Raw genomic sequence first — 288,358 nt, forward strand, 5'->3', positions numbered from 1 at the left:
AGCCATGTTTGGAGTGTATTTGAGATGGAACAATAAAGCAATTTTGATAAGTTCTTTGTTTAAAGTATCTCCTATCCATTTATGTAAGCTTACGAAATTGAAGCTTCTTGGATTGAATTTTGAAATTGTGCTATTTGTTGTCTCTACTCTAGGTTGTCTTGTCGATAGTTGTTCAACTGACTAACAACCATACCAACACACTGCCCTATTTAATAAAATGATATGATTGATTAATTGAGATGATATTGGCCATCTTAATCATCAGTAAAGAAATTATGTTGCCACATGGAGGATCTATAATTTGTCCTTGTTCCTCTAAAGATGTTCCTTTTCAGGAAAACAACAATGTATTTCTGTTAGATTATTGAACTTCATTCAGCTGCTCTGCATGAAACGTCCAAGGTAATTCCATTGACAATGCTCGATTCAGTATTATGGGATCTTTAACATTGAAACATCCTACCAATATTGACCTAGCGCTTTTATTACATGATATCATGGAGTACTTAGATTTCTCTTCTTTGACACAATATAAATTCCTTAAGCTGTTGATCAGATCCACTTACCATTTTCAGGAAAGTATGTGTAAGTAGAAACAGTGGGACTCCTCCACACAACTTTGATTAGTTATGTCAGGCCTGCAAGCATCATCCATTTAGTCATCCATGCATGAATTTGGCCATAACATGAGTGACTAAATCCCTTCACTATTCCTACGAAGGTTGGAACTTCAGTGGGAAGCTCAATTTTGGAGGGAAATTTATACATTTTCTCACTTACTCTTCAATGGAGTATTGATAAAAGACTAGTGTCATTTTCTTGTTCATTCTTTTTACTCAAGCGTGCTGAGAAGTTGTAAGAATGACTTCTAGATTCTAGACTGCCCTGCGCTCTACCAATCAGAATAGATGTGCCATTTGCAAACTGACTGGATTTGTCCATCTTTCTCCTTCAGGTACTGGCAGTAGACCATACATTTGATTATCCACTTTAGGTTTACAATAATTATAGTAGATTTATACACCTAAACTCCAAAGAGACGTAGAAAGTCTTGGGATTGGCAGTTTGTCTGAACTCAAGATAGTCCATGTCTTCTTCGAGCTTACATAGGTAAATTTGAAGATAATTATATTAGAGATGGTTATTGATTTCCAAACTGTTAAGTTATTGATGTTGTGAGGTTCGAAGGAGAACATGTATCAAATGAACATGAAAATGCATGGTGAATAATAAATATGATAGATACGTTAATGAAGGATATTTGTTTTGCGACGGCATTGTGCCTCCTGTGCAGGACCCTGTAATCTCTGTCCTTCAAGGCAATTTCTAAGGCATAATAATCATTTTCTCATACATATGTGGTGATTGGTGAAGCCACAAGAAGATCTCCCTATTTGCAAGGGGGTATTGTATAGCATTGTAGCACTGACCATGGAGGAGATTCTTTAGGAGGGGTCTGGCAGCCAATGTATGTTAAACCATAGATAATTCTAATCATTGTTTTCCCTTGATTGAGTAGGTGTCATAGCATATAAATCCCAAAATGCAAGTTTCTTGTCTTCGTGTGCTTGTAACTAGTGCACTAGATTTTGCAAATGCAAAATTAACTAAAGATGAACTGTGATTTTATATTTGCAAATACCTAGGTGAAAGCATCTCATGATACACCTCAAACCACATAAATATTTAAATGAAGAACCAATAAAAAGTGAATTCACCTGCTGAGAAACAGAAGGCTCCATGATCCTTTCTATGGCTTAAACTTACAATATTTATACGTCTAGTCTTGATGCTACAAAATAATAAATTAACATTATGAACACAAACATAACCAGTCCTTGACATTCGGAATAAAAATGTCAGTAAAGGTCACATTTCAAAATCTGAAAAAAAGATCATGTATAATTTTGAATTATAACTTTTCTGCACAGTGAATTTAATGTTGTCAGAAATTAGGGTTCAGAGTTATTTCACCAAAAGGAGAACTAAAATTCTATAAGGATAATGAAATAACTCATATCAATCTCCAAAACAAATTATTTTACCATACAGGCATTCGGGAAGAGTCTTGATCATTCGAAAGTATAAAAAATATCACATCAAAGGAAATGATGACTAGGAATGAACTGCACATATACAGGGAAGCCTTTACATTTGCTACTCTTCCAAATTAACTAAAGGAAATGTAAGAATCCAAGAAATAGAATGGGACAAACCCTGCCTTATTTATTTATATCTGTATCTCCATTTGTTTTACAACTTGAAAATAGACTACACACATTCTGTTTGTCAGGATTTTTGTTGCCAAGTAATATATTTTCCAGTATTTCCATTGCACCCTTTGAATTGTTCAGGAGACCTGTAGGAGGAGTTTTCTTGTTTCCATCCCTCAAATACTCACTGCAGCACATTTCTTGTGCCACTTTATGTTCTCTGGGAGTACAATTAGCATCTAAAACCCTATCTGCTGCAGCAAATGCAGTTGAAATAAATGTGGGTACCCTGACTAATCCACGTGTAAGCAAACTAGCTTCATGGTCAGCTACTGGGGCCAATGCATTGAAGGCAGCCCTGTGGGCAGAAAGGAAACCATCATTTCCATCATCATCTTTCAGGAGATCATCAAATCTGTTGTACTCTAGGAATGAAGAATTGCCAGAAACCCATGAACTAGTTTCATTTTTCCTTGGCATATGCTGCTCCTTTCTAATTAAAGTCCCAAAACATTCATTAGAAGTTGCTTTGCCTGAATTTAAAATTGCTGAGTTGGCTACTTTTTTTTCATACACCTGCTGATCGTTTTCCATGGACGAATTGGAAGGCTTTAGAGGATTTAAATTTACAGACTGATTTCCAACAGATATTGTGCTGTGAACTTCAGACTTCTGCAGGCTATTTGAAGAAATCTGTTGGATAGTATTTTGAAGACTATCCAACTCACATAAATCTTGTTTTCCTAGTTCATTTTGCTTCAGAACCTTCTCCAACTCATTTACTGTAATTTGCTGAAATAATACACACCCAGTAACAATTAACCATGTGTGAAAAGTGAAGTCTAAATATAAATAGATCCTACTTATCAAAAAGAATATGCTGGATAGCTAGTCTCAATAAGAATCATTAATATAAATTTGAAATGCTCCCCGGAACAAAGTAATGAGGTCCTAACTATATGTTAAATATGATTATCATTTCTTCTATTTGACCATTTGAGCAAGGTTACTCTCCGTAACAATGAAATGTCTACAACTTAACAGAAAAATACCTTGTGAGAGAACCGGCATGCATCCTGATCCAAACAACCAGCCTCTGTATGGTAAAATTTGCATGGGAATGTTGAAAGATCATGTGAAAATGGGCATTCATCCCCTTTCAAACAACAATTATTGACATGATACTTGCATATCTGTGTACAGGAAAAAGATAAAAAGCAAATAAGAATGAAGCAGTTTGTGTTGACTAATCATTGGATGGATTCAAAAACTTGCTAAGTTTGTAGAAAACATTAACTACTCCCATTTTGAAAGGTAAACATGAAGAGCCAGAGAAATGTCTATGAAATAGATTTGCACCAAAGACAAGAATAAATAACTCTTTGCGAGTTCTTGAAACACCCATCAGAGCAAACATAAAAATTCATATCCCAGTATAGGAAGCGTTTATGCATTCTTGAAACCAACAAAAGTAGCCAAAGTGGGGGCTACAGTTCAATTTAAATATAAAACACTATCTTATCTACTGGAATTTCTTTTCTTTTAATTTCTGAATTTTCTTCTTTTAAAAGACATTAAACATAACCAAATTAAAAGTAAAATAAAGGTCAAAATTGAGTCTAAACTAAACTGAGCTATTGTTAAGAAATCAATCACATTTATTAGCTAGGCTTGTTTCACATTAGTTCATTTTTCTTAACTTCATACATGGCCAAGAATCAATATAGGAACTTAACTGCCATTTGAATCTGTTATTTCAATTAATAGAAAGAACCGAAAAATGGAATTTATTCAGTGTCTGCAAACAAATATGGCAGTGACTTCTGAGGAAGAGTATAAGCTCTCATTCAACTGAATCATCAACCTAGTTTAAGGCAGATGCTACAGGAATGAAGCATTGTGGCTAATAAAGAAAGCAAGATTCACATTTTTAAAGGTCCTTTCCATTGATGTATTACTATTAACCATTGCAAATATTCCTAGTTAGTTTGTAGTTATCATTGAATCTTGAGATGAGTTAAAGGAAACCCATTTATCATTCACACATTATCCAAAAGATGAATAAAAATATACCTTGACTAAATCCAGTTAGGTTCGACATCCTAAACATTGCCAAGGAAATCCTTGGCTGCAGTTCCAACTGATGCCGAATCTGATCATTAAAGAAAGACAAATGAACTGCTATGTACCTTTTATTCTGCTTTTAAGACTTTTGGATAAGAGAAATAGTTCCCAGACACCATAAATAGTCAAGATAAAAATAGTGATTGTTGGAAACCCCATACGTTATTTTATGTTTAGCTAATGCAGAGATATTATCCTTATCTGCAAAAGTTGCAAAAAGGAGGATTCCACACTATTTAAAGGTACAGACAGACAGGCAGATAGAGACAAATATATAAATAATCCATACTGATGGTGATTATTAAATGCAAACATAACTCAATGGATAGGTATTCCAAAACATAAAAAAATCAAAGCTCTTAGATCAGTGCAACAAAGATAAGATAATTAATACATAAATGGGCTGAAAGACTCTTTGATCAATGCAAAAAAGATGTGATAATTAATATATAAATGGGGTTATAGAATCAGCTGCTGAGAGTAATGCAGAAGTCATTGTAAGTGAAAGGTTTAGGTAAAAGAGAAAGTAGGCAAATGAAAGGAGCTTGTAGACTACTGAAATCCTTCACTACCAATGCAACAGTATAAAATAGGAATAATAGTATGTAACAGAAACGATTGTATGAGAATATCAAAATTGACACTTTATTCAAGGTAGTGTTTAGTTACACAGAAAGCAGTACAGGAAGGCTTGTACATAAATCAGCACACTTCCCCGACTGCAGAATTTCCTTTTCAAAGAGCCAACTGTTGTTGCTAAGACAACAACTCTTGGGTTAACTAATTACAACCATTTACTAACTTACTTCCTTTAGCTAATAACTAAATTGAAATAACAAAACAAGTGAGCTTTCCATGTATTAACATAACATAAAGTTATACTGTTTACATTATCCCCCAAAAAAGAAAGGTCACAGTCCCAACCAACAAGCCCAAACACAATTTGGAACAATCATACAAAAATCCAGGGTAAATATCCCCAAGACTATTTCACTCCAGCCAAGTATTTGTAGATATCCTCCATCCTCCAATTCAGGTGATGGGTTGTGCTAACCACTCATTCTCTGGAGCTCTTAATTATATGGAGTTGGACAACCTCCTAAAGATTTCCCCTTAACATGTTCCTTCTCAGCTGCGGTCTCAGACACCCTGACCTTTAACTGAGCCACTTCTTGTTCAGTGCAGCAAGTTTAGCAGCTTGGGCCTGTTTGTTGAGTCAACTTTTCTTCAAACCAAAGCCTTCGTTGATTTGTCTCTTTCTACAAGGTTCCATTAGCCATAGCAACTTGCTTCTTCATATGCCTTTCATTGTTCACACTTGCTGGTGTGCAACATGAGGTATTGGTACATGATGTAAGGAACCTTACTAATTCTAAGACAATTTTTTTGCACTTATTCCTGAGTTAACAGTTAGGTATTTTATCAAACACTTGGTCTGCAATTTCTTGTTAAGGTTTTCCAACTGAAATTGGTTTAACTCTCATTTCAGCAGATAACAACATTTACATCTGACATATGCCATCGCCCACTCCACAAGGTATAGTCCATGGCTCACAATGATAAATATTGGCATTGGAAATGCTCCCATGTCCCTTCTGGGACTGATCGATCAGCTATATGGAGCCCAGAACCCAGAAACCACCTCAGAAACCCATATGCTGGTCCCAAAGTGACAATCACCAACCACATCAGCTGCAACACCACGAACCTGAAAGGATAGGAGTGCAATGTCCACAAAGCATAAACATTAAGTTCAAGTCTGCAAGACCATATCATCAAATGCGGAGGAATGGGGAGCATTCTTCCAAACAGTCATCATTGTATATTTCTGTGCCAACATACTTCAACAAATTTCCAGGGACCAAAATATCCTAGAAACATCAACTTCTCACTCAAACAATCTAATCCTCATTATGATATCTTTGCCATCAGACACATTGTCAGCATCATCAACTGTATCAACACATCATATTAAGTATAGATATCAAACACCAAGAAGGTGGACATCCACAAACCACCTACAACCAATATTCATTTGTTCTTTATATCAATCTCTTCATACCAGTCATACAAATCATAATGACAACAATTGACAATCAGCTGCCAACAATCTCCTCATACATTGATAATCATGAACATACAACATCATTACTACTTCAGCAATTGCAACAATTCTCTATCCAACCAATCACCATATCATCAATAACAACAATCAAACACAACATATATAGTCAAACATTAGGTTGATATCAATGACAACACAGATTGCCAACAATCTCCCCCTTTGTCATTGATGGCAACACTTACTGATGCATACATAATGCAATGTTCTCTCCTTTCATATTTGCATTCTCTCCCCCTTTCATCAGTATCCAATATGTGTCCCCCTTGGACAAATATTGGTATGCATTCTCTCTCCCTTTGACATCTAGGACAAAGGGCGTGTGTCTTTACCTCATTTTGCATTCATATTCTTCTACATTGTCTCTGATCTGAATTCTTCCCTTTCAACAGCAACTAACCAACTATTTGCTCCCCTGAGAGCAGCAATCAACATCAATCCAGGAGAGAAAGGATGAACCTTGAAATTCTCCCCCTGGATAGATGCACCAACATATGCATCTAGTTAGGAGGGGCAACAACCCCGAGCTTCTATCCAATATACTCAAAAGTATCTTTTGAAAGTGCGTTAGTGAATATATCTACAATCTGATCCTTAGTGGCCACGTACTCCAATCTGACTTTCTTCTCTGCAACTTTCTCCTTACGGAAATGGCACCGGAAAGAAACGTGTTTTGGTTCTTGAATACATCACCGGATTTGTCATGTTCTCATGTTCCCGCCTCAAAAGAGCCTTTTATCATGATTAGAAAGGACAGTATAAGCAAGCAAACAAATAATTGTAAGAAGCAGCAATAAAGACTAACAGCAAAAATTGTTAATTAAGTTGGAATAATAAGCAATTAAGATAACTAAAGATATTAATGATTTATAAGGAGGTGCGATCAAGGAAAGGAAACAAGTGATTAGTCAGCAATTAGATAAGAAGCATGCCTCCTCACATAAAACACCTCCCTTCAAATGGTTAAGGGGATACAAATAGAGAAGGTTGCGGTGAAAGGAAGGCATGTAATGTTCCATTACGTGAATTCTTAGGAATGAGGGAGTATTAACTAACACTTTAATCACAGGTGACTTCTTTCTAAGTAATTAACACAAAACCTTGAAATAGATAGTAGTAGATACCACTTATAATAAGAATGATAAGTTATGATCTGCTATATGAATATATCTATTTCTCTAAGTTGATGCAACTGGTATCTGAAACAATATATAATCTGCAACTATTATTTGGTTACAATGAATATGATATTCAGAATTTGTAGTATATGATCCTTATCAATTCGATAAGATCTAATATCTTTGCTATGTTTGATATGACGGTGGGAACTATGCAATGACTGTGTTCTGATCTATACTATGGAGATACCTTTCTGCTGTTTCTGATACAACTATAAACTTATGCTGTCAGTCTTCTCTCTGTCACTCATAGTGATGATGATTAATTGCTGTGTCTGATTATTCCTTTGAAGTTTGCAAATAAAGGTGCTGTTCCTGATTGTTGACTTCTAATCCGTGCAACCTGAATATGCCAAAGAGAGATGCTCGGTTTGAGAAGATCCAAATATGGATAGAAGTAAATAACAAACAATATTCGATGCCTTGAATGAATGATAGGAATGTCTTCTTATATCTGCATTCTTGAATGATAAGTCACTTAGTAGAGATATGTCCCATGTCCCTTCAAACTCGCCACTCTTCATAACAGCTATTAATCGTTTCTTTCATTATTATTTTGGTCATCGGTTACACTTTGCATTCTTTCACTATGATTCACACTTGTAATCACTGATGCCTCCTCATAACTTAATCAGAATATAATATCGTGCCTCTTCATTAATATTAATTCCATCGGTAATGATATCTATTATCGATTATACTTATGTTGCTACTAATAATTAGTTAGTTAAATCGATATGCTTGGTTAAGGGATACCAACCACTTAGTCTCTGTTAACTATATTGCTGTTTAATGATTCTTATGACTTGCTAACATCATCTTCTTTGCTATCGCTTTACCTCGTACAAGTTGCTGTTTACTAATTCTTATTGTTGTCAATAACATCGATTACCTTAGCCAAGTAGGCTTTATCGACCATCCTCTATCTCAATAGATATTGCCTATGTCGTTGTCTTATCATTAATATTAATCAAAGCTTGACTTAGTCGATTCTCTTGTAAACAAGTTCAACCTGCATATTATATATTGTTTGATATTTTGAACGGTATATATATTAATCTCTAATCATAGACAATCGGGCCATTATGATCATGATGCTGGATGATTAATCTGTTTATCGTGCATCATCTTTTACTGTTGCTTGTAATCATCTTCAATCATGTATGAATCATATCAATCTTTATGTTATGATTATCTATCGATCTTCTCGAGTCTTTGAGATGAAAGTTCCATCTATAATTGATCTGCTTATAATGGTGTAATCATTGTTCTATCTGGTATTGTTGTGACGTATTCACACATCACCCCATTGCAAATGGGGACCCCTGCTTTTTGCCTTCTGGGGTGTGTTTTTAGGTCTTTTAGGGTTTTGTCTTTTAGCCTTTGCTTTTCGAGTGTCACCAGGGGGATCACTAGGATGGCAAGCTTTGCTTGAGCTGAGGTGAGTCTTTGGGGCCCGAGAATTAGGGTTTCTTTGAAATTCTTCCTTAGGGCCTGGTTTTGATCTTGTTGCTAATTGTGTCCTACTTGGTGAATGAGTATCATTCTTGAAGGTCCGAGCTAGGTCAAGTTGGTGAGTGATGAAGTCTGGAATGTCATCCTGATCTTCAAATGCCCTGAAATTTGGCGAAGTCTGGAATGTCCTGATTCTGAAATTTGACTAAGTCTGGAAAACTGAAGAATCCTCCAAAAACTAGATTTTGCAATATAACTCCTGGAGGTCCGAAACCACTCTCAAACATCTTGGAAGTATATATGGAATATAACTTAAAGTATAAGAAATGTCACTTATACTTAAATGTTATATTCCATAAAATGATCCTGACGGAGAGTCCAAAATGTCAAATTTCGCTCCTGACCCTTCCAAAGGGTCCAAAGCGAATTTTGCTCCTGACCCTTCCAAAGGGTCCAGAGCGAAATTCTCCATAAGACATTCTACTTTGACCAAAACCTAGAACTAACGCATTCCCAGGCTTGAATGAAGGTAAAAGCGCTTGTTTGAATGAAGAAATGTGAAAATGAAGTCAGGATCTTGCCCAAGAATAGGGATTTCGCTCCTGACCCTTCCAAAGGGTCCAAAGCGAAAATCCTTGAAGACCTCAAATTCTCACTTATCAAGGCCAAATTTCTAGTTCCTAAGGCATGTTTGGAGGTATTTTTGAATGTTCTAGCCTTGTCAAGATTGAAAGATGAAGGATTTTAGTCAAGAAGATGAATTTCGCTCCTGACCCTTCCAGAGGATCCAGAGCGAAATTCTTGAAAACTCTCATTTTTCCCTTGGCTAAAGTCAGGATCTTGATGGAGATGCTTGAAGAAGGATCTATATTTTCCTCTCAAAGAGAATTGGAGTTGAAAAGGTCAAGAATCAAGCCCAAAACATGATTTTCGCTCCTAACCCTTCCAAAAGGTCCAGAGCGAAAATCTTGGTAGCTCTCATTTCCTTCCCAATTTTGGCTAAGTGTTGCTTTCTAGGGCATGTTGGGGGATGAATTGGTATGTTCTTGCCTTGAGATGGAGTTGATTGATTTTGAAGAACAAGATTTTGGCCTAAAGGAGAATTTCGCTCCTGACCCTTCCAAAGGGTCTAGAGCGAAATTCATCATAAACTTCATTTGCTACCTTGTTTGACCTCGAAACCTTCTTCCTCAGGTGGAAAATGATCTAAGTTTGCTTCTTGAAGTGATTTGAAGTTTGAAAAGTGAGTAATCTAGCCTAGAATGAGATTTTCGCTCCTGACCCTTCCAAAGGTTTCAGAGCGAAAATCCTCCTAGACCTCATTTCCTTCCCTATTTGACCAAATTTTGATTTGCAAAGCATGTTGAAAGGGAAAATGGACATGATCTTGCCTTTGAGAGTGTTTGATAGCATTGAGGAATGAGGGTTTTAGCCAAGAAAGGAATTTTCGCTCCTGGCCCTTCCAAAGGGTCCAGGGTGAAATTCCTTACAAGCCTACTTTTTGACCTTTCTTAGGCTTAAAACCTTGTTCCTAGGGCGAAGAGAGATGAGATTTTACCTTGCAATGAAGTTTCAAGTTGAAAGAATGATGATTTTTGGTCAAGAATGAGATTTTACCTTGCAATGAAGTTTCAAGTTGAAAGAATGATGATTTTTGGTCAAGAATGAGATTTTTCGCTCCTGACCCTTCCAAAGGGTCCAGAGCGAATTTTCTCAAAACCTATCTTTTCCCTCAAATTTATGCCAAATCTAGTGTGGGTCAAGATTAGAGGTGTCTTTAGGCATGTCCTTGAATGGTCAATAATTATCAAGTTTGAAGGAATTAAGCCAAATGATGAAAATCGCTCCTGACCCTTCCAAAGGGTCCAGGGCGAAAATTCTTCAAACACCTATTTTCCCTTGCAAAATCAAGTCAAACTTGGATGGGTGCGAGGAGACATGTTCTTGCCTTTTGAAGTTAATTGGTGTTGAAAAATGATGGAAATTAGCCCAAACCAAGGATTTCGCTCCTGACCCTTCGAAAGGGTCCAGAGCGAAAACCCTAGGATCACCTACTTTCTTTGCAAGACAAGTTAAAATTTTGATTTTTATGGCCTAGATAGGAGTGAGGCAATGTGTCCTTAGTCTTGGAGGTGAATTGAAGTTGAAAGGATGGAGGAACATGCTCAAAACTTGAAAATCACTCCTGACCCTTCCAAAGGGTCCAAAGCGAAAAACACTAAAACCATCCTTTTCTCCAAATTTTGTGCTAAGTCAGGCCTAGACTAGGATGAGAGAAGCTATTTGGAATGCCTTGAAAAGATGTTTATCCACCAAAGATGCAAATTTTGAGCTAAAATTGGAATTTCGCTCCTGACCCTTCCAAAGGGTCCAGAGCGAAATTCATCAAAGTCACTATTTCCTCTGTGTCAAGACAAGATTTTGATTCCTATGGCATGAAAAGACTGGAGAGAGGTTGTTTAAGCCTTGCAAGATGAGTTGAAGTGAAGGAAAACAAGCAAAGAGAGAAATTCGCTCCTGACCCTTCCAAAGGGTCCAGGGCGAAATTCTTCAAATCAACCATTTTTCCCTTGAGTGAAGCTAAAATGTTGATACCTATGGCATGGTTGAGGCTGGAGTGAGATATTCTTGCCTTGTAGGGTGAATTGAAGTAAAGGAAGTGTAAAATAAAGCCTAAAGAAGGAATTTCGCTCTTGACCCTTCCAAAGGGTCCAGAGCGAAATTCCCAGTATCACCTAAATTGCTCACAATGACGATCAAGAAATGGATTCCTAGGCCTTGGTGGAGAAAAGACTAGTGTATGCTTGCCTTGGAAGGTATTTTGGAATAGAGACATGATGGAATTTGTCCAAAAGTTCAAAATTTGCTCCTGACCCTTCCAGAGGGTCTAGGGCGAAATTCTTATAAGGCCTATCCCTGGAAAGACTCTTGAACAAACTTAATTTTGATTTCTTGTTGATGATTTAAGGTATAAAATGCTATGTTGAAATGAATTTATTATATGTCCTTAATCATCTTTTTGTTTGTCTTGCAGTTAAAAGGGGACCAGGGCAAGACAAGGATGACCTTCTCCAGTCCGGCATCAACAAGGACGACCTTCTCCAGCCCAGCATCATCAAGGACGGCCTTCTCCAGCCCAGCATCATCAGGGACGACCTCTTCTAGTCCAGCATTCGAAGGAAAGGTACACCATCCATCCTGCACATCGAAGACAAAGGAAGTTAAAGCAAGGGTTCGTTAAAGAAGCAGACAGTTTCAGAAGAGTTAATTAAAGCTAGCTTCTCAGCAACATCAAATTGAATATCTACCAAGTTACAAGTGTCAAACAAGGTGGCATCCCAGTCATCACTCCTCCAGTCCGATTGGTCCACCTCAGCGTGTCCAGATTCAATGTACCTGACTCATGGGAGATGGCACAAACTTCAATGTACCTACCCCGGTTCTCCATTGGTCGAATATTCCAGAGACGACATGTGTCCAAATAATGCAATTATTTCATTGGCCAGAATTGAGTTTGTTGTAACAAACCCTAATTAGGGTTTTCATTGTAAAATCTCGGCCATTGATCTCAAATTGATCTGAGCCATTGAATTGTATTGAGGGCGCTATATAAGCCCTGGCTCCTCATTTGTAAAGAATATAGTTAGTCAGGAGTTAGAAGGTGAATAGTTGGAAATAGTGAATAAGTTAGTTAATAGTATAGCAATTAGAGTAGAATAGAAAGAGAAGGCAAAGATTGTTGCCAAGATGTTGTTGTAAAAGGCTTGTAAAACTTCATTGAAGAAATGGTGAAATCTATGGGTCGATTCAACAATTTGCATGGTCTTTATACTTCTCAGATTTGATTTCATGTTATTAGATGAGTGGAAGAAATGTGTTTGATTGATGGTGAAATTTGTATATCCATACTACTAGCAGTTTGTTGATTGCAGACTTGCCTTGTGTAGTCAACTGGAATCATCCAGCTTGAGCTTAACTTCAATTGTCGCTTCTTCATTGACATGCATCAGCCTGATGGTGTCTATGCCTGTAGTGATGATCTGAACATCATAAAGCTTTCCTCCGAAGATCGCACTAACCTTGTGGAGATGGTCCTGGGATGTCAAAACAAGACTTAGTTAGAATTTCATCAAAGGTCATTCATTGCTCTTACATTTTTACTGTCAGAATTAGATCCTTTCCTCGCCCTCTTCCTTTTTTCTTTTTTTTTTTAAATCTAGGCTAGTGAAATACTGTGATTCCAGCCAATCAGACGTTTAGTCATCAAGTGTAAGTCCCCTTGTGATTCCAGCAAAATCACATCATACCACAAAGAGCTTATCCACGAGTAGAGAACCTGCATACAAGAACCTTGGAGTTGCCTCAACTGATCCTTCGGCGAGATCTTCAGCAGTCGGGAAACTTTGCTCAAGAGAGGATAAGGTACCTTTAGGTATTTTATTCTGTGTTCGCATGTGCATGAAAAACACATCAACAGGTATGCATAATGATCCTTGACTTAGATGCTTTAGATGGTATTTATGTTATCTCCATGTTGATGCTCTTCTTGTTTGGTATGATGGAAGATGATCATTGCCCTGGGGATGTTGAGGGTGACATCATTCATCTTAGACCTATCCCTATACCTCATAATGTTATTAGGAAAATCATCTTATTCATAAGACTTCACTTTTTTCTGAATATCTTATGTCTAATTGCTAGTGTACATTCACTCTAACTATAGATCTACTAGCTTCTAACTGGCTCAAGATTTGCCACTCGCATCAAGTCTAGAGTGGAAAACATTTGGTGCAAAAAGACATTCTACAGACCAGAAACAGTTAGTAGGCAATACACACAATAAGGAGGGTCAAGTAGGAAGATTGAAGCACTCCTGTAAGAACAAATAAACGTGGGAATTTCACACAAACATCATCAGATCGGAAAGGAAGGAAAGACATTACATCCATAAGATAGAAGCAGCAAACAAGGAGAGTATCTAGGAAAGCATTCAAGTTTAAGAAAACAAACAGATTGGAGATCAAACATCATCAGCAATCAGAAAACACAGCTTCAAATTCTAGAATCATTAGCAATTAGAGAGATACGCCTTCAGAAAATATCAATATCAAACAACATCATTCATCATCAATCATTCCCAAATACTTCTGCAGAAATATAAGAATCAGATTAACAAGATCAGCAAGCACTACGCATTCCAATTCCCAAATGGTAGATTGCACTTCCAGCATAGCATTGAACACAAGCAGTTAATATCAGATCAGTCCATCAATCGATAGCTGATGAGGGATTGCAATCTAACTATATATTGAACATCTTCATATAATTAATACTCAAATCATATTTGACAATTTTTTAGGTGTATATGTATGCATCTTTATATGTGAGATTAATGCTTAAGTGTATGCCTCTATGTTAAGGAACAGATATGCATACTGTTTGAAATCCCACCTTGTGAGAGGTAGGACCTGAGGTGTAAGACAAGGGTAGCAAGTGGGCTAGTAAGTAGGCCGTCGTAGAAGGACCATTGCGGCCTAGGACAAAGAGGGCACTTATAGAGTCAAGTAACCCCCTTACAACCTCCACCCAACTCCACAAGATGGCAACTAACTGTAGGGAGAGGAGACATGGTTGGGGAAAGCAAGTACAAGCCACCAAGCAAGAGGGTTGTGGTAGACATCCACTCTTAGGCTTGGTGTAGAAATGGCTTCGGGCAGACCCATCATGTCCTTTTCCCCAATGTGTTTATACTCTATGAATATAATGCGACTTGACTAACCCTAATGATTAAATATATGTATATTTGTATATGTTGCTTATGTTATGATTGCCGAATTCAAATCCAAGATCGCATTATTAAAAAGATATTTACTTGACAAGATGTAACCCTGACCCTAATTTGTTGAAATTGTGATTTTAGGGCAAATTCTAGGGCAAATTTGGAAGGGGACATTACAGGATTCTTTGAAATGTTTATGGCACTTGTATTATCACACGTAATGGGAATGGGCTTATCATATTTCAACTTAACATCTTTCAATGTCTACTTCATCTACATCACCTGAGTGCAACAAGATGTTGCAGCAATGTATTATGCCTCTATACTGGATAAGGAAACTGAATCTCGCATCTTAATGAACCAAGAGACCAATTTGTCTCCCAAGAAAAATGCACTTCCATTGGCACTTATTTTGTCATCAGCACAACTAGCCCAATCAGCATTAGTATAAGCCTTCAAAGAGAAATCACTATCCTTTTTATATCAAACCATAATCCAGAGTCCCTTTCAAATATCTGAATATTCTTTTAACAGCCTTATCGTGAGATTGCTTGGGATTAGCCTGATATTTGGCAACTAAACATACTGCATGCACAATATCAAGACTAGAAGCAGTCAAATATAACAATCCACCGATCATAGACCTATAGAGAGTCTAATCGACTCCCGAATATTAAATCATCCTTGCTCAAGTGACAACTAGTAGGCATGGGGGTACTCACAATCATTGACATCTCAAATTCCTTCTACATATCCTCTACAAATCTCTTGCATACCTCATCATCTGCTCCAAAGATAACGTCATCAACATATACAACTTTCTTGAAGCCTTGCTGTAGTAGATACTTGTCCAACCTAGCATACCAAGCCCTAGGAGCTTGCTTGAGAGTTGAGACCATAGAATGCCTTTTTCAATTGCACACCATGTTCGAATCTTCTCCCAACTGAAATCCATTAGGTTGTTTGATATAGACTTCTTCTAGACCTCCATTCAAGAAGGTTGACTTGACATCCATCTTGTACACCTTAAAGTCCTTGTGAGCAGCAAATGCAAGAAACATTCTGATTGCCTCCATTCTAGCCACTAGAGCAAAAGTCTCCTCAAAATCAATGCCTTCTACTTCAGAATATCCCTTACACACCAATCTGGCTTTGTTGCATGTCACTTCTCCTTCTTCATTCAATTTGTTTTGGAATACCCACTTGGTTCCAATAACATTCATGTTAGTAGGTCTGGGAACAAGTTCCCATGTCTGATTCTTCTCAATCTGAACAAGTTCTTTCATAGCTTTCATCCTCCTCCATCCTTGCTAGCATCAAAAAAGGTCTCAAGCTCAAACTTTGATAAAAGACAAATCGTTTCTTGTTCATTTGCCTTGACAAGTCTTCTTCTAGTCTACACACCTCCGTTCTTGACCAATAATTTGATCTTCTAAGTGATTCTTTTGGGCATACTTCATCGGAGTCTTAGGGGTCTTTTCAGATTCCTTTTCCTCTATCTCCTTTTCTTCCTCTTCTTCATCTGCAGTGCAAGGAACACCTTCTATTCCACAGTCCTCAAGTTCTTTTGTGGTCTGGTTCCAATTTTCATCCACTAACATTTGTGCTCTCAACTATTTTCTTGAGTGTCTTGTTGTAGCATCTATAGGCCTTGCTTCTTATTGAGTAACAAAGGAAGACTACTTCATCAATTCTTGAATCAAACTTCCCAAGATCTTCTTCATCTCTTCTAATGTAGCATTTACTTCCAAAGATTTTGAAGTACCTAATAGTGGTTGTCCTTCCATACCATAGCTCGTAAGGGGTCTTTGAATTGTTGATTCTCACTTGCACTCTGTTAAGAACATAAATAGTTGTATGCACAACCACTTTCCAGTAAACATGAGGCAAGTTAGCATCTTTTAGCATTGTCCTAGCCATCTCTTGAACAGTTCTATTTTTCCTTTATGCTACCTTATTCTGTTGAGGGGTCCTAGGAGCGTACAAATGTCTCCTAATACCATGATCTTCACAAAACTTATTAAACTCATTTGATGTAAACTCACCTCCTCTATCAAACGTTAAGCACTTGATCTTAGTATCCATTTCATTCTCAACCATAGACTTGAAAGCTTTAAACCTATCTAGTGCTTCAAATTTTTATTTTAGAATAGTAACCCATGTCATCCTAGAGTAATCATTAACAAGTATCATAAAGTACCTTTCACCACTTAGTCCTCTTATCCTAGTAGGCCCACATAGATCAGTATGTATCAACTCCAAGGGTTTTGAAGTAGAACATTCCTTGCACCTGAATCTTGTCTTTGTCTACTTCCCCATCTGACATTCCATGCATAGTGTATTGGTAGTGTTGATGTGTTTTTTAGCACAATCGAACATAGAATAAAATACCAAAAGTATTATATCCTCTCTTGATCAGAATCTTCTTGGATGCTGAATTATATGATCAACCAAGATGACTCCAAGGTTTCTATACTCAGGTCATGACGTGTGGATAGCTCAATTGGTTGATGTGATTGTTGGTAATCCAAGGGGCCTTACGTTTGAATACTTGAATGTTGAAGGTTTGGATGTTGCTGGAACTTGGATTCTAACTACTTGCTTGGAAAAATAAAATGGCAAAAGACATGGGGTTCAAGGAGTCTAATCTAAACCTAAGAATGTAGGAACAATGGACAATCTTTAGTGAAACTCCAACTAAGCTAAGTTTTGACATGCAAACAACATCTCCACAAAGCTAGTGCGATCTCCTAAGGTAAGCATATGATGTTCAAATCACCACCACGAACATAGACACCATCAAGACCATGCATACCAATGAAGAAGTAGCAATTGAAGCGAAGCTTGGCTAAATAGATCCAGTTGACTATGCAAGGCAAGTCTAGAATCAGCAAACTGCTAGTAGTATGGACTTCAGTAAAAAGGATGTTTATTTACAAAATTGGCAACAATTTCTGCCTTCTCTTCCTATTCTACTCTAGTTGCTATCTGCTACTAAACTATTCTTGAACTACTCTTCTATTGTTAACTTCTATTAACATTCACAAATGAGAGAGAGAAGACTTTTGTAGTGCTCCCTTTACAAATGAATGGCTTGGATCAATTTCTGATCAATGGCCAAGATTACAAGGTGAAACCCTAATTAGGGTTTGTTAGAACAAACTCTTCTTAGCCAATGAAATAATTACAATTAATTTGGCACATGTTCCATATTGAATGTGAACCAATGAAATGTGAGGTTAGGTAGCTCAAAGTTTGTGCCTCCATATGATGACTCGGGTGCATTGCATTTGGACATGCTGATGCGGAACTTCTTGATTGGTGGATTAGTGACTAGGATGCCACCTCAATTTGCACTTGTAGACTTGATAAATTATCATGAATGAATGTTGAGCAATATCTCTTGATACTCAACATTATTCAATTTGCTCAGTGTGATGATGATGATTGATCTTTACTTATTCATGATTTACTTGATGAATGATACACCTAGTTTGAGTTAACTCCTCAATGTACTAACTTTGATTCTTGGATTCCCGAAGGGAATTCAAGATTGTAAAAACATTCCTTATCAACAAAACTTCTTCATTTTACCATGATGCAATGAAAACTTTGAATGTATCATGCTCCTCTTGTTGTGATGCTTGCCTTGAATGTCCTCTTTGTTGCCATTGACATGGCAGGGGCATTGATGAAATAAAGATCTTCGATGATGATTTGGCTTGAAATCTCCTTTTCATCCTCGTCATGCTACCGAGTTCCTTCACTTGATCTTGTTGTGCGTATTGCACACACACCCTGTCTATAACAGGGACCCCCAATTTTTGCTTTGCCTGTTGCACTACGTAAAAGGGAGAAGGTAAGTGCTCTATGTTAGAGTTGAACAACCTAAAGCCAATAGCATCCCAAATTTGTGTTCAAGCGATGAGGAGTCGAGACAAATCATGTTGCCTTCCGAGAACTCGGAAAACCCTCAAAATGCCTCCAAAATCACTGAAATAATCCCGAAGGAGGCCAAATCAAATTCATTAGGCCAAACAAATACAAAGTTCGGGCTTTCAATAAAATGCGAGAGCTCTGTAGAATAGTAGAGACTAGTCAAATCGCCTTCAAAGGTCAAGATAAACCCCTTCGTGGTGTAAAATAGGGAGTTCGCACTTTCTCCCTGCTATGTCCGACAAGATACCAAGGATCCAACCCTGCAAAACACCCAAAAAAGGGGGCCACCCGATAAACAAAGCCAGATCTAAAGAAAACTCGGCATTTTTACTCTTTTTGTGAGAAAAAGAATAAATTGCACATTTCCTCCAAAAACTCCAAATTTCTCCTAAGTTGGAGGCGTTCAAAAGAAATTCGGTATTTTAACAGGTTTTGCCAAATGCGTCTAAGGTAAAATCGCACATTTGCTTTTAAAAATCAAAATTTGGCTTAGGTGTTTAAAACATTCTCACATTTCGGCCTAAAAGGACGAATTTCGTCCTTAGTTGACCAAGTAATGCAGCGATGAGTAAAGTAAAAGGGAGCTTTCAAAGAATTCAAAAATCGCACAAAATCTTCAAAAAACCCGAATTCACCTTTGGGCCGAGTTTGCAAAAAGAGAAAGAGGGAAATGTTTAAAACTAAAGCTCGCACATCTTCTCTTGAATGGCCGAGTTTTGCAAATTGCAAAGGAAAGTCAAAATACATCGTGCATTCTTGTTCGAGTCATCGAATTTCATTTAAGTATAAGGGGGGGGGGGGGGGGGGGAAACGCATTTCAAGTGTAGCGCGATTCTTTCAATTCTCTCCAAAAGGCTGAGTTTTGGCCTAGGACAATGTGAGTGCCAAATAAAGTGCTTGCAATTTGGCTTGCAAGGCCGATTTTCTCCCCGTGTCGGCTAAAATGCACTTAATTGCAAAAAAATGAAAGAGGGGATTCAAATTAATATTTTTTTATTTTCTCCTTCAAGCCTTGAAAATTTAATATTTGTTAAAATCATTTAATTTTTCAAGGTAATTGATTTAGGATGGAAATTGATTGTTTGCAGATTGACGTCAACCTAAAGCTCAGATTGAAGACATGATCGTGATCAATGCCAGGAAGCGAGAATGCAAAACATGCCGCAAAGCATAAAACGACAAGCACGAAGAAATGCGCAATCACCAGACGACAAGTTCGAGCCTTAACGAGATTGAAGACAGAAGAACACACAAAATGCTACAAATGTATGCATACTCAAAAATGCACAACTGGAATTGATTCTAGAAAATCAGTTGTAAAACCGAATTGTTTTAATGTAAATAATTGTCTGTGGGCCCCACCTAATGTATTTAAAATGAGGGGACACAGGTCAGTTATTTCCAACTACGAGATTGACCTGAATTGATGCCAAACAGTTGTCAGTCGCTGGGAAAGTGGTTGTGAGGACAACTGAAGAGTTAATAGGCATGGGCTAAAAGCTGCCAAGTTATAGAAGGCAGATCAGGGCCCTTGGATGCAGTCAATCCTGGCCTTTGGTTCAAATTGTAAAATATATAAAAGGCAAGATGCCTTCTCTTGTAAAGGGTTAGATTTTTCGACTCTTAGAGGTTAGAATTAGTTAAACTATTAGGAGTAGAATAGAACTGCTGTAGAAATTGTTGTAATAGCAGTTAAAATCAATATATGAACATTGATTTCGTGTTTGTTATTTTGGTTTTATTTTGTTTGCATGGTTTTCTTCTAGCTTGTTAGAAGTAGAGTTCAATGATTTCAATGGCAAAATGTGGGGGGTATTTGATGCATTTCATGTTCATACCATTAGGGGCTTGTTGATTGTAGGTCACTGTGCAAGGTTAGCCTGAACCTTACTTGTGCTTAGTTCAATCATATGTATTCATTCTAGGCTACGCCAGAGTTGGGTGCCTAGATGAGTATCTCCGATCTGAAAATCCTTCATCCCCTTGAAGATTGCACTATTCTTGTCGAGCTGTGAGGGTGTCTCTAGCGAAACAAGAATCAGTTTATGAAAATTTGTCCACCCGCAGCACTAGTCATTCCTATCATTGCACTTAGGATTCCTAAACCCTTCCCTTTTGATTTTATTTCCCAGCTTGAGAATCACAGCATCGTTGGATGCAGACCAGCTTGTTGCAAACGTAAGGCCCCTTGTGTTTCCAGCAAAACACATCAAACCGTTGAGTTATCGTGCAGTCATGAACTGACATTTGGAACCTTGAGGTTGTCCCCTTTGATCAGCTAAAACAGCATTAGGGATTCCTTATGCAATAGAGGATAGGATACTCAACAAATTCTATTTTGTGTTGACCGGAGAGAGTTGGTAATCTGACTTTAGCCACGTCAACAGATCCTTTGCATAGAAATTCATCTTTGAATTGTTGTTCTGATCTCCTACAATTAGGTGTGCCCTTTTGATTTCCTCCTTTGTCACCTGCAAAACAAACAAGTAGGTATTGTTGGGATGCAGAAACACCAACAGGTATCAAACACACATTACATATACTTAATTTCATCCATCTTTTATCCCTTATATGTTCTGATTCTGTCTGATTTGTGTTTGCTACAGGTCTGATCATGTAATGGAATTCCTCCAAAATCTGCCCAGGTTGCTAAAAAATGTCTTCAACTTGATCTTAAAACCTTGTATTAATCAAAATCACCCTCTTTAAGTGTATTTTGATCGAATGCAATGATCAAAATAATTGCACAAATCACTGCCTTCAAAATTTGCTGTGCAGATCAGAATTCGCTTAATGAAATAATTCACAAAATCGCTGCCTTATGGTGCAATTCACTCTTGGAAATGCAAATCAGACTTGGAAATTATTTTGAATGATGATGTTTGAAATGAAATCAAAACATCCTCCTTATAGAGGCGTTGAATCAAAGGATGTATCTTATCTCCTATATAGGACGACTTGCATCGTCATAGATAATGTTGAATATGTATAGCTTCGGTTGGAATTCTTTGATCAAGCCTATACAATTCAAATGTCTAATTGGCCTATCGGCCTTAGACATTTGAATAACTATTCTCATTATTAAGTTTAGACTTAGACTTCAGATTATACATAACCATTATAACTGTTATCTACTTGTCATCAATTACAATCATTATCGGTTTACATCTATTATCGATTTAATTGCTAATCGATTTCTTTTCTTTATTAGTTGATTGTTAGTGACCGGTGATGATAGGATAATATCGGTTATGATTAACTGATGGTAATTGCATTGATTAGTTAGCATTCCGATTCATTAATGAATCGATACGGGTTTTACAAGCCACCATTTCGTGTTAAAGGGACACAACCCTTAAGGAAGTTCGTGGACATCATATTTATGGATAATATGATTTCCTTAGAACGGTGAAGGAGATAAGATTGCAGATCGATATACTAATATCGGTGGAAAAGAAATACAACCGTTGAAGTTACAAATAATCAGTGTGTGAATCTATATATATATACTGCAATTTGAAACTATATATATTGTAATCTGAAACTATATCAGATTGAAAGTGTAAACTGAATTCTGATATATACTCAGCAGTGAACATAAATCAGACTGAAACTGAAGTCTATTGTAATTTAAAAATTACCTATTCATATAAATCTGATCCAAAACTTAACATGGTATTAGAGCAGGCTTGAGCAAAGATCAGATCAGATTTATATAAGCAAGATTATCTTCTATTATTATCTTCAAGTTCATTTACTTCTATCAACATCAAGATGGTGAATGGAATTAGAGTTGAAGACAGACCTGAAGGAGCATCAAACTTCGTATCCTAGAAGTTTAGAATTACGCTTGCCTTGGGGGAAAATGAATTCGACAAATTCGTGAAGAAAGCCATACCTGAACCAACCGAAGAGGCTGAGAAGCTTCAATGGAAGAGAAAGAACCATAAAGCAATGAAGATGTTGGTTGACTCGGTGAAAGATCACATCGTGCCAATTATCTCCAAGTTGGAGACAGCATATGGCATGTTCAAAGCATTAGAGGAGATGTATGAGATAAACAACACAAGCCGAGCTCTTGCATTAAAGCAACAACTTCATCACATCAAAATGACGAGAGAAGAATCCATCACCTCATACTTCATGAGGATTACTGAATTGAGAGATCAACTCTCTACCATTGGACACACTATAGAGTGCAAAGAGTTAACCATGTTGGCACTCAATGGTCTCCCTTCATCTTGGGAATCATTCATTCAAGGGATAAGCACAAGATCAAAACTTCCTAAGTTTGATTGATTAAGACGGACTGCATCCAAGAAGAGTCAAGATTGGTCACAAGAGGCATTGATCAAAGCTCTACAAATGAAGATATTCATGTTCTTGCCTCTCACTCCTCAAAGAAGAAAGGTAAGAAAGGACACTTCAAAAGAAGGAAGGATATTTCAGAAATCCAATGTTTTAGATGTGACAAATATGGTCACTATGCAATGAAATGTCCAACCAGGACTATGCCTCAAGCTTCCATTGCGGATGCTGGTGAGACTCTTCCACAAAAGGATTCAGATGGATTCATATTCTGATTTGAAAGAGATAAGTTTTATGGTTGAATAATGTTCATGAATTTCATATGTAGTTATTAATTCATGCAATTACATTATGCGTGTTATTTGTTGTCCACTTACGACAAGCTGCATTTGGATATCTTGTTTTTTTTAAATTTCTTCAATTTACTATGAGAAACTTGTCCCTTACATATAGGACATCTTTAGAATCACAGCCTGTTGCTTTTTAGGTTATCGAGTTTTGAAGTTCTATTTGAGATGAAGAGATTGAAATTCAGGAAGAATATGTAGAGGACTTTAGTGGAGATTCTGAGATTTTGCATTTCCAATTTTGTTATAAAACAAATATTTACCTACAGAAGTGCAAGAGTTCACTTCTGAAAGCCATAGAGGCATTTGTGCAGGTGATGATAGCATCTAGGGTTACGAAGCAAGTTGAGACAAGAAGGCTCTTCCAGTGAAAGGGAGCGTACTACAAGGAGATTTTGTTCTAAATCTCAAGATGGTCATATTCCTACCTAGGGCTCGATCTTATGACAGTAGATCTATGGTGGCTTTGGATCTAGCACTTCCATTCGTATGAGGATCATACCAGATGATGTGAGTCTCCTGAAGCAAGATATTTTCCATGATTGGGATCATGTGAGCAGGGGATGCTTCTGTGACAGACGGAGTGGCTAAGAGGATGTGCTTCGATTGATATCTGAGGATCTTGGTCATATTGGTTCAGAGGAAGTGGACCATGTTAGAGACATGGTGGAAAGGAATGCTATTCAATTGAGATACATTAGTACTGATGAGCAAACGGCAGACATTCTCACCAAGCCCCTCTCCTGAAAAAAGTTTGTGTACTTTCAAGGTAAGCTTGGTATGGTGGAGAATGAAACCCTAGCTAAGATTGAGTCTTAGCTTCATTAATTTGTTTATATTTGTTTATGTATATACTAATGTATTCTTATCTTTAAAAGATGTTTAAAGTGTAAACTCTTGTTAATGCATTTCTCTTTGAGAGAGACTTAAGGTGAAAGCCCTTATCTACACCCTCTGATATGGTTCATGGTGGATGTTGTGTGTGATGCCATGACAACATCACGTGAGAAAATTTGTGATGATCTTCTTGTGCTTGTGTGTTTACCCTCTAGATGAGCCATGGTGAATATCATTGTGAGGTGACGATTCACAATGATGAACACTTGTACATCTTACCATTGTTGTAAGGTGACGATCTTACAATATTGGTTGATTAAACCATTATGGTGGATATTGTGTGACGTGATATCTGTGGATATGCCATAATGGTTGATATCTTGAGAGGTAATATCTATGGATATGCCATAATGGTGGATATCTTGTGAAGTGATATCCATGGACAAGCCATAATGGTGGATATTACATAAGGAGATATCTATGGTGGATATCATGAGAAGTGATATCCGTGGATATGCCATAATGCATGATATCACTGTGAGGTGATGTCTTTCTCTTCCACAAATAGATGTAGCTATTGTGGTAAATCATCACAAGAGGTGATGTAACTTATTCAAGACTAAGTAGGGTTCCTACCTAGCTAAGAGGGAGTGTTGAATATGTATAGCTCCGGTCGGAATTCTCTGATCAAGCCTATACAATTCAAATTTCTAATTGACCTATTGGCCTTAGACATTTGAATAACTATTCTCATTATTAAGTTTAGACTTAGTCTTCAGATTATACATAACCATTATAACTGTTATCTACTTGTCATCAATTACACTCATTATCGGTCTACATCTATTATTGAATTAATTGCTAATCGATTTCTTTTCTTTATTAGTTGATTGTTTGTGACTGATGATGATAGGATAATATCGGTTATGATTAACTGATGGTAATTGCATTGATTAGTTAGTATTCCGATTCATTAATGAATCGATACCGGTTTTACAAGCCACCATTTTGTGTTAAAGGGACACGGCCCTTAAGGAAGTTCGTGGACATCATATTTATGGATAATATGAATTCCTTAGAATGGTGAAGGAGATAAGATTGCAGATCAATATACTAATATCGGTGGAAAAGAAATACAGCCGTTGAAGTTACAAATAATCAGTGTGTGAATCTATATATATACACTGCAATTTGAAACTATATATATTGTAATCTGAAACTGTATCAGATTGAAAGTGTAAACTGAATTCTGATATATACTTAGCAGTGAACATAAATCAGACTGAAACTGAAGTCTATTGTGTTCAATACTTAAAAATTTAAAAATTACCTATTCATATAAATCTGATCCAAAACTTAACAGATAAAATGTTTTATATTTTTATTTTCTTTTTAAGTTTTCAACGGTTTTGGTTAGATTACGTGGGGCGCTAACAATTTTCTTTATTTGCTTTTATCGTGGTCTTCAAGAGTCAAAGTATGATCACTCCTTATCTTTTAAATGAGATGCTTCTTATGAGTGAGGCCCTTCATCCTAGCTGGTGCTAACTTCTCCTTTATGCTTATCGGGTGCTTTGGGTTTGAAGGAACACATGCCACGGTGGCAAGGGTCTGTGGAAGGTCGGTGAGGAGTAAGGGATGTGGGGTTTAGACATGCTGCAGGGAAGAGGAAGTAAGGGATGTGGGGTAGGAAGGATGTGTCGCGATGAAGGCTTGGAGAAGGATGTGGGTGGAAAGTATGCCGCATGGAGAGGGAAGAAAGAGAGGTGGAGCTTGAAAACATGCCACGGTGAAGGGTGTGTGAGGGATGTTAAGGAAGGAAGGTGTCGGGGTAAGTAAGAAGTAAGGAAGGTCAGTGGGGATATAAGGGCATAAAGGGAGGTATAAGGGATAATGATGGAATAAGTTTAGGTTAAGTTGAGGGAGGTTTAGGATAGGATGTAGGTTGGGAAAAAGGGAGTTGGGGAATAGAGGTGGGAGATGAGGATAGTTAGGTGAGATATAAAAAGGGGGTAGTAAATTAATTTTAGGATATGTTGGGAAAGATAGAAGGATAGGAAGGTAAGTGATGAAGGATGTAATGGTGAAAGAGTAGGTTAGGATGGGATGTAGGTAAGTGAAGGGAGGTTAGGATGGGATGGAAGGGTAGTGGTATAAGATAGTCAAGGATGGAATGGGGGTTATGTGGGTGAAGGATAGAGGTGTATGAGGTGAAGATTTAGGATAGGATGTAGGAAAGTGAAGGAGGTTAAGGGAGGGGATATGAAGGGTAGATGGAAGGTAAGAATGATAGGAAGTGAGGTGTAGGTTATAGGATGGAGGTGGAAAGGTAGATGGAGGATAGGAAGGTAGGTTGGTAGAGATGAAAGGAAGGAAGGGTGTAGGGATGGAATGATAGGAAGGTGAGGTAGAGAGGGAGGTATAAGGAATATGAAGGATGGAGGTGATGAAGAATGTGGAAGGTAAGAAGGAGGTGAAGGTGTTGGAGAAGGTAGGTGAAGGTAAGAAGGAAGATGAAAGGAAGATGGAGGATGGAAGGTAGGTAGATAGAGAGAAGGTGAGGTGAAGGATATTGGGTTTTGGAGGGTGATGAAGGACATGAGGATGAAGAAGGAGAAAAGGAGGATGGAAGGTAGGTTGGGTGGAAGGGATAAAAGGTGAAGGGAAGAAGGATAAAGCGCTAAGTGGAAGGCTAAGGTGGTATGTAGTGGGGAAGGATGGGTGAAGGAGGTGTCGGGTTTTGGAGGGTAATAAGGAAAGCTGTGAAGGATGGAAGGAAGTGGAAAGTGAAGGATATGGAGTGAAATGGAAAGAAGTGAGGGGAAGTGGAAATGGAAGGAAGGTGAAGGGGAGTGGAAGGTAGAAAAGGATGATGAAGGTAGGAGGAAGGATGGAGAAGGATGGAAGGAAGAGGGTAGAGAAAGGAAAGAAGGATGTCGCGGCTAGGTAAGGTGGAAAGACATGGATATGAAATCGAGGATATGGGATGGATGGAAGAATGGAAGTGGATGGACAAAAGGATGGAGAGGCCGACTCCCTCATATGGAAATTTTATCCTTGAATTTCCTTTCGAAAATCCAAGGAAAGCCATTGATATTCCAAGTTTCACTCTTTCACACATCCTTTACCTATCAGTTATCATTATCCATTGAAATACAGATTTGCTTGAGGATTATACAATCACCCCGAACCTTCATCATGGAATTCATACTTGGACACGACCTGGAAATTGCATTGCATCCTCTCTCAAGTAAGAGGCTAAAAGCTCCAAAATTACTACTAATCTAGGCGACTGAACTACGACAACTACTCTAGAAAGCAAAAAGTAGGGGTCCCCATTTGCAATGGGGAGATGTGTGAAAACTTCAGAATAGGTAGGTTTGATGATTTTGGTCATATCTCTTACCACTTGTGTAGAGCTAATCTTCACCATATTGTCAAAATTGATGTGTTCCATTTGTTTGTGCCAAAGCCAGCATTCATTACTATGGGCTATTAGAGAGTTTCCTCCTTTGGCTTCTTTTAAATGATAGATATTTCCATTAGTTATTGTACCTTTTGCAATTAGTTTTCTTGTGCTTCCTTTCCTGATTTCACATCCTTTCTCATGAAAATGTAAGCTTGTATCCTTTGTTGCATATCTAACTGACACTGAGAAGATTATGTCTCAGTCCTTTAACATAAAGTGTTCCTTTGTCTTGTTATTTCCATCAATGGTTATGGTTCCTTTGCCAAGAATCTGAGAAGCCTCTTCATCACCAAACTTTACTGATCCACCATTCCATATTTCAAGATTAACTTTCTTCTATCTCCAGTTATGTGATTAGAGCAACCACTATCAATCACCCATGCATTTGGTTGTTCTTTTGCATGAAGGGCAGCCCATAAAATCAATTATCTCTCACTGTTTTCACTATTAAATAGAGTACCAAACTCTTCACATTTACCAACGCTATCAACTTTTACAGCCATGAACAATGTCTCATCATTTGAATCATTATTTTCTTCTTCAGATGAATAGCTACATTCGTTGGAATGAAAAATTCTTTAGGTTTGTCCCATTTGTTTTTACTATCTCTTCTATTGTTATCTTCTCTGAAAGTACATTTAGATACATAGTGACCAATTCTTCCACAATTAAAGCATTTGAAGGGTAACTTACCTTTATATTTGTTGGTACCTTTCTTCAATCTTCTTACAAAGTTTGCTTCTGCATTGTCAAATTCTTCATCAAGATCAACATTGCCTTTCACTATCTTACTGGCTTTGAATGCAACTTCCTTTTTGGGATTATCCAATTCAAATTCTCTCCTTTCAAAAGCCATAAGTGCACCATGAAGTTGATCCATTGTGTAAGTGTCCAGATCCTTACTTTCCTCAATAGCAAACACCTTGGGAACATAGGATTTAGGGAGAGTTATTAGAACCTTCTTCAACACTTCATCTTCCTCCAAGTTACCATCAATGCCTTTGATTCCACTTACCACTTTAGTTACCCGTTGCATGTAGCTATCAATACTTTCCTCTTTTGACATTCTTAGATTTCCAAATTTTCTTTTGAGGTTTTGCAACTTGACTTGCTTTATCTTCTTATCTCCTTCATATATGTTACTGAGTTTCTTCTAAACATCCTTAGCAGACTTGCAGCTCATCACCTTCAAGAGTTTTGTATCAGACAAACCACTTATGATTGCAATCCTTGCCTTTCCATTCTTCTTATGACTTATGATCTCCTCTTGACTAGTCAGAGGAGTAGTATAACCATATACAACAGAGTTTTAGATACAAAACTAAATAGAAATCAAATATGATTCCATCCTCATCTTCCAAAAAAGAGTAGTTTATGCCATCAAATTTGGGAATCTTGTAAGATCCATCTTGTGCCATCCCGAACCTTCCTCAAGCAATTAAATTTCTTCTAGAGGAATTTGGCTCTGATACGAATTGTTGAACACACCCCAAGGCTAAGAGGGGGGAGAGGGGTGAATCAATCTTGATCAAACATTTGAACTTTATACCACAATTCAATATCAACCTAACCTTAAACCTATCAACACTAATGAAAGATAAAACAATGAACACCATGCACAATAGAACACTAGGTTTACGTGAAAAATCCAAACAAGGAAAAACCATAGTGAGAGTCAACTCACTATATATGAATAAGATTACAATGTTGTTTTAGCCTCACCGCAAAGGAAGCACACTGCTCCCTAAAGGACTTGAAAGGATATGTTTTAACTCACTATATATTTTTCGGACTGATTCTAACACAACCACATTGTCAGCAAACAACAATCACCAACCATATCAGCTGCAACACTAGGGACTTGAAAGGATATGAGTGCAATGTCCACAAAGCACAACATTATGTTCAAGTCTAGAAGTCCACATCATCAAATGTGGAGGAATGCTTCCAGACAGTCATCAGCATATATTTTTGTGCCAACATACTTCAACAAATTTCGAGGGACTAGAATGTCCTAGAAACATCAACTTCTCACTCAAACATCTAATCCTCATCATGCTATCTTTGCCATCAAACACATTGTCAACATCATCAATTGTATCAACACATCATATTAAGTGTAGACATCAGACACCAAGAAAGTGGACATCCATAGACCATCTGCAACCAATATTCATCTGTTCTCTATATCAATCTCTTCATAAGAGTCATACAAATCATAATGACAATTGACAGTCAGCTGCCAACAATCGGCTCATACACTGACAATCATGAACATACAACTTCATCATTACTACTTCAGCATTGTAGCAATTCTCTATCCAACTAATCACCATATCACCAATGAGAAGAACAATCACAGACAACATATATTTTGAGACATCAAGTTGTCATCAATGACAACACATATTGCCAACATATACTTTGCAGGTCATCATATTAAGTATAGACATCAAACACCAAGAAGGTGGACATCCATAGACCATCTGCAACCAATATTCATCTGTTCTCTATATCAATCTCTTCATATGAGTCATACAAATCATAATGACAACTGACAGTCAGCTGCCAACAATCTCCTCATACACTGACAATCATGAACATACAACTTCATCATTGCTACTTCAACAATTGCAGCAATTCTCTATCCAACTAATCACCATATCACCAATGAGAAGAACAATCACAGACAACATATATTTTGAGACATCAAGTTGACATCAATGACAACACATATTGCCAACATATACTTTGTAGGTCATCCCACTAGTCAATTAGAATAAAGTAATTATCCCACATGCATGGAATGGAAGTAGTAGTCTTTAGCAAGACTCTAAATCGTAAGCTTTTTAAGTGGAAGCTACCATGGATATTTATGATTTAAGTGTAAGGTATATTGGATATTTATACTTTGTAGGTCATCCCACAAGTCAGTTAGAATAAAGTAATTATCCCACATGCATGGGATTGTTGTAGTTGTCTTTGGCAAGACTATATCGTAATGACTTTTTAAGTGGAAGGTACCATGGATATTTATAATTGGAGTGTAAGCTCTATTGGGAGGTTGCTCTCTCAAAGTGGCATTGTGAAGAGAATAAGGATATTATGTTTCTCTCTAATCAGCATATTTTTGAATTTATTGCTGTATTCCTTTTGCAAGTCTATTACATAAAAATTGCCACAAGTATAATAAAAGATTATAAGTTCAATTTTTCTTGTCACTCAATATTTACAAACAAAATCTAATCACATCATTTCTGCATAGGTGCAGCAAGGAAAACCCATGGTGGTATATTTTAATGGCACAAATTTCTAATATAATACATATCATAGAAAGATGCTATACAGACTAATTTTATTCTGACATACCTCTGATTTAGTAATGGGGACTGCATCATGAGAGAACGGGCATTCTTTACCCTGCAATCAAAACAACTCTTATTAAATAATATAAAATGCTAAAATCAAATTCATAGTTATAAAGAGAGATTGAGAACCATTTGACACAAAAACAAAATGTTGAGGACTTCAATGTCATAAGTAGATAATTAAAAAAAAAACAGTAAAACAAAATAAACGTTACTTAACAGTTGTTGAAAGACAAACATAGCCTACAATGTATGGTCATTGTGTCAAATGTAAACTTGCTACAAATAAATCACATACAAATGCCTCACAAATGAATAAAGCTATAATTATGAACATATATTTTGAATAGTTTACGCCAAATTGATTGATTGTGTTGCAATTTCACCTAGTTTTATTAGAATATATTGCGAATTGCAAAGATAAATAACTTCCATAGAGATTCTTGATAGGCAAGCAGATGAATGAGGAGATGGGTTTCGGGGATGGGGGGACCAAGGGCCTAAGATTGGGGATGGTGGGTGGGTGGTGCAAATACATATAGTACTTGGAAAATCAGTTATAAAAAGATGTGTAAGGAATAAGTATAGGATTTACAAATGAAACTTTGGCATACTAAGTAAAGCTTAAACTAATAAACATTAAAAAGATCGCAATGATTGCTTTGAACATTAACAATGGTGGGTAAAGGTTTGGGGGCAAATCAAGAAGTATAAGAATTGAAAAAGGAACTTTGCCATACTAAGTAAAGTTTAAACTAATAAACATTAAAAGAATGGCAATGATTGCATTGAGCGTTACCAATGGTGGGTGGAGGTTTGGCATCAAGAGGTAGTGCCCCTTGCGATGGTTTGGGGGCAGAGACCCCAATGGGATCAAGGGGATCTAGGAGCAAAGCTCCCAGCGGAATCAAGGGGTAGTGCCTCTTGCAAGGGTTTGGAGGTAGAGTCCCTAACAGGATCAAGGGGCAGCACCCCTTGGAGGGTCCAAGGGCAACGTCCCTAACACGTTCCCTATCGTGATACATAGCATGGCTAAAACAAATGTAGTACATAACCTATTTTGGTACCCCAAAGAAATGTTCTAATGCATCAGTTCAATCTATGAGAAGGCATAATTTTTAGCATGGTAGTCAATAGAGCAGCAATTTTTTCAGTCCTCAAAAAAATTATGATAGTAGCTAGTGAGTCCCAAAAGTCCATGGAGGCTCCAAAATGTCTTGGGTTTTGGCCAATTGTATATGACATGAATTATCTTTTGGTCGACTCTAACTCATTTTAAGGACACAATATGGCCAAGGTACCTAATTTTTTTTAAAACAAATCAGCATTTGGCATGTTGACCATTAGCCTATTCAATGGGTTACCCCAAGGTAATTAGTTAAGGGTTATCGAACTCATTGGGGTTTGGTTGATTGTTCAGTCCAACTAAACTAGCAATGTCAGGTGATGCATTAATCTTAGTCTATTGAGATTTGCATTATGACCTTTTCTGGAGGGGTTTTGGATTCCTTTTTACTATTTTTATAAAGTCATTGTCTAGACACCAACTTGGTCAGTTGGCAGTATTTCTATTTGGGAATGTTGGTAAATGCATTTGATGATGAATTTTGGCAATTAATGCGGTCCCGAGCAATTATTTTAAATAATGTTAAAAAGTATTACTGTTAAATTAAATATTATAACTTTAATGTTATTTGATTAGTGAAATGCTTAAGTGGGCACCTAGGGGGATTAAAGTTGTTTTTATTTAATAAAATGTTTCCTAGGTTTGGGCACCCACAAGGGAGTCATTACATGATGTTTTATTTAATTAAAATTTTACAACCCTAAATGAGGGTGTGTGGTCTTGAAGGCCTTTAAAAAGGCATTTTGGAGGTCATTTTGCATTATGTATGGATTCGATATTGAAAACAAAACTTTGTTGGATTGAAATTGTTCCTCCTTTGGCTTTGTGAGCACAAAAAACCTTTGCAAAAAATATCTCTTTTGGTGAAAGATCTAACCTAGGAGATTGACTGGTGGTTTTATCTAGAAATCACATTTGTGCTACATTGTTCTAATTTCAGTTGCTTCAGCTAGTTTAAATGGAGAATATTGGAAGATTATTTGTGAGGAGGCAAGAAGAGGGGATTTGGGAAGGACTGCATGCATTTTCTATTACCTTGCTAGTCGTACCATTTTCTCATAGCTGGCCGTACCATTTGCTCACAGCTGGTCATACACTCCAAGGGGGACGTGGGGTTTGTGGAGTCAAAATGCCTCGTTTTTTAGGATTCTCTTTGCTGCTTGGGAGGCATCCAAGGCAAGGCATCACAAAAAAATATTGATTGAGGTGTGCCGTCCCATTTATTGTCTCCAGTTGACTGCTGCAACTTGCATTTTACACACCTATGTATTTCAAATTTAATGTGTATGTTGAAAATGACATTTTAATGTATTTTGATGATCTACGTAGTGCTTATTTTGATGATAGATTGCAAACCAAATTCTGAAATCAAATCTGAAACTATTTCCAGTTGTGGCTGTAGCGTGGTAAATTCTAACCCCATACAATTTCACACTCTTTTTGGGCCCTTGCCTTAGTGTGTCTCCTCTTATAGCTCTTTTCCAAGCATATTTCTAGGCCTTGTATTGCAAAACTGATGTCATATGATGATATGACGATCTTGAACGTACATACACTAGTGCCACCTTTGTTTCACCCCTCTAGGTGGACTAGGGCGCTAGGTGCCCTTGTCCTAGTAGACTACAGCACTAGGGAATATGTCGATGTAACAGTTCTTGCAAGTTGATTCTCGATCCGGATATTTTAATATGATCGTTAGAGGTCAGCCTAATTTATGAAATACATTGGGAACCCTAGATAAAGATATCTTTCCTAATCCTCATGCATCCCAAGTATTCAAGCACATCCTAGAGTAAGTATTATGAGCGAACTTCTACAAATCTGAGCATTATGGAGCAACAAGTTGCAGTAATCTTTATGCAAGCGTGTTTTTATGATTAAGCCTTTTATGCCTTGTCATGTCATATTGCATCAACACTTGAAGGCTTATTCAAAGAGCATTGCATCATCAGCAACAACATCAAGCTTGAGGTATAATGCTGTGGATCTAGTATTTTATTTCCAAGTTTTCCTTTTCTATCTCTTCTTCATTATAGGGTTAATTCCAAACTCGGGGTTTGAGGTTTGACTAAGGCAAACCCCTATCAATCGAACACCAATTTGCCTCTTTTGTGTGTTCAGGTTACAAGTTTGTTAGTGAAGGAATATGGATTCAGCCTTCAGGAAGTGCGGACTGAGACAAAGAGAACTAGATTTTGGAAAAGCTGAAAACCCTGGACATTGTAGTGCTATAGTGTCTGACAATTTGTCAACAAAATTTCAGGGAGATACTCTAAGTGGTATCGTGATCCCAAATTTGTTTCCAATATTTGCATCAGACGCCTTGAGTACAGTGACGCCTATTGACATAGTCCAACACTTTCAAGTTCAAATTGCAGACATAGGTTCCTTTATGATCCCTGTTTCTAGATTTGTACTCAAAGTCTGCATATCTGATCTATAGCTTAATATTTATGTTGATTACTCTCAATTTTGCATCATTAACACTAGTTCTCACATTCTCTTACCAAATCAAAATCATAAGCAAAAGAATAAATCAATCATTAGTGCCCAGCTCACCCCCAATAGGTGTAAAGTTGGGCCTATAAATTATTCTTGAATGTATTGATGTGGTAAATGAGTTTGATTCCTAGTTTACATAAATAGGCTAGTGAATCACCTTTCCTCCCAATAGACGTATAGCTAAACCAAAAGAATGCCCAAAGTATTCTTTTTCATCGTGTGTATGGTCATATTATTGCTGACTATTATGCATTTAAATAATATGTTAGAATACTTGATGCTTCAGTTCCTATAACAAAAGATATGCAAATCTTTCTTAGTGAAGATATAGTGCCTTAGCACTCATTGATCTATTATGTTGCTCCTCACTATGTGACATTAGTAGCTTACCTTCTTGTGGGCTCTTTGTATTCATGGTGGTACAATTTCATGTGCAATCATACTTGGGTAGGAACATAATAGCCTAGTTATTCTTGTCTCCAAACTTGGGGGGTGAGGATAGTTTTTCAGTCTTTTCCTCCTTTCTAAGGATTCACTTTTCCTTTGTTGAGTTGCGCCTTTTATAAGGATATCCTTTCTTGCATAGAATTGTTTGTCTTTCATGAGGATTTTTGGCCTTTCTTGGAGGTGTGTATCCTTGATTAGGACCTATTCCTTGCTTGAAAGTGTATTCTTGCTATAAATGATCTCTCCTTGATGTTGAAAGTATGCAATCTTTCATCAAGAATCCCCCAACCTAGCAATAGGGAAGGTGTGTAGCCTCAGTCTCCTTCCCCTTTCTTAGAGTTGAAGATGTTATCTTTGTTAAATATCTCCTCTTGGAGGTAGATATCTTTAGGCAAAGATCTCTACCTCCCTCTTCGATAGTCATGCATCCTTGAAAAGGATCCCTTTACACTTGTTGCAAGATATCTTTTTAACAACCATCTCCTCCTTGCTTAAAGAGTTGTGTCCTCTTTCTAGCTTGGGACTGAATGCATTTTTGTTAAGGATATCTCCTTGGTTGTGAAGGTGTGTATCCTTAGTGTGGTTCTCTTTCTACCTTAAGATATCAACATGTAGCTATGTTAACATCTTAAGAGGGGGGCATAGATGTGGCCTCCTTGTTGTTGGTACTTGGTGTCACTGCAGCACCCATTTTGCAGTTGAGTTTTCGGATTGCCTTGCAAACCGAGGATTTTGTTTGGTAATCCTTGTGCTGGTGCACACTGCAACACCCATTTTGCACTTGAGTTTTCGGATTGCCTTGCAAACAAAGGGTTTTGTTCGGTAATCCTTGTGTTGGTGCATGCTGCAACACCCATTTTGCAGTTGAGTTTTCAGATTGCCTTGCAAACAAAGGGTTTTGTTTGGTAATCCTTGTGTGCACACATTGCAGCACCCATTTTGCAATAAATTTTTCAAATTATTTAATAAATAGGAGATTTTGCTTTGTAATCTTTCTCAAGATGAGTCGACTAGCATAACACACCCTGCTAGCCCGATTTGACTCTCCTTGTTCTCACGTGGATCACACAACATAACGCACTTTGTTGTCTAGTGGAATTTGTGCTTCTATCTCCTCTTCATGGATCACCTAGCATAACACAACTTGCTAGCCAATGGAATCCATGCATTTAACATGGATCACACAACATAACACACCTCGTTGTCCGGTGGAATCCATCTCTCTCTCTCTCTCACTTTCTCTCTCTCTCTCCCCATGAACTCATAGCATAACATACCTTGCTAGTTGTTGGGTTATGATTTCTTGTCTCATCAATTTGGTGTATGCTCTTGCTCTTTCTATAGGACCGCTTGTGCTCTTGCAATAACATACCGAGAATGATATTAGCGGTTGAGACATTTGGATTCTTGAGGTCTCTTCAACTAGTTGACTTGGAGCCTTTGTTTTTAGTACTAACCCCTTTTGTGTGTCTTTTTGTTTTGCTTTGTTTCTGTATCTTTCCTTTGTTTCCACTTTCCAGCATATAAATGAGCTTGAAGAAGGAGCAAAACCAATCATGATCACTCCATACCACCATCCTAAGGTGTATAAGAAAGAGATCAAAAAGGCAATAAAGGAACTCTTGGATATGGGACACATAAGATCTAGCTCTAGCCCTTTTGCATCATCCATAGTGCTGGTTAAGAAAAAAGATGGAACTATGAGGATGTGTATCAATTATAGAGCACTTAATAAAAGGACAATCAAGAATCGCTAACCCATACTGAGGATTGATGAGCTAATTAATGAGCTTGATGGAGCTAAGTATTTTTATAAGATTAATTTGCATTTGAGGTATCACCAAATCAAGGCAAGAGATGGAGATTGAACAAAACAGCGTTTAGATGTTATTATGGGCATTATGTGTTGAAATGATTAGCTAGTTCGGACCATATTTTAATGATGCCGTGTGGCAATTAAAATATTATCTTATTGTAATAAGGTTAAAGCAATTTATGTCTAATAGGCCTGGGCCTAAAAGTAACGTGTTGTTTATATCTAATAGGGCTGGGCCCAAATGTAACGTGTGGTTCATGTCTAATAGGGTTGGGCCCTAAAAGGAAACGTGCCTCAACTTACAAATTATGTAGACCCCAAATTTGGGTGCCAAAAGTGCAAATTAAATATGTAAAATAAAGGGAATTTGGCAAAAGCCGACTTGGGAAAACTTGAGCATGACTCTTATATAAACAAGATTCATTCTACACAACTTATATCCTTATCAAGTGCGATCAGCCTTATGCAAGAACAGTCAGCGAATCTGGCATGTTAGAGAGCGAATCCATTGGACTTGCTGGGCAAGGTGGTGCACTATACTTCAGTGATCTCCCTCTTCAAGTGGTGTCGATATTCTGCTCTCTCTGAAGACATACTACAACTGCATATTCTAGGTTCAGTCTGCCCTAGATTGGCACTCAATCAGATAAGTAATCTGATTCATGTAATCTGCTTATAAATAAGGAACTGATCTGAATCTTTGATGCTGGGTTTTTCCTCCAAGAGGGAGGTTTTCCCAAGGTACTTGTGTCTTGTGTTGTGTGCTTTTATTATTATTTCTGCTTATTCTCAGTCTGATTATAATTCAAGTAACTAGATTAACATCTGATTGCCTAAAATCAACATTATGAGTTTTTGGTCATGCCATTTGGCCAAACCAATGCACCAGACAACCTTTCAATCATGCATGAACCAGGTATTCATCCTTCAATTGAGGAAATTTGTTTTGGTCTTTTTTATGACATCTTGATCTATATTAAGACATGGGAAGATCATTGAAACATTTGGATGAGGTGCTGCACATTCGTGAGCAGCAATCTTTTTATGCCAAAGTCTCAAAGTGTGAGTTTGGGTTGACTGAAATTCTATATCTGGGGTTCAAAATCAATGAACAAGGTGCTAGTGTGGATGAAAAAAGACGAAAAAATAAAGACAATCCAAGATTGGCCCAAACCAATGAATGACTCAGCTAAGTGGATTTGTAGGCTTATGCAACTACTATAGAAGGTTTGTGAAGGGTTTTTCACAACTTGCTGCCACTTTAAAAAACTTAACCAACAAGGGGGCTTTCACATGGTGTCTGATGAATACTAAGAGGGGGGGGTGAATTAGTATACCAAAAAATACTATAATCAATCTTTTAAACAGTTTAGCAGATAACCGGTGCAACAGATTCACTAATAAACCGGTTAAGATAAGTGCAAACCAAATAGCAAACAAAGCATTCACCCACAAGAGCACAATCACCATAACACAAGATATTTGAAGTGGAAACCTGTTGATGTGTATTTTGTACACGAAAAAACACAAAATAAAATACCTAAAGGTACCTTATCCTATCTTGAGCAAAGTTTCCCGACTGCTGAAGATCTCGCCGAAGGATCAGTCAAGGCAACTCCAAGGTTCTCGTATGTAGGTTCTCTACTCGTGGATAAGCTCTATGTGGTATAATGTGATTTTGCTGGAATCACAAGGGGACTTACACTTGATGACCTGAACGTCTAATTTGCTGGAATCACAAGTCCTATTCACTAACTGGAAGACAAACAAATGGCAAAAGATGCAGGGTTCAGGAAATCTACTCTACTATCTAGGTGCGAGAAGATGGATGAATGACTAGGTCGAGTCCTACTGGGCTGAGTCTCACCATCAAGTTGAACAATTCAACACCAACTTAGTGCGATCTTCTAAGGGATAGTTCCAATACGTTCAAATTGTACACCATCTGACAATGATCACCATTCAAGATAATGCATGAACAACAGACGTGTAACGATTTAAGATTAAGCTCATTTTATGCCAGTTCACCATGCAGGGCGCACTTACCATCAGTAAGAAGCTAGAGGTATGGACTAGACAGATTCCACACAGGTGCATTCAACAATTTTCTTCACTCAATTTAATCATCTATCATCAAAAATGAAGACTCAACAAGAGATCATGCACATTGCAAAGAAACAACATATTCCACCATATCTTCAATGAAAAGAAGTCTTTACAATTAAGGCAACAATGTCTTGCCTTCTCTTCTTAATCTACTCTAATTGCTATTCTACTATTCTGGCCTCTATTACTAACTATTAACTATTAGCTATCATTGACTAACTATTAGCCTTTACAAATGAGGAGCTAGGCCTTATATAGTGCCCACAATACAATTCAATGGCTTAGATCAATTTGAGATCAATGGCCAAGATTTTACAATGAAACCCTCATTAGGGTTTGTTACAACAAACTTAATTATGACCAATGAAATAATTGCATTATTTGGACACATGTCTTCTCCGGAATATTCGACCAATGGATAGCCGGGGTAGGTACATCGAAGTTAGTGCCATCTTTGATGAGTCGGGTACATTTGAATCTGGACATGCTGAAGTGGACCAACCCGACTGGAGGAGTGATGACTGGGATGCCACCTTGTCTTTCCTTCAAATGTTGGACTGGAAGAGATCGTCCTTGATGAGGCTGGGCTAGAGAAAGTCGTCCTTGTTGATGCTGGGCTGGAGAAGGTCGTCCTTGTCCTAGCCTGGTCTTCTTACATCTGCCAAAACAAACCAAAAGATGATTAAGAGCACATGATAAATCCATTTCAACATAGCATTTTCAACTTAAATCATCAACAAAAAGATATTAACATGAAGTTAGTTCAGGACTCTTTCCAGGGATAGGCCCTATAAGAATTTCGCCCTGGACCCTCTGGAAGGGTCAAGAGCGAATTTTGCAATTTTAGCTCAAAATTCACACTTTTGATGGTCAAACATCTTTCCAAGGCATTCCAAATAGCTTCTCTCAACCTAGTCTAGGCCTGACGTAGCACAAAATTGGAGAAAAGGATGGTTTTAGTGTTTTTCGCTCTGGACCCTTTGGAAGGGTCAGGAGCGATTTTCAAGTTTTGAGCATGTTCCTCCATCCTTTCAACGTCAATTCACCTCCAAGGCTAAGGACACATTGCCTCACTCCTATCTAGGCCATAAAATTTTAACTTATCTTGCAAAGAAAGTAGGTGATCCTAGGATTTTCGCTCTGGACCCTTTGGAAGGGTCAGGAGCAAAATCCTTGGTTTGGGCTAATTTCCATCATTTTTCAACACCAATTAACTTCAAAAGGCAAGAACATGTCTCCTCGCACCAATCCAAGCCATGAAAACCTAACGTTTGACTAGACTTGCAAGGAAAATAGGTGGTTTTAAGATTTTCACTCTTGGACCCTTTGGAAGGGTCAGGAGCGAAAATCACTTTTTGGCTCAATTCTTTCAAGTTTGATAATCATTGCTAAGTCAAAGTCATTCCTGAGGACCTCTCCCATCAAAACTCGCCTTAGTCAGCACTTGGCTTGGCACAAAATAGGGAAAAAATGTGATTTACAGAAAATTCGCTATGGACCCTTTGGAAGGGTCACGAGCGATTTTCATCATTTGAGCTTATTCCTCCATCATTTCAAGTTGCATTCACCTCAAAAGCCTAGAAAACACTTCTCCTCTCACGTCCAACCCAAGTTTCACTTGATTTTGCAAGGGAAAATAGGTGTTTGAAGAATTTTCGCCCTGGGCCCTTTGGAAGGGTCAGGAGCGATTTTCATCATTTGGCTTAATTGCTTCAAACTTGATAATTATCGACCATCCAAGGACATGCCTAAAGACACCTCTAATCTTGACCCACACTAGACTTGGCATAAATTTGAGGGAAAAGATAGGTTTTCAGAAAATTCAACCTGGACCCTTTGGAAGGGTCAGGAGCGAAAATCTCATTCTTGACCAAAAATCATCATTCTTTCAACTTGAAACTTCATTGCAAGGTAAAATCTCATCTCTATTCGCCCTAGGAACAATGTTTTAAGCCTAAGAAAGGTCAAAAGGTAGGCTTGTAAGGAATTTCGCCCTAGACCCTTTGGAAGGGTCAGGAACGAAATTTCCTTTCTAGGCTTGAAATTTCATCTTTTGTTGCTTTCCATCATTCCTCAAGGCAAGAATATGTTTATCCTTCCTCCAACATGCCTTGGACACTAAGGACTTGGCCTAACAAGGGAGACAATGAGGTCCATGAAGATTTTTGCTATGGACCCTTTGGAAGGGTCAGGAGCGATTTTCATGATTTGAGCTTGATTCTCCAACTCCAAACCACCTCAAGAGGCAAAAACATGCTATCCCACTTCCATCTACGCCATAAAAAACTAAGTACTTGACCTCCTCCAATGGAAAAATAGGTGTTTCTAGGAATTTCGCTCTGGACCCTTTGGAAGGGTCAGGAGCGAAATTCACTATTTGGCTCAAAATCCTTCACTTCTCAATGCTTTCAAACATTTCCAATTGCAAAAGATGTCCATCCTTCCTTTCAAGGTGCCTTGCAAATGAAAATTTGGTCAAATAAGGCCAGAAATGAGTCTTAGGTTGATTTTCGCTCTAGACCATTTGGAAGGGTCAAGAGCAAAAATCTTTATTTAGGCTTTAATTGCTCATTTTTCAAACCTCAATCTTCTCCTGGAGGCAAATATAGATTGTTTTCCACTTGAGGAACCAGGTTTTAAGCCCATTCAAGGTAGCAAATGAGGATTATAGTGAATTTCGCTCTGGACCCTTTGGAAGGGTCAGGAGCGAAATTCCTAATCTTGGCCAAAATCCTTCACATTTCTACGTTCCATCACCTCAAAAGGCAGAGACATGTTATTTCCTTCCCAAACTCGCCCATGAAACAAGGTTGGTATCCAAAACAAGGGAGCAAATGAGGCTTATGAAGAATTTCGCTCTGGACCCTTTGGAAGGGTCAGGAGCGAAATTCCTATTTTTGGACAAGATCCTGACTTTTCAAAACACTTCTCAGGGCAAGAACACATCAAGACTCACACACAAAGCCTAATAAACCAACGCCCATCCAAAACAAGGAAGGAAAATGAGAGTTACAAGGATTTTCGCTCTGGACCCTTTGGAAGGGTCAGGAGCGAAATTCCTCTCCCAGGCTAGAATCCATCATCCCAAGGTCAAAAATCTCCTCTCCAAGGCAAAGTTGCATCAAACCTTCTCAATTATGCCTCAAAAGTCTACAAACTTGGTCAAGCTAAGGAGAAAAATAGAGGAAATAAGAATTTCGCTCTGGACCCTTTGGAAGGGTCAGGAGCGAAATTCACTTTGGACCCTTTTGAAGGGTCAGGAGCGAAATTTGACATTTTGGACTCTCCGTCAGGATCATTTTATGGAATATAACATTTCCTTATATCTTTCTTCTTTCTTATACTTTAAGTTATATTCCATATATACCTCCAGGAGTTATATTGCAAAATCTAGTTTTTGGAGGATTCTTCAGTTTTCCAGACTTAGTCAAATTTCAGGATCAGGACATTCCAGACTTTGCCAAATTTCAGGATCAGAGCATTCCAAACTTAGCCAAATTTCAAGGCATTTGAAGATCAGGATGACATTCCAGACTTCATCACTCACCAACTCGACCTAACTCAGACCTTCAAGGATGATACTCACTCACCAAGCAAGACACAATTAGCAACAAGAGCAAAACCAGGCCCTAAGGAAGACTCTCAAGGAAACCCTAATTCTGGGGCCCCAAAGACTCACCTCACTCAAGCAAAGCCTACCATCCTATTGATCCCCTGGCGACACTCAAAATGCAAAGGCTAACAGACAAACCCTAAACACCTAGAAAGTGAACCCCAAAAAGCAAAAAAAGTAGGGGTCCCCATTTGCAATGGGGCGATGTGTGAATACGTCACAACATCTAGCGCCACCTTGAATAAATGTTCCGGACATTTCAGAGATAAAGACTCAATTGACACTTAGAACCTCCAGAAAATTCAACCCAACTTATCAAGAGACTAGAAAATGCACTCAAAGCAGAAGGAAAATCTTTAACCAGATCTAGACACTTAGTCTTTGATTACCCAGGTGTGTGCAAGTGTATTCATTCCTCTCGACAAGACAATTATGAACTTCAGGTTCCCCTGTGATCAGCTATGTAGTATATCTAATCTTCATAAGCATCCTGGATAGAGCCTCGCCGCTAGTCAGACGTCCATAGTCCCGACGAGGTTATCACCACAATCTCACGAACATTGCTCCATTGCCAGCCAGGCGTCCATAGCCCCGATGGAGGTACTCGTATGTTCCCATTAGCCAATTTTGATATCTCATTTCATTTCATTTTTTTTTTCTTGATTTTTCTCTTTCATTTTCTCATTTTTTCCTTTTGATACTGCTTTTTCATTCCGTCAATTCCTTTGGCTCGTAAGCAGTAAAGCTTACTAGGGTTTGAGGAATGCGGTGGCGCTGAAGTCGGATTTTAGATTTTTCACCAATCACAGCTTTGCCTGAAAACCATAATGACTCGGAGTCTATTGATTTGTGAAGATATAGTAATCAACCAATGTCGGCATCAAGATACAAAAAATGATTCCCTTCTAAGTCAAATACAGGTCCTGATCAGATGATAAAGCTTGAGAGGAACAACCTCGGATTCCGAGCACTTCATGAATAGATATCTAAGAAATGAGTGTAACAAAAGATCCAAGATATTGTCAGTGTGCGAGAAACAACACAGACGCCTTTCTCACAAGACGGAGGCTCCCACTCAAGACACCTAACTAAAGCAAACGACCGACGGACTGACCCAAGGCAAACTAAGCTAAAGCGCACACCAAAAGCAAACAACTAAACTACCTGAGCCACACTAGATCATGAGTCAAATGACTCAAGGCAAATTAAGAACAAGGCTCAAAAACTTCTAACTAAAGACACGAAAAGAAAACCTACTCCAAACCTATATACGAGACCCCCAAACTCAACACGACTCAAAGAAGCAAAATATGTACATGATTTTACATGACTTCTCAAGTTGTGCAACAGGAGCATGGCAAACATGATGGTTTTCAACCGAGCAAATTCATCCTTAAACACAGAAAAGCAAGCTCTCACCATGCATTTTTCATACTCAAGCAAGTTTTCACTCAAAATGATCAACTGGGGTAACTCATTAGGGCCATGATCAATCCAGATGCAAGTTGTTTTCCCAAAATCCCCGTAATCAAAATCATAATAACTTTCAAGGCTAGGATTAAGGAAAGAGACAACCTGACACATTTTTGGCTTAGACGGAACTGTATTGTCGGAAGCGAGGTCACCAGCTACTTCAGGAGGTCGCCATTGGTGATGAATCATTCCACGAGCATTTGTAGTATGTTGATCTTGATTTGGAAGTTCCTCTTGCAACAAGCTCAGCACCCCTTTGAATAGCTCAACATTCTCTGTTTTCACTGAGATATCTTGCATAAACCAGGCGTTTTCATGAAATTTTGTTAGCATATCCTCAAAAATGAGAGTCTCCTTGAGGGATTGATTTTCAAACATTTCCTCTAGTTGATCAAAGATAATCTCAGGTGGCCTTTCTTCTTCAAGCATAGTCTCGAGAGGTTGGAGTTGATGATGGATCATATCACTCACAGTAACTTGCTTATCTTGAAAAAATTTGGGCAGTGATTCCACTTGTGCTTCCTCTACAAGATCTTTCAATGCTTCCTCAAATAGCATAATGGTGATGAAATCTTCAAGCGCCCCTTTGAATTGTTCTTCATACCTGGTCTCACTTATGATGTTTTGTATTTCTTTGTTCAATATGTCAACTTGATTGTCTTCTTTAAGAATGCCATTTGAAACCTCCTGCAATTCAATCTCAAGGATCTCCTTTTGTAGCATAAACGAGAATTCTTCAAGGAATGAGTCATCTTCTCCTTTAATTGCTTGTTCAACTCCTGGATCTTCCTTTATTACTGCTGGAGTATCTTCAACTGATTCTTCAACTTTTGTTTCTTGATATTCCTTTTCAGGTGCAAGGCATGGTGGGCTATCCACTGTAATACATTGATCATCAAGTGTATTTGTATCGTCAACGTACAACTGATCCTTCTCACAATCAAATGCTGGAGTAATGTCCTGTTCATAGGTTCTCCTGAATTCAACTGCAAGATGTGCACCTGTTGTGACCATTTCACACATCGCCCCATTGCAAATGGGGACCCCTGCTTTTTTTCTTTCTAGGGTTTGTTTTTAGGTTTTTTAGGGTTTTTGTCAGTTAGCCTTTGCATTTTGAGTGTCGCCAAGGAGATCAATAGGATAGCAGGTCCTGCTGGAGTGAAGTCCTGATCCTGAAATTTGGCTAAGTTTGAAAGTCCTGATCCTGAAATTTGGCTAAGTCTGAAAGTCCTGATCCTGAAATTTGGCTAAGTCTGGAAACTGAAAAACCTCCAAAAACTAGATTTTGCAATATAACTCCTGGAGGTCTGAAACCACTCTCAAACATCCTGAAAGTATATATGGAATATAACTTAAAGTATAAGTGAGAATGTCACTTATACTTAAATGTTATATTCCATAAAATTATCCTGACAGAGAGTTCAAAAAGTCAAATTTCGCTCCTGACCCTCAGAGAGGGCCCACAGCGAAAAATCTCTCCTGACCCTCAGAGAGGGTCCACAGTGAGATTTTGATTTCCTTCGTTTTGCAATGAAAAGAGACTAAGTTTTGAGCATGAAAAGGAAATGAATGACTTTCTCCACCCACCTCAAGAAGTTTTGGCTAGAAATGATGAAGGACCTTGTTGAAAACAGAAAAATCGCTCCTAACCCTCAGAGACGGCCCACTGCGAGAAATCTTATAAGGGTCATTGCTAGCCTTATTTGGTCGACTTAAGATGTCAAAGGCATGGTGAGGGATAGAATAAGCATAATAAAAGTATCCAGACTTGATCAAAGATGATGAATTGAAGGAGTTTTGCCCAGGAAAGTTAAAATCGCTCCTGACCCTCAGAGAGGGTCCAGAGCGATTTTCTTTGTGTGCACATTTTTAGACCTTTCTCGGACATGAATTTTTATTCATAGCAAAAAACAAGACGATATCTCCCTTGGCAAAGTGATTTTTAGATGAAAAGTGAAACATTTTGGTCCAGGTAGCAAAAATCGCTCTTGACCCTCAGAGAGGGTCCACAGCGAGATTTTCAAATATGCATTATTCTTGCAAGATCAAAGTGAAATATGATTGGAAGGGATGAAGGAAAGCATGTTCTATCCGTTGAATATAATTTGGAGGATCAACACAAGAGGAAATCAACCCAAAATGAAAAAATCGCTCCTGACCCTCACTGAAGGCCCACAGCGAAAAATCGCTCCGGACCCTCAGAGAGGGCCCACAGCGAGAAACCTAAAATGGGAATTTTTCATCCAAGTTTGAGGAAGGCTAAGGTTAGACATGGGTTTGAAACGATGTTTGAAAAGCCTTGAAGTGAAAAGAAATCGTTGAGAATCAAAATTATGAAGGCAATTACAAAAATCGCTCCGGACCCTCAGAGAGGGCCCATAGCGATTTTCCAGTTTTCTCTCCTTTGTTTGAAGAATTGAGACAAAATCTTGCTTGGACAGGAGGAAAACGTGATTTGTTATGCCTTGGAGGTGATTTGAAGATTAAAAGATAAAGGAATTTGCCTAAAACCAAAAAGTCGCTCCTGACCCTCACTGAAGGTCCATAGCGAGATTTTCAAAAAATGCATGTTTTCTTCAAAATGGTGCTAAGGCAAGGTTAGGATAAGGAGAAGAAACCTCCAAAAACATGATGAATATTGTTTTGCCTTTGAAACTTGATGATTTTTGTCAGAAAATAAAAAATCGCTCCTGACCCTCAGAGAGGGCCCATAGCAAAAAATCGCTCCTGACCCTCAGAGAGGGCCCAGAGCGAAATTATTGAAAATCCTCATTTTACCTTGCAACAACAAAGCGAATTTGGATGGAGTGGATAAAGGAAGGATGTTGCTTAATGACGAATGAAGTTTCTATGAAAAATGATGAAGAATCAAGCCTAAAATCAAAAAGTCGCTCTTGACCCTCAGAGAGGGCCCATATCAATTTTTCAGGATCCTCTCCTTTGTTTGAGGAATTGAGACCAAATCTTGTGTGGATAGGAAGAAGAGATGATATTTTATGTCTTGGAAGCAATTTGGAATCCAAAAGATGAAGGATTAAGAGCAAGATTGAAAAATCACTCCTGACCTTCACTGAAGGTCTAGGGCGAAATTGGTGATATCCTTCATTTTTTATTGAGCGTTGATATTCCTTAAAATTCACCAAGTTGCTAACTTTGAGGCCTTTGGAAAGGCTTAATCAAATTCACATTAAATTAAAGGCATTTAAATGTAATCAATTAATTTTTAGACCTTGAAATAATCAAAAATCCACTTTGGAGGCATTAAAATTAATTTTCAAATTTTAAATGAAGGTGAGCGCTCAAATACATTTATTTGCTTTTACAAGCAAGTCGGCCTTCTTTTGAGGGGGATTTTATTTCATTTTTATTTCCCTTTTGGCAAGTCAGCCTTGGAGGGAATCAAGGTGAGCGCTCTATATATGGGTGATGCTTTGTTCAAGTTTAATCATTCATTCATCCTTTCCTAAGTGCGAAATTGGAGAACTATTTGAGGGGCGAAATCCAAAGGTTGAAGTGCAATTTGGAGGAGCGAAATCTAGCTAGAGTGGAGTGAATTTCTACTAAGTGTTGAAGATCAAAGAGGGTGGAGTCTATTCTTTTTTTGAAGCTAGAGGAGGCGCAATTCATCCAAGGGAGAATTTTGATTTAAATTTTGCCTAGCAAAATCCATTTTTTTGCATCAGTTCTTAGAGTTTAATACTCAAGAGGAGGTATGACAAAATCATCTTGACACCCTTGTTTAAGGTTTGATTTTTGGACATTTGTTTTGGAAAAATCTAAGTGTTGCATGGTTAATTAAAAAATGATAACTCAAGATTTATCATGAAGTTTCCTAATTAAAATCTTAAAACTTCCTTTTAAGTTTAATTTCTAGACTTCAAGATATATTACTAATTTTGAAATGTTGTGTAGGTATCAAGATGGCGACTCCAAAGCCCGGAGGATCTAGAAGTCGGCAGGTTCTCATCAAAGACGATCAAGCAAGGACAAGGGCGACCTCCAATCTAGCAAGGACAAGGACGGCCTTCTTCGGTCAAGTATCATCAGGAATGACTTCTTCCAATCCAGCATTTCAAGGCAAGATACATCATCATCCTACACATCAAAGACGAAAGAAGTTAGAGCAAGGGTTCGTTGAAGAAGCAGATAGTTTCAGAAGAGTAATTAAAGCTAGCTTCTCAGCAACATCAAGTTGGCATCAACCAAGTGTCAGATGAGGTGGCATCCCAGTCATCACTTCTCCAGTCGGATTGGTCCACCTCAGCATGTCCAGATTCAATGTACCTAACTCATGGAAGGTGGCACAAACTTCGATGTACCTACCCCAGCTATCCATTGGTCGAATTTTCCAGAGAGGACATGTGTCCAATTAATACAATTTTATCATTGGTCAAGCATTAAATGTTATGTAATGGTTGTAACAAACCCTAATTAGGGTTTTCATTGTTGAATCCTGGCCATTGATCTCAAATTGATCTTAGCCATCGAATTGTATTGTGGGCACTATATAAGCTCCGACTCTTCATTTTGTAAGGGAGTTAGAAAGCAGTTAGAAGGTAGGGAGTGAATAGTTAGAATAGTGAATTAGTCAGTTGATAGAATAGCAATTAGAGTAGAGTAGAGAGAGAAGGCAAAGATTGTTGCCAAGATGTTGTTGTAAAAGACTTGTAAAACTTCATTGAAGAAATGGTGAAATTTATGGGTCGATTCGACAATTTGCATGGTCTCTATATTTCTCATATTTGATTTCATGTTATTAGATGAGTGGAAGAAATGTGCTTGATTGATGGTGAAATTCGTATATCCATACTACTAGCAGTTTGTTGATTGCAAACTTGCCTTGTGTAGTCAGCTAGAATCATTCAGCTTAAGCTTAACTTCAATTGTCGCTTCTTCATTGATATGCATCAGCCTGATGGTGTCTATGCCTGTAGTGATGATTTGAACATCATAAAGCTTTCCTTCGAAGATCGCACTAACCTTGTGGAGATGGTCCTGTGATGTCAAAACAAGACTTAGTTAGAAATTTCATCAAAGAAATTCATTGCTCCTACATTCTTAGTATCAGAATTAGATCCTTTCCTCACCCTCATCTTTTTTCCTTTTTTCAAATCAAAGCTAGTAAAAACCTGTGTTCCAGCAATATTCAAAGCAAATCGGACGTTCAGTCATCAAGTGTAAGTCCCCTTGTGATTCCAGCAAAATCACATCATACCACAAAGAGCTTATCCACACGTAGAGATCCTACAACGAAGAACCTTGAAGTCATCCTGATTGATCCTTTTCGCAATATCTTCAGCATTCAGATACTTTATTCAAGAGAGGATAAGGTACCTTTAGGTATTTTATTCTGTGTTCGCATGTGCATAAAAAACACATCAACAGCACCCCAAGATCTGTTAATAATACATTCTTCCTCAGACAAAGTTGGCATTCCAAATTGGTTTCTGACATGATTGATAGCCATTTCACATATTGAGCAAGTAAATTCAGAGTGAGGTGAGTTGTGAATTCTACACCACAATGGCAATAATGTGTTCTCTAAACGCATTTCACCATTCAAAATGAGCTGACTCTCGATCATCCACAAGAAGCTTAGAAGAGGATCCTTGCTCTCTGGGACACTGAAGCTGCCTTCTTCTGTTTCTGGCCTGAGGACATCCCAAAAGAAAATTTTTCCCTACACTACCGATTCCATCCTTGATAAGTACTTCAAGCAATGCATTTCATCATGTTCCTCTGTCTCATGGACTCGACACTGCCCTGGTCTTGAAAACTCAGACAATCTGCGTGGATAAAGTTGTGTATCTAATCTCCACCAAAGTTCAGGAAAATCAACTTGTTGCTCATCGTGAAACTGTTGTTGCTCCATTGAGAAATCTTTTTTGATTTTTTATTTTTCTGGATTTTTTTTTGGGGATTTTCTATTTTTCACTCTTTTTTTTGGATTTTCCATTTTTCACTTTTTTTTGGAATTTCTGGAATAAGAGAGATCTTGAATATCTCAGATTCAACTCAAAAGCTCAATTGGTTCTAGCTTGCTTCCTTCTTTCGTAAGTCCAACTGACGACCCAACGATCACCTCCTTTCTACGGACTACCTCCGTCGAGTGTTGAAGATGACTTTCCACTGATCTTCCTTAGATTCAAGAGTTCGCATTCACTGTCAAGCACTGCTAATTTTGTTGAGCGTGGGAGAAGGGTAAAAAGCCTTAAGATGATTTCTTCAAATGCAATGTGACTTGACAAGATCCAACTTTCAAATGCTCGCCCCTCCCTCTAGCGCCAATTCTATTGATGTGTATTTTGTACACGACCAAACACAAAATAAAATACCTAAAGCTACCTTATCCTCTCTTGAGAAAAGTTTCCCGACTGCTAAAGATCTTGCCGAAGGATCAGTCGAGGCAACTCCAAGGTTCTTGTATGTAGGTTCTCTACTCGTGGATAAGCTCTCTGTGGTATGATGTGATTTTCCAAGAATCACAAGGGGACTTACACTTGATGACTTGAACGTCTAATTTGCTAGAATCACAAGTCCTATTCACTAACTGGAAGACAAACAAATGGCAAAAGACGCAGGGTTCAGGAAATCTACTCTACTATCTAGGTGCGAGAAGATGGATGAATGACTAGGTGGAGTCCTACTAGGCTGGGTCCTAGCATCAGATTGAACAATTCAACACCAACTCAGTGCGATCTTCTAAGGGATGGTTACAATACGTTCAAATCGTACACCATCTGACAATGATCACCATTCAAGATAATGCATGAACAATTGACGTGTAACGACTTAAGAGGCTAGTGGTATGGACTAGATAGATTCCACACAGGTGCATTCAACAATTTTCTACACTCAATTTAATCATCTATCATCAAAAAAGAAGATTCAACAAGAGATCATGCACATTGCAAAGAAACAACATATTCCACCATATCTTCAATGAAAAGAAGTCTTTACAATTAAGGCAACAATGTCTTGCCTTCTCTTCTTAATCTACTCTAATTGCTATTATCCTATTCTGGCCTCTATTACTAACTATTAACTATTAGCTATTATTGAATAACTATTAGCCTTTACAAATGAGGAGCCAGGCCTTATATAGTACCCACAATACAATTCAATGGCTTAGATCAATTTGAGATCAATGGCCAAGATTTTACAATGAAACCCTAATTAGGGTTTGTTACAACAAACTTAATTCTGACCAATGAAATAATTGCATTATTTGGACACATGTCTTCTCTCGAATATTCAACCAATGGATAGCCGGGGTAGGTACATCGAAGTTAGTGCCATCTTTGATGAGTCAGGTACATTTGAATCTGGACATGCTGAAGTGGACCAACTCGACTGGAGGAGTGATGACCGGGATGCCACCTTGTCTTTCCTTCAAATGTTGGACTGGAAGAGATCGTCCTTGATGAGGCTGGGCTGGAGAAAGTCGTCCTTGTTGATGCTGGGTTGGAGAAGGTCGTCCTTGTCCTACCCTGGTCTTCTTCCATCTGCCAAAACAAACCAAAAGATGATTAAGAGCACATGATAAATCCATTTCAACATAGCATTTTCAACTTAAATCATCAACAAAAAGATATTAACATGAAGTTAGTTTAGGACTCTTTCCAGGGATAGGCCCTATAAGAATTTCTCCCTGGACCCTCTGGAAGGGTCAGGAGCGAATTTTGCAATTTTAGCTCAAAATTCACACTTTTGATGGTCAAACATCTTTCCAAGGCATTCCAAATAGCTTCTCTCACCCTAGTCTAGGCCTGACGTAGCACAAAATTTGGAGAAAAGGATGGTTTTAGTGTTTTTCGCTCTAGACCCTTTGGAAGGGTCAAGAGCGATTTTCAAGTTTTGAGCATGTTCCTCCATCCTTCCAACTTCAATTCACCTCCAAGGCTAAGGACACATTGCCTCACTCCTATCTAGACCATAAAATTTTAACTTGTCTTGCAGAGAAAGTAGGTGATCCTAGGATTTTTGCTCTGGACCCTTTGGAAGGGTCAGGAGCGAAATCCTTGGTTTGGGCTAATTTCCATCATTTTTCAACACCAATTAACTTCAAAAGGCAAGAACATGTCTCCTCGCACCAATCCAAGCCATGAAAACCTAACATTTGACTAGACTTGCAAGGAAAATAGGTGGTTTTAAGATTTTCGCTCTTGGACCCTTTGGAAGGGTCAGGAGCGAAAATCACTTTTTGGCTCAATTCCTTCAAGTTTGATAATCATTGCTAAGTCAAAGTCATTCCTGAGGACCTCTCCCATCAAAACTCGCCTTAGTCAGCACTTGGCTTGGCACAAAATAGGGAAAAAATGTGATTTAGAGAAAATTCGCTCTGGACCCTTTGGAAGGGTCACGAGCGATTTTCATCATTTAGGCTTATTCCTCCATCATTTCAAGTTGCATTCACCTCAAAAGGCTAGAAAACACTTCTCCTCTCACATCCAACCCAAGTTTCACTTGATTTTGCAAGGGAAAATAGGTGTTTGAAGAATTTTCGCCCTAGACCCTTTGGAAGGGTCAGGAGCGATTTTCATCATTTGGCTTAATTCCTTCAAACTTGATAATTATTGACCATTCAAGGACATGCCTAAAGACACCTCTAATCTTGACCCACTATAGACTTGGCATAAATTTGAGGGAAAAGATAGGTTTTCAGAAAATTCGCTCTGGACCCTTTGGAAGGGTCAGGAGCGAAAATCTCATTCTTGAACAAAAATCGTCATTCTTTCAACTTGAAACTTCATTGCAAGGTAAAATCTCATCTCTATTCACCCTAGGAACAAGGTTTTAAGCCTAAGAAATGTCAAAAGGTAGGTTTGTAAGGAATTTCGCCCTAGACCCTTTGGAAGGGTCAGGAATGAAATTTCCTTTCTAGGCTTGAAATTTCATCTTTTGTTGCTTTCCATCATTCCTCAAGGCAAGAATATGTTTATCCTTCCTCCAACATGCCTTGGACACTAAGGACTTGGCCTAACAAGGGAGACAATGAGGTCCATGAAGATTTTCGCTCTGGACCCTTTGGAAGGGTCAGGAGCGATTTTCATGATTTGAGCTTGATTCTCCAACTCCAAACCACCTCAAGAGGCAAAAACATGCTATCCCACTTCCATCTACGCCATAAATAACTAAGTACTTGACCTCCTCCAATGGAAAATAGGTGTTTCTAGGAATTTCGCTCTGGACCCTTTGGAAGGGTCAGGAGCGAAATTCACTATTTGGCTCAAAATCCTTCACTTCTCAATGCTTTCAAACATTTCCAATGGCAAAAGATGTCCATCCTTCCTTTCAAGGTGCCTTGCAAATCAAAATTTGGTCAAATAAGGCGAGAAATGAGTCTTAGGTTGATTTTCACTCTGGACCCTTTGGAAGGGTTATGAGCGAAAATCTTGATTTAGGCTTTAATTGCTCATTTTTCAAACTTCAATCTTCTCCTGGAGGCAAATATAGATTTTTTTCCACTTGAGGAACCAGGTTTTAAGCCCATTCAAGGTAGCAAATGAGGATTATGGTGAATTTCGCTCTGGACCCTTTGGAAGGGTCAGAAGCGAAATTCCTAATCTTGGCCAAAATCCTTCACATTACTACGTTCCATCACCTCAAAAGGCAGAGACATGTTATTTCCTTCCCAAATTCGCCCATGGAACAAGGTTGGTATCCAAAACAAGGGAGCAAATGAGGCTTATGAAGAATTTCGCTCTGGACCCTTTGGAAGGGTCAGGAGCGAAATTCCTATTTTTGGACAAGATCCTCACTTTTCAAAACACTTCTCAAGGCAAGAACACATCAAGACTCACACGCAAAGCCTAATAAACCAACGCCCATCCAAAACAAGGAAGGAAAATGAGAGTTATAAGGATTTTCGCTCTAGACCCTTTGGAAGGGTCAGGAGCGAAATTCCTCTCCCAGGCTAGAATCCATCATCCCAAGGTCAAAAATCTCCTTTCCAAGGCAAAGTTGCATCAAACCTTCTCAATTATGCCTCAAAAGTCTACAAACTTGGTCAAGCTAAGGAGAAAAATAGAGGAAATAAGAATTTCGCTCTAGACCCTTTGGAAGGGTCAGGAGCGAAATTTGACATTTTGGACTCTCTGTCAGGATCATTTTATGGAATATAACATTTAAGTGACATTTCCTTATATCTTTCTCCTTATATCTTTGTCACTTATATCTTTCTCCTTATATCTTTCTTCTTTCTTATACTTTAAGTTATATTCCATATATACTTTCAGGATGTTTGAGAGTGGTTTCGGACCTCCAGGAGTTATATTGCAAAATCTAGTTTTTGGAGGATTCTTCAGTTTTCCAGACTTAGTCAAATTTCAGGATCAAGACATTCCAGACTTTGCCAAATTTCAGGATCAAGGCATTCCAGACTTAGCCAAATTTCAGGGCATTTGAAGATCAGGATGGCATTCCAGACTTCATCACTCACCAACTCGACCTAACTCAGATCTTCAAGGATGATACTCACTCACCAAGCAAGACACAATTAGCAACAAGAGCAAAACCAGGCCCTAAGGAAGACTCTCAAGGAAACCCTAATTCTGGGGCCCCGAAGACTCACCTCGCTCAAGCAAAGCCTACCATCCTATTGATCCCCTGGCGACACTCAAAATGTAAAGGTTAACAAACAAACCCTAAACACCTAGAAAGCGAACCCCAGATAGCAAAAAAAGTAGGGGTCCCCATTTGCAATGGGGCTATGTGTGAATATGTCACAACAAAACCCAAATGGGAAAAACCACGGTGAGCAGAAACTCACAAGTAACTATCTGCAGAATAGAAACCAGACCGGTTAAGGTCATACAATGTTCTTCACCAGAACAAATCCTGTTAGGAATCTAGATCTTTGTTAGGAGATAAGTCCTGGTAAAGACTACCTTGTTAAAGGATTTCAAATCCATTGTTGTGAACCACCTTGTTGGAGGATTTACAAAGGCTTTGCTGGGCCTACCCGGTTAAGGGTTTCAGACTTGTCGAAGAAATTAGTAATCAACAAGTGAATGATCTAGATAATAGCACAGCATGCTTAGTTAGATCCTTGACAGCTCATTGTTAATGCATTTCAGCATTACTTCAGTCTTCAATATCTCCACATTTTGTCTTTTCACACAGACCTAATCTTCTCTATGATGATCGCACATAACATTTTCTCTTCTATGTCTCACACATGCAAACCCTAGACATGATGTCCTTATAAAGGAAACTGATTCCATGTCGGCCCAATAGGATTAGACTACAAGTTCCTAGGTTCAGTGTATCTAGACACATTTGGTAACACGGCACAAAAACACCACCAAAGTGTCGGTGGATGATAACTCATCACACATTACAGTAATACCGGTTGGTAACTCATCACAGAGTAATACCGGTTAATACAATATACCGATTACCGGTTGTCAAAAATGAAGACTGGTAGATCGTAGTGTTCCGATCAAAAGTTAACTACCGCTTGGTTCCTTCGTACCGCTTGAGCTCCTCGAACCGCTTGGGATCTTCAGTTAATCTGTGACCGGTAAACCATCTTCTGGAAAATATCGATAGTCTAAAGACTATAAATTCAATAATACACAATACCGGTTGGAGCAATTACCGGTTGAGCATAACTCATACATCAAGAAAGTGTGTGTCCAATGACAATCAAAATATCATCAAAATGCCAACAGTGTCCAACAACCCAACAAGCTTTTGACAAACTTAAGGAGGTAATGAGCTCATGCCCAGTCTTAGCAATTCCATATTTTTCACTTCCTTTGTCCTAGAATGTGATGCTTCAGGTGAGAGCATAGAGGTTGTCTTGACACAAGATAAACATTTTGTCACATATGAGAGCAAAAAACTCAGGGATGCTGAGCAGAATTTCTCAATTTATGATAAAGAAATGCTGGTCATAATGCATGCTCTAGCTCATTCTAGGAAGCCTCATCTTCATTCTATAACAGATATATCTGCTGATTGGAGGGCTTTGATAATAGTTTAGTATGTTAAGGATTCATTTGCTAATGACCTTTCGGAAGAGAAAGTGCAAGATGACAGGTTCAAAGTAATGAATGAGCTCATATTTTACAAAGACCGAGTGTATATCATTCCTAAATCTAAGATGAAGAAGAAGATATTGAGGGCATGTCATGATACACCCCTCATGGTGTTGTTGGGTGTAAGAATATTGATGGATGCAATTTTCCTTCTTTTTCTTATCAGAGAACAGAATGAATATAATATTTGCACATCCTCTATTCAATACATCCTGCACATATATAGGCAAAAAATGTAGTGAATTGTGTGCCTTAAAAATAGTACTCAAGTTCAATAAATAATAAATAATATCCTAAGTTGTTCTAACAAACAACATACGTTTACAAAAAGACAAAAACAAATAAAACTATCTATCTATGTTGAGTAAATGATGGAATACCCAACATTCCCCCCTTATTACATCATTTCTTTAAAGTACTAACAAGAGAATCCTAAAAAAATTCAAATTTCATGCATGCAAGAGGCTTGGTGAAGACGTTAGCACATTGTTCCTGTGTAGAGCAGAATCGAAGCTGAATGTTGTTTTGTTGAACATGTTCTCGCATGAAGTGACAATCAACTTCAATATGCTTTCTTCGTTCATAAAACACTGGATTATGAACAAGCTTGAGAACACTCTGATTACGTAGGTTCATTTTGAGGTATGCCCAATCCTTCTAATATGCGACGTAGCCAAATTGCTTCACAAACTGCTGCACTTGCTGCACGATATTCTGCTGCACTTGCTGTGTTCTCTGGTGTGCCCTTGATTGTTCTGTGAATTAGAACTCTGACCCATTTTCCCCATCATGAGAGATATCATATCCAATAAGGCATCCATCTTCCTCTCGAACCTCTTTCCAGGACTTGGTGTTCTTTCCCTTCCTTTTCCACTTTCATCCTGACTGCTTGTAAACCTCTCAGTACCACCTACTAGCCTTTCACTGTCCCCCATTTCTGTTTCCGGAGAAGACTCCCAATGAGCCCTCAAAACCTCTGATGTTGTCTGACCTTCAGGAACCTGATACCACTGAAACTGAAACTGACTTGCAGCCTTTTTATCTTCCCTTGCTAAGTATCTTCTTTCTCTGTCACTCATAGAAGGTGTGTTTCACAGGATGGCAGGATGTGAGGCTTTGATACCACTGAAATATCCCAGACCAATTTTTTTTCAATTTTTCAATTACAAAGAGTAATGCAACACACATCCGTTAGGGTTAGCACTTAAACCAAAACGATGCGGAAAACAACTCTAACCAAGAATGTACACCAGGATCCCGAGTTGGGCAAGGCGTGAGCATATGTTCAGAGGCTCTTAAAGCATTCTGAAAGTAACTCTAACCAAGAATGTGCGCAAGATGGACTAACATATGGTCAGAGGATCTTTGCAATTACAACTGCTGAAGGAAAAATCAACACCAACAATGTGCTTTCAAACCCAGGGTGGGAATGGAGCTACCATATGGCAGAGATGCTAAGAACTTAGAAATGGAATTAAATGTAAATAACAAGCGTGAAATGAAAATGAGAAGAAATGCTGCCAGTACTACTGTTCAGCTTACAATATGATAGTAAATGCTTGCCAAGATCATAGGATTAAGACTATACAATGCTGTAACAATATAGAAGGCTCTCCTGGGCTTAACAAAAATGATAAGTCCAAGAAATATTCTGATTTATGACAGACCTGCACGTGAAATGCTTAATCAGCAACACATGGAATCACTAAAATGCTCATTACTCTCTCAATACTAGTCCGAATGACCCAAAACCAAAAGCAATGGCTTCCTATGAAGGAGGTGACCCAACCAATACCAAGAAATCAGACATTAACCCAACAGATTATTTATCACGAACCCCAAGGCAATTCCCAGCAGTGACACCAGGCAAGAATGGCGATTTTTCTCTATAAAATAAAACACTTCATATGAGTGAAATATATGAGTGAAACTACATATCTGCCCTGCTAACCGTGACTCCCGAAAATGAAATGAAATGCAAATAACTAAACTTCAAGCACAACTCAAGCTACAATGCAATCCCCACTACAAACTCTCACAACTACACTAAATCACCACTAGTTGCTATCTTTCAAGCAAGAAGCAATGCCAAGGCTAGGAGGCATTCATTCCTCGAAGCAACCCCAATACCTTTCCGGCAGAGTAACATTACAATAGACATAAGATCACAAATGAAGGGAAGAGGCCTCCATTTATAAGCTTAACAAGAAATCTCTAGAGGCTTCTAGAAAGTGCGCCCTAATTTCACATTTGAATTTTCCTCCAAGAGATGGCGCCACTTTTAAAAGCTTAATTAACCTTTATTTTAATTCACTTCTCTTCATAAAGTTGGCACCCCTTTTCATAAGCAAGATTTTAGACCTTAGGAAATATTAAATCCCTTCCATGATGCATCCACCCTTGAAGACCACCTTTTAAAACAACTTGAAGTGATGACACTAGGAAAAGGGGTCAACTTTAAAATATAACATTAAAACATAACATTATTTAAAAGAAATGAACTTATCTCTCCAAAAACATCCCAAGGCCAAAAGTGACGAAGCCAACTGAACCAACTGAAGAAGAGAACCAACTGTGCCAAAATAATCAGGACCACTGCCAGAAATAGAATTTACTAAAAATAGTAAATTCCAAAAAGTGCTCGGAACGCAAAGCCGGACATACCACTGCGAAGCCCTTTGAAAACGCAAAAAGAATCCGCGATCCAAACTCTAATTCACGAGCAACAACAAACTCCAAAATTGGAAACCCTAATTTCACCCATTGAGTAGCCTACGGGTTTCCGAAATAGGCCATCAGTCAACTGAAACATTACGCCTGAGAAGGGGACATTACACTTTGTGACACAAAGATATGGTGATTTGTTTGCCATACCTCTAAGCCTAGACAATAATGCAGTAGCCCGAGATCTGTCATATCAAAAACCTTCTAGAGATCATTCTTGGTTGACTCAACCATTTCATCTGAGCTACCTATGATAACCAAGTCATCAACATATACATTAATGATCACAATATCCCCCCCTTGATCCTTGAGGTAGAGATTTGGATCATATGGATGCCTAGTGGAAACATGTTTTAACAAATGATCATCAATTTTGATATACCAGGCTCTTGGAGCCTGTTTGAGACCATATAGGGACTTCATTAGCTTGCACACATTTTCTTCTTTACCAGGTGCAACATATCCTTCTAGTTGGGTCATATAGACCTCTTCCTTAAGGTCTCCATTAAGAAAAGCAATTTTTACATCCATTTGGTATAATTCCCATCCAAATTGAGCAGCTAAAGCAAAAATCATCCTAATGGTTTTTATCTTTACAATGGGAGCAAATGTTTCCTCATAGTCTATCCCTTCTTTCTGGGCATAACCTTTGGTTACAAGTCTAGCCTTATGTTTATCTATACTACCATCTACTTTATACTTAGTTTTTAAAATCCATTTACAACCAATTGCTTTCTTAACAGGTGGTAGATCAACAAGCTCCCAAGTGTTGTTTTTCATCAAAGATTGATACTCTGCTTCCATAGCCTTTTTCCAAGGCTTTGATTCAAGTGCTTCTTGAACATTAGATGGCTCAAAATTTTCAACAACTATAGTCATTAGAGCTAAGCTTACCTCATTACGATCCATGCTGCGAGTCCTTGGACCTGATGTTGAAGTGTCTAGGACTCCATCCAACTTTGCATCTCAAATGGTACTAGTATACCACTTCGGTGAGGGTTTTGTGACACTGGTGGGTGTTGATTGACTGTTAACATTTCCATCATTTTTACCATCCATGTTGAATATAGGAGCACTATCTAAAGTAGGTGATGATTTGGAAAGAGAACTTGACTCACTCTTCTCATCAAAAATGACATCCCTACTAATATATATTTTCTTTGTGTCAGGATCCATAAGGCGATATGCCTTAGACTCGCTACTATGACCAAGAAGAATACATTTCATGGATTTTTCATCAAGCTTCTTTCTCTTATGTTTAGGAATGTGCATATATGCAGTGCATCCAAAGACATGAAGATGTGAGATAGAAGGCTTCACCCCTATCCATGCTTCTTCTGGAGTGATGCCATCAAGGGCTTTGGTTGGAGCACGATTTAGAAGATAAATTGCAGTGTGTACAACTTCAGCCCAATATGCATGCTCTAGTTGAGAATCTTTCAACATACTACGGACCATCTCCACAATGATACGATTTCTCCGTTCTGCAACACCATTTTGTTGAGGTGTGTATGCAAAAGTTAGTTGACGCCGAATGCCATTTTCCTTTAGATACGTGGAGAATTATGTGCTAGTGTACACCCCCCCTCGATCTGAGTGGAGGGCATGAACACAATGATTCGTATCTTTCTCCACCTGAGTGCAAAACTCTTTGAAATAGGAAAAAGCTTCATCTTTATGCAACAAGCAATATACCCACATTTTCCATGTATGATCATCAACAAAAAGCTGAAAATACATGTATCCATTGTGACTAGGTGGCATCGGCCCGCATAGATTGGTATGCACCAACTGCAAAGGTTGGCTTGCACGATGCTCATTGGGATAGAAGGGTGCTCTATGTTGTTTTCCAACAATACAGCTAGAACAAACAACACTTGACTTCTCAAGTGAAGGAAGCCCTTTGACCATGTTATTCTTACAAAGTTTGAGCAAATAACTAGTGCTTAAGTGACTGAATCTACGATCTGAAAGCAATGAAAGATCATTGTCCTTAGTCACCAGGGCTTGATTATTAGCAATTGTATCAAGCTTAAACATTCTACCAACCTCAATAGCACTAGCAACAATCTTTGCGTTTTTAAGCTTATCTTTGATACGACGGACCTTTCTATCCTTAGTTGAGTCAAATTCAATCCTAAGATTATGATCAAGAAACAGATTAACAAAAAGAAGATTTTTGGTAAGTCTGGCACGTACAAAACATTAGTAATCCTACAACGAGGTATGGCAAACTGCAAAGAGATGTCACCAATAACTTGGATTTGATGGGTGGTATCATCTCCAAGAGTGACTGTACCATGATGGCGTTTCAATGTGAGAAACCACTCCTCCTGTCCAATCATGTGCTTTGCAGCACCAGAGACCACATACCATATAGAGGTGGATTGTGAACCATCATCTGGAGTTTGGGTTGATAGCACGTATTCCTCGTTTGGAGAATCATCTGCTTCAGCAACATTGCTTTGTTTCTTTTGTTTGTTCTTTTGCTCCCATTGCGGTTTGCCACTTTGAAAGGGCTTCTTTGGATGTGATTTGTTGGAAGATCCTCTGTTAAAGGAGTTGTGCCAACAATGCTTCCCATCATGTCCAACTTTGTCACAAATTGGACATTGCTTCTAAGGTCTAGATGAATTACCAAATTTGGATGGTCCACCAGATTGCTTCATAGGCTTCTTACCTTTATGATGAGTGGTCATGGCATGATCCTCCTCCTCATGTGCATGCCTTAGAGATTCTTCTTTTTGAAGTAGATTCACTAACTTCTCAAAGGAGGGTGTCGTCTCTGTGACATTCAAAGTTGTCACAAAAACTTTATATCTGGAAGGTAGTGCCCGTAGAACAATAGGCACCAAAATGGCATCTTCAATCTTTTCTCCCAATGCTTGTAAGGGAGCTCTCAACTCTGCAATCCTTTTGAGAAAGGATTCTAATTGTTCTTCGTTCTTCATCTTCAGATTGTGTAGCTAACTCTGCAAATTTAGGATCTAATTTTGATTCTTCACCTCATACACCGTCTTGAGCTTGTCTCATGCATCTTTGGTTGTGGACAAGTCGCGCATAAAGGGATGAACATCATCAGATACACTGAACAGAATGATCAATTTCGCCTTTCAATCGGCTTGATCAAACTTCTTTTGCTCATTAGCATGTGTTTTGTGGCGTGTGGTGGTTCCACTGACCGCATCCCAAACTTCCTCAAACTCGAGTTGAGTTTTGAGTTTGGTCTTCCATGCAGAATAATTATTTCTGCGCAGTAGTTGAGAATCTAGGAGCAGAAACTTTGGAGAACTTGCCATTCTGAGAGCGAGAGATAGAAGCTATTTTGTTTTATTTCTTGTCAATCAAATCAATGATTCAACATTCTGGGAGTATTATTATGGATATTAAAAAAAAAACTTTGAAGTGTATTTAGACACGTCCATCTCTTTTCTTAGCTAATTGGGTCAACATGCTTTTGACATTTCATCTATCGACCTTTTGTTCTAGTACTTGTTAACAGTTCACTATGGGGGGTTATGAACCTCTCCTTATTTGCATGTCAAAATTTTAGAAATGAAACTTACAATAAATGGAGAGTCTTCACGCGGGCTTTCTCTCATGTCCAGTACAGGCTGCTACTGTGTCGTGGCTCTGCTACACCAATGGATCGTCAAACAAATCGAATCAGGTACACTGCGGCTTCATCATGGATTTGATATTTCTCAACGTGGGAGAGATATTGGTGCATAGGGTAATGGCCTTCAGAAATAGGACTTCAATGACAGATGTCAATGAGCACGTAGACAAGAGGTACTCCCGTCGGCCTGAGAACAATGACAACCAATGCTCTACCACACCCGAAGAAAAAGAAAGAACACATCTTGTTTAGAGTAAAGAAGTCGATCCAAAGTGTATTACAGGCCCAAGTAACTTGAAGCCTTCAGTAAAATGCTCCAGTCATGATCTCCAGTATGATTAGTTGATCCAAATCATGGCATGCCCAGGAAGGTCTCAACCAATCACACTGGTTCAATCGAACCACCTCCACGTATCTACCACAAACCGTATGCATGGAAACAAAGCTGCCAATGTGCAATTGGGAACTGAATATGGTGTGAACATCCAACCATCTTCAGCCAGGTTCAAATAAAAATCATGCAGAAGCCAGACAAAGACAGGAGAAAATTGTCCATTCTCTGCTGCTATGGTGCGGCCCTGTGATGTTCTCACACTTTTAAATATATGCTACCCCGCAGATGCAAACAATTATCCTCTGTGGATTGGTCTACAAATAGAGTGAAGACCTCCAATCAATTAGAGATCGCCTCCGCAAAACAAAAAGAATGATGGCAAATCAAATTGCTAAAAAACACTATCCATTTGAAACAAATCTTCAAACCTCGTGCCAAAAAGAGACCATGAACTAGTCAGAATTTTGAAAGACGAATCCTTTCCTAATTTGAAGGCAAAATATATGGCCTTTTGCCAAAAAGAAAAAACCCTAAAGCCTTTTGAGCCCTTTGGCTAGGTTGCATTAACTACCTTTCATAGGGTGGCAAGAAGGATTGCTTTGATACCAATTGTAATGTCCCCTATTAGGACTTTAATTTTGTCCTAGAATTCCCAAATAGGTATAAAGTATGCTTAAGAATGTACATTGCCAGTTTAATATCTTGATTAAGAACCAAATGCTTGAACAAAATACAAATCTGCTGTATAAATTTATTGTTAGATTGTCAATCTCTTCGTTGCTCAAATGCTTTTCTTCTTCTCTTCGATGCTACTTATTATTTGTTCTTTGGATGAATCCTTACGCTGATTTATGAACTGATCCTATTGTTATGAATATCGATCTGCTTTTGTTGATTGTTGTACTCGTATCTAACTCTCTTTCTTCCTTCTTTGATGGTCTTCTTGGATGCTGGGAATGGATACTTATACCTTCTTGACGTTGGAGAGTTATGTCTTTTCCTTTGGTATCTCTTTACAAAGAGTGTCTCTCGGCTACATGCCTCTTGGCCTTAACTAATCTAGGGGTGATTGCACCACTTGGAAATTAATTACTACTTATTGCTCATGTGATCCCTTTGCTATCTCTTTAATTCCTTCAATTTGTGTTTGGATCTTGTTGATGTGTGTTTTAGGCACATAACATTACAAAATAAATTACCAAGATAATTTACCCTCTCTTGAACAAAATCACCTCAGATGCTAAGAATGAGATCAACTAAAATGATTCCAAGGTTTCTACATGTCAGATCTTCACGAGTGGGTAACTCAATGGTCGATGTGAATTGTTGTGTTCACTTGGGGACTTACGCAAATGTTTGGATTATCATGAATGATGCGGAATAGGTGTGCTGACAACTTAAGATTTATCAATATGGCTCTGGATTTACTTCTTACTAAAAAAAATGGGCAAAAGAAATAGGGTTCAGGAAATCTATTCTAAGCCTAGGAATGTAGGAAATGATGAATGGATTAAGTGGAATCAAACTAGGCGAGGTCTCACAATCAGGTATTGACACAAGCTTAGTGCAATCGTCTAAGGTATACTTATAGATTTTCAGGCTATCACAATCAAATGTTGACACCATCCAAGTTGATGTTTGTCAAGGGACGAGTAATAGTTGAAGTTAAGCTTACTTAAATTTCCAATTGCCCACGCAAGGCGCACTTACGAGCGGCAAGAGGCTAGTGGTATGGATTAAGGATTCCACACAAATGAGTTCAACAAATCTTCCACTCAATCTAACATACATGAAAATAAATTCTAAACTAAAATTCTAATCTAACTTGGAAGAATTGAGAACCATGAATGCAAATACAACACTTGAAGAGGAAAATCACCAACAATTGAACAATGATTATGATTCAAATAGCTGCAGCATATACCAACAATTCTACAAAAACTCTCTCTTACAAATGAGAGACAAGGAGGCATATATAGAGTCTCTTACAAAATGGATGGCCAAGATTGATCCAAGATCAACGGCCAAGATCATGCCAACAAAACCCTAGAATTGCCCTAATTAGGGTTTACATCAAAAATGGTTCCACCTACATATGGCCCAATGAAAAGATACCTAGTCATCAAATAGGGAATCTTCTAGAAAATTCCTCCCTGCATCTCTCTCTCTCCTAGCATACTCCAAGAATCTAGCCAATACTGAATCTAACTTCTCCATAGAAATGCTAGGCAAGGTATCCTGTTGTAAATCAATCACGTTCAGTTAATCCGAGCAAGCATCCAAAGTGTTCTCCCATTTTGCCATGAGCTTCTGTGAACTATGAACATGAATCAACAAAGAGACCAAGTCATCTATTTGACTCTTCTTCAAAGAGTCCAAGTGGCAAAAATACATAAATTTCATCTTGTCTCTTAATTCGGCTAAGTGTAAACCACTAGCATCACTAACAACAACACCCAATAATTCCCCAATCGAGGCAAGGATCTTCATCTGAATGTGTCTTGAATCAATCCCTCCATCTCCATACAACTCGACTGGGCATTCTCATAAGTTGATTTCTTCATGGCTAATGAACAATACCAGCCATGGAAATCGTATCTATCTCCACTGTGCACAATGTTCTCGCTAACCAAGGTGGAATTAGGAATCTTCTTCAAAGCCTGGAGGCGTGGAATAGTCTTGTCTTGAATAGGCCAGAATTCTTCCCAAACTCCCTCCAAATACTGGATTCTGAATGCGAGCCCTATTGTCCTATCATATGCATGGACGAACTGAGTAAGGAAATCATCTGCCTACTTTCTTGTATTCTCAATCCACTTTTCCACCTCCGAGAGTGTACCTCTCACTGCCTCATAGTGTGAATGCATTCCATGGTCAACTGCAATAGGGGAAATAAGGGTGAGATCTTCACGCCTTATCCCTGCAATATACTCTCTAAGTCTGATATTCTCTTCTTTGTACCTTTCTTTCTCCGCAATCTCTCTGTCTAACCTTGCATCGATTGCCTTGAGGTTTTCACCAACCTCCTGAAATTCTTGCTTTCTAGATGTACGACCAAGGGCAACTGAAGTGATCTGAAAATCCATAGGAGTAGCAATGTCTGCTGTCACACCTGCAATAGGAACAGCAATCTGTGCAATCTGCATTCCTGTCTCATCTCTAGCTATGTGCAACAAAATCTCCGCTCTCTTGGGATCTTTCTCCTTAGCACTCCTAGCTAGGTAGTCATCAATGTCGTCAATAGGTTGTACCTCTATCATTTGTTTACTTTTCTCCATACTTTTCATCAGCCATTCAGGAATAGCGGCCATCTCCATAACATCATCGAGACATAATTCTCGATCAAGTCCTCTCAATGCCGAGATAACATCATCATTATCATCAGGATTATTCCTGGTCCAATGATATACCTCATTTCCCAAACTAACTTCCAAAAGGACAGTAGGGGATCCCGGCTGATCATCATTCTCATTCGGAGGTGCAGATGTCATTGTGGCATGAAATTCCTGAGTATTCCCTGGTAGTATCACTGTGTTGGAACACTGTTGGGTCTCCTTGTTCTGCTCTGTTACTTCAATCACTTCGATTGATGAGACACTGGGAGGGGGTGAAGGAATGATAAGTGGAGGAATGACAATCTTTTGTTTCTTCTTCACCTCCTCAATCGTCTTCCCTCTGGCCTTGACTTCTCCTAGCGTGTTCTTCCTTCTCTTGGGAGCCTGACTCTCTTCATCTGCATGAATCCTGACATCACTAATAGTCCTCTGATCTTCCTCGGAAGTAGACTCTTCTGGCTTCATCCTTTCATAAGTGAAGGGAACGCCCATATCAACTAACTTATTCATCTGTATATCTACCAATGCACGAGAGAAACTCAAGACCTCTCTCATCAATATATTCAGGTCAATCTCTTCTAACTTTGACGAATTAGGTAATAGGATTGCCTTCTTCATTTCACTCTCATACTGTGGATGCGTATGATCTCTGTCATCTAACACTTGATCAGGAATGAGGAAAAGTCCACACTTCCTCATAAAATCCACTGACATTCTGGACCACATTCTTCTCTTCACTGCTTGCTCATCCATCAGGTTGGCCCAATAATCTTCTATGTCAACTTTGTGAATGAACTTCTCTCCCCTGATCCTTCCTACTTTCTTGTCTGGATCGAATCTTTCTCTTTTCTTGTATGTAGCAAATCGATAGAATGCAAGCTCCTCACTGGCAATGCTGGCGGCTATGGCAGATTGGCAAACCTCTGACGTCTTCCCAACAGAAATAGGGAATGTCATGCCCGTTTTGTGCTTCTCTCTTTGGATGACATCGAACTCTAGAAGTTGTCTCACCACTTCCAACAAGACCATTTTGTCGGTCGGATACCTAGGAAGTCTGTAGAGTTCAAATTGAAACCCATGAATCCTAAAGTATGTGAAAGTGGGAAACTGAATATACCACGATCCATATTTTTCTATTAACTCTGTTGCCTCCTTGGACAATCTTCTGTGGATTCCGCCATGCAGCATCCGTGTGATATACATAGTGAATGCATCATTCACTCTCTTATACTCTTCAATTCTATACATGCTCAACTGAGGGTAGCACTCATGACTCCTGAATTGTCCTTGCCCATTCCCGACTTCACCTTTGCATATTAATCCTCTGTATGAAACAAACCGTGCAAGTAGGTATACTAGGTAAGAAGTCATGGCGAATGACTTGGACCGCTCTACATTTCTCAATTGAAAGTCCAAATTATCACTTATAATCTTAGACCAATTTACTAATGTTCCTCTAAGACAATCCTGGATAAAGTAGAACATTCATCCATCGAATATTGCTCCCTACGACATCCCCATCACTCTGTTGAGTAGGAATATTAAGTCGCTATACTCCTCTTTGAAGTCTATGCACATGAGCGTCTTGGGAGCCTTGGAATGATGAGACCTAGGCTTAATCATCCACTCTTTGTTTATCAAATTCTTGCATACACCCATCTTCTTCGTGTATCTTTCTTCATATTCATCCTTGGTCACATCCTTCATGTCCATTCCACGTGGAATTCCAAACACCTCTGCAACAGCATCCTCAGCAAGGTAGGCAATAACAATGCCCTTAGGAGTTTTAATCATTCGCGTAAGCGGATCGTAACACCGTGCACACTCCAGGATAAGCTCACTGCACTGTATGGACTGTGGAAATCCAGTGGCATGAAAAATACCACTCTTCATAATGTTCGCATATATTGGGGAAGGAACTTGATCTCCGACTCCGAACATACGTCGTTGCATCTGGTCGAAGTCTAGGAAATGCGTGTTTGTATCTGTGATCTCCTTCCATCTGGATGAAATCTTAAGTTTTGGATAAAATCCAGTCTCCAGCATCTTCAATAGTTCTTTCCTTTCCTTATATCCAGACTTCGACACCGCACCTGTACGAAGCTTGAAGTTAGACAGGAAAATAAATAATGCTCTTCATAAAATTCCTAACTTTCTAAAGATTTTAGCCAATTAGAGCATGGAGTCAGGAAAATAATCCATACACTTGGTAAATTTTGACAATTAGATTCAAAGTGTGACAACACTAGGGCATGGAAACCCTCTATAAAATTCACTAATACCTCCTTATGCTTAGAAAATATGCAAGCTAAAATGCAAAGGAGTATACCGGATCAATGATGACTAAGGAAAGGTGTGAAAGGTTGTGTTTTCACACAAAGTATGTTTGAAGACACCTTCCGCAGTCAACAATGGAGGTCAACAATTCTGAAGACAACCTGAAAATCAGACTTTTAAAACATGTAATCTTCAAAAATGTGCATTAACTCGATAAAAATCAGTTTTAATGATGACAACAATCATATTCAGGAATGTAAGTGTGGCTAGTAAAAAATAAATTTTTGAGGACAAGTCTGAAAATCAATTACTTCAAACTTACCAGCACCTTGCAAAGTAGTTAAAAATCCCTGAAAAATGATGGAAAATAGCTAAAGAATCAGCTCCAAACAAAATCGCCAAAGTGGTTAGGTGGGTTGGAAATGAAAATTTCCGAGGACAGCCGCCTAACAATGGAGTTTTCAGACCTCAGATCTGAAGCGAATCAGCAAGTTGGGAATGATGGCAGCCACCAAGCATGCATGGAAAATCACCAAAATGTGGCACCAAACCCCTCCAAAACCAAAATCGAAATTTCTCCAACTATAGCGCCATTTTTTAAATTCTAAAAATGTCATCAATGGCAGCTCGGATCTGCAACAATGGAGGTCGAATAGCAAGCAAAAAATGGAGGAGAAAATCGCAAAATTTTCCCAACACAAAATCGCTACCTTTCACCAAAAATCGCCAAGCTTGGAAAAATCGCCAAACTTGGAAAATCGCTAAATCTGGAAATGGTCTTTAATGGCAGCAATGGGAATAGAACAGCAAGCTAGAAAAAATGGAGGAGGAAAGAATCCTCAACCCAACACTTCACTTCAGCACTTTGCCAAAATTCGCCAATAAGGGAGAAAAATCGCCTTTCATGGAGACACCTGGCAGATTTAATAATAAAATAATGCTGGAAAACTCCTCTCTTATACTTGCTTTTACCTCACACTTTCACCACACAAGCAATGTGTGATAAAACACTTGCTTAAATACTTGTTTGGTAAAAAACAATAAAATGGGACTCACTTATTAAATATTTCGATTTAAGTCCAAATTGAGCCTCCAGGGGAAAATCGACTTTAGTTGGGATTAAAAAATCCCTTTAAAAATCATTGAAGTGTCAAAAATTTCCCCATAAGGGAAAATCGATCCTAGCTTGGATAAAAATCCATGCAAAATTTCATCAAAATGCACATAAAACACTCCAAGGGAAAATCGATGGCAGTTTGGACTGAAAATCCACACTCCAAATTCACTTTACTTGCAAAAATTACTCCCAGGTGGGAATTCGACCTTAGTCTGGATGAAAATCCAGACTTAAAACTCATCAAAATGCTCTCAGTGGAAAATCAACTTGGGTCTAGACTGAGAGTCTGCACAAAATCCACACTAACTCGTCACAAAATATCCTTGTGGAAAATTGACCCAGGCATGGAATCATCCTCAACGTTGTCCACACTATAGTCCGCACTCCAGTGCGCACTCCTGGTGGAAAATCGATGGCAGTCTGGAAAAATCCTAACATTTAGCCAAATTTTAGCACTTCCAAGGGAAAATCGATCCAGGTATAGATAAACAGTGGTGGAAAATCATAGCCAGTATGGATTTCAGGGGAAACCCATGTGTAGTGTGGATTTTGAGTGGGGGAAAAGGGTGAGTAGTCTGGAATATGAGGGGAAAAGCACCTCTAGCATGGAATTTGACCTTCTAACCCTTGCAATATGGATTTCCCTTAGGAATTTGGCATTTTAACCACTCAAAATCGCTTAGAAACTTCAAAATTAAACTAGACTTAGGCAAATTTTCCAAAAAAATGAGCGAACGCTAGGAAATTATTGGGATAAAGTGCGAAATCAACTTAAATAATACCTTAGGAGCGAGAAAAACAACTCCATAAGGTCTTGGAATACCTTGGCACTTTAAAATCATTGATGCGCGTGTTTAAAAACATGTTAATGCTCAAAAGGTCAATCACTCAGACAAAACTTAGGATCATTAAAATATCAACGTTTGCAACTTGATCCTAATCTTCAAAAATCCCTAGACGGCACTAGGCATGATCAAAACTCCGAGACTCGGGCACGAGAAACACAAAATTGCCCACTAAGCAACCAAAACCCTAACCTAACAACGCAGAAAGCGGGAGAAGATGGGGTCCCCATTAGCGATGGGGCGATGTGTGAAAAGGTCACAACAGATCTCTACTTGTTCACTGTAGTAGGTTCTGACCAAATTGTGGGTTTGTGACTCTCATACATGAAAATTGTATGGTCTTGTTGCTGACATCTTCTCTTATGGTCGGGTCATGACATGTTGGTTATTCGAGCTTTTACAAGACATACAAGTAATTGATGGAGCACTTTTCATGGAAAGGGCTTAAGAGTGATGCGGTGTAACATGTAAGAGAGCGTATGGAGTGTCAACAAAACAAGGTCGAGCATGTATTTCCCGTTGTGTTGCTGTGCAATGCCTCTTGTGTTTGTATTCTACCATTGCTTTATTTTGATCCAAGTTTGACTCTATATATGATGTACTTTGACTATGTGTATGTTATTCTTTTGTATTGGTATCCATGTGGGGCATCCTAATTATAGTTATATTCTTTTGTTAGTATAGATATCATCGTTGATGTTGATAGTTGGTTGTACTCGTAGATTTAGCCATGATCATATATGCATGATGTTATGAAGATATGACATGATGTTATATGATGACATATGGATTATACTATATGGTACTTTGATTATAGTATATACTAATGATGATGTGGTTGCATGATGGTGTGTTGATGCTATTATAATTGATTTGATGAGATACTATGTTATTGTCCATGTTGTAATGTGACCCCAATTAAGGAAAGATTTTATATGCATTTTAGTTATATGGTATTATAAATATCTGTATATGCACAAGTATTTGTTGTGTTTGGTTGATGCAAGTACAAGGCATCGACTCCGCCTAGCTCCATAGGTTTGAGTGTGCCCATATCACCGACAGTGATTACAGGAGATAGCACACAAGCCATTTATGTCACCCATCCCTAACCATCATTCCTAATTTGGACGATTTTCTTAATTACACTTGTTTCACACCCTCGGTTACCATTTTGGAAATGTCTGCTACCCTAATGCATAATTGTGTAAGACCAGTAACGACTGTTAGCACATAGTCAGTCATTTGTAAATTGCCATCATTTTAATGAGTATATTAATGATATTTTTAATACTATTAAGCTGATTTAATATTGTGTTGGTTGAAAATTTTGTACACCTGGGAAGGCATACAAAATTGTGGTTCCAGCCACAGTGTGTAAGAAATACTCTCCTAATTTCAAAGGGAAGGCTCCCCTTTGCTTTCTACTTCAACAATTCAAAAACAAACTCTAACTCTAAATCTATTCTAAATCTGGGTGAAACTCTATCTTGTTCTCTTTTTCCAGAAAAGACACTTATTCTTTTCTCTTTTTTCAGAAAAGAATCACAGCTGAAAGCACAAATGATTAATGAAATAAACTAAATAAAGAAGCAAAGTTTCCATTAAGGCACAAAGTCCTCTGTTGCTTCTCTGGGACGGGAAAACAAAAAGAAAGCTCAAAGTCTTCAACTATCTACTCTCCTATCAACCTTTTTAAATGATTTTTTGTTAACCAAGCACAGTATGTAGCAGCTCAAAGTCTAACTACATGATGCACCTCTTATGCACATACATAGAAAATAAAAGAAGCACAAAGATTGCAAGTTACCCCCTTTGCTTGAGCATCCTACAATAGTTTCAAACGTGACAAGCAGCTTAAAGTCTGCAGTATCAAATCTAAAAAACCAATCTAAAACTCCAAACGCAATAAACAACTCAAAGTCTGCAAGGTTGAGCTTGAATCCCTCTTGTATAACACCTCAAAACTCACAATCAATCTCTAGAAAATGTCGTCACATACACCTTGAATCAACACAAAGTTTAAAAGCAATTTGCCTCTTTTAATTGACTGCAATCTGATTTACAACTAAGCTCAAAGTCTTTACATACAAACTGGCAGAATTTTGTTGCATTGCCAAAAGATATCGATTACAATAGACCCCCTCAAGTATTTATAGGAGAGGCGCCTTGAAAAAAAGGTGGGAGGATCCCAACTAACTTGAGAAATTCTCTCGACCACCATGACTTATTCCAACTACAGTCATAATTTAACTCAACTTGTAGTTGTTTTACATGTAATTACATTTTACAAAAAAAATGCAAGTAAAAGTGACACTTGCAATTACAAAACTTGTTTTTACATGTAACTTGTCAAAATAAAATTACAAATGCACAATTGAAACCATTCCATGTGTCCGAAAAGACGACTCTAACTACATCATCCTTTGTCTATGATGATCTTCATGCTACTTCAAGATTTTAGAACTTGAAGCATTCAAGATTGGTGAAGACATCTCGAACCGGAAAGGGAATTTGCATCCTTAATGATCTTTGTGTCCTTGGCCAACGAACTTTAACCTTATATTCTTGCTTGGGGTAGTACCATTTCTTCAGGAGGGAAATCCTTCTCTTCATTGTGTTCTTTCTCCATCCTTGATTCACTTTGTCACTAGATAACTTCATGAGGATTATTGACCCTTGGGCTGCCCCAGAATTACTATTGTATCTCTTCTTTTGTTCACTGATGAAGAACCCATCACACCTTATTCAAGATGAGATTGTTATAAAACAATTACCATGCCTTGATTTGTTGGTTTGATAGATCATGTGTGCAAACAAGATTGACAAGGGAAGGCATAAATTGATGCAAAAATGGGCTCACAAGTGAATTTCGGAGTGCATTACATGTGTAGAAAAACAAGAGCATTGACTTGCAATTGTGGAGAATGGACATGCTACTTCATACATGTATGTAATGTCCCTGTTTGAGATTTTCCATATTTTAGTCATGAAACAATAATTTTAATTTTAAATTATATCTATAATATATTAATAAGTATAATCTTATCAAAACTGAATATATTTTATTATAATCTTTAACTCAAAACCTTAAGAATAATGTGAAATATAGAACTTATCTTGCTTTATTGTAATAACTATAATAGCCTCTTTCCAAAGTCTAACACTCCTTATATGTCTTCATAAAACTCTTCACTATCTCCTGCTTTAATATATATTGACTTTCCTATACTCAGAAATCTCCCCATTGAAGACCCATTTATGATCTTCTTATCATGAAGATAATCTTAACCTTTACAGTATGTATATGTATTGACTGTTGTTCCTAATATTACTTCATGTATATTCACATGATATTTGCTACTAACTGAGAGTGTATGATGTTGCCGATATTTTCCTTTAGTGTATATGTAAGTTTGATTGTTGCTGATCGCCCAAACCTGATCCTCTTATTTGATACGAGGCTTGTACTGGCAGTGATCTAGTGATTGTCGTAATAGGCTAATGCTGGACGACTCCTCCTGACTTTCTACGATTATTGTATACGCGTACCATGTTGGATAGAAGGTGGACGTGGACTGAGATTGCCTTCCCGTGGCTTCATATATTCCTCCGTGAATACTCTTCTATTCGCTGCTGTACATCAATTGTCATATAGCCCGATCCTTCCCTGGCCTAATTACCCCCATCTCAGGTGAATTCGATGGTCTTAATATATGATGGGAAACGATGTTTGAATAGACACGTATTCTTAATTTATCCTAAATCGCACCTTTTGGTTATACTTTGATCGGTTACTTAACAAATCAGAATCTTGTTTTCCTTAATGATTTTGCTGATCATTGATGATTCTTAAACAGATCGATCATTATAATTTAATCGTCTCTCATATAGTTGACCCAATCAACCATCTTGATAATAAGTAAATTTGACCTGTTTTATCTTTGTTCTCAACAGACGTAAGTTTATTAAATACATTTCTTAATCTGATTGCTGCTCATAACCGGGTTGTTTTATTAATATAGACATCAACTCTTGATATTGCATGTGAACATATCAATCAATATAATCAATTTTCTTTAATGATGTTGTTGTTAGAGATCCTTACCAAATCATGCTGCCAAGTGGAGTAGTCACTGAGCATTGCTCTCAAGACATTATTGCTGACATTTAGTGATGACAATATTATCTCCGTAAGACATAATCGCTGCATATCACTTCATACGTTAATTCCTTTCAAACATATACTTATCACTGCTTTGGTCAACTCTATGCTAGGATGAATTGAAGATGAAAATTCCAAGGCAAGGAAGGAATCAAAGATGAACAAAACGAGAAAATTCCCCTTGGGAAAAAAATTTTAAAATCCCATTTCAGGCATCAAAATTCATCCAAATTTCAAAAAAAAATCAGATTTGGATTCGTGAGAGAAATTTCTCTCTTCTGGACCTTGGAACCCTAATCTGAAAAAATTCCTAAAAAATAGGAAATATGCAAAATTGATGAAAAATCTTCTCCAAGGCAAGGAAAATACAAAATCTTAGGAAAATTCTTCGCAAATAAAGTTTTCTCTCTCTAGGGATTTTCTCTTTCCAAGGGTTTCTCACCAAGTGGCGGCCAAGTCAACGCATGATGAATTAATGGAGCATCTTTTGCATGTAGCCATCACATTTAAGGCATTATGACAGATTCTTTTTGCATGTAGCCATCGCACGTGGAGATGATGGCACATTTATGACATGATGGGTGATTTTGCATGGAGGAACATTTACTGCATGTTGGGCAAACTTGGTGGATAACGGTGCATTCAATGCACAGTGAATCCATTTTTGACAAAATGTAATTAATTGTATATGGCCATAATGGCCATTTATTGTTGATTCCCACTTTGTTGCATCATGTGTGGGGAATCTTTTTGGGAAAACCCTAATTAGGGTTTGCATGTAGCCAAAGCCAAAAGCCTATATAAAGGGGTGACCCCCTGAATTTGTAAAGGAGGAGAGATTATTGTCTGAGATTGTTGCTAAGAGTTTTTGAAGCAAACACTTAATACATTGTTCCATTGTTGGTGTGTTCTTGTGTTGTTTTTTAAGCTCGCATGGTCTCACTCTCTTCATAGATTAGATTTGCTTTCATGTTGTTAGATGAACTGGATTTGATAGGATTACTTGTTGTGAAGTTCGTGCTCACACTTTTGGTGTGCAGCTGATTGTTGCATACTGTGCAAAGTTAGCCTGAGCCTTTGTTATATGTGTATGTTTAACTTCAATTATCAGTGGAGATTGTTCGATTTGATGATTTCTATTGGTGATTTGAAAATCCTTCACACCCTCTAAAGATTGCACCGCCTTCGTATAGTTGTGTCGTGTTGCCAAAGCGAAGCGTGGTTAGACTTTGCATAAGTGATCTTGTCTCCTTATTCGTAGGATTAGATTAGTCTTAGCCTAGTTTTCTAAACCCTAACCCATTTACTTTTCTGCATATTCCAAATCCAAAAATCTAAAAAATAGAGCTTTTATTGCAAATCATTCGCGTGAAAATCCTTGAACCCGCGAGTTAGAGAAAATTGTGAGAATACGTAAGGCCCCTTGGGTTAACAAAAAACCCATCAACCAACTGAGTCACGTCCACGCATTGAAGGAACCTTGGAGTTAGCCGTTTGATCTTTTTGTGCAATCTTAGCATACGAACTAATCTTGATCAAGAGAGAGTAAGGTGACCGTTGGTAACTTTATTCTGTGTTAGACATAGTCATAAAAACACGTCAACAAATCCCATGGTGCCACTACTACGTGGGCTAAGCCTTCTAAGTGTAGGATAGTAAATTGGACTGCAACCTCTTATGTCATGGGGCTAAGGGCAAAATAAGTGTTTAGTTTCTGCAACCAATCATGGGCTATGATTTTATCAGACCCATCATAGTTTGGAAGAGTTACCTTTTCTCTCCCAGGGGTCTCATGTTTTTTTGCTTCACAGAATTCCCTCAATGATATGATTCTTCTCACCTCAGGTTTTAAGTTTGTGTATGCTTCTGCTATTTCCTCAGTGTTGTTATTGAGAGGATTAATTTCTTCTTCCTCCCTTAGTATATTATTTCTTCCTAGGGAGGAAGGTTTTGGCACCTTAGGTGTAGATGATCCACTATTGTCTTCTGAATGATTTGTACTAATGTCCCTCCCATTAGAGGAATTTGTCCTAGTACTATTAATTGAAGTATTCATGTTTTGCAAGGCTTGCATGAAGACTTGGGTTCTTTCATTTTGATCCATTAATGCTTTGGTTGTTAGCTCCATAAATGTTCTCATCTCATCTCTTGTTGGTTCACCCATATTATTGTTTTGATTTGGGTTAGAGTTTATTGCTAGGTTTTTTCTTTCCCTCTCTAAGGGTCTTTGTGCTTTTTGGCTATGTTGCATTAACTTATATTTTTACAGGATGGCAGGATAAAGCTCTGATACCAATTGTGATGTCCCCTACTTGGAAGTTGTCATATTTCCAACTATTATTATAAATTACTGAATGCATTACCATGTTACTATGCATTTTTACAATTAGTTCCACATTTCATAATTCATAGCCTTCTATTTTATGATCTAACCTTGTTACTACCTGTTACAATAAAACAAAGGTTAAAGACATAAGCAATATAAATTAAGGAGTAGCGATGAGAACGACTTCATCCATGTTCTATGTTTGACAAAGTCAACTAAAACTGACAAGCAAAGGTAGCGGTTTCATAAATGGAAGATGGTGACTTCATGATCAATATAGCCAACTTCACTTTTTGATTGATTAACATCATAGAAATTCATCTGTGAAACAATAGCGACTGAAGTTGATTAAAATTTGTAGTTATCAACAGCAATTTCATTTATTGGAAAGGTGGCATTTATAAGGCAAATCGAATAAGCAACTTTATTAAGGATGTGAATTAGGGTTTCAAACGTTGGTGCAGCATGAACTTACTATTTTTAGTAAGTTAGGGGTTGACTGTTTGGATGGTGCTATCTTACTGAGTTTTCCATGTTCTGTCACTAGGTGCGAAGATTATGTTTTTCGGAGCTATATTGCTTGACTTACAATTTTTGGTAAGTATCAGTTCAGGTGGTTCTATTTATGGCAGGGCAGTTCGGGGATTCAGTTCAGTCCACTGGATGGTTTGGCACTTCGGTCCTCAATTCATTTGGGTTTTGAGCAATATTTGGCTTGCAAGATGATTTATTAAATATTAACAATGCATTCTAAGGTTCATATTTAATTATATTATTTTGGACGACTTTGGGAAATAGAAGTTTATTTTATTCAAGTGATTTTATCAATTTTTCCTAAGTCAATGGCATAAGGGAAATCAAACTTATTTCATGAGCATCATTCTATGTTTTGTTTGCAAGTTGTTGTCCTAGGCAAAGTTCGAACTTGCCTAAGGGAAGGGGATGTCATCCTTGAGGAGACTTATTTAATATTTTTTCAAATGTGTCGGGGCACCCTTGGGGTGTAATGAAGTGGCATGTAATTTGGATGTATTTGGGCGCATTTGCATTTGAATTTACGGAGCAGAAAAGTTATAAATAAGAGCCTTGGGCTCTCATTTCAATCATCTAAAGAATTTGCATTGTTATGTTGCCGAAATGGAGAGCAAAACTGGGCTTCGGAGTTGAGGCTTCCTAGCTAGCACAGTTTTGTACTTGCAATATAGTACCTAGCTGGTGGGTGTGTTGAGAGTGGATTTTGGTGTGAAGATTTTCAGTAGAGTTTTGGTGAGTTTTCTATGTTGCTGGTTTTGAGTGGCTGAAGCGGATTTTTGTTCATAGATCTCTGCCTAAGTGTCTGTTTCTTTTGGGTAGGGGCTCGTCGGAAGCATACTGGAGAGGCAATCATTCCTCTAGAAGGGTGTTGGATTTGGTGTTGATTGGATTTTTTGAGAGCAAATCGAAATTCTCAGCTGGTCGTACCTTTCCTGGAGTGCCTCGGTTTGCGTGCCATTTGTGTGTGGTGATTTTGGTGCTGGTTTGAGCTCTTGGTTGGTTCACCTTGGTCATAGCAATTGTTCACCTAAGTTCGTGAGCATTTTGGAGCAGATTCGGAAGAGTTGTGTGCATTGTTGTGTTGCTGGCCCATTTCTGGAGAGGTTGGTATTTTATATCAGAACTTGTTATTTTATGTTTTAGCCTGAAATCAATTTTAGTCTTTGATTGAATGTTTAAAGTACTTCATTGTAATCATCTTGTATCATTGGTTATTAGTACTAACCTCTTATTGAACTTGAAGTGCTCATTGTAATCCCCACTGCATAAGTGGAAGAGGCTGGCTGGGCCGCCTTAGTGTTTGTAATTTCTTTGTACTTTTGTCCTCCCATTGAATAAGTGGAGTGGTATTGTCCTCCCGCCGAAATATGCGGTTGAGTGATAGTTTTTATGCATAAGTCCTCCCGCTGCATAAGCAGTAGAGTGATTTGGTTCTGGTTATGCTTTTGTTCCCTTGGCTGGTTTACCGCCAAGTTCTTGATCTTCATCCCGCTGAAAAGTGGAAGGGGTTGGCTTGCCGCCCAGTATTGTACTTGCATTATAATTTCCAGCAGATCAGTGAGCTAACGAACCCCTTATCACCGTATCCTCTCACCTTCCCACATTGGGCTCTTGGTGATCAGAAAGTGGAAGGGTTACTTTCAGCAGTATATTTTCTAACCTTAACGGTTTATGGTGTTTGTTGTAATCCTTATTGCATTAAAACAAAAAAAAATTATCCGGGATATTACAAATCTATCCATGTAGAAACTGCTATCCTGGCATACCGAGGTGTTCAATAGTATGCCACCTAGAGTACCACCAAAGAGGGGCATAGAGCATTTCATAGAGTTAGAGGAGGGATCTAAACCAATAATTATTACACCCTACAAACATCCAAAGAGGCATAAGGATGAAATTGAAAAGGCCATAAAAGAGTTACAAGAGATGGGTCACATTAGACCTAGCAAGAGCCCTTTTGCTTTTGCAATGGTGTTGGTTAAGAAGCAAGATGGCACAATGTGAATGTACATTGATTATAGAGCTCTAAACAAGAAGACAATCAAGAACAAGTACCTTATTCCTCGCATTGATGAGTTGATCGATGAGTTGGATGATGCTTGCTATTTTTCTAATATTGATTTGAGATCAGGATACCACCAGATCAAAATGAGGAAAGAGGATATAGAAAAGTGACGCGGCCATAATCCGTAGGGCCCTCAAAGAGAACAATCCGGATTATGCAGCATGACTAACACAATGGAAGCAACAACACAAAATGTAGAAAATGCAAAATCAGACATCCACAATATCATAGATTCATCAAAAACTAGTCGGCAACATGCGAGCAAACATGCAGGCTTAAAGGCCTCGTTACAGCTTACATTCCAAAATACAATCCACCCAGATCTCCAAAGGAGTTCAATTTACAAATTATGAATCTAAATCCTCATCTATATTCTCTTTCCTCCCAAAGGACCGATTACAACAATATATAGCATCTGGAACACATCCGGGTCGGCCACAAAAGATCGCATTCTCCACAACAGGAAAATGAAATGTGTAAGATAGATCGGACCCAAAACGTGAAGATCTCCTCCACCAAAGACAAGAATGAAATGCGGATCACCAAGGAAGGTCGGCCAAAGGCTCAGGAACATCGAATGAAGTGCCAATTAGATCCGCAGGCCAAGAAATCTCCAACTAGTCATTAAGCTCACAACTGCTCCGGGAACCAAGAAATAGACAATCTGGAAGCAACAACTTGCCGGAAAAAGATCCACATGAACTGAAAATCTGGAATAAGGAATAAGAACACGTCTGGAAGCCACAATGAAAAATAAATAGCTACCGGAGAATGTCGGAAGAAACACAGAAGTTGCAAGACAGAACTGAACAGAAACAAAACTAAAAGAAATATTTTTTTGGTTAATGCAAAATTGCTCATCGACCGGGGATGCTCCTGCATCAAGCACCCCAGGTAGCAAAAAAAGATGTTCCATGAGAAGCAACTCATGAACATCGGAAAGGATTCAGGATGTAGACCCCATGCTCATTTTTTTATCCAAATGTCCTCTTTTTCTGCAAAGTTCTTCCTCCTTGCCCCTTCCGGTAACTCAGTTGAATTCCCCAATTTATTTTCCACTTCTCGTTTTCCTTGCTTCATATTTGCACACTGTCTCTTACCACCACTCCCCCTCTTCTGCAAATCCGATTTAGTCCTTCCCCCGGGATCCATCTTGTCTGCCACCATGACTCTAACTTTGTTGTCATTCGGTACCCCATCTTGCTAACAGACTCATCCACAACACCCTTCCTCAAGTCCATACCATCATCCGGTATAACCTCTACAACCTACTTCTTAGCACTGCAACTCTTCACAAGTCTCAAATTCTTCACTTCCTTCTCCTTCTTCAAAGAAGCCAAAGTAAACTTTTGTCCATCCTTCTCAATAGTGATCATGTTTCTTCTACAATCATAGATAGCTCCTCTATCATACTGCCAAGGTCTACCCAGCAAAACATGACAAGCACTCATAGGCAAAACATCACACAGGACTTCATCTTCATAAGGACCAATATTAAAATTCACCAAGCACTGCTCTCTCACCTCTACCACATGATCATCTTGCAGCCAACTCACCTTGTAAGGACAAGGGTTCTCAAGCCTCTTCAAACCAAGCTTCTCTACCATCTCCTTTGATACCACATTTTTAGTACTACCACTATCCACAATAACTTTACAACATTTACCACCTGATTTGCATACAGTCTAGAATAGATTCTTCCTTTGAGTAGGTCCGGTTTCTTCTTCGCTCTGCTCCATCAAGACTCTTCTAAACATAACGGATTCTCCCTGCTCTGGTGCTATCACACTCTCATCTGCAACTCCAACATCTGGTTCCGCACGTGCCATGAAATTCCTTGCCATTCCTTTATTACCAATTCCCTTAGAACACTCATAAGATCTATGTCCGGTTTCACCACACTTGAAACATTTCCCCAAAAACTCCCTGTTGCTACTGCCATTTCCTTTTCTTTGAATCTTCTTCTCCAATTCTTTACTCCATTTAGATTTTGATTCTTCAGTAGTCTGCTTCTCCACACTGCCACTCATCTGCCCTCTACGTGCCACGTATCTCTCTTTTCCTCTAGGGTTATTCTGTTGTCTTCTTTTCACTTTATCTTTAGCCTTCAAAGCATATTGGTAAGCCTCCTCAACTGTAGAAATTTTCAGCATACTCATCTCATCCTGAATGTTAAATCGGAGTCCATTTATGTATCTAGCCACCTTCTCCCTATCCATCTCTCAATGTTAGGATCAGATCATCACTTTGTAGAATTCCTTAGTATACTCTTTCACACTCATGTCCTTTTGTTTCAAGTTCTGCAACTTCTTGAACAACTCTAGTTGATAGTCTCCCGGAATGAATTTAGCCTTCAATCTCGCAACCATCTGTCTCTACCGGGTGATTTTCATCTCACTATTCTCCACTCTATCCCTCTGCAACTCTTTCCACCATAAGGCAGCATGCCCTTTCAACTTAGTTTGTGCAAACCGGACCCTCTGTGAGTCTTTAATATCTTCAAACTCAAAGTAGTCCTCCAACTCTCTGATCCAAACTATCAGATCTTCCGGATTCAACATACCTAAAAAGTTAGAAACCTCAACTTTATGAATTTTACTTACTTGCACCACTGCTCTAAGAAATCTTTCTTCTCCTTCATCAGCCGGTCCTTCCACCTCTTCGGCCTCTAGCTCCTCCCCTACCTCTTCATACTCATCCTTTGATTCTAGATTCCTCCACAAACCAACCAGCGCGTTTCGGATCTCATTCCTCATCTCATTCTTGAAATCCTCCATCATCTGCTCTACCCTTCTAGGGTTCATCCTTCTCGGCGGCACCTCCTCCTTTAGTCCAGTGCAACTGCCTCAACTCGGCGATCTGACTACAAAGTTCCAATTGCCTCTCCATCGGCGATCTATTGAACACACTCGCAGCCTACCTCAAATCAGCGATCTGTTCAACCAAAGGAATGCCTCAAGGTTCGCAACCAGCTCTAATACCACTTGACGCGGCCATAATCCGGAGGGCCCTCAAAGAGAACAATCCAGATTATGCAGCACGAGTAACACAATGCAAGCAACAACACAGAATGTAGAAAATGGAAAATCAGACATCTGCAATATCATAGATTCATCAAAACTAGCCAACAACATGCGGGCAAACATGCAGGCTTACAGGCCTCGTTACAGCTTACATTCCAGAATACAATCCATCCAGATCTTCAGAGGAGTTCAAATTACAAAACATGAATCTAAATCCTCATCTATCTTCTCTTTTCTCCCAAGGATCAATTACAACAATATATATAGCATCCGGAACACATCCGGGTCGGCCACAAAAGATCGCATTCTCCAAGACAGAAAAATGAAACATGTAAGATAGTTCGGACCCAAAACGTGAAGATCTCCTTCGCCAAAGACAAGAATGAAATGCGGACCACCAAGGAAGGTCGGCCAAAGGCTCAGGAACATCGAATGAAGTGCCAATTAGATCCACAAGCCAAGAAACCGCTTCACAAGAGAAGAAAGGTCCAACTAGCCATTAAGCTCAAAACTGCTCCAAGAACCAAGAAATAGACAATCCAAAAGTGACAACTTGCCGGAAAAAGATCCACATGAACTGAAAATATGGGATAAGGAATAAGAACATGTCTGGAAGCCATGAACCTGATACGCAACGAAAAATAAACAGCTACCAGAGAATGCCGGAAGAAACACAGAAGTTGCAACACCAAATTGAACAAAAACAAAACTAAAACAAATATTCTTTTGGTTGATGCAAGATTGTTCATCAACTGGGGATGCTCCTGCATCAAAAAGACAGCTTTCTATAATGTCCCTTTTTGTAAATGCTCTCGTTTTTGCCCAAAAATCACAAATCCAAAATGAAACAAGGGCAAACATAGTTAGGGATATAATCATTATTTAAGAACAAGATGAGATAAGCCTATTTTTTGAAACCCGCAATGAGATTAAACAACAATGTAGATATAACTCATGAAATACATCCAATTCTAGGTTTGATCTACACAACCAATAACAACAATTACATGGAAACTCAACCATAACGAGGATTGAGTTGGAAAACATGACGAGGTGCCCCAAGTATCCTCTACCCTAGGCCCAACAGCAAGACCTTATCCTCTGTGGCTTCATGTGGTCCTTAACCGATGGTCCTTAACCATCATCATGAGGTGGTGTACCTAATGAGGGCTTTACACCGTTCCTCTCCATCATATCAACCTCTCACCTCTTATGATTGATTCACTTCAACAATCGATCCATGTGGAGATAGTAGGGAAGCTACAATAAGTGCCTTTGACCCTCATCTAGTCATCATCCTAATACCTTAATGGTTTCACTTCTTGTATTTGTGAGCCATGGTGGAGAAGAGGGGAAAGATTGCGGAAAGTGCTCTAGAAACCCTCTCTTCTTAGACCCAAAGACCATACCCTTTGTACTCCTCTAGCCTCTATGGGCTCATCCTGTCCCACTTTGAAGTGGCATATCTAGAAAGATGCTCATACACTATACCCCTCTCACAATGCTTTCACCCTTCCCCTTACCATGTTTAGAAATATTGTAATAAATATTTATGTTCACTATAATACTGATTGCTAATATTATTTCTTAGCAGCATTATGTTGTATTATCATTTATGCAATGAATGTTATCAATATTGGTAGTGTTTTAATGTTATCAGCTTTGCCTTGTATTAACAATATTCATAATTAACAGTATTGTACTATTTTAGCAATACCATATCGGTTTGTATTAACAGTATTAGCTTTAGATCATTACGCCATAGTGGCACCATTATGTTACATTATATTAATAGTATTATTATGTACAATTAGAATTAAGTTGGGTTAACAATATTGAATTGAATTGATATTGATTGTAATATTACTTATCTTGGTAGTATTAATATTGGATTGCATTAACAAGATTAGATTGTATTAGTAGTGTTAATCAAAACACAACTGTATTAACAATGTTAGACAGCATCATACGAATTCACTAACAACCCACTTAATCATACTGAAGAGTTTTTTCCCAGCCACTATTACGGCTGGTGTCTCCTTTTTCTTCCGTATTTTCCTCCTTTTTTCCTATCCGTGTGTTGCTGGAGAGGGAGGTTGCTAGTATTTAAAAAACCCCGATTGGCTATGACCTTCCAAGGGGACATGATCCCTTGGGCTATGCCTTTTTGATTCAACGTATGACCCTTAAATACATACTGGTGCCTTTGGTATATAAACAAAGTTTAATATATGTAAGGCACAAACAAAGATATTAATAATAAATTGTGGATGATTTTATTAATTTGTAAGTAATATAATATTAATAATAAACTTTGTAAATGAATAATATATATTTAGTTAATAATAAGTTGTGGATAATTCTTTAATATTAATTTGGGAATAATAATAATCTTTTTAATAATAATAATGTACTGAAATGATTAAAGTAATCCATAAAATGAACATATATATATATATAAGGGTCATTACACTTTCAGTTGTCATTTTGGTCAATTTGAGTTCCTAGTGATGGCTTTCGGTTTGACTAATGCATTGGCCACTTTTCAATCTTGTATGAATTAGGTTTATTGAAAGTAGTTAAGGAAGTTTGTTTTAATATTTTTTTGATGACATCTTGATTTTTAGCAGACCTTGGGAAGAACACATGAAGAATCTTGAGAAGGTTTTGAGTACATCAGAGAGTGAATCATTGCACGCCAAGGAGTCTAAGTGTGATTTTGGTATGACATAACTTCTGTACTTTGGCCATATCATCAATTCTGAAGGTGTGAGAGTTGATCCTGAAAAGATTAAGGCAATTGTACATTGGCCTACACCTATGAATCTCTCTCAGCTTAAGGGATTCTTTGGTTTGTGTGGATACTACGGAAGATTTGTTAAGAGATTCTCACAGATTGCAGCTCCACTCATAGATCTGACCAAAAAGAGATCTTTCATGTGGTCAGATGCAGCACAACAATGTTTTGATCATTTCAAACAGGTGATGAGCACAAACAATAATGCAATTAAAATAGTATTGAGACAAGAAGGAAGACAAATAGCATATTTCAATGAGAGGTTGAATAATGCAAAAGGAAAGTATTTTGTATGATCAAGAATTTTACATCATAATTCAAGCATTGAAAAGGTGGAGATATTATTTGTTGTCTAAAGGAATTATGGTGTATAGAGATCACCAAGCATTATAGTACTTGAATAGTTAAGGTAAGTTAAATCACAGACATATAAGATAATTTGAGATTTTTCCAAGTTATTCTTTTTTATTAAAGCATAAATGTGGAAGGTCAAATAGAGCAGTTGTGATATTTAATAGGAAACAAAATTTACTAATTGAAATGAGAATTTCAGTAATTTAATTTGAGAATGAATGATTTTGTTTGAGCATGGAAGGCATATAAGGAACCTTTAAGTGTGCATAGAACCAATTGGCTGAATTATCTAGTGGAAAATGATATGTTGTTCAAGGGAAATCAGTTGTATACTCCCAAAAGTTCAATGAGGAAAAATGTTAATAAAAGAGAAGTATATTGAAGGATTAGCTGATTCTTTTGGAGCTGATAAGACAATAGTGTTGGTGAGTGAAATTAATATTGAATACAGATGCAAAAAAATATGAAAAGCATCTTCAGAATTGTAGAATTTGCCAAATAGCACAAAGTGGAGTCAAAATGTTGGATTGCATAGGTCATTGCCCATTCCAAAGAAACCTTGAGATGATATAAGCATTTTATTCGATAACACAAAGACAATATAATTCAATTTTTGTTGTAGTTGATAAAATCTCAAAAATGGCAGATTTCATAGCATACAAAAATACTAATGATGTAGTACATACAGCTCACTTATTTTTCAAGGAGATTGTTAGATTGCATGGACTGTCTAAATTGCCTAGATTGTTAGTTTCTGATAAAGATACAATTTTTTTTTGTTTATTTCTTTAAGACAATGTGGAAGGAGAGAAAGATGGAGTTGAAATTGTGTTCAACATATCACCCACAGACAAATGGACAAACAAAAGATGTACACATGTGCTTATACATAGTTTAGCAAAAGAAAAGGCAAAGAATTGGAATGTGTTAACACAAGCAAAGTTTGTATACAATAATTTAGTGAATATGAGTACAAGGAAAGCACCATTTAAGATAGTGTATGGTCAAAATCCAACTGATGTATCAAAGTCAAGAGATCTAAAAAGAAGAGCAGACAGGTGTTGAAACTGAAAATTTTGGGGAACATGTGAAAGAATTGCATGAGGTCAGGAAAAAATTGAAGAAGAAAAATGGTAAATATAAGGAAAAAGATGACATGACAAGGAGACATATGGAATATCAAGGTATAGATGAAGTGATGGCATATATAAGAAAAGAAAGATTTTCATGTAGTACATACAATAAACTAAAGAAGAAAGTTGAATTGCTTGAAGTATTTGACTGTTGACATGTTGTCAATGTTTAATATTGTTGGCTTGTATGAGTATCATGAAGGAGAGTTGGAAAAATAAAATGGAGAAAAGAATTGGATGAACCAGCTTGAAAAAGTCGTAATTTTTTTTTATATTTCAGCTCAATTATCCTTCTGTGAGGGTGGATTTGCTTCTTTTTATGGTTTAGTATTAGTGGTTTGTTGGTAATCTTTTAGGCTTTTGGTTCATTTTAGCTATCTAGTAGCTATCATTTTGCTGTAATTTCACTACAAGGTGACTGATATGTTGTAACTTTTGATTGTACAAGCTTTATGGTCCTTAAAACCCAGCTTAATCTAAAAAAACAAATGTCAAAAATAGAAAGGTGAAGAAATTGAAGAGATACAAGAGAATGGAGTTCAAAAAAGTACGAAGACTACTTGGTAAAATGCAAAACAAGACCTATTGAAGATTTTACATGGATATCCCTAAACGAGATGAATCATTTTGGTTTTTCTTTAGCTAACAACCTTGAGTGCAAGTGAGAGGCTCACTTTTCAATAACTTGGGTATCTAATAGAAAAGCATCTAAAATGTACAATCTTGCATCAACCTAAAATATTGTTTTCATGTTTGTTTGTCTTTTGTAAGTTTCTTTAAGTATCATGGCTATCTTGTTCTTACCACAAAGGTTATTTATTGTTGCAATAACCATTTTCAGCGCACTAGAGAATATATACAAACACTCTTTCTACTGCGCATTGATGTATTTTCATCACAAAGCCTTGAAATTGATCTCAAAGCTTTGTGAAGGTATATTCTACAAAGTTTCATCATTTCTATGTGTTAAATCATAAATCAATATGATGTGACTTGCCAAATACACCTAAAGAAGGCCTATTTGACTTGAGCACCACACATTTGAAATATCGTGCCAACTAATAATGTCATTTATGAGATTATTGGTCATAAGGAGGTTTGCGATTAAGCTCTCACTGAGTTCTAAAGCATAAATCTTACCACACTCATCAAAAGAGGGGCCATCTACATGTTCCTTAAGCAAATCCAAGGTGAAATCATTCAATATTAGACCCATAGTCCTTATCACAAGTGCATAGGTCAATGTAACACATTTCTAGTTGGCACCAACGTAGTACATCCTTGCTTGCTATTTAAGATTATACATTCTACATTGCGAAGGAGGAGGGAGGAATTAGCAGCATCCAAGTTCGGTAGCAGATCAAGAGTTTAGAAGGTTGAAGAGCACCATATTGTAGATCACCTCAAAATGTTCTGTTTTGAGGAACCACACTCTATTTGTGCTTTTATTTCATTGTAATTCAAAAATGAGGTCTTATCCTACATGTAATCCCAAGTGGCAAAACTATTAATGTAATAAAACTGTGTTTCATTTATTCAATGACAGGGATATGATGCAGGTATTTGAATTCCATTTTATGATGCTTGTTTGTGACTTGTAGGTTCTGTGGTCGGATAGTTCTTAATAGAACCCTTTGTCCATTACTGCATTAATTCCCTTCCTAGTGGCTTTCAGTAACCACAGCCTTTTTTTATTGTCATTAAATCTCCCGAGTTAACAAGATTATTTCATGAATCATGTTCTCATTAAATCAATATAGAGTACCTTTGAGAGTTGTTTGTTTTTGATGCAGAATTTCCAAATGAAGGTCAAGGGCCACAGAGGTAGTTACTATGTTGTTTTCTACATTTTTTTTCATTTTGTAGTTGTAGCCTTTATGCATTTGTTGTGCCTGCTACGTATGCACACTAACAAAGAAAACAATAAAATTTTCCTAATATGTGCATCAACTCTCATATAAAGTCTCAATTCAACTCATGCTATGTTTTATGTTGCTCTAATGAATGCCTTATACTATAAACTGCTTAAATTTCCCTTTTTAATAACTGTCGTCTCCTGTCATCCCCCCAAAAAAGGCCTGCCATCCTCTGCTGTCCCAAAAATGTGTTCCAGCATTGCCTGCCATTCCCATGCTGGAAACACAGTGGAACATAGAAATTAACACTTTAAGATTTGCATTGTTTAAGATAATTTGAGTTCACAGAATTCCCTACAATGCTATGAGGGAGAATTTGAGCCAAGAAATCGGTGAAATTGATGGTTTGCTCATCAAGATGTTTGTTGATTCAGGAATCTGATCTGCAAATTGATATAAACAAGAATTCAAAGTCACCAGATAGATACATGAAAATAGTGGAAAGTGGAGAATGAGAGTATGTTGGCCAAATAAAATAAGATAAATCATAATCTAAGGCAGATCAGGAGACTTCATTGAAACTTTGCTAAAAGAAAAACAGGAGTAACAGTTGGAAGTCAGATAAAAACAACTGAGTAGTACAATGATGAAAAGTCATTCGAGACCATAACAAAGAGATGATTGAGCACAGAAAATGTTGAATGTCCAAGTCTGGTCGGGATAATGGAACTGTTTGGAATAAAATAAGGACCGTCTGCTTCAGACTAGCCTGATAACCATGAACACTAAAGGGAAAATTAATGAAGCATATAACAAATATCAATAAAATGCATTTTATTCAGCTTTGCCTAGAGAAACATTATGAAATAATGCAAAACACGTATACTATATAATCTATTAAAAGCAGACTCATCATCTGTATTTATAGAACCTTCTGACTAGAAAAACGTTTTTCCTTGATAAAAATGTTCATTAAAACATAAAATACTAGTTTCCTTTTATTTGAAAAAACATGAATGGGGCGGTTAATTGTTAACACAGAAAAGAAAACCTGAGCACATCGTCCTTTCATGAAGAATTTGCACAGGATCACTGGCTTTGGTTTCGTAACTGGTGCCAACTTCAACCTTTTTATTCCAAGCTGTTTATCTTTAAGTGCCTTTTTCCTCTTTTTCACAATCTGCCAAAACCCCAAGGGCCAAGAGTTAAGTTTTGCGGTTATTTATGCTGAATTTATATTTAATTTCCAAGTAATCCAACTTCAACTAGGAGAAAAGCAAAGCCATGCAGAAAGCTATAAATTTCAAACAACAATATTAGTGCATGAAAAATAAATTGAATGAATGATTCAATAATCGGATAATCTATTCAACAATATACAAGCGTATATAAAGAGATTACAAGGACGATGTTCTAAATTAAGAACAAGTCGTTTAAAGTGAACTACTAAAAAGCTAAACGCTAAATAGAGCTTAAAGCTAATTAACTAAAAAGAAAAAGCTAAATGCTAAATAAAGCTTAAAAGCTAATTAACTAAAAAGCTAAATGACCATTATACAAGGAACTAAATATAGGTGACTAAAATATAATTAAATATTATAATAGTGCAGCCCTGCAAAAATATGCAATAATCACCCTAGGTTACTAATAACTTCTAAACAAAATTTCTTTTGCCAATTATAGTTTCATTACCAAAGCATAACACATCACATAACTTGGTTAACTATCTTCTTCCTAGAAAATTAATAAAAAGACCAACTTAAGTCTTAACTATCATATTGACATTTGTCCACATTTAATGAAGCACCAAGTATTTATATATCTTAATAAAGAAACTATGTTTTTCATGTAAGGAGTCAAGGGAACCAAGTCATAGGAGCTTGGTCAAGGTAAGGTTCACTATATCAATGTTCTGTCCAATAACAGAGGAAAAGGAGGAAATTGATCTAGGAAATAAACATGAAGAAGATGCTGAACCAGGAGACCAAATTGTTGGAGGAACTACAAAAGGGGCTTTTTTTACTCTATTAGGTACACCCAGCTACAGCCTATTCATAGTTGGAGTATGGGGTTTTGCAGCCGAGAGAGGACTTGAGGTGGAGGATTTCAAAGGATTTAATGTGATGGTTGCAGATATTTTTATTATAGCATGCACCAAAAAGATATCACAATTGAGTATGCTAGACAACCATTAGCTGACAAATGATTTCTATATGGTTGAGATCAGAAAAATAGGTGTAGTTTTGGAAGTACAATGGCTGCACTCTCTTGGGAAGTATTCTCAAAAATTTGATACAATTGAATTGAAGTTCAAGGTAGATGGAAAAAAAGGTAGTCTCTAAGGTATGTCTAAAGGAGCCCCCAAGATAGTTACGTCAAAGAAAAAGGAGGCTATTTTTCAACATGACGAGTTTGTAGGAGCAGCACAATGCTTTGCCTCATTAAAAATCTCTTCAGAGGGTGAGAGAGCTTATTGTGTTGATATTCAATCATTACTAAACAAACGCGGTATAGTATTTGGTGATATTCCTCTAGGTAGACCACCACACAGGAAGTTTGAGCATGTGATTGAGTTAGAGGGGGCCAAGCTCATCATAACTACTCCTTATTGCAACTCAAAAAGGCATGAGGAAAATATAGAGAAAGCAATCAGAGAGCTACTTGATATGGGGCATATAAAACCCAGCTACAATCCCTTGACTACTTTAGTAGTTTTCGTTAAGAAGGATGGAACCATGAGGATGTGTATCAATGACAGATTTCTCAACAAGAGAACAATTAAGAACATGTACCCATTTCGAAGATTGATGAATTCATTGACAAGTTGCATGCAGAAATTTATATTTCAAAGATTGACTTAAGGTCAAGGTATCATCAAATCAGAGTTAGAGAAGAAGACATTCATAAGACTACTTCTTATACCACTATGGACACAAAGAAGAATGTCAAAGAGATAGAAAGAAGATTTTTCATTTAAGATAAGGAGATGTAAGTCATTATGTATACAGTGGCTAAATTCAGACAATATCTGGTAGGGGGAAGTTTGTGGTAAGGATAGATCACAAAAGTTTGAAATACTTCCTCAATTAGAAAGATTTGAACAAGACAACAAAAGAGGGTAAGCAAATTGCAAGCATATGATTTTGATATCGAATATGTTAAGGCAAAAAGGAATGTAATTGCAGATGCCCTATCCAAGAAGCCTAGCGTTGTGCACTGCCCACCATTCCCCGTCTCTGACAGGGATCCCCCTTCCTTGTTTTCCCCGCTAGCGTGTGAGAGAGAAGAGTGAAATGTTTGGTATGCCAAAGTAAGGATGAGCCATGAGCATGTAAGAGACTAAATGAGTGAAGATGAGGTCTGATCTTATTGCCTGGAAGTCCCTAAAGAGAACGCCAAAATATGCCTAAGTGTATGCCAGGGTTGGAGGGAAGTTTGGAGTTTTTATCTCCAAAAGTTCAGCATTAGTAGATTTTACTACGTGCCAATCCCCTTGTTTTTGCTGAACTTTTTACCTAAGTTCACTAAACCTGAAGAGCCTCTATGTTTGCAAGGTCTTGGGTTTGAGAAGTCCAAGATTAAAGTCCGAAGTTGGGGCCAGCTCAGAGCACAACTCTCCAAAGCATGCGTTTTATATCTATGTGTTTGAAAAGAGGAATCGAGGCATAAACAAAATCCAAAACAGGCCCTGACAAGTCAAGTTTATAACCTTTCAAAATGAAGTTTGGTTTTTTTATCTACAAAAAGTTTGGCATTAGCAGTCCAACCAACTTGCTAATCCCCTTGAAATGTCCGAAAAGTATACCGAAGTTCACTGTTTATCCATAAACTTCAGTGTTTGCAGGTGTTTCGGGCTTGAAATGTCCGAGGATTATGACAAGGTTTCTCAAAATTCATGGGATTGTAGTGATGAGGGATGAGTCTCCCTCAAGAGGGGCCACCAAACACCAAGCAAAGGGATCAAAAGGCCTCTCATAAGCATGGTCAAAGAGTGGCACCATTAAATCAGTTTGTTTGAGGAGAATAGGACTGAGAGAGTGAAAGGAGAGCAAGGCCAAGCAAAGTTCATGCCCTTTCTTGGGCAAAGTTCGGACTTTTGTAGGCCAAAAAACAGTCCAAAACAACCTGCTAGTGCCCCTGCCAAACCTGAGAATTATATAGAAATTCACCTAACTGGAAGAAAGTTCGGTATTTTTAAGATGATCAACTTGCTAACCCCGAAGAAAATACCGAAGATTGATCAAATTTGTGCAAAACTTGGCAGAAACAGAGCCTCCAACTTGCTGATCCCCTTAAAAATACCGAAGATAACGCCGAAGTTTTTCCCAAGACATAAAATTTTGATGTTTTAGTCTTCAATCCTGTGGTTAATGCCCAACTTTGTGGTGAGTTTTGTACATATCTTTCAGGTTTAGGTGTTCGTTTAGGTGGTGAAAGTAAACATGGTTTCTAGTGATCCTTATGATCACTCCTAAGCCAAGGTCTAGGCCAATCAGCCCTTCCAATGCCAAGATGGAGTGTGAGCTTCCTCATCCCATACTAACATTCAATGATGATGTTATCTCCCCTTCTAATGCCAAAGGCCTTACTCCCGAAGTTGCTTCCTAGGGTGTCTCAAGGAGGGTTTGCAATCACAAGGGTGAAGTTGAAGGAATCAATGGCCTTTCTAGTGCTTATTAAAGACTTGAAATTTAGAGAGGCCTTCGCCCTCCAAGGTGTTCATCCCAAACCAATGCAACTCATCACTTCCTCAAAGCTCTAAGACCTTCTCGGGTACAGTAGTGTTCACATACTTTGGAGAATAAATGAAGTGTGAGATTATGATTAATCCCTGACCTATGTGTTCATGCAGGATGGAGGACATGAAGGGGAGCATGAGGAGATACTTGGGATTAAGCACTACCATCCAAAACACCGATTGAGTCGAAGGATTACCAAGACAAAGCCAAAGAAAGAATTCCATAGCCAACATCCTGAAGGTGCCCGCGAATTGAGCCCACGGACAAAATAGAAGGGTTGGATGAGCAAGGATCCTCGCCACCACCACCGGCTACAAGTTGAAAGCCAAGGCGAAGGATTGAAGGAAGAGTCACAGAGCAAGGTGTTGATTGGTGTTGTTTCCAGAATTTTGGAAGGCATTAGCAGAACACACAAAATGCTATAGGACATGCAAAAACAAAAACTCAACAGCTGGAAACAAAAAAAAGTGAATTCACTTATAAAAGCAGTTGCTTTATTGTAGGATGACTACTTGTGGGCCCCGTTAGTGTAATTCAAAATGGGGACACAAGTCAGTTATTTCCTAGCTATCAGATCTACCCTTTTTGTGCCTCAAACCCACTGAAACTTTGTCTTCTAGTAAGATTACTGGAAAACAGTTGCAGGTAGCTAAAAAGGTAGTTGGAGATGGTTGAAATCATTAACCAGAATGTTGTCAAAGCTTCTAGAAGGCAGATCACAGCCATTGGATGGGTTAAATCCTGGCCATTAATCCAGAATGCAAAATTTATAAAAGGCCAGTGCCTCTCTCATTGTAAGGGGTTAGAATTTTAAGTTTAGAATAGTTAGATATTTAGATAGCTAGCAGGTTAGAAGTAGTTGTAATTAGGAGTAGAAGTAGAATAGAGTAGAAATTGTTGGACAGAAATTGTTGTAATGGTAGTTGAAGCAAGTAAATAAACATTGAAGCATGGTGTTTGTCATTTGTTTTCTTCTGACATGGTTTCTTTTCATCAAAATAGCTAATTAGAGTTCAGTGATCTTAATGGTGAAGTGTGAGGGTATTTGATTTGATTTTAGGTTAATACCATTGGAGGCCTGTTGACTGTATTGTTGATCTTAGTTCAACTATGAGTGTTTGTCTCAGGCTGCGCCAGAATTGGGTGTCTGTATGAATATCAATAGTCTGAAAATCCTTTGATTCCCTTGGAGCTTGCACTATTCCTGTTGAGTTGTGAGCATATCTCTGGCTAAGCAAGAACTAGTTTATGTGAAATATGTCTACCCATAGCACCAACTATTACTATCATTGTCCCTAGGATCCCTAAACCCTAATCATTTTGTTATTTATTTCCCCAAGTTTGAGGATCAAAGCATCATCAGATGCAAGCCAACTTGTAAAATGCATAAGTCCCCTCATGTTTACTCGCAAAACACATCAACTGTTGAGTTACCCTGAGCAAGTCAAGACCCGACAGTTGGAACCTTGAGGTTATCCCCTTTGATCAGTCTGAACAGCATTAGGGATTTCCTTATTAAAGAGAGAATAGGATACAGTCGGCATTCTATTATGTGTTGACCGAAAGCAGAGCAGTTTTCACCATCAACACCTAGCTTATGTTCAATGACAAAGATACGAGCAGATTCGAAGGCAAATGTCTTGATTGAATATTCCAAGAATACATTCACTTGTGATGGCATCGTATGAAGATACCAAATGATAGGTATAGGGCAATGGATGCTCTCATTTTATACAAGGACAGCATCTACCTTTTTCCAGAATCCAAGACAACAGAGAAGGTATTGAGAGTTTCAATGGCATGCCATTAGCAAGTTTAAAACATACAAGCATATCGAGGAGAGGTTCACATGGAGGGGACTCAAAAATGTTGCATCAAGAAATGTTAAGGAGCATCTATGATGCATTGAGACATGTTAAGGAATGTCCAACTTACCAACAAAATAAGCCAAAACATACTTTCTAGCATGACTGTTGGAGCCCATACTCTTTCCAAAGCAAAAATGGGACAGAATATCCATGGATTCATCACTGGCCTTCCACAACTACAAGCTAAGGAATGCGTCTTTGTTGTGATGAACAAATTGACAAAGTATGCTCATTTCTATGTCATATCTTTCGAGTTTTTTTCCAAAGACGTGTTTGGAATTCATGGCCTACCTAAGTACATTGTTAGTGATCAATATAGAAATTTTCTTAGTATGTTGTGGTAGGAACTTTTCAAGTTGATGGATACTGAGTTAAACTCCAAGCATCAGTTATAACCCACAAAATTGCACAAACAAATATTGTCAGTAAGTGGATAGAAGGGTATTTGAGGAAATATGTCGCAGGGTAGCAAAAATCTTGGATCAGGTGGTTATATTTGGGTGAGCATTGCTATAATACCACATATCACATGTCTATCGGAATGATTCCATTCAAAGCCTTGTATGGATATGATGTCACATCTTTTGTGGACTTAAGTCCGTCAAGGAAAATATCCATTAGACTCAAAGCCATTTGCAAATGTATTTAAACAAACATAGCTTAGAGAGGTCTTTTGAAGTGGGTGACTTGATTTCCTTTTTGTTTACAACCCTACAAACAATCTACGGTGCCCACCCCTAGAGTAGAGGGAGACTACTCTTACTGATGTTTTGATCATTGTGACATGACACTAGGACTCTTCCTTTTATGATGCTACTAGTTCGTGTGATTCGACTTTGATATAATATCTAGTTAGACATTGTTGCTATGCTTACTCATAATTGATATTTGATTTATGGATGACACTGTTTACTTGTTTTGATAAGAGACTTATTATAGTGCATATGACTCGGTTATTATTATATTCATTTTGCCTATATGAGTACTTATTATGATCACATGTGGATAGTTGTGAATGTAAGTCTTATGCTATCAATAATCTCTGATGAAGTTCAATTTTAGATGAAAGTGTATGCCAATATTAGATGTATATGATTATGTGATTTTCAGTTGTATTACTTGATCACTTTGATTATATGAGTATCATGTTCGGCTAACATTGTATCCAGTGTGCAGGTATTTCCATGACCAATGGAGCGAGGAATTAGTGGGATGGCCTAATGTATTTTACCAAGGAGCCGATCTAGTCAAATTGAAAAGGCTAAGATCCTTTGTTCAATGTAAATTGTTGTAATGTGGAATTGTTATGTAAAGTGACCTGTGTCATTGTGTTGTGACATGAATTTTATATGCAATCATGTTGTTATTTTAACAATGGATAAGTCAAGTTCCTAATGTGTCAATTTAAGTGTCATTTTTATTAAAATAATATTCTATTTATTCTATAATGGTCATTTTAGTTGTTTCTTTAGTTCATTTAGTGTAACTACTGCTTCTTTTATTAGAAGGCATAGTTAACTTTTTAGATTTTTAAGCGCATTTAGCTTTTTAGCTTCAATTTGAAGCTTTAGTTAACCGGTTTGTTCTTTTTAGAACATTGCCATGTAATTCTCTATATATACGTTGTATATTCATGAATAAAATTGATTCGATTATTTTTCATGGTATTAGAGCAGGTCGATGGGACTTTTTAGGATTTGGTGAATTTTTAATAAAAAATTCGTAAGCCGCTACTTGGAAATTTTTTCAAATATGGTGAAATCTTGCGAGGGTTTTTATCTTTTGAAGATTTTCCTAAGTTTTATTTTGCAGATTTGTTTTTTGCAGGCTTGTTTCTGATCATGGATTTTTTTTGGCCGACCTGCGTATCTCCCACGCGGATTTACAACCCCATGACTGGTTTCTGGGCAGAGTAACTATAGTTTTTGTGGATTCGTGACTTCTACTTTGCAACTAGCGTGCTCGCGCATTTTTTGCAGCACATTTTTGTGAGTTCTCTACATTTTTTTCCTACAACAGATGCATTTTTTCTTTTTCGGCAACGCAACGAATCAGTGTTCGTTTTTGGCGATTTTTTTGCAACATCCGATCTACAAATTTTTTTTGGATTTTTGGGTTCTTATTTTGCGTCGGACTTCTAACTTTTTTTCACGTTGCATCACAATTTTTTCCGATCACATCATGACGATATTTTGTCATGAGTTTTAGTTCGCGACTTTGCCGACTCGAGTTTCACAATTTTTTTGCATTTTTTGTGATGGGTTAAGATCATGGCCGTGTCTATTAAGGTTTTATAATTTTTTTCCCATAAAAAACTTATTTCCGGTTTTTTATATTTATTTTCTCCTAAAAAAATTATTTCGGGTTTTATAATTTTTTCTTTTTAAAAAAAAAAATTGGGTTTTTAATAATTTGTCCTTAAAAAATTATTCATAGGTTTTTTAGAATTTTTTTTCTTCAAAAAAAATTATTTTCGGGTTTTTCTAATTTTTTTCCTCCAAAAAAATTTATGGGTTTTAAAATTTTTCTCCACAAAAAATTATTTGTATGGGTTTTCTGATTTTTTTGCCACAAAAAAATCATGGGAGGGTTTTAATAATTTTTTCCTCAAAAGTTATTTGTTGGGTTTTTATAATTTTTCCTCAAAAATTATCTGTCTAGGTTTTCACGATTTTTTCCTAAAAAATTGTTTGTGGGTTTTCACGATTTTTTCCTCAAAAATTGTTTGTTGGGTTTTGATCGATTTTTCTCCTCAAAAATCATGTATCATCTGTATTTCGCGATGTTAGCATGGGATTTACATACAAACAAGAAGTTCACACAACTGGACAAGACTGAAGTACCCGTTGTTGGAGAGCTTAACAACATCCACATGCAATTGGCCACCGACCCTAGGGTGCAAAGCTGTATTGATATTTTAGTGGTGGACATCCCAGACGGATATGGCATGTTGCTAAGTAGAGATTGGTCAAGGAAGTTAAATGGATATATCTCTACCAACTTTTCCCACATGTGGCTTCCATGGAAGGGCGTTCCCAACCAAATCAGAATTGATAGCACGCCCAAATTGCGCCTGACAATCACTGAATATGGAGAGAAGGCAATGAGATCCTGTTTCTAGAAACCGACTTGGGTACCTACAGGCCCAAGGTTGAGGAAGTTTCGATGCTGCATGGCTCAACTAAGACAGAACGGAGAGAAGAAATGCTTGACTCCACGGAAATTCTTATTGAAGATGACCCTGAAGAACAACCAGGTGGAGGTAAGGATATGTTTGACAGTTTCAGAGAATTCGTCATGAGGAGTATGGAGCAAGAAGCCCAGTTGGGCAAAGGCATTGGCACTCGAGATCTGTTGCTTCCCAATTGGTGTAGAATCCATAATGCCTTCCATTCAGAGCTCACCTGCGAAATGTGTAAACTTGCTATTGAGCAAGTAGTAAAGGTGGTTCCCTCAGACCTAGCAATAGCAAATTTTGTGGAAACCACTAATCCTGAAGCCCCTTCCAAAGCAATTCCGGATCACAAGGATTCTCAAAAGGGGGAAAAGAAGAAACAAGCCATCCAGCCACCCCAAATTCAAAATGCTGATCAAATATGGACTCTTAAGGTTTGATGGGTCCAAATCCAAGAATGGGAGTGGCGCTGGAATTGAATTGATTAGTCCAATCGGAGAAGCTTACCTGGCAGCATATAGGCTACAATTCCCTTGCACTAACAATGTAGCCGAGTACGAATCATTGGTCCATGGATTGCTCCTTGCAATCCAGAAGGGCGCAAAATCCTTGCACGTACTTGGAGATTCACAGATTGTGGTGCGGCAAATAAGAAAGTTATATGCTTGTCATGACAAAAGGTTGTGCCGCTACCGTAACAGATTATGGGACCTGATTGAGAGTTTTGATGCGTTCAACATCAAGACGATACACAGAGGTGACAATGAGGCCTCTAATGCATTGGCTCAAGCAGCCAGTTCCCTGGAGCCCCTCGCCATGGAGGTTTGAAGAAGTTTACGGTAGAATTAACTTCGGTCCCCTCTGTGCCAGATAATGTTACGAACTTCCAAGTCTTCGAAGATGATAAACACATCTTGGATTTTCTTACAAACTCAGATGTGTTTATGCCACAAATCATTGATGAAGAAGAGCTTGAGGAAGCAGAATTTGATGCCGACGGGATAATGAACTTGAGGACAAATACTATCCCTCGTGGAATGATTGAGTTGGAAAGACTCTTCGATCCTGATAGGTTGAGCAGGAATCAGACTACAGAAGGAAGCGAATGTGAAGCCGTGAACCTGGGAGAAGATAGACAAACAAGGAATGTGTTTATTGGGAAAGTCTGCACCCCACAAGAAAAGGAAGGAGTTTTAAAGAACCTGAAAGAATTCTCTGATGTTATTGCATGGGGATATGAAGATTTGAAAACTTATGATACTTCCCTTTTTACCCACACAATTCCATTAAAGCCAGGAAGCAAGCCCTTTCGGCAAAGACAAAGGCTTGTGAATCCATTGTTGGAGCCACTGATTTACCAAGAAGTTAAGAAATTGCTCTCAGCAAGGATTATATTTCCTGTCAGGCACTCAACGTGGGTCGCCAATCTGGTTCCGGTAAGGAAGAAAAATGGAGAAATAAGGTTATGTATAGACTTCTGGAATCTAAATAGGGCTTTTAAGAAGGATAATTACCCCCCTACCATCTCTGGACGAGGTATTACAAATCATCAGTGGATCTCAAATGATGTCGTTCCTGGGCGGGTACTCCGGATACAACCAAGTTCTGGTGGAGGAAGAAGACAGACTGAAGACAGCTTTTACCACCAAGTGGGGCACCTTCGCCTACAGAAGAATGCCATTTGGCTTGATCAATGTAGGAGCCACCTTCCAGAGGGCAATGGACATAGCATGCCGTGACTTAGTGGGATAATGCATAATAATTTACATGGATGACCTCACGGTATTTTCCAAAAGGAGGGAGGATCATGTTGATGATCTCAGGAAAATCTTTCAATGCTACAGAAGGTACGGGATATCTTTGAATCCCCAAAAATGTATGTTTGGCGTTACTGAGGGGAAACTTCTTGGACATGTTGTCTCCGAGAAAGGGATCTCTATTGATCTAGAGCACATTGAAGCCATTTCAAGGATCGGCCTACCCGCCAGCCAAAGAGAATTGAAATCATTCTTTGGTAAGATTAACTTCGTCAGGAAGTTTATTACTGGATTCGCTGAAATCGTGAAGCCATTAAATGACATGCTGAAGAAAGGGGCAAAGATCGAGTGGACAGCTCCAACAAAGCAGGCATTCGAAGAGATAAAACGAGCAATTGTCAATGCCCCGTTCCTGGTCAGCCTCGATTATACCAGACCTTTCTATTTGTATTCCTTTGCCTCGGAACATACCTGCGCGACAGTCCTCACCCAGAGGAATGAAGAGAAAGATGAACATCCGATTGCTTTTATGAGTTCTCCACTGAAAGACGCAGAGTTGAGGTACCCAAATGTGGAGAAACAGGCCTAAGCACTGGTCAAGAGTATTAAGAAGTTCAGACATTATTTATTCAGATGCAAGGTGTTTGCCATTGTTCTTGATGCGGCTGTAAAGACTCTATTAATGCAGAATATAATGGGTAAACGAAGAGGCAAGTGGGTCGCCACGATCCAAGAATATGATATCGAGATACAACCAATGAAGATAGTCCGAGGACAAGCACTAGCATAGACAATTGCCACAACTGGGCCTAGACTTATACAACAGACTTATATTCTGGAGGAGGTGTCTCCCGGAGAGTGGTACGATGAAGTCGTTTTCTATCTACTTGACCACAAATGCCCTCCGCGGTTGAACCCTGTCCAGAAGAGGGCATTGAAAATGAAGAGCCAGAAATACATGTTGCAAGGAGCTGTCCTATACAGGAAGAACCACGAAGGAATATACTTGAGATGTGTAGGCATGGAAGAGGCCAAGCAAATTATGGAACAATTTCATGGTAGATTTAAAACCAGCCACAGAGGTAGTTTGGCTACAGCACATCAAATTGCCCGGGCAGGATATTATTGGCCCACACTGTTCAAAGATGCATACCAACATGTGAGGGCATGTCATACATGTCAAACGGCTGCTGTTCGGGAAAAGAATCCTGCTATGCTACTCCAGCCAGTTATTGAAGAAAGGCCATTTGCTCAATGGGGATTGGATTTTATTGGAGCAATCAACCCCCCTTCTTCAGCCCAGCACAAGGACATCCTTACTACCACAGACTATTGTACCAGGGGGTCCGAGGCCCAGGCCCTGAAACTATGCACCTCTAATGTGATAATCAAATTCCTTGAAGAGAACATTATCACAAGATTTGGATGTCCACGCACCTTAGTGTGCAACAATGGCCCCGCTTTCTCCTCATTAAAGTTTTCTTACTGGGCCTTCGAATACGGAATCACACTGAAATTCTCCTCGAGTTACTATCCCCACGGAAATGGGCTGGCTAAGTCAACAAATAAAAATCTGCTGAGTGTTATCAAGAAGCTGTTAGACAAAAATCCCAAGGACTGGCATACACAGCTAAGGTTTTCTCTTTGGGCGGACAGAACGCGAATGAAGAACTCCTTGGGAACATCTCCCTATCATCTAGTCTACGAGCAAGACCCAGTGTTTCCCATCCAGCTAAGAATCCCAGCTCTACAATTTTTGCAAGAATATCTAGATGGTGAAGATGGGATTCAGACACGCCTCTCACAGTTGCTGCACCTGGAGGAGAAGAGAGACCAAGCATTAGACAACTTCGCAAAGCATCAGGGGGTGGTCAAACGATGGTTTGACAAACAAGCCAAGGTCAAATGCTTCTGGATCTCCGACTTGGTTTTGTACTGGGATAAGGCTCATGAGAGAAGAGGTGATCGTGACAAATTCGACAAGCTGTGGATGGTTCCTTATCAGATTTCCGAGATCCTCGAGGATAATGCATTCAGATTAAAGGCTTTGACCGGAGAGGACATCCCATTGCCCGTCAATGGACAGTTCCTTAAGCATTATTTCCAATCATAGGCCTTTTTGTGTGGCCTTCTTTGTATCATATTAATTTAGGGTTTTGGATTCTTTCTTTTGGTGTGTTTTGCTTGCTTTGCTTTGGTTTTGGTTTTCGGCCTTCGCTATCGGTCTCCCTCGAGCTTGTCCGCTCGTGTGGTTTTGTTTAAGTTTAGGGTTTTGAGTGGCCTTAAAGTATTGGAGTCTCTGTCTGTTGGTGGGGTGGTGTGTTATTTGGCCTATCTTTTCCATGGTACCCAGACCTCTGTCCTGGGTCATTCAGATCTTTCAGGAGAAGTTATGGTTGGTGAAAATTTTACATCTTGCTTCAGCGCCACAGGAATCTCCAAACCCATAGTAGGCTTCACCGCTTACAAGCCAAAGAAATTGATAGGAGCAAAATGAAATACCAAAAGAAAAGAAAAGAAAGATGAAAAGTAAAAAAAATATCGAAATATTGGCTATGGGAATATGCGGGTAACTACACCGGGGCTATGGACGCCTGGCCGGCAGTGGAGCTATGTTCATGGAATTCTAGAGACGACCTCGTCGGGGCTATGGAGGCCTGACTGGCAGCGAGGCAATGTCCCGGATGCTTTTGAAGTACAGATACCACTAGCCTGCCATAACTAATTCTACAAGCTCTCGATGATCTCCTGGAACAAGGTTGATACCTGCGTACTTGAATTTTACTCTGGGTTCAAACCCTGAAGTGTTTCTCAACACTCGGAGTGTTTTTCAACACTTCACCTGTGGAGTCACCAGATGTTGTGACCTAATCACACATCACCCCATCCCAGATGGGGACCCCCTTAGCTTTTAGGCCCTTTTGGTCATTTGGCTTTCGTTTTTGTGTGTGTTAGTGGCAATCTCTTCAATCTCTCCGCGTTACGGGTGTTTGGGAGTCAGTTGGGGTTAATTTGCTTCTCTGTCAAGCAAATTTTGTGAAGTCTAAAGCCTGTTTTGTCCTTTTTCTAGGGTTTTGCCTTCTGTCCTAGATTTTAGGGGTTCTTGTTAGGGTTTCGGGGAAACTGAGCATACGACTGGAGTCGGGACCCTTTAGGGCACCTCCCAGCAAAATTTGAGCCCAAACGGAACAACTTTCTATTTTTAGAAAGTCCCTATTTTTTAGGGATTTTTTCGAATCCCCGAATGTTGCCATTTTGCCAAAAATCAAACTTACTATTTTTAGTCATTTCTATTTTTAGTAAGTTTCTATTTATAGTAAGTCATTATTGCACCCGGTTCGGGGATCTAACACTGACACTTGGAGAGTTTCTATTTTTGGAAAGTTATTACAGGCAGGGTTAGTCAACCAAGGCGGCAAGGATCAGGCATTTCTAATTCCAGAAAGTCAGACAACAGACAAAGGTGGCCAGAAATGGGTCAAGTGTTGGAAATCCATGCCTAAAATGGAAAGCTCAGGAAAGCACTCCAAAAGCACAGAAGGTCAAAATATTCTAAGTCTGGAAGTCATCCACAAGTGGAAAAATCCACCTCTCCATGGATGTGGAAAATGCGCCCAAATCAGGGTTGGGGCGCTAAAATCAAGGAGGCATTCACAAGTGCAAAATTCCGCCTCTCCATGGACAGAGCCAAAATGCGCCCAGGTCTGGTCTGGGGCACTGAAACCAAGGAGGCATTCACAAGTGCAAAATTCCGCCTCTCCATGGACATGTAGAAAATGCGCCCAGGTAAGGGTTGGGGCGCTGAAACCAAGAATGAATTCACAAGTGCAATAATCCACCTCTCCATGGACATGTTCAAAATGCGCCCAGGTCTGGGCTAGGGCGTTGAATCCAAGAAGTCATTCACAGAGGGAAAATTCATGAATCCTTGGCGCGGTAAAATTTCACCCAAGCAGAAAATTTGAAATTTTGCCTAAGGCATGGAATCCAAGGAGTGAAGGAGGAATAAAAAGCAGAAATTCCCCTCGAGCGAATTTTCAGTTATGCTATTTTTAGACATCAAATCCCAGCCAAATATGGAAATTTTTATAGATTCCGAATCAGGACGAAATTCCCCATCCAATGAACCTGACTCCTAAAATTTAGGAAGATCCCTAAAAAATAGGGATATGGAGAAAGGCCAGGAAAGTTCCTTCGACAGCAAGAGATGACAAGTCGGAGTGGAATTGAGCAAATCCCGAGAAAGATCCTGCAATCTCCCTCCAAAATTGGAAAGTATGAAATCAACGAGTTGGCAGGAGGAATCTTCCAAGTATGACGCATGACTAGGAGCATTTAAGGAATGTTCTAAATTTGAGCTCATACGCATGGGAAACTGCCTTGCATGTCATAGTAATTAAGGAGAGTATGACGCACCATAAATGCAATTACTAATTTGATGCCTCTTTGGAATTCTATATAAGTTGGGAAAAACATTTCATTTTTTCACGTGCAAGATTCAAGAAAGGAAGAGTGAAGAAGTGAAGAGTTTTCATACTTAGCCTCTATTTTTCATCATTTTGAAGTATTCCCAAGATGGTGTAACCTAGCAAGATAGCTACTATCTCTAGGCAGGCATTGATCAAAGCAGAGATGAAGGGTTTTCTTCCCCATTCTCGGTTGAATTCAAGATGGGAAGAGATCAGTGATACCAACTTTGGCACGTTCAACTGGGCTGCATTCAAGATTAGAATGTTCGGAACTGCAGGGCACAATCCATCTCCGACAGCTGTCAAAATTGTGAGAAGCGGAATAGTTGCAGCAGCTGGCTTTCCTCCCACCATTCAATGCCCAGATCTAGTCTTGGAATGTGCAGCACATTACAATCTGGAGCAGAAGACAATCTCAACGCCAGACGGCAAATTACTGGCAACATTGACTCCAGAGGCAATTGGTGAAGCCTTTGGAATCCCTTCACATTACTCCATGACGTACAGGACCAGCAGTGGAGCTCAAGCAGTCTATGAAGCAGGCCCCGCCAGGTGTGCTGATTTGATCAACAAGCAGTGGTTGCTGAAGCCTAGAGTACACGTTTCCAAGATGCCCAAAACTCTCACAATCTTCGAGTTCAAGCAAGAATATGTGGACATGATAAAAATGTTGAGCAGAGTAATGGGATGCTCACACTCGGTGAACTTCGAGCCTTGGATGTTCTTCTACATTGGCGAGATCATGAATTCTAATACACTGATCGACTGGGCTAGATTGATCAGCCACTACTTGCACGAACAATCGAAGAACTTGCAGGAGAAAAGGTCTTAGTCCTTTTCCATGAGTTCCTACCTATTCTATATGCTTGAATGAAGGGGAGGATTCAATGGGCTGCCAGCAAGAGGAACCATGGGCTGCGGGCCAGCTCAACTGAAGGTGCATGAATGTTATCCTCAGCTACATCTCCACAACGTGAATTCTTACAAGTTGGCGAATGACACCTTCACCATGTACCTGACACGACTTATGCAAAATAAGTTGCACATGAGGTTGTCTCCGCAAGAAAGTGCTTTGGTCCAGAAGTATGGCGCCGCGTTCCTGCAGTTCACCTACATCAGGATGCAGGGCTTCTCCTTCCAGTCTTACAAATTGCCTAGATATCCGTCAGATAAGCTTATATTGCTCGAGCTCATGAGGCAATTGACTGCCTACGATCAGCTGCAGAAGAAGAAGAAGAAGCAATCTATTGAATTTCCAATTGTCTTGGGGAATTTCATGGAGATATGCCCAGGATTGAAGGCCGCTGAAAGTGCAGCAAGCGAATTGGCATTCTACCGCCTACCATTTTACACTTCCAGGGCCCAATATGATCCTTACAGCCAGATCCGAAAGGTTGCCGGTGTCAAATTCATGCATAGATTTCACTTAGAGGATTACTGGGCAAGTGCCGAGGATGACTTTGAGGTCCGGAGAAGAATGCACTCCAGACTGCCCCTCGACACCATCAGAATAAGTGAGATTCATCAGGTGCCAGACCAGGTGAAGGAAGACTCAGATTTGATGCAACCCGAATTCGAGAGGATAAAGGATCAACCTATCCTGTTGCCAGATTGGTCGAAGCTTGAGGTAGATGATTTGAACATTTTGGCTAGGCCAGTGCTAAAATTCACTAAGCACTGGATTGACAGGCAGACAAGAAAGTTGGTGGAAAACCATGTCCATCTGACATACCGGCTGATGGGAAATCTGGATTCTCACAACGAGGCACCTGAAGGCTCTTCACAGGGTCAAGCAGGAAGAGAGGCCCGGGTGGACAAAGGAAAAAGTGCCCCAAAGAGGCCAAGGGTAACAAAGACAAAGGATGCCCAACAGGAAATCCCGCGAGGTTCAGCAGGAAGCCCAGCAGGAGGAGCCTCCACAAAAGAGAATGAGGACAGGAAGGGAACATTCACCAGTCAGCTCCGCAAGCGTACAAGAAGTAGAAATGTTCCCACATCCCACAAGCCCACTTCCAGGGAACGTTCCAGCACCTGATATACTTAGCATCAATGCTTCACAGGGCCGTCATCAGCCAAGAAGTCAAAGACAAGAAGTTTCCCCGCACCTGGAAGAAGTTCGCCAGGATAATTTCGTAGAGACTATCCTTGGCGAAATGGAAGAGGAATCTCAAGAACGGGAGCATGCAGAGGATTACAGCCATTCCATTCCCACGCCAGATTGGTTGGTAGGCAGATTGGGAAATGAAGCAGAAGGAGGGACCAATCCTGCTCAAGAATTAGAAGAATTATTGATGAGGATGGATCAGCCACCGGAAAAAAAAGCCCCCCGGAAATTTTCCAAGGTAGTCGGGGAAGAATCCGGAGCCCGGACCTTGCACATTGTTGAACTTGCGGTGGATAAGGATAGGAGTGAGATTAGGCAGGAAGATTACGTCATCAGACAGGTGGATCTTGGCCATGCTTCCACCAGTCAAGTAATGGGAGATTTCGACGATTCTTCCTTTGCCATGAAGGAGAAATTGCTGAAGTCAAAGGCAAAATGCAAGCGGCTGAAGGAGGAAAACGGACTTCTATGCGAGTACGTCAGGAGTTTCAAGAAACCCCTCAGGGAAGCGGGTCCTTCATCCACCCCCCCTCCCTTCCTTCCCAAGGAAGTAATTGATGATGCAGAACTTACAAAGGCAATGGCACAGAATTCCCGAGAATGGGTAGAAGATGTTTATGCTGAGGCAGGGAAATTTGTAGAAGATCTAGCTCAGCTCCATTCGAGGTTCGTGGCCCTCCTAAGTAGGTTGGAAATGGCGGAAGGACTATGGGAAGATGTTGATGTCTACCAAGACTTAACCATTTCCCGACTCAGGGCCCTGACAAGGACTCCAAGGCAAACACTAGTAGACGGGAAAGTAATCCAAGAGAATGAAGCCTATGACTTTCCCCGATGGTTCTACGCCATCTGTTCAAGGAAGAACACCCTTGATAAATTCAGCATTGATCCTGTCACCTTGAAGGAGTCTATCAGAGGGATACAGGAAGAAATCCTCAGTGCCATGGAAGCTTTATTTTCAAGGAAACTCAGCGACGGAGGAATAACAGTGAATTCCTTGAAATCCCAGTTGCATGATTTCTTCTTCGTCGGTACGTTTCCTAAGGAACACTTTGCAAACGTTTCTTCATTCTCCGGTATGATGAAGAAAACACAGGAAGCCATGGCAGAGTGGGAAGGTTTCTTTTCCAGAAGCGAAGAGGAGATTGCCTTGATGGAATTCAACATCGAGAATGTGCCAAGTGTCTCCATCAGAGAACTAGAGGCCGTCATCGGTAGGTTCATCGCATACGCCATTAATGAACGAGATAATTGTCGTCCATTTTTGGACAAAAGTCTTTTGACTGAATAGTGATGGCGTATTTATGGCTAAAGGAACATTGGCTAAGGTGTGGGACCGGTCAACGCATGCCACCGCAAGATAAGGAATCTTCTTGCATGTCGTCCTCTCATTATGGTTTTATGACGGATTCTTCTTGCATGTCGTCCTCTCATTATGGTTTTATGACGGATTCTTCTTGCATGTCGCCGTCGCTCGGAGAGTGGTAGGCATTTATGACGACGTCGGTTATATTCTGGGCATGATCATCACCATGGGCGCTATTTTTTGCCCTTTTAAATTTATTGTAAGTGGGCGTAATGGGTTATTTAATGCAAATTCCCACGTTGTTGCACCTTGACTGGGGAATCTTTAGGGCAAACCCTAATTAGGGTTTTGCATGTAATCTGGGCTTGAGGCCTATATAAGGGGGTGACCCCCTCATTTGTAAGGGGGAGAGACTATCGTCAGAGATTGTTGCTAAGAGGTTTTGAAGCAAACACTTAATACATTGTTCAATTGTTGGTGTGTTCTTGTGTTGTTTTGGAGCTCGCATGGTCTCGTTCTCTTCATAGATTAGATTTGTTTTCATGCTATTAGACGAACTGGATTTGATAGGATCGCTTGTTGCCAAATTCGTGCTCATACTTTTGGCGTGCAGCTGATTGTTGCATACCGTGCAAAGTTAGTCTGAGCCTCGTTATATGTGTATGTTCAACTTCGATTGTCAGAAGAGATTGTTCGAATTGATGGTTTCTTTTGATGATTTGAAAATCTTTAACACACCCTCTGAAGATTGCACCGCCTTCGTGTAGTTGTGCGTTGCTGGCAAAGCGAAGCGCGGTTGGATTTTGCACAAGTTATCACGTCTCCTTGTTCCTAGGATTAGATTACCTTTAGTTTAGTTTCCCTCTACCCTATCCCTATTTACTTTCTACATATTTCAAAGTCCAAAAATCTAAAACTTAGAGCTTCATTGCAAATCATCCGTGTCAATAAATTCTCGAGCTTGCATAAATTTCTTCAACATACGTAAGGCCCCTTCGATTACCAGCAATCACATCAGCTAACTGAGTCACATCCGTAGCATAAAGGAACCTTGGAGTCGGTTGTCTGATTCTCCTACTATATCAGCATGCAATCATACTTTGATCAAGAGAGAGTTAAGTGACCGTTAGGCAACTTTATTCTGTGTTAGACGCTGTCATAAAAAACATGTCAACAGGTCGCACCTAGAGTTGTTGGGGTGAACTTTTGCAAACATGGTATCTTGCAATTTATTTTGGGTCGCACTTGGAGTTGTCGAGGCAAACTTTTGCAAACGTGGTATCTTGCATTCTATTTTGGGTCGCACTTGGAGTTGTTGGGGCGAACTACTGCAAACGTGGTATCTTGCAAACTGTTTTGGTGTTGCTAGAGCGAACAATGCTCAGTGCTCATCTACAAAAGTTTTTGCAATTTTTGTCAAAATCGTGTAAGTTGCTCTTTGGAGGGTTTGCTGATTTTTCCTCAAAATTGTGGTTTCAAGCTCAATAATTCGCATCTGACAGTTCTATAATTTGCATGTGAGGGTTACTTCAAGTTGGACGACTTCTAGTATTCTTGATCATTAACATTCTACAAATCCTAGGAGAGTCTCCATAGCAGCAAAGTGTTCTAAAGAGAAGGGGCGGCCTTCTTTGCGTTTGTGATCAAAAGACCTGCAGTGTCTTCTATAGGGTATTGAGTATGATGACCATTAGGGAGGGTATTAAAAATAATATTATATTTATTCTTTAATGGCCATCTTAGTTGTTGTCTTAGTTGCCTTTTTTTAGTTCATTTAGTGTAACTACTGCTTCTTTTATTAGAAGGTGTAGTTAGGCTTTTAGCTTTCTAGCTTTTTAAGTGTATTTAGATTTTTAGCTTTAGTTAAACGGTTTGTTCTTTTTAGAACACCATCATGTAATTCTCTATATATACGTTGTATATTCAAGAATAAAATTCATTCGATTATTTTTCGATTTTAAAGTTTCATGTTTCCCCAATGTTGGAATGGCTTTAATGGAGTATTTTTATCGTTTAATGCATAAATTAAAGACCCAAGTCCTAAAACTATGGGTCGGGAGTCTTTTGGAAAGCTTAAACCTAGTTTTAGGAGAGTTTAAACCCCTTTTCAACCCTCTTTTTCAAAAGTGACGAATTTTGTTTATGTGGTCAAATTTTGTTGAGGAAGCATGGGAGTAGTGGGACACATGGGAGCTCTTGGGGGTATCATGTAGTTGGTGTGAGTTAGTGGAAGGTTGCTCACACGTGTAGGCAAGGAGGAAGAAAGAAGAGGGAATTTATTTAGTTTAAGAGGGGGGAGGAAAAAAAAGGGGGAGAAGATTTCTGTTCTAAATTGTGGTTCTTGGAAAAAAAAAATTCAGAGTGAGAAACTAGGAGGAGAAAGGAGGGTGTAAAGCTAGAAGGAAGCTGGTTTGTGGAGCTTCATACCTCATCTACAAGAGAACAAGAACATTCCAAGTAGGCAACCTAATTCCCTTTCCCATTACTGCATATTGTTTGTAATCATGGTTATGTGAATGTTACAACGTTGTGTTAAAACCTAAGTCACCAGGTTCGGCCGAATTTCAACCTTGAAGTTCGAAATTCGCCGAACTTGAAATATTCTACAAAAACCTTAAAAAATTCGATTAAATTCGATTAAATTCGAATAAAAATTTAGGGTAACCGAAAACCGTTTTTTTATCTTGCGTTTTAGGGTTTCATCGAACGGGTCTCCATTGCTATTGCAGTCACGGGAGTTGCCAATCGCGGGAATTGCCAATCGCAGAAATTGCCAGTCGCGGTAATTGCCAGTCGCGGGAGTTGGCAGTCGCGGCCCACGGGAGTCGCCATTGCTACCTGACGTTGCCGACTGCCATGGAAGTTGCAGTCACGGCCCACGGGAGTCGCCCGACCTGCACGGGTAGGCTTCCGCTTATCCTCTTTTTTTAAAAAAATAATTTAGGTTTAATAATTAAACACTATTAAACAGAGTTACCCGGGGACGCGTCCCCGACCTGAAAACCCCCGTCCCCGTCCCGGGGACAGCCAGGGGACGTTTCCCCCCGTCCGCAAATTGCCCTATATTTTTAGGGGACGTCCCCGAAACGGGGGGACGCCTACCCTAGCCTTGGGGGACGTTCGTACATCCCGGGGATGGCTGGGGACAGCTGGGACGTCCCCAATCCGTCCCGGGGACGGCTAGACGTCCCCCTTATCTAAGGCCATTAAAAAATATTAAAAAAATAAAAAAAGTTGTATTTTCAATTTTTTTTTTAAATTTTCTAATATAGGCCCCTTATTAATTCAAATTGTTATTAAAAATAAAAAAATTAAAAGATAACATTAATTTAATTCATAATTTTGACAATGAAACTATATGGCAGCAGTGTAGCCTTTGGGCATTTTGACATAGAGATTAGAAAATCGCCCAAAAATCGCCAAACTCAGCGAGTTAATAGAAAAATAACACCCAAACTCGGCGATGCCCCTTGACCCCACCTTGGGGGCACTGCCCCCAAACCCCCGTTGAAAAATATGGGGGGAAACTGCATCAATAGAAGTAGGGAAAATTTAACCTCTTTGTTTTGACATTTTGTATGTTATTTCTTTAATATCTATTATGATATGCATATTGACAATGTGAATGAATTGAAATTCTTATTTATGAATGCATAATTGCATATTGTCTATTGAGTATTAACAATGTTGTATGTTCAGAATTTACATTCTAAAATGTCTTCAACTTTTCATAGTATCATACACATGCTATTTCCATGTTTTATTGTTTTCATATGAATATAATGTATGTATGCATGCTTTATCCATGTTTTCATATGAACATTTAGAATTTTGAAATTTTCCTATATATTTTAAATTTTTCCTATATTTTAATAGCCGTCCCCTTTGCTGTCCCCCGCCGTCCCCAAATTTGGCAAAAAAATTTGCCGTCCCGGAAACCCGTCCCGCCGTCCCCTGCCGTCCCCGTCCCGGAAACTCGGGGTAACATTGCTATTAAACAATAGTATAATTAATATTTTTTAGGTTTATTATTATATTATATAATATTATAAAATACACATAATTGATGATACAAATTTATATATTTATAATATTTATTTATAATGTTTGTATTGTTATTGAATATTATTATTATATAATTTATAATTTTATATTAATAGTTTTTAATTTTATATTATATATTTTTTTATTTTTTTTAGGTTTAATAATATATTAATATTATTATTATTTTATACAATATGATTTTACAAAATACACATAATACACATTTATTTATTTATAATATTTATTTATATTATTTATTTATAATGTTTATTTATAAATTTATTACATATGGCGAATTTAATTCGAATTTTATACATTTCGAATTTTTTCCACATCGAACTTCATTCGAATTTCAAAGCTGTTGAACTTCGAATTCGAATTCGAACCTGGTGACTTAGGTTAAAACTGTATATTATTCGTGCTGCATTTTGTGTTGCAAATTGTATTGCATTTTATGTTGTGTCAAAATGTGTTTGGACTGGGAGTTAGGCGCAGGCGGACTTCTCAATGAGGAAACTCATCTCATGTGTGGGGTAGAGGAAGTTGGGGCAGTATGGCGGAAGTTATGTAATGGGTATTGTTGATGGGTGTTTTATGACCACACCAACACAGAATAAAAATACCAAAGACACTTTATCCTCTCTTGAGCAAAATCACCTTTTATGCAAAGATTGCAAAAGTTCATGAAAGTGATTCCAAGCTTCCTACTTGCAACTTTATGATGGATATAGCTCATTTGGCTGATGTATGTTGGTAATCCAGGGGGGACTTACACTTTTGTTGTTCTTCGATCACAATGAGGATTTGGAACGATGCACTCTCCAGGAATGTATGGTACAGAACATATAGAAATAAAGGTTCTTTTTTTGGGGGGATTTTGGATCATGGAATTCAAAAAAAATTGGAAAAAAGGATTGGGTTAGGAATTCTACCCTACTCCTAAAAATTCAAGAGATGGTGAATGATTGGGTGAAATCAAACCACACTTGGTTCACCAAAAGAAACAACTAGACAAAGTGGGTGCAATCTTCAAAGTTTGTGCTTATGATTTTCATACCTTGAATAATTACCATCAGAATGAACAATATTTATCTAAGGATAGAAGTTAAACATCCACAAAAACAAGCTCAGACTAACCTTACACAATGAAAAGAAATCATCTATTCATCAACGATATGAGCAACAAGATTTCACCACTAATCAACACTATCAGATCTTTCATTCACTAAACAACTTCGAAAGAAACGAATTCTATGCTATTTTGGAGGATAGGAAACCATGCAACTTCAAGACAACACAAATATTCACCATAGAATCAATGAATGAATTATTATTATCTTGGCAATATTTCAGCAACAATTTCATAATCTCTCCTTATTACAAATGAGGGGGGTAAATCCCTTTATATAGGCCTTCAAAAGGCATTGAGAGCAAACCCTAATTAGGGTTTCAAAGCAAATGACCACCTTTTATGCAAAAGGAACTAGAGTAAAAAGCCAATAACTGAGTGTGAACTAAGCATCAAACAACTCATCATCTAGAAGTAAGCGTCCCTTATCTCTCTCTTTGTCGGCAAATTCAATGAACCTGGACATCACAATCTCAAGTTCATCTAAAGAGACACTCAAAGTAATCTCATGCTTGTACTCCACGACTGTAGTATCCTTCTCACATTAACTGAGAGTCTTCTCCCGAGCTAACTTGAGTTCCTGAATCTTGTTCATGAAACTGATGAATGTGGAAATGTCGTCCAAGCAACTCCCCGAGAAAGAACTCATGTCCTTGAAAACGTGTTCCCTGACCTTGCTCTTCAAATTATCTATGGTCATTTCCTTATCTCCCATTTCTTGCGCAGACAATTCCTCCATTGAGGAGAGGATTTCCATCTAAATTTATTTTAAGTATCCTCCTTAGTCGGGTTGATTCTTCATTTGACTTCTCAATAGCTTCTTTTCCTAATATTACTGCACAATACCATCTGGAGAAGTCATATACTTCCTTTTCCCTGATTACCCCTCCTTTCATCAATGTGTCTCGAGCAATCTCCATCAATGCTCCTAGTCATGGGATAGTCTGGTCTTGGTAGACATGAGTGTCCTCCCAAGCATGATCAATATTTTGGGTTAAACTTAGGATGGCCAAAATACTGTTATACATCTGTACTAAGCTTTCAATGAATATATTTGCCTCTTCGTGAATTTTCTTCAACTAGTCTTTAGTTTCTTGAGCAATTACCTTCATTCCTTCAAGGCATTCAGCTAATTCCCTTGGAAGGGTAGTGGGTGGAACAAATGTCTCATCTTCCTATCTAATTGGCCTCACTATACGTTGCACATATCCATCTAAGGCTTTATGGTCAGTCTTCAACTTCTTGTATTTTCCTTCCAATTTCCTGATTTGATTTTTCAGTGCCTAAGTGGAGTCATCAAAATCCTCGATGGCTTGGGCTCTTTAAGAAGGTCCTAAATCAATCTCTGTCACATCATACTCCTCCGCAGTGATTTCATCTCTTGTCTTGTCCACTTTGGGAAATGCAACATGTAAAATTCTCAATCCTGATCCTCCTCTTGTCCATCGGGAGTCTTGGCTGCCTTCTTTTCTTCTGAATTGTTTATCCGGCTGAGGAGTTCTTCCAATCCTACCGCTGGATCACCATCTTTTGTTGGATCTTCTCTCATTCAGTCCTTTAGCCACATTGGTATTTCTGACGGTAGACTACACACTTCTATCTATCCCTGTTGTCTTGGCAAAGTTTCATCATCAAGGGAATTTCTGCTAGAAAAGGGAAAATTAGGATTCTCCAAGCGTCCCACTTTTGTTGTCGTATCATGTTGGTCAAAGAAATTCATGATGTCGAAGCCTTCATCCTGACAGGATTCCTGTTCAACGTTTCCTTGGCAAAGAGGTTCCATGGAAGCATTTCTACTCTACTTGTCTAGTACACTGGACTCAATCTCCATTTGGTTTTCATTCTTGGATCGAGATATCTTTTCTACTGTAAATAAGTCCATCTCTTCTATGCTAGGAGAACTGTTTGTTGATGACTGACGTGTCTGTGTCTTTTGCTTCTTTGAGTTTGGTCTTGTACTTGGTGTGTTTTGCTTCTTTTGCCTTCCTTGAACTCAAACTTTCGGCAATCTCCTTACCTTTCGTTTGACTACTATTTTCCTGTTGGCCTTGTTCATGCTCAACCGAATCATCCTTTGTTTCGTCAATAATCCCATCCAAAGTGGATCGCGATTCAGGATTGCCCATCAAATCATATGTCAATTGGATGCCTAGGGCCTAGAATCTGCTAACCTACCTTTCAATCCATATCTTGCTTCTTTTAGTCACTAGTCTTGTCAAGGCATCAAGATTGGATATCACTCGATCACACCAACTTGGTGGAAAAATGGGCTTGTTCTTTTCCATCTCAAAGTCTAGGTGCACTCTATTTTCATCTTCTCCTAAGTGATTAGGCACTGGAAAGAGTTCACATGCCTGGACTAGCTTCAATGGCAGTCTGGAAAACATTCTTTTTCTAATCTCAAAATCATCCCTGGCATTTGTCCAATAATCTTCCATGTGTGCTCTATGTCGGTGTCTCCAACCATCCGTAGTCCCGATCTTATTATAAATCTTGCATACCAGATCTTGACATACTAATTGACATATACTTCCCACAAGTATACCAAATCTTGCATCAATATGTCCTTAATTTTGTCTTCCTCTACTTCAATTTCTGATACTTCTTGTTCAAACAGTCAACCCATTACATCGCAAAATTACCTATCGCCATACCATCTCTCTGTGGCTTAGATCTCCAGGCTTCATGTCGGCAACGATGCCAAAAAGTTTACTCCTGTAGGGAACTTACTAATTAATATGCAAAGTAAACAAAGATATCATTTGCAGAATATAAAGTAACAAAACATGACAATTCAAGTACAAGAGTTTAGAAACATGTATCATTTATTACTGTATGCAATGTGTACAAAATTGTGTGATATTCAAATAATTAATTTGGTTTAATTACTTCAAAAGGTGATATTTTATAAAATCATTCAAAAAACTATAATTTTTTTCAATTTTTGAGAGTTTGAGGATCATATGACATATAATATTTAAATTATCACAAACTGATAGTCAAATTAAGCTTTTGTGTTGTCTAAATGCATTAATTTCTTTTTTTTTGTAATTATAAGGTTTTTTTTTTTTGCCAAGTTTTTGCCGAGTCTCAAGTCTAAGTCAAAATTTTGGGCTATTGAGTCGAGTCTGAGTCCAAGTCCTAAAACTATGATTCTTCTAATTGACCCCAACATAGCTCATCTAATATAGATGATGATTATATTTTTGATTATGCATACATTATTTGATCAAAGATGGCTGATTGTTGACACTTAACATTATAATTTTTTAACTTAAAAATTTAATATATATCATAACATTTGAGTTTGACTAATATTTGACTTTCAATATGGTGGTGTATTTTGAACTTAAATATTGTTGCAAATATGAATATATTTCTGATTTTTATGTGTTTTTGTATGGACTAACCCTATCCCCAAAAAAAAATTGATTGGACCTACAAACCCAAACCCAAGCCTAAACCCAAAGGTGTAACTTAAATGGAAACCATTGTGTTTTCAATAAAAACACATTCTAATATTTATTTTTTGAAAAAAATATATTTTTGGAAATTAGGAAAAAATAAATATATACACTAGAATTTCAAGTTATAAATACACAAAAAAAATGATGGGATAATATTCAAATTTGCTATATAAAAAGTGATGTCCTATTTAACTTCATTTTTCAGCAATTGATCAGCAACTAAATTTTAGTGTCAATTTTCAAAAAACTATATTCAAATAAATTTTTAATATTTTCAAAAAAAAATAGAAACATGAAATACACTAAAAATATGCAATTTATTAGTTTAAATCATTTCAAAATTCGAAAGATATATGTCACTTTTTAGTGATTCAAATTAAAAAGTTGGATTTGTGTTGGCTATTTCCTTTATAAAAGTGTTACACAGCATTGTATGTTTACCCAATTATCTAAGTTTGAGCAATAGCTAGTGAATTGATGGAAATATTAGTGTTTTTTATTGTCTTTGGCAATGAAGGTCTAGTGGCACACATTTCCATATTGAGCATTGACCCATTTACAAGTGTTTTCTCTTCTCTAGTTTGTATCCATTCAATCTCAGCTATGGAGCCAAAGTCCCATCTTTATGCAAAAAAGTGGAGATTTCCTTTAGGGGGCCTTGTTTTAGATCACAAGTCGGCAATTACTTTTGTGTTGCATCTAGTTCTCATGGGGAATGTTGTGAACGAGGTGAGGGGTAGAGACTACCTAGAGGTCAAGATCAAGAGTCAAGTAAATTATGGCATTGCTTCCCTATTTATTTCAAATCTATTTGATTTTGTGATGGACAAAGCTTTGTTGAAGGCATTGGTAGAGGTCTATGCCCATGACAAATTTAGAGGTGGCCTAGTGTTTTCTCTTAATATTTTTGAAGCCTATCATGCACACTCTTTGCTAGTGGCAATTCAAAATTTTGTAGGTTGGTTTCTAATACTTCCTTTAGGGAATAGGAGCCCTATTTCATGTCACTAGTTGGAATCATTGATACCTTGTAGAAATTTCTACTAGATATTAGGGAGGGTTTCATCCCTAGCTTTGATTTGAACAATGTTCCATAGGGACGCAACCTGCATGAAAATTGTCATCTCTAAAGATGTGGATGTCCTTGAGACTAGGAGACTTTGGGAATACATCCCCCTAGCACCCTACACCCTAACACCAACAAGGAGACATTCTAAAGACAAATCCCTCGAATAGGAGAAATTTTTGGGGCATTCCCATTAATGGGGATGTTGAGAAGATGTCAAGACATCCCTAAGACCCTAAGGAAACTCACCCACATTTTTAAGAAAAGGAATTCTTTTTTAGAAAAGTGAACCACTAACCCTAACACTAAAAGTTCTATTGGCCCCACCCACACCATAAACACTTAAAAAAATTATAAATATATATTCTACCTTCAATCCAAATTACTATCAAGTTTTCATACCACAATACAAGAGTTAATTGTGAGTGAGCACAAAGTTACAAGAGTGAAAGCAAGAGGAAAAAATAAGCCTTCAAGAATCAACTATGCCAACACATTCATCAAGCCTTCAAGTTCCTCTATTGTCCTAGGTTTCTAGTTCTACTACTAAGAGGAAGTAGTCTACTCAAGTTCCATAGTTGATAGACTCGGCAAGTACTCATCGAATCGGCGAATACTCACTAAGTTCTTTGCAAAACGAGTTTTTACCATGTTTACTCCCTTATTTTTTGGTAATTACTTGCCAAGTTTGTCAAAAAAGCTAGCCAAACACATTAAAAATGTGAAACACAAAAAAAAGCAAAAAAAAATGTCAAAAAAAGTCACAATTTTACCTTATAAATACATGAACACCCCTCACACTTCCTCACACAGCACTTGGAGAGCAAATATTGTCCACAAAGATGTGCCAAACATCGGACCTTGTGAGGGCCATTTCCCCTCGACCCCGCTAGGGGTATTTCCTCTAGACCCCCACTAGGGATATTACCCCCAAACCTCCATGAGATGAGGAGCCACCTATTAAGATGGGCCCTCTAATTTTCAAGCAGAGCCCTTAAGGTCAAGTTTTTGGTGTGGTCTCTCACCATTCTCATTTAGGGTTGCTTTGATACTTAAAATGTAACTTTCTTTTTGAAATTAGTAGAAAGGGAGAGGTTCCCAAGTGCCACAATTCATGAGTCAAAAAAAAAAAAAGAAATCAGCACGACCCTGCCAAAACTACTTTTTTATTAAATAAAATTAGCATGCCATTCCGTTTCATTGATGAACTATGATTACTAAAAAAAGTGACAAGAAAGTAAGTATCTAAGCCATGACAGTATTGTATTTCTTATCCATATTAACTCAGTAAAAAGTGAATATGTAATGTTTTCCAAAGACATTTCATATATTTCTGACAAAGAGCCCACCTTCTTTTTCAATTTTCTTTCTGCTGTCAAAGGACCTCGCTTAGCCTTCTTACTGCCACCTTCCTCTGCCTGGGGCATAAGAAGATGCATGACAGAATTTCAGTCCAAATATCTTGCAGTATTTAATCATGAGTAGAAAAGAGATTAACACATTAAATCAATAGTGTCTTCTCAATGATTGCATTCTCCAAAGGAAATAAAGTATGACAAAATGAGCAAACATTTCTCACAGACAAGCTAAAAAGCCACTGCTTGTTACATTCATATAAAACGTATTCATGTTAGATTAGTAAGTCCATATCCATAGGTCAAAATAATAATAATTGCATGTAAAAAACATTTCACTATCCATTCCAAAAGCCACACATTCATTCACATAACCCATCTTTCAGATGAACATGCATGTTAAAAAATAAATAAATAAATGCAATACTAGTCCTCAAGAATTTTGACTGAATTCTTAGAAGAATTGTGTAATAAAGTGAAACATATTGAAGTGCTATGAATGCAAATATTAGCAGATACTCCGAACAAAATATGGTATAGATCTTTTCAGCTTGCTATTTTAATTTCTACATGTACAGATTTTGTGCCCAACAAAAATTATTTCAATGAGTTTTTGCAATGTATTTGAATTTTATCTTTTATATTTTAAAAGCATCTGGTCTGCTCTTATTCTTTCTGTTTACTCTTTCCAATCCCATTCAAAAATATTCTTATGTTAGACTCTTCTACGAATATTTTTAAGTTGTTGAGATTCACTGCAATGGATATCAGGATCCAGTTTCATTGCAAAACATGTATAACCATTTAGACAACTAATGGACAGACTAAGAAACATCATTGGCTGCAATCATTCCCAGCCACACATAGGGGAGTGGCAATTGATAGGTTCATAGACATCCCACCAATAGACAGATGTTCATGGGATAAATTACGAAAGGCGTTTTACAAAAGAATTTATACTTCTTTGAGATGACAATGAAATTGTTGATGAAATATACAACACTGGGCAAGGAAAACATTATAGTGTGCAAGGATACAATCACATGCTCAAAGAACTAGTAAGACAACAAGAAAAAGAAATGGCAGATGAACTTAAAAAATGTTGGCTCATCAAGGGTTTGACACCCTAAACATATTTCCAATTCTGTATAGTGTATATTTTAAGATCAAGTATCTATGTATTTTCAATTATGCAGTGTGTTTTTTTTGCATATACATGTAATGTCCCTTTTTCGACCATGATCAGTTTATGGACAATTAGCCTATTTTTCAAGATTTCATATTGGCTAATTGGTAAGCAAAGGAGAACTCCAAAGTTCTTGGAAGACACAAGATTGGTCCAGTGGAAGTGTTATTCATGGAAGTAAGTTCAGTTGGTCTTGGTGAACCTCTTGATGCTTTCATAATTGATATCCGACCTTTTGGGAGCTCTCCAAACTTCTTGGAGGAGTATACTATTTTTAGACAGTCACCCAATTGCTTCACTTCATCATCCTAAATCTTCAATGACATATTAGTATGGTCAAAATTCTATTTTTGTGTCATCTTGATATTTTCTGCAACTTGGGTAATTTATTGAATTATTAAATAATTATTATTTTAGTTGTCTAAAGGTGAAAATATTAAAAAGGCAATTTAATGTAATTATTTATTACAAATGTGTTTTTAAGTTGTGTCTCAAAGGGGACGCCTAGGCAAAGGGGTCTTTTTGCACATGAGAATTATTTATATTTTCAAAATGGAGTTTGTAGAGAAAAAAGGGAATTGTTATTTTTATCATTATCATATGTTTCCCTCCATAGTGTTATAATAAGGGAGTTGATGGCTCACTTGAAACGTTAGCTAAGTTATAAAATTCTTTTCTACTACAAAGAGAACCTATGTTCTTCTCCCATTTTCTTGAAGACAAAATCCTGTTAGCCATAGTTGTCATTGATGTCAAATGAAGTTGCAGAAGCATTGTATTCCAAACAAATTAATGACAGGTTTCATTGCTTACATTTCTGAGATGTTGAACTTAGACATGATATTAAAAGATCTTTTGTTTGAAGAAGCCACGATCATAAGTGATTGTATATCGTGAAGATTTAAGAGTTGAACGATATTTCCAATACTATGAGTCGATATTAGCGGTAAGGAAGAATGTTGCTTGGTGTTTGGTTCCCATGAATGGAGAAGTCAAGCCTTCAATACGTTTGACCTTGCTGTAATCACTGCACAAAGATATCAGAATGAATGCCTATGGAAAATTCCGCACTTATATTGCTGTTATCTAATGCACAGAGAAAGTATCCAGATGATTGGGCAACATATCGCATCACAGAAAATATCATTTTCAGAATATATTCAAATGTTCAGTTATTGGGCTTAAAAATTGTATTTGTGATATAGACTTGGAACACATTGTTTTGGAGGTTTGTCGTTTTGGTTGTGTTCAGTTGTTATACCGCCATCTGTACAAGCCAATAGAAGTTTGTTTGTTTGTGTTTAAGCTTTGCAAGCTTATGTTAGTTGTTACCTATGAAGAAAGATCAAGTTCACTTCTTTCCACGTAAGGAGTCGGATTTGGCACGTATGAAGAAGCGATGTCTAAATAACTCCATTTGCTGATCTGGCAATAACTATGTGCTTAGTTGAAGAAGTTACAACTTCCTCACAAACTTCCTTGTAACTATCCGATGGTGTATATGTTTGTGATGCCTGGCTAAGTTTTTAATTGGATTGAAAAGATAATGTATTGATGATATAAAGTGCTGATTAGATTTAAAAACGCTATGCATCAATACATTTGGTGAAAGTAACTTTGGCTGTGTGGAGGCTAAATGAAGTATAGCATGAAGTGTTGCTGATAAAAAGTGCATCAAGGACTTTATGTGATCAGAGTTCATCATGAGAAGTGTCATGTCCCCTTTCTAGAGTGGACATCAGAGACGGAGGAGTTGGCCTATCATTGGAGTCTCGTAGGCTAGCAAAGGTTGATGGGGACTCATTCAGTGCATATAGTGATTGGATTTTGGCTTTACAGGCAGTTTGGAGCCAGTTTGGAACAGTTCCTACATTTTAGGAGGCAATTCCTACTTTTTAGGAGGTTGTGACAGCGTCCAAGGTTGGGGTTCCATGAGACCATTCCTTGGTTTTAGTTTCAGGAGATTTGGGTGTGTTTCCTAGTTTCTAGGAGCATCCCTAGATTTTAGGGATGAGACTGCCAGTTGATCCATGATTTTCGACATCAGTCACAGACAGGTGACAGGTTCCATTTCAGGATTTTGGAGTCATTTGAGCCTTCTACAACTATTTGGGATATATTTTTAATATATTTAAATATTTCCTAAGTTAGCGTTTAATTAATTAAATAAAGCTATGTTTATAGCCATTTTGGACTAATAAGGGGTTTTTGGCCTCATCTGGATGCGTATCCCTTGATGTAATAGCTTATTGGAAAGGTCTTGGACTTTTCTAAATATTTCTCTTTGGACTCAGATCCTTTCGGTGAACGGATTTCTTTATATTTGAAAAAAGGTCGTTTTCCTTATAACATTTTAACCCTAAATGCCCCATTGAGTCACTTTTAGGGTTCGAGCTAAGTGGGAAGGTGTTATAAGGAAGTTGAGACCTAATTCTTGCTATCTTTTACACATTTTACATCTTGGATTTGAGATTTGGCTCTAGAAGAGCTTTTCAGCATCTAGGACGCCAACCCCAATGCCTTGCCTGTTTGGGACATAGCCCCCAATACAGTGGTTTGGATTTGTTTGCAGCTATTAGCATCTTGGAGATTGTATGGCATTCTTTCTGGAGGTTCAGCGATTCTGACAGAGTTCAGTGTGGGGTTTGGGGTTTCTAACCAGTTGGGTGTACTTGGCAGCCGTACAGCTGTACCTGGCAGCCACTTTCCTTCCCACATGCAGCACTTGAAGGGCTGGAATCTTGCCGCAGCTTCATTCCTGGTTATGTTATTCTTTCAGCATCCAGGTTGGGATTATTCCTGATTGTAATCTCCCTGAAATTATTGGAAATCTTCATCTGGTCAAATATTTGATTTTATATTCAGAAATCTGCCTTGAATCGAATTTGTTTTGGCTGTATATGAACTTCATTTTCAGTACTTTGTTTATGTACTTGTACTTCATTATTTACTTGTTGAAAAATCATCAAAATACAAAAAGAATCCAACCCTTCTGCAACTTCTATCTATTTCTGAAAGAAATTATTAATAAGCAGGAAAAATCAATTTAAAATAATAAAAATTACAGCATATTAGTAAAAGAGATCCATCAGGGATCTTTCAAGAAGTTTGTTGCATTTCACATCGTTATCAGTGTTGAAAGGTTTGAGGAGTTTTTTAACAGAGACATATTTTTTGTTTGATAGAATAATGTATTGACAGAATATTTTATTCAGATTTGTGGATATCCTATTTAGAGTTGTTGATTAGTGTGTTGTTTGATTAGTGGATTAGACATTGTTTCTCTGTTCAGTTTTGACAGTTATATTCAGGGTGATTCAGATTTTCAGCTTTGGTTTTGAAAGCGTTTTGACAGTGGGTTTAGAGTGATTCAGATTCTCATATCAGAGTGATTCAGATTTGCATATCAGAAATGATTCAGATTTGCATATTGTTTTCCTTATTGTTCTAAGAAAGCATTGATAATGGTCATGTATTGTAATGGTTGATGAAAAGAATTGTAATATCGTAGATTGCATATTCAAAATCAGAGATAATAAGTTTTCTTTGTAATTATCTTTTTTGGTTGGTGCCATAAGAATTCTGAGTTAGTGCTCAGATTGTGGAGTTAGGGTGTTAAAAGAGTTGGTGCTCCTACGATAGGGGTTTGACGACTCCTTAGGGTTGGTGCCCTTAAAGATTGTAATTGACTTTAACTGTGAGGCTGGATTAGGACAGTAGATCCGTTACTCACCGTGGTTTTTCCCATCTTGGGTTTCCACGTCAAATCTTGTGCAGTGGTTCCATGTGTGATTGCTTTGCATTGTTATTTCAGTTTCAATTTAAAAGCAATTTTACAAAAGGATTTAATTGATTAAAAAGTTTTAAGATTCATTTACTACTGATTAACCCCCCCCCCTCTCGGTAGTAAACCTGTGTTCTACAAATCCCTCTCAAAAATACTGGTTTCAGGGATGAAAACCCCGTAGCTGGTTGAAGTGATTTCATCGAGCAATCACTAGTGTGCTTGCAACTGCAGTATTTCAAGTTTTTCTTTGAGATGAACATATTTGCTATGTTTCGACTTGTTGAGTTCAATAAGTTTATTGAAACCTTGGGTGAGTGATTTTCACAGGCTTTGTTTGAGGTTTGAAGGAGTTCTTGTTAGTAATACACTTTAGGAAGACGAATGGTCATACAATTTACTAGTCGTGCCACTCAAGGAGTATTTTGATGACATAGATTCTAGACTCGCTGGACTCGCCCAGACACATGAGTCTGTTGCCGGGCCGAGCCGACTCGCCACTAACTCACGAACCAAGTCCGGGAGAGTCCTAGCTGAAGACTCCTGTAGTGACCTACCTCTGTTTGCACTATAGAATTTTAGCACCTTTCTCATACTCAGTCATGAGTCATTATGTCAAATAGTTGGATGGCATTCAGATTATAGATTTTAGATGATGAATATGCTCTTGGTATGTTGTTTGTTCTGTAATGCACAAAGAAATACTTGACATTCCACTAGAGCTTTCAATGAGAAGAGCATATCCATGTGACCAAATTAAATCTGCATACTTAATTCTTACTACAATTGCATAGAACAAATTACTAAGACATGAAATAAGAGATTCCTTGAGAAGCACATGGGCAATACTGAGAGGGGGGGGTGAATCAGTATTGCAGAAATTTAACTTTTTAGACTTAAATCACACAGAATCACAACAAGAATAACCACAATGACAAATACACCAGATATCTCGTGGAAAAACCTTTCGGGTAAAAAACCGCATCAAAAGCATTTCATAAACTTCAAATGGGCACCAACCCAGATTACAAGGCAACAATCAAAAGAAGCACCAACTCTCCTCTCAACACCAACTGAGAACAGCAAAGGCTCCAACCCTCATACAAATGAGAGCACCAAATTAAATGCAAACCTCAAAAATAGAACTCACAGCTCCTTCAAAAAAAGCATTGCTCAAAAACACCTATTCTTGAGTTCAAACTATAAAACAATCACACACAGCTAGGCTTCTCTTATGTATTATTAGCAACCAGTCCAACGTAAAACAATGATATGAATTGATACAACAGCAGCAAGGATAGTAGCTTATCTTCATTCACCTACACCACCAAGAAATTCATGCCAAGAGGTCAAGATGAGATAATCAACACAAAGTCAAAGGAATGCAGTCCTTTCACGTCTCAACTCCACTAAAACCAACAGCAGGAGAACCAACTTACCAGAATGTCTAATATTCAAAAATTATCATTCAGAAATGAAATCGGCCCAATATAAAGAAGCACGATTCTCCTCAAAAAAGGTTGGCATCTATTGTTATTGCTTCTAAATTAATGCTCATGTCCTTAGAAGCTGAAAAATAGCTCAAATCCAATAGCATTCACACACACTTCAGACTTCCAAAAATAGGTCGACTTGGTACCTTTTTTTCTTCTTCCTGAACAATGATTAATTTTCACCAGCCACAATTACCACGTGACCACACCACTTCCTCAAAGAAATCCAAAAAATTAATTGCACAAAACGTATATGTTCAACAATTCGTTATAGGCCCAGTACAAAGAGTAAAAATGGCAGTCACCACATTATTCGGTTATTCTATATTTTTTAGAAAACTTCAGCAGCCGGCAATATTTGTTGTTGCATTTCCTCATGCTTGTGTTTTTATTTTAAATTGTCTGCCTCTTTTTTTTAAAAAGAACAACTCCAACCTCCTCGACTATGTTCAAAAATGTTTTCCGTAAAAAAAATGGACCAGTTGAGGAATCCGATTAAAAATTTCTTAACCAAAAAATGCACCCACAAATTTTGTCCCTGCATTCAAAGAATGCTCCACTTGCATCAAAACATGTAGGCCACAATTATTTCCAAGATCCATCCAAAAACAAAACTGATTCCCTTTTATATTCAACACCACTCCCACAAAAAAAATATCCCACGCTATCTGAATTATATTTAATAGTGACGGCTCCAAAAATAGCGCACTCCAAACACAGCAATATTTTACATCCCCTTTTTTGAATAAAAGGACAATAGTTCCGTTTTTTAAAACCTGGAGAAAGTAAGGACAGCCTTAAACATGTATTCCTCCTTATACATTACAAACGATTTGCCAGAAAAAGAATATAGAGCATTAGTGCACACAAAGCTTGTAGCCGTCAGTCTTTAAACGCCCTGACATACGATTCCACTCTTCTGGAAAATTCGATGCATATCAAATAGAAATAACTCATCCATACACACACAATATCAATGATATAAAAGTCAATGGGTGAAAAGAATTTAAGTGCCAGCTGTAGCTTACGATCGAATGTGGAAGAAAAGTCAACCTCTTCAAATAACTCTTAAAAACTTGAGACAAACTTTGATTGAAAAATATTAACAACTTGTTTGACTATTCAAAGGATGACATGCCACATAAGCTGATGTAGCAGCTGACAAAATGACAAGCAAGCAACCAACTAGCTGAAGCTGACAAGTAAGCTCACACACAAACAGCTCCAGCAAGCACACAGGTAGCTGAAGTAGGTAACCAAGCAACTCAAGCTGCTCAACCAGGCACACATGGAGCTCAACCAACCAGGCACACAGGGAGCTCAACAAAATTCACAAACAGCAACTTAGCACACTCAACAAGCCTTTGACATCAATGACAAATATTCCAACATTCCTGACCTCTTATGGCAACCAGAAAATAAGCAACATACTATTATTGTTACTCATATTGATCATTCAATTTTATAGATTGCCTTAACAAGTTCCACGACCTTTTTACACCTTCCCAAGTCACATTCATGGCCTGCAATTGTTTATTGAAAACTGGTACTCTCCAAGGAAAAGTTCAGGGTCCGCAATTATTTTCTGAGTGTTGTTGTAGCTTCTGTGTAGTCCTGAGATAACTGCTACACTTCCTTTCTTCCTCCAGATCGACCCAACAAGCAACCAAGACTGAGTTCTCCCTTGGATGTGCAAAAGCTCTCACCAAGTAACCACAAAGAAGGCCACGAAGACATGAAAGTGGCACCCAACCTTGTTTCTTTTTTATTTTTTGTCCTTTGGGTTTACTTGTCTTTTCTGAGAACTGCTTTTTGGTTATTTGTCTTATTTGCCATTTCTTGTCTTATATGCTGAAAACTCCGAACTTTACCTTATATCTGAGAGAGCTGCGATTACCCTTTGAGTCCCAATTTGTCTTTTTTCTTTTTGTCTTTTCTGCTACTTTATCTTTCTCAAATTTTGTCTTCTTCTTAATTTGTCTTTTTGCAGATTTATCTTATTTGTAATTCCTTGATATTTACCTTGCTTTGTCTCATCCTTCACCACAGCACTAAGCACTCACCCAAACACCTCCCAATAGCTTCTATTTCCTCACGAAAGGCTAAGATTGTCCATCTTCTATCTTTGTCTTTATTTGAGTTTGTCTTTTTATTTCTGCTTAATTAAACCCCCCTCTATTTTGTCTTGTGTGAGCAGATAAAGCTGTGATTTCTTTTTTTCCTTTATTCCTCTCTAAAGCGCTGAATCAGATTTGTCTTCAAGTGCCAAACTCCCCAAACAATTTCTTAAAAATGGCTAAAGGCTGCGATCTCCCTTTATTCTCCTCTCTTTCCTTATTTTGTCTTATTACCAATTCTTTTGTCTTAGTCACCAGCTGATTTGTCTTCTATGAACAGAACAGGACTAACAATTCAATCACCCTTGTCTTTGTTCGAAAAAGCATACTAGCAGCTCCTGAAAACCTACGAATTTCTTCTACCAATAAGGCTCGATCCCCAAATAATGCTGCCCTGAAATGCTTTTTCGACTCCAAAAATTAGAATATTACTTTACATATATTTGCATGATATGTCCCTTTGATTATTTAAAGATTCTTCAAGAACTATTAAAAAGACTTATTAATCCATCTTTCAACGAAGAGCTATTGAAATATCAAGCATACATACAATCATCTCAAAACTTCCAGAAATTCTTTGACTGCAAACTTGGTAAAAAGAACCAATGCACCATGAATGAGGGTTTTCGTCCCCACTCCGACTTTAAATGCTTCACTGATCCCTGAGTGGAAACACTCCAAGAAACACAAGGGTTTCCGTCCTCAACTCCAAAACTTTGGGCAAGCCTTTTCTAAAATCTTCTTTTGTATTCTTCTCTATTTCTCCAAATGAGACCCCAACTCCCTTTTATAACTTGCTTGGGAAACTTCCGGAAGGGAAGAATTAAAAAAACACATTTTAATTTAATGTATCCTTATAACTCCCAAAAGTGACTTTATTTTAAAATATTAAATATATTATCACTTAAGTCACTTAATAAATAATTAATTTAAAGTTATCTTCTTTGAAAAACTCATCACGACAACTTAAAATTAATTAACTAATTTTTTTCTCCCAAAAATTGGGGACATTACAACTCCCGAGTCTGTGACAAGGACTCAGGTGAGTCTGACGTCAAGACTCGCGAGTCTTGAGGAACGACTCTCAACGCAAGTAAAAACGCCCAGTCAAGCATTAAAACCGATTTTTTTTTAACTTTTTCAAACATTTGACATGTGTTATTGCTCAAAACAGGTTTGTAAGGTTTGAAGAAGGTGAGGAAACAAGATCAAAGCAGCAAAAGAGATCTAGGTAAGGAATTTTCTTCTCTTTTTTTTTCATTTCCATCTATTGAAAATCAAGAAAATCTTGAAAAACAAGGGGATATACTAGCAAAAAAAATTCCATTTCCCTTCCTCACTTAGTTCCTTGTATTTTTTCTTGTTTTGAATATTATTTTTTTCAAATGATTCATTATCATTTTTTTTGTTGATTTTCCACAAAACCCTAGTATTTTTTATTTTTTTTTCATGTTAAAACAACAATAGCAAGTTCAACTCCAAGGGCAACCCAACCAAGGAGACAAAAAGACAAAGCATAGAAGTATGGGATACCGAGAAATAAAAAGGGAGAGGTCACTTGTACCGAATGTGGCAAATGGATGACAGGTGGAATCAATAGATTAAAATACCACCTTGCAAAAATACCTAGACAAAATGTGGAGGTATGCCTCAAAACAACTCCAAAGATAATTAGAGAGATGAAGGCCCTTCTTGCTAAGTATGATATGCAAAAACAAGAAAGGTTAAAAACAAAAGAAGACATAGCAGCTGCAAAGAATCCCACACTATCCACTTTGGGTCCCCTTGGTCGCGAAGGTCCAAGTTTCCGTCAACCACATTCATCTTTTGGTGACAATGAGGGTGAGGCTAGTGAGACTCCTCTTAGATCAAACCCAAATTACTTTGTTCCACGCAATGTTCCAGGAGCACAACCTTCACTTGAAGGTACCAGATGGAATAGAGAGAAACGTGAGCAAGCAAGGATAGCAACAGCAAACTTTTGGTATTACAATAATTTACCTTTCAATGTGGCGAACAACGCGTATTGGGAAGGTTTGGTTAATGCATTTACAATTGCAGGCAATGGGTTTAAGGCCCCAACAACTAGAGACTTTAGTGGGCCATTGCTAAAGCAAGCTGTCATAAATACACAGGTTGAGGTTGATGATCAAAAAAGATTTTGGAGGAGAAAAGGATGCAGCATTTTATCGGATGGATGGACAAATGGACAAAATAGGACTCTGCTCAACTTCTTGGTGGCTTCTAATGGTGCAATGATATTCCTAAAGTCTATTGATGCCTCAGATGAAATCAAAAATGCAAGAACTTTGTGCAATCTATTAGATGGGGTGATCTAGAAAGTTGGAGTTGAGAATGGTGTCCAAATTATCACAAACAACGCAACTGCATATGTAGCTGCAGGTAGAATGCTTATGGAGAAGCATCCTACAATTACATGGAATCCTTGTGTTGCACATTGCTTGGACTTGTTGTTAGAAAATATTGGGAAGATTGGATGGGTGAAAAGGGTGATTGAAGATGCAAAAAATGTCACTAATTTCCCCTTCTTGCACTTGATCAGTTTAGAAGACCATTACCCTATTACAGAGTTCCGGTAGGCTGTGCAGTTGGTCGGGGTACTCAGGGCTTGTGCAGGGCCTAATGGTGGTTTTCGGTGCTTTCTAGAAGGGGTTACTATTTTTAACAATGACAATTTTTAGCACTTACTATTTATAGTAAGCTTAGTGCATCTCAATTTGGGACAGTTTAGTGTTTGGACACACTATTTTTAGCAATTGCTATTTTTAGTAAGTGTCTATTTTTAGCAGTTGGGTCAGCCTCTCCAGCAATGCAATATTTCATATTTGGACATTGGGTGAAGTTTTATTATGTTCAAAGAATATATTGTGATTTTAATCACCCAAGTCTCTTATATTGTCACTTTATAGTTTAAGCAACTTGTACCCCTTGGCCTAGTTGCACAACATTGTTTTAAAAGGGGGGCCCTTTATGTCTTAATGGGATGCCATGAATTAAGAAATTTATCATTTTCAAAGGCTAAATCTTAGCCTCCAAAAGTGGATGCCTAGGAAAGGAGGCATATATAATTTTAAAAAATTTAAAAAGAATCATGAATGGGCGTGGAGTTTCTTGGAGAGAAAAGTAATTTCAAATTTGGTTGCCCTAATTTCCTTCCCTCTCCTATATAATCACCTCTTGGGCTCTCATTTGGACATCTTTCTTTTGACAACATAACAGGATGTTGGTGGATTGTTTCCAAGTTTTTATTTTCTGCTAGTTGAGGACAAACACCCTCATCTTTGCTAGCTGGTTTCGGTGGTGAGTGTTGGTGTTGAAAATAAGCCACACCCGGACCGACGATGGACTAGTCCAAGAGGGGCCAGTAGCTCAGTGGTAGAGCACTCCAGCAGCGTATGGAAGGTCCTGGGTTCGATTCCTAGCTGGTCCATGTCTCAACATGGTATCAGAGCCAGGTTCAGGCTAGGAGCCCCAAGCACACGAGAGGTGTGTCTTAAGGGGGGGTGTTGGTGTTGGAAATAAGCCACACCCGGACCGACAATGGACTGGTCCAAGAGGGGCCAGTTGCTCAGTGGTAGAGCACTCCAACAGTGTATGGAAGGTCCTAGGTTCGAGTCCTAGCTGGTCCATGTCTCAACAGTGAGAGATCCACCCTAGCTAGAAGGAGTGATTATACTTTAGGGGTCACATTGGTATTCATAGAATTCTTGATTTCTATCATTTTGGTGAAGTTAGAATGAAGATCGCTAGTGTTTTCTGAAGTGGGTTTGCAAATTTTGGTTGTGGTGTGCGTTTGTGATGTGTGGAATGAGTTTGGAGAAGATTAGATGATTTTTTTTCAGACAACTGGTGTGAGTTTCTAAGTTTTGAAGTGCATTTTCAGAAGTATTGGTCACCATATTTTTGTTCATAACTCTTCAAGATTTAAGGCAATCAATTATGGGTATCTTTCCTTTGAGTGTCATGTCCCCAAATCCGAACAAATGAATAGGAAGGGATTTAAGTCTCAATGTTGGCCGAATACATACTGGACGCAGTGATTATAAAAATATGAAAGGTTGGATTTAAAACAAATATTATATGTCGAAATGACATTTAAAGATATCAATATGAGTAGAGCTGAAGATTAAAACACCAAGCTTAATTCATTTTCTAATGTTTCAAAGATGAAGGATCGAGAACCTTATAATAATGTGAGTCTTCATTATCTCTTCCGAAACTATTATCGAAAGTTTGACCACTTCCTTGTGCCAAATTATTTGTGGTCCCCGATTTCTGATAATTACAGGATTTATTAAGTTTGTGTTTCTTATTAAGTGTCAGAGTGTTGTGAGGAACACTTAGCGCTGCCACTATTAAGGCAGTGATTTGTCAATATAACGGAAAGTAGCAATTGCACGTAAGTTGAATTTAAATGAATAAGCATTAGAACCATCAAAGGGAATATGTCAAACGATGAATTAACTACCCATCAAGAAGTGTGATTATCATGAGGTGGTATGATTAGTTAAGGAGGTTATTATGTTGACGTATGTATCTGCGAGAGTCACCTTGGGTCGATTTCACTAAATATACAATTAGCCTTCAGCTTTGAGGTTGACCGATAATTAAAAGATGTGCGATTTTATTTGTTTGAAATATATATATATATATTAAAGGGGCCGACTTTCAGAAAAAGTCTGCCACCCTATGAAAGGTCACCTTGCATTGTATGAAGAGTTGTCTTGGTTCGGAGGGAGACGACCCTTGGTGAAGGGTCACCTACCTCCGCTAGGATATAAAAGGAGATCGGCTCTCCTCACTTTGCATCGATCATTATCACTTGCAGTCTGCATCTCTCCTACAGCAGATCGAATATTTTCTACAGCGGTTTGTGAATCATTTAAGGAAGATTGATTCACACAGCAGATCGTATTTCATCGAGTGTGGATTCTTTCATTCATCTAGCTTCAAGGAGTGAAGCAATTTTGTAAAGACATCTTGTTGTTTGACAAATATAATAAGAGACATTTGTTGTTGGGTTTTTCTCCCTCATGTTGAAGGGTTTTCCCAGGGTATAAGTTGTGCAAATTTCATTGAATTGTCTTATATCTGCATGTTATTAATCTGATCATAAAAAAATAACATGGTATGAAAGCCACGGTGAAGAAGATCTTGATCAGATTTCTCTATAAGCAACGATTTATAATTATTCTAAGGAGTAATTCTTAGCAAGCGAAAATGGTGAACAGACTTAAAGTCGAGGATAGGCTTGAAGGTGCATCAAACTTCACTTCATGGAAATGTAGAATTCTAATTGCACTAGAAGAAAATGATCTACTTGAGTTCGTAGAAAAAGATGCAATGTCTAAACCAGCCGATGAAGCTAAGAAACTTCAAATGAAGAAGAATAGCATAAAGGCCAAGAAGATGTTGATTGATTCAGTGAAGGATCATATAGTGCCGCCACTAATTTCCAAGATGTCAACCGCTAGAGATATGTTCAAGACCTTGGAAGGACTTTACGAGATCAACAACACTAGTAGAGCTCTTTCTCTAAGGCAACAACTTCATCAAATCAAGATGGCGAAAGGAGAAACCGTCATATCATTCTTCATGAAGATTTCTGAGCTAAGAGATCGACTATGCGCCATTGGAGATCAAGTTATGGATAAAGATCTAGTCATGTTGGCATCGAATGGTCTTCCTCAATCTTGGGAACCGTTCATTCAAAGTATTAGTGGGAGATCCAAACTTCCCAAGTTTGATCGTCTTCGTGCTGATTGTATCCAAGAAGAGTCTAGGTTGGCTGCAAGAGGAAATGGTCGAAGCTCTTACAATGAAGACAAACATGTTCTAGCCTCTCAAACTTCAAAGAAGAAAGGAAGAGATGGGAGAAAAGGCAACTTTAACAGAAGTAGAGATAGAAGCTCAGTTTCCACACCTAATTCTAAGAAGAAGAAAGATCTCTCCCACATCCAGTGTTTTAGATGTGACAAGTATGGTCATTGTGCAAGAGATTGTTTGATAAGGTCAAAGCAACATGCTTCTATGACAAATGTTGGTGAAGTATCTCCTCAAAAGGAATCTAGGAACAACCAAGAAGGGTTTCTATTTATTTCTACTCTATCTAGCAATGTTTCAACAAATAGCAGCACTTGGTTGATTGATAGTGGTGCTTCTCGTCACATCACAAGTTATAGGGAACATCTTTCAAACTTGCTGGAAAGAAAGATTAATCTTCAAGTGATCATTGGAGATGATGCATGCTACTCGGTGAAAGGCTCTGGATCTACCCCTCTCAACTTAAAATCTAGCATCCCTCTACATCTAAGTGATTTCTTGTTCGTGTCAGGCATCAAGAGGAAACTTGTCTCCATTTCAGCCTTGGAAGACATAGGTTATCAAGTTGTATTTTCATAAGGGAAAGTTCTTGCTTGGCCAAAGAACTCCAGCATCAAGACAACACGTGTGATTGGGAATCGGCATGAAAGTCTATACAAGCTTTCCATCTGTCCAGTTCAAGCTCTCCTACATGACTCTACCAGTTCCAGCGAGCTATGGCATAAAAGACTTGCTCATTTGCACTACAAGACTCTCCCATCATTGGAGAAAATGGTTAAAGGTGTACTTAAGCTCATCCATGAGCATGATGGCACTTGTAAAAGTTATGCCATGGCAAAAAATACTAAGAGTCCATTTCATAGTAGTGAAAGTAGGTCAAAAGAAATATTAGACCTTGTACATTTTGATTTATGTGGTCCAATGTCTATGGCATCCCTAAGTGGATTTTTGTATTATGTAATTTTCATAGATGATTTCTCTAGGAAAACTTGGGTTTATTTCTTGAGGACTAAAGAATCTGATGAAGTCCTGGGTAGATTTAAAGTGTTTAAGGCCCAAGTAGAAAACTTGTTTGGGAAAAGAATTAAAGTTTTAAGGTTTGATAATGGAGGTGAATACACCTCTAGTAGCTTTCATGATTTCTATATTGAGGCAAGAATTAAGAGGGAGTTTTGTGTCCCTTGCAACCCACAGCAAAATGGGGTTGCAGAAAGAAAGAACAGATCCATTGTTGAAGCTGCAAAAGTCATGATCCATGATCAAGACCTTCCAACATTTCTTTGGGCTGAAGCATCCAGGACAGCAGTATATGTTTAGAACAGAAGTCCTCATCGAATACTGCAAATATGACTCCAGAAGAAGCCTTTACAGGTGTGAAGCCTGAAGTCAGTCACTTGAGAATCTTTGGCTGTCCAATGTATGTTCATGTACCTGAAGATAAAAGAACTAAGTTGGATCCTTCTGGCAAGAAAGGGATATTTGTGGGCTGCAGTGAAACTTCTAAAGCCTACATAATCTACATTCCAGGTTAGAAGCATATAGAGGTTAGCAGAGATGTCACCTTTGAAGAAGATGTTGCATTCAAAAAATCTAAAGGTTCATGCATGGAGATAGATGATGAAGATCAAGAGACTCCTCAAGACATGGACATTGATCATAGTTTTGAGATTCAAAGGGAGTCTACTGAACCAATAGAGACTATTGATCCAATTGAACCCTTGGATCTTACTGATGGGCGTAGGGATATTATTGTGAATCAAAAGAGACCTCTTTGGGCAAGGAACACTATGCAGGAGGCAGAAAAGTTCACGGCTCATAGAGGCACATTCAGAGAAAGTGGAAGACCAAAGAGGTTCTCTAGCTATGTTGCATTGATGTGTAATCTTATTGAGACTGAACCTTCCAGTGTTGAGGAAGCCTCAAATCAGCAAGTATGGAAAGATGCTATGGATGAAGAATATCAATCCATTATTAAGAATGATGTTTGGGATATTGTACCTAGACCTGAAGCAAAGTCAGTTGTATCTTCCAAGTGGCTATTCAAGATTGAACATGCAGCTGATGGAAGCATTGAGAAGTACAAGGCTAGATTTGTGGCACATGGTTTCTCTCAGAAAGAAGGAATAGACTATGAAGAAACATTTGCTTCAGTTGCTCGCTATACTTCCATCAGGACCATCATTGCCATTGCAACAACTAAGGGATGGAAGCTACATCAGATGGATGTGAAGACAGCTTTTCTCAATGGTGTAATTGAAGAAGAGGTCTACATTGAGCAATTTGAAGGCTTTGTGATTCATGGGAAAGAGTCTCCTGTATGCAAATTAAAGAAAGCATTATATGGTCTTAAGCAGGCTCCTCGTGCATGTTATGAAAGGATCGACCGATACTTGGTGAGTTTGGGGTTCTGCAAGAATGATGCTAATCCGAATCTTTACTTCAAGGTAATCAATGGTGAAGCTTTAATCTTGGTTCTCTATGTTGATGACTTATTTCTTACTGGAGAAGAAAATCTCATCTTTAGATGCAAGGAGTTGACTTCAGAATTTGAGATGAAGGACCTAGGACTTATGCATTTTTTCTTAGGATTGGAAGTGTGGCAAAGGCCTAATGAGATCATCTTGAGTCAAGGAAAATACACCATTGACATCTTAAAGAGATTTGGAATGTTAGATTGCAAGTCTATGTCTACACCGATGGAAACTAACTTGAAGAAATTGAGTGAATCTGCAGCTAGTTCAAATCTTGTGGATCCTACTATGTACAAACAGTTGATTGGATCTTTGATGTATCTAGTTAACACAAGACCAAAATATTTGCTATGCAATGAGTGCACTTAGTCAGTTCATGTGTGAACCAAGGTAGGTACATCTAGTTGCAGCCAAACATATCTTGAGATACTTGTGTGGCACAGTTGGATATGGCTTGAAATATTCTTCCAGTGTGGACCTGAATCTGCAAGGCTATTCTGATTCTGATTGGGCAGGGACTGTTACTGATCGGAAGAGCACCTCTGGTTGTTGCTTTAGTTTGGGATCTGCTATGATTTCTTGGTGCAACAGGAAGCAGTCTTCAGTAGCACTAAGCATAGCAGAGGCAGAATATATTGCAGCATGTGTAGCAACTCGAGAAGCAGTGTGGCTTCGAAAGCTCCTTGCAGGATTGTTCGGACAAACAATGGAGCCAACTATTATTCATTGTGACAATCAAAGTTGTGTGAAGCTATCTGTCAATCCAGTGTTCCATGACAGAACAAAACATGTTGAGATCCAATACCATTACATCAGAGATATGGTACAAAGGAAAGTTGTTCAGTTGAGATATATTTGCACTGATGAACAGACGACTGACATTCTCACCAATCCCCTTGCCAAAGTGAAGTTTGTGCATTTTTGGGACAAGCTTGGAGTTGTGGAGAATGAAACCCTTGCTAAAAGGGAGTCTCAGCATCAGTGATTTCTTGAGATGTATCTTAATGCATTCTTCTCTGTGGGAAAGAAGTTTGAGGTGCAAGCCCTTGTTAATGCATTCTTCTCTGTGAGAGAGAAGTTTGAGATGCAAGCCCTTGTTAATGCATTCTTCTCTGTGAGAGAGAAGTTTGAGGTGAAAGCCCTTATTCCACCCTCTAGGAGTAGCCAAGGTGGATGTCATGTTGAGAGACTCCACGACAACATCACTTGTGTTTGTTCACCCTCTAGGAGCAGCCATGGTGACATGGTGACCGTCATGATGAGATGACGACAACACGTTGAGTGACTCCGTGATGGGCACTTGTGTTCATATTCATTTCCATACATGGTTGTAGCCATGATGGATGTCATCACGTTGAGTGCCTCCGTGATAAACTCTATTCCACCCTCTGGGAGTAGCCATGGTGAGTGTCATTCCATGACACAGATATGAGCAAGGAGTCCTCCCTAGCTAAGAGGGAGTGTTTACGTATGTATCTGCAGGAGTCACCTTGGGTCAATTTCACTAAATATACAATTAGCCTTTGGCTTTGAGGTTGACCGATAATTAAAAGATGTGCGATTTTATTTGTTTGGAAAATATATATATATTTATTAAAGGGGCCGACTTTTGGGAAAGTCCGCCACCCTATGAAAGACCACCTTGCATTGTATGAATCGTTGTCTTGGTTCGGAGGCAGCCAACCCTTGGTGAAGGGTCACCTCCGCTAGGATATAAAAGGAGATCAGCTCTCCTCACTTTGCATTGATTATTATCACCTGCAGTCTATGTCTCTCCTAAAGCAGATCGAATATTTTCTACAGCAGTTCGTGAATCATCTAAGGAAGATTGATTCACATAGCAGATCATATTTCATCTAGTGTGGATTGTTTCATTCATCTAGCTTCAAGGAGTGAAGCGATTTTGTAAAGACGTCTTTCTGTTTGATAAATATAATAAGAGACATTTGTTGCTGGGTTTTTCTCCCTCATGTTGGAGGGTTTTCCCAGGTTATATGTTGTGCAAATTTGATTGAATTGTCTTATATCTGCATGTTATTCATCTGATCCTAAAAAATTTAACAATTACAAACAGGTACGAGTCATATCTCTTGCAACGTGACTTGTCATTCCCATTACAATATATACAAAGACATTCCCAAATCATTCAGGGAGGAAAAAAAAGGAGGATATTAAGAGTCTGCAAGATCATTCAGATGAGAACTGTTATTAAGTTACAGGCAGTAACATCTTGGTTCTTGGCGATATGCACAGGAATGTGCTTAATATATGCAACCTGATAATATTCTTAAGCAGGATTTAGTAGTAATATTAATATAGACTATAATATGTAAGACAGTCATATTTAATCTCCTATACAGTAGCAGATGATATCTGACGCATGTCAGATCTGTCTACCTTTACAGCCACTAGATAGGCTAATAATTAGTGTTTTAGGCAATGGTAATGTTAATAATTTAAACAATAGGTAATTAGCAAATATATTAATAATTGATAATATAATTTAATTCATTTATATATATATATATATATATATTAGATTGTAAATTCAAAATAAACTCTTAAATAAACATTAAAGGTAAAATGTATATACTATTCATTCCTAGTGATATTATTAATATTTAAGAAGATGACTCCTATGTGTATTCGTGTATATGACTCATGCTGTATATATATTCATGCCTTACAGATTTCATGCTTTGCAACATATATGCTTCATATCTACGTGTATCTATGTACATGCTTCCTTCCTTAAGTTTATCTATGTGAACACTTATTGTCTTGCTCATATTTATGTGCCTTACGTATATACTTCATACTTCATGGTGTATTCATGTGAATGCTTCTTGCCTTAAGTATATTCATGTATATGCTCTCTATCATATGCATATACTTTATGTTTTACATACGTACTTCTTGTCTTAAGTGTATACTTCATGCTTTAAGTGTATACGCGTGCCTTATGTGTATTTCATGTATGTATATACCTCACAAATTGCAGATATTTGTGTTTGTTGTGTCTTCAGCATGATTGCTCCATTGTATATACATATACTTTTCTCATGTATGTTTGTATTATATGTATACTTATGTGATTGCTCCATGTTTGTCATATTTTCAGCATGATTATGTCATGCACATTCCTAATGTATGCTTTATGTCTTGAATATGCTTTGCATCATGATTGATGTGTTTTCAACATGTTTATTCCATGTGCATTTTATGTATGCCTTTCTCGAAAGCTTCTTATCTTAAGCATATTTACTTCATGACTGATGTGTTTCCAGAGTGTTTACTCCATGTGCCTTCTTTGAGTGCCTTTCTCATATATGCTTGTACCTTATGTGAATTTACATATGTGATTTATGATTTTCATGTATTCATATATATGATGTGTGCTTTACATGGTGCATTACTTCATGTCTTACATATACTCATGTGTGTGTTGCTTCTTGCCTTACATTTGTCCATTATTTTATGTTGTAGAGGTACACTTCATGTCTTGTGGTGTTTATGCATGTTACTTCATGCCTCATATGTATACTTTATGCTTTGTATATTCACGTGTATACTTCATGCCTTGAGTGAATTCATATGTATACTTCATGTGTTACATGCATTCATATCTTATGTGTACTCCATGTTTACGTAGATGTTCCTTGCCTTATGTGCTTTGTGCTATACACCTTATGTGTTTTCATGTGTGTGATTCATGTCTTATGTATTCATGTGTATGCTTCATATTTAATTTATGCATAAAGTGTTTACCCTGTATGTATGCTTTAAGCATCTATGTGACGTGTATGCTTCATATCTTACGTGAATTTATGGGTATTGCTTCATGCATTACTTATGTTTATGTTTCAATACTCATATGTATACATCAAGCCTTGCATGTATTCACGCAATTACTTTATACTTTCCATGTGTTATGACCATGTTTCATGTGTATCCATGGATGTTCTTGTATCTTATGAGGATTCTTCATGTATTTTCAACATGAATGCTTTTTGTCTTGAATGGATGCTTCATATCTTACATGTTCATGTGTGCCTTCCTCGAATATGCTTAGCATGCCTTATGGGTGCTTATAAATATTTAAGGACTATACTCTAAATGAGGTGCTTGTTTCAAATCACCCTACACCCATCTTTTGCAACACTTGAGTCTCATACTCATAATACATAGGAAGGAAAACAGAGGGACTATTGAAACTTATAGGAAGGAAGAGTGAGTGAAGAATAAAACTGCTCAATCTGTGCAGTGATAGTATAAGAACTTGATAGCCATCCAATACATTCGTGATACATTTAATCTCAATCTACCACCTTTTAATCTCCCCTCTTCATGGCATGACATCTCAGTCTCTTAATAAGATGTTCATTCAGTCACCAACATGAAATTCAACAAGCATCTTTATTGACATCAAGTCCAACAGCAAATGCCACCATCCCTATATTTTTTCAGACAATTATCTCACCAATTGCCATAGGGTCTCTTAGCCATTGACTTATACATAATCCTCCCACAACTTATGAAGCAGAAACATGAACAGTACATACTGCTATAGTAAACATTTGGGATGTTATATGTTTCCACGGCTCCAATCACAATCCATACATGATACTTCTTGTATTGGAAGCTCTTCCATTTCTAAACAGTATTATTTCCCAATCTGGTCACCACTAGCACACAAAGTGAAACGTCACTAAGATCATGTTCAAGGTTGAAACAAGTATTGAAACCTAGTAAGTACAAGATTGGGTTTTACACAGAGATCTATCACTATATCAAGTTCTTTATGAACATTAAACAGTTAAGTTTGGAATATCACACTTTCTCTCAAATAATTGTATTAGGGTACAACTATCACACCAACAATTTGGATTTGTTAAACATATTCCTAACATCATAAGATAATTTCACCCTAGATAGCTATTCTTGTATGAATAAAGAGAAACGCATTGATGGATCTATTTTGTAAGAACATAAATGTGTGTCATGCTTCTAATCCTCATACATAAGAGATGTGTATAATATTGTGCAAACATTTACATTTTCAAGTGATGAAAAAGGAAAGATGAGAGAAAACAAGTCTTAAGTTGAACTTCACCAATCATAATTCACATTCAAAATACAGGAGAAAACATATATGATAATATCAGATGTAGTGCAGCAGAAGGTGGATTACATATAGGTCACTATGATCATTCAATCATTGCTTCAGGACAAGCAATTTTGGGGAGGGAAGGACTGTCATGTCCCCAAATCCGAACAAATGAATAGGAAGAGATTTAAGTCTCAATGTTGGCCGAATACATACTGGATGCAGCGATCATAAAAATATGAAAGGTTGCATTTAAAACAAATATTATATGCTGAAATAACATTTGTAGATATCAATATGAGTAGAGCTGAAGATTAAAACGCCAAGCTTAATTCATTTTCTAATGTTTCAAAGATGAAGGATCGATAACTTTATAATACCGTGGGTCTTCATTATCTCTTCCAAAACTATTATCGAAAGTTTGACCACTTCCTTGTGCCAAATAATTTGTGGTCCCCGATTTCTGATAATTACAGGATTTACTAAGTTTGTGTTTCTTATTAAGTGTCAAAGTGTTGTGAGGAACACTTAGCGCTGCCGCTATTAAGGCAGTGATTTGTCAATAGAAGGGAAAGTAGCAATTGCATGTAAACTGAATTTAAATGAATAAACATTAGAACCATCAAAGGGATTATGTCAAACGATGAATTAACTAACCATCAATAGGTGTGATTATCATGAAGTGATGCGATTAGTTAAGGAGGTTATTATGAACAGGTACGAGTCATGTCTCTTTCAACGTGATTTGTCATTCCCATTACAATATATATAAAGACATTCCCAAATCATTTAGGGAGGAAAAAAAGGAGGATAAAAGAATCTGCAAGATCATTCAGATCGGAACTATTATTAAGTTACAGGCAGTAACATCTTGTTTCTTCGCGATATGCACGGGGATGTGCTTAACATATGCAACCTGATAATATTCTTATACAAGATTTAGTAATAATATTTAATAGTAATTTAAGGTAAATGGTTGCATTGTTTGTGGTGCAACCCAGGTTCAAGTCCCTGCCTAGACCAAAGCGGTATGTTAATATACCGGTTTGATCCCACCTTGGTCGGAGATATTGATGGCGACTGATCTTGGAGGACGTACAAGCGATCTTGGCGGACACGTGGACAGACTGACCGTGCTTGACCCCTGATGGGCTAGGTGTGCTCGCGGACCCTGTTCCTCATAGGCGTGTGCTGCCCGCAAATCCAGTTTCTCGTTGGTGTGTGCTGCTCGTGGACTTTTGTCGGACCCACACGGGTCTTTCATGCCTAGCGGTTCTGTATTAGGCCCTCGCAGGGCTTTCACCTCTATTGGTTTGTGGTCCCTGCTGAGCTACCCTGCTTGTGGTTCTGCACTGTTGGTTTTGAAGATATAAGGTTGAGGAAGGCACCAAGAAGAGGTAAGGGTGTAAGAAAAAATGTCGTAAAAACTGAGGATGAGGCCCCTCAACAATGTGGTCTCACTGGTTCAAGCTCCAGTCAAAAGCGATTACCGACCAAAAAAAAAACGTAAGACGGTCATATTTAATCTCCTATACAGTGGTAGATAGATCTAACGCATGTCAGATCTATCTGCCTTTACAGCGTCTAGATAGACTAATAATTAGTGTTTTAGGCAATGGTAGTGTTAATAATTTATACAATAGGTAATTAGCAAATACATTAATAATTGATAATATAATTTAATTCATTTATATATATATATATATAATGTCTTGATCAGAAAATAATAATATTAGATTGTAAAATCAAAAAGAACTCTTAAATAAACATTAAAGGGAATATGTATATACTATTCATTCATGTTGCTATTATCAATATTTAAGAAGATGGGGATGAGATGTTCCAAAGAGGGGCAGTCTAAATCCAACCAATAGGTTAAGTCCAAAGATAGGGTGGGGATCTGTTGTGGCCTTTTTCACACATCGCCCCATTGCAAATGGGGACCCCCTATTTTTGCTTTTGCCTTGGCGTCGCAACTGCTAATCACCAGTCTTTTTACAATGAGGAGTTAGAGTTTTTAGATGGTCATCCAAGTCAATTAAGGAAATCATGCTCATAACAGTGTTTGGACACCATCAAAGCCCTTAGAAGACCCGAAGGACGAAAAACGCAATTGCTTAGGGTCAGTTCTGACACCTTTCTATTTTTGTGGGATTCTGCTTTTTTTATTTTTGGCACTTTGGGACCAATCTGGGAAGCAACTTTTTTGCCTGGCTTTTTTGCTTTTTCAGCTTTTTTGAAAGTTGACCTAGGATTGGGTCCCTCGAGTCATGGCAACAGCGTTCTTATCTTCCAAATCAAAAATTTGTGTCTCCAAGTGTAAAAAGCAAGGGAGAATCTCCAGACAGGATGTTGTCCCAGATGTTCTAGGCAAACATGAATTATTGGGCAAGAAAATCATCTAAGTGTCCATGGGTAGAGAAAAGTTTCGAAAAGGTAGGAGTTTCCAACGTCCAAGCCATCATGAAGTCCGCTCAAGGTAGGAGTTTCCAACATCCAAGCCATCATGAAGTCCGCTCAAAGTAGGAGTTTCCAACGTCCAAGCCATCATGAAGTCCACCAAGGAAAAATTCAGAAAATTTGGCTAAGTGTTGATACCTTGGAGAATAAAATTTCAAAATTTGGCTAAGTCTCAAGGAAATTCCCTAAGCAAGAAGCAAATCTGCCCAAGGGGAGTTGGCCATGTCCAAGCCATGTCAAGGTCCGCCCCCCCAAAGGAATGGCCTATGCCATGTAAAGTCCACCCATGATGGCATGAAACATTCAAACTCCACCCAGCACTTGGTAAGAATGGCATGGAAAAGGTGAAGTCTGCCGTGCTATAAATTCAAAATGTCCAAACAATGCTCAACTCCGCCAAGGCCAAAATTAAGAAATATCCAACCTATCACCAAGTCCGCCAAGGGGAAATGAAGGGAGATGTCTTGCCAAGGCCAAAGTCCGCCCAAGAATGGCCTGCTGATCATGAACTCCGCCCAACTAGCAAGGAAAGTGGCTTGCCAATGCTGAAGTCTACCATGGGAAAAGTAAAGAGGATGGCCAAACAATAATGAGCTCTGCCTTGACACTTGGTAAAATGTCTAAAGATCATTCAAAGTCCGCCCATGATGAAAGCAAATTGTCCAACCAGTAGCCAAGTCCTTCCAAGGAAAAAAGAAGAATGGATTAAGCCAAGCAAAGTCCGCCCAAGGGAGATGGCATGTAAAAGGTCAAGTCCGCCAAGACATGGCTGGACAATCATCAACTCCACCTCCCAAGCAAGAATTGTCTTTCCAATGAGGAAGTCTGCTGAAGCATAATAGAAGGATGGCTGCCTTGATACTTGGATAAAATTGGCATGATGAAAGGGTAGAAAGTTTGCCAAGAAGAGAGAGAAATTGGCATAATGAAAGGGTAGAAAATCTGCCAAAGAGAAATGTGAAATGGCACAACACATGGCAAAGTCCACCATGAATGAAGATTTGACCAGGTTTGGAAGTCAAGGAAATTTGCCCAACACTAAGAATATTTTTCGAAATTTGCCCAACACAGAGAAAAATTTCAAAATACATGAAGAATTTAAAAAGATTCCTTGCCAAAACATGGACAAGATGAAGACAAGGTGTGAAGTGGCGCCATGGGACAAAAATAGAAACTTTCTTTTGAAGTCTTTTGAAGGGATTAAGTTGCCATTTTAAGGAAGATGAGAAGGAGACTAGGTTGGATGAATCTACCAAGAATGTAAAGATGCTAAAAAGATCGAACTTCTCAAACTTATATGAATTTCAACTTGACATCTTCATTCTCATTCTTTCTCAGGTTCGAAAGTGAAAGAACTCTCTCTCTCCCAAGTTCAAGGAAGGAAGATTTTCGAAGACAACAAGTGGAGTTGTTTTTGAAGCAAGGAAAGGAATTTCCACAGTCCAACCCAAGTGTTGGAATTTGCCAAGACGAAACAAAAAAAAATGGCTAAGTGTGGAATTTTCCACAACAAAAGAATCAAATTTTGACTAAGTGTTGTAAAGAAAATAGGAAGAATGATGAAGAATAAAGAGGAAAAGTAAAGAGGAAATGAATAAAATCCTCGTCCAAACGATGGAGTCTACCTTACTTAGCACAAGCCAAATTCAAAATTGAAGGCAAATCCATAGGCAAAGTTCATTCGAGCATAGAGATGGCCAAAATATTGGCTAAGTGTTGAAAGGTCCACATGAAGGTGTTACAAAATGAAATTGAATAGCTAGAAATTTGGTTAAGTATGGGAAATACTTCACATAGAAAGTTCCAATTTCCTCCATTGTGGCAAAGGTGCAGTTTTTCTCCAAATTCAAGGCACTTGAAAGAATTTCAAGGCATCAAGAAAGAAAAGTCCTCAGACTTGGTGAAAATATAGAAAAAAAATTCAGACTTCTTAAAGGATTTCATCTCCTGAAGAATTAAAGACAAGCTCCCAATCAGAATCAGATGGTGACAAGAGGAGTATTCCAAACAAATTTCCATACTTGGGCAATTTCTTGACACAAATTGGGGAATTCAGAGGAATAACATCAATCCAATTCAAGCAAGAGGAATTTCAAAGCAATTAGGAAAGAAAATTTTAATAACTTCAAGTACAGACATTTGCTCCAAGCGGAGACTTCCAAACCTCAAAGATTCAAATGCAAGTGAGAAGAAGAGATCAAAATCTCAAAAAGAATCTAAGATCGAAGCTAGGAAGAAGCAGGTGCAAAGGACAAAGTCGTCGGCAAGGAAAGATATTCTAACGCAAGCACATGGAAGAAAAACAAAGTGTTCAAGGAGGACATCCAACACGCTAAGGTGGCGTCGCATCATCTTCCAACCAATCATCATCAGTCAACATGTCTAGGTTTAATGAACCTGACTTATCCACAGAGGCTTCTAGAAGGCACACTCCACAATGCAACAACTTTCTATTTTATTATTGGTTTATATTTAGTAGAAGGACAAGTGTCCCCAAGTGTAATTTTCTCATTGGTCGAGAGGTAGTTAGTTGTAACAAACCCTAATTAGGGTTTTATTTTGTAATCTCGACCGTTGATTTGAAATCAATCCTAGCCATTGAATTGTAATTGAAGAGCCTATAAATTGAGCTCACCCCTCATTTGTAAAACATGGGAGCATGTTGCAAAACATCTTAAGATAAGCAAATTGTTGTTTATGACTGCCAAAGTAATTAGTAATGCATTGTTCAAATTGATGGTGATTACTTTTATTATTTTGGAGTTTGCATGGTTCTTATCCCTCATCATAGTTTAAATTTTATTTCACGTATGTTAGACGAATGCAAGATCTGATAAATATTGATTTATGGTGAATCTTCCACTCATACTTTTGATGAATAGATGATTTTTGTTCATTGTATAAAGTTAATCTGAGCCTACTTTGTGGATGCTTAACTTCTATCTGGATGAATATTGTTCGATTTGATGGTAATTATTCAAGACGTGAAAATCATAAGCACAACCTCTTGAAGATTGCACCCACTTTGTGTAGTTGTCCTAGAGTGGCGAAGCAAAGCGTGGTTATTGGTTTCACCTAGTCAATACCGTCTCTTGAATTCTTAGGAATAGATTAGAACTTCTAAACCTTTATCTCTTTTTTAGTTTTCTTAAGTCCAAGACCCAAACAATAGAGCTTCATTGTCTAAACCTTCATTGTCAATTGAACGAGCCAAGCGTAAGTCCCCCTTGTAATTTAGCATACATAACCAAGAAAGCTATCCCACATAAAGTCACTCGTTCGCACATATAAACCTTGGAGTCGCCATGTGGTCTTTCTTTGCAATCTTGGAACACGTAGTGATTTTGTTCAAGAGAGGGTAGAGTGTCCTTGACATTTTATTCTAATGTTTGGTGAATGATAAAACGTACACCAACAGGACCAACGACCCATAAGCCTTGAGGGTATAGACCAAGATGGGTAAGGGCTTGGATCTGTAAACTTTGAGGGAACCTATTGTATTTGGTCTCTAAGCGCTTCGGTAACATACATAGACCCTTCTCCCTTAAAACTGAAGTAGTAGCAAGGTCTGATATCTATATTAAGAAATAAGAACTAAAGAATAATGAAATTAATCATCTAATGAGGAAAATAATAAGCACTTGTTTTTTATATTAATAGCAGAAAATCATGGGTACTGTCCCAAAATACAACAGCCCAAAGGGCATAAATTCAACCAAATAACCAGTAGCAACACATTAACAGCACATTAATCGCATACTACGAAGATCAAACCAGAAAGCACCTATAGTAAACAAAAAGAGACTAGCCATAAGCACTTCCACTGCATAGTGGCATAGCTATTATCAGCCATAACAAACTTAACCAAACTATTTAAAGAAACCATAATAGTAATAAAGTCCTTAGAGTCTAGCCAGGTCCAGCCTAAAGCAGTAAAAGAAAAAACATGAGGGACCATGTCCCTAGCAAACTTTCCCAATCTTGCATCTTGCCTGTTGCAGCACATTTGACTAATCCTCAGTGAGGAATTTGAATAGGTCCATACAGCTCTCATCCACTTTTCTGCCCTGGCAAGTCACCTCCTGCTGAAGAAGGCACAGGGTGGTGGCTGAGCTATGCATCACCCTCAGGACAAATCTGGAGATGCATGCCAAATAATAAGCACCCGTTAATAACTAATAAATTGAAGAATATCAATGACTGGCTTCATGATTAGTCTCTCAATCAATTTTAGTATATAGAAATAGATTAATTATGTTAATTAGGTAGGGGACATTACATTGAGCCCCTTTTGGCTGGATGTTGTATTTGGAGCTATTGTTTGCAAGATTTGAAGAAGAGATGATTTTCTATGCCAAATCACCCTTAGAAGCTTGGCACCATCTCCTTGCTAGATTGTGGGCTTTGAGAAGAATGTTTAAGGGGTTTTCCTGAGCATCGGAAAGAGGTAAATTTCTGAGTTTATTACTGCTGTCAACAAATTGTGAGTGCTGGAGAAGATTTGTTGCAGCTAGAGACCTATTTATCAATTCAAAAAGTTGCCCTAGCCCATGTATGCCTTGCTTTGGTGCTGGACACATCTCTGAGCTGTCTTTCTTAGTGAAGGATGTTGGTAACAGATCTGCAATTTGAATGTTAATCTGATTTTCAGAATACTGTTAAATTGAAGTCTGATTTGTAATCTTAGGCAATGTCCTATGAAGCTTGATTTAGGGTTAGTTACAATCTACTCTTGCTATTCTATGTCTTTATACATATATATTTGTTATATGTTGATTATTATCATGAAAACAAACTGAAGAAAACAAACAAAAGTACTCTTCATTGGTTTAATATTGCATCATATATATTTCAAAAAAAAAATCAGGGGTGGTCATTACAAACAGCCTGTTGGGTATGGTAATGCAGCCTTATGCTCATCACTATAATCTAAGGAGAAACAATTCAAATCCTAACCTTGAGACTCAACCCGAGATAAAACAGGTAGAAGGAATGTTGCTGGGACAATGGGAGAAAGGAGTAAGGGCTAAAGCTTTCAGCCAACAGTAACTCTTAGATAGTTAATGAATCGGCCTAGAGGCAACTAGTTGGAAGCTTCATATATCTTACAATCACTAGACTTGATTTGAGCTATGTTGTGAGTTTCATTTCCCAATTCATATCAGCACTAAAGATGGAACATTGGATTGCAATGAAAAGGATGTTGAGATATGTGAAAGGGATGTGTAACTACCCTAGGTTATGTGGAAATCCATTTTTGAATATGTTTTCACCCTTCACATGGGTTTAGTCACATGGACTAACAAGAAGCAGCATGCAATGCAATAACTCTTTACTTGACTAAAGCAAATATCAAGGAGTAATTAAAGGAGCATGTGAGCTAATTTAGCTCAGAAGGATGCTTTCAAACATGAAGATGCTACAAATAGATCCTATAACCCTACCTTGTGACAATCAAGGGGTGATCAAACTCGCCAAGAATCTAGTCTTCCACTAGCATACTATATTGTCCCCATTTTCGGGTGAAAATAATTAATTTTAAGTTGTCGGACAAAAGTATATAAAATGACAGCTTTAATTAATCATTTATAAAGTGACAAAGTGCTAAATTATTTAATATTTTAAAAAAAAAGTCACTTTGGGAGACAAGCTAAACTATTTTATAAAGTAACTTAATATTGGTTCCTAGGGAGACATAAGGTTTATTTAAAATTAAATTAAAAGTTGCACAACCCTAATTAGGATGATGAGCTTGAAGTTATAAAAAGGTGTTATGAAGCTCATTTGAGCGGTGTTAAAGATTGCGATAGTTTACTATTTGGAAACCCTTGGGTTTTGACTCTTGAGGTTGGTTTGTTTCATCTTTTTGGAGGATGGAAACCCTTCTAAAGAAGATTGGCTTCAGTGGTGGAAGATCTACCGAGGTCAATGTTATGGGATTTGTAGAGTCAGCTTGGACATGATTACAAGTTTCGAAGTTGAAGAATGTGGTATTGGTAGATTATTTTAGGTTTGCCTATTTGGAATTCATGAAAGTTTATTTGACCTGCATCTGTGTGTGCAAGAAGCAAATATATTTAATATTTTAGAGAATCAATTTGTAAGTGTATCCTTTGAGCCACGTCTTTGTGTGCTGAGATTCATATCTTTATATTGGTCGGCTCTCCAAGAGGACTTAAATATTATTTCTTCAAATTTGTGGAGGCGTTGGTTTTTCTAGAGTGACATGGGGAATAAAGTAATCACAGATCGTGGAAAATATTGCCTTGGTTATTTTGCTGCAGTTTATTTTTTTTTTTAAACTTGGGTGATTGGACGGATGCTAGCTAGAATACAGATTTTCATATGAGACAAATCAAATAAAAAGAATTGAAGGTTTATCAATAGGGGATCGTGGGCTCCTCTCCTTGTCAGCGATTCATTTACCAAGTTACTGCATACCTCTCTCAATTCAAGAAATCGTGGAATACAGCGCTACCAAAGAATACCTTAAGAAAAAGATAATTTAGAAAAAGACAAAATACAGAAAAGACAAAAGAATTCAGATTGTTCAATTATGACAGTTAGGAAATCGCAGCTCTCTTAGGTATAAGGCAGAGTTTGGAGTTTACAGCATATAAGACAAGAAATAACAGATAAGACAAACAACAAAAAGGCATCTCTCAGAAAAGACAAGGAGAAAAAGACAAAAAAAATAGAAAGAAACAAGGCTGGGTGCTGCTTTCTTTGTCTTTTGTGACCTTCTTGGTGGTTACTTGGTGTGAGATTGCCTATTCATGGGAAAACTTGGTATTGGTTGCTTGCTGGGTCAATCTGGAGGGGCAAAGGAAGTGTAGCAGTTATTTCAGGGCTATGTAGAAGCTACAATAGCACTCAGAAAATAATTGCAGACCCTGAACTTGACCTTGGAGAGTGTAAAGACACAACAACAGTTCTCAGAAAACAATTGCAGGCCATGAATGTGACTTGGGAAGGTGTGAAGAAGATGTATAACTTGAAAAAGCAGTCTATAATGTTGAATGATCAATATGAGTGACAATGTTAGTATGTTGCCCATGTTCTGGCTACTATAAGAGGTCAGAAATAATCTCTGCTCATGTGAACCTGGTTTCAATTATTATGATTAAGGAATTATTTTATCAGTTCAGTTTATATGTGTTATAGATATATATTAAACTGTTCCTGTTCAGTCAAATGCATGTTTCTTCATTTCTGAATCTAGCAACTGCTCAAAACATATATCAAATCAATATCATTACCATTGCAATACTCCAAAACAAACAATACTGCATTTTCACATACACAGAACTCTGTGAATCAGCATAAGGGCAACTGTTTGACATGATTGCAACTTGGGGTAGCAAATTACACATACCAAGCATGTTGAAATACATTGTAACTTCATCAAACAACTTGTAAAAGATGGATTATTATGGTACAATATCTTCCAATGGAAAACCAAACTACAGAATTCTTACCAAGTTTTTGGGTTCAGGCAAACTTTTAAATTTTGGGATAAGCTTGGTGTAGTTAGTAGATTGACCATTAAGAAGAGCATTAAAGTAAATATCAAATAGTAATGGTCAATTAGTTATTAGTTGTAATCCTTAATAAAGGCATTCCAACTTTAGGATATACTTTATTTTTTATTTTCCTTTTGTATGTTCTTTTAATTTATCCCATCCTCATAATGTGAGTTGTCTCCCATATTTGTAATCCTTTATAAAAAGGTATTTCCTTCTTATTTATTTAATAAATATCGTGGCTATCTTTATGTGCTTGATTTCTATAATATTTAGGAGGCAATCTTTTTGGCATCTCTCCAAAAAATATGGAGTGCTTATCTAAAACTACTTGCACATCCAATGGTGTAAAAGCCTACCACAAATCCATCTGCCCCTTATCAAGCATCTTTTACTTTTTATCAAAGCTTCCCATTTGAAAAGACTTTGCATCAAACCTATTAGTTCAACTATACTACACTTTTAGTGAAAGCACATGAATAGCTCCTAGAAGTACATCTCAATTGTTCCCAATGTAGCAAGCCACTAAACTCTCAAAGCAATGTAACTGCATTCATGGAGATAGCAAACATAAGGCAATCTAGTTTGTAATCTCCCATGGAATTTTTTATGCCACTTCCTTGCCATCAAAACTTGTGCCTCTTCATCCTTGGCATGAAGTGCCTAGAGTTGTCAATCGAATTATTTGAGTAATGGTCTTACTCCAAATCAAGTCAAACCAAGAAGCTTTTTGTCCCCTAGAAAAAAAAATTCATCTTGATTTTTGTTGTGTGAAGCTTCATGTCCCAATAAATTCTTGAGGGAAGCTATTTCTTTAGCAATCCCCTACATTTTTTTTTTTCTAACAGTGTTAGGTAAAATTTTTAACCTGATCAATGACATTGGCATGACACACCCTTTGATAAATGTGATACGCTTTTGACCTGGAGCTATGAATCGGTGAGGTCACAAATGAGGGACCTCATCCCCATTTAACAAAGCTAAGGCTCAAACCCGCAAGCACATTGGATCATCGTAGGCACAAGTCTACAATCACAATGGCCCAATGGGGGTTTGAACCTTGGTTATCACAACAACAAGACCACCACTTAACCAACACCACAGCAATCCCTAGAATTGCTCTATCATCTATAACCTGATTTCCTCCTTAACATTGGCGGTTGCCTCATTTATTATGGTTATGGTATCAATCCACTTTACTAATGTATCATCTTTGTCAAGAGTCTTTCTAGTAGTATTTGAATTTCTTCCTTTGCCTCGTGTTGAAGCCCCCACCATGATGTGGCAAAATAATGTTGCAACAAATTACACAAAACAATTCAAATAATCTAAAAAAAATATTGTAACTTAGGCCTAGATCTCACTTTAAGAAAATCTCCAGAAATTTGCAGCCCTGAGAGCAATTCTTGTGGAAACACTGATTTTGCAATTGACTTCTTCAAATCGGCTTCAAATCACCTCAAATTTGGACTATAGTAACTTCAATATGTCCTTGATCAAGTCTCCAAAAATCAGGAAAAAATGGCCAATTTGCACCCTTGGGGTGAATTTGGTGGAAACCCTATTTTTGCATTAACTTCTTCAAATCAGCTTCACATGACCTCAAATTTGGACTATAGAAGCTTCAATACATCCTTGATAAACACTTACAAAATCAAGGGAAAAAATAAATAAATTGAGAGAGAGATCACTTCACAATCTGACCTCTTGCCTTGTTTCTTGCGTTCTAAATGCCAAGATCATGCTTAGATAATACTTGTAATAAAATGACTTCAACAATAAAACAAATCAACAGAAAATGCTTGGAAATATAATGGGAATGCTTGAAAATATAATGGGAATGCTTGGAAATACTTGATAATAATAAGCCACTTCAAAGAGGTGAACCTCAAAAAGTCTCCAACAAGAATAGAATTCTGAATATGATGATAATTATCTAGCCATTAGCTCCTATATATAGGCATACCATACTCATGCCTTGCATGCCTCCTGGGCCAACCTAACTACCTATATACAAATATCTAAACAATCATATAACTTAATCAAAGGTTATGCTAGCCACAAGTCAGCTATAAATAGCTTAATACAATCAATGGATTAAGGGTGTATCACTCACTACAACTAGTTATACATGTACAACATCAAAACCTTGGTGCCAAGGTTTCACAACCAAACACATAAGGCTTCTGTACCAAACGACATGGCCCCACACAAACAAACTTGCTCTAATACCATTTGTTGGAAAATGAATCCTCAAGGCAACCAGTAAGCTAGGATATTAGAAACCTTCACACTATGTGATCCAAATTATAATTATTTTTGTTGTAACAATTCATTTAGCAGCAAATAATAAAGAACATGAAATCAGACGAGGTTTTGAGTTGGAAATCTTAAAAAACAAACAAAAAACCACAAGGAAAAGGACAGTTACAATTGTATTAATCTAAAATAGACTCCAAGTACAATTAGTTTTTGCACCTTTCGTAGTCTGTAAACTATAGCATACATCCTCTACAATGACACTCACAACATTTCCACAACTTCAGGCAACAATGCATCATCAATCTATTCCATTTGTACCACAAAGAAGAAATAATCCTGAGATTACCATAGAAACCCAACCATCCCAATTTTTTAATCACTCACAGAATACAAACTATCATATAACCATATCATGACCATACCCTAACATCAGTATCTCAAATGTAACTACCCAAAATGAATAACCACCTCGAATGGCTAGATACTGCTGCACAAATTTGGTAAAAGGTTGTTTGCCCGAACACTTAAACTATCTACATGTCTTCTTGCACTACAACCAAAACTAAACTATAGCTTGTAGCAACAAAAACAAACTTTCTAACTGCTTGCTGTACTTTTGGTACCTCTAAAGTCTAAACATCCTTTAGAACACATGCATGTCCCCAACTATGGTCAAATGCACTTCAACACTGCCACATGTGCACCTACATTATTATGCATGCTCCAGCAACTCACTCAATTCATGATGCGGTGGCATGTTCTCTAGCAAACATCTTGCATTTCCCACCAGAGCAGCACCAAGCTATAATATACCTCCATGCCATCCCATTTAATGTTATCTTTCTTAGTTGAGAAAAATATCCAATTACAACGAAAAATAATTCAACAAAACCAGCAATCAAGAGAATTTCAATTAAGCTACATTAATCTTTTTCTCACCAGCGGTACTAAATAATACTAAGAACATTGATTAATAAAAAGGGCAAAAAGAAGATAATGACCACCTCAACCAACCTTCTTTGATCTTATCTTGAGTTTTTTATAATCAAATTTGATCTTTGCAAATAAAATCTTATTATACATTTACTTTCCCTTTTCTAAAATCGAATCTAGATATATGGTGGGAACATAACTCCTTTTCTTTTACATGTAAGAATATAGAGTTGCCTCCAGGAAATTAGATAGAATGCATTTCCTTCTAATCTCACCCATGTTGGTACCACAAGACAAAAGTTTCAAACGTTACACACAATGTTAGTAAACAGTATTATAAATTACTCAGAAGCATAAAATAATCAATTCACATTATCAAACATTCTGTGTTGCAAAATATTTCCATTAAGTAGACATGATAATAAAATTGCATTAAACTTTCACGAACAGTTAAACAAAGGTTTTTATAATGCAAATAATGTTGTAAATGTAGTAAGAATGGGTGGAGTTCACCTTACCTTTGTCTCACGAAGCACATCATCCACTGTCTGAGTTGTCCAGAGTCCAATTTCACCTTCAAGAAATGAGGATAGAGTAATCTTACCATTCTGCAAGGATGAATAAGTTAGATAAAACAATGTGTCCTAGGAAAAAAGAATACAGAACCGCAAAAGAAACAAATTTGAAATTGGTTGCCTAGTTTATATGTATATCACTGCTTTTTGTTGGGTTATGCCATACAGCCAGCTTTAATATAGAAAATAAAGTCAATATGCAACCGAGGAGTAATCTTGCCATTCTGCAATTATGGAATAGTTAGATAATACAATGGATCCTAGATAAAAGAAATACAGATCTGAAAAAGAAACAAATGGGTTGCCTAGTTTATGTCTACACCACAGTTTTTTGTTGGGTTATGCTGTACAACCAATTTTAATATATAGAAAAAAAATTTAAATCAAAATGTAACAGAAGGAATAATTTCATACAAAGCTATGTTCCATAGAGTTTCTGGGATGGAGATGGCAAGGGAGGAAGGGATGCATTTCTAGGACGACTGGAATGGATGGTGTTGGCTCCTCATTTTAATGTGTCTCTTTTCTCTGTGTTTTGCTCCCATTTGTGTATTTGACCCTATCCACAATTTCACCCAATGTTGATAACCAGTCTGAGAAATCTTTAATAGCATCCCCGTGTTTAATATTGTCCAAGGATGTTGATTCAAAGAATTTTATACTTAAAATCCTTACTAAAATTTGTTTGGGGGTACTTTTTGTTCAATTCCTTGTGATATGGCCCTTCCCTAGATGATATAATAGAACATTTTGAGATTTCAGACTTGCTCATTCCAACATGCCTTTCCTCCAAAACCTCATATCCCTTCAATTTTGGGATTCTAGACTTGCTCATCCCAATACCCCAGCATGCCTTTCCTCCAAACCCCACTTTTCCTTCAATTTCAAGATTTTGGACTTACTCATCCCAACATCCTAGCATGGCTTTCCTCCAAACCATCCTTTACCCTTCAATTTCGAGATTTAGAACTTACACATCCTCGCATGATATTTCAAGATATTGAGATGTTTTTTACCTTCTTCCCCCTTTGACATGAAAGTCTCAAAACTCCATCATTTGAACAAAAAACCCTACCTCTTCCCTACACAACCCAAGATGTCATTAATGCTCTCAAAATGAATACAATTCAACAAATGAAGACTCTCAAATGCCTTGTGATACCTATTGGCCCCTTTGAGACATGATTGGTCTACAAAAGCATATTGTTGCTAATATAAAGGGCATGGTGTAGAGCCCCTCCCCGATCAAGCTCCGGTTAACTCAGTTGACCATGGTTGACCTTACTAATAAATGATAAAATTCAATAGGGTGGGCTATGTTAGACGGATAGATCGGTGAGAAAAGTAATGGAACCAGGTTACGGAATCATTTCACCTTGAGGTGTACTTTTTGATGTGTAATAGATACATAACTCTATATGATTCTAGGATAGGATAACTTTGAGATGATGTATGTCATTATTGGATTTGAAGGAGTTTACTATGATGATAGAAATAAGATGCATGTCTTATGTATGGATCAAATTATGAGGATTATGATAATTGCTTATGTGGATTTATTTGGATATATGATATATCGATTTGTTTAAATGTAAATTGTATGCAGAGTGTTGGATGTGTATTCTTATTCAGGGGTTTAATATTATATGAGGTTATTTGGAATTACTAATGTGTAATTGAGATGCGCAGGAAAATTATCCATGTGACCATGGAAACATTATGGAGAACCAAACCTAGACCTATGTACGTTCGTAAAGCCAGGGGTTGTCTATTTGGAGAGACAACACCCCGTATGTATCGTATTTTATTTGTGAAAGTAAATGTTGCATGTGTTGAATGATATTTATTGATTTATTTAAATCCAACAAGAGACAATTTCCATGTGTAATTTTGTAATGTATTTTATTGTGTCACTTGACACGTGTTGATTTATGTCTTGAATTTTGACTTGTCTCTTGAAGGGAGTTGTTCAACTATAGCTTTTTCAAAACATTTGAATGTGGTTCTAAATTTTCCTTGGGTAGAAAGTCTTTGGAGTGGTCAACACAAGTTGGACCCGAAATTTAACTTCAGATGGGTTTATAAGGGGTCAAATGGACTCCTAGGGGTAGTTTAAAGGTGTTTCCTAAAGCCCATAAGGTATACCTATGAGTTGGAGTGTTTTTAGGCATGTGTCTACTCCTTTGTGACTGTTGAGTCATCCCAAAAAGTGGGTTTTCTAAGATGTGCGAAAATTCAAAATTAGAAGGTGCCATCTAGGTTAGATAACCTTCCCTTTTGATGAGAGATCCTTTTTGATCTTTTACTTTTTTTTTCCTTTTTCAGTTTTAGAAACCTGTGAAAACTCTCACTGAGGGCTTCTTAGGCAAGAATGAGAGATTTTGTGGGTAATCACCCACTCTCCATTTTTGGAGACTATGCATTTTGAAAAGCTTGGTTTTTGGATTCGAAATTTTGGCTAAGTGTGGAAGGAAGATTTGTGGATTTGGGCTGCTCATCCTCAAACTAGTCCTAGCATACTTTTGGGCAGATTGAAGGTTGGTTCACCTCTTTGTTTTTACGTTGCATGTTTATGTTGAAAAGATTGCTTGTATGTAGAGATTGGTTTCTTGTATTTTCCCTTTGTGAAAATTATTTTGTGTTCTATCTTTTATTTTCTTGTATGCATTTTCTGTGTATTGGGGGTAACCAAGGCCTTCTACTCTTGGGAGAGTAAGATGGTCTTGCGGGTGGTAGAAGTTTGACAGCCCTCGAGTGAGAGACTCTCTTTATGAGAGCGAGCTCAACGGGTGTATTTGTGACCCTTGCTACATGGCCTGGTTTGTGCATTTGGGGGTCATAAGGGGAGAAAGTATGGCATAGATGCCTTGGGGGGCATAAGGAATGAGGGGTTAATGATCTTATGAAATAACTTTGTTTTCCATGAGGTGGCATTGTGTTCTACCATTCTTGCAGTCTCCTCAGGGTATTTGGTCCACTACCACCCGTGTAAAATCATCATATTTTGTGATGAAGTGTAGCCTTGGTTGGGAAAGTGTTTGCTATATGTTTTCCCTTGCTTGTTGTGTTTGCATGTCTGTAACCTGTCTAGGGCTTGGTTCTCCAAGCTCAAGGGTGGCTTCTAATAAGCCTAGGCTGGGAGGTGAGCACTCCATCGTCATAGCCAATGATTTATTTGCAGGTTGTTTGGAAGAAAAGAAAAGGACAAGTAGAAGTTGCTGGATTTATTTGTTTGTGGAAAAAGATTTGAAAATGGAATATTTTATATTTTTTTTTTAGTTGCAGCAATGTAAAGGAAACTATATGTTGTATCTATTTTGAAAGGAAATGTATCTATTTTATTTAAAGTCCTCATTTAATAGAAATGAGGGACTAGTTTGGGTATCTCACCCTCTTGTAATGTTGACTATATTGTACTTTAAAAATGCCTTAATTATATGCATTATTTCTGTTAAATTAGTATTGCATAAATGAAATATTCTGTTGGGCTTTAGCTATGAAATGTTCTTAAAATATTAATGGTTGTATGCATCTTACTTTAGAAATCTAAAAGTTCAGTTTACCCCCCTTAAGCATTTGGATTATTGGAAAGGAATAAAATAGGAAAGCTTGCATGTTAGTAAAAGAAAAATTAAGCATTTAGTCCCAATCATTTATTCTAAAATACATATCATGGTTCAAATAATTTACATGCATATCTCTAAGGCTAAATTTAAATGATTCTAGATTAATATAGCTGTTGTTTAATTTTATTTAAATCTGTCATATACTTATTTGCAGAAAGTAAAATCTAAAGTTAAATAGTCTATCTAATTTAAACAAAAACATATTTATATAGTTGTTGTATAAATTTATTGAATTTTGTTAATTAATTATTTGCAGGAAATAAATCTAAGGATATAGTTTATCTCAGATTTTAGCAACATGGAAATTAAAATAAAGAAAAAAAATATACATTGATTTAAATCAGAATATTTTAATCAATCAGTTTAAAAAGTTTCAAAAAAAAATATAATATCTATATTTTTGCATAGTAGAGTTAGCCTAGTTTTCAAAAGCATCTAATATATATATATATATATATAAATACTACATTTATATATTTTAAAAAAAGTGTTTATATATATATATATATATTTTAATTAAAAAAAATATATATATATATCAAAAAAAAATATGCATGAGAAAAGGGGAGCCTCAGCCCTGCGAGTCCCTGTTGGGCGGCCCCTCCGCACTGTGGGCAGCGACCGTAGCCGCCACTGTGGGCCGCAACCCACAGTGGGGAGGCTTCGCCCCCCCCTGTGGGCGGCGCCCCATGGCGGCAACACTGCCGAGCTGCGGGCCGCGTCCCTGTGGGGAGACCCCCCCCCCCCCCCTTCTTGTGTCCACTCCTCCATGGCCGCCATTCTTCCTCGTTCGGCCCTGCAACTCAAAGAAAAAAAAGAATTATAAAAGCCCTAACCCAAAATTTGGGGTTAGGGCAAGTATTGAAGTTTTTTTAAAAATATAGGGCATTTTTATAATAATAAAATTAGGGTTCATGGATATATTGATAATAGTGTATGTTTTAAAAAAAAAAGAATATCCTCACATATAAATATATAGGTGTTTAATAGATATATATGTATATATATAAATATAATCATATGTATTTTGATAAATATACATATATATATTTATATATAGTATAGAATATGAATGTATGGGACAAATTGTGGATTTATTTATTTTATTAGGTGTTTATAGTTTATATATGTTTTAAAATAAACATATGGGTATATTTAAAAATGTGGTTTTAAAATTTATATTATTATGGAGTTTAATCTTTTAGGATTAATTGACCCTTTAGTTGAATTAGTTAACTCCATTTTAATTATTGTTAAAATAAAATTTAGGCATTAATAAATCTAAGTGCTAGGACTAATTTAATTAGTTCCTAAAAGCAATTAATGATTATTGGAGAATAATATTATCTTCGTCAATTATTTTAGAGAGTTTTGTTTAAATTAAGTTATTGATTAACATTGATGAGATAATAAAATTATTCTTTTAGAATTCCGCATTTTATTTAATTTATTTTCACTTACTAGAGTTAGTGGTTAGAGTTAACTCAAACATAGTCAAGACAAAACTTGATAGTGCGTCTCGTATTAGCAACATTTAATGTTATTAGGTTGTTATTTAATGTTAATAGTCAAAGTGATAGGATTAATTTATTAGTCCCAAAAAAAAAACAATTAATGGTTATTGGGGATTAATATTAACTTTGTCTGTTAACTTAGAGATTATTGCGTAAATGAGTTTATTTATTTATTAAATGGTGAGATTATAATAATTTCTTTGGAAAAGGATATCGTGGTGGAATTATATATTTTTGAAAATAAGTCCAAGACCTTGATCTTGCGAACTCATTTAGCCTAGATGGAATCTTATACTAAATAAAGCGATTAACATTTTAACATTTGACACTTCAATTTTCAATTGCTCGATTAATTAGAATTATTACGTTAAAATCATTTTAATAATTAATTTATAGACGCAAGATTTAATCAATTTATAAAGGGAGGATGTATTATCACAGATGAAGGAAACTTGTTAGGATATAAATAATTATTATTGAATCTAATAATTATATTAATGCCTATTAGTAGAAGTCGATCTAATTAAGGATTATAATTTGTAACCGTAATAAAAGGGACATTCGATGTGAATATATTATTGTCCCTTTAAAAATCATTTTGTTCCGTTTGATTATAGGAGTTATCGTAAACTGATATGTTAGGAATATCCTGACTTTGTTGTATAGGAGTTTTATAGAAACCTAAGGCTTCTAGATAATTTTGTTCTATTCAACGCTCACGTTAGAAAAACATTTTATTATAATTTAAAATTCTGCTTGGAACAACCTGTTAAGTTGTCACATCTAATTAAACATGGTTTGCATATAATTAAGTGTATCAAAAAACAGTTGTTGTGTGTTTTTGCCCAAAAGTTTGGGCATGACACATGGTTTCAAGTGTATGGCCATGTTTAGGTGCTACAAACAGACGTGGGCGGCATGAGCAATCACAAACAACCATGGTTCTTCCCCCAAGATTGCTTGATGATATTGGAAGACACATTTGCAAATTTTCAATGAGGAAACCGAGCAAATCAAAAGAAGAAATTGCAGCAAACCCCTAGATTTCAACTTCCAACTCTGGGTAAAGGTATGTTAGCATCGTAATGATCTAGGTTCATCCCAAATTTGTAATGAATCTATTGTAACCTCTAAAGAACGAGCTTAAAGCACGCAATTGACCTTGATTAAGTGTCTCCATATGCATTATGTTCATTCACAAATGTATCTTTGATTAGTTGGCCCGTTCATTCAAGGATGTATCTTTGATTAGTTGGCCAGTCAGATGACTATAAAATCCTTGCAAAGTTTTTGTAAGGTATCTTTTCAAATGTATGTGCAGAATACAGTTTGCTTATGCATTCTAAAAGATATACTCTTCAAGATATCTTCATTAAGGTGTCACAAAGTGGTTTCAATCATTGCCTTTTTATAATATGAATTTGTGACTCTAGTGCTCAACTAGATTCAAACATTAGTCTACCATTGGCTCCACCTCTCATCATCCAATACACCAAAAACAAATTAACATGAACATGTTTTCATTTGTGTATATTTTGTTTGTTTCAACTTCAATGTCTAAAAATGCATAGCAATAGGGGTTGTTATATCCTATGTTACCAGGTCCTTCCCTTGCAACCTCGGGTCTTGGTCCAGTTCTTACTAGGTTTTGGTCCTGGTCCTGGTCCAATCCTATGTGAGTTCGGCCAGGGTTCTACCCAAGTGAACCCGAGCCTAATTTCACCTCCAGATGTGTCCAGCCAGCGAATTTGAATGGTTTTTAAATTAATTTTACTTATTGTAAGGTATCCATCTACAACAATGGTAAAAAAAAATTCAAAATCATGGCATCAAGGAATAATCACTGGGTTGCTATAAACAAAATGGAAGGTCTAATATAAATCATAAATACTTGCATATTCAATTCTCAATCTCTAATGTTATCCAATTTATAACAATGCATGAAACATGTTTATCATTGTTAAGGACAATGGATTGTGTCTGCAAGAGTATCAAATGACTACCCTCGGCACTCTATCAAGTGTGTAGGGGCAGTGATCTATAGATAATAGTGAGAAAAGGTTAGAACCATGTTAAAATCTTTGGACCAATTCATTACTTTAAGGATACCTTGAGCATTATACAAATTCTTGGCACACTTCAAGGTCCTATAAACTCAAAAAGAAGCAGTCTTAATATGCATAAAGATCTTGTGATAAGTGTTGAACACAAATGGACCACTAAGAGGGGGGGTGAATCAGTGGTAATTAAAAAACTTGAACTCGCTGTATGAATTAAAACATTAATAACATGAGTCAAGATATTATGAGCAGAGATATTAAACACATTCATACACGACAAACCCATAACATAAGATATACAAGGAAAACCCACAGTGGGGAAAAACCTCGGTGAGAAATGCTGCTAGAGTATACTGCTCTAATCTAGCCTTACAATGAAAATACTTTGGGTACAACGTTTATGGGCACCAACCCAAAGGAGAACCAACCCCCTATCTGAGCACCAACTCAGACGATTACAATAAGTAAATATTCAATTACAAATAAGCACCATGTTACAAATGAAGTTTTGTAACTCACAATTGTTCTGCACTTGAGATTGACTTGATTCTTTTCTACTCACAAGCTTTGTCCTCTGCTCTCTGATCTTCGTTATCAATCTTTGTTCTCTGCTCTTTGTCCTCTTCTAGTCTCTGCAAACAGCTCTTTATTTTCTGCTCTAATCATTCCTCCTTCTCTGCCTCTCACAGTGTATATAACCCACTGTGTTATCTGCCTCGGCTCTGCACTCTCTGGTCACTAGTCTCTGCTTTTCACGGCTGCATTCTGCTATCTCTGCTTTTGCTTTCAACTCCCTCTTATATCCCCTTCACATCTGATCATTCTACCTGCAATCTCTTTCTGCAGTGTTATGCTTGCACTTGCATCATGTTATAGTTATACACACCTGCGGGAATTGCTTCTCTGCTACCTCTTCTCTTTTTTCTATTTTGTAACCTTTGTTTTGTAGAGTTGCTTCACCTGCTTGCTTGCCACTCACTCTTCTCACACATTCAACTACTACTCACATCCACTTTTCTTCCTTGGTGGTCAATTGCGTACTCCAAAGATTTTCCCTCCAAAAAGGAAAATAAAAAAACAATGTCTTGAGCCGCTAAATAATCTTTCTTATCTATTTTTCTCAGTCTGGCAACAATCCACAATTAATGGTGTCTTCCTTCTTCTTTTAGTAACCTCTGCTATTTTGTTTGACCTAGAACACAATCCCCATACTGGAAATGATCAATGAACTGCAGCTCCATTTTTTTATATTTTGTGGTCAAACTAAAAATCTTCTTGAGCCACTAAATCATCCACCTTGTCACTTCATTTCAGTCTGCAGCCGTCCATATTAAATGCAGCCTTCCTTCTTTACCCAGCTATCTCTACAATCTGGTTTTGCTTTAACACGCAATCTCAATTCTGGAAAATGATCGATTAACTGCAATACTATTCAGCATTAACTCCATTTCTTGTTTGTTGTTCTGAATACAAATATCTCCGTATGTTCTTGCCTTCATGGACCGGTCAAATGTTTTGTCCAAAAAGGATCCATATGTTGCTTAGCCACATGGTGGTTGGTGGAACCCATCAACATATCCATCTGCTCACAAAAAGGTCCATGTGTGGAAGAATTCCACGTTGGATTCACGGGTTGCGCTGACGTGTTCCACAGATTGACTAACACACGTGTTATGTGTTCTCACGAAAACTTCCTTCCTACAAGCTGGTGGGATGACGCACCTTCTTTTCCATTTTGATTATCCCATCGGATCATCTTTCCCAAGTCCTTGCTGCGGGGTGGTGAGGCATGTCAAACTTTTCTTTACCTTTTTACCCCACGGGGTCTCTTGTTTTCGGTCTTCCCTACTGCGGGATAGCGGGGTGCTTTGTATTTCTTTTGTTTATTTTGCCCCGCGTGGTCACTCTTCTTCAGATCTCCACAATGCGGGATAGCTGGGAGCCTCATTTTCTTCTATGTATTTTACCCTACAGGCCCAATACTCTCCAAGCTTCATCGTTGCAGGATAGTGGGGCACCTCTATCCTCTTTAATATTTTTACCCCGCGCGACCATCACTTTTCATTTTTTCACGCCGCGGGGTAGCGGGGGACGCCATTTGCTTTGCTTTTATGTTACCCCACAGGGTCACTTTTCTTCCACCCTTCATGTTGTGGGATAGCGGAGGACGCATAACCATCATGTTATTTACATCCCCGTCGCAGTTTAGCATTACCCCGCAGAGAATTTTGTCTGAGATCTTCCTTGGTGCTAGATGGCAGGGCAGCATAACCATCATGTTATTGACATTTTTGTCGCAACACCCTGCAGGGAATTATCTTAGGTCTTCCTTGTTGCAAGATGGCAGGGGAACTAATCTATCGTGTTATTTGTAAATGATGTTCAATTTACATTCAATATGCAAGTTATATTCTACATCATATTATCTTGTTTTATGTATTCCTGATTTAAGATATAAATCTGACTATCTTCTTTTGTATGGTAGGTGAGAGGAGCATTTATAAATTTCGATGTCCTTTCTCACAAATACCATTTGGTATATATATATATATATATATACTGGTTGGCATCGATTGTTAATATGCACCGTGACCGATCAAGGCATTGCTTGATCGTGCCCCTTTGCTAATTATATTAATAACAAACGGTGCATATTAACAATCGATGCCAACCGGTATATATTATACCTTAACAACCGATAACTATCGGTGTATGCTTAACTTTAACAGCCCGACGGTAATCGGTGCTTCTTTTTCATGCCACCCGATATTAATCGGCGCACATATAACCCGATATCAATCGGTGTTAGTTTATATTAACACCCGATACTAATCGGTGTTTGATTAATTCGATTAATCATTTATTTACTATTAATTATGTTAACCAATATAAATCGGAATGCATTAGCATGATTTAGTAATCGGTGAACATAAATAATGATATAGGATGATTATCGATATTAAGCATTTGATCGAACTAAATAGATTAATTATATGCAAATGAAGAATGGTTATCAAATGAAAGATTAATTGCTTGAAGGTTTTCATCATAAATATTGATATGATAAATAATTGAATGAGAGACTTCATTTATCTCTCATTCAATCATTTATCTTACCGAAATTAACACTCCCTCTTAGCTAGGTAAGATAAATGCAAACAATATATTCAAGCATCACTATTCAAATGATAGTTAGCATTCTTTACTCAATCTGACACTCTAGAAGATCATATCACCTAATCACATGATATGAAGTATCACCTAAACACGTGATACAAATGTCCATCACGTCAATCTTGTGATGACAAGATATCACTTAAGCATGTGATATCAGTATTGCCTAAACACGCAATACTTAAGGATAATCATATGAGAAGGATTAGCTTCTCATCTTATCCAAGTTGTGATATGTGCACTAACACTTTATACAAATGTTTTATCACAACACAATCATGGCACATCCATGACACACCAGAGATCCAACATGATAACTGGTTTGGACATTATAAGATCATCACCTTATAATGTCTCCATACAAGTGTTCATTATCTTGAGAGATCGTCACCTCTTAGATAAGAACTCAGAGGATAAAAATCCAAAATGTCCTATCATGACAAAGAAGTTTACACATTAAACATCTTATTGATATGTAAATACAAATTACAAAGCAAATTACCTTTCTATCATACCTAAACCTTTTCTGAAGTGATCAACCTTCACCCTGGAAAGAGGTTTGGTCAGAATATCTGCCGTTTGACCTCCTATACAAACATTTTTGTCTACCATATCTCGCACATAGTGATATGGGATCTCAATATGCTTGGATCTGTCATGGAACACTAGGTTAACTGAAAGTTTTATGCAGCTCTGATTGTCACGATGTATAATGGTGGGTTTCATAGGTTCTCCAAGCAACCCCACAAGCAACTTTCTAAGCCATACTGCCTCTCGAGCAGCCATAGAAGCTGCAACGTATTCTGCCTCGATGGAGCTTTGAGCTACAGAGGACTGCTTCCTGCTGATCCAAGATATCATGGTTGAACCCAGACTGAAGCAACACCCTAAGGTGCTTTTTCTGTCAATTACACTTCCAACCCAATCTGAATCTATAAATCCATGTAGGTTTATGTCAACTTTCTCATATTTGAGACCAAGGTTTAGAGTACCTTGTAGGTATCTCATGATGTGCTTTACTGCAACCAGGTGTATCTCCTTAGGTTCACACATGAACTGACTTAAGACATTAACTGCATAACAGATATCTAGCCTTGTATTCACCAGGTACATCAGGGACCCAATCATCTATCTGTATTGAGTAGAGTCAATGGGTTGTGACTCTGTTGCTGCTTCTTTAAGTTTATGTAGATTGGTTTCCATAGGCGAGGTCATGGGCCTGCAGTTTAGCATTCTGAATCTCTTCAATATATCCAAGGTATACTTTCCTTGGTTTCGTATAATGTTGTCAGAAATTTGCCATACTTCCAATCCTAGGAAGTAATGAAGGAGTCCTAAGTCCTTCATATCAAATTCTTTGGATAGATCTTTCTTGCATTGATCTATAAGATGATCGTTTCCTGTGATTAATAAGTCATCAACATATAAAATCAACATTAGCATATCACCTTTATTTCTTTTGTAGTAGAGATTAGGATCTACATCATTTTTAGAGAAGCCTAGTCCTGAGAGATAGGTGTCAATTCTTTCATACCAGGCCCTGGGAGCCTGTTTAAGCCCATAGAGAGCTTTCTTGAGTCTGCACACATGAGACTCTGCATCATAAATTTCAAACCCTTCAAGTTGCTCTAGGTAGACTTCTTCTGAGATCTCACCATTTAGAAATGTTGTCTTAACATCCATCTAGTGTACCTTCCACCCCTTAGCTGTTGCAATGGCTAATACAGCTCTTACTGATGTATATCTGGCAACAGGTGCAAAAGTTTCTTCATAATCTATTCCTTCTCTTTGAGAGAACCCTCTAGCTACAAATCTAGCCTTGTGTTTTTCAATACTCCCGTCTGCAGCATGTTTGATCTTAAAAAACCATTTAGATGAAACCACAGATTTCTTAGTTGGCCTAGGAACAATCTCCCAAACATCATTTTTCATAATGGACTGATACTCTTCAGACATGGCATCCTTCCATACTTGATGTTCAAGAGCCTCCGATACATTGTTTGGTTCGGCTTAAGAGAGATCATTCATAAGGGCAACATAGCTAGTGAATTTGTTAGGCCTTTTGCTTTCCCTGAAGGTTCCTGGAGGATCAACAAATTTCTGAGCTTCTACTACAGTTTTGGTGGCCCATAGTGGTCTTTTCTTGAGGTTTTCTCTAGGTGGACTTTGAGTTTCACTTATAGTTTCCTCAGGATTCTCCCTCTGAAGCTCAGGAGTAGGATCTCTATCTATGCTAGGGGTGGGGATATAGACTTCAAGGTCTAGAGAGCTTTGAGCTCTTTTGAAAGCTAAGTCTTCTTCAAAGATCACATCCCTGCTTAATTCAATATTCTTTTGACCAGGTATATAGATTCTGTAAGCCTTGGAGGTTTCACTATATCCTACAAAGATTCCCCTTTTTCCAGAAGGCTCTAGTTTTAATCTTTTCTCCTTAGGTACATGAATATAGACAGGGCATCCAAATATCCTAAGGTGGCTAATATCAAGTTTTGATTTAGTAAAGACTTCCTCAGGGGTCTTATCTTCAAGATGAGAGTGGGGACATCTGTTTTGAATATATATAGCAGTGCTAGTTGCTTTTGCCCAAAGATTGATATTTAGATTCTGATCAAGAATCATAGCTTTGGTAGCTTCAACGATTGTCCTATTTTTCCTTTCAGCTATCCCATTTTGTTGAGGGTTATAAGGTATTGTTAACTCCCTCTTAATCCCTGAATTTTTACAAAACTCTTTAAATAATTCTGATGTGTATTCCCCCACATTGTCAGTTCTTAGGGTTTTAATTTTATTTCCTGAGTAGTTCTCTGTTAGTGATTTGAATTCTTTAAACCTATTAAGGATCTCTTATGATTCTTTACTTTTCAGAAAGTAGATCCAAGTTTTCCTAGAGTAGTCATCAACAAATATTACATAATACAGAAATCCCCCCAATGAAGGTACGGACATAGGTCCACATACATCAGAATGAACTAACTCTAAAATTTTACTTGTTTTGCTAGTAGTATTCTGAAAAGCACCCTTAGTATTTTTACCTAGGGCACATCCTGTGCACGCCCCTGAATGATATTGCTTTAACTTAGGTAGACCTGTGACAAGGTCTCCCATTGATGATAAAGCTCTAAAATTTAGGTGGCCTAGTCTTCTATGCCAGATTTCATTGGCATTTGTAGTCTCATGAATTAAGGCTAAGTTGGGCTTTGCACATAGCTCATACAAATAGCCTTGTCTTTGACCAATTGTTTTAGCTTTCTTGATGGATGAGTTCTTTGGCCAAGCCAATACTTTGTTGTCCATGAAGGTCACTCTGTATCCATTGTCCTCCAGTGTTGATATTGAGACTAGATTTCTCTTGATGCCTGGAACATATAACACTCCTCTAAGTTGTAATGATACACCCGATTTTAGTTTGATGGTGCATGTTCCAACTCCTTTGACAGGGTGTGTAGAATCATCTCCGATAGTTACTGTAAGGGGTTGCTGTCTCGGGGAGATCAGTAGGCTTCTGGGGTTGTAAGTCCCTTGTTATTCTCAGCAAGTGGAAGTTGTGGTGATTGACAAATGGTTAATGCCAAGCTATAGTTGTGGGAGAATTGGACGAAAAACTTATATATGGGGGTCGGTTGAAAGAATAGCCAAGTGCCAGGAGTGCACCCAGGTGGTCTGAAGCAAACACCTCCTCCTAGGGGTGAAGAAGAGTTACCCCGCCCTCTAGTCTCAGGGAGATAGAGGTTCTACATGGATATTAGGGGTGAAGTAGAGTAACCTCGCCTTATCATTAGATGGTGAGGTTTACTGGTGAATGTGTACTCAAGGTCCCTATCTCAGTGAAGTGGAGTAGCTAAGCCAATGTTGGGGATGACTCCTGGGGAGTTGTCTATGACCCGAGGACTAGGGAAGCGGAGTACCTAGGCCCTTGTGAGGAGGATGATTGCACAATGGATTGTCCCGGTTGGGGAACGGAGTACCCAAGTTCTTGTAAGGGGGATGGCCGCATAATGGGCTATCTATGTCGGAATGTTGGTGCTCGAGAGTTGGGTGAGCTATGTGGGTTGAGTTGCAGAGCCAGACGTCTGTGTATCTTGTGGAACAAGTGGGGTGATGTGCTGGGCACGCACCTAGGTTATCTGAAGTGGGACTTGCATTGAGGTCCGGGATCTCAAGGCCCTAGAGTAGGGGTTGAATGTGGCGATAGAGACAGGGTTCCGAAAGCATGCTCATGTTGAGCCGAACCATGAGGCGAGTCCAAGAGGGTGACAAAGTTGGATGAGTTGCATGACCGAAAAGAGGACATGGTCCATAGGTGAGTTGTTCTGGGAGCACAGCCGAATTGAAGGAGAGTTCAGCGACCAAGGATATTGGATTGGATCATGGAGCGAAGAGCTTGGTGCCCAAGTAGGAGTGCAAGGTGTTTTGTCAGTCTGAGCGACTTAGACTGGGTGTTTGCATGGAGTTGGTTATTGTGCATAGGATGTACAAGGAACCAGGTTCACTAGTGAATTCATGTAGGCATAGGCCAGGGGCCCAAAGCAGTGTGACTTGGAGTCCCCATTCAGGAAGGGGGTCTAAGTCGTGTACTGGGTAAGCCATCGCGAGCTCATGAGAGAGTCAGTGGTGCGCTAGGTTGAGTTCCAAAGGAGACAAGGTCTTTGTGGATTTGGAGCCTATGTATGAAGCTACAGCCAGGGGCGAGGTGCAACGCGATCTGTACCAGTGCTTCAAGAGTAGTCACAGATCTAGGGGCAGGAACTTGTAATCGGGTGCTTGGGAAGTACTCGAGGTAGTGACCAACAACAGAGTTGGAATTGTTTGTAGATCGGGCCAGGGGCCGTTTCTTCATTACAATAAAGCTATCTTATTGCCCCAGTGTTGGGTTCATTGTGTGGAGATGGACGTACATGAAGCTAGCTCAGGGAGTCTAGTCGTCCCATGAGATATGTTTGGTACTTGAGGGTTCTAAGGAGCTGAGGGAGGCCAACATGGGGCGCCAGTGCTGTGGGAGTATTGGGCATGCTCAAGGAGTGTGCAAAGTTGGAGCCGGAGGACTTAAGGAGTTCCGGATGGGGTCAGTGTTAGTAGTCAGGGTTTTATGGGGGACTCAGAAGACGAAGGCATAGAGGAGACTTGTAAGCTTGTACTGGGGGTGCAAGGGCGGTGTGACAAGACAGTGCTAAAGTAGAGTCAGAGACTTGAAGGGAGTGCTAGGAGCATCAGGATGAAGGAGACCCGCGAGAGGGTTGGCATGCGCTTCTATTCCGCAGGGGTGCGTGTTAATGTGGTCAGGTGGTGGACACTTGAAAAAGGGATGGCGTAGTCTGGGAGCAAGAAAGGACTTGTCCGCAATGGAAGTCGTGAGTAAGGTTTGCCAGTGCCGCATGAGGTTGGACCTCCTTTGGAAGGAAAAAGCTTGTTTGGGCAGCAGGTCCATCTAGCCCCATGACAGTTACTTCCTCATCATTCTCCTCTTTCATGGTGTCTAGTACTTCTCTGAATCCTGTGATGTGTCTGGATGAGCCACTGTCGATCGCCCAGGAGTTCACTTTGTTTGATGCTTGATTTGTGAGTGTGGAATAGAGTGCATACTTCTCGGAGTCCTCTTCCCTTTTGGATTTTCCTGTTTTGGCAAATGTGGCTTGTTTAGCTCTTTCTGGACATTTGGCAACATAATGCCCAAATTTGTCACATCTGTAACACTGAATCTGAGAGAGGTCCTTCTTGAAGGAGTTCTTGCCGTGACGACCTTTTCTCTTCCTGAATTGCTTCTACTTGCCTTTCTTGTTTGGGTTCGTATTTAGAACTTGAAGATCTTCATCTATATTCTTCTGTTTGATCCCTTTCTTATTTTGCCTTGATTCCTCTTGGAGATAGTCAGCCTTTAGCCTATCGAATTTTGGGAAGTTATCCCTTGCACTGATGCCTTGGACGAATGTTTCCTAGATGCTAGGCAACCCATCTAGAGCAATGAGGGTTAATTCTTTGCTTTGGATCTCATATCCAAGGGTTGCTAGTTCATCCCTTAGGGCAGATATTCGCATGAAGTAGGCATTGATTGATTCTCCTTTTATCATGGCTATGTGATTTATTTATCTTTTCAGAGCCAAGGTTCTACTGGCATTAGATATCTCAAAAGCGTCTTCAAGTGCTTTGAACATGTTGAAGGTTGTTTCATGTTTCCTGATAATGGGCATAATGTTGTTCCTTACCCCATCAACTATGATTTTGATAGCCTTATCATTTCCTTCTCTCCAAATTGCTTTGTCAGGGTCAATCTCAGGTTCTTCAGTTTCAGTCTTTACAAATGATTCGACTTTATTTTCTTTTAGAATCATTTGAATTCTGAATTTCCATGCGGAGAAGTCATCACCTCCTCTGAGTCTGTCTTCAAATCTAATAGCGCTAGCCATTGATAGGATTGTGATGTTGAATATATGCTCGATTTGAATTTTATGTAAAATTGAACAGCCTCAGGTTCGATTTAACTATAGCTCTGATACCATGTAAATGATGTTCAATTTACATTCAATATGCAAGTTATATTCTACATCATATTATCTTGTTTTATGTATTACTGATTTAAGATATAAATCTACCTATCTTCTTTTGTATGACAGGTGAGAGGAGCATTTATAAATTTCGATGTCCTTTCTCACAAATACCATTTGATATATATATATAGCAAATTGGGTACGATCAAGCAATGCCTTGATCGGTCATGATCGATCAAGACATTACTTGATCGTGCCCCTTTGCTAATTATATTAATAACAAACGGTGCATATTAACAATCGATGCCTATTAGAATAATATCTTTCTCTTTGTGTTATTAATGGTCATTTAAGTTGTTTCTAATTTCGCCTCTAGTTAACGATTGTTTCTTTTAGAAACATCGTCTTTGTAACTCTATTTAAAGGAGCTTTGTCTCCTTGATTAATTGAACAACATCGATTCTTTGAAATCCATATGCTTTTGAATCTGTATTATGGTATTAGAGCCTTGGTTATTTTCGAAATAATTTTTCAATTAAAAATTCGTCATGAATTTTTTAACAGTTGTTTTTGAAAAATTTCTTTGTTTATTCGAAATTGCTACTTTGGCAGTTCGTTTTGGCTGCAGCTACTAGGGTTTTCTCACTATTTTCTGCCATCTCCCGCGACCCGTCTCTCTTGCATTTCGCGCAACCACGCGACGCGTTTTTTTCCCACCTGCAAATTTTTTTTTCTACCATTTATGGACGGAAATCTGCATTTTCGGCTAGGGTTTTGACCCTCCAGATTCAATCGAAAAAATTTTCTGGGCACAGATTCGTGGTGGGTTTGATCTCAACTGGGTCATCGGAATTTTATGGGTGCCTCGATTTTCGAGCTAGCGGATCCAAATTCCGACAGCAAATTCCTTCTGGGTTATTCGCAAGGATTTCTGGGTTGTCTTCGGATTTTTCTGGGTCAGTCAGTTTGCCCAAAACTTTCACCACTCTATATCTTGTGTCTTCTTTGTCCAATTGCAAGTCCAAGCTAAATCCAATTGTATTCTTTGTTTTCTCTGTGGCCTTTGACTAAATGCCTTTGCTAGCTCCATGCTTGTACAACTTGCATACATACAATGAAATCTACTCACCTCTGCCAACCTAGGACAACACCATTGCTATCAATCTGATCTTCCTCTGGGGCACTCATCTTCCTACATCTTGTCCAATGCATGCATTTGCATCTCTAACCAGTGGGTGTGAAGCTATCACTTTGCATATTCTCTGGCAAGTTGCACTTGCTCTCTATGGCACTTATCGACTCTGCATCTTTGTCCACCGCATCTTCTCAACTATTGACATCAATGACAATCTAATGCCAACAATAAGCACCAAACAAAGGCAATGTACAGATAAGCCATCAAGAGAGTCATAGTAAACTTCAAATGATAGTGGTATCATAAAAGAGATCATAGTGTTCTATGAAGAGTATCCTTTGTATTACAATGTTCTAAGAAGAGCCATGGATATGATAGTCATCAAGTTGTTATCTATGAAATGTCATTCATAGTCTATTGAGACTACAATCCATAGAGCTCATTATCACAAATGATTCTCATGTCAAGTAAATCCAAGTTAAATGACCTACAGGAAGATAGTCATCTAATATGGATGATGATGGTGATATTTTTGATGACCCATATGATATTTGATCAACGATCGATGATCAATGATGTCTAATTGTGGACACTTGACAATATTATTTTTTAACTTTAAAGTTTAATATATATCATGACATTCGAGTTTGACTAATATTTGACTATTAATATGGTGGTGTATTTTGAACATAATTACTGCAGCAAATATGTATATATTTCTGATTTCTATATGATTTTGTATGGACAAACCCAAAATGAACCAACCCCCCCAAAAACATTTCGCCGAACCCACAAACTGAACCCTCGAACACAAACCTAAGCCTGAGCCCAAACCGGAACCAGCAACTTAGGTTATATCCATATCCTTAAACACTTCACATAGTAAACCTTTTTTATCTATTTGATAATGTGCATGATCTTGAATGTTCAAACCAGCACATAGATACAAAGTAACAACCTAAATAGGAGTATGCTATGCAATGGGTATGGTTTGTAGTTAGGTAAATGTAATGTTCCTACAGCTTTATTTAACATAGTGTTGTGACGTATTCACACATCGTCCCATTGCAAATGGGGACCCCTGCTTTTTGCTTTCTAGGGTTTGTTTTCTAGGTTTTTTAGGGTTTTGTCTGTTAGCCTTTAACTTTCAAGTGTCCCCAAGGGGATCCCCTGAATAGCAGGTTCTGCTTGAGTTAGGTCAAGTTGGTGAGTCGTGAAGTCTGGAATGTCCTAATCCTCAAATTTGGCTAAGTCTGGAATGTCCTGATCCTGAAATTTGGCTAAGTCTGGAATGTCCTAATCCTAAAATTCGACTAAGTCTGGAAAATTGAAGAATCCTCCAAAAACTAGATTTTGCAATATAACTCTTAGAGGTCTGAAACCACTCTCAAACATCCTGAAAGTATATATGGAATATAACTTAAAGTATAATCTTTCTTATAATTAGATGTTATATTCCATAAAATTATCCTGGCGGAGAGTCTAAAAATGTCAAATTTCGCTCCTGACCCTTCCAGAGGGTCCAAAGCGAATTTCGCTCCTGACCCTTCCAAAGGGTCCAGAGCGAAAATCTCCATAAGACATTCTAGTTTGACCCAAACTTAGAACCAACTCATTCCCAGGCATCTTTGAGGGCAAAACACTTGTTTGGATGGAAAAATGTGAAAATGAAGTCAGGATTTTGGCCAAGATTAGGAATTTCGCTCTTGACCCTTCCAAAGGGTCCAGAGCGAAAATCAACCTAGGATTCATTTCTTGCCTTATTTGACCAAATTTTGATTTGCAAGGCATTTTGAAGGGAAAAGTGGACATGTTTGGACTTTGGAAATGTTTGAAAACCTTTAAAAATGATGGATTTTAGCCTGGAAGAGGAATTTCGCTCCTGACCCTTCCAGAGGATCCAGAGCAAAATTCATCATAAACTTCATTTGCCACCTTGTTTGAGCTTGAAACCTTGTTCCTAACTTGGAAAATGGTCTAACTTTGCCTTGTGAAGTGGTTTGAAACTTAAAGACTGAGCAATTTAGCCTGGAATGAAGATTTCGCTCCTAACCCTTCCAAAGGGTCTAGAGCGAAAATCTTATTTGAGCTTATTTTTCACTAATTTTGGCTAAATTGTGATGTGCAGGGTCTCTTGGAGTGAAGATTGGACATCATTTAAAGATTTGGAAGCATGTGAAATGAAGATTTTTGGACAAAATGGTGAATTTCGCTCCTGACCCTTCTAAGGGGTCCAGAGCGAAATTCCCAATAGCTCTCATGTTGCAATGAAAAAGGTCAAAGCATAAGCATGAATGGAAGAAGAATAGCTTGTTTTTGCCTCCTGAAGAAGTTTCAACTTTAAAGAATGAAGGATTTTGCTTAAAACCTAATTTTCGCTCCTGACCCTTCCAGAGGTTCCAGGGCGAAAATCTCTATGAGAGGTATTTCTTGCCTTGTTTGGTCAAATTGAGAAGTCTAAGGCATCATGAAAGGAAGAATGAGCATATTCAAACCCTTAGGCATGTTTAGAAATCATTGAAAAGTGAAGGAATTGAGCCAAATGGTGAAATTCGCTTCTGACCCTTCCAGAGGGTCCAGGGCGAAAATTCTAAAACCTATCTTTTCTTCCAAAGTTTGGGCAAAGCTAAACTTAAGCATGGGTTTGAGGAGACTTTTGAATTGCCTTGAAGTGAAATTGGATTGTTAAAAATGAAAATTTTGAAGCCAAGAAAGAATTTCGCTCCTGACCCTTCCAGAGGGTCCAGGACGAAAATTTGAAAAACCCCTATTTTACCTTGCAGGAACAAGCCAAACTTGGGTGGAGTGAATAAGGAAGAACATTGCCTAGCTAAGAGTGAAAGATTCAACAAAAGTTGATAAAGGAGTAAGCCTAAGGAGGAAAAATCGCTCCTGACCCTTCCAGAGGGTCCAGGGCGAAAAAACCTAAGTCCACCTTTTTCCTCCTAAGTTGAATGAAACTAAGCCTGGAATTCAGTGAAAGAACCTATTTGGAATGCCTTAAAGAGGTTTTGAACTTTAGAAAATGAAAATTTTGAGCCCAATTATGAATTTCGCTCCTGACCCTTCCAGAGGGTCCAGAGCGAAATTCCCCTAAATGCACTATTTCCTTCAAAATTTTGATGAGCCAACTCAGTGATACAAGAAAATGGACCCCGGAGATCGCCTTGAAGGAGTTCAATGATCAAGCTAAGGTGAATTTTGGCCTAAATTGAAAAAATCGCTCCTGACCCTTCCAGAGGGTCCAGGGCGAAATCATGAAGAAGCTTCACTAAGCCTCAATCCAACCTTGATATTCCCCAATTTGCACTAAATTACCTAAATTCAAGACATTTGGGAGGCTGAATTAAATTCGCATTTATTAAGGCATTGGCAATTTAATAAATTAATTTTTAGGCCTTAAAATAATTAAAAAATTCACCTTGGAGGCATTAAAATTAATTTTAAAAATTAAAAAATGCAAAATGGGCACTCAAAAATCATTATTATGCCTTTATAGGCAAGTCGGCCACCTTTTCAAGGATTTTTTTAATTTATTTTTACCCCTTATTTGCCAAGTCGGCCTTGAAGGGATTAGGGTGAGCGCCCTATATAAAGGGGGAGTGTTGTTTCAAATTTCAAATCATTCATTCATTCCTTCTAAGTGCGATTTTGAGGAGCAGATTGAGGAGCAAAATCCAGCAGATTGGAGGCGAATTTTTGCTAAGTGTTGGAGGCTAAAGAAGGTGAAGCTCTTTTGAAGGCTAATGGAGGCGTAATTCATCCAAAGGAAGACTATAATTTAACCCTTGTCCAGCAAAATCCGGTCTTCTTTCATCATTTTCCAAGGTTTTATAGTTAAGCATTCAAGGAGGAGGTATGAAGAATCATTTTTTTTTTAAGTTCTTATTCAAGACTTATTGCGATTTCAAAGCAATTTTGTAAAGTCTAAGTCTTGAAAATCCAATTTCCATTCATAATTAATTTGAAAATGTATAATTCTTGATTTATCATGTCTTTTTCAAATTAATATCTTAAGTTATACCCTTGAAAGGTCTTAAATTTCATGCTTTAAAGTATGATGCTCAAAGACTAATTTTAAGTTTTTGTGTAGGTTTCAAATAACCACCCAAAGCCGGAGGATCTATTACTTAGCAGACTCTCAGCGAAGAAGATCGGGCAAGGACAAGGGCGACCTCCTCTCGTCTAGCATCGACAAGGACGGCCTTCTTCGGTCAAGCATCATCAGGAATAACCTCTTCCAATCCAGCATTCCAAGGCGAGGTACATCATCATCCTGCACATCAAAGACAAAAGAAGTCAGAGCAAGGTTTTGTTGAGGAAGCAGATAGTTTCAGATGAATTAATTGAAGCTAGCTTCTCAGCATCATCGAATTGGATATCTACCAAGTTGCAAGTATTAGACAAGGTGGCATCCTAGTCATCACTCCTCCAGTCGGGTTGGTCCACCTCAGCATGTCCAGATTCAATGTACCTGACTCATTAAAGGTGGCACAAACTTCGATGTACCTACCCCAGCTATCCATTGGTCGAATATTCCAGAGAAGACATGTGTCCAATTAATACAATTATTTCATTGGTCAGAATGGAGTTTGTTGTAACAAACCCTAATTAGGGTTTTCATTGTAGAATCTTGGTCATTGATCTCAAATTGATCTTAGCCATTGAATTGTATTAAGGGCACTATAAGCCCCGGCTCTTCATTTTGTAAAGGCTAATAAAAAATAGGGAGTCGATAGCTAATAGTTAGTCAATAGTTAGAAATAGTGGATAGTCAGTTGATAGAAAATAGCACTTAGAGTAGAATAGAGAGAGAAGGCAAAGATTGTTGCCAAGATGTTGTAAAAGACTTGTAAAACCTCATTGAAGAAATGGTGAAATCTATGGGTCGATTCAACAATTTGCATGGTCTTTATACTTCTCAAATTTGATTTCATGTTATTAGATGAGTGGAAGAAATATGTTTGATTGATGGTGAAATTTGTATATCCATACTACTAGCAGTTTGTTGATTGCAGACTTGCCTTGTGTAGTCAACTGGAATCATTCAGCTTAGGCTTAACTTCAATTGTCGCTTCTTCATTGATATGCATCAGCCTGATGGTGTCTATACCTGTAGCGATGATCTGAACATCATAATGCTTTCCTCCGAAGATCGCACTAACCTTGTGGAGATGGTCCTGGGATGTCAAGACAAGACTTAGTTAGAATTTCATCAAAGGTCATTCATTGCTCCTACATTCTTAGTGTCAGAATTAGATCCTTTCCTCGCCCTAATCCTTTTCTTTTTTTTCAAAATCTAGACTAGTGAAATCCTGTGTTCCAGCAATATTCAAAGCAAATCAGACGTTTAGGTCGTCAAGTGTAAGTCCCCTTGTGATTCCAGCAAATCACATCATACCACAGAGAGCTTATCCACACGTAGAGATCCTACATACAAAGAACCTTGAAGTCATCCCGATTGATCCTTTTCGCGACATCTTCAGCATTTGGAGACTTTATTCAAGAGAGGATAAGGTACCTATAGGTATTTTATTCTGTGTTCGCATGTGCATAAAAAACACATCAACACATAGCACCCAATGGAAGCCCCCCTTTGTCTTGCAAAGCCATATGTTGAAGCAAAATCCACCTTAGTAATTGCTCCAATGTTATCATAACTTTATGATTTCTTCCTAAGTTTGACAAACCTAGCAATTGGGAGAAACTTGGGCTTTAGGGATTTGGGACCTACAACTCTAGTTACCAACATTGGCATTGTTGTCAAGGATGTAAAATCTTATTCTTATATTAAGGGCCCTCGATAACCATTATTCTCGATGCTGTCAAGGAAAGTAAAGTCCTTGGTTAATACTTGAAATTTACTAGTAAAAGAAAGTTTGTTTCTCTATGGAGGAGTGGTGACTTTGTTCGAAATCAAACCTAGAAACTGTTTGCAAATCAAAAAATCTGATATGGAAACTAAAAGGAGATCTAGAGATCAATGAGGACAAGAAGTTTCAACTCATACAAGAAAAAATCAACCTAAATGGAGAGTGGACATTCTTGGTAATCCCAAAACCTCTCAATTATGAATTAGCTGGTAAATCAAGTAGAGAAGATGCATTCACTGATTTAAGAGATCAATATCAATGACTCAGCTAATGATTGATTAGAACTAATAGAAGTCTTAGACATGATTATGGCATGCTTAGAAATAAGGAAAATGTAAAAGTAAGAAATAGAAATATATCCCATGAACTACATACTGAAGGCATAGAAATGAATTTGCCGCCACCTCCTGCATCATAAATCTCCTACTTCTAATGAAACCGCACAAGAATTAGATACCCTCTTCCATGAGGCTAATGCAACCACTCAGTCAGAAACTAAAAGTTGGGAAAGAGAATTTGATCATGAAATAGATCTGCTTGACCAAATTAGAAAAAGGCAATGAAATTGCTAGCAGAAATTGAAATGCAGCAAGCACAAATAGCTCTAAATGTGCAGCAATTAAATCAAAATCAGGGCAATATTCAGCAGCAAGTTAGAAATCAAAAAAATGCTCAATTTATACCAAATCAGTAGGCACATAACTAGCATTACCAGCAACAACAAAATGGTCAACAAAACATGAGAATTCCCCCACAAAGACAAGCTGAAAGGTTCTTACCAGTAAGACAGTGTGATGTCCCCATCTTTAACCTAGAGAGTTAACAAACAATAAATACTTTTATGGTCAAGGGAGTGGCAAACCTTGAGCACCGATAGCTAGTAAAAAGATAGTAGAAGTAATGTATACAGATAGTTAGAGTAATAAAGTATTCGGAAAATCATGAAGTCTTATAAATAAGACGTTTTTCCTTAGTAACACTTTGATAAGTTGCAACCCAAGATAAATGATGTTTACATCTCAAATAAAGATAGTACGTAACATGCTCATCATAACAAGGAAAGCATCTTCAAGAGATTAATTTAATCATTCTTACATGGAGAAGGTTCAAGGATGACATGAATACTATCTAAGCATCCTAATCAAATATTATCTTACTGGAAAAAATCATCAAGTATTGAGCATCGACATAAAACTACTTAAGTTCATTTGGTGTATGAAAACCTAAGATGATTATCATAGGAAGACATTGACGATCCATCTAATGAAGGACAAAGTAATGATATTAATGAGGTCTATGAAAGCATCGATTAATGATAAAGAACAGCAACTTGGAAGATAGTCTAATTTATCGATATAAGGAGAGGAGATAACTCCTCTAATGATTAGTCATCAATGATGATTAGAAAGCAAAAAGCTGTTGAGGCAATTATTTTGTTTTGTGAGCAATATCAATTATGGTTAAAGAGATACACAGATTGGTGATCAGTAAACAGATTGAATAAGGGATAGTGATGATATTGATTGAGATCCTAAGTATCTTGACAAAATTATTAATTAGACAAGCTTCAACATCATTATAATATCAATGACTAATCAACAATTGGTTTGACCATAAATAATTAAAGTTATTCATAAGCGATTAAGGATGACAGCAATTAACTAATCGTTTACTCATCACACAAATCGATAAACAAAGAATTGTTATTGAATAGCAGCGATTTAGACAAAAGACAGCAGTTTGTAATATCAGCGATTACATAAGACATAATTTGATTAAGCAAACTAATGGTTATGACGAGGTCGATTAAGAAGGGATATGACTCATCGAACTCAAGGGATGCCATCCTTTCAGTTTAAGAGGTATAAGAGAAAGTTCAAACACATTCAATCAGGAATCATTGAAACTTTTTATCTCTTATTTATCCATTCTTGGATCTGCTTGGTTGAGCGTCTGCCATATTGGCATTAACCAGTTGCATACATACAAAGCAAGATCAGAGATAGCACCATTGTTGCAAGTGTAAATCGATCATATCAGAAACAGCCTCAGAACTTGTTGCAAGAATATAACTCCACATCTGAAACAGCAACATATCGCTTCAAGCAATATTGACATCAGATTCATTGCATACATTGAAGGATCATATCAGAAATAGCAATTCAATTGCTATAAGCGATTATAGACAATCTTAAAGCATATCTCCCATTGTCAAATCAGACAAAGCTATTGAACATCAAGATCATCTTCCATACTCCGATCAGTCATATCAGACATAGCAGAGATCATCTTATTGCACTAAGTGTAAATATATAAGATCAAGTCATCTGGCATATATCAAATTGTCCAATCAGAAATAGCAGTGATATTGATATTTCTCATATAATATATACACTCTTCTTGAAATAATATCTATGTATATCTTATCAATTACATGAGTTTATATTCATAAGTGGTTTCATAGAACATAATGATCAAGATTTAAAAGAAAGAAGTCTCTTGCAATTGATTCTTAGAAGTTTTTGAGGAAAGAAGTCTCTTGCAATTGATCTTTGCAAGTTAATTGTCCTTATTTTATAAGGGGACATTACAGACAGGTATTAGGAATTAAAAGGTACAAGTAGTTGGAATTTTATGGCATTTTGGAATTTCCTAATCTTATTCCAAATGAGATTTGGAGAAAAGTATTGAAAATTCAAGGCAACAACACTATCACTAGAGAAGATCACATCCGACATTTCATCAACATAATGGATGAGTCTAAGATTGAGGATGAAGATGTTATGATGAAACTCTTCTTGTAATCACTACAAGAGAATGCTAAAGAATGACACAAGAGTATTCCAAATGGTAGCATAAACTCATGGGATGAGTTTGTGAGAGTTTTTAGATAGTAGTACAAAGAAATAATTGATCGTAAATCTGCAATCCATAAGCTAACCACAATAAAGAAGGGGTTAATTGAAGTGTTGATGATTTCAACAATACCTCTATAATGACAATGAGAGAAGTGCCTTCCCATGCAAGGCCAAACAAATCAAAGTGCCTAGTATTGTACTACAAGGCATTTCATGCAAAATTGGGATAGTGCCTATGTGATAAAAATCCCCAATCATTAAGAGAAGCTTAAGCCATGACAATAAATATTGAACATAATGAGTGTTGGAGTTATTTGTTCAACCCTGCAAGCCCATGAATAACCTACAAGAAAAACGTCTGTCACAAATGGAGATCAAGCAAGAATAATTTGTTCAACAACCTAAGAATTGTATTAATGCACTAAAGATTAATATTACAAAATGAATACAATGAATCCTTATAGAAGGATGAATGAACCCTAGACTAAACCCTAGAGGAAGATTAAAAGAGAGCTTGACAAATGTCCACATCATAATGAATGAGACAACATGTGCTAAATAAAGCTCAATCTAATAAAAGATAAAAAAAAACACCTAAGTTGGGCTTAAGTGAATAAACTAATGGAGGACCTAATTAGATAATGTCCTAATTACTCCAACACCCCCCTTAAGATTAACTCTCATTTCCCTAGACAAAAGGCTATTTGTGTTTTGATTAACTCTTATTTTCCTAACATTGTCTTTATTCATGAAATTAAATTGACTATGGATGGTTTTTTAAATAAAGCTTCTAAGATCTGATCTTGTGGCTCTTATTAGTGTGTGGGATCCCATGGCAGTTCGGATGGTGTGGCTTGTTTTTGTGACCCAAGGAAAGTTACCCCTCTCTAGTGGACCTCAAGTCGTTCTTCTATCTCTATGGTTTCCTCGTACTTGGATTCAAGTGAAATTTTTCTTTTCACTGATGTCTATGCTCCTACAGATCTCCCAAGCAAATTGTTGTTTTGAGAGCACATTAGATTTGTTCGATCTCTGGTGCCCTTTCTCACTTGGATTATGACTGTTGTGTAATGTCCCCACTTCTCTAGTTGCTATCCAGATGCGTAGATTTGCCTGACATCCATCTCCGCAGGCAAATTCACAGTGTAGGGGGATGATTGATTAGCCAAAGGGGACAAATACTTAGACAAATTTTGCTTTGGTGAGCCATTTATAATAAAACTTTATAATATTATGTTATAAAGTTACTTTTTTCTAAATATAGGAAAAGTTAATAAAAGTGACTTAATAAGTTGCTTTATGTGTTTAATAAGTAACTTTATTATAAAGTTACCATGTTCGCCCTCCTAGGAGAATAAAACATTTTTAAAAAGGTGGGCAAATAATTGTGATGAAATAACCCTCTTGCTGGGCGTAGTTCTTAAGAGAAGAAGATTCTTTTGGAATCTTGGAATGATGCCTTGAAAGGGTTCGAATAAGGGTTGGAACTCATTATAGTTTGTATGGGCATTCATTTTTTGGCATTCTTGATTTATTTTCTTCATTGACCTTTGTTGGAGCTAAAACAAATGCAGAAGCATATGGATTTCAAAGAATTGATTCATTAACAGAATGAGCAAGACGCTCATAAATAATACAAGAGTATTTACAAGAATAGCAAGTTTCTAATAAGAAACTGCTGAGAAGATCGTAGACGATCTAACTAAAATAGAATATACACTATTGAGCATTACTACTAAAATTAACATTATTTTAATATTCTATTACCCTCCCTTAATGCTCAATCTATTAACTACACCTATAGACCCCCTGAATTTTACAAATTTATTAGGACCAAGGGGCTTGGTGAAGATGTCTGCTGGCTGCTCCGAGGTAGGAACATATAGCAACCGGATGGATCCGTCTTCAACCAGCTGTCGAATATAGTGACAATGAGTTTCCACATGCTTGGTTCTTTCATGGAAGACTGGTTTCTTGGCGAGTTTGAGCCCTCCCTGATTATCACAGAACAAGGGAGTAGGACCTGCCTGGGAGACATGCATATCCGCAAGCATTCATCGAAGCCAAACCGCCTCACAAGATGCCTTAACTGCTCCCCGATACTCTGCTTCTGTCGAGGAGAGAGCCACTGCCTACTGCTTCTTACTAGTCCATGTGACAGCACCAGATCCCAAACTAAACACATACCCTGCTGTAGACTTACGGTCATCAACTGAACCTGCCCAGTCAGAATCTGTGTAGCCACTGAGTATAGGATCAGAACTCTGAGTGTACAGAAGTCCATAATCAGGAGTGCCACTCACATAACGCAGCACACGCTTCGCTACTATCCAATGATCAGCCTTGGGAGCTGTCATGAAGCGTGAAATGTAGCTCACTGCAAAACTGATGTCAGGTCTAGTGGCAGTAAGATAGATGAGGCTGCCCACTAGTTGCCTGAACAGAGATTCATCCACAACTGGTGAAGATGACTAAGCTGAAAGTTTGAGCCCGGGTTCCATAGGAGTAGAGGCAAGTTTGCAATCCTGCATTCTGAACCTGTCCACAAGACTTCTAGCATACTTGGACTGAGAGAGAAAGATATTGTTCTCAGTCTGCCAGACTTCAACTCCTAAGCAATAATGTAGAAGTCCCAAATCTGTCATATCAAAGGTGCGGCACAAATCCTGTTTGATCCCAGTGATCAAATGTGCTGAACTGTCAATAATGATTAAGTCATCCACATAGACAACCACAAACAGAACATCATTACTAGTATGCTTGATATACAAGTTTGCATCAGATGGACTCCGCTGAAAACCATGATCTGTCAGGTACTTATCAATTTTCATGTACCAAGCCCGAGGAGCTTGTTTTAGACCATAGAGTGCTTTGACTAGTCTACAAACCTTCTATTCTTGACCAGCAACCTTGAAACCTGGGGGTTGCGTCATGTAGACTTCTTCCTGTAAGTCACCATTCAAAAAAACACTCTTGACGTCCATCTGATGAACTTTCCAACTGAACTGGGCTGCCAAGGCAAGAACGAGCCGTATGGTACTCATTTTGGCTGTAGGAGCAAAAGTCTCCTCGTAGTCAATGCCTTCTTTCTGTGAGAACCCACGAGCAACAAGACGAGCCTTATACTTGTCTAGGGTTCCATCAGCTTTGTATTTTACTTTGTACACCCATTTGCAGCTAATGGGCTTCTTCCCTGAAGGAAGATCAGAAAGGGCCCAAGTGTGATTCTTCTGAAGACTCTGGAACTCAGCTTCCATAGCTTGTTCCCACTCAGGTATACCTTTAGCCTCTGAATATGTCTGAGGCTCAAAAACACTGTGTATGTTAGCCATGAGAGTAAAATTGACTGTATGTTGTTGTTTGCTCTTATTACGGGAGGTTCTACCCTCAATGAGCTCAGTATCCCTGAGATCACCAATGGTCTTGGCCCACCATTTAGGCCGGAGAGTAGAAGTGCTAACATCTAGAGGAGCTGGAAGAGGCTCAGGAGCAGGAACAGGAGCAGCAGGAGGAGGATTATTCTCCGGAGGGAACTCAGGTAGTGCATCATCGAAAATAGATTCTGCATCATCCCTCCCATCAGGCGAACCTAATGGAATAAGAACACTGTGAGGCTGATCCTCAGAACTCTGCTCAGAAGAAGGGGACTGAAAGAATCCTCTGTCTTCATCAAATACAACATCACGACTGAAGATAAGACGTTCAGTGTCTATATCTATCAGTCTGTAGGCCTTATGGTGATCACTGTATCCTGTCATCATGAGTTTCTGACTTTTGGAATCCAACTTGGAGCGCTTAGCATCTGGAATCCAAACATAGGCAACAAAGCCAAAAACCTTCAGGTGGCTGATCTTAGGCTTTCGACCAAACCAAACCTCTTCTGGAGTCTTCCCCTTAACAGCCTGAGTAGGGGAACGGTTAAGGAGGTAGACAACAGTAAACATTGCTTCAGCTCAATACTTAGTCGGAACACTCCTGTGTTGTAACATGGAGCGAGCCATCTCAACAACCCTACGATTGCGACGCTCGACAACACTGTTTTGCTGAGGAGTGTAGGGTGTAGTCAATTGGCGTTTGATGCCATGGGTATCACAGAAGTTGGAGAATGCAAAAGAACAAAATTCCCCCCCATTATCTGTCCTAAGAGTAATGATGCTATGTCCAGACTCTTTTTCAACAAAGGACTTAAACTTCTGAAAGATACTAAATACATCTGATTTATGTTTAAGAAAGTACACCCACATCTTTCTACTAAAATCATCTACAATAAGCAAAACGTATTTGCAACCAATAACGGAAGATGTATTCATAGGACCACAAATATCAGCATGAAGTAGTTGAAGTACCTTAGATGCGCGCCAAGACTTTCCATGTGTGAATGAAGTCCGATGCTGTTTGCCAGCTTGACAGGCGCCACATACTCCAAGATGCTGAGTCTGAATATCAGGTAACCCTGAAACAAGTCCCTCCCAAGATAGCTGAGAGAGATATTGAATGTTGAGATGTCCATATCTCTGATGCCACAAAGTGCTGAGAGGAGAAACACGAGCTGCCAGAGCCACTTCAGGAGAATCACCAGTGTCAAGAAGCCTATATAGGCCATGATCCTCTAGACCAACAGCAACAGTAAGACGAGTCTCCCGATCAATGATGGAACACTTGTGAGCACTGAACACCACATCTAGCTGAGGAGAATTCCTCATAATCTGACTGACAGAGAGCAGATTAAGTTCCATACCAGGAACATAGTACACATTCAGGAAAATGAGAGTCCTGCCACCAGACTGTATCTGAACAGTGCCTCTGCCAACAACTGTATACTCCTCACCTCCGCCAAATACAACGGAATCACTGAAAGATGAGAAGTCTATAAACCAGTCACGCCGATGAGAAAAGTGACGTGATGCACCAGAGTCGATGTACCAAGTAGAAGACCTGGCATGATCTGAAGACCTCTTAGCCATAAAGGCATAAAAGGCAGACTCCTGCTCGGAATGTTCAGCAACATGCGCCTTCTGGTGTGACCCTCCCTGTTTCTTTTGTTCAGAAGCGAACCTCTAACGGCAATCTTTCTTCATATGGTCGTACTTGTGACAGTAATTGCACTGCACATTCTTCTTCTTAGCACCATCCTGTGTCTGAGAAGAGCCTTTCTGCTAAGAAGACTGAAAGGACTGAAATTTGCCTTTATCCTTGTGAAAGGATTGGGCTGTGAAGGCATTTTTCGAGGAGGCTGATGTAGTACCACTACCAAACTGTTGTTTCCAGCAATCCTGCTGTAGAAGTTTGGTGCACAATTCTGAAAACTTCAGATCAACATTAGTGGAAGTAATATTGAGGGTCTCAATGAAGTGTTCATACGATTTCGGAAGACTTTTCAGAGTGATTACTACCATGTCTTCTTCCTCCATAGTCCGACCAATAGCTTCGAGCTGATCTCGAATGTCCTTAATCCTCGTGAGGTGTTCCTGTAAGGACATACGTTCGTCCATCATAATGGAGAACAGCTGATTCTTTAGAAAGAATGCTCGGCTCTTGTCGGATGTCTCATGCAATTCCTTCAGATGCTTCCAGATGTCGGAAGCTGTCTTGCCGGAAGGAATCTGCGATAACTGATCATCAGTCACTGAGAGTTTGAGAAGCATAACTGCCTCCCGATTGCATTCATCAAACTTATCTTGATCTGCACCAAGTGTACCAGGACTGAGCTCTTTTCCCAAAACAAGCTGGTCAAGACGCCTATATTCAAAAATGGTCAACATACGCTATTTCCAGATGTTGTAATTGTGGCCATTAAAGCGTTGACTGCCTTCTAACATCAGATTGGTGAGAGAAGCCATTTGCACGTTTCCCAATGTATTGAAAGGTGAGAGAAAACCCAGAAGGAATCTGAAAACCAAATTCAAATCCATTGGCTCAAAAATCGAGGCACAAAAAATGATGCACCCAGAAAAATCGAGCAACTACCCAGATTAGGTTTCGAAAAACCCACCATGAATCTGCAAGAAAAATTTATTTTCGATAAAAACTTGAAGGTAAAAACCTTAATCGAAAAAACAGAGGGTCGTGGAAGCCATGATTTGCTCAGAAAATTTGCGTCACCGAGGGTGCAGATTGCGTCGCGTTTGCAGGTCGCGTTGCGTCGCCGAGGGTGCAGGTCGCAACGCCGAGGGTTGCAGGTCGCGTGACGTCGCGGACACACAGAGGTCGCAGACGCACGGAGGTCGCAGACAGACGGAACACCGGTCACGACGACTCTACAGGTCGCGCACCAACCATGAATGCCGCCGAACATAGGTCGCAAAAAAAAAAATGCGACTGTACAAACCCGCAAGGTAGTCACGGGAGCTAGGAAACTGAAAAACCCTAGATGGATTTTTAAAAACCAGAAATAATTTCGAAAATTTCCACTAATTGGAAATTAGAATTAAAAAAATTTCGAAAAAATTTCTCCTATAGCTCTAATACCATAAAACAAATGCAGAAGCATATGGATTTCAAAGAATTGATTCATTAACAGAATGAGCAAGACACTCATAAATAATGCAAGAATATTTACAAGAATAGCAAGTTTCTAATAAGAAACTGCTGAGAAGATCGTAAACGATCTAACTAAAATAGAATATACACTATTGAGCATTAATACTAAAATTAACATTATTTTAATATTCTATTAGGAGCAAGTCTGCAATTATAGATCTGCACGTATTCACAGGGATTTGGGAACAGAATCTCCCATATCTCCACAGGTTGGACGTAGCTCCAACCAAATTTGGCACAATTCCAATATAACAGCGCCTTGAGAAGCTATTTCAGGTCATTCAAGGACCAATTTGTGAAGTTATTTAGCTAGTACAGTAAAAAGGGTGAAAGGACATTAATTCTGATCCAATTGGAGGTCATTTACAGCAACCACGCCACTCATTATTGCTAGCCGTACCATTCCAAGGCAGGCCGTACCACCAGCTAGCCTGTGGAACAAAATAAATAATCAAGAGGGTTTTGAGACCAGCAATTGCTTGAGAATTCATAGTTGGGATATGACTAAGACAGATTGATGGCTCCTTCAGTGAATTCACAACACATCTAAGCTACATATGCATTTTAATGGGGAAAAGTGGTCAGAATTGTTGATCTCTCCTGGCAAGGTTTTAGAATAGGCTTCAGTATTGTCAGTTAGTCATCCAATTGTTTTTGATAATTATTATTTAGGAGAAAAAAACTTCATGGAGCAGTTAGAACACCTTGGAAGCTCCTGTAGCAGCATCTGCATTCAATTAAGTCAATAAGGAAGCCCTCCAGGCAAGGTGTTGGAGCCCTGGTAGGCCAATTTGGCATGTTAGTGTTGAATTTCATTATTTCTTGGTATTTGTTAGTTACTGTTAATAAATCAGACCTTCTGAAAATTAGTTTCAGTAGTTGTAAGTTGTTTCTGTATTGCTTTCCAAAATTGCAATATTTACTCTATCATTCAAAAACTACAAAAACGCATAAAAACCAAAAGAACCTCATCAAAACCAAAACTTACATCGCTGGTCAAAGATTCAGTTGAGACAAACCAAATCAGATTGTGCCAATATCTCAATTGGCATCTTCCGTGTTGACTTCAATGCAATGTGTAGCTTGGCAGAGAAAAGAGGGGGCTTAATTAGGCTTGATCTATCTACTAACCTCCTTAGGGATAATATTGATAGCCTAAATGTTATTGATGTGAAGCCCGATAATGGTATCTTCACTTGGAACAATAGGAGATGTGGAGTGGATGCTATTTTAGAGAGGCATCACAGAATTCTTGTCTCATGCTATTGGATGGGGGATAGATAGACTATTAGTTCAAAAAATTTAGATTGGAGAGAATCTAATCACTGGTCGATCAAACTCTCTACAATAACTTTCAAAGCTTCTAAGGACCCGTCTTTTAAGTTTCAACTTATGTGGTTGTGGGATCTCTCTCCAAGATTTAATGACTAATTGGTGATACGAAGGGAAGCCTACTCATAGCAAGGCTATGTATTCTTATGTTAAAAGATTGCAATTCGTGAAATATAAGCTCAAGAAGTCGAATGAGCAATACTTTGAAAACCTTCACTTTAATAAAAGGGTAGCTCAAGATCGTTAAGATACTATCACCCGCTTGATCCGAGACCAAGGTTTTACTTTGGATCTGAGTGGAGAGGAGACTATGGCTATGAAGGAGTTGGAGAAATGGGAGCTTCGGGAGGAGATTTTTTGGAAGCAAAAGTCTCGTATTGATTGGCTTCAAGAAGGGGATAGGAACACCACCTTCTTTCATAATTTTGTTAGAGATAGGAAAAATGGTAATCTCATTACCTCTCGTGTCCTCGACAAGTGCCCAGCTTTCTCCATTGGGTGAAATTTCTCGAGAGGCTTCTTAGTATTTCTCTACTTTGTTTACTAAATACTCTCCCACTGCAAGTGAAGATGAAGTCTCTATCATGGATTGTATCCCCTCTATGGTTTTTAATGAGATGAATGAGGCTCTCCTTAGCCCCATCTCGTTGAACGAATTGGAAGACGTCGTGTTTCATATGGCTTCCCTATTGAGTTTTTCCAGGAGTTTTGGGAGATTATCAAATTGGACCTTCTAGAGGCGGTTTAGGAGTCACAAAGAAATAAGCAGATGTTAACAGCCATGAATTCCACCTTTTTGGCTCTTATTCCTAAAAGAGATGATGCAAATAGTCTAGACCAGTTTCATCCCATCGCACTATGTAATGTGGTTTACAAAATTATCACCAAATTGATTGCAAAAAGACTCAAGCCATGCCTTAAGGCATTGATTTCTGATGATAAAGGTGGTTTTGTTGTTGGTAGACAAATTCTTGATGGGATCATGATTGTTGTTGAGATCATAGTTTTAAAACTCGTGGACTCGCCAAGGACTCGCGAGGCGAGTCCTGGTGAGTCCATCTGAAAGACTCGCGAGTCTTTTGCAAGGACTTGCGCGAGTCTTTTGCATGGACTCGTGAGTCTTTTAGATGGACTCGCGCGACCCAGAAAAAATGTCATGCAAGCTTTAAAATTGAGTTTAACATGTGAAAAAATTTGGTCTCTCCGTCAGGATTCATATATGGAATATAACATTTAAGTATAAGTGAGTTATATTCCATATATACTGTCAGGATGTTTGAGAGTGGTTTCGGACCTCCAGGAGTTATAATGCAAAATCTAGTTTTTGGAGGATTCTTCAATTTTCCAGACTTAGTCAGATTTCAGGATCAGGAAGACATTCCAGACTTAGCCAAATTTCAGGGCATTTGAAAATCAGGATGACATTCCAGACTTTCAGTTATATTCCATATATACTGTCAGGATGTTTGAGAGTGGTTTCGGACCTCCAAGAGTTATAATGCAAAATCTAGTTTTTGGAGGATTCTTCAATTTTCCAGACTTAGTCAAATTTCAGGATCCTTCGGCGATGCCCCTTGACCCCAACTTGGGGGCGTTGCCCCCAAACCCCCGTCGAAAAATATAGGGGGAAATTGCGTCGATGGAAGTAGGGAAAATTTAACCTCCGAGTCTGATTAGGCTCCATATAAAAGCATAATTAGCATTGAAGAAATCTTGGTATTATACATTTTAGAGTTGAAAGTTTGAAACTATGAGTATGTGACGTGTAATGTTTCAATTATGGCTCTTATGTTCTAAATGCATTAATTTCTTTATGTTTTTTTGTAAAACTACGGTTTTTTTTTTTTGCCAAGTCTTTCACGAGTTTGAGTCCGAGTCCAAATTTTTGGTTTGCCGAGTCCGTGGCGAGTCCGAGTTTTTCAACTATGGTTGAGATCATTTATTCCATGGCAACCTCTAAGGAGAAAGCCATGTTCATCAAACTAGATATGGCAAAAGCTTATGACAATTAAATGGACTCTCTTGCAGAAATTTCTTTTGGCTATTGGATTCAGTGGTGATTGGGTTGATTGGGTCATGAGTTGTGTTACCTCCACCTCATTCTCAGTTCTTGTTGATGGAGAACCATTTGAGTTGTTTGGTGCTTCCAAGGGCCTTCATCAAGGGGATCCCCTTTCTCCCTATTTGTTTATTATCATGGTTGAGGGGCTTGGCAGATTTATTAAATCCAAAGTTAGACAAGGGCTAATTCAGGGTTAGAATTGGTGCAAGAGTTTACCTCCTTATTCTCACCTCCAATTTGTTGATAATATAGCTTTGATAGGCATGGCTAGAATCAAGAGAGCCTTGGATACTTACATGTTTGCCTCGGGGCAAAAAAATAATGAGGCCATGTCTTCCATCTTCTTCTTTAATACTCCTCAGCTCATTTAGAGCAGGATTGCTCGAATTCTTAGATTTCAGATTGGCTCTCTTCCTTTGATTTATCTCGGGATCCCCCTTGGTGTGGGATCTCAATGCAAAGGGTTCTGGAAGGAGATTCAGGATAAGTTTCGAAAGAAGGTTAGCCCTTGGCCTTGTAGATGGCTTTCCTCTGCTGGAAGGATGACCCTTTTGAAGTCAGTGGTGCAGGCTCTTCCTATTTATAGATGCTTTGTGCAGGTTGCCCCGCTAGCTTTGTTAAAGAGTTTGATGCGCTTTTCCACCAATTTCTCTGGTCTAGTAATTTTCTCTCTTCGAAATAGAGTTTGGTCAATTGGAATTGTATCTGTAGTCCAAAGCAAGGGAGGTCTTGGGCTTCGACCTGCTGGTCTAATTGGGCAAGTTTTATCTGCCAAGTTATATTGGAGGTGGTGTACTTGCCAAGATTAGGACTGGGCTAAAATTATTACTCATAAGTACCTCTTGGGAGTTAATGGCTCGGATGTGCCTCATTGCAGCCTAGTGGCGAAGGGGTCCATGATTTGGGATACTCTCAAAAGAGGGGCAAAGCTCATCAAGGAGGGTCTTTTTTGGATTTGCCATAAGGGATCTGATGCTTTGTAGCTCCCTTAAAGGGAGAGATACTTTGGCTTGGAGAAGGGTAAATTTACTGTTGCCTCGGGTTACCTAGAGTTGGACAGATAGTTGTATGGTCAGGATGGTGTGCCTTGGTGGAAACAGGAGTGGAATAATTTCTCTTGGCCTAAATGCAACTTTTTCCTATGGCTTGTGGCCCAAAATAAGTGTCTCAACTAGGAGAATTTGCAAAGGAAAGATTTCTAGGGGCCTTCTATTTGTGTTCTTTGCAAAATTAGTGAAGAATGTATTTCACATCTCTTCTTTCAATGTCCTTACTCTAGGGAGATTTGGCACTTCTGTGTTGGACATTTTGTCATTGATGTCATTGTTGGAGCTTGACCTGCTTGAGGAGCTTGGCCTGCTTGAGGAGCTTGACCTGCTTGTGTGTTTTCTTGAGCAATCTGTGTGCCTGCTTGTCCAGCTTGTGTGCCTACTTGGCATATGTCAGCTGCTACATCGGTCTTTATGCCACATCATCTTTTTGAATTTTCAATGGGTTAATCTTTTATTTGGGGCTGCATAAGTCTGGAAGTGCATCTATAATAAGTCGTCGATTTTAAAGTTTTTTGGGGGGGACTTCAATATATGTTTATTTCCTTAATGCAACTGCCTCAAATTATTTTTTGTCTCGCGTCTTGACCAAGTGAGACTCACATATTGGTTCTGGGAACCACGTAGCTATGCGATGCTGTGCATCCTAGCTGTGCATTTTTTTTGGGGTCATGGGGAGACTTTATTTTATCGTGGCCTTCAATATTGGTCCCATCTTGCATCGTGCAGTCTCCTTCTAAGATCGTGGAGTCTGCCTAGTCTCAGAAATTCTTTTTTGGTTGAAAAGAATCGTGGACCTTGTGGCATCTATTTTCGACTTCATGAGCTGGGCCATTTTATAAAAACGTATTTGTAACAGAAGCTGTTCTTTCTCTTTTTCCAGCGCAGCTATTGTTGGTAAAGAATTAAAAAACGTTAAAAAGTTTGTGTTTGATTTATTATGGAATGGCCATGTATCGGGTGTAAGGCGTCCAAAAAGGGGGGAATACTGCCATTTAAAAAATACATTTGTTGACTTCTCATTCAATTCTGTCAGTACATCTTATTGATCTAAGTGGAGATTTCTAACTAAGTCGTTTTTCTCAATGATGAATGGCTGTGTGCGTTTTTGTAAGAAGAGGTATCGCAGAATTCTAAAAACAGATATCGGTGTGTGAAAAAAAGGTTGTCTCTGCATGAGAATGATTTGACATGAAGGCTTTGTGTGCAGGGTGTATATATTCAGAATTTCATTCATAGTCAACTGTGTGAAAAAGATGATCGCCTTTATGTTCACCTTCAGGATTTGTGCTAAGCAAGATACTAATACTATCTTCTGGTGATATGACTTCTTATATGCCTTGCAGAAGCAGCGCTAGGGAGTTTTCTTTTGTTGTTTTGAAGTCAAGTACCAAATCTCTGTGTTTGCTGTTTTTGTAAGTATGTTTTGAAAAGATGCAGTACTTCAAGTCTTGAGGGTTGGTGCCTTGTTACGTATTGAGTTTTTCAAATCTGGGCAGCTAGTAATTGATTCTACAGCAGAATCGATGTGATGTATGTTGCAGTTAGAATCACAGTTTAATTTTGACCTTGGTTCAAAGTTCCCACTCTCATTATCTGGAATCTTTGGTTAGAAAGGAAGCGAAGAATCTTTCACGATTCAAAAGTAGTGAGCAGACACTTGTGGCTGAAGATTGTCAACAAACTTCAAGAGACTATTTCAGCAAAATGTGACCTCTCTGGGACTGTATATTCTAGGGACTTGGTGGTTATGAGGAAGCTAAATTTGGTTGGCAGTGGCTTGGTTTTCCTTGTAGGAAGAAGATTTAGACATTCCAAACAGAAGATTCATAGAGAGGGGCATTGGCTTCCTCCTCCTCCTGAGGAATTCCTGAAGGTCAACACTAATGGTTCTTCTAGGGGGAACCCGGGACATGCAGGAATTGGTGGCATTGGTAGAGGTAGTGATGAAGGTGTGGTGTTTTTTTCTCTTCCTATAAGGGGCAGCGATCCAATAATTTTATGGAGGCTCTAGCTATTTTTCATGCAATTGAGAGAGGGTGTTCCCTTGGCTGGAAGCGGATCATCTATGAATCTGACTCACAGATTGTGGTGGATATGCTGAATGAGCAGAGATTATATGGTGTTAATTGGCATTTTGCCTTGGTGGCAAGGCAGATTCTGGATTTGTGTTCTTCTTTGGAGCATATTTCTTTTTGTCATATACCTCGTTAGTGAATAGAGTGGTTGATTGTTTGGCTAAATGGGCCTATGAGAACCTTGACAGGTGGGAAGTGGATAATTGGGGACTCTTGTCCCCAGAGTATGTGGTGATTTTGGAGAATTTAATTATGGAGGACAGGATTATGTAGTGGTTCCTCTTTGGGGTTCCTTTGGGAACTTCTTTTTGTTTTTGAGGTGTCCTTAGATGGGCTTGCGGCCTTTGGCTTTGTAACCTCTTCTTTGATTTGAATAAATTTTTACCTTCTTTTGAGAAAAAAAACATTTGCAATGCCAGAAATTTATTCATCCGGCTTTGCCCAATTTTGTCCATTAATGTCTCATGTAAAAACTTGAAGTATTACACAACTTGATAAACTTCTCCAAAATTTGAGTTGTGGTTTAGGTTAAAACTAAATGCTTTAGACAATCCTAAATTGCCAAATTAGTCTTTGTGAATAAACTAAACATTGTTTACGTGAGACACTGTAAAATATCAACTTCTCAGAATAAACACCTTAAAACCTGAAAGTCTCCCACGAAATCCAAACAAAAATCAACCGAAGCAGAAAAAAAGATTATTATAAGTTAATAATATATAACGAAACAATAGAGAAATGTTACCTTTTTAGCTGCATCTTTTTCTCCATCCACTTGCTCTTGATTGGGAGGCTGTTGTGCCGTTTGTTTATCTGCAAATTCCAAAGCTTTGAATTCTGCTATAAAGTCTCCCTCCCTCTCCTTTTTCTTTCCCTGGAACTGAGCTGAGTGCTTTGCTTTCTTTTGCCTTTGCTGCTTTCGTCGCTGATTATTCGCCTTCTTCCTCTTCTTTGTTTCAGAAATCCTCTGAACCGGTGCTTCGTTTAAGGAAAATGCTGAATTGCGCGGCACAATGCAATGACTCTCAACTTGAGATGCAGTCGCCGCCTGTTTACAGACACTGTTTATACCTTCTTCCTCCTGGTCGAGGGGTATTTCCATTTCCCCAGATATTTGGCCCTCTTCAAGTTCTTCATCTTCAATGGCATTTTCCCTTGAACTCCTATCTTTATTCTGCTCGATTTCCACTGGCAAGGAATCCTTGTTGCTATTGCAAGAGCATCCATGAGAAGAAGAAGCAGCAGAGGCAGAGGTGTTACGAGCGGGGCAAATGGCAGAAGGATTGCAGGCACTAAATCTTCTACCAAGCAATAGGTTAAGAACCTTTGGGCACTTTACAGCTGATGTTTTGAAGTCGATTGCTTCCCATTTCCACTTCCAATTATCATTATCTTTATCAAGGAATGCATCCGATTTAGGGTTGTTGAGGAGCGCGAGTAAGGAGTTGAAATGAAACTTAGGTGGAGCATGCCAGGAGGAAGAGGTGTTGGTGTTGGTGTTCCTGGAGGTTAATGTGGGGCCATAAGCATCCATGGCAATTGCATACAGGTCCAAGAGCCACCACACTTCTCAATGTCAAGCTTGCGTTTGGATAAACTTTCTTATGCAATTTCAGATTTTGGATTTGGGTTTTGGCGTAACATACAGTTAGTTTTCTGCAATTTGTTTCCATTTGTTTCGCCAGAGGCGCTTTCCAATGGCAGCCGCGCATAGAGTCATTGTTTCTGCACATAAAGCTTATTCATTGATCAATAATAAAAGAAATTATATGATAAACTAATTGATTTTATTTTGTAAAAAAATATTAATAAATAATGATTAAGGTTTTTTCAAATGTAAAAGATTAAAGTTTTTTCAAATGTAAAATTAAAAGTTATAAACAAAATTTAAATAAAAATAAAATAATTATTATGTAGAGGTGTATAACTTTTAAATAAAAATAAAAAATTTATTATGTAGAGGTGTATAAATAAAAAACTTCATTATTAATGTCTATTTTTTTATATAAATATTTTTAATAATCTATTTATTTTAAATTAAATTTAAATTTTTAATTTATCAACATTAAATAATCTAGTATATTTATTTTTAGGGAATATAGGTATAGTACGTTGAAAATATCATATGTGTACATTTTTTCACTTAAAAAATTCTTATATTATTATGTTTCTATTAAATTATTGACAAAGCATTCCACTTAAAAAGTTATTATTATATTATTATATTTTTATTGAACTATTGACTTATCTATTAGGAATATATCATTATATTTTTATTTTATATTTGTTCTTATCTTTATCGTTTAGAAAAAAGTGGATTTTATGTAGGGACACTTTCAATCCCTCATAATTAATAATATTATTTCTAATATATTATTATGCTACTATTTAAAAAAATATCTATATCAATCAATGGTGGAGATCTGATGAGAAGATTTAGATGAATTGATTAAGATATTGATTGAATGATGGAGATAGATAGTTAAACCATGCATAAGATGATAAGTATTGAAATGTTTTAATCAACAAAGTTGTCTCTAGTAGAAGAATAGGCCTCTAAGTCATGTTCCTCTTGCACACAAATTTCCTCATACATAAAAGAAACCTTAGGAGAGGGACGGGTATAATTCATTAGGGTCTTATTTCTATAAGGGAGAGTATAAATGGGATTGTCAATCTTATTAACCTCTTGGGAAGCTTCATAAATGGACTTGTCAATCATCACAACTTTCTTATGAGTGGACTAAGTGTCGAGAGATGTAGAGGATGATTTAATTGAGATGAAGTCATTAAAGGATTGATTTTAATATACCACAATCGTCACTACTAAATATAGCATCCACATTGTGAGATGGTCTTCGAGATGTTCTAGTGGGCTTTGAAGGATTTTATCCAAGTCCAAATGAGGTTTCACGTATGTTATTTTCTAAAGGAACTCTAATCCCTTGTTCATTTGCACCACATCCATTGCCATTATATCCTCTTTTAGCTAAAATGTGAAAACCCAAACCATAAAGGGATGCCATATCAAAAAGAGATGGTGAGGCCTCATAGGTCTCAATGCCATAATTAGATGAGCTAGAAGAAGATTTTGAAGAATTATTTGAATTAGAAGCAACCACAAAATTGTTACTAAGTTATTTGGACAAAGTAGGTTGCTTCTTAGGTTCTACCATATCATCTTCCTTTTTAGTATTAGCTCTATTGGAGGGATTTTATATTCTTCTATAAAGGTAGGTGTAAAGTCTAAAGACACCCAATTGTCTTCTAAGAGTACCTCTTTAGATGAGGAAGTATATTTATGATGTAGTCAAGGCAGGGAGATCCAATGAAGGATAGCCTAACCTTGCAACTTAAAACATAAACCAAGCAAAGCATACTAGTAACCGGTAACAAGGTGCCAGAAACAACAGAAAGAACAACTGGTAACAAGGCAGAACACATAACCGCTAAACAGTGTGAATGAATCTTATTATAATCTGGAGAATTATACATGTCACATGCTAGATCGCAGTCCAGGATACAAACAATGCTTACAATGCAATTACAAGATCCGTAGATCATCCACACATCAAATCGACCTCCGGTAATAGTCTGTCGGTTCTATCCTAATCCGGACCTCAACCTTCCAGCCTCAGTCCTACCGAATCAGAATCTCATCAGTTCTACATCTTCTCTCAATCTCAAAGCTCCGTCTTCAATCTTCTAACTTCTATCTCTTCAAATGTTTCACCAACTTCCATTTATACCATCTGCAAATAATTACAACTCAATCAAGTCAGCCCAAAGACCAACCAGTTCATGAAACGTGCAACAGTAACATGTCAGCTCAAATCACTAAGAACAATCTCCAAATCATAAAATGATGCACGGACTTCCGGGAATACCGGCCAAGACCCAAAGCAACCACTTCTAAAGATCTGCAAGTCACAGAGATCAACTGCATCCCGAAATCATCTTTGCTCAACATACAGCCAGGCTAACTGGTAAGAACATGTCAACCAAGACAATATAGGAATCCACATCTCACCAAAAACAAATCCAAATACTATGAAACTCGAACATGGTAAAGACCATGAACACAAGAGAATAAACCCAAAACCACAATGCTAAACACTCAAACATGAAGAAATGCCACGCTCTCAAGCAATTCAACTGAAAACTGCCCAACTAGTAAGAACTAGACTAATGTTCCTGCATCAGACTCTCAGGGTTAATTGAAAAGTGAGTCCCATCACTTGATCTGGTTTGGCGATCTGTCAGTAGGTACTTGCAACTACCTCAAGGGATTCAGTGATCTAACCACAGCTTCTGGTTGCCTCTCCATGGAGATCTACCGGTCCAAACTGCAACCTGCCTCAATCGGCGATCTGTTCAAGTCTCCACCCACTAACTGCCTCAAGCTCAAGCTCTAGGATCAGTGGTCTACCTGCAAACTTTGTGTTGCCTCTCGTTCGGTGATCTGAACAAGTCCACAAGTTGCCTCAATCTTCTCTCCAACCAACCGGTGTACAAACAGCACTCTGTCCAACAACATGTTCACGAACCAGCTCTGATACCATTTGACACAGTCAAGGCAGGGAGATCCAATGAAGGACAACCCAACCTTGCAGCTTAAAACATAAACCAAGCAAAGCATATCGGTAACAAGGTGCCAGAAACAACAAAAAGAACAACCGGTAACAAGGCAGAACACATAACCGGTAAACAATGTGAATGAATTTTATTATAATCTGGAGAATTATACATGCCACATGATGGATTGTAGTCCAGGATACAAACAATGCTTACGATGCAATTACAAGATCCACATATCATCCACATATCAAATCGGCCTCTAGTAACAGTCTCTCGCTTCTATCCTAATTCGGACCTCAGCCTTCCGGCCTCAATCCTACCAGATCAGAATCTCGCCAATTCTACATCTTCGCTCAATCTCAAAGATCTGTCTTCAATCTTCTAACTTCTCTCTCTTTAAATGATTCACAAGCTTCCATTTATACCGTCTACAAATAATTACAACTCAATCAAGTCGGCCCAAGGACCAACCGGTTCATGAAATGTGCAACAGTAACATGTCGGCTCAAATCACTAAGAACAATCTCCAAATCATAAAACGATGCACGGACTTCCGGGAATACCGGCCAAGACCCAAAGCAACACCTCTAACGATCTACAAGTCACGGAGATCAACTGCAACCCGATATCATCTTCTCTCAACATACAGCCAGGCTAATCGGTAAGAACATATCAATCGAGACAATACAGGAATCCACATCTCACTAGAAACAAAGCCAAATGCTATGAAACTTGAACACGATAAAGACCACGAACACAAGGGAATAAACCCAAAACCACAATGATAAACACTCAAACATGAAGAAATGCCACGCTCTCAAGCCATTTAAAACTGCCCAACCGGTAAGAACTAGACCAGTGCTCCTGCATCCATTTAGGAGGAGATGGTGTTTCAACTTGAGTGGTGGAAGAGTTAGAAGAATGTGAAGAAGATTTAGAATAAGATGAAGTTTTTAAACAAGCTTGTAAATTAGTATCACATACAAAGTATACATCTTATTGTTATAAATGAATTAGACACTATGATGAAGGGTAGAAGGGACAACTTGCATGGCATGAATCCAAGGTTGTCCTAAGAGAAGACTATAAGTAAGACTATTGGGCATGATTTGGATAGGTGTAGGTAAAATAATAGGTCCTACTTTAATAGGCAAGGTTATAGTACCTAAATATCTCTAACAACATTGTCAAAACCACAAAATATAAAGAGATTCAAGTTGAATAAGAGAAGGATCCACACTAATCTTATGTAATAAATCAATCCTACTAACATTAAGGCCAAATTCATTGTCCACTAAGGTTCTTCTTATTGTTAGATTTGTGTGAATGTTGTCATTGATGTCAAACCCGGTGATCCAGTTGGACCGGATGTAGCATATTGAGCAGAGTAGTGATAATGAATAGGTAATGTATGTATTGAGCAGAGCAATGATATTAAATAGATACTGGGTAGTAAGGTATGTGTGATCTACTGGAATCTTTTCCAGAAGACCCTTTTCTTTGGAATCTTGTGTTTTGCTTATCATGGTTTGTATCAAGTTCCAGTATCAGTTGTATTGCTATTCGAATGATTATATTGCATTATGATTTATGGTTCTATGTTTCAGAATCTATGGCATCTGTATCTTGAAGATTGGGAGTTGTTGTACTTGGAAGTTGTGTTTATGGGTCTAAATCTATGGGTCCAGTAAACCCTTATTTTGTCCTGGTAATTGAGGCGTATGTTTCAGTAAATGAAGTATGTGAAGGAAGTGTGTAGAAGATCAGTGAAAGCTGACTTGGTTACCCTATTTTGGTCGAGGTATATTTTAGATAACTTGTTGATCTGAGAGAATTATTATTGTTTAAATCATTTGTGCTTGGTCGACATATTATATTGGAGTGTGGCATTTAGCAAAGAGAGTGTATGTGTGATGTATAGCAGAGTAAGAAGTGTGCAAGTGATAAAGTTGTGGATAGGAGAGCAATAGCAATGTGTGAGAAGTATACAGTGTAAGCAGTAGAGTATGATATATGTGAGAGTGAAGGTGTATGTGGAAAAGTGTAAGAGCGGATAGTGTTGTAGTAATCCTTTACCAGATCTACTGCAAGTAGTTGGAGTGATAGGGTCCAGACGATGTTGCAATAATCCTTCACCAAATCTGCTACAAGTAGTTGGAGTGATAGATTTGCAGAGAGAGATGCAATAATCCCTAACCAGATCTGCTGCAAGAAGTTTTGGATAGGTTGGAGAGATCCCTTGCCAAATCTATTGTGAGTTGATCTCTGAGCTTATCTTGGAACTTACCTCATTCATTAGGAGATGCAATTTTCCTTAGTTTATTTATTTCTATTGCAATGAGCATTTCAGTAGTGAGTCACTTTGTAATCTAGTAGTGATCCATCCGATAGTGAGCCACCCATTTTGTAAACACCATATAACTAGTTATACTATCTTGAGAGTTAACCCTCTCTGTGGTTTTTCCCATTTGGTTTTTGCATGTATGAAATCTCATGTTCATTTTGTGCTTATGTTGTTTAATTATTCTACATTTTCTTATTCATGTTGGTGAGATTAATTGCTAAGGTTGATATATGTGTAAAAGTTTTATAAGTGTGGGAATATTGATTCACCCATCCACTCAATATTTTGGTCCATTCAACCATTCAACAATTGGTATCAGAGCTTGGTCCTTGTCAGATAGCTTAATCGCTTAAGGGAGATCCTTGTTGGTTGAATTATGGCATCAATGAATATGATCAAAGAATATCATCTGGATGAAGAATTGAAGACAACTCTTGAAGATCTAGAAAGGGTGGAATCAAAGAATGAAGAGTTGAAACAGAACGTGAAGGTAGGGAATGAATGTGTGGAAAAGTTGTGAGAACAAATTCGGAAGTTCAAGTTGAGATATAAGGAAGTTAAAAATCAGTTGAAGCAAACAAATGAAACAATTAAAGATCTGATGCGGAAAATTGAGGAAAAAAATAAGATAGAACAAACCCTAAAAGATTCAATTAAGTTGAAGACTGAAGAATGTGAGAAGCTGGAATAAGAAGTAAAGAAGTTGAAGGCAAAAAGTAAGTTCTTGAAAGTAGCAAACTAATAGAAGACTTGATTAACATGCAAAAATCTCATTTAGACAAGACTGGACTAGGATTTCAAACTGGTGAATTTTCAAATCAAAATGACAAAGACAAAAGAAAGGAAGTTAACACTAAAGCAAAAAAGAAACCTGAAAATGCAAGCAAAATCTAGAATTAGAGATCTATTGCAAGAAGACCATCAATTCGTCAATTGAATGCACAAAGGTACCCATCATTTAATGGTTATTGTTTTCAATGCAATAAATTTGGTCATAAGGCTACAAATTGTAGAAGCATTCAATGTTACAATTGCAAGAAGTTTGATGATAAAGCAAATTATTGTAGAAATCATGTTGTCAATCAGAATTATTATCTGATTAGAATGAACAAGATTAATAGTAACTTTCATGGATATTATCATATATGCAATGGTTATGATCTCAAAGCTAATTAGTGTAGATCTATAACACATTCAACAAATTTAGTGCAAAGAAACATCAATTTTTACAAGTGCAAGTAATCTGAACATTATGCTAATCAATGCAAAAATGAAGTTGGTATGGAGAAGTCTGCGGAGAAGAATGTAGTGAAGTCTAGTGAATCAAAGAAGAAGGAAATTATGGTTTGGAGAAAGAAGGAGGTGAATAATGAAAGCAAGCCTAACATACCCAAATCCGATGTAGACACCTCTTCCTCCAGTAACTAAGCTTATTGCTTTGGCTCAAGGGGAGTTTCTCAAAGAAAATCATTTGGTCCCCCCTTCTGAGTTAGTTCATGTCATGGGTCTGACATGATTATGTTTGAGAAGTAAATTGGCAATTCGATGAATATGTTAACATCATCAACAAGACACTTTTTGGTAGCAAAACCCTAAAAGGAATTGGCAAGATAAATTTGGGAATTTGAGATCATTTTCTACATCGTGCGAAGAAAAGAGTTTAAGGAGCATAGTAGAAATTAAAGAACAAAAAGCAGAGAAAAAGTTCACATCATGGACTCGAAGATGGTCGTTAAAGAATCGACCAACAAAAAATTTCAGACTTTGGAAAAGGTACGACTAGATGAATTTGACACTAAAAAGATAATGAAAATTGAAAGCAGTTCAAGTGAAGTAGATTTGCAAAAGGTCAAGGAGTTAGGTCATGGAGGATTGGATTTATGGAGTGAATTCTCGTTGTTTGACAATGCGGATGTGATCAAATTAATCCTAAGTCAAGTGCATATGAATATATCATGTTGGATAAACCCTATCCAATTTCCAAGGATGTTATTTTAGCTATTACTAGTATGTGCGACAAAGGGAGTGTACTGGTTAAGAAGACTATAAAGAATAAAGAGGTTGAAACCCTGACTAGTGTGATGAGAGATCACAAAGCACTATTAATTGACAAAATCATCAATTCTGTGGTGAGGTATGTTGTGTATGGTATATCTTACAAGATTTATTTCAAGAATAGGGAAGGTTCTACTTCAGCTATTGTTTCGTATGTTGTGCACATGATTGCTATGGAAGATGTAGAATCAGTTATTAGAGAACATTGTAATGCCAAAAGATCAAGGTTATCCCTTTTGGTATGGATTGTTGCTCGTATGTTTGATAATATATTTTCTAGGATCTTTACTGATGAAAGAAAATGTGTTATGGGAATTTCCAGCCTCAGTTGCTAGACAAATCTATCAGTATCTAAATGGTTTGGAAAAGAGATAAAATTTTGTGATGTTTACTTTAAGTCATTTCTGGATATGTGGTGTATTGGTCTGGTATCCCCTACTATTGGTTCAGCTAAGGAGGGTCTAACCTCCAGAAAGAGGAGGCTAAAGGAGATTGTGTCCTTTGGTTCTCTAAAACTTGAGAAGAATTAGAAAGAATTGAAACAAGAAAAATTTATTGAGCTAGATGATCCAGAATCCCCTATGGTTAAGGAAGAATTGGAGATTGCAGAGCAAGAGAATGACAGTTTAGAGGAAGAAGCAGATAATATGTAGGATATGTTGGAGAAATGTGATGAGGCTAAAAGGACTTCATTTGAAAGTATGAATGAGACGAGAGACTGTATCAATAGGGCTAGCAAAGTTTACATTTTTGTCTACAATGGCGGGTTGCTATGGTGAAGTTCAAAGCAAAAGTTGAATCTGTTGAAGAAGAATTGAATTCTATGGGTAAGTCATTTGACTTTATGAGTAACAAAGATGGTGAGCAAATGAAAAAGGTAAATTCCCTATAGTCTAAATTGTTATCTTTGAAAAGGAGGAAGTAAGACTATGTGAGCATTTCTTTGAAAGTCGAGGAGATTGTTGAGGCTAAATTGGAACACTTCTCAATATTGCTTGATGATGCGGTTGAGTATGCAAAGAATCCGTCTATTCTGGATAGTTTATCACTTGCTATTGATGTGTTGATCAAATGTAGAAGTTTATATGTTACCATTAAGCTGTTTGTGCATTCCTGGAAGGTTCTCCTTCAAGAGCTTAAGGAGAAATACAAGTAAATCTTTCAAAAGAAAATTAGTTAAGAATCATTTCTTGGTTGACATACAATTTTTGACATTCTTTTTTGTTGTTGAATGCATTTATTTTTCTTTCTTTCTTTTTCATCAAAGGCACCCTTTGTCCTTGATGTCAAAGGGGGAGAAAGGCAGATGGAGAAATAAGGAGAAATTTAAATAGAGATATATTAGTAAGGGGGAGTCAAATGCAAATATTCATGTGGACATGTTTTTGAGATTGTTCTTTTTAAGATGTTTTTCCATCAATGACAAAGCGAGAGATTGTTAGATTCGTGTGAATGTTGTCATTGATGTCAAAATCGGTGATCCAGTTGGATCGGATGTGGCATATTAAGCAAAGGAATGATAATAAATAAATAAATAATGTATGTATTGAGGAGAGTAGTGATAGTTAATAGATATTGAGAAGTAAGGTATGCATGATCTACTAGAGTCATTTTTGGAAGATCCTCTTCTCTGAAACCTTGTGTTTTTCTTATCATGGTTTGTATCGAGTTCCGGTATTAGTTGTATTGCTATCTGAATGATTGTATTGCATTATTATTTATGGTTCTATGTTTCAGAATATTTGGCATCTGTATCTTGAAGATTGGGATTCGATGTGCTTGGAAATTGTGTTTATGGGTCTGAATATATGGGTCCAGTAAAGCCTTATTTTGTCTCAGTAATTAAGGCATATGTTTTGGTAAATGAAGTGTGTGAAGGAAGCATGTACAAGATCAGTGAAAACCGACTTGGTTACCCTATTTTGGTCAAGGTATATTTTGGATAATGTGTTGATCCGAGCAAAGTATTATTGTGTAAGTCATTTGTGCTTGGCCGACATATTATATTGGAGTATGTGCTTATTAACATATGTGTGTGTGTGTGTGTGTGTGTGTGTGTGGCATATATATATAGATAGATAGATAGATAGAGATAGATAGAGAGAGAGAGAGAGAGAGAGAGTGAGAGAGAGAGAGAAGATATGTGTGTGTGTGGCGTTCAACAGAGAGTGTATGTATGATATATAGCAAAGTAAGAAGTGTGTGAGTATATATATATATATATATATATACATATAGAGAGAGAGAGAGAAGTTATGTGTGTGTGTGGCGTTCAACAGAGAGTGTATGTATGATATATAGAAAAGTAAGAAGTGTGTGAGTGACAAAGTTGTGGACATGAGAGCAGGAGCAACATGTGAGTAGTATACAATGTAAGTAGTGGAGTATGATATATGTGAGAGTGAAGGTGCATGTGGAAAAGTGCAAGAGTGGATAGTGTTGTAGTAATCCTTTACCAGATCTGTTGCAAGCAGTTGGAGTGACAGAGTGCAGACAATGTTGCAGTAATCCTTCACTAGATTTGTTGCAAGCAATTGGAGTAACAAAGTGCACATAGTGATGCAATAATCCCTAATTAGATCTGCTTCAAGTAGTTATGGATAGGATGGAGAGATCCTTTACTAGATCTATTGTGAGTTGTTATAAGTTGATATCTGAGCTTATCTTGGAACTGACTTCATGCATTAGGAGATGCAATTTTACTCAGTTCATTTATTTCTATTATAGTGAGCATTCTGGTAGTGACCCACTTTGTAATCTAGCAGCGAGCCACCCATTTTGTAAACACCAAATAACTAGTTATATTATCTTGAGAGTTAACCCTCTTTGTGTGGTTTTTACCATTTGGGTTTTCCATGTATAAAATCCGGTGTTCATTTGGTGGTTATGTTGTTTACTTATTTTGCATTTGTTGATTTATGTTGATGAGATTAATTGCTAAGGTTAATATATCTGTAAAAGTTTTATAAGCATGGGAATATTGATTAACCCCCCCCCCCTCTTAGTATTCTGGTCCATTCAACCATTCAACTATTCATAAGAAAAACAATCATAAGCGGACACTAGTACATTCAGAGCTGATTTCTGATGGTAGTTTGTCGGATTTGTGATGAATTTTCGTCGGAGTGTCGACAAAATCCGCCGTCCAAAAACTCGGCGTCGAATTGGTCGACGATGCCATGCCCATCAGAAATTCGACAACCAATGGACTCTGCCGACGGTCAAAGAAGTCATCGGTCGAAAGCTTGGTATTCATCATAATTCTGATGATGATAATTTTTATCAAAAAAAATAATTATTATCACCGAAGATAATTATTATCACCGATTATGCGTTTTCATTGAAAGAATAATATCGATCAGACAAAAGGAAGCTACATCGATAAAAGATATCGATGAGACCCAGCGATGTCTCATCGATATAAAAGAGCCATCGAAAGAAGGAAACGCCGATGAATTGCAGAAAGGACTCACCGAAGATAATAACTTCATCGACAAAAGATATCAAAGAAAGCAAAGAGGGTCTTCATCGATGGGAAAAGTTCTCGAGGAAATAATACTATCGATGCAACATAAAAAGGACCAACCGAAAGGAGCGTTGTCATCGAAAGAATAATATCGACCAAACAAAAGGAATCTACTTCGATAAAAGGTATCGATGAGACCCAACGATGTCTCATCAATATAAAAGAGCCATCGAAGGAAGGAAACGCCGATGATTCCAGAAAGGACTCACTGAAGATAATAACTTCATCGACAAAAGATATCGAAGAAAGCAGAGAGGGTCTTCATCGATAGGAAAAGTTCTCAAGGAAATAATACTATCAATGCAACATAAAAAGGGTCCACCGAAAGGAGCGTTTTCATCGAAAGAATAATATCGATCAGACAAAAGGAAGCCACATCGATAAAAGATATCGATGAGGATATAGGTTTCGAGGAGGTTAAAAGGCATGTTCTCGATATGCGTGGTTTTGCCAATGTAACTTTATCGGTGAAGAACGATAAGGGAAAATAAAGAAAAGCTTTGGTGAGATAATAGACTCATTCATCGACGGGGCATAGTGATATCGATGAAAGAAGCATTTCAATGGAAAAATAAAGGAGGACACCGAAGCCCAAGGTTTCTTCGACATAAGACCCGATGGATAACAGATATGTTTGAGGAGATAGCCATACTGACCGAATATAGTATTTCGATGAAGGGAAAAAATACTTGATTGAAGTAATATTCGAAACAAAAGTATTGTCGATAGAAACGAAGAGATCGATGGACTAAAGAAACAAATGATCAAAAGACATATCCTCATCGAAATGATTATTGATTGCTGCAAAAATTAGAAACAAATCCCACGAAATGTCACATCGCCATTAAATTCGAACGTGTGCCCGAGTGACCGTTGTCCAAAACGGCCATTATTAACTGATTAAATATGCCATAAGTAGTGGATCAACATCAAAGGACACAACATTAAGGAATTCACAGACGACGAACTAAAAGCATGAATTGGGCGAATTCACAGATAAAGCTCAGTAATTCCAAGTAAGTTGTTTGCACACAGACCTCTTTTTTAAAATTCAAATGGAATCATCATCTAAAACTAATAAGACCAGAAAGGGAAAAGAACCTATCGCTGCAGAAGAAAAACCTAAAAGATAGAAAAGGGAAGGGCGTTCTTTGGCCCAGGACCTTATTGACCAATGCCCATCATCTAGTTTGAGGTCCAAGAAGATTAGAGCTGATGAGGAAGGCTTGGAGGACCGGTTTGATGATCTTGGAGACATATGGACATAATTGAGAGGGTATGAATTATTCATATATGGGTACAACAGAAGAGTTGCCCCTCAACCTATCAACAATTTATGGCAATTGAACTTAGGAAGGTTAACTGTGGCTAATGTATTCGTGAATGTGGAGCTCATGAAGGCATTGGCAAACAATTATGACCCTAAAACCAGGACCATATATAACTACATGGGTGAGCCAATTCTTGCAATCAGAAAAGAGGTTATTGACACCGTGTTCAAGTTGGATTGGGGATTTGAAGAATTGATTGACCTCAAGAAGTTAAAAAGTGAATATTTTAACCTAGAGCACATTTACAAAACATGGAGACTCCCTATACATAGACCTAGGAATGTAGGGTCCTTAGTGCCACTAGGTCAGGATGACAAAGATCCCTATGATGTCAACTCTTTGCATCCATATTTCAAGTATACCTATTACTGTGTTGCCCAAGTGCTAGGGATAAAAGCCCATCCTTTGATGGATATTGCAGCCATGGCCATTTGTGTCGATTTGCAGTCTAAGGACCCCCGCTTCTTTGATTTTTCTGCTTATTTGGTTGAGGTTTTGAGTCATGGGTTAGAAAAGTTAAAGGGGGATGTCATCAATGTTCATTTCAAGCATTATTCCTTACTTATGCATATGCTATTGTATGTGGGCCAAGATGAAGGGTTATGGCCAGAAGAGTTATGTGTCAGGACATATGACAATGCTGGGATGAGAAAACCAGTGCAACTATGGGTTTCTTCATGGGACCAGAGGTATGTGAATAATCAATATTGGCATTTTGAGGAGTTCTTTGTTAAGCCATTATATAGACTGTTGGGATGCCCGCGTGATCATGCCCTTGCACCAGAGGTTCAAAGATTCCTAAGACCAAAATATTTCGCTGAAGATCCCTCAATTGAACACAATTGGGGAAATTGGTATTGTTTTTCAGACTGCACACAAGTCAGGGTATATGTGTTCGAAGGGAGACCATACTTACTACCACTTATAGTCCTTAACAGAGTGGCTTGTCTGGAAATTATGAGGCAGCTATCAATAGTGAGTACAGAACATCTGACAAGCCATGGGAAACAATCAATTGTACCTAGGTTGTTAGTATTTTCAGATTTTATTGTAAAAAGTTCAAAGAGTTATGGCCTGCTGCAGACAAAATTGGATTATTATGGCATGGCTATGGGGGATCCAAGGCCCAATTTTGATCCTAGAGGATACATAAGGATAGCCCAGTCATCACAAAAGCTGAAGGCTGGAGAGCATAAATCTTACCTACCAGATGACCTCATTAAGAACATTGGCAGAGAAGAGGCCAGAGTGAAGCGAATAAAGTTTGAGAAAGCAATGAAAGCTTATAAATGGAAGCTTTTTAGAAGGAAAATGGATGAGAATGTGCTACAAAATATTGAAGACCTCTTGGAGTTGGCCAACAAACTTATGGAGCATGAATTGGAAATACTTGAGGGAGTCCTGCCTCATGTTTTTAGGGATTACATTGATACTATTAGGAATACAGAGCCTTTGGCTCATATGTCTCTTGCTTCCACATCTGACATCGTTCCATTCACTCCTCAAGAGGATTACCCCCCTGGTTATGCAGAGGATACACCGATAGACTTGGCAACAAGACAACTGAATGTCCGAGAAGTGGCTGATATCAGATTCCTGGAGCATGAGGATTTCATTGTTGATAGTGACTTCATTGCTTCCAAGGAGTTCACCGCATTCCTCTATCAACATAAAGGATCTCAAATTAGGAATAACATGAGAAATAGTGAAGAAGAGAAGCAGCTTCAAAAGTTACAAGAGGAGATGGATCTTGTGATGAGAGAAATGACACCTGAGAAGGGAAGACAGTTGCTTAAGGAAGCTGGTGTGCTATTATACTTTGGATGGGACATGAACTCTGCCTTGTTGTTTGATGGATTCCTCAAGAAACATGACCCAAGTAAGCAAATGATGCCAAAAGAGATTGATAAACTCTTTAGAGGATCAGGATATGATCTAGATCAGAAGGCTCTTATACAGTGGGATATCTATCCCAAAGATAAAAGACCTATATTGGTTGATACAAAAGAAGCTTTTGGACATTTGATGGTGCAGCAGGTTGGAAAGACTGACCCTAGAACAACTACCAAACTAAATTTGGATGTCGCTAAACTGTACCAAGATCAGATAGAGTTTCTGGTCCGAGAAAATTCTACATACAAAAGCCTATATGAGAAAACCGATGAAGAAAAACAGAGGCTGCAAACAAGATTGCTTCAGATTGATATAGGTACCAGTCAAACAGGGATGACATAAGGTGTTGACAGAGATGCCATGGATGCCTTGACAGACGCTATGTATTGGAGGAATAGGGCCGAAAAGACATCTCGACAAGTAGAAAAGGTACAACAAAAGATGGATAAGTTGATTCTGGAGATCATTGAACATAGGTTCAGAAGTATGATGCAAGTTGCAGAAATCTATTGGAAAACACACACTGGAACAGTCATAGCTTTGAAAGAGCATGAAAGGCTCAGGTCTCAGTTGGAAGACATGATGAATGACAATAGTCTGATTAATCCAGGTGAGAAAATTGAAGCCGAGGCTTACTTGAAGTCCCATGATGAATTGGCAAATCAATTAAGGAAAGAGATTCAGAGGCTGGACGATGGGAATACCCCTAGGGTGCCCTCTTTTTACAGTAATGGTGAGTTAGTATCGTTCGAACAGTGGAAACAAGAGTTCACTGATGAGAAGAATCGAGCAGTAGTAGAATTGGATTGGGATAAAGAATTGTCACTTTGTGTTAACCATATTCTATCCAATCATTTCCAAAAAGAAAGTGACATGAGGAAACTAAACAATGACGTTCTAATGTATAAAGATGATAAGTACATTCAACACATAGGAATGTTGAACTTGTTTATCTTCCAGTTTGTTAACAAAAGTGCTAATTAATAGTTATGTGTTGAAAAGCCACAATGCTTGGTGACAATGTATACCCTCATATAAATGAGGGAACTTTTGTAACAATAAGGATCATTAGATAAGAAGTAGAATATAGCCTCAGGCTTACTATTGTACCATTTTGCGAACATACATAATATAATCAGTCGTCTTTCCTTTGTGTATATGCTGTGGATTACTACATCTTTTTGTAGGCAGTTGCTTGTGATATTATCTAAAGGAGACAAGGTTACTTTTTTTCTTCCAGTAAAACTTTGTGTTTCATATCGTGGATTTGAATAAAAGATTTACTAGCGAATATAGTTTTGTATATAGTGCGCCTGCATATTAACTCAACATGGTGCGCCTGCATAAGTATATAGTTTTGTTTATAGGTGGAAAGCCTGAGGTTCAATGTCAAACTTGGTTGCTCTGATACCATATGTAATATTCCATTAATTCTATACTTAAAGAAAATAAATTGTGATCTATATTAAGATAAAAAATTGAGCATTTCAAAATAAAAAATAACTACTTCAGTTGAAGGAGAAAACTAACTAAATGTTCTTCAACATAATAAGAATCTAACTAATTTATCTAAAAGGAAGGTAATCTTTTAACGATAAAAAAATTTGAACAAATATTATTAAGCTAATCAATATGAGAAAGGAATTCAAATGGCCAATTTCATCACTAAGATAAAGCATCACCATCTTGGCCAAGGTTTTAACATTGCAAGCACCAATGTGTTGTTAGTGTTCACCTCCCTTGCTCGACTTGTACATCCAATTCTTGAACTCAACAAACTCACTAGTTACCAACCATTTAAACAAGCCATCTGCTTAATGTGTACTAACAATAATGGTTATTAACGACCATCATATGATAAATAACATACACTTGAGCCAACTAACTCACTAGTTTACTGACCAACTATCTAGTGAACTGCTTAATGTCTACTAAGAATAATGGTCATAAATGACCATCATAAGATAATTAACATACACTTGAGTCAGTTGATTCATTGGTTACAGAACTTCTAGGTTTAGCTGATCCAATTCGTTACATAACATTCTCATGTCTACTGACATTAACGGTTTACAAGGACCTTCATGGGATTGTGAAATAACCTAACAAGCCAACTGCTACAAATCCCCTATCTCTAACAAGCTTCAACTGTCATCATGAAATTAAACCTAATACAACATTGGTTCCCTTATTTAGCTAAATTAACACATCATATTATGACTCAACAAAAAATACGGTTCTAATATTTTTTTTTGTCTTTCTATATTCCCAAAAGTATGCATCTAATTGATGATAAGAATCCTTCTTCAGGTCTTGCAACCATGGAGACTAGTTATAATTTGATTATAACCGATGTGTATTGATTCCAAGATGAACCATATTCGGTTGAACTATGAGTTAAGAGTGGAAAACAAATAAACATAGAATAGCTACAAATTATAGAAAGGTACTGTGACTATAAGATAGAAACCATCCTAGGAGCCTCCAATATAGCAAAAGTTGAGAAAGTAGCAAGCTTACTGTACAAAGACAGTGATCACTATAAAGTTGCAGTCAAGTTCAAAGCATTGATTTGTGGGAACAAAGGGTTTCATATGGGGATAGAGCAGTCTCATGAAATATCATGACAGTCATAATCATAATCTAAAGAGTAGTCAAATGTTCAAGATAGATTGGTGATAGTGCAGTCATTCTGTTGAGCATCAAATCTGAATTAAGTAAAATATCTTGATTTGAGAAATTAAATCATAGAAGCCATCTCTCTTTGGAAGAAATCATCATTTTCATTGATACCATAATAACCCATAAGTTATCGAACAAGTCTAAAAGCATTCTATCAAAGTATCTAAGATTCAAATAGTATCAATGAGACCCAGCGATGTCTCATCGATATAAAAGGGGCATCGAAGAAAGCAAACGCCGATCAACTTCAGAAAGGACTCATCGAAGACAGTAACTCCATCGATAAAAGATACGAGGAAAGTGGAGATGGTTCTCATCGACAACAAAAGGTCTTCGAGGATATAACATTATCGGTGCAAAAAGACTCATCGAAAGAGATGGTCCCACCAACAAAAGGTATCGAAGAAAGTAGAGGTGCCCCCACCGATGAGAAAAGGCTTTTGAAGAAACAATATCATTGATGCAAGATAAAGAAGATTCACCGAAAGAAGCATTCTCATCGAAAAAGTGATATCGATAAAACAGAAGAAAACTTTATCGATGAATGATATCGATAAGGCTATGAGTTTCGATGGGAGGACAAAAGAAGTCAGCGAAGTCCAAAGTCTCTTCGACATGAAACCCGATGGATAGCAAAATAATTTTGATGAGAATATGAGTTTTGAGGAGACTAAAAGGCATGTCTCCGATACACATGGTTTCATCGATACAACTTTATTGGTGGAAGACGACAAAGAGAGGATAAAAGGGGCTTCGGTGAGACAACATACCCATTCATCAAAGGACCATAGTGTTATCGATGGAAAAAGCATTTCAATGGAAAACTAAAGGAAGTCACCGAAGCCCAAGGTTTCTTCGACATAAAAAGGGACCCATGGATACCAGATAGGTATCGGTGAGGAGATGACAATACTCAATTTTTTTATCTTCCAGTTTGTTAAACAAAAAATGTTGGTTACCGGTTAGATGCCGAAAATCCACAACGCTTGGTAATAATATATACTCTCATATAAAGGGGGGAGATTTTGTAACATGAAAGAGAATTAGAGAAGGAATAGATTATAGCCTCAGGCTTACCATTGTACTATTTTGGCAAATATACTTAATAGAATTAGTCATTTTCCTTTGCGTTTATGTTGTGGATTATTGCATTTCCTACAGGCAGTTGCTTATGATATTATCTAAAGGAGATAAGGTTATTCGTGTTCTTCCAGTGAAATTTTGTGTTTCATATTGTATATTTGGATCAAAAATATTTACTAGTGAATTGTAATTGTTCCTGGTATTTCTTCCTTGGATGGTCTCTTAAAAGCTAGGGTTAAATTCATTCAAGCGGTTTACAATATAGACATTGAAGTAGAGTTCATAAGAAACAGTAACTAACAGACTCATCGAGAGGTGGTGGGTTTAAAAATTGTCTCATAAGTTTACACAATAAGTCCTAAAGAAATATAAAGACTTTGTAGCCCAAACAATGAAGAAAGGCACTAGTCATCTATAGAATACAATTCATCAGTTCACATTTCATTTTAAAGCAATAGGAGTAGCTTAGTAGGAAATATAGAGTAGACTATAAATAGTGTATATACATAAATTTCAAGCACATAAATCAAATAATTTCTACAACAACAATCTTGAACTCATCTGCTATATCTCCATCTTGGCAATTTATGCCATTCTGAGATGCATTAGGTTAGTCTCAGTCACTAGAACACAATTTGCAACATGCATTAGGAGTTGTCCTCCTTACAGATAGTGCAACATTAAAAGGGTATTATCAAATCTACAACCACAATTAAAAGAGGAAGCTTACAAAGATAGGACAAAGCTAGGTACAGTCATAAGTCAAGGCAAATTCATAGTTGAAACTCAGTCCAAAATAGTGAAGAAGTGCAACAAATGACATGAGAAGTCTAAAGAAGTATTATAGTAATCATGAGTCAAGGATTAATGAAGAGATTTTTTGCATCCATGATACAATCTCAAACACACTTTTTACCGTTCTCTTGTTGATTGTGCCCAATTGTGTATGTCTTGCTTATGTATGACAATGGCATTTTGCAGTTTTCCACTGACCATGTATTTGAGATGTCTTTGATTTAGATATGGCATGAGCTTAGTTGTAGAGTGAGACTAGGGAGTTGGACCATCTCAACCATGGTACGCCTGCATATGTATATAGTTTTGTGTATTCATTAAAGATTTTCATTTAATTTTAATCAACTAAAGAGCAATATTCATGACTTACAAGTAATAAAAAAACTTACAAGGACGAGGCATATTCATTACTTACAAGTAATAAAAAAACTTACAAGGATGAGGCATATTCATAACTTTTGCAGTCCTACCTTCGATATCAACACTAGAAGCAACTCATATTGTTCGTGTATAGACAAGACAATATGGGAGTTCATTACACTCAACAACTTGTGGTGTTGTTGTTCGTGTTGGCTTTGTTGGACCCTGCAATTAAGATTCAATATACATTATTCAATAAGATTAACTGTGCAACATAATGAAATATTGAAAAGTGTGTTACCTTGTTGAGCTTTGCTTGGTTTCGAGAATAGTTTAATATTCTCTACTTAACAGGGCCAACCACGTGAAGGTGGAAGCTCATTTGGCCCCTCCCCCCCCCTAACATCACTCTAAATTCCCCGTTAACATCTTATAACATTCATTCATTAATTCTTTCTATCATTAATAAAATATAGCATTCATTCATTAATATCACATAACATTCATTAACACATAACATTGGATTAACATTAATTAACACACAACATTCATCAATATTAATTAACACATATCATCCATAACCATTAATTAGCACATAATTACATTCACTAACACATAAAAATCATTCATTATCAAATAAGTTAGATTAAAATCATTTATTTCTTTGTTTTTTCTTTGAAGCTATGAAAAGACTAAGTGGAACATCGGTTTCTTCATCATTTCCCCCCTCTACAGATGTTTCGCCAACTGCTCGTGATCTCAATGTATGCCTAGTCCTATACTGAGGACGAGGACACTGAAGCGAAGGGGGGTCCTCTGCAATTACAAAGAAATGGGTTAAATTAAAAAAAAAAAAAAATTATTGTTACAAGTATTTCATTAATTTAGAGAACATAATTGTTGTGCTCTTTACCTGATGGGGCCACATCATTTTGTGTAGCCTCAACCTCAACATGTTGAACACCCTCTAGATCATCTGGAGTTGAAATACTAAAGGTTACATTAATGTTGAACACCAATTGCAATTATATTTGTTTAAAGCAATAACAATGGCCCTCTTTACTTTAGTGGAGAACATCACGTTCTTGAGGTTGTGTACCCAGATCATGCTCCACTTGCTCACCACCGACTACATGCTCTAAAATATTAACAAAAAAAGTTACATTAATTACTACTCTAATTACAAATTAAGATGTTTAATTGTATTAATAGCTAAATAAATAAATTTGAATAGCAAATGAATACCTCCACTACTGGGATGCACATCTGAACCTTCATGTGCAGGTGGTGTTTCACAATTAGTAGGCTACATTCCAATGACATGCACATTGTTATCATTGCTTGCTTATTTAAAACAAATATAGTCACTTTATGTTGGAACTCAACATCAATTAGATTATTGGTAAAGTATTCAATTTGAAACAACTTCCATTTAGCATATTTACCTGTGTGATGGATGCACTCGAATGTTGTGTATGCCCACTCAATTCTCGTAGCCAATCAGCCACAGCTGAATAGCCTTGCTGGTAGGCAATTCTCTTGTCATCTTCTATGGGCGCTCTATTGAATTCAGAGCCCTACATTTTTGCTTGGTACTGTGAATTTTGCTTGCATTGTTTGATAAAAAAAAACGTTTGTAATTTATTAATATTTTGATGCAATATTTCATTTACATGAGATACTTACAATTCGTGCAACAAGTTTCATGTAACCACCAGAGCCGAGTTTGTGTTGCCCATGCTTTTCTTGCCTTGCCTTGGTTGCCTTTGACGTGTCACTCAGTTTATAAAAAGTTTGAAATATGTTAGATTATATAAATATAAAGAGTAATTAATTAGTACATAATTACATTCTTATTAGTATCCCGTCCCTTCTTCTGGCGTCTAGTGGTGTATTTCCTTTTTTCCTTTCAATTCTCTCCTTGGCATCCAAAATCAGGTCCTTCCACTCCCTCTCTGGAATCATGGGGGGACGCTTGTACTTTAGGTTCCTCTCCAAATGGGTCCTGTGTTGGTCCCTCACATACTTTAGATATGTGCCATCTTTTTCAAGGAGCTTGGTTTTGTCAAAGGTGTCATTTCCAAACCGCTCAACCATTTGGTTTGTCAATTCATCTTTCAACCTTTTTTCTTGGTCATTCCACCTTTTAAAGCAAAAACAAACTTGTTAGATTCAGAAATGAACTGAAGCTACATTTATTACACTTCAAGAAATGGATCAAAGGAAAACTATTCTAGCAATGATATGAAATCAAAAGTGGATAAGGGTTAGTTCACATATGATGTACCACCTTTTACGTATGGTGGGCCCAAATATCTGCAATGCAATGTCACTAAGATGTTTATAGAAAATATCATTGCCTACAAAAAATTCATGGGATCATTAGTCCAAAACAAGTGATCATAAAGTAAATTACAATTAGAGTATATATAATAATAATTTTAAAGTACCTGGAACCTTTTGTATCTTTAAGGGAATCATTTCTTCGTCGCTCACCACTAATGTGGCCTGCAATGTTCCCGTACTAGCAATACGAGAAGATCCAGGAAATGATGGTATGTTATCAGTAGTAGTCGCCTCTGGCACATCCTCATGTGCATCTCCTCCTGCAAAAAATGAATCCACTATGAAATGGCATTAGAATTCAAGAAAGAACGCTTGAAGGGAAATAAATACATGACAGAAGATAGAGCAAAAGAGGGATCTACCAATAGTGGGCAGGCCAATATGACGTGCACTAGAGGATGTCTGCATGCTACGTGTTGCCGACATTATAGTCGGCAATACAGGTGAGGGTGACCTCTGCTGAGGTGGCGATGACATTTGCATAGTAACATTGACAACACCTAAAGAATAATACTTTAAATATATAAAACATTAAATATATGAAAAGTGTAATAATTGTAAACAAGGATGAACCTTTATTTTGAAAATTGACAGTATCAAGTATGATGTGTTTTGGGTACTCAGAGTGATAAGGCAAGCAAGTGATAATACAAGAAAATCATCATCACCTGAAGATCCTGCAACACCTTGATCGTGGGAACGACTTTCATGAGGGCGGATAAATTGCTGTAAAAACAATACGTACATATTTTAGTTAATGACATAAAAGAGAATAAAATATAAACCATTATTGAACTTTTGTTATAATTAAAGCTTTCATTATTGTTTACTTGCAAGTTTTCTATTGTCTTAAACAATAATTCCACCTTCTGTCGTATCTCATTAGTGGTAGGATGCATGGCTGCCAAAGCAACAATCTCTTTTCTAATTTTTATAAGAGGCATTTTAAAGAATTTCACAAGGTCTGTGGGATCTTCAAGGTCATCATTGCTTAACCCTAATGATTCCACATCCATAGAAAGGTGCTCAGGTACTGCAACTCCCTTTCCCTTTCCCCGAACATCCATCTGTGTCAAGAATATCAATAACAATTACAAAATTAGTATAAATCACTAAAAAAAGAACATAATAATGTAACAGTTTGCTTCTATCTAATTTGTACAATTACAATGAGGTTTACCTGCTCGGTAGAAGTGTCACAAGCTACATCTCTGTTTGTGATATGTGATGGATCCATGTCGGCCTATGACAAAGAAAAAATATTAAAAACGTTAGCGAAATTACAAGTACACAACATGAACAACATGAACTTTGTAGACAAAAAGAGTATTAAATAATAAAAAGATGTTGTCATCAAAATCATTGTAAATTTTTTAATTCCTTACCTTTACTTTATGTTGACTGTGCAGGATCCTCAACTAAATGGTTGACGATGTCTGTAGTCAATGACCTGTTCCCACCAAGGGTGACAACATCACACAAGGACTATACCTAAAATTAACACCATCAATTGAGCATCATAAGCATTACTACATTTGTAAGTTGATAAACAATAAATACATACGTATCATAAGCATCCAAAGCATCACATGATGTGTCATCATATATGTAATTGAGCATCACAATTAGCATCACATATCATGTGTCATCATAAACATGTAATCCATCACATATGTATCATAAATCACCATCCATCACATAGGTAATAAACAATCCACGTTCTATAAATAAACACAAAGTTCAAACAATGTCACATGCATCATCATAAACATGTGATCCATCACATATGTATTTTAAATTAGCATCCATCACATAGCTAATAAAAATCCAATTTCCATAAATAAACACAGTTTAAAAATTGTCACATAAATAGTCACTCTCCCTATCTCCATCTCCATATTAAAAGGTGCATCATGAATTAATTATGTAATGGCATTAGAATTCAAAACATAATGAATTAATTATGTACAAAAATTCTATCAAGAAGTCAATATTAAATAGATAATATACTAATCGCATACCTCATACATTTCATTCTTCATCATCATGAACATCAAGGTCATCATCGCCAACATCATCATCATCATCATCATCATCATCATCATCATCATCGTCATCGTCATCATCATCATCATCATCATCAACATCTTTGCCATCATCATCACCACCATCACCATCACCATCACCATCACCATCACCATCACCATCTTCTTCTTCTTCTTCTTCTTCTTCTTCTTCATCATCATCATCATTGAGAAACTGTCGATCGTGATCATCATCCACTTCATCTTCTACTTCTTCGGTATCTTCTTCTTCCATCACATTATACTTTATCGACCTTCCTCTTGGACCATGTCTAACAACAAATGACCAACCCAGTTTATGTGGAACCTCTAAGTAAAATACTTGCTCACATTGGCTTGGAATAACATAGGGCTCATCCTCAACTGGTTCAAATGACCTGGTATTTAGCATTATAAAACCATTATCATGTTCAATAACAGATCTATCAGGATCATTTTTATTCAATCGTAGCCTGTACCATTTGGCGACGAACAAAACTAATTTGAAGGAATTAAAGTCACACTCAAGTATATCATCCAAAATGCCATAGTATCGATTTTGAGACTGTTGAGGATGAATGTCATTTCTTGATGAAATATTTGTCACCTCAAAGACTGCAGTGATGCCAGAATCACAAGTTTTTTTTGTGTCATCCAACTTTTTTATGCGAAATCTATGACCATTGCAACACATAGCGTTGTGGTGTTTGACCTGTGATATGTCAAACATGTAAAATTTATTGTATTGTGAGTTGATAAATATATGGGTGATTAATAAATTTATACATACCTGTTTATCTCTTAAACCATATGCTAAATCAATTTCCCTTTGCGTAACATTGGAATCTCCATTACGATGTGCTTCTTTAACCAATGAAGCCACACCTTCCCATGTTAACGTGCATCCAAAATGTTGACAACGTTCAATCCATACCGTCATCCAATCAAGATTGTTTGCAATATACAAATGTAGTGCATCCCACTCTCGACCAACTATACAAAAAATAAATAGACGTCTTACAATAAATTTATTTTAAAGATTAAGAATTAATTAACTACAATAACATCTTATAATTACCTCTCACTTTCCTCAATCTACCTTTCCCCGTCAAGTACTCCCCTTCGAATTTGTTAATGGTGTTGGGATCCCAAATGTGATCCACGTGGATCTTTGCTGCAAACTTAGGAAGATATTTAGAAATGTACACCATAGTCTGGTATACCATATATCCCTCCACCATAGAACCCTCAGGATGTGCTCTTTGTCGAACGAAAGCCTTCAAAAATTTCAAGTGCCTCTCAACCATCCACATTGACCTAGTGTGTACAGGTCCACACAATTCAATCTCCTCAACTTGGTGTATGAGGTAGTGTTCTTGTGCATTGAAAAAAGCTGGAGGTAGACACTTTTTCATTTCACACATTAAATGAGGAATTTTTCTCTTCCAATATTTTATATCATCTTTATGGATTTCCTTACATGACAATCACCTACAAGGTATTCAAGACGCAAAAAAATATATTACATAAGAAGTAAAACAAATCGCAAATATAATATCCATACAACGAACTAAACAAATATCACTACTTACCTCATGTGTTTTCTAAGATCATATATGACTTGGTTGACATTATTGTCGAAGTCGTCTGGGAGAGATAGAGGTAGAACGTACTGCAACAATTATAAAATTATCTTTTCATTTTTTTGTAACATAATGAAAAGTACACGTACGTGCAATACTTAAATACATACTAAAAACACAAGAACATGAATTACCTTAATGAAGGTATGCCAATCATGCATTTTCATCCCTGGCCCAAATTCACTTTTCTTTGATATGAGATTGTTTATGTTCACAACAAATCCTGTGGGAAATCGAATTTTTTGTATGACTTCTTTTATAGCATTGCTTTGCTGGTCCGTTAATAATCAAGGAAGCTCACTTATATTAATCTGGTCTCCATGGCTATTTGATTGAATGACATTTATCATTGCATGATTGGAATCCTGAATGTCACTACATATTTTGACAATTTTTTCTTTGTCACACCTTCCATCCAATATTTTCCATATTGTCTCTGTTATATTCTTTCCAATATGCATACTATCAAACAAATGAACAATTTGTAACTGCTCGTAGTAGGGCAACCTACTAAATTGTCGGGGATAACTTTTTATTCCCTTAGGAAGGTGGTCATTTATGCCTTCACGACCTTCATGATCATCAATCACATCATCAGTAAACAAAACAAAATAGAAAAGATGTTTTATGACAAACCAATAGATGGAATGGCATTACCTTGACGATTAATTCTATTATATTCTAACTTCCACAGGTGAGGTGTCATTCTTCATGGCTTTGATGTATTCTCTTCTTTCCCATTGAAAAGATTTTTTTCAGTATTTTGATACTTATGATTTTTGTGGAGAAAGTGCCTATACTCATCAAACACTTGCTTTCCTAAACTTTTTGAATGACGAGAATTCATCTTTGGACCACAAACAAGACATGCAAATTTTCCCTTTGTTTGAAGACCTACAAGATAATGTATAATTGGATTAAATATGATAATTTTTTGAATTATAATGTTCATGCACAGCTTAAACACTATAACATACCACAAAAATGTGTTAGCCCCAGGGCATCGTGTATTGTCCATAGAAGCATCGCATGGAATTGAAATTGTCTTTGTCCTATTGGTCTAGAGACGTCATACATAGTGACACCATTCCATAACTCTAGCAACTGATCGATAAGAGGCTCAATATATACATTCATATCTTTAACTTGGTACTTACCTAATCAAATGAACAAAAACATTACATAATTATTATGACCATTTTATTGCAATATTTATGATTAAATTTAAACGACTATATTTAAATGATAAAATACATGGAACAATCATTGCCAACATTATGTGCTCCCTCTTTATTGACATCCATGGAGGAATGTTATTGTTGATAACAAAAACAGACCACATTGAGTAAACAGATCTCATCTCTCCAAATGGATTGACACCATCTGCTACCAATGAAAGTCTGAGATTACGAGGTTCTTCTTTTAAGTGTGGCCACTTTTCCTCTATGTCCATAAGTGCCGAACCATCTACATGCATTCGAATAATGTCATCTCGACTTCTATTGCATGTATGGCAATCCATAAATTGTGCCAAGCTAGTGCACTTGAATAATCGTTGCTCTTCTCTCTACTATATTGTTGTTGGTGAACTTGAAGGTTATGAATGGTTTATCCAACATAACAATGTCAAGTATGTTAAGGTATGTCATATATGTCATAATAAACTATGAATCATGTTGTACCATTAATATTCTTTATTATAACAAATTATATTTTTTCGTTGTAGATTGATAGGTGAGTTTTTGTTACCACCATCAAATATTCTACCTCGCTCATACCGAGAATTATCTGTCGTTATGAAAGATATTGGAATGGAGTATCAAGCAATAGATGCTTGTCCCAATGATCATATTATATATCACAAACAACATGAATTTCAAATTGAATGCCCTGAATGTCATATCAGTAGATATCGAACAGATCAAATAACAAAAAGGGTTCCTCGCAAGGTTCTTCGCTATATTCCCATTATTCCACGTATTGCCTGCGAGCCTTCGTAAAGGGCCTCAGATGCCTTCTCAAGTAGAGGGACATCATGAACAACATCAAGGTCATCTTCATCATCATGATCAGCTGCGTGAGTACTAAATGAGTCATGGATCAATGTATTTGTACCATCATCTTCAATTGTGTTTTCTGTCTCATGATCGTCATCTTCCATGGAATCATTATCTTCAGCTTTGATATTCACACCTCCATGTTCATCCACTTCGAAAACCATATTCTCAGGGTTGTGTTGATCCATACCATGTGCTTCGGGGTGCTCGAGCTATATAAAATTGATAAACATAAATAAACCATGATCATGATCTCATCATCACATGATTTATTATGTATATAAATTGTCAAAACGATATAATGAGAAACTTACCAATGGATGATAATCATGTCCACCTTCAATGTGACCATGCAGCCTACAATGTTTCTTCATTGTTTTGATTAGAAGTCTTCTAGTCTTAAACCCCTTACAAATTTTGTACGAACAATAACATTTTCCATCACCTTTTCTTTTCAAGTTAGACCAAAATCTAGCAATTGTCTTCTTATTTTATTGTTTGTTGATATTGTATTGTTGTCCTCAATTTTAGCATGGCTAAAATTGTGAGGCAACCCTAGGAAACTAGTCCATTTCATACCTCATGTCCTCCGAGAAGGTTAATTGACTGCGTCGGTTAGCCTCTTTTGCTTTTCGCCTTTTGTTTTTCTTGTTTTTAAGTTTTTTGATTTTTGCAGTTTTACCTGCAGGTCGGACTTTAAAGTCCGACCTGTAGGGTTTTCTTTGTTATAATTGCACACCGGACTTTAAAGCTTGATGTGCAATGTTTTGGTTATTTCCCTACAGATCGGACTTTAAAGTCTGACCTGCAGGTGTCTCTTTCCCTGCAGAGAGGACTTTAAAGTCCGACCTGCAGGTGATTCTTTCCCTGGAGAGCGGACTTTAAAGTCCGACCTGCAGGTGTCTCTTTCCCTGCAGAGAGAACTTTAAAGTCCGACCTGCAGGTGATTCTTTCCCTGTAGAGCAGACTTTAAAGTCTAACCTGCAGGTGATTCTTTCCCTGTAGAGCAGACTTTAAAGTCCGACCTGCAGGTGTATCTTTCCCTACAGAGAGGATATTAAATTCTGACCTGCAGGTGTTTCTTTCCCTGCAGAGCGGACTTTAAAGTCTGACTTGTGGGGACTTTTCCATTGCACGTCGGACTTTAAAGTCCAATGTGAGAATTTCAAGTTTCCTTCAAAGGTTGCAAGTCAGACTTTAAAGTCCGACATGCAGTTGTTGTTGGCATATGAACACTCCAATGAGACATTGTAGGTGATTGAAGGTTTTGTCATTCATGGCAACCTTACAATCCTATGGCACCAGTAGGGCATTACATCGGCAAGATAGTTCACCGACGTCAACGATCACACTCTACACCAACACTCAGGACGCAGACACCGGCACGCAGACACCGGCATAAAGAAAGGAAGTATACCGGCACAGAGGCCAACAAGATTTTGTTATATTATATTTTGTTTAATATTGTAAAAACTTTGTAAGCCGACTTGGCATGTTGTAAAATGACTCATATATAAAAGAGATCATTGTAGACATTTTGTAAGGAAGTTAAGAAAGTGATGTAAGCGAAATATTAAGGCAGACCTATTATGCGAAATATAGGTTAAAGGGTTTATGTAAGAAGCAGAGCAGCAACCGGTACTGGATCAAGCATTATAGATGCTATTGTAAAGCAGTACAAGATATTGGATTTGTATAATCCACATTTTAAGTCAGTGAGACTTACCATTGAGCAGTGAGCTCTAAGCAGTTGGCCTTCCTACATGTGCAGGCCCCTCTTGTAAGTAATATTCTCTTATTGGCCAGTAACTGGATATTGTGGGTCACAAATCCCACTGAGGTTTTTCCCACACCGGGTTTCCTTGTTAAATCCTTGTGTCATGGTGTGCTTTTCATGTGGATGTTTCTAATTCTGTTTATTTCATTATTTCTTGCATACCCATACACTATTATAATATGTAATATGTTCTACATGTTTTAAGATAAGAAATTCTACTCACCGGTTAGATACTGCTTCACCCCCCCCTCTCAGAATCTGTGGGAATCCTAACAATTGGTATCAAAAGCTTGGTCCTCTATTTTCAGAAGACTAATAGCTTGAGGAAGATCTTGACACCGGTAAAGATGGAAAATCTGATGAAGCAACTTGAAAGAGCTCTCTCAGATTATGATACAAAAAAATTGAAAAATATCAAACTAGAAGATGATTTAAAGGCAGCTCAGGATATCATTCAAGCACTTCAAGAAAATCTCTCTGTTGCAAGAAATAAGAGAAGAGAACTTTGTGAAAAGATGCAAAATGAGAATGATGAAAATGAATCACTTAATGATCAGATAAGCAACCTGAAACAAGAGAACATGACAACAAAGAATGAGATGCAGGATATGACTATGAGATTTTGTAAAGAAATTGAGGATAGAAAGAAGAATGAAGAAGAATTGACCAGAAGACTAAGTGATGCAACAAATGAGAACACAAGACTTAGCTATGAAAATGATTTATTGAAGACAGATCTGATGCACACTCAGAATGACTCCAATGAAGTGATGAGACAGAAAGAGGTCCTAGAAAGAGAACTAGAAACTGCAAATCAACATAATTCAAGTAAAGGTCAAAGGACTTTGGCACCTTGTTGAAGAATAAAAAACCTAAAGGTGACACTTCTGGAATTGGCTTTGAAGTTGGTGAAAGCTTCGGTACAACAAATACTCAGGATCATAGCAAACCGGTAAGCCAACCTAATGCTTATAAATTCAATTGAAAATGCTTTAACTATAATAAGTATGGTCATAGAGCAAATGAATGTAGATCTAGAAATTATCAAAATATCAACACACCCACCGATCAATGTTCAAAATGCAACAAAGTTGGTCACAACTCTGAAAATTGCAGAATGAATGTGAAATGTTATGTTTGTGGAAGATTTGGACATTTATCTAATCAATGTAGAACACAAACCGACATAGGTTATGGGAAAGCTATTCAAAAGAATAATGTAACTTGTTATGCATGTAACAAGATTGGACATATTACAAAATTCTGTAGAAGTAAAGGATCACCGGTAGACAACAACAATTCTAGCTTGAAGGGTAAAGAAAAAGTTGAAGAGCTTAAGTAAGAATTCTCAAAACAATGGATTAGAAAAGCTGATCTAAATATTGAGAATACTCCTCCATCGGTAGAACCAGTCAATGCTTCACCGGCAGGATAGAGTGATGCTTCACCAACAGGACAGAGCAGTGCTCCACCAGTAGGAAGTTCTTCATCGAACTGAAGAAAATTTCCTTGAGGGTTTGGCAATCTAATGACACATGTGCTATTATTCCCTTGGTTAGAGATGAGAAGTTGGAAATTACTCTATTACCGGCATATAATGTTAAGTGAATACTTAACCGACATGCATTTAATGTGGTAGATGGCAAAAAGACACTATAAATTTGAGGTTTTGGCTCCATTTCATTTTACCGAGATTTCAAACCTACGAAGAGCGCGAAGATTCTGAGCTAAGGCATTTCCAGCAAGAGCCAAGAACACTTCAAGCAATCATCCATCCTAAAGGCAGTAAAAGGTATTTTATCATGGCATCCACCTCTACACTCAAATATATAACAAACCCTACTATCGTCGAAGTTATAAAAAGACCTAGGCCCGTATTTCAATTAGTTCCCGAAGTAGCAAAGAAAGATGATACCTTAGGTGCTTTTTCTCAAATTCCTAAGGGAGTTGTTTATGCTGAAGACCGCAGAATTTACATTCACTGCAACATTGAGGAACTAGGAGATGAAGAGATTAAAACCATATTTAAATCTATCATATGTGATGAATCCAGCAATGTAAAAGATGAACATAAGATCATTGAAACCCTAGGATTTACAGAGATCCTTAGCATTCCTGAATTTCCCAAGGATGTGATTAGGATAGTCTTAAGCAGGGTACATGGTGAATTTTTCTAGTTAGATGCAATTCACAAAATCACCAAGGAAGCTGTGAAAGCTGTCACAGGGTTACCGACGACCGGTAAAAGGCCAGACAAGACTAAAAAGGTCTCCAATGACCTATTTATAAACCTAACTGGTGCAACATCTGACAGAAGGTCCTTAAGAGTCAACGATGTAAAAGATACTAATGTAAGATTTATCAGCATGATATTAGGATATAAAGCTACTCATGCAAATAGACTCAATTTAGTTTCAAGTTTATGCATTAAGAGTGCTTATGACATGGTCATAGATAATGCAAAGATTGGTGTATGTGAGTGGTTGAAGGATGAATTAATTGACAACTTAGGCAAGATTAAGAAGGACAAGAAAGGAACTTTTAAATTTGGAAATTTGCTAGTATGTTTGATGCTACATATAACCAAACAGGTTCTCGGTATAGGCTACAAAGAACTTGGATATGATATACCAGTAGGCAAACAGCTAACAAAACTATTCAATAATATGGGAGAAGATAAGGAAAACAATATCCATGATTTCTTTCAAGCACTTAAAGCCAAAATGAAGAAAAGAATCAAATTATCACAAAAGATTATTGATAAATATAAGGATGAAATATATTTTGTAATCAAGAAGGATGAGATCTGGATGGAAGCAGTCATCCCTGATGCCCCTAAAGAACCTAAGGAAGAAATATTTGGTAGTGCATAAACTATTGAAAGCCAAATACAATCTAAGAAAAGAGTGAAAAAGGTTGAGGCAGTCGTAAGAAAAGGTTCTAGGCAAGCAAAGGAAATCAAGGATAAAGTAATGGAACAAACCGGTATAACAGAGGATGAGTTAGAAGCTCCACAACTTGAAACTCACCTATCACCGGTAGGCACATCTTCAGAGAATGACATGCTTGCAACTTTCAAGAGAGTTGTAAGGAAAAGAGATCCCTCACTGGCGACAACACCTAAGAGGACAAGACAAAAACAACAACCAGTGAGATCTCCGGTAAGAAAGGCTACACCAAAGAAGAAGAAACTGACACCCAAGAAGAAGAAGAGGACAATTAAGGACTTGGCCCCTCTTGACATACTATTGAATGAAATTACAGAGGAAGGGAAATTGAAGAATATAGAGAAACTATATGACACTTTGACAACTGATGAAAAAGAACAAGTAGAAAACAGTGTTATATTGTATATGGATATGTACAAGAAATTTTTTATGGAAGTAGTAGATGAAGTACCAGATGAACTATTTAAGAGACTGGAAGCAAGGAGACAAGCAGTAGTAGAACTTGACAAGTAAATAAATATAGAAAAGCTACTTGTTGTATACCTGGTGAATTCACCCAAAGAAATTGATGACTTAATTGTTGAAGCCAACCGGTCAGTATTTTCTATTGCACACTGACACATTGCTTTAATGGTTGGAAGAGTTAATGAGGTGACTAAGGAGACAAAAAATGCATGGGACATTTTCCTAGTGGAAAAAGAAAAACAAGAAGAATACATGAGCCACAAACCTATAAAGGTATATCAGAAAGAAAGAGACAAGGGTAAAGGTAAAGTTGGTGGACCACCTAGTATCAAGGTTAAAGACAACTTAACCCCCACCTCCTTTGATTACTCCATTGTTAAAAACAACAGCTACAAAAGATCAACTGACAATTGAAAGCATGGATGTAGAGGATGTCAATCCTAATCCTGAAGTCTTATATACAGTGGATGTTGATACTCAAAAGATCAACATTGTGGTAGACAAAGATACAACTGATAAGACTAACATGGCTAGTAAGCCTCTGGTAGCTGAGCAAACTGATAACAAATAGGAGAAACTGGAAGATGCCAAAGAGCAATAGGTAGAAACTCAAACTCAGACTAAGACATTGCAACAAACAGAGCAAAAGGCTCCGGAACAGGAACAACAACAGAAACAGGAACAGGTTCATAAGGAAACAGTGCCACCGACAACTGGAGAAATAGAAAAACCATTGCTTAAGGAAATGCAAACACAAACAGACCTACCAGAGGTCAATACAAGCTTGGTTACTTCCACTGGCGGTACTCAAAATGTAGGATCATCATCAGGCTACAAATCAACTAATGTGACGAAAGTACTATTGGATTCAATTAAAAAGATAACAGATTGCAGCTCACAAGCTTATAAGGCAATAGATGACACAATATGAATTTTGAAGGTAATTGCTCCTAACTGTAATATAGACAACAAAGATTCTTTAGGACAACTTGATACCTTGTGTAAATATATCATAGAGAACATTGAGAAAATAAAGGAAGAGACATTGAAGGACAAATTGGAAATTGAAAAGCAAAAATTCTTTGATGAGTAGATAAAGAAGTGTATCAGAGATTTTGACACACTTCTACCGGAACTGTGTAATTTACTGAAAGAGTACAAAACTCTGTATAAAGGCACCTGCAAGACAAACTTTTTGACTGTAGATATAGATAAGAAGATGAGCAAGGTATAGGATGAAATCAATAAACTTGCAGATAATTTTGTTAACTCACCTGATACATTATCAGTCTTTGAACAGAAGATAACAAATTTTGAGGAAGAATTACTTAAATTGGAAAGAGAAAAAGAGAGAATAGTGAATAAGGCAAAGCATCTGAGATTAAAACTGAGTCCAAGATTGGACTATCTAGCATCAGCGCGGAACGAAATATCTGAGGCACTGATACAGGGATAGAAAACACCGACAGAGCATTTGCAGCATCTCACCTGTACAGTTAAAAGAATAGAGACATTAATAAGAGATAGTAAAAGTTTATGGAGAGTATAAACTTGATTTTGGCAGATCTATTTCAAATTGTAACTACCCAGTTACAAGGTTGAAACTACAAACTCTACTAACATCTTGACAACCTTTGTCATTGATGCCAAAGGGGGAGTAGTGGGATGAGAAAATTCAACATCATAGGAATCATATGCTCAGGGGGAGCACACACATTTTTGGTAACTTTTTTTTGGACTTCACATTTTTGGATACACTTTTGAAATTTCTCATGAGTGTTGCCATCAATGCCAAAGGGGGAGATTGTTGGCATATGCACACTCCAATGGGACATTGTAGGTGATTGAAGGTTTTGTCATTGATGGCAACCTTACAATCCTATGGCACCAACAAGGCATTACACCGGCAAGATAGTTCACCAGCATCAACGATCACACTCTACACTGGCACTCAGGACATTGGCATCGACACAAAGAAAGGAAGTATATTGACATAGAAGCTGACACGATTTTGTTATATTATATTTTGTTTAATATTGTAAAAACTTTGTAAGATGACTTGGCATGTTGTAAAATGACTCTTATATATAAAAGAGATCATTGTAGACATTTTGTAAGGAAGTTAAGAAAGTGATGTAAGCAAAATATTAAGGCAGACCTATTATGCGAAATATAGGTTAAAGGGTTTATGTAAGAAGCAGAGTAGCAACTCGTACTGGATCAGGCATTATAGATGCTATTGTAAAGTAGTACAAGATATTGGATTTGTATAATCCACATTTTAAGTCAGTGAGACTTCCCTTTGAGCAGTGAGCTCTAGGTAGTTGGCCTTCCTGCATGTGCAGGCCCCTCTTGTAAGTAATATTCTCTTATTGGCCAGTAAGTGGATATTGTGGGTCACAAATCCCACCAAGGTTTTTCCCACACCGGGTTTCCTCGTTAAATCCTTGTGTCATGGTGTGCTTTTCATGTGGATGTTTTTAATTCTGTTTATTTCATTATTTCTTGCATACCGGTACACTGTTATAATATGTTCTGCTTGTTTTAAGATAAGAAATTCTACTCGCCAGTTAGATACTAATTCACACCCCCCTCTCAGTATTTGTGGGAATCCTAACAATTGGTATCAAAGCTTGGTCCTCTATTTTCAGAAGCCTAACAGCTCGAGGAAGATCTTGACACAGGTAAAGATGGAAAATCTGATGAAGCAACTTGAAGGAGCTCTCTCAGACCATGATAGAGAAAAATTGAAAAATATCAAACTAGAAGATGATTTAAAGGCAGCTCAGGATATCATTCAAGAACTTCAGGAAAATCTCTTTGTTGTAAGAAATAAGAGAAGAGAACTTTGTGAAAAGATGCAAAATGAGAATGATGAAAAGGAATCACTTAATGATCAGATAAGCAAGCTGAAACAAGAGAACATGACAACAAAGAATGAGATGCAGGATATGACTATGAGATTTTGTAAAGAAATTGAGGATAGAAAGAAGAATGAAGAAGAATTGACCAGAAGACTAAGTGATGCAGCAAATGAGAACACAAGACTTAGCTATGAAAATGATTTATTGAAGATAGATTTAACGCACACTCAGAATGATTCCAATGAATTGATGAGACAAAAAGAGGTCTTAGAAAGAGAACTAGAAACTGCAAATCAACATAAAGAAAAATTCAAGTAAAGGTCAGAGGAACTTGGCACCTTGTTGAAGAATAAAAAACCTAAAGGTGACACTTCTGGAATTGGCTTTGAAGTTGGTGAAAGCTCCGGTACAGCAAATACTCAGGATCACAGCAAAACGGTAAGCCAACCTAATGCTTATAAATTCAATGGAAAATTCTTTAACTGTAATAAGTATGGTCATAGAGAAAATGAATGTAGATCTAGAAATTATCCGAATATCAACACACCCACCGGTCAATGTTCAAAATGCAACAAAGTTGGTCACAACTCTGAAAAGTTGCAGAATGAATGTGAAATGTTATGTTTGTGGAAGATTTGGACATTTATCTAATCAATGCAGAACACAAACCGGCATAGGTTATGGGAAAGCTATTCAGAAGAATAATGTAACTTGTTATGAATGTAACAAGATTGGACATATTGGAAAGTTCTGTAGAAGTAAAGGATCACCGGTAGACAACAAAAGTTCTAGCTTGAAGGGTAAAGAAAAAGTTGAAGAGGTTAAGCAAGAATTCTCAAAACAATGGATAAGAAAAGCTGATCTAAATATTGGGAATACTCCTCCACCAGTAGAACCAATCAATGCCTCACCGGTAGGACAAAGTGATGCTTCACCGACAGGACAGAGGAGTGCTCCACCGGTAGGAAGTTCTTCATCGAACTGAAGAAAGTTTCCTTGAGGGTTTGGCAATCTAATGACACATGTGCTATTATTCCCTTGGTTAGAGATGAGAAGTTGGAAATTACTCTATTACCGGAAGACAATGTTAAGTGAATACTCAACCGACATGCATTTAATGTGGTAGATGGCAAAAAGATACTATAAATTTGAGGTTTTGGCTCCATTTCATTTTATCGAGATTTCAAACCTACGAAGAGCGCGAAGATTCCAAGCTAAGGCATTTCGAGCAAGAGGAAAGAACACTTCAAGAAATCATCCATCCTAAAGGCAGTAAAAGGTATTTTATCATGGCATCCACCTCTACACTTGAATATATAACAAACCGTACTGTTGTCAAAGTTATAAAAAGACCTAGGCCCGTATTTCAATTAGTTCCCGAAGTAGCAAAGAAAGATGATACCTTAGGTGCTTTTTCTCAAATTCCTAAGGGAGTTGTTTATGCTGAAGACCCTAGAATTTACATTCACTCAACATTGTGGAACTAGGAGATGAAGAGATTAAAACCATGTTTAAATCTGTCATATGTGATGAATCCGACAATGTAAAAGATGAACATAAGATCATTGAAACCCTAGGATTTACAGAGATCCTTAGCATTCCTGAATTTCCTAAGGATGTGATTAGGATAGTCTTAAGCAGGGTACATGGTGAATTTTTCTCGTTAGATGCAATTCACAAAATCACCAAGGAAGTTGTGAAAGCTTTCACAAGGTTACCGACCACCGGTAAAAGGCCAGACAAGACTAAAAAGGTCTCCAATGACCTAGTTATAAACCTAACTGGTGCAACATCCGACAGAAGGTCCTTAAGAGTCAACGATGTAAAAGATACTAATGTAAGATTTATCAGCACGATATTAGGATATAAAGCTACTCATTGAAATAGACTCAATTTAGTTTCAAGTTTATGCATTAAGAGTGCTTATGACATGGTCACAGATAATGCAAAGATTGATGTATGTGAGTGGTTGAAGGACGAATTAATTGACAACTTAGGCAAGATTAAGAAGGACAAGAAAGGAACTTTTAAATTTGGAAATTTGCTAGTATGTCTGATGCTACATATAACCAAACAGTTTCCCGGTATAGGCTACAAAGAACTTGGATATGATATACCGGTAGGCAAACAACTAACAAAACTATTCAATAATATGGGAGAATATAAGGAAAACAATACCCATGATTTCTTTCAAGCACTTAAAGCCAAAATGAAGAAAAGAATCAGATTATCACAAAAGATTGTTGACAAATATAAGGATGAAATATGTTTTGTAATCAAGAAGGATGAGATCTGGATGGAAGCAGTCATCCTTGGGACAGTTTGGGTAATAGAGATGGGCTACGAAACAGATGATCATATAATTGAAACTTATGCTAAAGCACTTCTAGAAGCCCCTAAAGAACCTAAGGAAGAAATATTTGGTAGTGCATAAACTATTGAAAGCCAAATACAATCTAAGAAAAGAGTGAGAAAGGTTGAGGCAGTCATAAGAAAAGGTTCTAGGCAAGCAAAGGAAATCAAGGATAAAGTAATGGAACAAATTGGTATAACAGAGGATGAGTTAGAAGCTCCACAACCTGAAACTCACCTATCACCGGTAGGCACATCTTCAGAGAATGACATGCCTGCAACTTTCAAGAGAGTTGTAAGGAAAAGAGATCCCTCACCGGCGATAACACCTAGGAGGACAAGACAAAAACAACAAGCAGTGAGATCTCCGGTAAGAAAGGCTACACCAAAGAAGAAGAAACTGACACCCAAGAAGAAGAAGAGGACAATTAAGGACTTGGCCCCTCTTGACATACTGTTGAATGAAATTACAGAGGAAGGGAAATTGAAGAATATAGAGAAACTATATGACACTCTAACAGCTGATGAAAAAGAACAAGTAGAAAATAGTGTTATATTGTATATGGATATGTACAAGAAATTTTTTATGGAAGTAGTAGATGAAGTACCAGATGAACTATTTAAGAGACTGGAAGCAAGGAGACAAGCAGTAGTAGAACTTGACAAGTAAATAAAGATAGAAAAGCTACTTGTTGTATACCTGGTGAATTCACCCAAAGAAATTGATGACTTAATTGATGAAGCCAACCGGTCAATATTTTCTACTGCACACCGGCACATTGCTTTAATGGTTGGAAGAGTTAATGAGGTGACTGAGGAGACAAAAAATGCATGGGACATTTTCCTAGTGGAAAAAGAAAAACAAGAAGAATACATGAGCCACAAACCTATAAAGGTATATCAGAAAGAAAGAGACAAGGGTAAAGGTAAAGTTGGTGGACCACCCAGTATCAAGGTTAAAGACAACTTACCCCCACCTCCTTTGATTACTCCACCGGTAAAAACAACAGCTAAAAAAGATTAACCGACAGTTGAAAGTATGGATGTAGAGGATGTCAATCCTTATCCTGAAGTCTTATATACAGTGGATGTTGATACTCAAAAGATCAACATTGTGGTAGTCAAAGATACAGTTGATAAGACTAACATGGCTAGTAAACCTTCGGTAGCTGAGCAAACTGATAACACACAGGAGAAACCGACAGATGACAAAGAGAAACAGGTAGAAACTCAGACTCAGACTGGGACATTGCAACAAACAGAGAAACAAATAGAGCAAAAGGCTCCGAAACAGGAACAACAATAAAAAAATAGGAACAGGTTCATAAGGAAATAGTGCCACCGACAATTGGAGAAATAGAAAAACCATTGCTTAAGGAAATGCAAACACAAATAGACCTACCAGAGGTCAATACAAGCTTGGTTACTTCCACTGGTGATACTTATAATGTAGGTTCATCATCAGGCTACAAATCAACTAATGTGTCAGAAGTACTATTGGATTCAATTAAAAAGATAATAGATTGCAACTCACAAGCTTATAAGGCAATAGATGACACAATACCAATTTTGAAGGTAATTGCTCCTAACTATAATATAGACAATAAAGATTCTTTAGGACAACTTGATACCTTGTGTAAATATATCATAGAGAACATTGAGAAAATAAAGGAAGAGACATTAAAGGACAAATTGGAAATTGAAAAGCAAAAATTCTTTGATGAGCAGATAAAAAAGTGTATCAGAGATTTTGACACACTTCTACCGGAACTGTGTAATTTACTGAAAGAGTACAAAACTCTGTATAAAGACACCTGTAAGACAAAATTTTTGACTGTAGATATAGATAAGAAGATGAGCAAGGTATAGGATGAAATCAATAAACTTGCAGATAACTTTGTTAACTCACCTGATACATTATCAATCTTTGAACAGAAGATAACAAATTTTGAGGAAGAATTACTTAAATTGGAAAGAGAAAAAGAGAGAATAGTGAATAAGGCAAAGCATCTGAGATTAAAACTGAGTCTAAGATTTGACTATCTAGCATCACCGCGGAAGGAAATATCTGAGGCACTGATACAGGGATAGAAAACACCGGTAGAGCATTTGCAGCATTTCACCTGTATAGTTAAAAGAATAGAGACATTAATAAGAGATAGTAAAAGTTTATGGAGAGTATAAACTTGATTTTGGCAGATCTATTTTAAATTGTAACTACCCAGTTACAAGGTTGAAACTACAAACTCTACTGACATCTTGACAACCTTTGTCATTGATGCCAAAGGGGAAGTAGCGAGATGAGAAAATTCAACATCACAGGAATCATATGCTCAAGGGGAGCACACACATTTTTGGATACACTTTTGAAATTTCTCATGAGTGTTTCCATCAATGCCAAAGGGGGAGATTGTTGGCATATGCACACTCCAATGAGACATTGTAGGTGATTGAAGGTTTTGTCATTGATGGCAACCTTACAATCCTATGGCACTAGCAAGGCATTACATTGGCAAGATAGTTCACCGAAATCAACGATCACAATCTACATCGGCACTCAGGACACTAACACTGACACAAAGAAAGGAAGTATACCGGCACAGAGGCCGACAGGATTTTGTTATATTATATTTTGTTTAATATTTTAAAAACTTTGTAAGCCGACTTGGCATGTTGTAAAATGACTCTTATATATAAAAGAGATCATTGTAGACATTTTGTAAGGAAGTTAAGAAAGTGATGGAAGCAAAATATTAAGGCAGACCTATTATGCAAAATATAGGTTAGAGGGTTTATGTAAGAAGCAGAGCAGCAACCGGTACTGGATCAGGCATTATAGATGCTATTGTAAAGCAGTACAAGATATTGGATTTGTATAATCCACATTGTAAGTCAGTGAGACTTCCCATTGAGCAGTGAGCTCTAAGCAGTTGGCCTTCCTGCATGTGCAGGCCCCTCTTCTAAGTAATATTCTCTTATTGGCTAGTAAGTGGATATTGTGGGTCACAAATCCCACTGAGGTTTTTCCCACATCGAGTTTCCTCGTTAAATCCTTGTGTCATGGTGTGCTTTTCATGTGGATGTTTTTAATTCTGTTTATTTCATTATTTCTTGCATACCGGTACACTGTTATAATATGTTCTGCATGTTTTAAGATAAGAAATTCTACTCACCAGTTAGATACTGATTCACCCCCCCCTCTCAGTATCTGTGGGAATCCTAACAGTTGCTTGTCAAGTTTTTTCCTTGCAAGTTGGACTTTAAAGTCCGAGTTGCGTATGTTGTTGTTTGAACTTGCAGTTCGGACTTTAAAGTCTGACCTGCAAGTTTTTCCGTTTTTGTCTCCTAAGTCATTTCTTATTCCCGTTTCTTGTTCTGATTGATGAAATTTGCTCATTCGATGGTGACCATTTTCAAAACACTAATGATCCATGTTGAAATGTTCGAGCCATCTCCCAACAAATCGATAGAGAAAAGAAGATACACTAATGAGATTGTTGATATGGCGCTAGACAAAGCTAAGATGCAAGTTGCTTTAGCTCGGTTTGAAGAATTTCAGAAATCCAACGAGGAGGAGAAAGATGAATAAAGTGTCCTCTTTTTGACATTTTCTTTTCATGCAGTTGCATTGTTAGATGTTGCAAGTTTTCTCACAACTGCATATTTTCTTTCGGTTGAACTTGTAGTCAAGTGGGACTGTGCAATTGAATTAGTCAACTGTGCCCACATTTTTCTCCAACATTTTCCTATATAAGGAGGACCCTCATTTGTAAATAGGATCTTTTTGGCAATGCAACAAAATTCTGCCAGTTTGTATGTGCACTCTAAGACTTTGAGTTTAGATGTAAATCAGATTGTTTTCAATAAAAGAGACAAGTTGTTTTGAGACTTATGTGACGACATTTTCTAGAGTTGATTGTGAGTTTTGTTCTATTGTGAAAGAGGGATTTAAATTTCATTTTGTAGACTTTGAGCTGCTAATTGTATTTAGAGTTATATGTTTGGTTTTCAGAATTGGTTTTGTAGACTTTGAGATGCTTATCATATTTGAAACTAGTGTGGAAAGCTAAAGTGGGAAGATAGCTTGTAGACTTTGTGCTGCTTCTATTTTTAAGACTTGTGCATGTGATTTGAAGTGCATCATGTAGTTAGACTTTGAGCTACTACATATTGTGCTTAGTTTGCAGAAAATCATCTAAAAAGGTTGATAGGAGAATAGATAGTTGAAGACTTTGAGCTTTCTTTCTATTTTCCTGTCTCGGGGAAGTGACGGAGGTCTTTGTGCCTTCATGGAAACTTTGCTTCCCTTTATGTTCCAAAAATCCTACAAAGAAGTCTCATTTCTGTATTTGCTATTATTTATTTCCAGTTGCTACTACTTTTCTGTGAAGAGAAAAGAGTATAGTTTTTCTTGAAAGAAGAAGAAATACTGTTGTCCCACTCATATTAGATTAGTTTAGTTTGTAGATAGGGGGAGCCTTCCCTTAATTAGGAGAGTTTTACTCACACACTATGGTTGAAGCCACAATTTTGTATATTTCTCCAAGTGCACAAAATTTTCAACCAACAATTTTTGGCGACTCTGCTGGGGATACGATACACATCCAAAAGCCTCATGCTTTTGTTTGAAGTATACCAGTATCCTATTCATTGTAATTCCTTTCCTTATAATTTATCAAACTTTCACCAAGGATATGTAAAATGGCAACTCAAGGTCCTTGGGAGGATGCTTTTGGTCCGTTGAACCTGACTCTACCCTTACATGTTCTTCCTAATGGTTCACGGAAGAACTTTCCCAAGTTTTTGGGTGATGGTGCTCAACATCCTGATGAACACATCGCTGCATTTTATATTGCGTGTGGTGTTTTAGGAGTTGAGCATGAAGATGTATCTGTAAGGTTATTTATTGAAACCTTACAAGGTGTAGCTACTGATTGGTTTTACCATTTGCCAAATAATTCTATCACAGATTGGGCTAGCCTCAAAACAAGGTTTGAAGCAAGGTTCAAACCTACAGAAGATGAGCATGTGCTCTTGGCACAATTGACTCAAATGAAGAAGGAACCGCAAGAGCCCATGCGGGAATTTGTTGCTAAATTCAACAAGCTGCATAACCGCATCCCGATTGCTTCTCAGCCTACCGCTGCAAATTTGAAGTGCTTCTTCATGAATTCTTAGTCACCTGAGGTGAGTTTCTTGTTGAGAAGAGTAGTTCCAAGAGACTTTGCAGCTGCACAAACCTTAGCAATTGAGGTTGAAGATGATCTTATCCTTGTGGGTAAGATAAAGATAGAGTCAAATGGATCCAAAGAAAACTCTTCTTTGGGATCATGGTCTACGAAGAGAGCAGATACCATGGTGCAAAGGTTGGCTAATGAGTTGCTTGCCCTCAAAAGGCAAATAGCTCAAGGTTTATTTTCTTCCTCTTATGAAGACATTCCTAGGAGGCCATATCCAAATACTGCTCCTAGTTATGTAGCTAGAAATCAAGACAAGCTTCCTTCGCCACCAGAAGGGCTTGCACTTGAGCCACCATCAACAAATGCAGTAGTGGAGGACTCTGAATCTGAACAAAATGATCTTGCTAGTCTATTCCAAGAGGAGGAAGCAGACATAGCTGGCGACTCTCAAATTTGGTTTATATAGTTCCAGAAAGCTATTGAACAAAAAGAAACGACCATGCCAGGTACCATGGAGGAGGACAATCACATCATGAGATGTGAAAAGGTGAACATGCATGAAGATCCTAGTCAAGTTGGAATGAATGCTTTCATGCTCCAAGGTCATGAACTTGGACGTATCTTGCATAAGAGACCTACCCCAGAACTTGATGAAGATCTTTTCATGAGCACTATAGAAGAGTTTTGTTCAAGTCTTGTTGATGATTCTCTCCAATCAGAAGTTTGTGAACAACTTACTATGTCATACAATGCAATCATGTTTTCATCTGAATCACATGAAGAAGATCATTCTGTTCAGCATGAGGTTGTTACGGTTGAAAAACCAGTTGTTCAAGTTGTAGCTAGTAAGAAGGTTTCAGTCTTTGTACGATCAAGAGGATGTCCAATCAAACATATTGCTTGGTTGGAGGCTAATGGAAAGCTGGAGGTCCCACTTGTACATGAGCTAGAGGATATACTTGAGAAAGAAGCCAAAAAAGTATATTAAGCTAAGCAAGAGCAGTCCGGTTTCAAAAATCCACCTTGGGGCAGCAACACATATGATTCACCCCAAGAGGAAGGTGGATTTGTTCATCTCCTCCAAGGAGTGTTGCATCAAGTCCTGGTACACTTGTCTGTGCTCCATCTATGCAAAGTTGCTTATGATCATGCAAGGCATTGCAAGCTGCTGAAGAAAGGCAGCTATTTTGGAAAGCCCGTGAATGGTTTCATTTAGGAAGGTTTCAATTGTCAGCTAGTTTAGGTTAAGTTAGTTTTTTTTTCAATAAGTGTAGTTGCACAGGTTTGTGTCTTTTTTTTTAGTAAGTTGTTTTGCATCTTGTCTTTTTGTCGCTTGACTCTATAGCCCAATGGATACAGGCACTCAGAGTTCTGGATTCTACAAGCTTCAAGTGGTGTAGCTTGTTCCCCAGTTAGAGCCAATTGTTGTCCTCAATTTTAGCATGGCTAAAATCATGAGGCAACCCTACGAAACTAGTCTGTTTCGTACCTCATGTCCTCCGAGAAGGTTAATTGACTATGTCGGTTAGCCTCTTTTGCTTTTCGCCTTTTGTTTTTCTTATTTTTAAGTTTTTTGATTTTTGCAGTTTTACCTGCAGGTCGGACTTTAAAGTCCGACCTGCAGGGTTTTCTTTGTTAGAATTGCACATCGGACTTTAAAGTCCAATGTACAATGTTTTGGTTCTTTCCCTACAGATCAAACTTTAAAGTCTAACCTACAGGTGATTCTTTCCCTGCAGAGCGGACTTTAAAGTCTGACCTGCAGGTATCTCTTTCCCTGTAGAGAGGACTTTAAAGTTCAACTTGCAGGTGATTCTTTCCCTGCAGAGCGTACTTTAAAGTCTGACCTGTAGGTGATTCTTTCCCTATAGAGTAGACTTTAAAGTTCAACCTACAGGTGTTTCTTTCCCTGCAAAGCAGACTTTAAAGTCTGACCTGTAGGTGTTTCTTTCCCTGCAGAGAGGACTTTAAAGTCCGACCTGCGGGGACTTTTCCCTTGCACATCGGACTTTAAAGTCCGATGTGCGAATTTTGAGTTTCCTTCCCAGGTTTCAGGTCGGACTTTAAAGTCTAACATGTAGTTGCTTGTCAAGTTTTTTCCTTGCAGGTCGGACTTTAAAGTCCGACTTGCGTATGTTGTTTGAACTTGCAGTTCGGACTTTAAAGTCTGACCTGCAAGTTTTTCCTTTTTTGTCTCCTAAGTCATTTTTGACTCCTGTTTCTTGTTCTGATTGATGAAATTTGCTCGTTCGATGGTGATCATTTTCAAAACACTAATGATCCATGTTGAAATGTCCGAGCCCTCTCCCAGCAAATCGATAGAGAAAAGAAGATGCACTGATGAGATTGTTGATATGGCGCTAGACAAAGCTAAGATGCAAGTTGCTTTAGCTTGGTTTGAAGAATTTCAGAAATCCAATGAGGAGGAGAAAGATGAATAAAGTGTCCTCTTTTTGACACTTTCTTTTCATATAGTTGCATTGTTAGATGCTGCAAGTTTTCTCGCAGCTGCATATTTTCTTTCTGTTGAAGTTGTAGTCAAGTGGGACTGTGCAGTTGAATTAGTCAACTGTGCCCACATTTTTCTCCAACATTTTCCTATATAAGGAGGACCCTCATTTGTAAATAGGATCTTTTTGGCAATGCAACAAAATTCTGCCAGTTTGTATGTGCACTCTAAGACTTTGAGTTTAGATGTAAATCAGATTGTTTTCAATAAAAGAGGCAAGTTGTTTTGAGACTTTGTGCCAATTCAAGTTGTTATGTGATGACATTTTCTAGAGTTTATTGTGAGTTTTGTTCTATTGTGAAAGAGGGATTTAAATTCCATTTTGCAGACTTTGAGCTACTAATTGTATTTAGAGTTATATGTTTGGTTTTCAGATTTGGTTTTGTAGACTTTGAGCTACTTATCATATCTGAAACTAGTGTGGAAAGCTAAAGTGGGAAGATAGCTTGTAGACTTTGTGCTACTTCTATTTTTAAGACTTGTGCATGTGAGTTGAAGTGCATCATGTAGTTAGACTTTGAGTTGCTACATATTGTGCTTAGTTAGCAGAAAATCATCTAAAAAGGTTGATAGGAGAATAGATAGTTGAAGACTTTGAGCTTTCTTTCTGTTTTCCCATCCCAGGGAAGTAATGAAGGTCTTTGTGCCTTCATGGAAACTTTGCTTCCCTTTATGTTCCAAAAATCCTACAAAGAAGTCTCATTTCTGTATTTGCTGTTATTTATTTCCAGTTGCTACTACTTTTCTGTGAAGAGAAAAGAGTATAGTTTTTCTTGAAAGAAGAAGAAAGACTGTTGTCCCACTCATATTAGATTAGTTTAGTTTGTAGATAGGGGGAGCCTTCCCTTAATTAGGAGAGTTTTACTCACACTCTGTGGTTGAAGCCACAATTTTGTATATTTCCCCAAGTGTACAAAATTTTCAACCAACATGTCTGACACGGTCTTTCTTCACAGGCAAGAAAATATAAATTATCATCATTGAACAAAGCATCTTATTAAATTTAGATTTCTAGTTTCCTTATGGTACATCACACAACATGGAAAACAGGAAATACTTAGTAAATAACAAGATTCATTGATCTAGTATTATCACAATCTACACTTGGCCTTCAATATTTTCTCCTCCTAACACTGTTTATCCATTACCTGTCAAGTACAGAACTTTAAAACCCATGGCTATTAAAATACATAAGACAACATTGTAGCATCTTATAATCGTCTATTATAAAACCAAAGCACTTGGGAGTGATTCTTTTGTTTGTCACAGTAAAGGAAAACGGTGTCTACTGGAGCCTTGAATAACTGACTAGAAAGATTTTTAATTCCTTTTCTTTTTCCTTCTGATTTTTTCACTGTCACTTCCATCCTCTGAGTCAGATGCCCTCTCCCTTTTCTTTCTTCTTGTTTTTTCATACTCATTGTCATGCTTTGAATTATTTTTCTTTCTTGGTGACTCCTTACTGCTCTCACTGTTAGTTTCACTCTCAGAATCTGAGTCTGATGCATCAGAATCTGACGAACCTGATGAACTAGAAGAATCATCATTAGAGGTAGATTCATTTGACTCAGGAATAGACTTTTGCTACTGCATTACAAGCCTTGGCATATTCTTCAAATACTCACGTAAACTCTTAGTGATACCACCAAGACTAATAGAAGTAAAGAAATTGATAGCAAACCATGAATTTTTTGGATTGTCCTTTGGAGAAATTGAATCAAAAGACTCCTGCATTGTTGGATCGTTCAACCCTTCATTAAGCAACAATATACCAAGTTGCTCTGCCAGCTCCTGCAAGAGAATCTTTATAAAAATATGGGAAGAGGAAGTAGTATCTTCCTTTGTCTCACGTATATAAGCAAGACAATACCATGGAAGAGCATCTGTGCCAATTAAGTAGGCAAAAAACTTTGCAACATTATGCAATTTATTTGTTTCTAGTATGTGTATCATAGAATACTGTTGTACAAAACACTTATAAAAAAATTCCTCATAAATTTTATTGATCATACAAAATCTTTGCCCAAGAAGACCATAATAATGAAGGTATGTTCTCTCTTGACCAGGTTCAAGCTTGATCTTTAGTAGCTTATGACCAACTTCCTCAAAATCAACACTTGACATGATTGTCAAATAAATTGTACGTCTTAAATTGACCAAGTTTGTCTCTATCTCGTCCTATATTCTCAGTGCTTCCTCATCTTCCTCTTCATCATCCTCATCATCATCATCTAAATCATCACCTGAATCATTCTCCCCTTCTGCTTCATCTGAAGAAGCATCTCCAAGGATATCTTTCTTCAGTTTTTCATAGGTTGCCTCATGCTCTAGGAAATCAGGATCTGGCTTGAAAACATCCAAACCAGCTTCTTGATCAAGTTCATCTTCTAGGAAAACTTCATGTGTTAACTGATTTGGATGCACAACTGGATGACCCTCGAACTTAGCTTTGCAAAATGCAAAAAGGCCTTCTATTAAAAACTGTACTCATTTGTCAATTTCCCCCTCATGGAGAATACCTCTAAATATTTCAAAAATCCCATAGAGACCTTTGGGTGAAAGGTCTTGCAACAAAGAACCACATTCTTTCACCAACCCAACAACAACCTCTACATTGTCATCTGTGGGGTTCTCTAGTAAAAGGGTGAGAAGTTCCAAGGCAATGATCTCATGTGCAACTTGTTGATTCACTAAATGAGCTACGAATTTGGCTGCTGCTATCAACATGTGCTTGTCATTGCATTTGTATGCCCTCTTAAGCTGCAAAATAATTCTTCGCAAAAGCAGATTGCCAACTTCAAGAAATTTTGTATTTACCACAACAACCAACGCAACAAAAACATCTATAAATCCAGGGGATGCCATTTGGGATTCCATACAAGACCTACAAAATAGACCCCTCCCACGTATGAGATTCTCTGAAAACAACTCTGGAATGATGTTCTTGATATTAGATGCATTTACCTTGTTTACTAACCCCTTGATACTCTTTCGAAGGGCATCCCATGTCATGCGTTGGTATTCCACACTGCTCTTGTCTTCCACATCTTTCATCATTTGAGCCAGCTTAAATGGGGGAATGTAAAAACCCCCGCTTCTTCCAATACCCTTCTCAGCTCCTCTTACAACACCTTCACCATTCCCATTTTGAGATGGAGCAGACACAACACCAGACATTTTCACTTCCACTGCCTCTCTGTCCCTCTTGTTTCCAGAAGCCCCTTTACCACTTAATTCATGCTTATTTCTATACATAAACCCATCAGGAAGCATGAGCTTTTGTATATAAGCTTGCCCAAATATTTTACAGTTATTTTTCATCAAGATTCCCTCAGGAGCTGGCAGATCCTGCTTCCATACTTTAATTTTGTTTTCTCAAAGGACAATCCTAAAAATCCATGCATTGCAAACAACTTTTTACACCTTTGTTGGTTGTGGTGGTGTCACAAAGAGTTTACATCAATAAATGAAGAACATGCCAATGCTTTTAATGTAGCAATAGAAGTCTATCTCTTATTCAATATCTCTAGTGAAACCCCCATGATCTTTTGTTGGAGTAGAATTTGTTATATTCTAGAAAGCGTCTTGTCCTTTGTTGATGGGATATTCATCTACCTCAAGAAATAACTGTTCTTTTCTCCAACAAGAAGTGGAACTAAATGAAGATCTAGCACCATGAAATGAACCCTCAAAAGGATTACTATAGTTAGTTTTGGTAGATAATGATCTAGATAAAATACTAATGTGGCTTTAGGAAACATTATGTACTAGCTTAGCATACTCTAACAACTTTGGTGCGACATGCTACATCCAATTAAGTCTCCATCGGTATCTCTATTGTGTTTATGGATTGGGATTCAATATACTCTTTTTATACACAGATTTTACTTTCAACTGAGGAGGTTTGTATGTACTTACTTGTCTTTCGATTGTATCCCTATTTCAAGAATTTCTTCTATCAACAAATCATTTGTTGTAAGTTGTACAAGTGGAAGCTTGAACATGCCTTCCATGCTAGCCTTGTTGATATGTTCAACACCATCTTGTGCAACAAATCTTTAGAACTCCACTATTTCATTGAAGAGTGAGTAGTAGGGACAATCTAGGACACTTACAAAGGTTTTGCAAGAAAGATAAACAGACCTAAATATTATGGCTTAATAATGATCAATAGGTAAATAGATAAGAAACTCTCAATATCAAAATGACTTTCTCAATTGTCTTTACTAGAAATGGATAGATCTGCTAATAATGGCTTTATGACTGTATGTCAACTTTAGACTCAATCCAAGAAGAGCTAGAACTAATATGCGATATCTAGATTTATGATCTCTATATTATAACAATCCCACAATTATGTTTCCACACATCTATACCACAACACAAACATCATGCTAGTGTTCAACCATAGCAATTGATATCCTAATTATAGAATGTGAAATATACACATAACTATGAATAAAGATTAAGAAAAATAAAGAAAGATGCTTATTGCAAACATAAATGACTAATGGATAAGAATTGAATTCATTGTAGATAGTTGTGAATATCAAATTCACTTATTTGTGTGCATTTAGTAACTCATGTACTTGTGGCCAACCATTTATCTCGTTCATAAATTAAACACTTATTAATAACATTAAATGGCTGAGTAATTATGTTTTTAGTTGAAATTGAAAATAAAATATTTTATTTCAGGACATCTCACACTATTCCCTATCATATTTTAGACTCTTGGTTTTGTTAGTAGTGGTTTGATGTCTTTGGAGCTGATCATTGCATTTCTTTAGTTACGTTTGCTAGCGTACTCCTAGCCTGTGCCAAAATGGGAGCTTTGGAACAGGGTATGGACATCCATCAAAGCATAAAAGATAGAGGAATTTTGTTAGATGTAGTTGCAACTGCTCTGTTAGCATGTATGCAAAATGTGGAAGCATAGACAAGGCACAGGAACTGTTTGACAAATTGCCTCAAAGAAATGTGGTTTCCTAGACTGCAATGATTGCCAGATATGCACAAAATGGATTTGTTGAGAAGGATTTAGAAACTTTTAAGCAAATGCAATCGGCATGTGTAAAGCCAAATTCCACGACCATTGCTACTATCCTCCTTGCCTGTGCCAAAATGGGAGATCTGGAATAGGGTATGGACATTCATCGAAGCATAAAGGATAGAGGAATTTTGTTAGATGTTGTAGTTGTGACTGCCCTGGTAGAAATGTATGCAAAATGTGGAAGCATAGACAAGGCACGTGAACTGTTTGATAGAATGCTTGAAAGAAATGTTGTCTCGTGGACTGCAACAATTGCTGGATATGCACAAAATGGATTTGTTGAAAAGGATTTAGACACTTTCAAGCAAATGAAATTGGAAGGCATAAAGCCAAATTCCACAACCTTTTCCAATATCCTCCCTGCCTGTGCAAAAATGGGAGCTTTGGAATAGGGTATGGACATCCATCAAAGCATAACGGATAGAGGGATTTTGTTAGGTGTTGTACTTGCAAATGCCCTGCTTGACATGAATGCAAAATGTGGAAACATGGACAAGGCTCATGAATTGTTTGATATGATGCCGCAAAGAGATGTGATCTCATGTGAAAAATCAACACGTGCGTATACGGGAGGAAGAGATTGCTGCTACAAAATTGAACGCTCACTCCTCAATCACAGTTCTATGGTTTTACGAGATTAAACTAGGGCAATTAACCACCACATGTATATTTTTTGCAACATGAAATTAAAAACTAGGGCAATTTGAATCTACCTCCTGCATGGGATTGCAAGCAATGCCACAAATTCCTTCGACGCGGGTTTGATGTTCTTGGGGGTTGAAGTCGCCACAGATGCCTATGCGGGAAATTTGCAATACAAATGAATTCCCCTCTTCTTTTTTTTAAAGTAATGACCATTGTCATCAGAATTACGATGAACTCGAGCACTTTTTTGGAAAAAAGAAAATTCTCATTGCTAATGCCTTCTTCGTCGAAACCAAATGGGAAATTGTCATTGGAATTAGGACGAATGCGGGCATTTTTTCAAAAAAATCAAATTTGGCCACAGTATACCTTCTCTGTCGAAAACCTCAGTCGGAAATCTACTCCAAATGTATTAGTGGGATCATATTGATTTTGAACTTCCTTTGAAGGTAACTCATCTTGTGAAAACACAATTTGAGCTTTAGGTGATTTCATAGGATCGATCAAAGAAGCCATATTATTAGGTGTCACTGTAGGTGGGACATCTAAGTTATTTAAAGTGTCTTGTAATATTCCATTATGTGTGGATGAATTTTGGATCAAATTCAAAAGGGATATCTTGGCAGGAGTAGCTTTAAGTTGTTCAATAAGTTCATTCTCTTTGCCAAGATATGACAAATGAGGTATTAGTGGAAGTATTGGTTAAGAAGTAGGAAGAGAAGAAGGGATAATCAGAGGAGGATTAGGTTGCCTATTGTTGTGGGCAACTAAATTGTAACTCTCTCAGGTGATTTGTTTGACATACTCATAAGGACTCTTAGGAGGATAACCCCCTTACACCATAATAACTAGTTTGTTAGGAGTGCAAAACACATAATTACTATAACCACCTTGAACCACAAAAAGAGGTTTATTGAGAGGTTGAGAATTTTGAGGAGGACTAGCACCTTGAACCACAAAAAGGGGCTTGTTAGGTGTTTCATAACCATTCACATGTATCATATTGATCAAAGAACTTTTGGGAATATGTGAGGAAGGCATTGTTGGTAACAATGAAACAAATTGAGAGGGGGGGTGAATCAGTTTTCTTTCAAACTCTATACAACTCAAACATAAATTCAGATCTAATAATGAGTAAAATCATAAATCAATACCACATCAATAACACACATAACACCAAGATTTTTGACACGGAAAACCCGGTTAAGGGAAAAACCATGATGGAAACCTACCCAAAATGAGATAATACCTTGTTAGGAGTAAGTGTAAATATTACAATAGGGAATGCACATGCATTCAGGCACACCGCCTAGAGCTCACTGCTCAAATAACAAAACAAGAAGGGCTACAACCCTAGGGAAGGATCACTACCTTACAAAAAGATTTGGATTACACCTAGAGGATCATGAACTAATGAAATAGCATCTTCCCATGCTTGGTTATAGTTCCAGTTAAGAACATATACTTAAAATCTTCTCTTCATACTCTTTTGCACTTCTCCTCTACTATTGAAAGATTAAATCGATGTTCGCACAAGCAGATACATCTGCAACATGGTTACTACATATATTTATACAAATCATTAACCTATATTTCAAGGTCGACCAAACCCTCAACACAAATTACAAAACAATAACCTCACGTGCTACAATAATACATGTGGACCAAAACAATGTCAACTAAGACATAGTCTGTACCTAAGGCAATATCACAAACACACAACACCTCCAAAGATTATGCCTTGAATATCTGCAATACACTACAATCATCATGAATGTCACATAACACGAAGAACACCACTATATCAATAAAATGATCAATAACGCACACAATGATCAATGCGAACCATCAACACAGATAGAACATGATCTAGAAGCATCCACAAGAAACGTGAATAACCATAGAAAGAACCGCAACATCACCACTTACTAGAATCTTCAACATCATTATACTGAACCTCGAGAACATACACTAAACTGACTGTCAAACTAAAATATTAACTTGAAAACCTCCAAATCATGAACCATTTGAATTGAGTACACATATGAACATCCCAAACACTTAGACAAATCCGTAAACCCAGACATAGCAATTTCAGAGCATAATCCAGAATACCAAATAACACGAACAACTGAATATTAACCATAATACCAAATCTCACAACTCGATCAAAACATCATGCAAACCTCCAAAACTTCTGCTGAATCAACTAGAGATAAGTATCTCTAAACCCATTAAACCACAACAACTAATCTGCAACACACCGACCAAACCAACTCATCCAATCTAATTGCAACACTGGAATACACAGAGGAATACGTTGACATCAATGACAACACATCATTTCAGCAAACTTCTCAACAATATCTAACAATCTCCCCCTTTGGAATTGATGGCAACATATGAATGTGAAAAACAATCAATGCAAAGAAAGAAATCAACACTCAATAATTTCCCATAACTTTGAACAATCTCCCCCTGAGATCGACATAGGATATAGTAGTTTTTCACATGCTCTTCTCCCTTTAACATCATCGCAAAAGGAATATATAACACAAATCTTGATTCTCTCCCCCTTTAGATGAGCACACAAATTTGAACAACTGAACCACACACTAACTACTCCCCCTGAGTAGCAGGCTCACTCATCAATCCGTATCACAAGATATCTCTATGAAGTCCATTGAACTGATGCAACTCCATGCGTATTAGTTCTCATTAGGAGGGGCAATCACCCCTAGATTCTCTTTGAGATACTCAATTGTATCTTTAGGTAATGAATTAGTGAAGATATCTGCAATTTGTTCCTTTGTAGATACATACTCTAATCTAACTTCGTTATCATTCACCTTCTCTCTCAAGAAATGAAACTTGATTGATATATGCTCAGTCTTTGAATGCAACATTGAATTCTTAAATTTTTTTATAGCACTTGAAATATCATGGTATATAGCAGTAGGCACATCAAAAATAGCTCTGATATAGCAGTAGGCACATCAAAACTAACTTTGATATCCTTCAACATCTGCTTCATCCAAATCACTTGAGTACAATTTCTAGCAGCAACAATATATTCAACTTCTGTAGTAGACAAAGATATAGCTTTTTGCTTCTTACTCATCCATGAAACCAATCTCTTACCCAAGAAAAATGCACCACCAGTAGCACTCTTTCTGTCATTAACATCACCTACCTAATCATTATCTCTAGGATACCACAAACCAAAATCAACTTTCCCTTTCAAATATCTGAAAATTCTTTCACAACAACAACATGAGATTCCTTAGGATTAGCTTGAAATCTAGCAACAAGACATACAACATTCATAATATCAGGTCTAGCCTGAGTCAAATACAACAAACCACTAATCATAGATCTGTATGTAGTCCGATTTGCTTTTGAAGAGTCATCATCCTTTGTCAACTTATATTTGGTCAAAATAGGTGTACCAACAGGCTTTGCATCAACCAAACCAAACTTCTTCAACAATTCCTTCGCATACTTAGACTAAGATACGAAAATACCTTTATCCAACTAAGTAATTTGCAATCCCAAAAATAATTTTATCTCACCAATCATAGACATCTCAAACTCATTCTCCATATCATCAACAAACTTGCACAAACCATCATTTCCACAAAAAAAAATGTCATAAACATAAACTTCAACAATCAAGAAGTTATCATTATCTATCTTGAAGTACAAATTACTATCAACAATAGCTTTATTGAATTCAAGCTTCGTCAAATACATCCAATCTGGCATACCATGCTCTTGGGGCTTGCTTTAATCCATACAATCCTTTCTTCAACCTGCAAATAATATCCTTCTGACCTATCAACTAAAATCCATCTGGTTGCTGAATATAAAATTCTTCTTCTCTCTCACCATTAAGAAAGACTGACTTGACATCCATCTGATAAACCTTGCAATCTTTGTAAGCAACATAAGTAAGAAATAATTTAACAACTTCAATTCTAGCTACTGGAGCAAAAGTCTCCTCAAAATCAATACCTTCCATCTGAGAATAACCTTTACAAACAAGTCTTTCTATATTCCTAACAACTTCATCTTTCTCATTCAATTTATAAAGAAACACCCATTTAGTTCCAATTGCATTCTTATCCTTAGGTTTGGGAGCAAGAATCCATGTATTATTCTTTTCAATCTGATTCAGTTCTTCTTCCATTGCTTTAACCCAATTTTCATCTTTACAAGCTTCATCAACATCTTTAGGTTCAATCTTATAAATCAAGCAATACTCTTCAATAATTGTTCTTCTAGTCAGCACACCTCTATTCTTATCTCCTATGATCTGATTCTCTGAATGATTTAATCTTACATACATGAGAGTCTTGCTTTCCTTTATCAACACTAACATCTTGATCATCTAAATCATATCCACAAGATCTAATAAATGTGTCTCATTTCCTTCATCAACTTTCACATTAGCACTTTCAACAATCTTCCTCAATCTCTTATTGTTACACCGATAGGCCTTACTCTTAGTAGAATAACCAAGAAAGATTCCTTCATCACTTCTAGCATAAAACTCACTATATCTTTATCTCTTCTAATATAGTATTTACTATCAAAAATTCTGAAATATCTAATTGTAGGAGCATGACCAAACCATAACTCATAAGGAGTCTTATCAGTATCACCTTTGATATGCACCTGGTTAAAGGTTTACACTGTAGTACTCACAACTTCTCTCCAATAGATATGTGGAATATTTCCTTCAATCATCATGGTTCTAGCAGCTTCCTGAATTGTCTTGCTCTTCCTTTCCACAACACCATTCTGCTGAGGGGTCTGTAGATTAGATAATTGTCTCTTTACCCCCATGCTCTTTACAAAAAGAATTGAACTCACCAAAAGTAATTTCACCACCTCTGTTAGATCTCAGACATTTCAGCTTCAGACCAGTCTTTGTTTCAACCATAGCTTTGAAAATCTTGAACTTCTCCAATGCTTCAGACTTCTCTCTTATGAAAGTAACCCACATCATTCTCGAATAGTCATCAATCAGCAACATGAAATACCTGTCACCCTGCAAGCTTCTCACTCTAGAGGGACCACACAAATCAGTATGCACAAGATCTAAGATCCCATTAGAAGTATATTGTTTGCTTCCCTAACTGGCATTCCTTACATACCAGATTAGAAGGCTTTACAATCTTAGGCGGATCTCTCACAGCTTGAGTAGAACTTATCTTAACAATGCAATCAAAATTCACATGACACATCCTTATATGCCATAACCAAATTTCACCAACCTGAGCAATCAAACAACTTTTACCACTAACATTCAAGTGAAAGATATTACCTTTAGTCTTTGTACTTGATGCAATCTCTATTTTGGAGCTACTCAAGATCTTGTATTTGTCATTCTTGAATTGAAAATCATAACCCTTATCAACCATTTGTCCAACACTCAAAAGATTATGCTTTAGACCTTCAACATACAAGACATCATTAGTGCTATGCTTACCATCAAGAGAAATAGAACCTCTACCATAGATTATACCAGCTTTGTCATCTCCAAATCTTACTACACCGCCTACTCACAAACTTACTCATATCACCTATCATATGATGAGAGCAACCACCATCAATAACCCATTCATCTTTCTCTTCAACTTTAGCAGCTAAAGCCTTCTCTTCAATAATGGAGCTAGTAGATTCAATAGTCATCATATCATCTTCCTTGATAGCAATGAACACCCACTCATCTCCCAAATTTCCTTTCTCAGACTCATCATCAGTCACACCTTCATCAATAGCAAAATAACACTTCTTCTGATATTTAGACTTATATGGCTTCAGTGGCTTCTTAGGAACTCTTTCCGGACACCTCAAGCCAAAATGTCCTATCTTATTGCTTGAAAAACATTTAAGAGGCAACTTTCCTTCATACTTACCGTCACCTTTAGGCAATCTTCTGGTAATCAGGGCTTCAAGCTCTTCAAGATCTCTTTCTTCTTCTTCAAGATTTCTCATCTCCTTCTTATATCTGGATACCCTTGTAGATCTTTCTCCTGGATCATATTTCTGCTTCCTAGATATAGTAGCTTTAAATGCATATTCAGATTTAGGAGGGACTTCACCAAATGTTCTCAACTCAAAAGCAACAAGCTTACCAATCAATATATCTCTAGTCACATTTGTCACAGTCTAGATCTCTTCAATAGCAACAACCTTATGCTTGTAAGAAGGAGGCAAGGATCTCAACACCTTAGCAATAATATCAGATTCTTCCAATACTCCACCGACACATCTGATATTCAATACTAGCTCATTCACTTTCTACATAAAGGAGGGAATCTTCTCATCTTCGCCCATCTTCAACATCTCATACTTTTCTTTCAAGCTCTGCAACTTAGCAACTTTCACATGGTTGTCACCTTCATATGTTAAGTTTACAACTTCTTCCAGATCTCATGAGCAGACTACAGATCCATCACATTATTCATCTCAAACTTAGACATTTCCTTAGCTCTAATATTTAGTTCAACTTCCTTAATGTCATCTGGAGTGGTAGGAATATTTTGAAGAGCATTATACACATTCTTAGTGATCTTCCAATAGTCTTCACTAATGCATCTCAAATGACATTCCATCCAATTCTTCTAGAGAGTATAATTTGTTCCATCAAATCTTGGACTATCCTTCTTAAAAGAAAAGGTTTCCATCCCAGATGACCTCAAGCAGTCAAGCTTCTTTCAGATGATCTAGCTCTGATACCAATTTTTGGCAACAATGCAGCAAACTGAGAGGGGAGTGAATTAGTTTTCTCTCAAACTCTACACAGCTCAAACATAAATTCAAATATGATAATGAATAGTAAAAGCATAAATCAACACCACATCAATAACACACATAACACTAAGATTTTTGATGTAGAAAACCTGGTTAAGGGAAAAACCACAGTGGGAACCTACCAACAATGAGATAATACCATGTTAGGATTAAGTGTAAATATTATAATGGGTAATGTACATGCATTTAGGCACACTACCTAGAGCTCACTACTCAAATAACAAAACTAGAAGGGATACAACCCTGGGGAAGGCTCATTGCCTTACAAAAAGATTCAGATTACATCTGGAGGATCATGAACTGATGAAATAGCATCTTCTCATGCCTGGTTATAGTTCCCGTTAAGCATATATACTCAAACTCTTCTTCACACTCTTTCACACTTCTCCTCTGCTACCAAAAGATCAAATCATTGTTCACACAAGCAGATACAAAGAAGATCCATCCACAACATAACTATTACATATATTTATACAAATCATCAACCTATATTTCAAGGTCTATCAAACCCTCAACACAAATTACAAAACAATAACCTTACATGCTACAACAATACATGCGAACTAAAACAATGTCATCTAAGACATAGTTTGGACCTAAACCAATACCGCAAACATGCAACACCTCCAAAGATTATGCCTTGAATATCTTCAACACACTACTATCATCATGAATGTCACATAACATGAAGAACACCACTGGATCAAGAAAATGATCAATAACATGCACAATGATCAGTGTGGACTATCAAGATAGATAGAAAATGATCTAGAAGCATCCACAAGCAACATTAATCACCACAACAACAACCGCAACATCACTACTTACTAGAATCTTCAACATCATTATACCGAATCTCAAGAACATAGACTAAACTGACTGTCAAACTAAAATAATCACTTGTAGACCTCCAAATCATGAACCATCTGATTTGAGGACACATATGAACATCACAAACACTTAGCCAAATCTACAAACCAAGATATAAAATTTTTGGAGCAATACAGAGCATAATCCAGAATACTAAATAACATGAACAACTGAATATCAACCGTAATACCGGATCTCACAACTTGATCAAAACATCATATGAACCTCTAAAACTTATACTAAATCTTCTAGAGATAAGTATCTCTAAATCCATTAAACCACAACAACTCATCTACAACACACTAACCAAACCAACTCATCCAGTTTGACTGCAACACTGGAATCCACATAGGAATATGTTGGCATGAATGACAACACATCATTCTAGCAAACTTCTCAACAATATCCAATAGGTATAGTAAATTTGAAATCATTAAGTGGTTCATAAAGAGGATTATCAACCTCAAACATTTCTTCATGAATAATATTGTCTTCAGATTGAATGAAAGGGAAATCCTCATAGGGGGGATTGTTAATAATATGTGAATGTTGTAACCTAATATTATTCTCTTGTTCCAAAGTATCCTTACAAGGGAGGTACATTTTAGGAGAAGGATCATCATCTTTTGTATGAGGGGGATTATTGAAAGAAGTGTTGATAGTATCTTCTTGCACCAAAATGTTATCATAGATATGATCAATTTTGGGAGAGGGACTAACACTAGTCATTAATTATTCATCCCTAGAGGGAAGGTTATTGAAAGTAGGCATAGTGTTACTAGGAAAGGTAGCCATCATATTATCCTCTATCACCAAAGGATCCACATGAGGGAGTTACACCATTGGAGAGGGATCAACATTACTCTTCAAAGATTCATCCTTGAGAGAGAGATCTTTGAAATAAATAATAACAATCTCTTCTTAGCTAGGGTACCCTAATGAGTAGAGCCAATTTGGGGAGGCAATGTGTTATTAAGGGAATTGCCAATCATATCACCCTCTTTTACCATAATATCACCCTCTTTCACATGTGTAATTTTATGGAGGAGGAATATATTTAGAGAATAATCAACATCATTATCCAATAGATCATCCCAAATAGGGATATCATTGAGAGAAGTGTTTAAAATATCCTCTTGCACTATGATGTCCTCATGAGTAGGGTCAATTTTGGGAGAGAGAATAACACTATTTATTAATGCTTCATCTTTAGGAGGGAGAGAATTAATAAAGGTGTTATTAAAATCATCCTCTTGCCTCAAAATTTCCTTACTAGGATCATTAGGAAGGGGGTGAAGCGTATGAAGAAGGTCTAAGAAACTATCATGATCCAAAGACAAGCCGGTCAAAGGCCATCGTGTCATCCTAGAATTGACAATATGGGAAATTATTTTGGGGAACATGAAAATATTTGAATATGCCAAAAAAATCACCTGAGAGAGTTACTATTCAGTTGCCCACATATATAATATACAAAATGATAGGCAACCTAATCCTAATCTTTCATCCTATCTCAACCCACCATCCACTTCATCCTATCTCAATCCCTTGTCATCCACTCCACCCTATCTTAATCTACCATCTTCCCCTCCATAATAAATTAATCCACCAAATTTCATTCCACAAACCACCCCACATCATTCAATCCACTCCCTATGGCGTGTCACAATCTTTTATTTCTCTTCCATCTATTAGCCAACCTAGTTCACAAGTCACCTCCATGCCTATTTATGTAAACTACCTAGCCATGCCATCCTCCATGTATTCCACCCAACCTAATTCTTCTCCACTAGCATCCAATCCACCAAGTTCACAAGCCACTCCCACACCACATCCCGTGTGAACTATTTCATCTTCCTACCATATTTGAATGTCAATCATCTACCACAACCTTAAACACACAAGTCTCTCACTCTCCATGTCATCCAAGGACTAATCACAAAAGAACCATCCCAAAACCAAACTCCCAAGGTTGATGAGTCACGTCACCCCACTCCATCATGTGAGGACACTATTGATGAGGCACTTCCACCTCATAACACTATTTAAACCCTCCCATCCATTGACACCATACAACTACAATTCCCACCTCCTCCTCCTACCATCATTCAAGCTCAATCCAATGAACCTCCCATCCTTCCATCCACTCCATATACTCTAGTTGAAGAATATTCCATCCTTTCATCAAATCCATCTACCCTAGTCTAAGAAACCCCCATCCTTCCATCCATTCCATCTGAAGAGTCCATCCACTCATCTTCTATACCACCATCTATATCAATCTCATCATGACAAGATCTTGTTCTAGAGCATGTTGATATATCCATTGATCCAAATCAAGATCCTACCATTCCACCTCCTCCACGTCAAGATCCATTATCATCCCTTCATCCACATCATGATCCTACCATCCCACTTCCTCCATCTCATGAAACATTATCATCCCCACATCCAAGTCAAGAATCTTCCATCCCATAAAATCTATTGCATGATCCCTCACCATCTCCTCTTCAAACCATACCACCACCATCACTCTATCCCCTTGGTTAACTTACATTCATCCATGGTAGTTTAATCACAACAGAATAGCACCTCATATTCACCACCCATCCCCCTCCATCTAATAATGGGCTCACATCTTGTTCCCTTAATAACAAGTATCCCATTTTGGATAAAATGCTCAAAAAAATGAACTATCAAGGTAAAGGATTAGGCTTACAAGAGCAAGCTACTTTGGAGCCCATCCATGTCAAAGCACATCTGGGATCTCATGGTCTTGGTTACATACCCCAAGGTAGTTCATCCAAAAATATCGGCGTTGTCACAAGGTTTTGCACCCTATGCTAAACTCGAGAGATCAATAATTCTATGCAACATGGAATGTTCTTCAGGCCTATGGGTTGCCTATTGTGAAGATCAATCTCTAGATTATGGGTTGTTTTTCTTCTAAAACACCTCCTAAAACTATTTTTTGTTGGGAAAAAGGACAAAAATATTGATTGCTGGGAAAAAAGGATATAAAGCTTGCTTGAAACTGAAATTCTACTCCTAGCAGGAGGTGATGCATCTAAAATGAAAGATTTTCTTGCAGCCCTAATTCACAACGATTCTTAAATAAAAGCTTTATTTTATTCACAACTCAATTAAATCATTCAATACATCAATGTTTCACATGAAAGTTTTGGTTTCAATGCTTGTGTAAAGGAAAATCAAATATTTTCATAATTTCAATTTATTGAAATACCAAATACATAACCTATGACCTATATTAAAATGAAATCTCTTTGCACCAAAATGAACTTTTGAATGAGACAAAACTAAAGGGTTTTCATATAAACCACATAAATTTGATCAAATCAATCAACCACCATTTGAAAACAAGAAATTTTTGAGAAGGAAAATGCTACTTTTATTGACAATAAAGGAATTCTCTATTGTTACAAATCTGAAAATTGCTTCTAAAATGATAATTTAGAGTTAAATTTTTTGAATTCTTGTTGTGTGTGCAAGCAAAGAGAAAAGAACTAGATAGAAAATATGATAGGAAGAACACTTGTAGAGGAAGAAGCCTTGAAATTAACTCAGAGTGAACTTGCTAGTGAACTGCTTCTTCATCCTCTATCCTAGCTCCAACTGATTATCTTTTTGTTATTTCAATCTCCAAGTTTTCATGATGTGGCATCTTTGGTTGAAACTGATGAAAATGCATGCAAAAGAGGCCTTAGAACTGGTAATAATTGACTATACATGAGCCCAAAATTTGTCTCAACTTGTACCTAACCCATGAGGAGTCCTTAACTAGTTCATAATTGTTGTATTTGATCAAAATTCCACCTCTTTAAGGCCTCAAATTGATCCTTGCATTGTAGACTCCAACTCATGTGTCTTCGACTGATTCTTGGATTGATGTGTGACCAAACTCAAATGTTTGTATGATCCCTTGGATGATTACATGATACAAAGATTATGTATTTGACTTGGAATTTCATCTTAGCCTTCATTAGTGTGTCATCTTTTCAGGTCCTTAGCTAATAAAACAATCAAACATCCACCTTGTTAGTGTAGGTATTTTATATTTATTTTTCCTACACACTATTAAGCATACTTAGGTTATATTAGGATGGTTTATGTGAGGACACGCGGCATAGTCCTACATTTATATGTGTCATTCACACCCACATTTGGGTGGTCACACCCTCTTTTGGACTCATTTGCCACCTCCCCATAACCATTATTTTGTCCCTACTTGAGTTGGTTTGCCACATGTTTGGCATTTTCCAAGTATGCACAACTCCCACCTAATTTGGTTATTTGGGAGTTATTATTCCTATTGGAATTATGTGCCCACATTTTTCTATATAATCAGCACTCACCTCTCCCTTATGAGCTAATTTATAGCTAACTGAGATGAGTTCATATCAGCTCAGTCAGTACAAGGGAGTATTGATCCATATTGTATCTTTTGGAGTGTGATAATATCATTATTTAGTTATTACACCATATTCCAACATTTCATCATCTATGTTTCTCTTATGTAGAAGGTTGATTTTGGTTTTGCAAGTGATCCTAGGAGATTGAGTCCATCAATGACTCTGACACACCTTTGCTTCTATGACCACTTCTTGAACTGATGGTGAATTGTTGTTTTTATGGTTCATGACTAATTCACTATGCCAAACTCTGTACCTTTATAACCTTGACAGTTAAGTGATCCTCTATATTTGAAGTCTTTTTATTGCATAATATTCTTAGATATTTCACTATCTTTATTATTACATCGAAACCCTCTTATTAGTTGGTAAGACCTCATCTTAGTTAACTACTATGTTTTCAGTTTAGATTATTCTGTATAGCCTTCTTGACTAAAATACATCAATATGTTGTCTTTTTGTCTTTCTTGTAGCCACATTCAATTGTAATTTGTGCTCACTATCTTAGGATTTTACTACTGCTCTTTCATGGCTCTTGGTAATTGTCACCAAATTACTCTCTTATTATCATGGCTTTAGGCCTCTATGCTCTATGTTTTCTATGATCTGTATTATTGATTGTCATAGTGCATTAGCCTCTATCTTTGTGACTTTGGACCATTCTTGACTTGAGTGGTTTGTCACACAGTCTTTTTCTTCACATGTTGGTATATCTCTAATTGAATCCTTGATAAAGACTCTCTTTTCTTTAAATATTATGACTATTTTGAGCTCTAAACCTATTGGAATGGCCTCTCATGAATGTTTCTTGTAGTGTCTTGACTATTTACCATTGGTGTCTTGCAAGACTATTGTTTCTATTTTGAGCTTCTCTTTTAATCTCATCATTTTTTTATAGAATCCCCTTTCCTTTTGTTTTGGACAACTTTGATCTTGCTCATGAAGGCTCTTTGCTTTGAAAGCTTACTTTTGTTGTATCAATGTCATCATGATTTGTGATTGTATCTTTGGGTTTGTAAGTTTGGGCATTAGCCTCTATCTTTGTGACTTTGGACTATTCCTGACTTGAGTGGTTGCTCACATAGTCTTTGTCTTTATATGTCAGTATATCTTTGATTGAATCTTTGATAAAGACTCTCTTTTCTTAAATATTATGGTTATTGTAATCTCTAAACCTATTGGAATGGCCTTTCATGAATGTTTCTTGTAGTGTCTTGAATGTTTACCATTGGTGTCTTGCAAGACTACTGTCTTTGTGAGGTAGGAAATTAGGTAGAGCATCATAGCATCAAATTAGTCAACCACAAAATCTAATATGCTATGAAAATCAACTCCTAACGCATTCAATAAAGGAATGAATATGAAATATCAAAAGAAAATGCAAACCAATAATGCAAATATCTCCTTCATTGTTCCTCCATTGTTCTTCTTTCTCCTTCAAATGATTGTGGATCTCATCTAAAAGATGCAAGTGTGATTGAAAGCAAATGATAGCAATATGATAGTGAAATCGACAACATAAGGATACTAGAAGTGTGGTTGAAAATCAATGAAAAGAGAGCTCAATTTATAGGACAAAAGTCTCCAAAATTGAAAACGACAACTAGTTCAAAAATTGGCATGATTTGGGAGAAAATTTATGACAACTTCTATGTCAAATTAACGACAAGTTGCTATGAAAAAGGAAATGACACATTGAGAGCGATTTATGCTTCCAAATTATAACAAATTAGCCTCAATTATTGCTCATTGATTGATGACAAATTGGAGAGAAAATACCTTCTCAATTATTACAATTTGAGCACAAAAAGAGGAGCCCAAATTGGTGGAGAAATTAGAGGGAAATGTTAGGAGAGAAAAAGGTGGGAGAAATTAATAATTCTCATTTATTAATTTCTCACAAAAAGCCAATTAACCAGTTAAATATATAGTTTAATTGTGACTCAAAAGACACTTAGGATGAATGAATAAACTCACTTAACCTAAAGAGATGCTAGTAGGACAATAATTAAAGAATTATTAAACCCCTAGGAGATAGAAAAGAGATGAATTAGGTTAAGACTAGTTCATGACACAATTAATGTCATAAGAAAATGATGACGATCGTGATCATAGAGACAACTAACAAGAACCTAATATTGATTGACGAAGATCGATGACAAATCAATCAAAAATGACAAAGAGATTGATTTGATAAATGAAAAATTGATAAGGGATCAATAACGAATTGATCCAAATTGACAAGGATTGATGACTTATTGATATTAATGACAAATTGATCAAAGATTGACTTAAAGGTTGATTTGATAAAGATCAATGACAAATTGATCAACTTGACAAAGAGATTGATAATTGAATACTGGAAATGATCCAAATCAATAGTTACAATAATGTCAAAGAGACAACTGACAAGAACCTAATATTGATTGACGAAGATCGATGACAAATCAATCAAAAATGACAAAGAGATTGATAATTGAATACTAGAAATGATCCAAATCAAGATTTAGGACAAAACCCTAATTGACATCGATTAGGGTTACAATAATGTCAAATTGATATGACAGATTGATCACAGCCACAGACTGAGATTCAAAATTGACAAGACCTAACTCAAATGTAAGAAGATGGAATCGAGTAGGAAAAGAATGCATAAGAATGACACAACATTGAAAAATGATAAAGATTGAATGCACGACACAAAATAAGTGTTAGTAAGTGCGAAAACCCTAAAAGAAGGTAACGTGGGCATGCTAAAGTAAGACACCCCAAGCGTTGACCATTTTTAGATGCGTACATTTTGCCCCTCATTGAGACAATGAGATTTTGAATGTTGTTTCAAAGAAAAAATAAAGAAATATGCCCTAGACAATAACAAGATATATGCATTGCCCCCTTAAGGAATTGGCCGGAAAAATCCAAAAAAGAGGCCAATTGATTGACAATGATGACATGAAGCCACTAGTTCAGGCAAAATGGAAATCGAAGGTCAAAGCAAAAAATACAAGCATTACAAGGTGAAAAATACTATGACCAATACAACAAGGAGAGGGTGCACATCCATCTAGACACCTCAAAAGGATATAAAAGGAAGTGACAGGGGTGAAAATGGCTCATTTTACTCTCTAATTTGGTTAATTTGGAGCTCTGGAGCAAAGGAGACTACAACAGGATGGTGAAAATTCTAGTGGAGAATCACCTTGGGGAACATGTATGCAACTTCAGATGAGTACAGGGCACGAGAGTACCAGTAAGTAACTCAAAGATAGAGACATATTTGCTGACTTGATGTAGACACTTTTTGCTTATATGTACTTAGCCCGCGGGCCATACTTGACACAAATAATTTGATTTTTTACTCTTATACTTTTGATATATATGATATGATATATACTTTGTCTATTTCCATATGATGATGTATGATTGAGTGTCTTATATTCTCTTTATGTGATGCAATGAATGAAAATGCATTTATTTTTGTTTGTTTTGCCCTTTTATATAATGCAATAAGAAATGATAATATGCAAATGTTTTGTTTTGTTTTTATGTGATGCAATAAATTATTATGATATGCAAATGTACTAACCAATGAATGTAGGATGCAAATTGTTTTTGGTGTACCAGAGTACTAGATAAAATTGACTGCAAGGACTGACATAAGAACTATTAATAAGAGGAAATTAGACAAAGAGAAATTAGTAATGAAGAAAAATTGCTTTCACAAATGCTAATACTAGGTGAGAACCATTATTTGATATGGAAAAATGGATGCAACACACCATGGCAATGAAGGCCAGGGCGATAATGCAATCCTTTTGAATAAAATAGACACATTGTAGACAAGGAATGGTTCAACCATCCTAAGACATTACACGTATCTAAGGTTGAGGTATGTGTGATAGCCAAAATGTGAATGTGCCAACATAGACACCCAAGACATACATGCCCTTGAATGTTATGAAACACCCCATAGATAAAAGACAAGAATAAACAAGGACCACGAGCCATCCCATCCACTCTAAATCACCTAGTGACATAATTGAGCAACATAGGAACATGGTCAAAGATAAATCAAAGAAAGATAAGACTCACAAATCCAATCAAGTCAAACAACCATTATGAAATTTGTTGTCAGAATTTATAGTGTTTTGTTGGATGATAGGACAATCATGTTGTTTGGTTTCAAGGAATGTAGCATCCCATCTAAGATAGGATAAAGTCTGGCTTTGAGTATACCACACCATGTATAAGACCCATGATAATGTTGATAAAGGATTGATAATGTTGATGTTGTTTGATTGATATGACAATTTCGATTAGTTTGATTGCCTAGTTGATTGAATAGTTTTTCCATTGATGCATGATTTCGTTAAGTGCAATGTTTTATGCAGATTCTATTAGATGTTTGCTCAAATGTTTATATAAGTAAAAAAGGGACAATCTATTGAAGAAATGAAAAAGATTGCGATTGTTTTTTGTATTTTTGGTGTTTTCAAATTTTTAGGGTTTTTGAACTTTAAAAAAAAAATTTTGTGCTTTTTTCAGGAGATTTTATGATGTTCTGGGATAATTTCAAGACGTTTTATGAATGTTTTTGGATTATTTTATGATGTATTTGATTTTTAGCAATTTTTTCAAGATCATATTTTTTTTTTAGTGATTTTTTCAAGACATTATTTAATTTTTAGTGGGTTTTTCAAGACCATATTTGCTTTTCACTGATTTTTTCAAGACCATTTGATTTTTTATTATTTTTTCAGGACTTTATTTGATTTTTAATGTCTTTTCGGGACTTTCTTTATTTTTTATAATTTTTTTAGGACTTTATTTGATTTTTATTTATTTGCTCCCAATGTCTAGCAAGACATGGAATATGATGAATGGATAAATAAGCTTACTAAAATGTTGGTGGATAGAGGGACGACAAAGGCCATTTATTATGTAGACAAAGTGGACGCAATTTTCAAGGGTTATGGCACAATGGGATAATGGACTAGATACGACAATGTAAAGCAATGGCATGACATGAGGGACATGTCAAGAGGTTTTTGAAACCATGTTTTGCAATTTATGTCCTTATGTTGGATCAAGATCAAGGGATGGAAAAGAGTGTATGGATGGTGATAGGATATAGATGGGATAAGCAAGATCAAAAATGGATAAGGGATATGGACTAAAGGTTGCGATAGGCTAAGGGATATTGACAGAAGGTTAAAACTAGCCAAGGAATATGGATGAAAGGTTGTAATAAGCCAATGGATAAAGACCAATAGCTTTGATAGACTAAAAGATGCAAACATGATGCATGACATTAATGAAGATCCTCGTTCTTTTCAAGATCAAAGGTGGAAAATGGGATATGGATATAGATAGGATAATGGAGGGTATGACAGGGGTACAATAGGATAGGATGGATGAAGCCTACCCCTGAGTATGGTATGCAATAAGTTCATAGATTATGCATGATGCTTGTTTGTCAGGTTTTCATTAGAGGACGAATGATTTTTCTTTACTCTTTTTTTTTTCTTTTTTTTCTTTTTCATTCTTTTTTTTTTCAATTTTTTTACTTTTTCATTTTTTTTTGTATTTTGACATTTTAGCAAAAAATGGACATATGATAGGGGATGGGAGGACTCAAGCATCTTGTTGTTTGGATAGTAGCCTTGAAAAATGGACCATGACTATTAGACATTGGTAGGATAAGGACATGGAAATGAGTTGGGACTAAGGTAAGGATTTATGCAAATGATTGGATTAGAGGGATGGAAAATATGCATTGGATAATGAATAGGGTATTGGAAGAATTGTGCTTGAGCAGATGAAAATGTTGGCAAGATTAACATTGGCACACACCTTGAGGGGTGGTGGAGTGATGGAGGCAATGTGGATCTCAAATTTTGAGATTTGAATGGAGGAATAACTAGGTGATTTTGGGACACACGGACCCAAAATGGATGAAGGAGGTGATAAAGGACTAGATTTGAAAGGTTTGGATGGAGGAATAGCAATTTTGGATACCAATTTGGATTTTTATTTAGACTGTTGTGCTTTAAGGAGCCGCTTTTGAATTCACATGGTTTTTGATTTTTCATTCATTTATAATTCCTTTGGAATGCATTGCTACAAGTGCCTCAGGAACCCATATAGATTTTGACTTTTCTTTATTTTTCTCAATGGGCCTTTGTGGCGTTTTGGACATTTCTTTTTCTTTTTGGATCATATTTTGCTTTGTTTTGACATGTCGATTAGATGGGACACATTGATGCTTGAATAACTATGGATTGTTGGACTTCTGAATTTTATGCTTAGCATCCAAATTTCTTGGAGGGGGAAAGGAATGCATGGATGGATAGGAATGATATGGAGGCCTTTTGGATGGATGGAAGGTGCTCAAAGATGTGTGCCTTTACTGATCCTGCATAGTGGGCAGAGGGATATAAGGACCTAAAATGGATGGAAGGGATGAAGGGGAAGGGGTATGTTTGGATTTAAGTCTGGTAGAGATACCAACATCTTGAGGGATGTCATTGACACCATGACCATTAAAATTTTCTTTGATATGGATGGGATCTTTATTGTGAAGGTCTACCCCTTTGTCTTTATAAATATTTTGACCTATAGGATACTCTTTACTTTGGGAAGAAGATGCGAGTCCATTATGAGGTGGATGCGATATGAAAGAAATGATGGGATCATGATGTGAACCAGATTGGACCAAAATGGAGGAACCCATTATGCATATAGGGGGTTTATGAACATCTTGCACCATGAACATGTTAGAATCATGAGGGGGATTAGGATCATGAGGACAATCAGGATCAATTATAGATTCTTTATGAGATGGAATGGAAGGAATAATGGGATCATAAAAAAAATGAGATCTTGGAGTGTATATGGAGGATTAGGACATGAATATGAAGGAACGATAGGATATTTTGGAGGATTTAAAGGGATGATAGAGTCTTGTGGGGACATGAATATGAAAGGATACTTTGATCTGACAAGGAGGAAGATCATTAGATTCATCTTTAAAGGTGCTCTGCTCTTGACTTTCAATGGGATCACTAGGAAGAATGGAAGGGATATCTTGACCTTTCTCAAGGAGTGGAATGCCAATGGGATTTAAAAGGACATTTTGGTCATGAAATGGAAGGGGATCATTTGGGATAAGATGGACTGGGATGGTGGGATCATCAAAGGAAATGAGATCTTGGTCAATAGATGGATGGGATTGTTGAATCTTGGTATCTTGATCTTGATTTGTTTTAGGACTCATTTCTTCATGCTATAAATTATCCTCTTGACGTGGGGTTGGACTATGGATATACATAGGATATTCTGGTAAGGAATCAATCCTTTGACATGAGGCAGATGGATTTTGAATGAAATCCTCTAAAATAGGTTTTATGGGAAATTAAGCACACAATGGCATTGGGTCTAGCATTTCTAAAGTATGGTAGGGAATTGCATCATGAATTGGATTAGCTTGGAAATCTATTGTGGATAGTCCTTGGGGGATCCCATCCTTGGGTGTATCATTTGATGAGGATGATATGGAAGGTTCTTACGAAGCTTTAAAAGGTGTAGGAAAAGAGGCCACTAGAGAGTCAATTTGTTTATGAGGGGATGAGTCGTCGTTAGAAATGGGTATATAATTTTGATATTTCTCAGAAGAATCGCTTAGGATTCTCTTTAGAAGATGTCTAAAAGAGCTATCTTTCTTTGGAGAAGCATTTGAATCCTTTTGAGGTTTTTGACATGGTTGAGTTTTGATGTTGGATTTGTTTAAAAGGGATTTGGTTTTGGTGTTACGTTTTGATTTTGAATTAGATGTTGGTTGAAAGGGATTTGATTTGGGACTCAGTTGAATTGGTCGGACATGTTTGAGATTTGACCTAGTGTGAGTTGCAACTTTTATTTTTGAATTTGTGGTTGTAGTGTTGGCATTGAAGTTGTCATTGATGTCAATAGTTGAGATGATGTAGTGGAAAAAGATGCAAAGTGGATGAAGATGCAAAGATGATAAGTACCACAGAGAGCAAGTGCCACTAGAAAGAATGATAGTCTCACTCCCACTGATCGAAGATGTAGAGACATGCAGACATAAGGTTGGAAAAGTATAGAGATGCAACATGATGTGTGCCCCCAAAAAAGATGAAGATGCAAAAATTCCATATAATGATCTTGAGGGAAAAGATCAAGGTGTCCCAAAGAAGGTAACTCGCAAAGGGAAGGTGAGAAGATGGAGCTTTTGTTTCAGCAAGTTGAATGAGCATGAAATTTGTATTTATTCAACATAAAGAAGATATAAAAAGCAATCATCGAGGGTGTCATTTGGTCATGCTTTTGGACAAATAAGATGCAAGTCATAAAGTTCTACAGGCATTGGGCAAGCTGATCTGACTCAGAAAAAGTATAGTTGCAGTTATGTATAAAACACTATGTTAGTCGCATGTAGTTACAAGGAGTATCAGTCATAGTTGTAAATAACATGCAGGTTATCGCTATAAAGTTGCAAGTTGAGAAATGTTAAAAATGATTTGATTGACACTTTTTCGACATGACATTGTTTCTGTCTTAGTGACATCATCTATTTAGATGTGACTTGGTCTGTCAATGTGACTCATTTTAGGCTATACTATCATTTATAAGCTATAACAACATTCTCTTTTTTCGGTGAGACAGAGTGGATGTTTGGTTGACATGTCTTGATTTTGGTGTAAGGTTGCTTTTCAGCAAGACCCTTTCTCCTTTTGGTTGCCCCTTTGTGTTACATCAAAATATCTTCTTTAGGTGAGATGGTTTTCTGGTCTTGGCGACAAGTTAAATGAGAACTAGAAGTGCTTGCGGGGTAACACCAAATTATGACAAAAAGTCAATAAGACAACATGTTATGTGCCCTCACTATACTACGACATGTTATATAGGAGTAAGATAACCCTGCAGGGGTACATAACATCAAGCGGAATGGAGTCTCCTGCTATCCCGTGATATTGAAAAAGGGAGAAATAATGGTTGTGTGGGGTAAAATACCAAAGAGGATAGATGCATCCCACCAACCCGCATGGGTAAAAAGGGCATGAGAAGAAATGGCACTGGTTAATGGAATCCGTAGAAAGAATGATATCCCACCAGCCCACAGGAAGGAAGGTTTTGTTGTTTCGCGATGCGTATACCATGCATGTTATGTGACCTACAAAACACAACAACGCAACCCGCAAATCCAATGTGGATTTCTCTCACATGTGGACCTTTTGTGATTAGAGGGAGTTGTTGATGGGTCGCACCATCTTCTAGGTGGCTCAGTGTGATGAGAAAGATTAGGTGGAAAAATCTTTGAAAAGATTTTTAGAACAAAAAATGGATACGTATCAAAGGGATCTTTTAGTGTAAGAAAAAAACTAGAAGAGGAGTAAATGTTGGGCAGATTTGTAGCCAATATATATATATGGAATGCAATGGGGATTACGTGCAATATAAAACTGGATTGTAGAGGTAGCTGAAAGAAGTAAGAAGACATTTAATTTAGATAGTTGCCAGACAAAATGAATAGACAAGAAAAATCATTTAGCAACTTGAGAAACTTATAAAGAAGATATCACCACCATGAAATATATTTGAAATACCTCATGTTGACAAGACATAACAATTGTAGTTAGGTGAAGGTTACTAAAGTTAGTAATCTGAATCCAGAGATCATTCTAAAGATGAAAGATGGTGCAGTTAATGATGGCATCCAATCAGCCTGTAGGATAGATTTGTTAGGAGCTCAAAAAGATTTTTGTGAATATCAGTTTGGAGGGAAAATCTCAGTTGTACGTAGATTACCACTAAGTGAAGTTAGTGGATAGTTGAGAAGTGTAAGGAAGAAAAAAAAGTAGAGTAGTCTATGTGCAGAATAAAGGAGTAGCTCTGCAAAAACAAAGGCCAAAGAGAAGCAGTTTCCATAGGTGCACATAACACGAAGTCAATGTAGTCAATAACATCGCAAAAAAATTGTGTGTAGAAAAACCTGAAAGTGAAGAGGAGATTAGAGGTAGCAAGAAGTAGAAGCAGAGAGCAGGAAAAGAAGAGAAAAGAGAGAGGTGTGATGCAAAGAGTGTGTGATTGGCATGCATGAGAAGAAGCTTTATAAAATTAGAGGCTACATAACAAAGAGAGTGCAGAGAAATAGCTCCTGTAGGTGTCAATAACATGATGACAGTGCGGGCCCTACATTGCAAAAAAGACTACATGTAGGAAAATCATAAGATGAATAAAAGATAATAGAGAGCCAACATAAAGATCAGAGAGCAGATGGAGAAGAGCACAAAGATGAAGAGGAGAGATTAAAGACCAGAGGGTGCAGAGTCAAGGAAGACAATGCAAAAGGTTAGTCATTTAGAGTGGGGTAGAGAAAGTGACCAAAGCAGAGCAGAGATCAGAGAGTAGCAAAGACCAAAGACTAGAGAGCAAAGAGATAAGTTTGAGGCCTAAGATCAGAGAGCATAAAAGAATCAAATCAATCTCAAGAGAAGAATATCTGTGAGTTACAAAAAATTATTTATAACAAGGTGCTTAATTTGTTGTTAAATACTTGTTCATTGCAATTCTCTAAGTGGGTGCTTAGAGTAGGGGTAGGTGCTCCTTTGGGTTGGTTCCCATTAAGCTAGGGGTTGGTGCTCCTTTGGGTTGGTGCCCATAAACTTTAGGGGTTAGTGCTCCTTGGGTTGGTGCCCTAAAACATTGTTATCAGTTTTATTTGTGAGTTTGGACTGGAGTAGTACACTTCAACAACATTCTCACCAAGGTTTTTTCCCCACCATGGGTTTTCCTCCTATCTCTGATGTTAAGTGTTTCCCTTGTGTGTTTGTGTGCAAATGTGCTAAACATCTCTGTCCATAAGTTTCTTGATGATTGTTGTTAGAGCTTTGATTGTTTAGAATAGTTGCATGACTTATGTGATTAATGTTTTAATCATTCAGATAGTTAAAGTTTTTAATTACCACTGATTCACCCCCCTCTCAGTGGTCCATTGTGTTCCTTTAGTTGGTATCAGAGATCTAGGTTCCCTTTAGTTAAGGTTTCTCTAACTTGGGTAGATTCTAATTTGTGAACACAATGGGTATATGTGTGTTACCCCCTTCACCAATGTTTGATGACACAAACTATGTTATTTGGTGTGCAAGGATGGAAGTTCATTTGTCTGCCTTAGGTTATGATATCTGGATGTCTGCTCAAAATGGTTATACATTCCCTACTATTCCTCCTACTAATCTTGATGCTAAAAGGAAATATGAATGCAATGCTAAAGCTAAGAAGGTTATTTTTAGTGGGTTGTCTGATACAATATCTTCAAAGGTTAAGAAATAAAAAATTGCACAAAGCATGTGGGACAAGCTGAAGAAAATCTATGGTGAAGAGCCTACCATTGCTGGATTAGAATGTGAGAGGAAGAAGATTAAAGGAGAAAAAAAATGTGCAGAGGATAAGAGAAGATTAGATTGTAGTTGCAATGAAGATGAAAAGGAAGCCCAACTGCTCATAGCACAGAACGCCTAAAATGAGGAGAAAACGTCTAAGTGTGATAGTGCTTCTCAATCCCGTAGTCTGGTCCCTTTTGGAAGAAATGAAGAAAATGAAGAAGAAGATAATGATGCTGAAGTGGATCTTGAGGGTGAGTTGGTAAGTGCCCTTGAAGAATTGAAAAATGTTAGGAAAGAATTTAAGAATTACAAAAAATTAGTCCAAGAAGAATGTGGTTAGTTGATGAAATGTCTTGAAGAGTCCAATAAGAATATCAACACATTAACAACTCAACTAGAAGAATCCAAAGGAATGTCTGAGAAAATAAAATCAAATTTTGCTGCCACGAAAAGAAGATGTGAGCTGTTAGAGTTGGAAGTGGAGACAAAGGGAAAGGAGTGTAAGAGCCTAAAAAATGAAATAGCAAAGCTCACAATAGAGCTTGAGAAGTGACAGGATGAGCTCAAACTGAGGAAGTATGTTGGTGGCACCAAAGCACTGGATGAAATGTTGAGTAAACAAAAACACTCAAAAGATACAACCGGATTAGGATGTGAGGTTGGAAAATGTTCTACTAGCGGAGAATCATCAAAAAGTGACATAAATTTTGTGTCTTCAAGCTTGAACGGAAAAGGAGAAATCTTCACAGTTAGGAATGCCGCAAGGAAGAAGATAGATCTAAGTACAACTACTGAAAACATAAAAATGAAGGCTACTTCTACAAGGAAGGATGATGTTGATCAAGGTAAGTTGAATGAAGATGGCACAAGAAGAAAGTTTAGGAGACCTCCTACTGGAAGAAGAGCAAAATATGTTGCTACTCACAAGAATAATTTTTTTTGGAGACATAAGGGATTAGATGGAAGGACTGTTGCATACTCTCAGCCCAAGATCAACAACAAAAGAAGAAGAGATGGAGTAAACAAGTCTATAAGATCTCCACATAGATGGAAAACTAAATTTGTAATTTACAAACCCTCCTTCTCTGGTTATTGTTTTGCATGCAACGGCTATGGACATAGAGCAAGTGGATGTAGAAATAGGTCTAGGAGGAATCAAGATGCATATGTGTATAAAGTTTCAAATGGTAGATCTATGCATAAAACTACACCAAGATATGGGAGCAAGAATGTGCTTGTTTTCCCTAGTGATAGGAATGTTGTATGTTATAGCTGCAACAAAGTTGGTCATAACAGTCATAAATGTAGAAGAAAAATATATCAGTCTAATGGAAACTCCTACACCTCCTCCTATGATAAAAATGTAATGAATAATAATAATGGTCATTATGTAAGACAACCTTCTACATGGGACAAAGTCAGAAATGTTCCTAGAATGTCAAGTTCTTTGGTTCCATCAGCTAGTCACAAAGACATGGCTTGGAAAAGGAGAACAAATCAAATTGATAGAAGACCCTCTAATCATCTATTTGGTGAGAACATAGTGTGATACTACTGCAACAATTTGGGTCACACTACAAAATATTATAGAGAAAGGATTTTCCAACACAAGAAGAAAATTGATGTTGCTCCAGAAATTGCAACGGAGAAAAAGATGAAGATCAAGCAAGATTGGAGGAGAAAATGTAGCCAAGGACATGAGAAAGAGAATAATGTATTCATGAGCAGTCACTATGCATTTCATGCACATGAAACATATCCTTAAGCTTAAGGAGATGCATGACCTTAGGGAGAGCAACATATTGATCACATCATTTACCCCCAAATATTGAAAAGGACAAGTGTAAGGATAGGATGCTACAGATATGAGGAAAACCAACTCCAAGAAGAATTGCAGTAGGGATGAAGGACAAAGAATTAGTGTTGTATGCATGCATAACAAGGTGTACAATGTGTAGTCTAGAGGAGAGGTCAACAAGAAGACATATGGAAGAAAGCAGAACATATGGAGTGTATTGGTTTTGGTTCTCAGGGGGAGACTATTGCTAACTATTGTCAGCAAAATGATACTAAGTGTTGCTGTGTAAAGGGGAGAAGTTGATGTGTTATTGATGTCCATGGTGTGTTATTGACTGCAAGTACAATGCAATTCTCACAAGGGGAGTGACATATTTTTCTAGATGAGTGAAGAAGGCCAAAGGAGAGAAGATGAGCAAGGTTGGCAATTGGTTGCCCCGCCCTTTGCCATTGTTGTCAAAGGGGGAGAGAATGAGCAATGTTGACATCAAAGTCAAAGGGGGAGATTGTTGACATTCAATTTATCATTGATGTCAATTGTTGAGATAATGTAGTGGACAAAGATGTAGAGTGGATGAAGTTGCAGAGATGATAAGTGTCACAGAGAGCAAGTGTCGCTAGACAGAATGATAGCCTCACTCCCACTAGTCAGACATGTAGAGACATGCAGACATCAGGTTGGCAAAGTATAGAGATGCAACATGATGTGCGGCCCAAGAGAATATGAAGATGCAACAATGCCATATAATGATCTTGAGGGAAATGATCAAGGTGTCCTAGAGAAGGTAACTCACAAAGGGAATGTGAGTAGATGGAGCTTGTGTTTGGGCAAGTTGAATGAGCATGAAATTTGCATTTATTCAACATAAAGAAGATACAGAAAGCAAGCATGGAGGGTGTCATTTGGTCTTGCTTTTGGACAAAGAAGATGTAGGTCATAAAGTTCTGCAGGCATTGGGCAAGCTGATTTGACTTAAAAAAAGTATAGTTGCAGTTGTGTATAACATACTATGTTAGTCATATGCAGTTATGGGGAGTATCAGTCGCAGTTGTCAATAACATGAAGGTTATCGCTATAAAGTTGCAAGTCAAGAAATGTTAAAAATCCTTTGATTGGCACTTTTTTGGCATGACAATATTTCTGTCTCAGCGACATCATCTATTTCGATGTGACTTGGTCTGTCATTGTGACTCATTTCAGGTTATGCAGTCATTTATAAGATATACCGACAAAGTCTCTTTTTTCAGTGAGATGGAGTGGATGCTTGGCCGACATGTCTTGATTCCAGTGTAAGGTTGCTTTTTGGCAAGACCCTTTCTCCTTTTGGCTACCCCTTTGTGTTACATTGAAATATCTTATTTCGGTGAGATGATTTTTTAGTCTTGGCAACAAGTTTAATTTGAACCAGAAGTTCTTGCGGGGTAACACCAAACTGTGATGGAGAAGTCAATAACACGACAGGTTATGTGCCCTCACTATCCCATGACATGTTATACAAGAGTAAGATAACCCTGTGAGGTTACATAACATCAAAGGGAATGGAGTCTCCCTCTATCCCATGGTATTGAAAAAGAGAGAAATAATGGTTGTGTTGGTTAAAAATACCAAAGAGAATAGATGGATCCTGCCAGCTCGCATGGGTAAAAAGTGCATGAGAAGAAATGGTGTGGGTTAATAGAATCGATAGAAAGCGTGTTATCCCGCTATCCCGCATGGGTAAAAAGGGCATGAGAAGAAATGGCATGGGTTAACAAAATCAGTAGAAAGCGTGTTATCCTACCAACCCACAGGAAGGAAGGTTTTGCTATTTCGTGATGCGTATAACACACATGTTATGCAACCTGCAGAATACATCAATGAAGCCTGCGAATCCAACGTGTATTTCTCTCACATGTGGACTTTTTGTAAACAAAGGGAGTTGTTGATGGGTCCCACCATCTTCCAGGTGTCTTAGTGTCATGAGAAATATTAGGTGAAAAAATATTTGAAAAAATATTTGTAACAAAAAATGGATGGGTATCGAAGGGATCTTTCAGTCTGAGCAGAAAGCTGGAAGAGGAGTAAATGTTGGGCAAATTTGTAGCATAAAAAAAATAAATATTTTCGGAATGGGGATTGCATGCAATGTCAAATTAGATTGTAGAGGTATCTAAAAGAAGTAAGAAGATATTTGATTTAGATAGTTGCTAGACAAAATGAATAGACAAGGAAAATTATTTAGCAACTCGAGAAACTTATAAAGAAGATATCACCGATATGAAAAAGATTTGAAATACCTCCAATTGACAAGACATCACAACTGTAGTTAGGTTAAGATTACTAAAGTTAGTAATATGAATCTAGAGATCATTCTGAAGATGGAAGATGGTGTAATGAATGATGACATCCAGTCAGCCCATAGGATAGATTTGTTAGGAGCTCAAAAAGATTTTGCGAATATTAGTTTGGAGGGAAAATCTCAGTTGTACGTAGATTACCACTAAGTGAAGTTAGTGGATATTTGAGAAGTGTAAGGAAGAAAAAAAAGTAGAGTAGTTTGTGTGCAGAAAAAAGTAGTAGTGAGGCCGAAGAGAAGCAGTTTCTATAGGTGTACATAACTCGAATTTAGTGCAGTCAATAACATCACATAAAATTTGTGTGCAAAAAAACCTGAAAGTGAAGAGGAGATCAGAGGTAGCGAAAAAGAGCAGAGAGGAGGAAAAGAAGGGAAAAGAGAGAGATGTGATGTAGAGAGTGTGTGATTGGTGTGCATGAGAAGAAGCTTTCTAAAAGCAAAGGCTATAGAACAAAGAGAGTGCAGAGAAGCAGCTCTCACATGTGTCAATAACATGATGACAATGCAGGCCTAACATTGCAGAAAAGACTGGATGTAGGAAAATCATAATATGAATAAAAGATAAGAGGGAGCCAAAAGAAAGATCAGAGAGAAGATATAGAAGAGCAGAAAGGTGAAGAGAAGATATTAAAGACCAGAGGGTGCAGAGTCAAGGAAGACAACACAAAATTTTAGTCATTCAGAGTGTGGAAGAGAAAGTGACCAAAGTAGAGTAGAGATCAAAGAGTAGCAGAGACCAAAGACTAGAGAGAAGAGAGCTAAGATTGAGGCCTAAGATCATAGAGCATAAAAGAATCAAATCAATCTCAAGAGCAAAATATCTGTGAGTTACAAAACATTATTTATAACAAGGTTCTTAATTTGTTTTTAAATACTTGTTCATTATAATTCTTTGAGTGGGTGCTCAGAGCAAGAGTAGGTGCTCCTTTGGGTTGGTGCCTATAAACTTCAAGGGTTGGTTCTCCTTGGGCTGGTTCCCTAAAACATTGTTATCAATTTTATTTATGAGGCTGGATTGGAGCAGTAGACTTCAACAACATTTCTCACCGAGGTTTTTTCCCCACCGCGGGGTTTCCTCCTATCTTTGGTGTTAAGTGTTTCCCTTGTGTGTGTGTGTAAATGTGTTGAACATCTCTGTCCATAAGTTTCTTGATGATTGTTGTTAGAACTTTGATTGTTTAGAATAGTTGCATGACTTATGTGATTAATGTTTTAATTTTTTAGATAGTTCAAGTTTTGATTACCACTGATTCACCCCCCCTCTCAGTTGTTCATTGTGCTCCTTCATGTAGTTGTTTATATTTATTTTTTGACTAAGTTTGTTGTTGATACTCCATAGTTGGTTGAACCAATTGTTGGCATTGTGCAATTGGTTGAGCATATTGTTTAAATTGCTCCATTTAATGTGCTGGTTGGATATGTTGGACCATTGGTTGGATGTTGTACCATTGGCTGGATATGTTGGACCATTGGGTGTGTTAGGTTGACCTGCAATTGTGTGAGATTGAATATATTTTGATTCAAGATTTGATTAAACAGAGTTTGATCAAATGAGGTTTGACTTTTAATTTGGTCAAAGTTTGAAATCGTTGTTTGAAATTGTTTCATCATGTCTATTTGTGAGATGAGAGCTAGTATGTCTGATCATGGACGAGATCTTGTACGTCAACGAGCTCAAGATTTGGATTTGGATCTTTATATTTTTGAAATAGTTTGATCATTTGGAATCTAGTCTTTTCACCATTTTTTCACTTTCTGTTCTAAGATCTCTATTTCTCGAGCTAGTTTTTCCTCTAATTTTTGTATTTGGACACTTGTTTCATCATAGATAGTTTGATCCAAGTTTTGGGACATGTATAAATTGGGTTGAAATGATTGGTTTTTCAATTGCAATGACATGGTCTCATAAGAAACATGGGAGCTCATTTCAACAAGCATTTCACTATGCAATGCAACTAATGGAATTGACAAATGCACCCCAAAAGGATGGAAATGCAACTTGTGTTTTAAGTCTTTTGAGTTTTTGGAATGATAATGAAATGTAACTAAGTGCGACCTTAAAAGATGATCATGCAATCTAGGACAAGAATACAATCTATGTTTTTGGGCTTTTCAAGATTTGGACAAACTTTTGGAATACAAACCTAAAGACGTAACCCTTGGAAATTGAAATGAAGTCAAGACCTTAAAAGGACAAAACATAAAATGATGATAGGACAAATGATAATGTCTTACCTATTGCTTGAATACTAAGCTAGGTTTGGCATGATGATGTTGAAAAAATGACAAATTTTGGATAAGGTCAAGACTTCCTAACAACAACTTAGGGTTTAGTCTAAATTTTTGTTTTTCAAGTTTGGCAAAATCTAATTTTGAGACTAAATGCAAGTGGACAGTGATAATGACAAGGACCTAAGATATGATATGGTCTCAAGATATGATATGATCTAAGGATATGATATGATATGAAAAAATCAACCTAAAATAAGACTAGGGTTTGTGACTATTAGGACCTCCAAAATTTGCAAAATTTTGAGGGCCCATGTTGAGAAAATTTACTTGCAGCACTCCAAGAAGCAATTGCAAAATCTTGCCCAAGTAGGCCATTTGGAGAGATACCTTTTGAAACCCATTGAATGTCATGCAAAATGCCTTTGTGGAAGTGTTGAACACTTATCAATAATAATATCAATCAAGTTACAACTTCTTATAATCAGATTGGATGCATTTTTTAAGCACATGATTGGAGTGGTTGACAAGGGTTCATTGTGTGTGCATTTCCAGAAAAGCTTGAGTAGCCTACTTTGGAGGCTTGCATCTTACACTCAGTTGATTGTCATGACAAACAAACCACTTATTCCCTTGTGTTCTTTGCAATTTTTTGTGCCCCCTATCCATTCTCAGATTCCCATGATCTCGTTTGACATGTTTTCCAAGCCCAAATCATTTGCAATTTGTCAATTTCTGCATTTTGCACAGTGAAATGCTTTTTAGCAGAGCTGACTTTGAGCGTTTATAACTTGTGTCCAGATGATTATTTCATCAAACTGAATGGTTCCTATGATTCCTTGCAGCTAAACGATATTGTGTGCAAGGTTCTAGACCCTCATGACATCGTTTGCTATTTTTTTTCGAAATGGATTTGAAACAGGGTTTGAAGAGGGTTTTGACATGTTTTAGTGTAGAAATAACTAAGTAGTGATCTTTGGCGATTAAAATCTTGCAATCCAAGAAGCATCATGAGAATGTACTTTGTAGCGTTGTTCCAAATATATTAGAGTGCACTCATGTCACGTGGCATGGTCTCATGAGGCCATTTGACTAGTTTTTTAAGAGGGTTTTCAGAGCCTCCAAGCTTGTTTTGGCTATTTTGCAAAGTGGTTAAAAATCAAGTTTTAGTGATTGAACCACACATATTTCTAGTCCAGATGGATGTTAGAGTGGTATCAGATCAATTTCAAGGCTCAGTGGTTTGTAAACGATTTTTTTTAAAATCGGGCCCACAAGAGACTCGACTTGCCTCATCAAAATATCAGTTGTCTCTTGCAAAGTTAATATTTATATTTTATTATTTAAATCATTTTCATGATTTAAATAATGATATATGTATTAAGAATGAAGGCATAATTTTGTGTGGGGCATACATCTCATAATGTAAACCCATATTAGGCAAAGAAAGGAGATTTTATGAAAATCATTTTTACAATGATTTTAAATATTTCAGGGTCTGAGCATGGGGAAAGTTTTCAACAGGGCAAATAAAATAAAGTTCCAAAGTGTGAAACATTTTCGTGGTACCATTTAACTTATACCCAGCTTACTCGCAAATATCAAATGAAAATTTCAGAAAAGAATGTGGAAATGCAGGGCAACTTTTGAGTTGCATGGAAGTTTTTTGTGAGTGCTCGCAATCCCGCAAGGGAAATTAAGGAAAATGAAATCTTTGTGCGGGAAGGCGGGGTGGAAACCCTAAACTACCTGTGCCAACATAGAGAATCATGGAGAATGGCGTGAGCAGTGTTGATTACAATCGCCAACACTGGAGTGGGAGCGATAGGTAGGTATCGACAACCATCCAAGCAAATGGCAGGGTTAAGATTTGCATTCCACGAACTCTCCCAACATTGTTATAGCCTGGGCTAGCATAGAAAATTTGGAGGTGGGCGCGGACATTCATTGAGGCGCATGGAAGATTTTTGTCAAATGCTAAAGACACAATCACCATGGATGCAAAAAAAAGAGAGTCATAGACATGGTGTGTGGATTGTTTGATTGCCTCATAACAATGTGATCTCAATAGCGTGCCATAATTGCAGGTTATATACAAACTAGATAGGTAGGTAAGGCATTGGAAGCTTTTAGCAAATGAGGACTGGCAGGCGCAAAACCACATTCCATGCTCTTTTCGGTATCCTCCCTGCTCATGCCAATATGCGAGCCTATGAAACAGGGCGTGAACATCCATCAATGAATGGGAGAAGTCTGTCAAATACCGTGGTTGCAATGCCCTGATCGTATGCAAAAAATGTGAAGGCACATACATGACATATGAAAATGTTTAATGCCTCAAGATTGATGCATCTCATAGAATGCATTGATTGTAGATTTTGCATGAAATAGGTATGGTGAATAAGCTTTAGAGATCTCTAAACAATATAAATCGACAGGTGCAAAACCCAAATTCCACAGATCGAGCCATCATTCTCCCTTGTCTGCGCCATTGTGGGAATTTTGAAATAGAGTGTGCAGATCCATTAAAGCATTGAGGAGTTGAATTAGCAAATGCACAAAATAAAATTGTTGAAAAGGATTTAGAAATTTTGCAGTGAGTGCAATGTGGGTGTAAAGCTTGATTCCACGACTTCCCTCAGCATCCCTGTGAGCTCTGAAACGCTGAAAATTGCCATGGTGGGTATGAATATAAAACGTGAAAGCAGAGACAAGGCATAAGAGCATTTTATCACGATGCTTTAAAGAAATGTGTTCTTAAAATAGATTAATTGCAGCATTTACCCGAAATACATTGGTGTAATTGCCAGGAATGAGTAACATGGTTTTGTTGAAGACGTTTTAAGGAAGTTTTCACTAAAAAATAAGAGTTGTTGAGGCTTTACCAAAGGAGTGAAATGAACACTTCAGTTGCAAGTATAAATGAGTGAATTATTTTTCTTGTTGGAAGCTTCACTCAATGGTGGAGATAATTTCATGGAGTTACATCTGGAGGGTGAATATGATGTGTTGATGCAACCTTGTGATTGCTTTTTACCCAGAGGAAGTAAAGCTTCTTACATGGGTAACAAAGGGATAATTGTTTTTATTTACAATAATCATCATTTATGACAATGGAAAATGCAGTCAGGGAGTGAACATTTTCACACATAGGTGAAAATCATTTTCATTAGTAACAAAATATAAAGAAATAGAATAATAGATTTATCATCTGGGTGGAGATAGGTAAGAATATTCTAGAGGAGAGGCAAAATGTGTAAAAGGGTGAAAATTTAAGGAATGCAAAGTTTAAAGGATACTTACCCAAAGTGAATAAGTGAAAGATAAGAGTGACTTTTGGTTGGGAAAATATCATTACTGAAAAGTTCTTCACTAGAGAAGTATTACAATATATGTCTATTTTACAGATGAAATATTTTAGTTGCAAATAAAGATAAAGGTGCTACAAGTAGATATTTTCATCAAGAAAAATATGCTTTTACAAGAAAGCAAGGATATACAAACTAGAGAATACTTTCAGCTGGGAAAGGGGAAAAAGTGTAGATTAGAAAGGTAGAGTATTTTTTTCAGTTGAAAATAAGATTTTGAGAAGGGACAATTGTCATTGGCAAATCAAATCTGGAACCTTCGGTTCTTCTTTATGTATACACTCAAAAATTGATTATGAATAATTAAATATATATTTATTATTTATTTAATGTTAATTTCTTCTATTAAATAATTAAATTGACAAGTTTAATTATTTAATTCATTTTAATCTTAATTCTTCTATTAAAAAATAAATTTGAAAAGATTAATTTATTTAATTCATTGCTTATTCTTCTATTAATTAATTAAATTGAAACATTTTATTAATTAAGTCATTCCCTTTCTAAATCAATTCAATTAAATATCTAAATATTTAATCATTCCCTATCTAATTCTTCTATAGTCTCATCAATTAAATAATTATTTAAATCCTCAAATCCACCTCACTTCATCTCCACATCACTCAACCTTGCCAACTCACATTTTATGTGGCTAAATAAATTATTAAATCTCAATTATTAATTAGCCATATTAATTCTAACCTCATTTCCTTCTTTTGAGAATGTGTACGTACACTTGTCCTCAACTTCCCTATATCTTCTCCAACAACTCCTACATATTTGGAGAAAGTTTGTCCACATTATCCTAGTCAACCTCCACTTGTCCTCACATCCCTTAGAAATCTTCTCCAACCATCTTATATTCTCTCAAGTATTCACCCTCAGTCAAGGTGATCCTTCTGACACTTAGTTTATCCTTCCACCTTTTCCTCCATCCTGCAGGTGTAGGAGGAACATCTTCCTCTTTTATCTCTCACATCTCAACCAATCTTTTCATAGCCATCCAATCTACATGATTCAATCTCAACTATTGATCTCTACCACATGGGATTTTGCACACCAAAAATCTATAAAAAGAGCAATTCTCTAGCATTTTGGGACTAATAGTTATCTTGCAGTAGTCATCTTGTATCCGCGAGTTTTAGCATTTTGAGTATTTGGAGCATTTTAGGAGTCTTTTTATTATCTTGCATCATAACATAAATCCTTTTAGCTTGCATATCCAACTACCAGTTATCTGTCCATTCCACATTTGCCATCTTGGAAGCCACTCAGACATAGTTATCTGTCCATTCCACATTTACCATCTTGGAAGCCACACAGTGCATGTCTGAGAGCAATCATTTGCAACCAAGAACATTGGGGATAAGACATAATGAGACATGAGGTTAAAGGTATAATCTTTATATTTTCATGTTTTGTTCCTTTGCTTTGTTTCATTGGTTGATATTTGGAGTTTTCCTGTAGCTTTCATTATCGATATTTGTTGAAAAACTAACAAGTTGCAGGCTTATTTTGAAGATTAATTCCAAGTTGATACACTTTATATTCTTCTTCTCTTCTTATTCTCAGGGTCCCAACTTTTAGTTTTCTGAGCAAATGTAATTATTTGTACAGGTTATCTTAGGCTGGTATTTTCTTTAAAATTTCAGTTTTCAGGATGTTGTAATTTTGTTTGGGATAATGGCAAACAAATTAGTTTGAAGTGATAGTGTGAAAACATGTTGTAATGTCTCTTGAGTGTGTTTAGTTTTCCTTTTAAATGAGGATGATCAAGGGTTTGAATGATTTATGTTACACATTTGTTGTAATAAATATTGAATTGAAGGCTCATATTCAAGGAATGTGTTAAATTTGGCTTTCAATTAAATGTTGGAGACTACTGTAATGCATCTCAAACTTAGGAAGAATCTTACCAGCATGTTATAAGAGATCTCATCTTTGTAATGCATTGATGATTTGGAAGATCACTATTTTTGTGTTACTGTCATTATCATGAATTGATATTTCATGTTGACTCTGTGAATGGATAAGGGACTAGTTAATATGTGCAAATACTGGAGGGAACAAATCTTAAATATGATAAATCTTCCTTTTAACCCTTTCCTCTTTATAAGTTATTCTTAATTATTTGTTCTCTCATACGTGCATAAACAAGGTATAACCAAAATAGGGCCAATTCTGGATAGTGTTTTATGTATTTTGGTTATTCTTGCTGAGAGTTATCTATTATATGCAACATTTGTCTTAAGTTGTGTTAGATCTGTAAATGTTGCTAGAGGTCTACCCACCTAGGTTTTGCAGAGACTAAAGTGTAGAAGGGTTACTTAGTCTATAAGAAACCCTTGTCAATTGGCCAATGAGCTCAAAATTTTGTTGAAGAAAGAAGGTTAATTCTGAGGTAATTCTGAGACATCACTTGGAAAACACCAACAATGAAAATGCAATGATAAAGCCAATTTGATAAAGATATGTAAAGACTAATGACTTGGAATATGCAAAATGAAACCTAAGCAAATACCTAATTTTGGTAGAATGATGATAATGTAATGGAAATGAAGGACAAAGATCTAGGAAAATGATTTTGAACCTAAGTGCAAAAGAGGATAATGACTATGCAATAAACTAAATATGAGAGGCAATTAATATGTCCTAAGATCTAAGTTTTGGACTATGCAAACCCTAACCCTAAGTGACATGAATTTTGAAACCAAGGTATGCAATTGTTTGACAAGCCATATTATTAAGACCTTTTGAAGGTTGTGTGATAACTTGGAATGTTTTGAGATAAGTTTTGACTTTGTTTGAACTTTGTGTGCTTTGAGACACATTTTGGACTTTGGAATTGTTGAATCTTAATTTTACATTAAATGCTAATAGCCTTATGGAAAATTCAGTGATGGGGGACCTTTTGCGCGAGATTCACTAAATAACCTCTGGGTTTGAGAAGCAGGCTCTTCATACAATTGGGGGAGAAAAGGGGAAGAGGACAACTTAAAAAGCTACACTACTTAGGCGATATGCCAGAATATTTTTGGGACACTAGCAACATATAAAACCCAGATACATGCAATTTTAAAGCTCATACAACAATCTACATGCTCACCATCGTTAGAGAAGAAGATCAAACTACACTTAATTAAACATAATATGACATTCACCATTCATCCAATAGATAAAAAGTCCTAAAACATAGTTTAATGTGTAGAGTCTCACAACATATATCATATAAGTTACTAAATTTGAATATAGCACATAAGTTAATTTACTAAGCTTCAAATAAAATAACCACAGAGGCCATAGGCACAATATTATATGTCTATCATTCACCTAATTTAATTAACATAAAGGATTTTCAATGAGCCAAAGTCTAATCAGTTCTCCCAATAATCTGAACCCTCTAAAAATCAGAAAAGAAGGCCTATATAGAGCCCTCGACCCTCAACAAACAACACAAAAGCATCAAAAAAATCCTAGCATCCGCTTCTGATCGGGAATATCTCAACGTGGCACTCCATGAGATGCTACACAACAAAAATGGCCTTTAATGCTATTACTCCAACCGCATCATGGCGGCCCTTGCACCTGCCAAACAAGAAAACCACGGTGCAAATAGCATTTTGGTTCACGAACCATCAAAGAAGGCATGCAATGACTCGAGGGAGACCTGAAGTTGAGAGAAAAAAGACAACTGGAACATGCAACATGGGGGCACCAAGTGTCATTGCCAACACATGAAAGACAGTGGGGCCAAGAAACATACGCCGAAGAAAAGACCTGCGCCACACGACATCTCTGCGTCCTCTCAACACCAGGTGAGAAGAGCAAGCCGCTTAGAGAAATGCTGAGACACCACTTGGCACATGCACGAGCGATCAAAAGAGCGGGCCAAAAATTAAAGGAAGGGGCCTAAAATTTACCAAAATGCCGCACACGAACCACTCCGAAAAAATATTAACATTTCTTGGTGACTTAATGGGGAATTCTGCCTACGGAATGCTAGGACCCAAAATTGCTGGTTCAGAGACAAGACTTCATGCTTGAACAAGGAAAAGCAGATCAAAGACCTACTGCAACAGAAACCAATCATCCTCCAAGCGTAACACTTGAGCCTCCAGATTTTGACAATTATGCTCCAAACAGATCACTTCATCAATTGGAAAGCTCGCCGGTTCATCATGGACCATCTTCAGGAGCACGTAGAGTTGGGCCAAGGGGTGCAAGAGACGCTTGACTTCCTCCACCAAAATAGGACTGCTAAGGCACTGTAGGAAAGTTCGATCTTGCTACAATTGCTCGATTTGATTCATGACTTGCTCAATCCCTAGTACGAAGCCATTTGTGGGAAAAGGTGAAGGTAGACCTAGGAACACAAACTTCTCTACACGTTGCTTGATATCTGGAACCGAAATCTTCAAGGACTCAAGTGTTGCTAATGCTTGCATGGTTGCCTTGTGTTGGTTAATGAAAATGCTGGCCTTCTTGATCAATTGTTTGTGATCTGCCACCCCTTTTTCTTTTAATTCCTCATCTAAAGTAGCATACAACAGCTGAATCAAACTCTGGGCCATGCGGAGTTTAGGACCAATGAAAAGCATAATGCTATCAATAAGAGCGCATGCTCCGGCATAGAGAAATTGTGCCTCACCCAGGAACCTCAACACGGGTTGCAGTGAAGGGCAATACTGCTTGATCTTCTCCCAATGAGAAACATATAATTTTTCCACGACAGGGGATAGATCTTAAGGAACTTCCAGAGGGGGAGGAAGATGAGATGAGCATGCAATTTCATTGTCCTTCGCTCTTATCTAATTCTGGATATTTTTGCATCTATCCTGCTCATGGGACACTTGATGTTCCAAAGCGAGGATCTTATTACCTCCATCTTGAAAAGCCTCCTAAAGCTGTGTTGTGTGATCCTTCTCTAGCTGTAATAATCTCTTTATATCCTGGAATTTCTTCTCAGTCTATTCCAGGTTACTCTACATCTTGCACGTTTCTATTTCAAATTTCTCTCTCTCTTTAGAAAGCATGACCTATGCTTCACTCAGCTATTGAGCGTATTCTTCCTTCAGGCGAACGTCCTCTCGCAGCTGAGTATGAATCTGGGTAGCATCTCTGGAAGCTGCTTTCAACTGCTGTATCTCTTGCCCCTTCTCCTAAAATTATTTCAGTGCCACATTCCTCGTCACTTCTTGCCCTTTCAATTGAGAGATCAAGTATGTTCAGAGTGGATTGCAACTTCCCTTTTTCAAAATTGGCTTGAGTTAACAAGCCCTGCAAGTGATTTATCTCAACCCTTCTAGCTTTGTCCTCTTTCCTCTGAGTATCCAAAGATTCTCTAAGGTGGACGAGCTCTGCTTACATTTTGTCCAGGCAATGGCTCTTCTTGATGAAATCCGAAGACACCACCTACAAAGTTTCTTCCATCATTTCTACTTTATCCATAGTCGTGGCGTTTGAGAGATTAACCCCAACAACATGTAGAGTGTAATCATTGGGCTTCATTTGGGCCTCTAGCTTGTTGACCTTTGGGAACATGGTTGTAAAGAGGAGATTATCACTTTCTTCACTAAAATGCATTTGCACATGTGGTCAGGCTAGCTTAGCACCATCTTTCTCCTTTCTCTTGCGTACACGGCTAACCCTCATAGATTTGGAATAGGAAAATTGCTGATAAAAAGTATTCGGGACCGGAATGGATTGCCCTGCAAACACTGCACCGGGAGGGACAACATAGGGGAAATAGGAAACAGGGCTGGTGAAAGTGGTTTGAATGGGCTACGCTAACGTGGTCAGAAAGAACAATGGTACAAAGGGAGAGGCTCCTAAAAGAGAAGAATCAACAAATGCTGCACTAACATTTAGGGGAGGAGTGGACTCTCCAAAACCAAGCCTACGCGAAATGATGCCTATAGAAGAAATTTGCGAGAAAAACGTTGCAGGAAATACGACATTGGGGGCATGGAGCAAAGAAATGACCTGCGATGACACAACTTGAGGCTCGACCGGTGTTTTGACAGGGGCTAATGTAAGAGAAGTAGGGACTTGAGCAGACATCGACACAACTTGGGGAGCTAAGGAAACTACAGATTGAGTAGAGTGTACGTGACCCGTAGAAGTCACCGATTGCTAAGGGGCTAGAGGAACCACAGGGGCTTGAGAAGATGAAATTTTCTTCATTGAACCCAAATATTGTTTCTTCTTGGAAGGGGAATCAGGTGTCTACTTCTTAGCTGATCTCTTGGTGGATTGGGAATGGGTCCTCTGAATTGAGCTAATGAGAGAAACTGAAATGTAGGCTCCGATACCTTGCTCTTCTATATTTATAATCTCGTCCTCCTAAGGTCGGACCTCCTCAGAGGAGGAGTCATTACGCAAGGACTCATCACTTGTCTCTTCTTTTGACTTGTTATGATTACCCCAATTCTTCCTCAAAACGCTCATCAAAATGGGTGCTCCCCAGATTAGCCCTAGGCTGATTAGTCTCTTGGTGGTAGATCCAGAAATCATTTCTCTTCTTTTTTGGCCAACGATAATTTTCCATGGCTTTCCACATGTTTTGAGGAATAGGCTTAGCCAGATTGTGACTTTGAAATATATGGTAAAAAGCCAACCATGGGGCTGCTCAAGGATAGGAAAGTCACTAGGACCCACATTAAGTATTGGACCATTCACCAGCGGACAGATGCATCCCTCCCATGAGTTCTGCGACACATACTTAATGGCATTTTTCTCGTGTTTTCTAGACAGACAGCCATCCAGGTCATAGTTCGGTACATCATCCAATGCTACCAAGACTAGGTGCACTAGCTTGGAGGTCAGGACCCTCTCGACAATGCTTCTTCACTCAAGAATAATAGGGCCAATAATTTTGTGGTCCTCAGTAATAGATCTATCATGCTTTCCTGACCCTATAGCCTTTTCAACTTCCACCAGCTGCCGGGATATCTCGAGAGACAGGGTTCTCTCAGTAACATAAGTAGGAAGGTGGAAGGGCTCTTCAAAGAAGCCATGTACTTAGATAAAAGAGAAATCCTTACCCAAGAACCAGTTGCAGCGGGGGTGTTCATTACTCATCCAATTTATTTGGATTTGAGAAAAACGAGCGAGAGGCTCCTTAGGGATGACACCAAAATTGAGTAGGATGGGAGCTACGAAACAGTCTAAAAACTTATATACATCATAAGTGGCTAATAGTACGAGGGTCCAAGCTGACACAAGCATTCTGTTTCCTATCTCATCATGAGTAGCCAATGACATGAATTGACTAAAGAAAGTGACATTTTGGTGTATGGACAAATGAACTAGGAATGAGGCAAACTTGAACCACCGCGATTGCTCAAATTCGACCAATTGCCTCATCATTTCTCTGGCTATCAACATAGAGAAATCAAAATGGAATGGCTCTTTTTGCTTCTGGCATTTGAACAAGAAACCCATCATAGGGGCGGTGATCTCTCGGTCATTGTCATGAATGCACAGGAATGCAATGGTAGAGGAGATATCTTTGAGATCATCATTCCTTAAATTTCTATAGTGTGTAGGGAGCTTTGGAGGCTCGACCACCGAACTCCACTTCAGATTATCTTGACAAAATGAGACAATATCCCGCCTTCGATGCCAATAGTCTTCCATAGCGTCTTTATCAAACACCTTCATTCTATCAATTCTAAGGCAACACAACATGTCCTGAATAGCTTCTGGGGTTATGATGACCCGCGGAGAGGAGCCCTGTATTGAAAGAGAGTCTGGCATGAATATG

General features: G+C 37.5%; 1 protein-coding gene across 1 annotated transcript; it reads right to left on the bottom strand.

The window, feature by feature from the left end:
• Positions 1-2,190: 2,190 nt before the first annotated feature.
• On the bottom strand, positions 2,191-196,519 carry LOC131079588 (uncharacterized). Its single transcript, XM_058017580.2, has 7 exons — positions 195,533-196,519; positions 154,948-155,037; positions 119,244-119,312; positions 89,822-89,950; positions 31,141-31,191; positions 3,266-3,406; positions 2,191-3,005 (listed from the first exon to the last, which is right to left on the bottom strand). The coding sequence occupies exons 1-7, from the start codon at positions 196,319-196,321 to the stop codon at positions 2,223-2,225; spliced, it is 2,052 nt and encodes a 683-aa protein (XP_057873563.2). The 5' UTR covers positions 196,322-196,519; the 3' UTR covers positions 2,191-2,222.
• Positions 196,520-288,358: the final 91,839 nt, after the last annotated feature.

Source organism: Cryptomeria japonica, chromosome 9 (assembly GCF_030272615.1).
Source record: "Cryptomeria japonica chromosome 9, Sugi_1.0, whole genome shotgun sequence".
In the NCBI taxonomy this organism is placed as follows: Eukaryota; Viridiplantae; Streptophyta; class Pinopsida; order Cupressales; family Cupressaceae; genus Cryptomeria; species Cryptomeria japonica.

Coding starts and splice junctions, on each gene's coding strand:
- LOC131079588 (XM_058017580.2), bottom strand. CDS start 196,321: ATGGATGCTTATGGCCCCACATTAACCTCCAGGAACACCAACACCAAC. Junction 119,313..154,947: donor ATGTGCTTCGTGAGACAAAG/GTAAGGTGAACT, acceptor CTTATGCCCCAG/GCAGAGGAAGGTGGCAGTAA. Junction 3,006..3,265: donor CATGCCGGTTCTCTCACAAG/GTATTTTTCTGT, acceptor GTATTATTTCAG/CAAATTACAGTAAATGAGTT.